Consider the following 243,793-nt stretch of genomic DNA (forward strand, 5'->3'; position numbering starts at 1 on the left):
CACATGTTTAGAACTGTCCCTGCACAAAATTAGATTACTATAAGAAAAAAGTAATTTAAAACTGCTTGCGGCTTTAATGTAATGTCTGGTCCCTGCAATATGGATGAAAATCATTGAGAAAAATAGCACAGACACAGACAGTACACACACCAAGTAGCTTTAGGTGCACACTGCAGAGGACATGGGCAGTACACACACCACATAGCTTTAGGTGCACATTGCAGAGGACACAGGCAGTACACACCATGTAGCTTTAGGTGCACACTGCAGAGCACACGGGCAGTACACCCACCACGTAGCTTTAGGTGCACACTGCAGAGGACACAGGCAGTACACACACCACGTAGCTTTAGGTGCACACTGCAGAGGACACGGGCAGTACACACACCACGTAGCTTTAGGTGCACACTGCAGAGGACACAGGCAGTACACACCACGTAGCTTTAGGTGCACACTGCAGAGGACACAGGCAGTACATACCACGTAGCTTTAGGTGCACACTGCAGAGGACATGGGCAGTACACACACCATGTAGCTTTAGGTGCACACTGCAGAGGACACAGGCAGTACACACACCACGTAGCTTTAGGTGCACACTGCAGAGGACACAGGCAGTACACACCACGTAGCTTTAGGTGCACACTGCAGTGGACACAGGCAGTACACCACGTGAGAATACTGCAGCACGCGATAATACTGCAGCTAGCACAATCACCTGCCTGCCAGTAAATTAGGAAGTGCGGATCTAGCTAAACTATATAGTGTATAAATATATATACAACACCTGGGATGCATATATATCCTCTACACACTGTAACTTTAACTGACTAGCCTGCCTGCTCTATCTACCTACTAAAAATGACACTCTCTCTCTCTGTCTTCTCTCTCTTAACCACCGCAACACACTACACAAGGCCGACCTGCAGGCGGACTTTTATAGTGTGGACTGTCTACGTTCCAAAAAAGGGTAATTTGGGGGATATTTGTGCTGTTCTGGCATTTTGGGGCCTCAAGAAATGAGATGGGCCGTCAGTACATCAGGAATGATGGATTCCTAGATATATACAATATACAATAGTTTGTGGACTCTATAACTTTCCTACAGACTAAATAACATACACTGATTTGAGCTATTTTTACCAAAAATACATAGCAGTATACATTCTGACCTAAATTTATGAAGAAAGATTACTTACTTTTAAAATTTTATAACTGAAACAAAGAAAAAATTGTGTTTTTTTTTTTTAATTTTGGACTTTTTTGTAGCAAAAAAAAACAGTGGTGAATAAATACCACCAAAAGAAAGCTATATTTGTGTGAAAGAAATAATACTTGGGTAATTGGGTGATTTAACTTTGGTACATTGTTGCATGACCGTGCAATTGTCATTCAATGTGTGACATCGCTGAAAGCTGAAAATTGGCCTAGGCAGGAAGGGGGTGAAAGTGTCTGATATTGAGGTGGTTAAAAAGGATCTAAGTAGTCCCCACACAAATTGTGACTACAATTCTCATGTATAATCTTGATGGTAGGTCTCATGTAACATTAGCTATATGAGAATACTGCAGCACGCGATAATACTGCAGCTAGCACAATCACCTGCCTGCCAGTAAATTATGAAGTGCGGATCTAGCTAAACTATACAGTGTATAAATATATATACAACACCTGGGATGCATATATATCCTCTACACACTGTAACTTTAACTGACTAGCCTGCCTGCTCTATCTACCTACTAAAAATGACACTCTCTCTCTCTGTCTTCTCTCTCTTAACCACCGCAACACACTACACAAGGCCGACCTGCAGGCGGACTTTTATAGTGTGGGGCGTGTACTAAACCCCCTGAGCCATAATTGGCCCTCCGTTTTTTTCAAGCTGTGATTGGCCAAGCATGCAGGTCATAGTGCATGCTTGGCCAATCATCAACCAGCAATGCACTGCGATGCCGCAGTGAATTATGGGCCGTGAAACGCCATTCGAATTTGGTGCGAACGGCCCATAACGTTCATAATTCGACGAACGATCGAACATACGATGTTCAAGTCGAACATGAGATCGACTCGAATACGAAGCTCATCCCTATTAGAAAGCAACAGGAGCATAGAGACAGGGAATTTCATTATAACCATGTAGATCCACTATAAAGAGCATTAAATTATACAAGAGCACTACCTTCTAGTGGCAGACCCTCTAATCACAGTATGAGATATATATATATGAGATATATATGGGGAAGGTTGCTACCCCAATAGTGGGCACCACACGAGGAAGAACCTTGAGGTAATTGCGTCTGCCCCCTTTATACCTCTCCCCAGCATGCACAGCGAGGGAGAGGCAACCCCTCACTGGCCGCTAAGGAGTGGCACTCAGAACACTTGACCACACTGCTGCCACCTGCCTTCCGGGGGTGACGGAAGTCCCCGGACAAAAGGTCAGCCCACAGCACAGCCAAGCTAGAGCAGAGATCCTAAATTTAAACAATCAAACAAACTCAGAGCTAACTATTTCTCTGAATCCTTCCCCTAAATTTAACATAGCAACCGACCCTGAAAGTGGCTTGGCGCTACACATACAATTATATGGATCAGACAAAAATGAGGGGGGAAGGGGGACAGGGGGACATTGCTCCAAATCAGGGACAGTTGGGAGCTATGCAATATGTCTGTAAAAACAACGGGCCTAACATCTTGTCCCAAGGTTGTCTGCACTAGCTTCCGCTATGTAACCCTCAAAAAAAAAACTTGTTTTTAGATCTGTGGTTCTGCATGCAGCCCCTAGGCCTCAATAACTATTAGTCAGTGTCTTACCTGTACCCCTTGCAACACCTCCCTTCTTTCTGCACTGGGCCCTGCTATTTTGCATTGTGCACTACTACAGCACATGTGTTCTTTAACCACTTCCCGCCCGGTCCATAGGGGATTTACGTCCGGGAAGTGGTTTTGAAATTCTGACTGGACGTCCATGGACGTCCTGCAGGATTTCATGCCGCGCGCGCCGATCGGTGATGCGGGGTGTCAGTCTGACACCCTGCATCTTCGATCTCGGTTAAGAGCCTCCGGCGGATCGTGATCAGCCGTGTCCAAACCGTTGATGGCTCTTCCTCACTCGCGTCTGACAGACGCAAGTAGAGGAGAGCCGATCGGCGGCTCTCCTGACAGGAGGGGTTCGCGCTGATTGTTTATCAGCGCAGCCCCCCCTCGGATCGCCACACTGGACCACCAGGGAAGCCCACCCTGGACCACCAGGGAAGGGCAAACATAAAAAAAAGGGGGGGAAAAAAGTCAGTGAAAAAAAAAACATGGCAACATGGATAAATCAGTGCTGCCCCACAGTGTCCATCAGTGCCACCCCACAGTGTCCATCAGTGCCACCCCACAATGTCCATCAGTGCCACCCCACAGTGCCCATCCATGCCCAGTGCCCACCTATCAGTGCCCATCTGTGCCACCCATAAGTATCCATCAGTGCCGCCCATGAGTGCCCATCTGTGCCGCCTATGAGTGCCCAGTGCCGCCCATGAGTGCCCATCAGTGCCGCCTTTGTGTGCTCATCAGTGCCGCCTATGTGTGCCCATCAGTGCCGCCTATGTGTGCCCATCAGTGCCGCCTATGAGTGCCCATCAGTGCCGCATACCAGCGTCGCCAATCAGTGCCCATCAGTACTACCTCATCGATGTCCATCAGTGCCATCTCTTCGGTGCCCATCAGTGCCGCCATATCATTGCCCGTAATTGAAAGAGAAAACTTACGTATTTACAAAAAAATTTACAGAAAAAAATAAAAACTCGATTTTTTCAAAATTTCCTGTCTTTTTTTAGTTGTTGCGCAAAAAAAAAAAATCGCAGAGGTGATCAAATACCACCAAAAGAAAGCTCTATTTGTGGGGAAAAAAGGACGCCAATTTTGTTTGGGTACAGTGTAGCATGACCGCGCAATTGCCATTCAAAGTGCGACAGTGCTGAAAGCTGAAAATTGGCTTGGGCGGGAAGGTGCGTAAGTGCCTGGTATGGAAGTGGTTAAAGATCTGCTTCATGGTATAAAACCTGCAATGTCAGAACTGCTGTATTGTAACGTAAGTATCTACACTGGTAAAAGCAGAACTCAGGTCATTCAGCCCTATATCTTCAGTGCCTTGAAAAAGTATTTATACCGTTTCAATAAATATCTGAAAAGGGTGGCCTGCATTTGTAATCGGCCCCCTTTACTTTGATACTTCTAACTAAAATCTAGTGGAACCAATTGCCTTCAGAAGTCACCTAATTAGCAAATATAGTCCACCTGTGTGTAATTTGCAGCTGTTCTGTGAAGCCCTCAGAGGTTTGTTAGAGAATCTTAGCGAACAAACAGCATCATGAAGGCCAAGGGACACACCAGACAGGTCAGGGATAAAGTTGTATAGAAGTTTAAAGCAGGGCTAGGTTATAAAAAAAATATCCCAAGCTTTGAACATCTAACAGAGCAATGTTCACTTCATAATTGTAAAAAGGAAAGAGGAAAGAGTATGGCACAACTGCAAACCTACCAAGACATGGCTGTCCACCTAAACTGACAGGTCGGGTAAGGAGAGCATTAATCAGAGAAGCAGCCAAAAGGACCATGATAGCTCTGGAGGAGCTTCAGGGATCCACAGCTCAGGTGGGGGGATCTGTCCACACGACAACTATTAGGCCCCGTACACACGAGAGGATCTATCCGCTGGAATTGATCTGCGGATCAGTTCCAGCGGATAGATCCGCTGGTGTGTACAACCCAGCGGATCTGTTTCCGCGGATTTTTATCCCCTGGGATGGATTTCAAGCGGATAAAAATTTGAAGACATGCTTTCAATTCTATCCGCTTGAATCCATCCCAAACGGATTGATCCGCTGGTCTGTACAGACTCACCGGATCAATCCGTCCGAATGGATCCCCCGCATGCGTCGTAATGATTCGACGCATGCGTGGAATTCATTATATGACCGTGTCGCGCATGTCGCCGCGTCCGTTGGACCGTATCCGCGGATAAATCCTCTCGTGTGTACTAGGCCTTAGTCGTACACTCCACAAATCTGGCCTTTATGGAAGAGTGGCAAGAAGAAAGCCATAAGAAGTTCAGTTTGCAGTGTGTGAGAAACCATGTGGGGGACACAGCAAACATGTGGAAGAAGGTGCTCTAGTCCGATGAAACCAAAATTGAACTATTTGAACCTAAAAGCAAAACGCTATGTGTGGTGGAAAACTAACAATGCACATCACCCTGTACACACCATCCCCACCGTGAAACTTGATGGTGGCAGCACAGTGTCTGCAAAAGACTTGAGACTGGGGGAGAGGTTCACCTTCCAGCAGGACAACAACCCTAAACATACAACCAGAGCTACAATGGAATGGTTTAGATCAAAGCATATTCATGCGTTAGAATGGCCCAGTCACAGTCCAGACCTAAATACAATTGTAAATCTGTGGCAAGACTTAAAAATTGCTGTTCACAGACTCTCTCCATCCAATCTGACAGAGCTTGAGCTATTTTGCAAATAAGAATGGGCAAAAAATGTCACTCTCTAGATGTGCAAAGACATCCCCAAAAACACTTACAGCTGTAATTGCATGGAAAGGTGGTTCTACAAATGATTGACTCAGGGGGCTGAATACAAATGCACACTACACTTTTCACATATTTATTTATAAAAAAAAAAATTAAAACCATTTATCATTGTCCTTATGCCGCGTACACACGATCAGATTTTCCAACAAGAAAATTCTGATTTGAGCTTTTGGTCGGAAATTCCGACTGTGTGTAGGCTCCATCAGATTTTTCCTGTTGGAATTTTCGCCAACAAAAAATTTGAGAGCTGGTTCTCAAATTTTCAGATAAAAAAAAATTCCAATTGGAAATTCCAATCGTCTGTAGCAATTCCGACATGCAAAATTTTGACGCATGCTCTGAAACAATTCAGTAAATGCTCTGAAGCATTGAACTTAATTTTCTCGGCTCATTGTAGTGTTGTACGTCACCGTGTTCTTGACGGTCGAAAGTTCCGAGAACTTTTGTGTGACCGTGTGTATGCAAGCCAAGTTTGAGCGGAATTCTGTCGGAAAAAACATCCAAGGTTTTTCTGATGGAAATTCTGATAGTGTGTATGCGGCATTACACTTTTATGTAGCACAATTATGTGCTACTTTGTGTTGGTCTATCACATGTTGTAACATGACAAAATTTAGAAAATTTCAAGGGGTATGACCTGCACTTATCGTAAGACATTGTAGATTGTTGTAGATCTTTCCTTTATAAATATAAGAACCAGCAGTTGACCGTTGCCAGCACTGGAGCAAAGATAAAGGCTGTGATCTAAGATAATTATGTACTAAAGCCCTCCTTTTGGAAACCCAATTAATAGACCAAATGATCCAATGCTGCATCTGTTCCCTGCTGACTCTAAGGCCCCATACACACGATAGAATCCATCCGCAGATAAATCCCAGCAAATGGGTTTCAGCGGATAGATTCTATGGTGTCTACACGCCAGCGGATCTGTTTCCGCGGAGCAATCTCCTCTGGGATGGATTCCAGCAGATCGGATATTTGCTGACATGCACAACAAATCCATCTGCTGGATATCCATTCCAACGGATGGATCCGCTCGTCTGTACAGACTTACCGGATCCATCCGTCCAAAGTGATTCCCCGCACGCGTCGTAATGATTTGACGCATTGGTGGAATTCCTTATATGACAGCGTCGCGCCCGTCGCCGCGTCATAATCGCGGCGACGGCGCGACACGTCATCGCCAGAGGATTTCCGCGCGGATTTCAATGCGATGGTGTGTACACTCCATCGCATCGAAATCTGCGGAAATCTTTGAGAGGATTTATCCGTGGAAACGGTCCGCTGGACCGTATCCGCGGATAAATTCTCTCGTGTGTATGGGGCCTAAGGCTGAGAACTTAGTGATCACACACCACTGACTGATTAGTTCTCCCTGCTGCTCTGAGAAGAGGGTGGTGGCTTTCAATCACCATTGTCTGCTCTGACCCCGCCCCCCCCCCCCCCCAGCACCAACAGAAGCACTGGGTTGTTGGGGAGATGGAAGCAGTTGGCCGTTTCCGCGGATAAATCCTCTGAGGATTTTGATCCGATGGAGTGTACACACCATCGGATCGAAATCCGCGCCGAATTCCCATCGCGATGACGTGTCTCGCCGTCGCCACGATGATGACGCAGCGACGTGCGCGACGCTGTCATATAAGGAATTCCACGCATGCGTCGAATCATTACGACGCATGCGAGGGATGGGTTCTGACGGATCGATCCGGTGAGTCTATACAGACCACCGGATCGATCCGCTGGAGCCGATTCCAGCGGATAGATTTCTTAGCATGCTAAGAAATTTTTATCCGCTGGAAATCGGTCGGCCCGAAATATATCCGCGGATAAATATCCGCTGGATCGTACACACCAGCGGATCTATCCGCTGAAACCGATCCGCGGATCGATTTCAGCGGATCAATCCTCTCGTGTGTACGGGGCCTCAGGCTTCCAGTAGAGAGACTGAGCCAGGTGCCAGTCCAGGCTCTTGGGTGGATCCTGACCATATGGTTGCAATCTTTTCCCAGCCTGGACCAGCTCTGTGACGTCAGCCGAAGCGGGCTTTTCTTCATAGAAGTACAGCCAAACAAGCTTTGGCTGTACTTCTCCTTTCAAATTGAACAGAAGCCCATTGATACAAGGCCCACTCAGGTATGGCACCACTTACTGTACAACTGGTTGGTATTTGTAATCCAACATAGACCATAACAGCATGACCCGTCTTTCATTGGGTCTGTGGCAAATACTGTTTTTTTTTTACTATTTTTTAAAATGGACCTAAAGAGGAGTTCCGCCCATTTTTTTTAAGTCAGCAGCTACAAATACTGCAGCTGCTGACTTTAAAAATAAGGACACTTACCTGTCCAGTGCTCACGTGATGTCGGCACCTGAAGCCAATCTGACTCTCGGGTAGAGGCGCCACCATCTTCGGTAAGAGAATCAGAAGGTGAAGCCTTGTGGCTACACAGCTTGGTTCCCTACTGAGCATGCTCAATTCGCACTGCACGAACCCCTGGTCCCTGCTGTCTTCTGGGACCTGTGTGTCTCCCAGAAGACAGTGGGGGGACGGAGGAGGCGCCGGACATGGCATAGATATCTGCGGATACTGCGGCTATCTATGCCCGGAAGTGTGAGCAAAATACCTGGATTATACAGGTATCTGCTCCCCCTCCCCCTGAAAGGTGCCAAATGTGACACCGGAGGGGGGGAGGATTCCAAAAAGCGGAAGTTCATTTTTGGGTGGAACTCCACTTTAAGTAGACTCCACACAAATTGTGACTACAATTCTCATGTATAATCTTGATGGTAGGATTTAAGTCTCATGTAACTTTAGTTATAAAGGAAATGTTATTGTAGGAATAACATAATCTTGCTTCCTCAAGCAATATGCTCTCAAAACTTGGCCGTGATTCGCAAGTATTTATGATCTTTTCTGTTCTATGTAATGTGAAATGAGTCACTTTTGCTTTTTCTTTCAAAGTGGGAATGAAGTTGTCTTATCAGACAGAACTCACAATATAATCATACAGTAAAACTTTGGATCGCGAGCATAATTCGTTCCGGAAGCATGCTTGTGATCCAAAGCACTTGTGTATCAAATTTACCCAAAAGAAATAATTGAAACTCAGATGATTCGTTCCACAACCATTTATTCATAAGTCCTTCAGTTTATGGTCCATATAAAAAGATTATAGCAATGTGATTGGTTGTGTAACCATAAAATGTCCATCCACAAATGGAAGCCTCCAAAGGCCCCGGACCTTTAGGCAGCTAAATGCCCAGGCCAGGTTTTGCGATTCGGCACTGCGTCGCTTTAACAGACAATTGCGCGGTCGTGCGACGTGACTCCCAAACAAAATTAACGTCCTTTTTTTTCCCACAAATAGAGCTTTCTTTTGGTGGTATTTGATCACCTCTGCGGTTTTTATTTTTTGCGCTATAAACAAAAATAGAGCGACAATTTCGAAAAAAATTCAATATTTTTTACTTTTTGCTATAATAAATATCCCCCAAAAACATATATAAAAAAAGTTTTTTTCCTCAGTTTAGGCCGATACGTATTCTTCTACCTATTTTTGGTAAAAAAAATCGCAATAAGCGTTTATCGATTGGTTTGCGCAAAATTTATAGCGTTTACAAAATAGGGGATAGTTTTATTATTTTTGTTTTTTTTTACTACTAATGGCGGCGATCAGTGATTTTTTTTTCGTGACTGCGACATTATGGCGGACACTTCGGACAATTTTGACACATTTTTTCACAGCAAAAAATGCATTTAAATTGCATTGTTTATTGTGAAAATGACAGTTGCAGTTTGGGAGTTAACCACAGGGGGCGCTGAAGGAGTTAGGGTTCACCTAGTGTGTGTTTACAACTGTAGGGGGGTGTGGCTGTAGGTCTGACGTCATCGATCGAGTCTCCCTATAAAAGGGATGACTCGATCGATGCAGCCGCCACAGTGAAGCACGGGGAAGCCGTGTTTACATACGGCTCTCCCCATTCTTCAGCTCCGGGGAGCGATCGCGAGGTGGCGGCTAAAAACGAATAGCTGCGCCCTCGTCCCGGATCGCTCCCCGCAGGTTTCCGACCGCCGCATGTAGCGGGGGGGTCCCGATCGGACCCCCGACCCGCGGAAAGGCGGGGACGTACATGTACGCCCATATGCCTGTACGTGCCATTCTGTGGACGTACATATACATGCGGCGGGCGTTAACCGGTTAATGAAGGTACAACATTTAGCAACTCACATGCCTGATGATTAAAAGAGGCACATCTAAGTATGCAGGGATCCGGGGTAAACCTGTCCACATAGACCGTCCTCCTCACCTCCGGCTCTCACCGCTGTCAGTCTGCAATTGTAACCGGGGAGACTACCCTGCAGTAGAACGACCTGAAAGCGAGGCTTGATGCACTCGTGGAGTGCAGCGTGGAAGGGACGACGTCAATGGTGGTGAGGAGGATGTCTATGTGGACAGCTTTTCTCCCGGATGCCTGCATACTTACATGTGCCTCTTTTAATCATCAACCATGTGAGTTGCTAAATGTTGTACCTTCATTAAATGTAACTGTATTGCTACACTTAGAGGCGCTTCTCTTTTTATACCCAGTTGTGACACGACGCTACTTGTTTATCAAGACATTGCTTGTATATCAAGTCAAAATGTATTAAAAAATGTTGCTTGTCTTGCAAAACGCTCTCAAACCAAGTTACTCTCAAACCAAGGTTTTACTGTATACAATAAATGTATATGTTCATTTTACTGTAATAAGGTTGTGCACTCCTTTAAAGACTGAAAACAGAACATAACCTTAAGGGCCCTTTTACACGGGCGGATCAGTAATGATCCGCTCCGTGTGTCCGCAAAAGCTCAGCGGGTATCCTCCGTAAAATCCCTGCTGAGCTGGCAGCTGACAGGGCGGTCCCCGCACACTGTGCAGGGACCGCCCTGTCTTTCCTCCGCTATGGGGGATCGGATGAACACGGACCGTATGTCCGTGTTCATCCGATCCGATCCGGCAGACGGAAGAAAAATAGGATTTTCTTCCGTCCGCAAATGCGGATCTTTGCAGAGGCGGACAATTATGGGTGTCAGCGGATGGTAATCCGCTGACACCCGTAATCACATAGGGACCCATGTATGTCCCGTTTTCATCCGCAACGGACGGATGAAAATGCGGACATACGGTCCGTACGTGTGAAAGGGCCCTAAGGCCTCATGTACACTGCTTCTGGTAAACTGACATTTAGATGCAGTTGGGCGTTTTTTTTTTTCAGTTGGCCCTAAACTTTCCCCTATGTTATCTTATCAGCACATGTAAACTGAGTTGTTTATAGTAGTTTCCAGGCAGTTGAGGTAAAAAAAAAAGCAAAAAAATGCGTTCAGGACGGATTTTCAGAGGCATTTGCAACGCCAAATACCTGTAACTGCTTGTAATTGCGGTAACTCACATTTAGCCACGTTTAGTTTCCAGGCGTTTTTACTGGAGATAAATTTCTGACCATTTACCATGTAAAAAACGCTTCTAAACGCAAACGTGGTTGTAAACGCGGCCCAATGGAAGTTATTAAACATCGGTTACTAGCTGTCAAGTTCAGGAGAGGTTTTAAAACGTCCCGTGTACATGAAGCTTATGTGCCTGTGTTTTTTTTACCAAGTTTACAGATAAGAAAACATAATAACTAGTTTATTTGTACAGCTTTCAGTACTTTTTCTACTGAGTCAAGGGCGTATATACGGAAGTCACATCTGCAACATGGCCCCATGCTGCATAGGAGGGGTAGCATATACAGGAATATATACCCTCCATTTTCCTTTTGCAGCCTTTTAGTGGCTACAGGAGGAAAACTGAAGGGATGCTTCTGATCTTCTGTAAATAACCCGGCCTGCCCTTGGATACCTCTTGTCTCTCTCCCAGCTCTGATCTTGGATTGCCCACATATCTGCTCTTGTCTCCTGCCCTGTGTATAATTTTGGCTTGCCTGATCACGTCTCTGTTCTTCTGTCTGCTGACCACTGGCTTACTGACCTTCGCTGACTATGCTTCCAGCTTCACCCTGTCTGCTGTGATCCTCTCTGGTGCCTACCTGCACTATCCAGCCTGCTGTACCTACCTGTAGTTCTTACATGCTGCTCCAGCCTTTAATCCATACTTGCTCTATCCAGCTTGCTGCACTGTCCACTGCAACCTATTTCCTGCTGTGTACAGTCTGTACCATTATCAGCTCCACTGGGTCTTACTGCTCACCTCATCTGGTATCCACCTACGGAGAGATCTCCATACCTGCATCTCTCTTCTGTGGCACAGCCAGCAAACCCTGCTTCTCTGGGCTTCATGTTTCCTGTTTCCACCTTCAGGGACAGCAAGCACTCAGCCGCAAGGAGAGCCCTCTCAGTATTTCAGCTTCAGGACCAGGTACGTGGCATGAAGCATAGGAAACAGTGTTTCCTATGCTTCAGTTAGTGAATGAATGGGAAGCTATGTAGAGAGCTATTCCTGTCCATTCATTCTGTGCTGCTGAGGCTGCAGAGAAGGAGATTGAGGGTTGTGTTCTCAATCTCTTTTCTCTGTCTCAAATGTGAAACATCAGAGATCTGTTTAGACCCCTGATATTCCACTGAACCCCCAACCAAGCTCCTAAACGTTGTAAAAAATGTATTAAATAGGAAGAAAAAAAATTAATAAGATGGTAAAAAATTATAAAAAAAATCACAAAAATAAAAAACTAGTGAGTGAGTAAGTGAGTGAATTACTTATATAGCGCTACAAATGCGAACTGAATCGCCTCAAGGCGCTTGGCATCCATTTACCTTCAGTTTAACCCTCAGAATAGATGGGTCTTCAGTTTTTTTCTGAAGGCCAGGTGATCAATTTCCATTCGGATATTACTTGGTAAAGCGTTCCATAGTTGAGGTCCTTGAACTGAATAACAACGTTCTCTGGTCTTATATCGGGCTTTGGGAATTTGTAATAATTTTTGGTTAGTTAATCTAAGAACTCGATTTGGGTTTTGTTGTTTTATTTTCTCACTTAAATATAGGGGCGCGCTTCCGTGTACACATTTGTGCGTTATGCATAAGGCCTTGAAAGTGACTCGGTCCTTTATGGGCAGCCAATGGAGGCATCTCAGGGACGGGGGATTGGTTCCCAGGGTTTTTTCCCTGTTACCAGTCGAGCTGCCATGTTTTGGATGATTTGGAGCCGGGCGAGTTGGTACTTTGGGAGTCCGAGGTAAAGGGCATTTGCATAATCCAATCTGGAGTTAATGATTGACCCTACCACTACCGCTGTGTCTTCTTTAGGGATGAAGGGAACCACTCTTCGTAGGAGCCGTAGAAGATGGTGCGATCCGCTAATTACTGATCCTATTTGTGCATCCATTGTCATGTCCGAGTCAAAGATGACTCCTAGACTTTTGACCTTGGTGCTAGGGGTGATGGTTTGTCCTAAAATGGGTGGAAGGGTCCAGGTAGTCCTGGCCAGTTTCCTCCTGTTTGCATGGAGTTGAATGATTTCTGTTTTTGCTCCATTGAGTTTGAGGTTACTCTCCGTCATCCAGATGTCTATCTGAGTGAGGCATTGTTCTAATGCGGGGTATTGGTTCTTTTTGTCGCTGATACAAAAATAGTAGTGGCAGAACTAGGATCACAAAGGTCGCACTTGCGACTGGGCCCTGGCGTTCCGCCACCATGGGGGGGGGGGGGGCCAGTCAAGTGGACCCTTTATGGTTTCTTGCACTGGGGCCCTGAAGGTTCTAGTTTTACCTCTGTACTGGGTCCTAACAAATTATTTCCTGTCAATTGAAACAACCAGATTGAACATAACCTCGGCCTTACTTCTTCATAATTAAAATTAGGCACAGAATAACAAATGCCCCATGCAAAGAAAAAAACAAATGCCTTTCACAATGTCCATGCAGCTGATTACCACTGTAGTGGAGTGAAGTCTCCTCAGAAACCAAACGTTTTGGGAGTGTCAACATCCCATGTTCCCCGCTGTGCTCAGTGTTTTTTTCCAATGACCCCTACATCACAACAGAACATAATTATGGCTGGCTATTTCTGAATGTCAGCCCTCAAAATCCATTGATAGAGACCACAGTTATTGATTTCAAATTGGATATGCTTTTTAAGTAGTGTTGCTAGTACTTTAATGACCAGAGGCACACTAATAAAATAAACTATGCATGCAGTTTTGGGCTCTGCCTACAAACAAAAGAAATTTTCCCTCACAATGTCAGAATGATTGGCTCTGTTAGGCAATGCTAGACCCAGGAAACCGGACAGGAGTCCCCAGGCATGTGCTTTGTTTTATTTTCAACTATTAGCTCCAGTCACGTGTGGTTCTCTGTTCCTTTGGCTGTTGCTTCTATCAGTATTGTAGAAGGTTAACAACAATATAGCATCAGTATTTGTGTGGGATCCCTAAATACAGTAAGGTTCCCCCTTAACATCCGTTTTGAAGCTAAAAGTTATTTTTAAGCACAGAAGATAAAAGCCGCGTGAGGCATAGGGTGTAATTTATTAAGCACATTTTCCACATTTCGTCATGTTACAACCAATAACGTAAATGTATTTCATTGGGATTTTATGTGATAGACCAACACAAAGTGGCACATAATTGTGAAGTGGAAGGAAAATGATAAATGTATTTCCAAATTTTTTCCAAATAAATGTGAAAATTGTGGCGTGCATTTATATTCAGCCCCCCTGAGTCAATACTTTGTAGAATTACCTTTTACTGCAGTTACAGCTGCAAGTCTTTTTGGGGATGTCTCTACCAGATTTGCACATCTAGAGTGAGTGACATTTTTGCCCATTCTTCTTTGCAAAATAGCTCATGGTCTGTCAGATTGAATGGAGAGTGTCTGTGAACAGCAATTTTCAAGTCTTGCCACAGATTCTCAATTGGATTTAGGTCTGGACTTTGACTGGGCCATTCTAACACATGAATATGCTTTGATATAAACCATTCCATTGTAGCTCTGGTTGTATGTTTAGGGTCGTTGTCCTGCTGGAAGGTGAACCTCCACCCCAGTCTCAAGTCTTTTGCAGACTCTTTTTTTTATTTTTATAAATTCTTTATTTTCTCAACAGCAGTAACATTATGCAACAACATAAGTACGTATATTAACACTCCATTATAACTCTTATTCTCTTCAACTAATCCAATTGTTACCATCTATTCATATAATTATATTATCTTAACATACCCATGATCATCTTTTCCTACTATTATCTCTCAATTCTGACCACTTCAGTTTGTTATTCCACAATATTACTGCCATATATTATCCTCACCATCCAAGACAGCTAGACCTGCTAGCAAAAACCAAACGAAAGAGAAGAAGAAAAAAAAAAAAAAAAAAGAAAAGGAAAAGAAGACTTTGCAGACTCTTAACAGGTTTTCTTCTAAGATTGCCCTGTCTTTGGTTCCATCCATCTTCCTATCAACTTTGACCAGCTTCCCTGTCCCTACTGAAGAAAAGCATCCCTACAACATGATGCTGCCACCACCAGGCTTCACAGTGTGGGTGGTGTGTTCAGGGTGATGTGCTAGTGTTAGTTTTTTCGCCACACATAGCGTTTTGCGTTTAGGCCAAAAAGTAAAATTTTGTTCTCATCTGACCAGAGCACCTTCTTCCACATGTTTGCTTTGTCCCCAACATGGCTTCTCGTAAACTGCAAACGGGACTTCTTATGGCTTTCTTTCAACAATGGCATTCTTCTTGCCACTCTTCTATAAAGGCCAGATTTGTGGAGTGCACGACTAATAGTTGTCCTGTGGAGAGATTCTCCCACCTGAGCTGTGGATATCTGCAGCTCCTCCAGCTTTAACATGGGCATCTTGGTTGCTTCTCTGATTAATGCTCTCCTTGCCCGGTCTGTCAGTTTAGGTGGACAGCCATGTATTGGTAGGTTTGCTGTTGTACCATACTCTTTCCATTTTCAGATGATGGATTGAATAATGTTCTGTGAGATGTTCAAAGCTTGGGATATGTTTTTTTTATAACCTAACCCTGCTTTAAACTTCTCCACAACTTTATCCCTGACCTGTCTGGTGTGTTCCTTGGCCTTCATGATGCTCTTTGTTCACTAAGGTTCTCTAACACACCTTTGAGGGCTTCACAGAACAGCTGTATTTATACTGAGATTAAATTACACACAATTGAACTATATTTACTAATTAGGTGAATTCTGAGGGCAATTAGTTCCACTAGATTTTAGTTAGGGGTATCAGAGTAAAGGGGACTGACTACAAATGCACGCCCCACTTTTCAGATATTTATTTGTAAAACCATTTATCATTTTCCTTCCACTGCACAATTATGTGCCACTTTGGTCTATCACATAAAATCCCAATAAAATACATTTACGTTTTTAGTTGTAACATGACAAAATGTGGAAACTTTAAAGCAGTATGAATACTTTTTCAAGGCACTGTATGTAGGTGGTGGTCAGCTGAGAGTGCACACAGGTTGTGCAGCAAAACATTGGTACACTGTGTACCCGTGAGGTAGCCATGTACCTGTTAAGGTTGGCTGGAGGATCTCCCTTCAAGGTGAACTGTTTTTGCACCCAAGTGTTTGAGTTGTAAATCTGCAGTCTTCATATGACTTGAAGCTGTGAGACTGCATTCCTCCATAATTGTGTTAGACCTCCCCCAACTTCACGGAAACAGTGAAAAAGACCCTTCATGAGAAATCTAAGTGTGCCAGACTGTCTTAAAGTGGGAGTAAACTCCCATGCATGAGTTTTACCTATAGGTAAGCCTATAATAAGGAGACATTTAAAAGACATTTATTGTAAATGCAGCCAGTCACGTCACCGGCGCATGCACTCTGATGAAACAGCATACCAATGTACCGTAGACGGCGGCATACCAGTGTGCCGTAAACGGCGGCATACGGTCCTGTGCCGTAGAGGGCGGTTGCCGCGTGAATGTGAGGGAGTGACGTCATTGCGGCTTGTCCAATCACACAGCTGGAATCCACGATCCTGGAAGGAATATCGGGTTAAGATGTAAGCGCCTTCAGTGGTGGAAATGCGCCACTGGAGGGCTTCGTTCTAAGGTAAGTTTCACATATTGTGCTAGTATGAGATGTATACTAGCACATTATAACATTGTTTTGAAGGTTTAACGGGGTTGTAAAGGTACAATTTTTTTTCTCTAAATAGCTTCCTTTACCTTAGTGCAGTGCTCCTTCACTTACCTCATCCTTCCATTTTGCTTTTAAATGTCCTTATTTCTTCTGAGAAATCCTCACTTCCTGTTCTTCTGCCTGTAACTCCACACAGTAATGCAAGGCTTTCTCCCTGGTGTGGAGTGTCATGCTCGCCCCCTCCCTTGGACTACAGGAGAGTCAGGACGCTCTCTACGTTGCAGATAGATAAAGGAGCTGTGTGTTAGTGGGCATTCTGACTCTTCTGTAGTCCAAGAGAGGGGGCGAGCACGACACTCCACACCAGGGAGAAAGCTTTGCATTACTGTGCTATTTAGGAAAAAATGTGTACCTTTAAAACCCCTTTAAAAAAAAGGCAGTGGTTTACTACCCCAATTGACAGCTCAGGATGGAGCAACTGTACTACTAACAATCTGATGTTAGTACAGCGATATCCCCTGCTGTGCTATTGTGTTCCGACAGGGGAACGGTCCCCTTGTCAGACTGAGCCATTGACTGAGGCCGCGTACACACGACCGGTTTTCTCGGCAGAATCCAGCAAGAAACTTGATGGGAGACGTATTCTGCTGAGAAAACCGGTCGTGTGTACACTTTTCGCCGAGAAACCCGTCGGGAAACTCATCAAGCCAAAAAGAGAGCATGTTCTCTATTTCCTCGACGGGCAATGGGAAAATTTGGCTCGACGAGTTTTTTCACAGTCGAACAAGGAACTCGACGGGGAAAACGATGTGTTTCGCCCGTCGAGTTTCTCGGTCGTGGGTACGCGGCCTGAGAAGGACCCGGTTGGCAGACCGTTTTCAGTCATGAGCCTTCAACAGCAGCTGGCCACGTGAATAGGCTGCCATACACATGGGACCAATGTTGGCCGGCTTCTTTTATACAGGCCTATGCCAGTCAGAATTGAACCCATATGTACTAGGGTTTCGTTTAGTGTCTAGGGCAGTTTATTGGACATTGGTCATTCGCTAAATAACTTTGCTCCAAGATGCTAAAACTGCTAGAAGCATTTTAGGAAGTTTGGTCAATCAGGCAAATTATAATCGGATTGAGGAAATTTGTATATTTGTCTGGCCCTAACCCTGGATAACATTCCCTGTTCGGGGAGCAGTGTTGCCAACCATTAGTATTTTTACTGACAGACAGTAAAAATGGGTATTTTTCTCCTGCCAGTAACAGGAAAAGATTGCCACTAAATAATATGGCTGTGACGCTCGGCTGCTGCACACTGCTGGCAATGTCACTGTGAGTCAATTTCCTGTGTGTGTGCCTGCCCATCCTTTTTGCCCTCCTGAGTCCTGTATTTAAGCTACTTACTATATTGAAAATAAAACAAGAAATATGGGCCAGATTCAGGTACATTGGGCGTATCTCCGCGGCGGCGTAACGTATCCGATTTACGTTACGCCGCCGCAAGTTTTTCAGGCAAGTGCTTTATTCACAAAGCACTTGCCTGTAAAGTTGCGGCGGCGTAGCGTAAATCACCCGGCGGAATTCAAATTCGGCGGGTAGGGGGCATGTATCATTTAAATGAAGCGCGTCCCCGCGCCGAACGAACTGCGCATGCGCCGTCCATAAAATATACCAGTGTGCATTGCTCCAAATGACGTCGCAAGGACGTAACTTTGTCGTAACTTTACTGCGTCGGCCGTGCGTACGTTCGGGAATTCGCGTATCTAGCTAATTTGCATACTCGATGCAGAAATCGACGGAAGCGCCACCTAGCGGGCAAAAAAAAATTGCAGTTTAGATCCGACGGCGTAAGAGACTTACGCCTGTCAGATCTAATGGATAGATATGCGTAACTGATTCTAAGAATCAGTCGCATAGATACGACGGGCCAGATTAGGACTTACGACGGCGTACATGGCGATGCGCCGTCGTAAGTCCTTTGAGAATCTGGGCCTTATGTTTTTTGCCTTAACATCTACCTTAAATCACATTGCTAATTGCATGTTGTACTTGTTAGCCTAAATACTGAAACTTTCACTTAACCACTTGCCTACTGGGCACTTTTATTCCCTTCCCGCCCAGGCCAATTTTCAGCTTTCAGCGCTGTCACACTTTGAATGACAATTGCGCAGTCATGAAACACTGTACTCTCATGAAGTTTTTATCATTTTTTTTTCACACAAATAGATCTGTCTTTTGGTGGTATTTAATCACCACTGGATTTTTTATTTTTTTGCTAAACAAACAAAAAAAAGACTGAAAATTTTGAAAAAAAAATATTTTTAATAGTTTGTTATAAAAATTTGGAAACAGATAATTTTTCTCCTTCACTGATGTGCACTAATGAGACTTCACTGGTGGGCATTTATAGGCTGCAATGATGGGCACTGATGGGTGGCTCTGATGAGGCGTCACTGATGAGGCTGCACTGATAGGTGGCACAGATGGGCTCTGAAAAGTGGCACTGATGGGCACTGGCAGATGGCATTGATAGGCAGCATTGATAGCTGACACAGATGGGCACTGATTAGCTGGCTGTTGGAGAGAGAAAGATGCAGAATATTCCCTCCAATAGCAGCCTACTGTGGGCAGAGGAGAGAAATATGCCCAGTGAGAACGCACTTCTTTCTCAGTACGGACTCCTCACTTGGTGATACAGATGCTCCACCTCCCGCACCCCTACACAGCCATGCCACACAGTAAGGCCACTGGCCTGCTCCTTTCACTGACCCACCCGTTTCACTGGTGTGGCATTTGAACCTGGCCAGGAGAGAAGACTGTCATTACTCCAGGTCAGACCTGGAGGGACAGCCAGCCAGGTAAGCACATTGTCCCAGTGGCAGGCAGCAGGTGGTTAATAATGCAGGGGGACTGCCAAGGCTTATGGCCCATACACACGACCTGAATATCGTACGAAAACTGTGGTCCGAGGAAGAATCGTACGATAATCGGATCATTAGTGCAGAGCTATCAAGAGCCGATCACGACATGGGAGCTGCGGTGGCTCAACGCGATTGGCACTGTGCTGACAAGCCATTCACCTCTGCAGCTAGGGGTTCGGATCCCGGTCTCGGCTACATGTGAATTGAGTTTGGTGGTCTCAGCCCGACTCCCGGTGGGTGTGTATGCGAGGTAAGCCTGCGCTTAGTACGCCCACCCCCCTCCCACAAAAACCACCACACTTACGCGCACTCGAAATTGGGTTAACATGCACGCACTTTGACCACGCTGTCTCTAAAAAGAGAGGCGAAGGACTAATGGGGCTGGTTGAGCGGGCAAGATCCTCTCACTCCCTTATAGGGAGTGCCTCTGCCCTGTTGGGCTTCAAAACGGAGCAGGTAGGGTGGGCTGTGTGGGAGGACCCCCTCACACACCCGCCATTGCCACCCGGGGCATGGAGAAAGGTGGCAGATTGCCTCTGGGGGAGGCCTGCCTACTCCCAACTCCTGCAGTCCGGCTCCTCTCTTGAGTACACGCACAAAATACACTTTAAAAAATAAAAAAAAATAAAAGAGCCGATCACGACAATTCATCCGATATTATTAGAAGTGGGATAGGTGCAGCGCTTAGGAAGTAGATAAACCTGATAAATGGGTTTATGTGATAACGGTCATATATAGAAATCAGAATAAAATAAATTAAAACAAGATGCCAGATGATGGCTACTAAAGTACTGAATGCGTGAACAACCAGAAGTGAATAACCAATAATAGAGCAACTTTCACTTTCAACTTTCACAATAGCATGAGTTGTTGGATGAATGAACACGCAGGAGAAACTGATGAGAAACTGATGTCAGTCCAAAGTAAATAACTGCTGTTCTTGGAAGTCTAAAGGGAAGCATGCACACAGTGACACATAGGGCCAGATCCACATACATTTCGAACCGCGCAGCGTATCAGAGATACACTACGCCGCCGTACCTTACCTGGCGTATATTCTAATCCTCAGCGAGTTTGCGCCGTAAGTTACGGCGGCGTAGTGTATTTCTGGCAGCGGATTTCAAATTGGGCGGGTTTCATTTAAATGAAGCGCGTCCCCGCGCCGAATGTACTGCGCATGCGTCGTCCCGAAATTTCCCGCCGTGCATTGCGCTAAATGACGTCGCTAGGACGTCATTTTTTTAACTTAGACGTGAGTTACGTCCATCCCTATTCACGGACGACTTACGCAAAAAAAATTCAAATTTCGACGCGGGAACGACGGCCATACTTAAAGCGGTTGTAAACCGCATATATAATTTTTTTTTTTTACCTGCAAGGCAAAATGCATAATCAGCTAGTATGCACCGCATAATAGCTGATTATGAAATACTTACCTCAAAACGAGGTGAACAACACTTACCTGGTTCACGCCGAGCGAGATGTCATCTTGCTCCGGCGTGTCTTCCGGGTATCGCCGCTCCAGCGCTGTGATTGGCTGGAGCGGCGCCGCTCCGATAAATGGAGCGGCGCCGCGCCGAAGTATTGCATCTAAGATCCGAAGGCGTACAAAGCCGTACGCCTGTCGGATCTTACCCAGATGCCGTCGTATCTTGGTTTGAGGATTCAAACTAAAGATACGACGCGGGAAATTTGAAAGTACGCTGGCGTATCAGTAGATACGCCGGCGTACTTCGTCTGTGGATCTGGCCCATAAAGTCTATTCGACCATGTGGTAGATGTTTAGCCGATCTTCAAATTGATTGGGATATAGGGAGACATGGATATGCAGACAATCCTTAAATGAATAAGTTGGATACTCTTACCATGTGACGTGGACCCAAATACCTCTAGGTTTGGGTCAATCAGGCAGAGGTAAGAGTGTAGATGCGACCATCTCTTTCGTCAGCGTCTCCCTGGTAGATCACTCCTCCAACCGCAGATCTGGATGAAATCCTCCACAGTCGCAGATTTCTAGTGGCTGGTTAAAGCGGGGGTTCACCCTAAAAAAACATTTTTTTTTTCTAGCATGCCATCAAGCATACTAGCGCGATCTACAGTACACCTTTCTTTTATTTTTAGGCGCCGTACTCACTGTTTACTGCCGTAATGAAGTTTCAGACTCCCCGCGGGGAATGGGCGTTCCTATGCACAGGGAAAATGATTGACGGCCGGCTATGGCGCGTCACGCTCCCCGAAGATAGCCGAAATAGGACTTGCCTCTTCACGGCTCCTGCGCAGTCAGCTCCGATGTCTGTGCGCAGGCGCCGTATAGCGCCGTGAAGAGGCAAGTCCTATTTCGGCTATCTTCGGGGAGCGTGACGCGCCATAGCCGGCCGTCAATCAACTTCCCTGTGCATAGGAACGCCCATTCCCCGCGGGGAGTCTAAAACTTAATTACGGCAGTAAACAGTGAGTACGGCGCCTAAAAATAAAAGAAAGGTGTACTGTAGATCGCGCTAGTATGCTTGATGGCATGCTAGAAATTTGTTTTTAGGGTGAAACACCGCTTTAAGGTGTGCTGAAGTAACAAATATTAATCTTCCACAACTTCAGAAAATATGGTCAGCTTGAAAAAGCAAAAAAGGCCTCCACATGGCGTAGATCAGATTGACCAAAAAAGGGTTTAATTAAAATAGGAACAACAAAAGAACAAAAAAGCCAAAAAATAAATGGACTGACATCAGTTTCTCATCGGTTTCTCCTGAGTGTTCATTCATCCAACAACTCATGCTATTGTGAAAGCCTATCCTTAGTTGCTCTATTATTGGTTATTCACTTCTGGTTGTTCACGCATTCAGTACTTTAGTAGCCATCATCTGGCATCTTGTTTTAATTTATTTTATTCTGATTTCAATATATGACCGTTATCACATAAACTCATTTATCAGGTTTATCTACTTCCTAAGCGCTGCACCTATCCCACTTCCAATTTTGTCACATATTTTCTGTATGTTTTAGTGCTGGCAGCTTCTCCACTCCCCCCCAGCAGCGCGGTATTTTGTCCTTTTTTCCATCCGATATTATTAGATTGGACAAGCACAAAAAATGTCCTCGTACGATACCAGATTATTCAATTTTCGTTTAGTCAGTATTGTTGTCATCCGAAAGTACAATACAAATACATTACAACACAATTTCAATTATTTTTTTCTGTCGTAAGAGAATTTTCGTGACTTAGTAACCTTATCAATTTCTACTTGCGACTATTAAAGCGGAGGTTCACCCTCAAAACTCAGGGCTAGATTGACCTATGTGATTTAAGATCCGCTGCCGCAAGTTTGAGAGGCAAGTGGGTAATTCACAAAACACTTACCTCCAAACTTGCGGCGGCGGCGGATCGTAAATCCCCCGGCGGAATTCAAATTCCGCGGCTAGGGAGTGTACTATTTAAATCAGGCGCATCCCCGCGCCGATTTAAATGCGCATGCGCCGTCCGCAAATTTTCCCGGCGTGCATTGCTCCCACTGACGTCGCTAGGACGTCAGTGGTTTCAGCGTGAGCGTAACTTGCGACGAGCGGTTTTGTGAATCGGCGTACGCAAACGAAGTAAAAAAAAAAAAATTAGACGCGGGAACGACGGCTATACTTAACATTGGCTGCGCCTCATAGAAGCAGGGGTAAGTATACGCCGGGAAAACCGCTACGTAAACGTCGTAACAACACTGCGCCGGGCCCGCGTACGTTTGTGAATTGGCGTATCTCGCTGATTTACATATTTCTCAGCGTAAATCACCTGTCGGATCTTAGGCATATCTATGCGTAACTGATTCTATGAATCAGGCGCATAGATAGGACCGGCCTAAGTCAGAGATACAACGGCGTATCAGGAGATACACCGTCGTATCTCTCTGTGAATCTGGCCCTCACTTTTTATCTATGCTATCTGCAGCCTTAATAAAGGCTTGTAGCGTTGTCATTTTTTTTTTAATCTGGACACTTACCTGTGTTCAGCCTCACGTCCGGGTCTTCTTCCTTGCGGGGAGTGGGCGTGTCGCTCCTTTTCCCCGACGGGGAGCACTGCTCAATGTCTCCTGGGAGTGAGTGTTGATCCTCCCAGGAGACGATTGACGTGCGGGTAAAGCGCGTCATCGCCTTCCGAAAATATCCGACGGGGACTCGGCTCTTTACGACGCTATACGGCGCCTGCCGTGTAGAGCTGACTGCGCAGGCGCCGTAAAGTGCCAAGTCCCATCTCGGATATTTTCGGAAGGCGTGACGCGCTTTACCCGCACGTCAATCATCTAGGCCTCGTCTTAGGAACGCCTACTCCCTGGGGGAGCAGGAACCTGGAAGCCGGATGAAAAGAACGAAAAGAAAGGTAAGTAAAGCGAGAAAAAAAAAATCCAGCATACTGTTGTTGTCAGCAGTATCCCCATGATATTGTTATAGTATCCCCATGTTTTATTGAGGGAGAGAAGCTTCATTGCTATTAAACTTTTGAGTTTGTTGTGGTGTGTCACAGCCATTGGCGCTAATGAGAATGCTTCATCGACAGAATGGCATATTCGCCCTGGGCACTGGATGCCCTTGTCCCGGCATTGCTTATCTTTAGAATCTGATTCACCATGGAACATTTTTTTTCCTGCCAACTAAATGTCTTTTCAGGTCATATGCCGAGTTTGTCAATATGGCAAACAAAGTCTGTATGGTTTCTGATTGAAGGACCTTAAACTACACCACAATGAATCACACTGGTTTTTATTGCACTGTTTGTGTTCTTTAATGCAGAAATTACAATGGCAGTATCAGTGGCATGAAAAATTTAACATGATATAAAAACTTTATTATTTCCATTGTTATTTGACAAATGGTAAAATGACGTGTTTGAAGACTTTGCCTTGGTGTATGAAAACAGTAACAGTACCCTTATTAATGAAAACCACTGAAGCTGCCACCTCTGAGATCTATCTACCATGGGATTAAGTAACACAATTTGTTACAAAAAAACAACAGCCGATAACAATCCGATACCCGAGGCTACCAAACTATTAGGGGAATATGTCATAGACTTCAAAGGAACATAAAAGATTACGTAAACATAGTGTGTATTTATCTTGAAAAATGTAAAAGGAAATAATACCTGTCTTGTCTGAACTAATAAAAGTGGGATATGATTAATTTTTCTTTTACTGTTTGAATATCACATCTTACACCAGTCACATCAAAGAGAAGATTGGTACAGTGATCTGTGTGACTACCAGCTTATCTATTATAAGTTGTCACTGTCAGTATGAGAAATACCTATATCCACTCCACTCTTAAAATGTATCTATCAAATGTATTAGCTAGATTCAGGTAGGGCGGCGCATCTTTCAGGCGGCGTAGCGTATTTACGCTACGCCGCCGTAAGACAGAGAGGCAAGTGCTGTATTCACAAAGCTCTTGCCTCCTAAGTTACGGCGACGTAGCGTAAATGGGGCCGGCGTAAGCGCGCCTAATTCAAATAAGGATGAGGGGGGCGTGTTTTATGTAAATGATTGGTGACCCGACGTGATTGACGTTTTTTACGAACGGCGCATGCGCCGTCCGTGTACATATCCCAGTGTGCATTGCTCCAAAGTACGCCGCAAGGACGTATTGGTTTCGACGTGAACGTAAATTACGTCCAGCCCCATTCACGGACGACTTACGCAAACAACGTAAAAATTTCAAATTTCGATGCGGGAACGACGGCCATACTTAACATTGACTAGGCCACCTAGGGGGCAGCTTTATCTTTACGCCGGCGTACCTCTTACGGAAACGGCGTATCTTTACTGCGACGGGCAAGCGTACGTTCGGCGTATCTAGTCATTTGCATATTCTACGCCAAACTCAACGGAAGCGCCACCTAGCGGCCAGCGTAAATATTGCACCCTAAGATACGACGTGTAGGAGACTTACGCCGCTCGTATCTTAACCTAATTTAAGCGTATCTGGGTTCCAGAATACGCTTAAATTTAGGACGGCGTAGATTCAGAGTTACGTCGGCGTATCTACTGATACGCCGGCGTAAAGCTTTCTGAATCTAGCTATATGTATCTAAAATGTATATTGCAGCTTACCAGCCTAAAAGCTTAAGCCTGCTTTCACACTGGAGCGGACGGCGTTGACGGTAAAACAGCGCTAGTTTAAGCGGCGCTTTACTGTCATTTTAGCTGCGCTATTGGGCAGCTACCAGGGTGCTTTTAACCCCGCTAGCAGCCGATGAAGGGGGTTAAATGCACCAGTGTAGTGCCGCTGCCGAATCGATTTGCAGGCGCTTCGGCAGCAGTGCCCATTCATTTCAATAGGCAGGAGCCAAAGATGCTGCTTGCAGTACTTTTTTTAACGTCCTGCGCATCGTCTCAGTGTAAAAACACTCGGGCTTTCACACCAATGCCCCGTGCACATGACCGGGTTTTCCGACAGGAAAACTGTGAGGAGAGCTTTTGGCCGGCAATCCCAGCCGTGTGTATGCTCCTTCGCAGTTTTTCCGATGGGAAAACTGCCAAACCCGCCGGACAAAAAAAAAAAAAAAAGAGAACCAGCTCTCTTTTTTCCCACCGGGATTCCCGACTGACATTTTCCCATCAGAAAACCCGGCAGTGTGTAGCAGAAACCAGTAATTTTTGGCAGTTTTCCTGTGGGAAAAAACTCAGATGGAGCATAAACACGGTCGGGATTCCCGATGAAAAGCTCTCATGGGAATCCCGGTTTGTATGTACTACTAGGCATGAGACTGCAGGGGAGACGTTTTTCAGGTGCTTTACAGGCGTTATTTTTAGCCCAAAAGTGCCTGAAAAATGCCCCAGTGTGAAAGGGGTCTAAGGCCTACCATAAACGGTTCAAATCTCAGGCTGGTTTAGCAGAAACCGGCTGAGATTCGAACCGTTAATGAGCAGGCTGAATGTACCAAGCTGATCGATCAACTTGGGTACAACCAGCCTGCCGGGTTATGTCTGATTATCGCTAGCGGCTGCTATAGCTGCTAGCAATAATCACTGTCTTCTCCCAGAGGCAAAGGCTTTCCCCGTCCCCCTGCCAGAAGACAATGGCCCGGCAGGAGGGGTTACCGCATGAACACTGTCTGTGTTGATGGGGGAATCAAGCAAATTTCTTTCCTGAAAGCTGTGGTTTCAGGAAAGAAATTCGCTCTGCGTATGGTCAGCCTAAGTTTAGGTAAAAAATCAGCACAGGGGACATTGCTTACATTTAAAGTAAAACTATAGGCAAAACTTTTTATTTTATTTTGGATGGAGTAAAGGAAGGTTAATTAGCCATATCAGATGTTTTTCCCTGCCATATGTGTCCCATTGCAGAGATTTTCCCTTCATTTCCTGTCTCATAGCCAAACAGCAAGTGATAGGAAATTCCTGCAAATTAAGGGAATTCCTTGGGGACCCCTAGGTCACCAGAACTAACTTACCTATTGGAAGATTTCCCCGCTATTATTTTTCTGGTGACAACTATAACGGTAAATAGGATAAAAAGAGTGGGTGTATCTCCTAAACAGGGGCACAGACATCAATAAATACTGACAACTGTTCTAATCCCTCTCCACTCTATCCAAAACTTAAAAAAAATAACTTTTGCCTTTAGTTATACGTTAATGCAGAGTGTCCCTTGTGCTGTTGCCAACTATGCCCATCCTTTTTTTGTATATTGCCGAGAGGAATATGCAAATTAGGTAGTTACACCGATTCAGAAACGTACGTCCGCCCGGCGCAATATTTTCCGTTGTAAAGTTACCCCTGGGTCTATGAGGCGTACGCAATGTTAAGTATGGACATCGTTCCCGCGTCAAATTTTACGTCATTTGCGTAAGTCATTCGCGAATAGGGAACTTGCGCTCTAATTTACGGCGGCGTAACCTATCTGAGATACGTTACGCCCGCAGAAAGATACGCTGATCTTTCTGAATCTGGGCCTCTGTGAATAGAGGAAAGGACCTTTCATTCATCCTCCATTCATAGATCACAGGGGTACCTGGATGCCAGCTCCTCTCCTACATGAATAAGGGGTAGATAGTATACCTACTCATTCACAAAATCAAATGTAAAAAAAAATACACATTTTTGACAAGTCTTTTATTAAAACCCACCCCTCTAAAAAAAAAGTCCCATAATGCGAATCCACTGTCAATCACATTGATCCATACCAGCCGCTGTCATGGGGTCTCCTGGGTGGGCTACAGATACTGTTATAGCACCATTAATTTAAGCAGCGCTTTACATACAGTATATATTGTACATTCACATCAGTCCCTGCCCTTAAAGTGGTTGTAAAGGCAGAATGTTTTTATCTTAATGCATTCTATGCATTAAGAGAAAAAGCCTTCTGTGTGCAGCAGCTCCCCTAACACCTAACTGAGGTCCCTCTCTGTCCAGCGATGTCCACAAGTGTCTCAGCCCTCCAAATTCTCCATCCTGATTGGCTGAAACACTTGTGGACATCGCTGGACAGATTGGCTCCTGCTGCGGTCAGTCAAATTCAGCTAACCAATCAGAGAGGGGGCAGGGCTGGGTCGGGGGTCTGTGTCTGAATGGACACAGGGAACTGTGACTCGGCTCAGGTGCCCCCATAGCAAGCTGCTTGCTATGGGGGCACTGAACAGGAGGGAGGGGCCAGGAGCACAGAAGAGGGACCCAAGAAGAGTAGGATTCAGGCTGCTCTGTACAAATCCACTGCAACAGGGCAGGAATGTACAGTATAACATGTTTGTTATTTTAATAGGGAAAAAAAATAGACTTTACAATCACTGTAAGGAGTGCAAAATCAAAGGTCCCTAACTCACATTCATACATACTAATGTAGCACCCTCTATCTTGGGTAGGTAGGTGCTAGAGTAGTGTTCGTGTTTTTACAGCCAGTGCAGGTAAATTTAGGCAGGCCTAGCTGTGAACTAGGCCTGTTTGTTTTTGATCTGAGGGTTGGGGAGTAATTTAGTGTAGCAGCAGGTGACTGACATGTACTTTATCTCTTTGGCACATTCTTTTGTTTCCAGAGAGTTCTGGAAAAGAGGCAGGGCAGAGAGTAAGAGTGACATGGAGTGTATCTGGGAGCCCTGACCAATCCCCAAATAGGATTGGCAGGAAGCAGGCCTCTTATATATACACTCATGGTCAGTCTGTTATGGGAGTTGTCGGCTGGAAGAACTGAATGATGGAGTGTTAAGCTGTGGTGGCCAATGGGGGACCCCCTTTCTGGGGAGATGGGGGGGGTGACCTCATGCCTGGAGCTCAGGAGCTGGAAGGGAGCCTCTCTCTACACAGTCATTGAGAGGTGTCCTGAAACAGAAGTCAAGTTTCTGCAGCCAGGAGGGTTGGCAGGATTTGCACAGGACTTGGGATCAGTAGTCCACCAAGTTTCAGTTAGCTCAAATGAATAAGCAATGAACTTCTCTCTCTGGGCAGGGTGTGTGTAGATCAAGAACTTCTCTCTTAGGTGGGGGTGGCGAACTGAGCCTATGCCCGGATGAAATAATGTCTAGCTTCGCGATTTTCTGTGCTCTCCTCCCAGCATCTGTAGGTCTGTGCACTTTACTCCTTCGGGAATTTGTAGGTCTGTGCTCTCCTCTCCTCCCTAGATGTAAAGGTCTGTGCTTTCCTCTAAGAACTTCTCTCTCGGGTGAGGGGTGGCAAACTGAGTCTTTGGGTAAAAGAATGCCTAGCTTTGCTATTGTCTGCTCTCCTTCCGAGATCTGTACTCTCCTCTCCTTCCGGGGTCTCTAGGACTGTGCTTTCCTCTGGAGATCTCTAGGACTGTGTTCTCCTCTCCTCTGGGGATCTCTCTAGGACTGTGTTCTCCTCTCCTCCCGGTGATGTAGGTAGGTGCCCTCCTCCCTGATCGTGTAGGTCGGTGCCCTCCTCTCCTCCCTGATCGTGTAGGTCGGTGCCCTCCTCTCCTCCCTGATCGTGTAGGTCGGTGCCCTCCTCTCCTCCCTGATCGTGTAGGTCGGTGCCCTCCTCTCCTCCCGGTAGTGTAGGTCGGTGCCCTCCTCTCCTCCCGGTAGTGTAGGTCGGTGCCCTCCTCTCCTCCCGGTAGTGTAGGTCGGTGCCCTCCTCTCCTCCCGGTAGTGTAGGTCGGTGCCCTCCTCTCCTGCCGATAGTGTAGGTCGGTGCCCTCCTCTCCTGCCGATAGTGTAGGTCGGTGCCCTCCTCTCCTGCCGATAGTGTAGGTCGGTGCCCTCCTCTCCTGCCGATAGTGTAGGTCGGTGCCCTCCTCTCCTGCCGATAGTGTAGGTCGGTGTAGGTCGGTGCCCTCCTCTCCTGCCGATAGTGTAGGTCGGTGCCCTCCTCTCCTGCCGATAGTGTAGGTCGGTGCCCTCCTCTCCTCCCGATAGTGTAGGTCGGTGCCCTCCTCTCCTCCCGGTAGTGTAGGTCGGTGCTCTCCTCTCCTCCCGGTAGTGTAGGTTGGTGCTCTCCTCCCGGTAGTGTAGGTCTGTGCCCTCCTCTCCTCCTGGTAGTGTAGGTTCCTGCTCTCCTCCCTGTGGTGTTGGTCAGTGCCCTCCTCTCCTCCCGGAAGCGTAGGCCGGTGCTCTCCTCCCCTTCCCGTGGTGTAGGTCGGAGCTCTCCTCCCGGTGGTATAGGTCGGTGCTCTCCTTTTTCGGGGCGCTTAAATCAGGGCTCGAAAAATCCCGGTCGCCATGGCGACTAGAAATGGTGTCCTGGCGACTAGGTGAGTTAGAAAAGCAAATGAATATTCGCTTCCCTAACACTGAACTGCCTCTCCACCAATCAGGTGCTTGTGTCTGTTACCCATCACTTGATAGGCTGAAACGACAGGCACAATGTGACTGGACGCCTATCAGGCATTCAATCGTCTATAGGAGAGGACAGGAGAAGACATGGAGGAACACGTCCATGGAGGACACCGCTCACCGTCATCACCCGCTGCCCTACCGAAACAGGGTAAGGGCTGGGCAGACGGCGGGCGGGGGGGGGGCTTCAAATTGGTGGCGTTTGATGGGCACAGTGACGGCGTTTGATGGGCACAGTGACGGCGTTTGTTTGCGCTCCCCATAAATTTTGAGCACCAGCCACCACTGGTCCGGTGCACTCCTCTCCTGCCTGTAGTATAGGTCGGTGCACTCCTCTCCTCCCTGTAGTATAGGTCGGTGCTCTCCTATCCTCACGGTGGTGTAGCTCGGTGCACTCCTCTCCTCCCTGTAGTATAGGTCGGTGCTCTCCTCTCCTCCCGGTGGTGTAGCTCGGTGCTCTCCTCCCTTCCCCGTGGAGTAGCTCGGTGCTCTCCTCCCTTCCCCGTGGAGTAGCTCGGTGCTCTCCTCTCCTCCCGGTGGTGTAGCTCGGTGCTCTCCTCCCTTCCCCGTGGAGTAGCTCGGTGCTCTCCTCCCTTCCCCGTGGAGTAGCTCGGTGCTCTCTTCTCCTCCCGGTGGTGTAACTCGGTGCGCTGTTCTCCAAACTGTAGCATAGGTCAGTGCTCTCCTCTCCTGCTGACCTCCGACCACCTGCTCCCAGCCATACCAGCACCGCTTGCCTACTGCCTAGGCAGGCGTGGTGACACGGGAGGTAGGCGTGGCTCCCTGGTTTGTAAGGCACTTGCGGAATGTAGGCGGAGACTGAAGTTTGGAGAACTTCGGAGGGGCGGGCACCGACCTGTGAGAGCGTGACTGGTAACACTAACCCTGCCTGGAAGTAGGCGTGGCTAGTGGGGCCTGTCCGCACAGTAGACTAGGATAGGGCGGGCATGTGGAGAATGTGGGCGTGTGTGAGGCGGCGGTGTGGAGCGGAGAGGAGTAGCGGCGCCAGTCAGGCAGAGGAGGTGCAGAGTATCGGCTGGTTGGTGTATTCTCTTCTATTGGAACCGTTACCGGAGTTTCGGGGGGCTGAGAGCGGCGCGGCTGGACCGGGGGCCTCGGAGGGATGCTGCAGCTCTGCTCTTTAGGTAATGCCGGCATTTCTCGGGTGTGCGGACTCTGCATGCTGACTTTGTGGCCCTGTGAGGGTCTCCTGGGTGATGACATGAGGGGAGTATGTCCCAGATGTGTGACCAGCCAACCTACCTCTATTGGACTGTGACTGGTGACAGTGGTACGTTGTGTTCTGGTCCCATAGATGGTGGAGGTGACGTCTGGAGGACCTTCCATGGAGCTCCCCAGTCACCTGGCCATCTCTTCTCTATAACAATGTCTCCCAAGCTTGGTTTGTGATGGGTCTCTATGTGGTGGATGTGGCCAGGTTTGCCATGTTGGCTCCCAGGATGGTCACTGGTCCTTTTATGTCCCTTGGATTCTGAGGTTTAAGAACCCCTGCCCTCCTATAGGAAAGAGAAGGACCCACACCTGTCATAAGGGAAAGGTGTCAAATCTCAGATAACTGGCACTGGCAATGGTGCTTCAGGGAGGTCCTACACTTCCCATCATTACAGATTCCATTGGGTTGTGTATGGCAACTGGCTGTACCACACCGGGTGACGATTACACATGAGCAGTCAATGGAAGGTTGGCCAAAACAAGTCTGTATGAACCCCAAGAGCAAGGAATGGTCCTCTAGTAGTAGCTGGCATTGAGACTGTACCCCAAGAGCAAGGAATGGTCCTCTAGTAGTAGCTGGCACTGAGACTGTACCCCAAGAGCAAGGAATGGTCCTCTAGTAGTAGCTGGCACTGAGACTGTACCCCAAGAGCAAGGAATGGTCCTCTAGTAGTAGCTGGCACTGAAACTGTATGTACCCCAAGAGCAAGGAATGGCCCTCTAGTAGTAGCTGGCACTGAGACTGTATGTACCCCAAGAGCAAGGAATGGTCCTCTAGTAGTAGCTGGCACTGAGACTGTATGTACCCCAAGAGCAAGGAATGGTCCTCTAGTAGTAGCTGGCACTGAGACTGTATGTACCCCAAGAGCAAGGAATGGTCCTCTAGTAGTAGCTGGCACTGAGACTGTATGTACCCCAAGAGCAAGGAATGGTCCTCTAGTAGTAGCTGGCACTGAGACTGTATGTACCCCAAGAGCAAGGAATGGTCCTCTAGTAAAAGCTGGCACTGAGACTGTATGAACCCCAAGAGCAAGGAATGGTCCTCTAGTAGTAGCTGGCACTGAGACTGTATGAACCCCAAGAGCAAGGAATGGTCCTCTAGTAGTAGCTGACACTGAGACTGTATGTACCCCAAGAGCAAGGAATGGTCCTCTAGTAGCTGGCACTGAGACTGTATGTACCCCAAGAGCAAGGAATGGTCCTCTAGTAGTAGCTGACACTGAGAATGTACCCCAAGAGCAAGGAATGGTCCTCTAGTAGTAGCTGGCACTGAGACTGTACCCCAAGAGCAAGGAATAGTCCTCTAGTAGTAGCTGGCACTGAGACTGTACTCCAAGAGCAAGGAATGGTCCTCTAGTAGTAGCTGGCACTGAGACTGTACCCCAAGAGCAAGGAATAGTCGTCTAGTAGTAGCTGGCACTGAGACTGTATGTACCCCAAGAGCAAGGACTGGTCCTCTAGTAGTAGCTGGCACTGAGACTACACCAAGAGCAAGGAATGGTCCTCTAGTAGTAGCTGGCACTGAGACTGTACCCCAAGATCAAGGAATGGTCCTCTAGTAGTAGCTGGCATTGAGACTGTACCCCAAGAGCAAGGAATGGTCCTCTAGTAGTAGCTGGCACTGAGACTGTACCCCAAGAGCAAGGAATGGTCCTCTAGTAGTAGCTGGCACTGAGACTGTACCCCAAGAGCAAGGAATGGTCCTCTAGTAGTAGCTGGCACTGAAACTGTATGTACCCCAAGAGCAAGGAATGGCCCTCTAGTAGTAGCTGGCACTGAGACTGTATGTACCCCAAGAGCAAGGAATGTTCCTCTAGTAGTAGCTGGCACTGAGACTGTATGTACCCCAAGAGCAAGGAATGGTCCTCTAGTAGTAGCTGGCACTGAGACTGTATGTACCCCAAGAGCAAGGAATGGTCCTCTAGTAGTAGCTGGCACTGAGACTGTATGTACCCCAAGAGCAAGGAATGGTCCTCTAGTAGTAGCTGGCACTGAGACTGTATGTACCCCAAGAGCAAGGAATGGTCCTCTAGTAGTAGCTGGCACTGAGACTGTATGTACCCCAAGAGCAAGGAATGGTCCTCTAGTAAAAGCTGGCACTGAGACTGTATGAACCCCAAGAGCAAGGAATGGTCCTCTAGTAGTAGCTGGCACTGAGACTGTATGAACCCCAAGAGCAAGGAATGGTCCTCTAGTAGTAGCTGACACTGAGACTGTATGTACCCCAAGAGCAAGGAATGGTCCTCTAGTAGCTGGCACTGAGACTGTATGTACCCCAAGAGCAAGGAATGGTCCTCTAGTAGTAGCTGACACTGAGAATGTACCCCAAGAGCAAGGAATGGTCCTCTAGTAGTAGCTGGCACTGAGACTGTACCCCAAGAGCAAGGAATAGTCCTCTAGTAGTAGCTGGCACTGAGACTGTACTCCAAGAGCAAGGAATGGTCCTCTAGTAGTAGCTGGCACTGAGACTGTACCCCAAGAGCAAGGAATAGTCGTCTAGTAGTAGCTGGCACTGAGACTGTATGTACCCCAAGAGCAAGGACTGGTCCTCTAGTAGTAGCTGGCACTGAGACTACACCAAGAGCAAGGAATGGTCCTCTAGTAGTAGCTGGCACTGAGACTGTACCCCAAGAGCAAGGAATGGTCCTCTAGCAGTAGCTGGCAATGAGACTCTACCACAAGAGCAAGGAATGGTCCTCTAGTAGTAGCTGGCACTGAGACTGTACCCCAAGAGCAAGGAATTGTCCTCTAGTAGTAGCTGGCACTGAGACTGTACCCCAAGAGCAAGGAATGGTCCTCTAGTAGTAGCTGGCACTGAGACTGTACCCCAAGAGCAAGGAATGGTCCTCTAGTAGTAGATGGCACTGAGACTGTACCCCAAGAGCAAGGACTGGTCCTCTAGTAGTATCTGGTACTGAGACTGTATGTACCCCAAGAGCAAGAAATGGTCCTCTAGTAGTAGCTGGTACTGAGACTGTATGTACCCCAAGAGCAAGAAATGGTCCTCTAGTAGTAGCTGGCACTGAGACTGTACCCCAAGAGCAAGGAATGGTCATCTAGTAGTGGCTGGCACTGAGACTGTACCCCAAGAGCAAGGAATGGTCATCTAGTAGTGGCTGGCACTGAGACTGTACCCCAAGAGCAAGGAATGGTCATCTAGTAGTGGCTGGCACTGAGACTGTACCCCAAGAGCAAGGAATGGTCATCTAGTAGTGGCTGGCACTGAGACTGTATGTACACCAAGAGCAAGGAATGGTGCTCCTAGTAGTAGCTGTACTGAGACTGTATGAACCCCAAGAACAGAGAATGGTCCTCATAGTAGTAGTCAGTACCTAGTCCTGTATGTACCCCAAGAGCAAGGAATGGTCCTCCTAGTAGTCGGTACCTAGTCTGTATGTACCCCAAGAGCAAGGAATGGTCCTCCAGTAGTAGTCGGTACCTAGTCTGTATGTACCCCAAGAGCCAGGCATGATCCTCTAGTAGTAGTTTGTACATAATCTGTATGTACCCCAAGAGCAGAGAATGGTCCTCCTAGTAGTCGGTACCTAGTCTGTATGTACCCCAAGAGCAAGGAATGGTCCTCTAGCAGTAGTCAGTCACGTTCAGCTGGACTTGTCCCATAATGCGTCAGATCTTCCCAAGTTACTTCTTTGGGAAAATCCCTCTGACACTGAGAACTAAAGAACATGTGGGCTGAAGATGCTCCAAAACATCTTTAAAATAAAAGGACAGGTCCGGTTGAATGTGGCCAACTACTACTAGATGTACCATGACCTGGAGAAATGGAACCTGCGCTGACATTATTGTGCCTCCATCTGTTGAAAAAGTGCCAGCATGATACTTCTTGGGACTTGCAAAGTTTTTCAAATCTTTGGCACGTACTGTGTATGTTATTGTATCTGTTCCACCAGGTTACAAGGTGTGCGGCTCAAGCGATTGATCCATTCAAATCTGCAAAGGGTTATTAATATGAATGTATTTTCTATGGATGTGGTCCTTGTTTAGATATTGGAATCCGACACAGTTTTCAAAGTTTGTCTTGTGAGCAGTTGTCGGTACCTAAGATCTGGTTGTATGAATGGAATGTATAATGGGTTTGGCAGTGACGGCTGATGTGAAGGAAAGGGCAATGGCGTACAGGTTATGTAGGATTCGCTTTTTAAAAATGTATGTAAAGCCCAAACCTATATTAGAATTTTTGGTTAAAATAAGAAATGGTAAATACCATATAGACTGTGTGTATTTGTGTGTGTGTGTGTGTGTGTGTGTGTGTGTGTGTGTGTGTGTGTGTGTGTGTGTGTGGGGAGGGGGGGCATTCTTTTGTTTTCTATCTGACACAACAGTGCTTGGGTAGAGATCTCTAAAAGGCAACAAAATATCCACTTTTAGGAAATTGTCACCAGAACAAGTGACCACATCAGATTTTCCCTTTTTTGAATTTGCTGTCTCTGTACTGTTGACAATGGTCACCAAGTTTGAAGGTGAGGGTGAATCTCCCAAGCAGGGATCCAGACAGACGTAAAAACACGACAGGGGTTCTAACCCATTTATAATCTGTATGAATCTAAAGTAGCACACACACTATAAGAAAATTGAAAGAAGAGTTTTTTTTTTTTTTTTTTTTTTTTTGGAGGGATCGCTCGATTTTAGTATAGTAAGTACACAACTTTTTACATCTGAGATTTTCCGAAGGGACAAATTCTAAAATGTTTCTTGTGTGTGAACAGAAGTAACAATTTTGGTTTAATGTGTACTGTTTTCATACAAGAAAAATCGGATATAAAAGACTGCGCATGATCAGAAACGATAAACAACACAAAAGAAACCTTTTGTTTTACGAGAATTTATATACGTTATTTCCAACCTCTGTTTCGACTTGCTGTGAAGGATGGAGGAAAACTGGACAATTCCCCCCCCCCCCCCCCTTTTGTGTACCTGCCTTAAGAATGAAAACATTATGGCTTTACCTGCACTTTCACACCTTATATCTGACAACAATCATCTGCTGGAATTCACAATAGCCAATCACGGATCAGGGATTTTATGTTTAGGCTGATGGTAGATATGGGGCTGCAGGAGATGTGCGGGTGTTGTCTGAGACTGAATATTCTCTGTAACCCATAGGATGGAAATTCTTTTCTTGGCTGACTTCTCAATGTGGCTTGTTAAATGGAGAAATGACTTGCGCAAAAGGAAACCTTTTACTTGCAACTGTGAGCTTTTTGACACATGCCGTGTGATTATCCAAATCGTTGTTTTAATTGGTGGTATTGGTTTGATGGAGGTTACTGTAGGTAAGGAGTTAGGTCTCATGGGATATAAGGAGTCACCGGAGCTATGTCTGGCTGGATATAGGGGGTCATCCGAGCTATGTCTGATGGGATATAGGGGGTCACCGGAGCTATGTCTGAGGGATATAGGGGGTCACCGGAGCTATGTCTGATGGGATATAGGGGGTCACCGCAGCTATGTCTGATGGGATATAGGGGGTCACCGCAGCTATGTCTGATGGGATATAGGGGGTCACCGCAGCTATGTCTGATGGGATATAGGGGGTCATCGGAGCTATGTCTGATGGGATATAGGGGGTCACCGCAGCTATGTCTGACGGGATATAGAGGGTCACTGGAACTATGTCTGATGGGATATAGAGGGTCACTGGAACTATGTCTGATGGGATATAGAGGGTCACTGGAACTATGTCTGATGGGATATAGGGGATCACTGGAGCTATGTCTGATGGGATATAGGGGGTCACCGCAGCTATGTCTGATGGGATATAGGGGGTCACCGGAGCTATGTCTGAGGGATATAGGGGGTCACCGGAGCTATGTCTGATGGGATATAGGGGATCACCGGAGCTATGTCTGACGGGATATAGAGGGTCACTGGAACTATGTCTGATGGGATATAGAGGGTCACTGGAACTATGTCTGATGGGATATAGGAGGTCACCGGAGCTATGTCTGATGGGATATAGGGGATCACTGGAGCTATGTCTGATGGGATATAGGGGGTCATCGGAGCTATGTCTGATGGGATATAGAGGGTCACTGGAGCTATGTCTGATGGGATATAGGGGGTCACCGGAGCTATGTCTGATGGGATATAAGGGGTCATCGGAGCTATGTCTGATGGGATATAAGGGGTCATCGGAGCTATGTCTGGCTGGATATAGGGGATCACTGGAGCTATGTCTGATGGGATATAGAGGGTCACTACAACTATGTCTGATGGGATATAGAGGGTCACTGGAGCTATGTCTGACGGGATATAGGGGGTCATCGGAGCTATGTCTGATGGGATATAGGGGGTCACCGGAGCTATGTCTGATGGGATATAGAGGGTCACTGGAGCTATGTCTGATGGGATATAGAGGGTCACTACAACTATGTCTGATGGGATATAGAGGGTCACTGGAGCTATGTCTGATGGGATATAGGGGGTCACCGGAGCTATGTCTGATGGGATATAAGGGGTCATCGGAGCTATGTCTGGCTGGATATAGGGGATCACTGGAGCTATGTCTGATGGGATATAGAGGGTCACTACAACTATGTCTGATGGGATATAGAGGGTCACTGGAGCTATGTCTGACGGGATATAGGGGGTCATCGGAGCTATGTCTGATGGGATATAGGGGGTCACCGGAGCTATGTCTGATGGGATATAGAGGGTCACTGGAGCTATGTCTGATGGGATATAGAGGGTCACTACAACTATGTCTGATGGGATATAGAGGGTCACTGGAGCTATGTCTGATGGGATATAGGGGGTCACCGGAGCTATGTCTGACGGGATATAGAGGGTCACTGGAGCTATGTCTGATGGGATATAGGGGGTCATCGGAGCTATGTCTGATGGGATATAGGGGGTCACCGGAGCTATGTCTGATGGGATATAGAGGGTCACTGGAGCTATGTCTGATGGGATATAGGGGGTCACCGGAGCTATGTCTGATGGGATATAAGGGGGCATCAAAGCAGTAATAGACTTAGTGTTAGGGTGCAGATTGAAAAGTTCAAGGCTCTTATAGTGGCTGACAAGGTGTTAGAAGGCAGATTCTAATGCTGCAGAATATGAAATGTATTCTGAGATGCTATGGTGCCTTTCACTAGGTTACATGGTAGAGGGGCAAGGTATGTGGATCAGGAGATTGGTATTGACCTTGTAACAATTTCCTAGCATTTTTGGATTCACATATTTTTTCAAGTGCTTTTGGCTTCCTTCATTTCTGAAACATGCTAAAGCTGAACTTGACCTGATATTGGCTGCTTGCAGAGCTTGTAGTGTGAGTGGAAGAAGCAGCACAAGGAACCAATGAGTTCTTGTGCTGATGAAATAAAAGAAGCATGCTGATAGAAGGAGAAAGCAGAGTGACAGAGGGATGAGCTTGTCACTGGACTGCTTCTCCTGTCCCTGTCCAGGATGACCTGGGCTTAGAGAAAGTGGGTTGAATCATGCTGGCCCTCATAGAAACACAGAAGAGTGACGGCAAAAAAAAAAAGACCAAGAGGTCTGCCACTTTTTTGTCTGAGTATAGATCTATGCTAGTCCCAGGGATGATTGAATCTGCTTACTGTCGACTTACTCACTACCTCTGCTGGAAGTCTATTCCATGCATAGCGACACAGAAGAGTGATGGAAGATGGCAAGTGGCACAAAAAGCACTGCAGGGGGATCTCTAGCTTTAAGGTAAAGATTGCAGCAAAAGCCGATTTTGTTGGTTTTTATATTTATATTTTTTGGGTATTTTTGTCTGCAGATTTGCTTGCTTTGTTGACGTGCTTCATAGGATGTGGGTTGCTGCGGTTTATATTGGGGCAGAACCGCGCTGCGATTTTAGGTGCCATGAATGGCATCTCAAATGTGTGTTCTGCAATTTGTCATTCACACCTCAGTGCTTTGAAATTGCTCATCTCTCGGCTGCCCCCACTGCCATCCTCTGTGAGGGAATCAGGAAGTGAAGCGTTGTGGCTTCACTTCCCGGTTCCCTACTGCGCATGCACGAGTCGCGCTGCGCGTCCTCACTGGTCCCCGTTGTCTGCTGGGACCTGTGTTTTTCCCAGAAGACAGCAGGGGGGGGGGGGGAGAAGCGTGACTCCTGCGGAAGTGGGTGCAATTATTTTTTTTTGTGGACCTCTGCTTTAGCCACTGGACTTTTTTTTTTTTTTTTTTTAACCACCCTGTAAAGTGAAGGTGTAATGTGCTGGTATGCATCACATACCAGCACATTATGTAAAATGTTCCTTAAAACGAAGCCATCCTGCACGAGATCTCAGAGCTGCAGCGGGCTCCCATCTTCACCCATTTTGCTTCAGGATTTGCGGACTCCGGCTCTGTGACTGGCTGGAGCCGCAATAATGTCAGCCGCTGTTTACGGCGCAGGGCTCGGAAGGAACGGCAAAGTGCCTGTTCAAGAGATATTTACACTACCTATAGGTAAGCCTTATTATAGCCTTACCTATAGGTTAAAGTAATGTGTATAATTTTACAATTTGATCTGTTATACATTTATATGTCCAAGAAAGAAATGCACTACAGTGCCCTTTAAATCCAGAGTTTTGGTATATTTACGGTGACTTGTTTCATTTAAGTTGTTTTGAATAGGCTGTTTATTATTTATTTTTTGTTTTATTGTTCATTTATTGACAGCTGTTCTCTTTTTTCTTGTATTAATAGTATACTGTGTTGCATTTGCAATGTCAGAACGTTGAGTAGCGTTTGCTATGTTTGCTTTAGGATTGTTGTTCTATTGGTGGTGTCTGTTAATAATTAAGGATTTTTTGAGTCATTTGCTTATTTTTATCTCGGTTTCTGTTCTCCACTGTATAGCGATTTCGTATTGCATCTGCTGCGTAATATCCTTTCAAGTCTTGCTGCAATATGTACAGCTCACCCCTCTCCATTTATCAGGGGTTAGAAAACACGTGAAGCAACAGGCTGTCCATATGAAGGAGGCTTCGCAGTCGCTGTAATGCGTTCATTTCTCCCCATCTTTGGACATTTCCCACCCTCTTGCTGATTTGTGTTTTTTGTCAGGTGGAAACCCCAGTGATAGACTATGTATGAGACTACAATGGCATCATAATCCTCTGTCTGCAGAATTTCTGATGGTATTATGTATGAAATTCACATCACAACAATGGGATAATCTTCCTCCTTCTATTAGATGCGTTTTTATATTCTTGGAGGTGTAACAGTGTGAATTATAAGGTGGCCGGCGAAATAAAATAACAAACAAAACGAATGTATAGAAATAAATATATTAAATTCAGTTCTTAAAGCTTTAACACAAGCCTAAAGCCTAGTACACATATTATTTTTTTATTTTTTTTCCGTCAACCCAACTAGGGAGCTCGGGAGGAGATCCCGTAATAACTATCGGATGTTGGTACAGTAATCTTCCTGCTGCACTATTGTATTCTGACAGGAGATCTGCGCCCTCACCCCAAAAAACCCCACCGCCACCCACCACCACTAGGACACAGCAGTGAGTGCTGTCAGCCATTGGCAGACCTTTTTTGGGTCATGCGCTTCAACAGAAGCCGGACGTTCAGCCGATTTCTGTCAGACGGGCTGCTGTACACACGGGCCAAATGTCAGCTGGTTTAATTTGAACTGATATGCGGCCCATGTGTACAGCCCGTTAGTAAACTGTAGAAGGGGCTGCTCTTCTACTTTAGATCTTAAGTCCCCCCATTGCTCTGCAGCCATAATGTTTCAGTGCTGCCGGAGTTAATACATTCAGCTGGACCTGTCACTGGCACTTGTCAAGAATGCCAACTATGTCTGCCCTTTCCGCCCCCCTATTCCATTCATACCATACTATAGCTTCCATCAAAGAAAAACAATGAATGGAAGTGGCATACCTTTCATACATCCTCCCATCCTACATAGAGGATTATTGATGGAAGCTTATAGTACATCTTCTATGAATGGAGGAGGGGAGCCATAGTAGACGAGTGCTTGTGACAGTTTAGCCAATCTTATAAATTCCTGCAGCACCGGAAGATTATGGCTGTGGTGGTATTTGGGGGGGTCAGAGGACATTCAGATTTTAACTAAGGCTGGTTTCATAGTACTGGTTTGCAGTTTGGTCACAGTGCAGGTGTGTCCAGTTAATCCGCAGTTTCTTATAGACTTTCTATTAGATCATGGTTTTTTTTTATGCAATCCTTCTGCATCTTTGGTGAACTTTCAGAAAATGCACCAAAAACAGGCAATCTTCTAGAGAGTCTATGTGAAATCGTGGGTTAATCGCAAAAAAAAAGCATGGGTACACCTGTGTGTGTGTGTGTGCGTTTTTTTTTTTTTTATATTATAAATATGTACTGCATACTAATACATTATGACTGTCTTTCCTGATGGCACTCAAATCGGCCTCTCAGAGAGCCTGAGCCAGCTGCTCCCACCCCCAGACAGCCATCAGCTCTCTGCTCAATGAGAACCGAGCAATCAGTTAGGCCCCTTTCACATTGAACTCGTAGCCGCGGTATATCGCCGCTAAAAATAGTGGCGCTATACCGCCGAGATTGCCGTGGGAATCGGCCGCTAGCGGTGCGGTATTAACCCCCGCTAGCGGCCGATAAAGGATTAATACCGCCCGCAATGCGCCTCTATAGAGGCGCATTGCGAGCGGTATTGCCGCGGTTTCCCATTGTTTTCAATTATAAGGAGCGGTATACACGCCGCTCCTCTCACCGCTCCAAAGATGCTGCTGACAGGAGATTTTTTTATCTCCCGCCAGCGCATCGCCTCAGTGTGAAAGCCCTCTGGCTTTCACATTGAGTCTGCAGTAAAGGAGTTTTTCAGGCGGGATAGCAGCGCTATTTTTAGTGCTGTCCCGCCTGAAAAACTCCTCAATGTGAAAGGGGCCTTAGTCTTTGATCACTCGGTTCTCGGTGTTAAAGCCACAGGGGACAGCTACAGCATCAGTGATGCTGCATCCACCTAGGTAAATATGATTCAAAAAAACAAAACAAAAAAAAAAAAATTTCAAATTTTTTAATTCGTTATTTTCATAATCAATTAGTTGCCCAATTATTGTTTCGATTAATCGGATAATAGCCTTTAAAAAAAAAAAATATGTGCATTTTTAAAACATTTTGGGCCAATTTGTTGTTGGGCAGATTACAAAACACAAATTGCTGCAAAAACACATTACATGCTTTTCTGCAGCTCCTCCATTGAAGTATATTGAACCAAAAAAAAATAGCACAGTTTTGCGTTAAAAAGTCCTTGCCCTTTCCAAATACGCAGCAGCTGAAAAAAAATCATGGATGTGAACGTGTCCCGTAGGAAAACATGTAAATGAACTGTAGTGTGTTTCTGCAAAAAGCACCAAAAAACACAGAGGTGTGACCCTAGCCTTAGTCCCAGTGGCAGAGGACTGGAAGCTGTAATATCGGGGATGAATTAAACTATCATTTCTGTAGTAACTAGCAGTGCTGTGATCTTGGCATACTCTTCATTAGAGGTAACTTATTTCACTTGTGGACTTTCCAAATGGAATTTTGTTCCTGATTTTTATTCTTTTTATTTTTCGCCATTTAATTGTAATTTTAAGGTTGGATTGGCACCTGCTTTGTGCTAAAGCTGCCTGCCTGAAGTAGTGGGCAAGCATAGTACTACCACTCCATGGCTCCTTTTGTCCTGGGCAGGGTCCCTATGATTATACTCACACTTGTGTAGTGAATGAATGCGCACAAAATTGCATGTTTTTGTGTGTTCACGGAAATAAAAGTGTTGGGCTTGTGGTGCCATTCTTTGTTAATGTTGCCCCAAACTCGACAAGGAAGAATTGCAGGTTTGCGTGTGAAAATGCATGGCAAATGCAGCAAAATGTATGGTTAAAAAAACCATGAAAAACGCAAGATACTTGAACTTGAAGAGTTTGTCTCATATAGAGCAGCATATTGAAATAAGCAAGCTGCCTAAATGCGGAGTGTACTGAGGAGTCGGTTGCGGATCTGCGATGGATGGCACTATGGGATATTTTAACATGGGCTTTCCGATTTAGGTCCACTTGTTTTTTTCAGGGGGACCTGATGAGACACTCAATTCGTTCTTATGAAGCGGCAGATGCCAGCGGTGACATGTACGCTGATATCCTGGCACTATCAGATCCTGCCCGCAAAATCCGGACAGATGGTGGTCCTATTTTACATCCACCTGGGGGATCGGATGAAAAAGGACAGGTGGGCCTTTTTCAGTTCGCCCAATTTCCCCATAGAGGAGAGAGGGACAGTGTCTGCACAGTGAGCGGAGATGGACCTGTCATCCGCCTGCTCACCGGGGATCAACTAAGAAATTCCACCAAGGTGCCCATGTGAAAGGGGCCAATGGTTTTGCACTGTGTTCAATCACCATTTTCCCCCCAGTATTTGATGGCAGGTTGCATTTGGGGATACTGTTTAGCATTTGGGTGGGCTGCTCTTTCTACTTGTTTCTGGGAGATATCTGTCTGTCAATGGGGATTGCATGGACTCATTTAGGCTGGCCAATCCATTAATGGCGACACTGATCGTTCAAGGAAAACCCAACAGGCTGGTTGTACAGATTGACTTCATTACCACCAGTCTACCCATACATGGATTGAAATTCAGCCAGTCCCTTCTGAATCGGTCAAATTTTGACCCATGTATGTCCGATCTTATCTCATGTATGGTCTTATCTCTGGGATACATGTATACATGCATACTGTACTGTATACATACGATCTGAGATCACTGCACTGCTGTCTGGTTAGTTCTATACATATAAATCAGAGACAAGGTGATTGAGGGGGAGTGATAAATCGTCTGAAGTGAAGAATCCAGACGGTGTGAATGGTCTCTGGGAGCTGATGGAGCCGTCCCCTGTGGGTGTTTGAGGATCATGTGTAATCTTTATTAGGAGTATGGCTACTGACACATCTGTTGTGCCGCAGGTCATCCTAGTATTCTGGAGTTACTTCTTGTAATGGATCTAGATTTTGGTTTATTAAGCTCTTTAGGGCAAACGACAGTGCTTTCTAAACCTACAGATGATTCTTCGCTTTTCACACACATTCGTATGAACAATCGCATTATAAATGTCTAGTGAAAACAAAATCAATGTGTAAAATATACACAAGACCATGACGGGTAATATCAGATCATGCTTAAAGGACATTCTTTAGCTTATTGTGTGCTGTTCTGTTATTGTAAGATGTCATTATAGCAGGGCTTGACATATTTGCTTGGAATCTAGGAGCCAGCTAAAAAAGTTAAAAGCGTGTGGGGGGGGGGGGGGGGGTGAAGTTGCTGTGCATGGAGACAAGATGCGCCAGGTTGCTAATTCTAGTCGCAAATGCGACCTGGCGCCTGGGGTTTGCCGAGCCCTGCATTATAGACAGAAAATGTTGTGTCAGAACGCAGTGACGTAAAACACAACAACGTGCTGAAAAGTTCAGTGCGTCGACTTGATTCTGAGCATGCATGGATTTTTAACCAATGGTCGTGCCTAGCTTTTTTTAAACCTATGGATAAATAACCGTTGGGGCCCACACACGATCGGTTTGGGACGATGAAAACTGTCCATCAGACCGTTTTCATCGGTTTGACCGATCGTGTGTCCGCGGCATTGGTGTATATTGATTGCACACACGTTATAGCATCTACAAACGATGGGATATTTTATTTTATTTTATTTCAATTTTATTCTTTTACTGGTAATGCAAATTATAGCGGGACTGCGATACTGTGGCAGACAGTTGGACACTAACACTTTGACACTATTTGGGGACCAGTGACACGAATACAGTGATCAGTGCTAAAAAAAATAAGCACTTTCACTGTATTAATGACAAAGGCTGTGAAAGGGTTAACGGGGGCCATCAAAGGGTTAACTGTGTGCCTAGCCAGTGTTTTAGTGTACAGTGGGAGCTGCTTTTACTAGGGGGGGGGGAGCTGGATCCTCGACTCTACGTTGCAGAGACACAGGATCCATGCCTTCCCTTCTGTCAGAATGGCGATCTGCCTTGTTTACATAGGCAGACCGCCGTTTTGCCTCTATGCTGGATGATTGGCGGGTGCTGGCGAACATAGAGTCCACGGTACCCACAGATCAGCTCCCACATTCGTGTATGTGGTTATTGTTTCATTCATTCCAAAATCAAATGTTAAAAGCAAGTGAAATATTAAACTACTTTTGAATGTAGCAAGAATTTGCGTCTGACTTTTGTTAGGCTATACATTAGTTGAATTTCTAACAAAGTAAACATGCTTATAGAAAGGGAGAACAAAAGTATGATTACCAGGGTCTTGCTGCTCCTTCCTTGTCCAATCATAGGTTGGGGTTCTGTTAAAACGGTATTAAACCGCCAATGATTTATTTTCATTTTTAAACCTGTAAGGTAAAGCCATAATGTGCTAGTATGCTTTTTGCATACTAGCAAATTATGTGAAACTTACCGGAGAATGAAGCACTTCCAGCGGCTAGCTGACTCGGCTTCATCTTCACCCGGTCTTCCTTTCTGGGTTTGCGGACTCCGGCTGTGTGACTGGCAGGAGCATGTGTGCCGGAGCCACTGTTTACAGCACAGGACTCTGAAGGAACGGCCGGGTGGCCATTCCTTCAGAGCGCATGCGCCGGTGATGTCACTGGTTGCATATACTGTAAATATCTCCTAAACGGTGCACGTTCAGGAGAAACTTGCAGTACCTATAGGCAGGCTAGATAAAAATACGTTTCAAAAGAAAAGAAAATTAAAAAAAGGATGGACTTTTATTTTTATTTTTATCAAATTTATTTCAATAAAATGCTTTTGGAGTAAACATTTATATAAATATAGTTTCTTTTTAAGATACATTAATATTTTAGTTTATTCTGCATGAAATGGAGCTTAGTTATGTAGCATGAGGCTGTATATAAATTTCTGGTAAACTCATTCAATGAATGCAAGCTGAGACCAAATGCACTGCATTGATGCATTCACACAATTTCACAGTAACCAAGAGATGAAAGTTCTGGAATATTCCTTCATCTGATTGTTTTGCAAATCTATGTACACTACAAACTGTATGATTGAATCGGTTCTGATATCGCTGTTTTACTAACCTGACGGCTTATTATTCTAAATAAGAAACCTTCATTTTGTTAGCAAATATTAAACATAACTACCAGTGAGAATAAGTCCTTACATTTTAAAGAGCACCTGTCATTTCAGATCCATCATGGCAGCGCCTGTTAGCGGGCAGTCACTCACCTGCTGCCACCATGTCCCTCACCTTGTTTTGTCACTGCCATATAACCAGCCTTCCCATTAAAGTGAATGGGACAGTCGAGTCAACAGCGGGTCAGAGGAGGAGCCACTGTGGTATAGAGATGAGAGTTGCTCTTTAAAAATTATGATTTAAATCAAGCCTTTTTACTAGTGATTTCAATGAAATCCACCCTGCCTATAGGTAAAGCTTATTATAGGCTTACCTATAGGAAAACGTCATGTATGGGAGTTTACTCCCGCTTTAAATAATGTATTGCTCAGCTGTCTTGCCAAGCCATGTTGTTGGGCAGGGGTGTCTGGATCGCACATTGGCTAAACAATTGTCCTAGAAGCAGTTTACATAGATGTATTCCGGCTTTGTATTTAGGGCCATTTCATACCATGTGCGGTGACAGACCTTTTACTGAATTATAGAACGTCTGCCACCGCAAGGACACACAGGAAACCATTGTTTCCTGCAAGTCCCATTTACACTGCAATGCAGCCTAGGGCTGTGCTAAAATGCAGACATGCTGCACATTATTGCAGTGCACCTTGCCGAATCGCATGGTACTGTACAGCTGCGCAGCACATCGCACTGCTGTACATTGCCATGAATAAAGTGTACATTTTGTGCACTTCACATAAAGTTTGCACAAAACAAATAAAGGGTGCAGCGTGATGCACTGAATTGCGCACCACACTGCTCCCTACCACAGCCTGGCAACTGAGAGCTACTGGATCGGTGAAGTGCCCCTTGCAGGTCTCTGTTGTATGAATACAACCTTTGCTATTTTTCTGCAGTTCAGCCCTGGTTCACACTGGGTACGATTTGGAACGATTTGAGATGCGATTTGACATGTCAAATCGCATCTCAAATCGGCGGCAATTGTCGGCAATGGCACTGTCCTAATCAGTTCGACGCCGCATCTGCGATTTCAAAAAGTAGTTCCTGTACTACTTTTTGCGATTTCGGGCCGCGATTTACATTAAATTGCGGCCGAAATCGCGGCAAAATCGCATTTTACCGCGATTTTGAATTCGCAGCAGTGTGAACCTAGGCTTATGGCTAGTTTATGTCTGCAGGCAATTTGAGATGAAGGAAGATATTGGGGTTGATTTACTAAAGGCAAATATACTGTGCACTGCAACTGCAGTTGCTCTAGATCTGAGGGGAAGCTCTGCTGATTTCTATCATCCAATCATGTGCAAGCAAAAATGCCTCTTTTTTTTTTTTTTTTTTTTTGCATGAGATTGGGTTTTCTTTGCAAAGTGAATCTTTACCTAATTTGCTAAGCTCTGAAGAAGCTACACTTGCAGTGCACACTGCACAGTATGTTTGCCTTTTAGTAAATCAACCCCAATGTATCAAACTTATAAGGTGTCCCCAGAGTGGTCATTTCATCACAAACAGATCTTTGATTTAGAGTAAAGATAGAAAAATGGGACTTGGACTTTTAAGGCACAGTAACACAAATGTTTTTATACAAAATTATATTTATAATTGGACATATTAAAATTCACAAACTCTCTAAAAACCCACATTTGATAGAGATGCATGTAACCAACAATACCGCTACCGTAAAAAAAACTACAGGGAATCTTTGGAAGATGCTGTGTCCTTATTCCATATTGTAATGGTTTGGTATCAGAAAAACGGTAGAAAGATATTAAGCGCTTAACGCCTGCTGCATGTATATGTACGTCCACAGAATGGCACGTACAGGCATATGGGCGTACATGTACGTCCCTGCCTTCTTGCGGGTCAGGGGTCCGATCGGGACCCCCCCCCCCCCCCCCCCCGCTACATGTGGCGGGGCGTCTTACCTTCGGGAGCGATCCGTGATGAGGGTCCGGCTGTTCGTTTTTGTCGGCCCCCTCGTGATCGCTCCCAGCCAATCCGGCAACCCCCCCGCCGTGTGACTTCCTCTGCCTGTGTAATGTAAACACTGGCAGAGGAAGTGATGTCAGCTCTCCTCTCGGCGGTATTTTCAATCCGACAAGAGAGAAGACATCACAGTAAGTGGCACCAACACTACACTGACACCACACACATATGCACACTTAACCCCTTCCGATCACCCCCCCCCAGCCCTGTGTCACTGATTGCAGTGATCATATATTTACTGATCACTGCAGTTAGTGTTAGGTCCAAGGTAGGCCCGTACCCCCCCCCCCCCTAATAAAGGTTTAACCCCTTGATCACCGCCCTAGTTAACCCTTTCACCCCCTATTGCCAGTGTCACTAAGCGATCGGCTTTCTGATCGCTGTACTAGTGTCACTGTTGCCGCTAGGCAGCTAATTTTTTTTTTTTTTTTTTTTTTACTAAAGACATGTGACTGAATACATTTTGGCCTAAATTTTCGACTAAAATTTAGTTTATTCGATTTTCCTTATAACAAAAAGTAAAAATTTTGTTGTTTTTTTTCAAAAATGTCGCTCTATTTTTGTTTATAGCGCAAAAAATAAAAATTGCAGAGGCAATCAAATACCATCAAAAGAAAGCTCTATTTGTGGGAAGAAAAGGACACACATTTTGTTTGGGAGCCACGTCGCACGACCGCGCAATTGTCTGTTAAAGCGACGCAGTGCCGAATTGTAAAAACGCCTTTGGGAATTTAGCAGCATATTGCTTAAGTGGTTAAACAAGAGATAGCATTGACTCGAAATGTTGCGCGTTCAATCGCGCTTCTTCAGGAGCATTAAATGTTGGCTAGCAAAAAAGGGGAGAAGAATATAAATTATTATAGTACAAAAATAAGAGAATACATAAGAGGGTACAAATAAAGATGCCACAACTATAACCATGATGGCCAGGTCCGAACATCATGATGAATGCAATGATTTAAGCTTCATTCACACTTGTGCGACTCCAAGGTCGTGTGATTTCCATTGTCTTTTACATTGCAACTTTGGATAGATGCGACTTTGGCTGTTGACTATTGCACAACTATCGCATTGATAACATTAGGATGTGACCTTCTTGCAACTTTGGAGAGTTTGCATTGCAGTCTATGGCACTCAAGTCGCATGAAAGTAGTGCAGGAACCGTTTGAAAGTTGCTGAGACTTTGGGTCACATAGATTTGGCTTCCATTGAAAAGCATGGGCTGTGACCTGTCTTGCTTCTTTGTCCAATGTCGCATGACAAGTCCCACACGTGTGAATGGAGCCTTAGGCCCCAGCATCCATTCTGATCAGCTGAATTGGAGCAGAAAAGAACGCGTTTCACTTTTTCCAGGTTGTGATTGAGGGGGGTGGAGGCTGACGGACTTATGTTAGGTCAATGAGCAGACAAGTGAAAATGAACATGCGGAAATTTGTGGGTCTGAGAATAACAGAAAAGGAAGTAAACGTTTTTTTTTTTTTTCGTACCTGTTTATATCCACATTCCCATTGACTAGCCCCCTGTGTGAAGCCCCTGTAAGACTTGGAGTGGTGATGAAGGAGATCAAACCAACTAATCAAAAAGAATCTAAAATCCATGTACGGTACTTGCTGTGAGTGCTGTAGTTTATTTTTGCTGTTTGCACGTCTAATATAAATACTCCTCCTCGTACGGTTGTGCAGTTTAGCGGTGTGATGTTCAAGTACTTCAGTCTGTTTAATGAAAATAGGTGGAGTATTTGGTTGCCATGCTTTTGTCTTTTTAAAGGAGTCACTTTGATGACATCATTGATGTCAATCACAGTTTTGCAGGATTATGTTCCGCACCAGAGTGATCTAATCACGCTTTATAAGCTGATCTTGAAAACTGTGGCATGTAAATAGTATCTATTGTAGTTATTCATAGGCTAATTACTAAACGTTGTGTCCCTGCTGGGGGCATTCTAGGACTGGAGGAACAGGTGTTGCACAAATGAAGATGAGGTCAGAGCCGTCTCATTTCCTTTCTTCACCTTTCAGCCCAGGATTCAGGCTTTTTTCTGCATCGGGGCGATCGCCTGCTTTGTTTTATTACCCCTCGCTAATTTGATGGGAAAATGTCAGCTCTCTGACAAATATTTTCAAAATTACGTTCACCGTTCTTCCCTAGTCTGATTCTAGTTACAAAATTCTTTGTACATTTGATAAATGTTATTCGAAAATACTTCATACTTGGGTTTGCTCTCCACATTTAATCTTGGAATTTAATGCAATTTCTTACACAAAAACTATATACTCTATTGCAGTGCTTGACACAATTTGCTTTAAATCTAATGCCGCGTACACACGATCATTTTTCAGCATGAAAAAAATATAATTTAAACGTGTGTGGGCTTCACATCATTTTTCAGGTTCTGAAAACAATTTTTTTCCCCGAACATGCTGCATTTTTTTAACATCGTTTTAAACAATGTAATTTTTCCGGTTGTAAAAAATGGTCCTGTGTGGGCTAAAACAACGTGAAAAACCCGCGCATGCTCAGAAGCAAGTTATGAGACGGGAGCACTCGTTCTGGTAAAACTACCGTTCGTAATGGAGTAAGCACATTCATCACGCTGTAACAGACAAAAAAGCGTGAGTCGTCTTTTACTAACAGGAAATCAGCTAAAGCAGCCCAAAGGCGAATGGAAGTTCCCCTTTATAGTGCCCTTGTACGTCACGCGCTTTGCTAGAGCATTTTTTTTAAAACAATGGTGTGTGGGCAACGTCGTTTTAATGATGAAGTTGGAAAAACAACGTTTTTTCTACATGCTGATAAGCGGATGTCTAATCCAGGTATTTGCTCCCACTTCTGGCGAAAGATCGCAGCAGTATCCGCAGCGGTCTATGCCATGTTCGGCCCCTCCTCCACCAATACAAACATAGATAGAAAATCTTTGAATGCAGACACATGTTCTGGTGACAACTGTCCAAGGGGGGGGTTTCCTAACTTTGGAGAGATTTTCTCTATTTCTTTTGTGTCTACAAAAAGAAAATTAAAGCAGTGGTTCACCCTTCAACATTTCAGCATAAAATCCGGCATAGTAGTGCGAGCTACAGTATGCCGGTCTTACATTTTTTATCCCGTACTCACTGTTATATCGTACATAGACGATTCCATCTGCTGCGGGGAATGGGCGTTCCTAGCAAGAGGGAGGGTGATTGACGGCCGGCTCTGGCACGTCACGCTCCCCGAAGACAGCCGGAGTAGGTCTCGGCTCTTCACGGCGCCTGCGCACAGGCTATGCGCAGGCGCCGTGAAGAGCCAAGCCTATTTCGGCTATTTCCGGAGAAGCGTGACGTGCCAGGGCCGGCCGTCAATCACTTTCCCTCTCCATAGGAACGCCCATTCCCCGGAATCTTCTATGTACGATATAACAGTGAGTACGGCGATAAAAAAATACAGACAGGCATACTGTAGCTCGCGCTACTATGCCGAATTTAATGCTAGAGGGAATTTTTTTTTTTTTTTTTTTTTTTTATATAGGGTGAACCCCCGCTTTAAGAGAAACGATCCCAGTGGGGCACAAATTGTCTGCACCAGTGTAAAACTAGCTTTAAAGTGGTGGTTCCCCTAAAAATAAAATTTTAACATTGCTTTTCCCAAATAAATTACGATTAGAATCGGCCGGTTTTATAAAAAAAAAAAGGTCCGTACATACCGTTTGTTGTTTTCGTTCCCACCGCCACTTCCGGGTACGATGCTGGCGGTGGGCGTTCCTAATTGATGGACAGGCATCCGACCGACGCATACATCGCGTCACGAGATGCCGAAAGAAGCCGAACGTCGGTGCGCATGCGCCGTATAGAGCCGCTAGACATTCGGCTTCTTTCGGCATCTCGTGACGTGATGTATGCGTCGGTCGGATGCCTGTCCATCAATTAGGAACGCCCACCGCCAGCATCGTACCCGGAAGTGGCGGTGGGAACGAAAACAACAAACGGTATGTACGGACCTTTTTTTTTTTTTTTTTATAAAACCGGCCGATTCTAATCGTAATTTATTTGGGAAAAGCAATGTTAAAATTGTATTTTTAGGGGAACCACCGCTTTAAGTTGACTCAAAATTATTGTTGTTTGTTATTTATTATTTTTTATTCTCTGAGGCACCGTTGTTTTGTAAACAAACCTATGTGATCACGATTGAGTTTTCTAGGGATCACATGGTCAAGATCCAGCCAGAGTGGCAATTCACACTTCTGCGTTCTGCAAAATTGCATGTAATTCGCACTGAAGTGCAAATCCCATGCGATGCCTGTGCAATGCGATTTCAGCCATACAGATAGTATGGCTGATATTGCATCGCATTTGGACCAAACTCGCACAGGACCCTTTTTTTTTTTTTTTGGTCCGCACCAGAATCAGATCGCATGGGTTCACACCCATGCGATCTGATTCATGCCTGAACTGACAGTTGGCAGTGCGATATGCGAGCTGAAATGGGGGTGTCATTAACAATGTAGTGGCACTCTCTGCAGTTCGCCTCTGGCAGTGTGAACTGCCGTGTGAGTTGGGTACAATGTGGGAACCCGCAGTGGATTCGCAGGGTTCCCGCATCGCACAAGTGTGAACAGAGCCTGAATGGCTTCCATTCTCTAGCATTCTCTAGGAGACCAGCGCTGTCAGTGACTGCTTTGGGTTTCTAGTTCCATACAGTAACATCTAATACCATTCACATAACACAGGGTACTGCTTAACGACTTTTACTTAAACACATTGAGCACAATAAATAAAACATTCCCCAGTAAACTTAAAATTATTTTTCCAGTACTTGCAATTTACAACATTCAATGCTGATGGCTCCTACTCTTAGTGTTTCTTTACACTTATGGCCTTCACTGTAAGGGGTTAACCATGGACAGTGCAGTTCTGTGCCAGTCTGTTAGTTTGGATGAGATGCCTTCCTATCCTAAGCAAAGGTGCTATGATTGTACACAGTGTAGGGAGACGGCTCTAGTCCCTGCTTGCAAAGGTGGTTTTATAGGAAAGGAGCCACCCTGAAACAGGAAACCTGGTATAGCGGTCATGGCACCAGCTGAAATTGGAACATAGGGAAGGATTAAAAGATAAGCTGCTTGCTCAATAATTGATTAAAGGAGAAGTCCAGCCTGAGCTTTTTAGGCTGAGCTTCTCCTAAGGGTCACAGGAGTACGAATAGTTTTGCACTCCTGTGACCCGTTATCAGCGCAGAGCGGTCTGAAGTCTGCTCTCTGCTAACTTCCCCAAGTTCAGTCCAGGCACTGCGTCATCCCGACTTCCCAAGTCTGGATCCGCCAGCTGCCTTGATTGATGGCAGGCTCAGCGAGCCGCTGAGATGGCCTTTCCCCACCCCTCCACAGCTCAGCGCTCCAATGAGTGTGGAGAAGCAGAGAGGAGAGACGCTGACAGTCAGCAGTTCTCCTCTCAGGGATCTGAGAACAGAGCCATCAGAGATGTTTGGTGGCTCTGTTTGCCGTGCAGACACAGCGGGAAGGATGCATCGGGTCTGATGCTGCATCCACAAGGTAAGTATGAATCTGGAACTACACTGCATCTGAGCACCAAAAACCATATTTCATTAATATTTAATATTCTAAGCAAGTTCAGCGATCCATCCGTGTCTCCATGCTTGCCCTTATCCTTTACCATACCTTAACCTTACCTCCTTCTTACCTTTTATTTGCATGATGACGCAGCCAGTAATGCCTAGTACACATAGTGGGAAAATTCCGAAAGTAGCCGAACGTCGGTGCGCAGGCGCCGTATAGAGCCGCACCGACTTTCGGCTACTCGTAACGCGATGTATGCGACTGTCGGAAGCCTGTCAATCAAATAGGAACGCCCAGTCCCGAAGACCATACCCGGAAGCGGCGGAGAAGATCTATCTCTAAAACGGTAAGTACTGCTTTGATTTAAAAAAAAAACACCAAAATGAGCCTCAATCTAATGTTAAAAATTGTTTTTCGGGTGAACTCCCGCTTTAAGCAGCCCCCATAAATTGGGGGTCGTCCTATACACTGGTATTAAATGTGCATTTTTAGTTAATTTGGGCCAAGCTGGCCCAAAACGAACATCTCCAATCTGTCAACCCACTGTATGTAAAGTAATACTGTATGTAGCTTTGGCTACATACAATATACAGCGCTCAGGGCCGGCCTTAGGCCTTTAGGCGCCCTGTGCGAGAAAGATTTACAGCGCCCCCTAGTGACCACGCCCCTCAGTAACCACACCCCTCCATAACCACGCCCCTCCATAACCACGCCCTTTCAGTGTCCACACCTTTCTCCAATACCGGCTCCATTTAAAGCCTTCCATTCCCAAAAAACAGATTACAAGCTATGATAAAAATACAACTTTTATTCACATAATAACGCCATCTATACTGTATATCACACGCTATAATAACACTGCCTATACTATAAATCACACGCTATAATAACGCCACATATAAAATAAATCGCATGGTATAATAACGCCTCTCCGACTCCTAACAAGGCAGGGACAGCCGCCACGCTGTCATTCCTGCAGAATCCGCCTGTGGCCTGGCTGTACCTAGAGCATTTGGCACCCGGGACGGATCCTATATCTGCCCCCCCCACAGTAAAATTTAAAATCCCACTGTGCCCCCTGCATCCTTCAATATCTCTGTCACTACTGTGTACCCCTCTCCACAACTGCACCTCTGGACCCCTTTACATTATACAACACCCTGCATCACTTTACAATTCACAGCCCCCCACAGCTCTAGACACCTATATGTTACACAGACACCCCCCTAACCGTTCTGGACCCCCTGCATGTCACACAGACCTCCCTACAGTCTCCCCCTACAGTGCAGGCCCATCCCCCTACAGTGCAAACCCCCCTTACAATACAGACCCACCCACACACAATACAGATCCCCCCACACACAATACAGATCCCCCCACACACACAATACAGACCCCCCCCCACAAACAATACAGATCCCCCCCACAATGCAGAACCCCCTCCCCCCTACAATACATAACCCCCTCCCCCCTACAGTACAGAACCCCCCCACAATACAGAACCCCCCCTCCCCTACAATACATACCCCCCCCCACAATGCAGAACCCCCCCACACACACAATACAGACCCCCCCCACAATGCAGAACCACACACAATACAGACCCCCCCCACACACACAATACAGACCCCCCCACAATGCAGAACCACACACAATACAGACCCCCCACACAATGCAGAACCCCCCCCCCCACACACACACACACACACACACACACACACACACACACACACACACACACAATACAGACTCCCCCACAATGCAGAACCCCCCCCCCCCCACACACACACAATACAGACCCCCCCACAATGCAGAACCCCCCCACACAATACAGACCCCCCCACAATGCAGACACAATACAGACCCCCCCCCCCACAATGCAGAACCACACACAATGCAGAACCCCCCCACACACACAATACAGACCCCCCCACAATGCAGAACCCCCCCCCCACACACAATGCAGAACCCCCCCCCCCCACAATCAATATAGATCACTTGAGCCACGTGCTGCACACACACAGCACAGGAAAAGGGGGAGGCGGCTGCACTCAGTGCACTGTGCTGGGCTGCCTGTGACTGAGACAGACAGTCACAGGCAGCTGAGACTCATCAGACCCGCGGCGCTGCAAAGGGATGGGGGATTATTGCTGCCGGGTCCAGGGTGTCGACGGACTTGCACCCTCCATGCCTGCTGTGTGTCTGGGGGGGCGCCGCCCGCGCGCCGCGCTGCGCCGCCAAATCTGACTGTGACCATCGGAATCTGTGCAGGTCGTCAGGCGCCCATGTTGCTATGGCGCCCTGAGCGACCGCACAACCCGCACACCGCAAAGGCCGGCCCTGACAGCGCTGAGCCAATCACAGCGAGCGATGCATTCTATTAATACAAAGCCTGCTTGGATTGGCTTTGAGAGTCAGAGGCACGGACTGATGTTACAACCTGTGCCAGTCCGAGCAGGCTTTGTATTCATTAATGGAATACATTGCTCGCTGTGATTGGCAGAGGTTGGAACATCATCAGCCCACGCCTCTCTGATTCTCAATGCTGTGATTGGCTAAGCACGGTATACTGAATGTTGCCGAAGCTACTGTACATTATGTGTACAGTACCACACATCCTGTGGGCTGACAGACTAGTCTGAAGTGGGTCGTCTTATACGGCGCATATAGCCCAAAAACAAAGTTTTAACTGGAGAATTAGGGGGTCGTCTTATACGCCTGCAATTATGATACTGCTTTCAGAGCGATCGTAGGATAATCTGATCATTCTATTAGTACACAGCTTTCGAGGGCCAATCCCAACGGTTAATGGGAAAATATCCAAGGAGACCAACACAACATTTTTTCTCATACAATACCAGATGAAATTATTTTCGTTCAACCTCTTGCTGACCACGCTAAAGCTGTATGATGGCTACAGCACGGCCAGGCAGTTCTTTAGAGGGTCGTCCTATGATGTCCTCTTGTAATTTGCGCCTGCTGCGCTGTGCTCTGTGATCGCTGTGTCCTCCTACCCAAGATCGGGTAAAGGGCCAATCAGTGGCTCTTTACCATGTGATCAGCTGTGTGCAAACACAAGCCAATTATCGGCACTCCTTTCTTCACTTTGACAGCATGAGGAGAGCCAATAACCGGCTTGTATGAAAGGGGCATCTTCAATGTTTAGTGGTGATTATATATTCGGAAATGGCGTTGGATTGCCCGTTCCATGCATTGCTGTTACTGAGCCTCGGATCACACAACTACTCCTGGGTCTGGGTATCGCCACTCCTCATGATTTGTCATTTCTTCAATACTTTGAATACATTGTTTGGTTTTAAATATGCAGCTCATGTGAGGAGCTCTTTTAAGATATTAATAAAAATTTATATTTTATACTAGAATGTTTTTGTTACTTTGGTTGGCTTCAAAAAGTCCAATTTAAAGAGTTGACACATTATAGAAATGATAGGAGATGGGCTAAGTGTCGCCCGGTTGGAGTTTTTTGCACTGTAAACTTGCGTGTTTTTCTGTAATCGCTTATTCATATATTCCCATTTTTTTTTTCTGTCAACATCTCGGCACAATAGGAGTGGAGCAGATCCTTGTCATAACCATCTTTGTTCTTTTTCTGCTGGCCCTGCCAAGGTTCCTTGTAGTGAATGCAGGGTGATTATCAGCACGGAGCCTTCTGCTTCTATGTTTGTGTCTTCCTGTTAGTAAGTGCTATCAATTGTATTGCAATACTCGGGAGAGTGTGGGATTTGGCAGCTGCTAAACATATTCAGGCTCATGGTTGTGCCCTCGTGCTTCATCCTCCTAGGCTTTGCTGAGAAATGCTAACCGGCTAATTTTGCTAGCTGTATACAGTGACGGGCTGTAAGCTGCACCAAACTCTGGTAAAAATCAGCTGTCAGTTTGTGTGGGGGTTGGATTTCAAGTACTTCTGAACACTGTGGCTTTTTATGATGCAGGTGTTGGTGTTCTATCGAGAAATGACCTCCGTTGAAAAATGCCCCGATAGATCTGCGCATGCGCAGTATCCAACGTCTCTCCAGCTGGCATGACGTCAACACAGCGAATGTGCAGATTGTCGGATTCATTTTTTGACAGGAGACAGTATACAATGGCCAGCATTCAAAGCCATGCAAACAGCGGAGGGATAATGTACTTGTCAAATGCTGCTAGGGGTGCAACGGATCTAAAAACTCAGATTGTCTCTCGGATCAGAGTCACGGATCGGATCATTTTTGGATCTGAAAAAAAAAGGACAAGACAAATAAGTCGGGGAGTGCAGGGGAGCTCACTTAGGCCGCCGCCAGGTGGAGCAAGATGGCCACCACTCCAGGAGCTAAGCCAACGCCGCTGCCTGTTCCAAGGCAGGTGTAGGCTGCGTATGTGCTGCGGGAGCGCTCTCAGGCACTCTGGGGAACGAACTCCAGGAAATCAGGGAGGCCAGGAAAGCTTGTTGCCACTGCCAGGTGGACCAAGATGGCCGCCGCTCCGGGAGCTAGGCTGAAGCCGCAGTCTTTTCTATGACCGTTACAGGACCGGGAGGCAGCTCATGCTACCTGCGTCCTACTCCAATCCACGGATCGCGTGTGTGCCTACCCGAAGGTGGTGTTCCATATGGATAACTGATCAATGATGATCTGTTACACCACTGACCATCTGTTGCGGGCAGGTTTTCCATGCATGTTTTGTCTTTGTTGGAGGGCAGGGTTTGGTGTGTTGAATGGTGTGTGTTGTCTAAGGGCGTGTTGCAACACACCAGTCCCGCAACTCAGAGGCTCAGTCTGACAGCTACGTTCGCCCGCTGTTTGCATAGTGTCGGAGAATGCCTCCGACAATCTGTGCATGCACTCTGTTGATGTCATGCCTGTTGATAAACATAGCTGGAGTGCCGTTTGGTATGCGCGTGCGCAGACCCATCGGAGGCATTTTTCGACATAGGGCATTTCTTGATAGAACAAGGAAGTGGGCATGCTTTTCTGCGCATTAAGATTAGGGCAGTCCTTTGATTTCAATGAGCGTGAAAAGCGCATAACTCCTTTTCAAAAATCTCACCGTAACAAAACATACATGTGCGTATACATATTGACATGCAAATTAGCGTGCGTCGCTAGAGATGTTGCTGCATAGGAGCAGCACAGTGGTTAAGGGCCCATGCACACCAGAAACCGCACACAGCTGCATGTTTTTGACTATGTGTTTACTTGCGTTTGATGCATGCTTGAGCGCTGTTTGCAGTGCATCTTTCATTGCGGTTTTTGGGCTTGGCTTAAAGGAGCATGGTGCGGCGCGTTTGTATCGCGTTCCCCCTGCATTTGCAGTGCAGAAAAATGCATCATGCTCCTAATTCATTTTTTTTTTTTTTTGACTGCGTAGCACTGCATTATGTGATCTATGCCCTTAGAAATACCTGGATTTTGGGCTGTTCAGTTTGAGTGCAGTTCAAAATGCATCCCACTGCGTTTGGTGTGAAAGAGCCCTAAGTGGTTAGCGCCTCCACCTGGCAGCACTAGGGTCATCGGTTTGAATCCCAAGCATGGCGCTACCTGCCTGGAGTTTGCATGTTTTCCCTGTGCCTGCATGCTGCATGGGTTTCCTCCGGGTACCCCGGTTTCCTCCCACACTCCAAATACATGCTGGTAGGTTAATTGACTCCTGTCAATTGGCCCTAGTATGTGTATGTATGAATGTGAGATGGGGATCTTGGATTGTAAGCTCCTTTAGGGCAGGGACTTGTGCAAATATACAGTATATGTAAATGCTGCATAAATTGATGCCGCTGTATAAGTGCCTATAATTTAAATAAAAATAAATATGTGGGGGTGCCATTAGGAAATATTGGCACAGCCCCACTGAATGGGGGAAAAACAAATCTGAACTGGAGCTGGGCTGTAAACTGACATCTTGCCATTAGCGTTTCAGATATGATTATGGAAATGTAGGGTGCTGGTAAATATCTCTAAAGCCTGAAATACAAGTTTTGGGAGGTGGGATTGGTTTGTTTCTAATCAGTCACAGGACATTATTCATATATTGTGTGTGAGAAATGATTTCCTGGTATATAATGCAAGCCGTCTGGTGTGTGTGCTGGGGTGGAGATACGTCTCTCCTTCTCATCACTGATGATATAAGGTTTTTTATTTACAATGTCGACTAGTTTTACCAGCTAAAGGGATTTTCTGTTTACAAGCTCCAACCTTAAAGCGAAACTTCAGTAATTTTTTAAACGTCCTATCTATTAAATCCTCTGCCCTTGTTGTTCTAACTTTGGATAGTAAAACATTTTTTTTTTTTCTGCCAATAAATACCTTATACAGCATACTTGCTGTTTCTTGTCTGGTAAAAAGCCTAGGCTTATGACATCATGCACAGTGCTCTTTAAATCTTGTGAGTTTACCAGAAAGGGAGGAGGGATGAGCCATAAGAGGTGCCAATGAGAGCTTCAGAGCTGGAGGTGTGTGTCTGTAAATCCAGGAAGTGAACAGGCAGTTGCTTCAGCTGCCCACAGTTAAAATGGATGCAGCCAGACTTGGTGGAGGGAGATTTCTGAAGCATAATTGGCAAGTACAGAGTCGCATTATATATAAGATATGCAAAGTGGTTGGAGGGAAGCCTCAGAATGGCAAAGAGGTTTTTATTACAAATTATGTGCCATAGGTCAATTAATTTCAGCTTGCCAGGAGATTTGTCCGTTATATCATTAGAGATTGTAGGGACCTGCAGAGAGCCACGGGAATCTGTCTTTTCTTCTAAAAGGCTCTCTGCCACCTACGGTATCTCACATTTAGCCTTGGTTCACATTGGTACGATTTGACATGTTAGGAAAAATGTAACGCTGCTTTTTTTTTTTTTTTTTTTAATCTCATGCTCTCAATGGTAGAGGAGAGATCTGGAGACTTATTGACAAGATGTCTCCTATAAAGAGGACCTGTCATCCCTTATTTCTATCACATTTCACATAAAATATATATATTAATATTATTATTATTATTATTATTATTATTATTATTATTATTTTTTTTTTATTGTGATAGGAATAAAAGTGAAATTTTTTAGAGCACCCCTATTCCTCACACTCCCGTGCACACATATGTAGGTTACGCACGCATATGTAAACTGTGTTTACACCACACATGAGGTATCGCCTTGAACGTTCGCAAGAACAATAATACCAGCGCTTGACCTCCTTAGCAACTCTACGCGTAACCTGTAAAAAAAAAAAAAAATATGTTGGTGTTGCCTATGGAGATTTAGAAGTATCAGTTTGTCTCCATTCCATGAGTGTGCACAATTTTAAAGCTGACTTTTTTTTTTTACCTTTTTTTACCTTTTTTAAAGTGGAGGTTCCATCAAAAATACAATTTCACTTTAAAGTGTAAATAAGACCTAAAAAAGAAAAAAAAAATGTTTACTCACCTTGAAATGCCTGTTGCTATGCGTTCCCACGAAATCTGTCTTCCTGTTCACCGAGGATCCTGATGTCGGCTCCCAGGATGCCATGCGCTTCCCCTGTGTTTCCGGGCTTGTTGATGTTTATGGGTTGCCATCACGACGGCGTTCACTTTCGCCGCCGCTCGTTGTGATGGCAACCCAAGTGTTTGATGGAGCGGCGCTGCAGTGCTATTGCGGACGCACGAGAATGGGGTGGGACGGGCAGCGTCATCCACAGTATTCCCGCAAGTAATTGCTTGTGGGCTTTACAATGCCCACAAGCAAAATGAGAACGATCTGGAGACAAGAATATAAAGTGTTCGTTTTGAATAACTCGGCGGAACTTTTTAAAATCGTAAGTGAGACTATATAAACATATAAAACGAGAGATGAAAGGAGATCTATTTAAAAATTGAAAAATGTAATGGGAACCCCGCTTTAACATCCATTTATTTGAATTTTTTTTTGGATACTTACCTAGATTATATATTGTGTGGGTTTGTTTTTTTATTTTTATTTTTTGTTTGCATTAAAATTTAATACTGTATTTTTATTTTTTACAAAAACTGCTTCTCAAATACTGTGTGACATAAATAAATTGAAACAACTGCCATTATATTCTCTGATCTCTGCTAAAAAAAAAAAAAATACATATGTTTGGGGGTTCGACGTAACTTTCTAGCAAAAAAAAAAAATACAGATTTTTACATGTCAACAAAATGTCAGAGGCCTGGTCTTCATGATGTAGTTATAATATATTTTAGAGTTTAGAATTTTGTTGAATTGATGGAGTGTGACGCTTTAGTGCGATTTTTCTGTGATATAGCTGCACATTAATGTGATTGAATACTACCATGCGTGTACAATGAATACAAAGGGTTTTGGTTGTAAAGAGATGAAACATCTAGGGAGCTGTGTACACAAGTTAAATTGCTCTTTGTGGTCAAACAGGCTGCACTCAAATTAACACTTCCTTTGCACGCCTGATAGGTTTCTGTATTAGGTGTTTGTAGCAAGTTTCTGGATTTGTTGTGTATTGCAGCCATGATAAGCCTGGCTAATTGGATAAGAATGACAGCTGCTAAAATGTATCCATTATATGTGACAACAGTAAGGAACATAGACGCATGCATATTTTGCAATGCTTTTTATTGTAACCAGTATACAGCCTGGTACTTTATTATATTATTTATCTATTTTTTTCATTCAACCCAGCGGGTTGAAAAACAATTGGAGCGCTTGGGAGAAGCCGCTGTACTAACTATTCCATTTTAGTACATCAACCTCTCCGTTCAGCTATTGCATTCTGACAGGGGGGGACACAGGGAGAGGTTCTGATTGGATGCCGATTGGCAGACATTTTTTTTTGGTCATGCCCTTTTGATGGAAGCTGGCCATACAGCTGTCTTTTGTTGGAACGGCCCCATTACACACAGGTCGAATGTTGGCTGGTTTCTATCGAACCGGCTGATGCCGCTTGACATTCGGCCTGTGTGTACGGCCATTAAGGCCACATTCACACTGGCAGAGTCTGCCAGCGGATCCACCAACTCAGCAGGGGATCTCTCTGCTACTGAGCAGGCGGATGACAGGTCTGTGTCTGCTCCGCTGATGCAGAACCGACACAGCTCGCTGTTCTCAATGGGCTGTCGGATGGGAACGCACTGCATGTCCATTTTTATGTGACTGATGTCCAATCCGCCACATGTCTGTTTTTAGAAGATCGATCTGCCAGTGTGACCTTGGAGTTGGTTTGTAATTATATAAGGGGCGTCCAGACCCGTTTGAGATTTAGAGATGAAGGTACAACCACTTTATGTTTTCAGGGTAAATGGGGATATTTTGTATTCAGGTTTTGTTACTTTTGTTGTTCTAGGAATGTGCCTAAGTTCACGATCAAATGTTGGAGACCTTTCCATCAGGACTAATCATTTCAACCAAAATCTCCTCATAAAAATATAATGTATGTGCATTTAAAGTGTTCACCTTTCCAGAAAAAATGAAAAGGTGAGCCAGCATCCTACTACCCCCCCCCCCCCCCCGCTACCCCATAGTCTCTGCTGCACTTACCTCAGTGGATGATTCAGGTTGGCAGCCTGCGCAGCCCGGTGCAGCAGTCCTGGGATTTGAAAACCATGCCGTTTTTCATCTTTCATTCGGGATGTCGCAATGAATCATTGTGGTTCTGACTGGTCTGTGTGTTACCATTTGTTACTGCAACACATAATAGTGCATTGCAGTGCCATGCATTTTGGTAGGTAGCACAGCACAATGTACTTGTGTTTTATTCACATACTAATACGTTGGCGCATGCCTCTCCATAGGCTGCCCCTCTTCAGTCTATCATGAATGCTGCTGCCAGACATATCCACCTTACCAACCGCTCAGTGTCTGCCAACCCTCTCCTCCAATCCCTACACTGGCTCCTGACCACCCAGCGAATTAAATTCAAAATACTAACCACAATTGACAAAGCCATCCACAACTCTGCCCCGAGCTACATCACCAATCTTGTCTCCAAACATATCCCAAACCGTCCTGCTCTTCTCAAGACCTCCTACTCTCAATCTCTCTCCCGTCTCCTCCTCCCATGCTCATCTCCAGGGTTTCTCCAGAGCCTCTCCCATCTTCTGGAACTTACTAACTCAACCTGTCCGGCTATTCCCAACTCTTGCTACCTTCAGGCGATCCCTGAAAACTCACCTCTTCAGGGAAGCCTATCGCGTTTCCAACTAATCTTTTAATCTGATGGAAGTGGCCATCAGCTCATTCCCCACAGTTACAACCTTTTGTACCACCTAGATTGTAAGCTCTTCTGAGCAGGGCCCTCTTAATCTTCTTGTATTTTAATGTATTATAACTGTGCTGTCTCCCTTTTTTATATTGTAAAGCGCTGTCTAAACTGTTGGCGCTATGTAAATCCTGGGAAAAAGGTGTATAATACTGCGCTGTCAATTGAACTAATCATATAAATAAAAATTGGGTGTTAGGCCCCTTCCACACGGGGCGGATCAGTAATGATCCGCCTCCGTATGCTCCGTTTGCTCAGCAGGGACCGCCCTGTCTTTTCTCTGCTCTCCCCTATGGGGGGATCGGATGAACGCGGACCGTATGTCCACGTTCATCCGATCCGCAGACGGAAGGGAAAAATAGGGTTTTCTTCTGTCTGCAAAATTGGATCTTTGCGGAGGCAGACGAGATCGGGTGTCAGCGGATGTTCATCCGCTGACACCCGCGATCTCATAGGGACTAATGTATGTCCATTTTTTTTCATCCGCAAACGGATGGATGAAAAAGCGGACATACGGTCCGCACGTGTGAAAGGGGCCTAATGGGAAAATATGCTGCAACTATAAATGTGAGACACACGCACAATATGAAGACCTGTAAAAAAGGGAGGAAGTAGAGAGACATTACTGGAAGTGGCAGCAGAGGAGGCCATGAGCACATTATGATCCTGTGAGAGTGGTTGAGGACAGATTTACAGATCGAGTGGAGACATCTGACAGAGCCACACAGAGATCCAGGCTGGGGGTAAAGGCCATCCGTGAACATAGATCTCTAGTTGGGATCATATCTTCTAGTAAGTGGCAGTTGTTTTGGAGGTGGAGGATACGTTTTCTATCATACAGCACTGTTCTTCGGTGTCTTGTGGTTTGATGTCACCAACCTGCTCTTAGGGGGACTTTACAATACCAACATACTGGCATCTATTTTTGAAATACAGTTTGCTCAACATTTAACCTGTTGACCATTTATTGGGACTGCTTGGACTATTCCTTTGCATCTGTGCAGTGATTGGTGCCACAGTTTTGATATGGGGTGCTTTTTTTTTTTTTTTTTTATTAAATTTTTTATTTTGCATTCATCTTTTTTTCATTTTCACTCTGAGCATTGTTGTTGTTAATGAATAATTTCAACAGCACCAAGCTCATTAGGATACAGCTATATAAATCCTGAATAATAATAATAATAATAATAATAATGTCTGATTTTCAATCTCTTAGGGCAGGGGTGGCAAACCAGTGGCCCGGGGGCCACATGTGGCCCGCGACCTCCTGCTCTGGAAGGACGGGTTGGCAAGCAAAGATCACAGGTTGCCGACCTGCCATACCACAGCATCAGTGTTGTGACGTGAAGCTGGTGGTAAAGGAAGAAAGCAGCTACGTAGCAGAGCCCAATAAGCTGAAGCTTCCTCTACAGTGCCGGCTTTTGCCACAGGCGGAGTCTATGGCAAAGTTCAGCTAACCCCCAGGATAGACACAGCTGCACTCGCGGTAAACCGCAGCACATCAGTGTGAAAGCAGTCTTAGGCCATTTTCACGCGATCAGCCCGACCAAATGGAACCCTCAATTCACCTCTACAGAGCGACAGATGTCCGTTTGCCCCTGCCTACTTCAAATCCGAAAAACATTTGTCCCCTTCCATCTGGGCGGATCAGAGGGCCTATAGAGTAGTCGTGACCTGTCATCCGTCCGCTCTGCTCATTGTGGCCTGTGACTGGTTACAAAGTTGCATTAGTGGCCCTCGCTCTTCAAAAGGTTGGGCGCACCCGGCCTTGGGGTATGTTTGGCAGCTCATTCAAAATCATTGGGCTGCCTTAGCACAATGCATAGTAACACAAGGATACTGTGTGTGTGTGTGTGTGTGTGTGTGTGTGTGTGTGTGTGTAACGCAACACATTAGTTGTGAATGGGCTCTAACTGTAGTAGAGAAAGCTGGGCTTAGAATGTGGTTGGCTGTCTGACTCGGGTGTTTGCATTAGTAAAGCAGCTGAGCAAAATGTAAACCTTATGTTCCAGTTATGTTGGCACTAAAAAACAGATTCTGATGTACAATACAATCTTCTTTATGGAAAATCACTGTAATATATGTACATACAGAATATGAAGCTTCTGGTGGTTTGTGGGGGGCATTTCCTTTAGACTAACTTCCTGTTCCGAAGAGCTGCATCATGCTGTGTCTTTCAGTAGCTTCCTATTATAAAGCTATTTCAAGAACTTAGAGCTGCAAGACCTTGTTATTTCACTTCTGTGTTGAGGATAATGTCTAACACTCATTATTGGTTCTATGGAAGTATATGACTTTTATAAAAAAATAAAGTGGCATGCCTGGTAAGATCTGCATGATACAAAGAAATCGTGGTGAAGACAGTATGCACACTGTAGCTTACTGAGATTTTTGTCTCTATGCACACTGGGCATTTAGCCCCGGTGTATGAGGCTCTGGCATTTTACCCCCTCTCATAGGGCACAGGTGCTCTACCAAGCTCCATTGCCAGCGACCTGTCAAAATCTGAGAGGCTGACAGCTGCTGTAGTTGGACGGTGCGCCCAGCTGTACTTGCCCTTGGGGTGTAATGTGCCCATGTATGAATTCCTCAAAGGCAGACTTCATTGCTGGGCATTCGTCCTTGGGCATGTATTGTGCTAAACATTCATACAGCTAGGTGTCTCGTGTAGCTGCAGGAGCTGTCGGCCTTTTGTATTTGTCAGGCTACTGGCAGCTGGGCTGGACGAGGCACCTATGCCCTCCACTTGTGGCTAAACGCTGGAGCACCACGCTCTGGGGCTAAATGTGCATAGAGTAGAGGATATAATAAACAATATAATAATCAGGCTTTTTTTCATGTATTTTACCTGGTAATCTTTCAACCATCCCTTGACTGCATTTACTCTTTCACTGTATATGTATAGGGGAGCGAGCCTTGGTTGTCACCCAGGCTGCCTTCCTGATTTAGATTACAAATGGGGTCTTCATTTATCTCCTTTACATAGGGGGAAAGCTAATAGTTTACAACCAATGGCTTTGCTGCAACTGTTCAGCTCATAGTAGTGATAATGACCCTGCCAAGAACAGATCTGTGATTGGACAATAAAGAAGCAGTAGCAGATTGATAGACTTATCTCTATTCTCTCTCCTATTGCTATAGGGTGTTCTTCTGAACAAATGTGCATACAGCAGACTGTCATCGGATTTTTAGGCAGCCTCTGAATTCCGACCTTTGCCTCTTTCTCTGTCCTTTAACCAGGGCATTACAGGAGGGCTAATGGGAAGATTCCAGTTGCATGAATGTTAAGCACAAGTAAGATACATTTTTGTATAGAATAGGGAAGATTAGAACCTTTGAAAAGTTATTTGCATTTCCATTGAAGTTTTGGAACACCGTTATATGGACCTAACTTCCTGTGCTGGTGACAACCCGAGCAGGTTAATATAGTAACTTTCTTGCTTGACTTATGAACATGTGCATTTTTTTTTCTTCCAGGTTTGGATCTGTGGCTGATGGGCAGGGAGTGGCACTGAATGCTTGCTGCGGAGCTCTCGCAAGCACGCTGGGATGTTGCGTCAGAACGGCGGAGGTAACAGGCGTGCTTTTGGATTTTCACGGTTTTCTACCTCAAATTTTTTTACCATCACAAACGCATCAAACTGGGGAATGGGGCGGAGCACCAAAAGCAACTCGCTGAGTAGCATCAGTACAAATTCGGATGGCTATGACAGCTCTGTGGTGGATCCCGAGTACATCATGCAGTTGGTGAATGACGTCAGGAGGTTTTCCGATGTTCTTCTGTATCTCAAAGAAGCCTTTGTATCTCCAGGTGAGTCTTGACCTCTAGACTGCTAACTCTTCTTTTGGAGGTTGTATACTGTGGTAAGGATTGTTTCTCTTTGTCCTGGAACCTTTCTTTTTTCGAGGTGTATTCTTCTTTTGTGTACTTTCTGTCATTTGTTGTCTTAAAAGCAAGTTTTTTTTTTTAAAAATGCGCTAAGGCGCGTTCCACCTGTGGCTCTCCAGCTGTTGAGAAACGACATGTCCCGTTTAATGATTGCCAAACACGGTTCTATTTTCACTGGCTGAACAGAAATAAATCGATTGATTTCCCCATTGAGAATTCTCCACTGCTCGTATTCTTGTACCTGAGGCACTGCAGTCATCGGTTGATTATTTCCTACTGCTGTACACTGTTTTTTTTAATTTTTTTTTAGATTGTGGAGATGAATGGTTTTGGCCAGGCCACCCATGGCTCGATTTATTTTATTTTTTGGAGGGGGGGGGGGTTGTAGAATCAGTAAAAATTATACACAAAGGGGCAGATCCACAAAGAGAGTACGCCGGCGTATCTAGTGATATGCCGGCGTACTTTCAAATTTCCTGCGTCGTATCTTTGTTTTGAATCCTCTAAACAAGATACGATGGCATCTGGGTTAGATGTTCTTGGATGCAATTCTTCAGCGGCCGCTGGGTGGCGTTCCCGTCGTATTCCCTGTCGAGTATGCAAATTAGCTATTTCCGACGATCCACGAACGTACGAGCGGCCATCGCATTCTTTTACGTCGTTTCCATTCGGCTTTTTTCAGCGTATAGTTAAAGCTGCTATTTGGTGGCGTACGCAATGTTAAGTATGGCCGTCGTTCCCGCCTCGAATTTGAAATTTTTTTGTTTGCGCAAGTCGTCCGTGAATGGGGCTGGACGCAATTTCCACGTCAAAACAATGACGTCATTTAGCGCAATGCATGGCGGGAAATTTAGGGACGGCGCATGCGCAGTTCGTTCGGCGCGGGGACGCGCTTCATTTAAATGAAACACGCCCCCTACTTGCCGATTTGAATTGGGCGCTGTTACGCCGCGAGAGATACACTACGCCGCAACTTACGGCGCAAATTCTTTGTGGATTCAAAGCTTCCAAAGGTAAGTTACAGCGGCGTAGCGTATCTCACATACACTGCGCCCATGCAATTGTATGTGAATCTGCCCCATAAAGTTAATATATAACCCTTGTTAGGGTTACTGCTTTTAAAAGTGTGAGTGGGTGGCACTAGATCTATACTGTTAGTCTCAAATTGAAAGTGCATGTTTGTGGGCTGATACCACAATGGGCGCTGCGTGCTGGATCCACAAAGAACAATGGTGTCCCACTACTTCGCTCCTTGACATCGTACCTGTTCTGTATCCATCCACCACTGTGCCTGTCTGTAGGAGCGCTGGTTCTCTTCCCTTCTCCTTCTCCTTCTTCTCCTTCTCCTCCTTCTCCTTCTCCTCCTTCTCCTCCTTCCTCTTCTCCTTCTCCTTCTCCTCCTTCTCCTTCTCCTTCTCCTTCTCCTTCTCCTTCTCCTTCTCCTTCTCCTTCTCCTTCTCCTTCTCCTTCTCCTTCTCCTTCTCCTTCTCCTTCTCCTCCTTCTCCTTCTCCTTCTCCTTCTCCTTCTCCTTCTCCTTCTCCTTCTCTTTCCTTTCTCTCTCTCTCCCTCTCTCATCCACAGGCTCAGAGAAAGCAGCAGGAGCTATTGGCAGAAGACTGCAGCCTGAATAAATGTAAAAGAGACCTGGCACATTTAATTGGTGGCAATTTATTTTTATTATGCACATGTACAAAACTTTTATTAGGCCTTTTTTTTTTTTCAGCTTTAACAATAGGTGAACAGAAAGGCAGGCCCCTTTTAACCTGATGCACTTTTTTCTGCAGCTGTAAAGCACACCAAAAATACAATAAAAATAAGAACCTTTTAAACCTTATGAAACTCTTCACACCAGTGTACTGCCGGTATGGTACATTTTGAAAAGTCCTGAATGCTGCATCTTTGGTGCCCTGTTTCAAAAACGCATCTCTTTGAATTCTTTAGGAAATGCACTCGCCGTGCTTTTTATTTTTATTTTCATTTTTCATCACATGTCCAAGTTTCAGAGGTGCATGTTGGGATGCAGGAATACAGAAAATGCACCAAAAATGTATTGCAAATGCATACCGTGTTTTTAAGCGCACCAGTGAGAAAGGGCCCTCCGTTTTCTTTTGGTTATTATACAGCACTGCAGTATACATGTATCCTATGTATTTTCCAGTGTAATTCTTTTTACAGGACTCTAAATATTGGTTATTTAGTTAAGTGTCTGTAACAAAGTGTTTGTGCCACTGCTGTCAGCCCAAGAATGCTTTGTCTTTGATGTCGAAGTAAAAGGTTTTGGTGTGAAACCATTAGTACTTCAGACCCATACTCCAGCCCGTAGCTTTTTGTAATGGAAATAGCTAGGCATGAAGAGAATGTCTTTTCTCTTTTTTTGCCTTGAACATGGTAAATGAGGGGCCTTTATGCCTGTGACTGCTCTGAGAAAAAACCTTTTCCATATTGATTTTTAAATGTGTGTTGCTGGCTGAAATTTCCTACTGTGTTCTCAAATACAGGATGCATTTATTTCTGTCACGTTAATTACATGTAAGATTAAACATGAAGTCTCGTTTGGTAACTTCATAATCCATGGAATTTGGCAGGCATGCATATACTTTTAATAGAGTATATTAGAATAATAATCTCATACAGTTTACTTGTGGTAGGATTGCACTTTTTTCTTTCTTTTTTCTTTTATGCACGTAGAGGTGAACTACTATCAAACTTGATTTTTAAATGTGTTTAAATTGGTTGTAAAGGCATGGCATTTTTTACTTTAATGCATTTGCTGCACTAAGGTAAAATCGCCACCTTACCCACGGCTTGACAAATTTGCTTGGGATCTAGGAGTCAGCTCGGAGACAGGACACCCCAGCTGTGCCGCGCCAAGTCGCTAATTGTCAAATGCGACCTGGCGCCCGGGGTTTGTCGAGCCCTGACCTAACCACCACAAAATACTTACCTGGGCCTTCACTTGATCCAGCAATGTGCCCATCTGTAGTGGCTCTTCTCTCTGTGCATTTACTGGACAGAGGGGCAGCAGTTGAAGCCATTGGCTAATGATTCTGCCAATAAAATCCTGAGAGGTGGGTGGGGCAGAGCTGCGATGTGTGTATCTGTAGATGCACAGAGCCCGCCTCAAGAGCAAGCTTGCACGTGTGCCCCAGTAGGAAGCGGCTTTATGTGGTGGCGCATGAAAGAGCCAGGAGCACCAGTGAGGAACCCTAGAAGTAGAGGTTCAGGGGCGCTCTGGGCAATATCCTTGCACATGGCAGGCGAGCATAACATGCCTGTTATTTAAAAAATGTTGTTTTGCCTTTACAACCTTTTTTAAAGATTAATACATGGAGCAAAACCTACACACTTGGTGATAGGAAATGCCTGGATGAAAAACCTTTGTACTCTAGTCCACTCCACCTCCTGTTTTTTTGTAATATAGTGGATATATCCTTTTTAAAGCTGTTCCCGAACACACCAACTGCAGAGTCTTTGTTGTCTTTTTTTTTATATTTAGAAGATCTAGTTAAAGTGATTGTAAACGTAATTAAAAATATTACTGTCATACTTGTATGCTCTCTATAATGGTTTTGCACAGAGCGTCCCTTATTCGCCTGTCTGGGGTCCCCTGGCACTTGCTATGGTGGCACACATGCAGGCTTGATCCCAAACCGCGCTCTGTGTCCAGACACCCAGCACAGTTCTGCCCAGAGACCTTTCACTGTCTCGAAATCAGGCTCAGGGGGGTGGTGAAATGCTCCCCTGCATTGGTGGTCAGTGAGAGGGGTGCCCATATGCTTTGTACACATGACCAGTTTCCTTGTCGGAGAAAACTGCTATGATGGCTTTTGGCCGGGAAAACCGGCCATGTGTATGCTCCATCAGAGTTTTCCCGACGGGAAAACCGGCCATGTGTATGCTCCATCACAGTTTTCCCGACAGGAAAACCGCCGGGAATTCCCGGCGGGAAATATTAGAAAATGTTCTCGTGTTTTTTTTTTTTTTTTTTTTTTTCAGGATTCCCAGCGGTTTTTAAGCTGGCAGTTTACCTATGGGGAAAACCTGCGATGGAGCATACACATGGCCGGGGGTTTCCCGACCAAAGCGCTCATGTCCGTTTTCCTGCCGGGTAACCTGGCCGTGTGTAGGGGGGAAAAAGCTACCGAGCAGGTTCTCTGCTTTCCCCTCAGTTTTCCCGGTGGACTTTGTACCCCCGGGAAAACCGATTGTGTGTACAAGTCATTAGATTTATCTGTCAGCAGGACAGATCCTCCATTAGGTTAGGAATTGTACAATTTTCTGATTGTGTGTACCGGGCAATAGAGAAAAGGTACAATGTATCTCTCGATTCTTTTAGATCATAGGGATGAACTTCGGTCTGTTAAAGAAGTCCGTTTAACCACTTAGAGGAGTTCCATCGGCTTGGGTGCAGGTGCCGTCATTGCAACTAAGGGAAACTGGTAGTGGAGCCTTCAGGCTTCACAGCCGGTTTCCTTCTGCGCATGTGTAAGATGCGCGGTGCTTGGTAAATGGCTTTGTTGTCTTCTGGGACACACAGTTCCCAGAAGGCAGCAGGGGGAATGAGGAGAGGCAGAAGAGGAAATTACGTACCTTGTCACTGTGAGGCTGGGGCGAAGGTACACATTTTGTATAATATAATATTCAAAAATGAGGGGTCTTAAGTTTTAAGACCATGTATTAACGTTGGGTTGAACTCTGCTTTAAAGACTTAAGGCCCATACACGGGATCGGAGTTTCCGACAGAATTTGTGATGGCAGGCTGTTGTCGGAAAATCCGACCGTTTGTATGCTCCATCGGACAATTGTTGGATTTTCCGCCAACAAATGTTGGATAGAATGCTTTAAAATTTTCCGACAACAAATGTGTGTTGTCGGATTATGCGATCGTGTGTAAAGAAGTCCTTTGGACAAAAGTTGAAAGTACAAACACGCATGCTCAGAAGCAATGCTAACAATAACACAAAATTAGCAGAAGTTGCCCAAAGGGTGGTGCTAAAGAGCTGAAAAAACACTTTGTTTTGTGTTTGTTGGCCGACAATTCTTTGCTGTTTTTGTATGCAAGACAAGTTCATGACCAACACACTTCAGACCAAAGTCCTACGCTTTGTCTGCAGAAAATCTGATCGTGTGTACCAGGCTTAAGCCTTTTTCTGAAGCTTGTTGCTTACAAGTTTAAAATCTGTATTTTCTGCTAGAAAATTACTTAAAACCCCCAAACATTATATACTTTTTTTTTTTTTTTGGCAGAGACCCTAGAGAATAAAATCGCGATCATTTGCAATATTTTGTCACACTGTATTTGCACAGCAGTCTTTCAAATCCAATTTTTTGGAAAAATTGCACTTCAATTAATTAAAAAAAAAAATAAACAGTAAAGTTAGCCCAATTTTTTTTTTTTTTTTTTTTGTATGTCAAAGATACCTTTCACATTTATACAAAAAAAAAAAATTGGAATCGTGATCTTTATTCTAAGCAAAAAAAAAAAATATTGTGATTCTCATTTTATCCAGAATCGTGCAACTCTATCTCTTATATTAATGGTCAAAGGTCCCTCAACATTGACTCTGGCTAGTAACAATGTTCTAACTAACAGGTATCAGATGGGAAATCTATTGGCTACAGCTCAAGGAATCCCAAGCAACCTCTGGCGGTAGCCTAGGGTTGCATGAAACAATGGTTGGGAAAAGCTGAACTAAAGGCTTAAAGTGTTAATAAACCCACAACACTAAAAGCATTCTGTATATGCAATAAAAGCATGCTTGTTCTATTCACTGTGGGATTGTGCGCATTGCATAAAAAGTTTTTTTGATCCTTTTTCTGATCCTCCCCTTCTTCCGTTGTCCCCAATCCATCTCCTGGGAGGGTGCATGTGATCAGCACAGGGCCAATCAGCACTGTCCAAGCAGAGGGTCAGGGGTCCTGCAGCCTCATGGGATAATGGGGTGAGAATAAAAACTCCTCTTCCTACAAGCTTTAACCAGTGCTCAGCCAGACACTGTAAAAGTCACAAGACTACTTTACTGCTGATGAGAAAAAGTACTGTATTAGCAGTTATAGATCCTAGATTTATTGTATTTCCATGTACTGTGGTAGACCAGATATATAGTGAATGCAGGCTCCTGGGTTTAGTAACACTTTAAAGGCACCAATTGGATCCAAACCTGCGTTGATTGCGATTTTATAAAAGATGAAGAGAATTTGGGCTGTACGGGTTCCGGAGGTGCATTTCAGGAAACTTGTGCATACAAGCTGGTTACAAATGATTACAGAAAACTATGTTGAGTTGATTTTCTCATCTTGGCACTGGTGCAGTGTTTACATACTGAACAGCATTAGTATTTTCGGACTGGTTTTACTGGTTGCCTGCACTTGCTCTTTAATCACCAGTAGCTGCTGGTATTTTTATCTTTTGAGTGACCCTAAATTTTGACATTGCCTGTTTCCTGCAGTCTCTTTTCTCACTTGGTCCACTACAGCCTAGCTTACTCAGAGCATGAAAGAGAAGGTACACAGCACCAAAAAGTAGACGCTTCAATGTAATCAGTTTCATTGTTTTTGGATAGTGTTAGCAGACTATTGATTGTATTCTGAAGACAATGGACGTGGCTTTTGCTGTGTTGAGCCTGTTGAGCTATGCCTTTTGAACATATGTTTTTGTTATTTGTACAGGAACCTGACATGTGCAAAGCTAAAGGCATTCTAAGCATTTGTGGTCAACTGTCAGCACTATTTCACAAACAAAGGCATATCTGCAAGACCATTTTTATATGCAGATTTTGCATGTGTATTTGACTGATCTGATACAGTTTTGTTGGTTGTGGGCAGATTTATAAAAATAAAAAAAAATCCAGTGGTAGGTGCATTTAAAAAAAAAAAAAAGAAATCCCATCATACTGCCATGGCTAATACAAAACGAATGATGCTGTGCTGCTCTTATTTTGCAGCCAATGGCATGCTGCTCTCCTGATTTTGCAGCCGATGGCGTGCTGCTCTCCTGATTCTGCCGCCGATAGCGTGCTGCTCTCCTGATTCTGCCGCCGATGGCGTGCTGCTCTCCTGATTCTGCCGCCGATGGCGTGCTTCTCTCCTGATTCTGCCGCCGATGGCGTGCTTCTCTCCTGATTCTGCAGCCGATGGCGTGCTTCTCTCCTGATTCTGCAGCCGATGGCGTGCTGCTCTCCTGATTCTGCAGCCAATGGCGTGCTGCTCTCCTGATTCTGCAGCCGATGGCGTGCTGCTCTCCTGATTCTGCAGCCGATGGCGTGCTGCTCTCCTGATTCTGCAGCTAAATTTAAATGATATACAATTAACATGAATAGTCGTCTGCATAAAATATTATATAATTGATAAAAAAATACATTTTGTACAATGGGCAAATGCTTTGCTTATCTTCTATAAGCAATGGAACCCTCATTATTACAATACATGGTCAATATTGTGGTGATACGTGGTGTTTTTCATCTACACAGTGCTGGTGGACTAGTTATTCATTTTTTTAAAGGGAGCGAGACCTGATATATAATGGTATATAACTTATAAATATGACCGCCAACTGACCCTTCTTAAAGGTTATCTGCATGCTCGCTCTTTTGTGTACAATCTAGAGTGCATGTAACAAGAGGACGGGACTGGTTCAACCTGTTCTTTTGCCCTTGACCAGTAAACTAGTCTTATGCTGCAGAAGCTCTGCCAAGGCTTATTATAATGTGAATTTTACCTTGGTATGTTTGTTTAGGGACCCAAGAGCTTATATTTGATTCATACTTGTGGATAGAGACCTGCTGCTTGCGTAATATATTTTTATTTTTTATTTTATTTTTAGATGGATGAAACAATGCAGTTGATGGTTATTGTACTCCTTCTTCTTTTTTTTTTTTTTGCCTTTGCCCAATTAGGAATGGCAGATATTCTTAAATATATGGCTGCTCCATTTTAGTAGCAGTGAAAAGGATTGACAAATGCTTAGAGTTGAGACTAGCGGTTCTCATAGAAGGTCGCTGGTTTGGCATCTCTTCAATTGAGAAAATGAATGAATTTGCACAACGCATATATTGTACATTCACACCAGTCCCTGCCCTCTAGCTGCTTACAATCTAAGGTCCATAACTCGCATTCATACATACACATCCTAGGGCCAATATAGCCAGGAGACAACCCACCAGCATGTCTTTGAAGTGTGGGAGGAAACCTGAGTAACTGGAGGAAACCCATGCAGGCACAGGGAGAGCATGTAAACTTCAGGCAGGTAGTGCCGTGGTGGGGATTCGAACCAGCGACCCCAGTGATTGATTATTGCCAATTTATGTTTACAGTGTTTTTAGCCAGAGTTCCGCCTAAGAGCTGGTTCACACAGGGGCGACTCAGCCGCCTGACAAGTCGCGCTCAGCTCTATTCAATAGAATCGTTCTAATAGCAGCGACGCTCCGACTTAGAAAAAGGTTCTTGTACGACTTTGGGGGCGACTTGCATTGACTTCAATACAGACGTCATTTTGCAAGTCGCCTCTCAAGTCGTCTTGAGATTGCTTTGCCGAGTCGCCCCCACATTTGTGCCACCCCTGTGTGAACCGGCTTTTAAAGATTCTGTTGGGGGTTTTTTTCTGTCTGTGTTCTAGGGCAGCACCTGGTGGCAGTAACAGTATGTCACCCCAAAGCTGTCACCTGTGCAGTAAGTGATGGTGAATGTTCCCATGGGGAGACAGCCGTAAAAATATTGCAGTAGTCCTAATCTTTCTATACATTAAAAAATAAATAAAAATGATGTGCTTCCACTTATGCTATCCACAAAAAAAAAGCTCCGCTTTAATCTAAAGGAGAAGTCCAGCCTGAGCTGGGTTGGCTGGGCTTCTCCTAGGGGTCACAGGAATGCAATTGGTTTTGCACTCCTGTGACCCATTTTCAGCATAGAGCGGTCTGAAGTTTGCTCTCTGCTAACGTCACTGGAATCGGTCCAGGCACAGCGTCATCCCGACAAAGTCTAGATCCGCCAGGTGCTTGGACTGAGAGAACCGCTGAGAGAATGAGACGGCCACTCCCCGCCCCTCCACAGCTCAAGTGCTTCAATAAGTGGGGAGGAGCAGAGCAGGAGAGCTGCTGATTGACAGGCAGCAGCTCTCTGCTCGGGGATCTGAGAGAACCAAGCTATGACGATGTTCGATGGCTCAGTCCTCAGTGTAGAGGCGGTGGGGGACAGATGCACCTAGGCAAGTATAATGGATACAAAAAAAAAGTACTTCTCTTTTAAACAATTTTATGTTGCTTCCTCAAGTTTACCAGAATATGTTACTACATACTTTTTGCAGAAGTTATGAAAAAGCAGTACATTTATGGCAAACTTGAGGGAGCTACAGAAAGTTATTTTCTTCTGCACACAGTTCAGCTCTGAATACGACAAATTGTACTATACAAGTACGTAAGCCAAGTTCCAATCTATTGTATGGTAACTGCAGCATGTAGGATGCTAATAGAATGCATTTCAAATTCTTTTCATGTAAATCTTTCATTTTCTACGGATTGAGAGGCTTTAGTGTCCGAACTTGGGGATTTAGAAGGAATTCATGGTAAATAAAGTTATGACATGGACCAAAGCTAAATATGGCACATCAAAGAGTGGTTGTTTAGCACAAAAATATTTGTGCGAGTTTTAAGGTTTGTTTTGAATGAGCCATGTGTAACAAACAGTAGCCAAGTTATTGCATAACTGAGCATTTTTAATTCTCATTTAACAATGACCTTTTAAAAGTAAAAAAAAAAAAAAACATAGTTTATTGGAACATTTAAAAATGGCTTTTTGTGACATTTTAATGCACTTTAGTGAAGAATAAATACACACCTCACTGGTCCATATTAACAAACAGAATTGTAGGCTACTGACACAGCCACACACTAGTCCCACAGGCAATAGAAAAAAACGCAGATATTCTTGCACCAAGACACACACAAACAAACATGTAGGCACTTGTTATGTTGATTGTCTACTGGTTTTCTTCTAGACGCCACCTAGTGGTGACCTGAAGAAATTGCAGTCAATCCAACAGCAAAATATAGATGTGCATGGCCAGACTTTTTATAGTTGCCCTGGTGACTGGGATTTGACCTGTCTTGCGTCAACAAGCATTTATTTTTAATTTTTTTAATGTGATTTCTAGTGCAGTTTAAGGAATAAAGTGGTGCAGATATAGCCATTAAGACACAGAACAAAACTGCAGACACAGTTGTTAATTCAAATGCAGTTTGTCAATTGGCTCCCGTTCACAGGGCCATTCTATATCCAGGAGGATTGCCCTTGCTGGCCACTGATAGTTAAGGAACATGGAAAAATCACGATAAAAAAATCTTATGTTGCTCAAGGGACATATCGGGACAACAGGGAAACGCAAGAAACCAAAGTATAGTCAGTCGCCTTATGATGCCTGTGGTTCAGCAAGCCTGTGCCCATTCACTCACTCACTTGCTGCTGCATCTTTATTGCCAGTGAAGTTTAGTGGTCTGGCTGTGTAGAAAGTTGTAACCCGCATGTATCTGACTTTCATTGACTCTACAAGTGTGAAGAAATTCATTGATGCGCGTGCCACTCTGTGGAAGCCAGCCAGTTCCCTTTTCCATAGCAGAAGTAGCATACGGTCTAGTTTAAAAGAATGAGGGTTTTTTTTTTTTTTAATAGCACACTTCCTATTGCAGCGCCTGTGTCCTTCCATTGTGTTTTTACATTTTTTGGTGATCTGCAAATAGTAGGTTATCAGCAAAATCGGACCACAGCACAGAAAGCAGAGGACCTCCAAGCAAAAATTAAAAGGAAAACAATTATGCCGCGTACACACGGTCGTTTTTTGTGATGAAATAAAACAACGTTTTAAATCATGAAACAAAACAACGTTTTTCAAACTTCATTTTCAAAAACGACGTTGCCTACACACCATCGTTTTTTCAAAATGCTCTAGCAAAGCGCGGTTACGTTCAGCACGTACGGCGGCTCTCTTGCATTGAAGCTCTCTTCATATCTTGCTTCTGAGCATGCGCGGGTTTAAAAACGTTGTTTTAAACGTCGTTTTGCCCACACACTATCATTTTAAATGACACAAAAAACGACGTTTTGAAAAACGACACAAAAAATTGAAGCATGTTCGAAGTTTTTTTTTGTCGTTTTTCAGAAGACATAAAACAACGTTTTTCCCCCACACACGGTCATTTTAAATGACGTTTTTAAAAATTTCGTGTTTTTTTTCATCACAAAAAGTGATGGTGTGTACGCGGCATTAGTCCTATTTGTGTGCCTTAGAAAATGATTACATCTCTAGCCATAGTATTAAAATTTTTTGATAGAGTAGGGAAGAAATAAAGTTGCCATCAGAGATTTTCCTTCACTTCCTGTCCCTGTATGAACTAGGGGGTGCAGAAGAAAAAAAGTGAAATCGAATTTGTTTTTTTGTTTTTTATCCTGACAGGAAGTGGTGAGAAGTCTCCCTAGACACAAAATTCTGCCAGAGGCTAACTTTTCTTTGCACACAATTTTTTAGTAAAAAAAAAAAAGCAGTGTGATGTGTCCCTTGTGCTGCTGGCACAAAGTAAAAATCCTCCTTCAGTGAGTATAACATTTAATTTTTTTACGTTGTTGTTTTTTCCAATTTTAGCACAGGGTCTACCTTCATAATTAGGGAAGTCATTTTTGCTTAAGCCAGGGTTAAGAATATATTTATTTAAAAAATAAAGTTCAAAGCTAGATAATAAATAAAATACAAAATAAAAATATATATTAAAGGAGAAAATCTAATCATTTACAGAGATTGTGAGAAACATTTGTTCCTGTTTTCTGACCGTGTTGATGTAGTTCTTGGGCATATTTTAATAGTTTTGCTGTTATGGTTTATAATCGGACATTTTTATTGTTTTGTTTTTTTTGTTTAATTTTTTTCTCCTTGGTGTATCTAGCTTGTAGCGAGTTTATGAAAAGCTGCAATAACAAAATCTTTTAATTTCCTGTAGTCTTGTTTTCCCTTCCCAGAAACCGATTTCTTCAGATCGTACTTTGCAATGGAATTTTCTTTTATCACATTACTTATTACGCACAGGATAATTTTGAGATAGTTCTAAAGATGAAAGCCCACCAGAAGAATTTGTGGGTTAGTAGAGTGGCCTGTCGTTCTCAGCTGTACCCCCTCCCCCCACTCGCATACCCTGCATTCCTCCTGAACAAACCTCTGCTTGTTGCTATAGTGTCTAAGATCAACAGTCATTAGGTGTGTGTGTGTGTGTGTGCGACCGCTTCACTATCGAGAGCATTATCAAATTAAATTCTAGATCTGAAGAAAGTATGGTCTTTGCAGAAAATAACACTTCAGTAAAAGCCCTAAATGATTTAAACCTAATCGTGTGTTTTTTTTTTTAAAATAGATTTCATTATTGATTATGATTATAGTGTGTGTGTGCGCCGATCAGCCATAACATTAAGGTCACTGACGGGTAGAGTGAATAACATTGATTATCTTGTTACAATGGCATTTGAGAGTCAGTGGGATATATTTGCCAGCAAGTAAACATGTTTTCCCTGAAGTTTGCGTTTGAAAGCAGTTAAAATGGTCATCACAGTTTGTTTATGGGGCTGTGTAGCCACAGACCGGTCAGGGTGCCCATGCTGATGCGTGTCAACAGTGGCTACAATGAACACGTGAGCATCAGAACTGGACCCATGGAAGAAGGTGGCCTGGTCTGATGAGTCGTGTGGCTGGCCGGATACGTCTGCGTCGCTTACCTGGGGAAGAGATGGCACTAGGATGCAGTAAGGGATTAAGGCCGATGTATGCGACCGTCGGAAGCCTGTCAATCAAATAGAAACGCCCAGTCCCGCAGCCCATACTCGGAAGCGGCGAAGAAGATCGCTCTCTAAAACGGTAATGCTTTGGGCAGCGTCCTGCTGGGAAACCTTGGTCCTGCCATTCATGTCAATGTTACTTGTACCACCTGGCTTAACATTGTTGCTGACCGAGCACACTTCTTGGAAATGCTTATCTCTGATGGGAGTGACCTATTCAAGCAGGATTGCCACACTGCAATAATGGTTCAAGGATGGTTTTGAGGAACATAACGATGAGTTTGAGGGGTTGGCCTCCAAATTCTTCAGATTTTTATCCAATTGAGCATCTTTGAGGTGTGCTAGAAAAACATGTTCAATTCCAAGAGTCCCCACATCACAGGATTTAAATGATCTGCTGCCGATTGACGCTGTGTCGGATACCACAATATACCTTTTAGATGTTTAGTGTAGTCCATGCCGTCGGCAAAAGGGGGACTTATTAGGTGGTTGTCGTGTTTGTATGTGTGTGTGTGTGTGTATATGTGTATATTTTAGGTGGTTGTCGTGTTTGTGTGTGTGTGTGTGTGTGTGTGTGTGTATATATATATATATATATATATATATATATATATATATATATATATATATATATATATATATATATATATATATATATATATGTGTGTGTGTGTGTGTGTGTGTGTGTGTGTGTGTGTGTGTGTGTGTGTGTGTGTGTGTGTGTGTGTGTGTGTGTGTGTGTGTGTGTATATATATATATATATATATATATATATATATATATATATATATATATATATATATATATGTGTGTGTGTGTGTGTGTGCGCATGCATGCATGCATGCATACATTTTTATTTTTTTATTTTTTTTTACTATAATAAATATCCAATTAAAAAAAAATCTTCATCAGTTTAGGCCGATTATATATTCTTCTACATTTTTCTTTTTTTTTTTTTTTTTGGTTAAAAAAAAAATCACTTTTTTTTTTTTTTTTTATTTGCACATTTTTTGGGGTACCACGCCACAGTTGTCGTTTAAAGCGATTCAGTACCGTATTGAAAAAAATGGCCTTGTCATTATGGGGGCAAATCCTTCCGGAGCTGAAGTGGTTAAACAATTTCCCTTCAACTGCTGTTCTATTGGAAATTTTGGTTTCTCCCCCACTTTCAGTGTTCAGGACAGATAGTGTGTCTCCCCCAATGGAGACACAGACCGCAATAAAAACCTGATATTGCTACCGAACTCCCTCCCCTCTATCCAAAACAGAAATGAAAGTTTTGGCTTTAGATACTTTAAATTGGCCATAGGCAATGGAATATTTGCCCAAGCATTGATCAAACTTTTAAAAAAAAATAAAATAAAAATAACTTTGACGTAATTACTATTTAATTTCTTCTAGATAAGCCAGTGCCACAAGCTGCCTGCCTCCTCATTCCCCAACTTCTCAGTTTATCTACTACTGAATGATGGAGGTCTTCCTCTGTAAACTTATTGCCTGTCCTGCTTGAATCATACTTTAGAGCTACTGACATGGAACCACATTCAGTTGAAGTGTGCTGGGTCAATTAAGTTACTGAAGCCATTGGATCAGCAAAGAGGCCAGATAAACTATCATTCTTGGGAGAGATTCCTTTAAACCAGGCATGTCCAAAGTCCGGCCCACGGGCCCCCTGGTGATTTAATACGGCCCCCCTGGGGATTTGGATATATATATTGTTTGTGGCCCCCAGGGCCACAAAAGATATATACCGTATTTGTCGGCGCTGCCTCGGAGGGGGCGGGACAAGTGCCATTGGATTGCATGAAGAGAATCTCCTGTTTACTCAGCGGCATCTGTAATAGGAAGTCCCGTCTCCTGGGATGCCATTGAATGGCACATGCGAGGCTGCATTCATGGCACATGCAATGCTGCATTCATGGCAATGGTAAGCCTGTGTGTGTGTGTGTGTGTGTGTGTGTGTGTGTGTGTGTGTGTGTGTGTGTTTTATAAATACGGTATATCCAAATAACACACCCAAGCTCATCCTTATTCCTGAGCAGTGCTCGGGGATTCGTTGGGGCCACACAAGAGATATAGACAGTGAATCCAAATAACACGCCTGAGCTCATCTCTTCACCACACACAGCCATAAAGGCAAGAGAATTCTTGTTGGGTAGTGCATTAGTGATCGGACCAACACACTTAGACCAAATTTTAATGGTTCAAAGAATGTCAGGCAAAATGGTCGGCCCTCACGCATGTTCAATTCATCAAATCTGGCCCTCTTTGAAAAAGTTTGGACACCCCTGCTTTAAACCTATATACTATATCATCAGCTGGTGTGTACATGCTTGTGAACCAGTGGAACAGCCAATTAGCCATGCCACCTATGTGATTTGTCTTGCACCTGATGATGGAACATGCAACAAAAAGGCCAATCTGGGGCACCTTTACAATTGGTCACATTTCACTGGAGATATGACTTATTGGACTTGGAAAGTAATCATTGTTCACCAATGTTTGTGTCACTTTGTATTCAATAAGTGCCATTGTGATCCTCCATTGTGATTTGAACTGGTATTCACTTGTCTTGACCTTTTTAGCGATTTGTTTCTGTTGGATATACAGTATGTATACTGTACACGGTCATGGAGGAATTCAACATTTCAAATTGTTAACATTTTAAGGGTCCTCTAGTCTAGTGCTGCATTAATTACAAATAATTGTATGTGTCTGTCATTTCCAACCCCAAACCATCAGAGGTCAAAGGCTGTCTCCTTATCCTCAGGCCTCTAACTTTTCCCTGTGCCGTTAACTACCAAGAAATGCCTTTTCGTCTAGTGTTTGAGATTCAATTTGTTCATATTTTTCTTACAACAAAAATCCCCTGTTGCTTGAAACAAAGAATAAATTGAACCAAACAGTACAGTAGTCTGTATAAGAAAAAAACATAATTTTAATTTTAGTTGCCTAGTATTATATGTGTATATGTATATGTATATGTATATATGTATATGTATATGTATATGTATGTATATATATATATATATATATATATATATATATATATATATATATATATATATATATATATATATATATATATATATATAGGCTTCTCTTTTTTTGGATTCAGTTTCCTTTCTCCACAGAACTACAGTAAAACCTTGGTTTGGGAGCGTTTTGCAACATTTTTTTAAATAAAATTTGACTAGATATACAAGTATTAAAGAGAAGAGAGGAGCATCTAAGTGTAGCAATATGGTTACATTTAATGAAGGTACAACATGTAAAACATATTGCTACACTTAGAGGCGCCTCTCTTCTCTTTTATACTCTGTAGCTCCTGCTGGATTTTTCTTCTAATCCCCTTGTGTAGGCTTCCATTTGTAGATGGACATTTTATGGTTGCACAACCTGTCACCTTGTTATAATTTTATATGGACTGTAAACTGAACGATTTGGGAATAAATGGTTGTGGAACAAATCATTTGACATTCTATTATTTCTTATGGGAAAATTTGCTTTGATATACAAGTGATTTGGATTCTGAAATGAATTATACTCACAATCCAAGGTTTTACTGCATTATGCAATTGGGTAATGCTTGGGATGCTGTTTGTAAATGTCATGCCTGCTTTACTTTAACTTTCCTAAAGAAGAACTACAATTTTCAAATAACATAATAATATTATTACTATAATACAGAATTTATATAGCACCAACAGTTTGCACATAGCTTTACAATATAAAAGGAGACAATACAGCACCAATGCATTTCAATACAAGAGGGTTAGGAGGGCTCTGCTCCTGCAAGCTTACAATCTAACACAGGGTTTGACAAATTTTCTTGGAATCTAGGAGCCAGCTAAAAAAGTTGGGAGCCAGAAAACGCGCCCCGTCAAGCTCGCGCGCAGAAGCGAACGCATATGTGAGTAGCGCCCGCATATGTAAACGGTATTCAAATCACACATGTGAGGTATCGCTGCGATTGGTAGAGCTAGCGCAATAATTCTAGCCCTAGACCTCCTTTGTAACTCAACATGCAACCTGTAGAATTTTTTTAAACGTCACCTATGGAGATTTTAAAGGGTAAACGTTTGACACCATTCCACGAGCGGACGCAATTTTGAAGCATGACATGTTGGGTATCAATTTACTCGGTGTAACATTATCTTTCACAATATAAAAAAAAAATTGGGCTAACTTTACTGTTTTATTTTTTTATTAAAAAAAGTGTATTTCCCCCCCCCCCAAAAAAAGTGCGCTTGTAAGACCGCTGCGCAAATACGGTGTGACAAAGTATTGCAATGACCACAATTTTATTCTCTAGGGTGTTAGAATAAAAAATATATATAATGTTTGGGGGTTCTAATTAGAGGGAAGGAGAAGGCAGTGAAAACGGTGAAAAACACATTAGAACTGCCTTTTTACTTGTAATGCCAACGGCCACCACAAGATGGCGCCAGATCACAGAAGGAAGCTTAGGCCTGCAGAAGGCCGCAAAGCCGTGGCCTCAATTACCGGGGTGCCCGGGCCCGCCGTGATCGCGCGGCGGGGGATGTGGGAGCACACGGAGACACATGATCCTGAGTCTCTGTGTGCCCCCACCTCCCCCGCCACGCCGACTGGTAATTGAGGCCGCGGCCTTCTGCAGGCCTAAGTCTCCCCGGGTGCCAGGTCACAATTTCTTGTTGCAATTGCGCCCGGGCAAACCTTTACAATCCCCCCAGCAGTGATTTGTCAGCCTTCTAATCTTTAATGTAAATGCAGAACAGGTGTTCTGGGTGGAGGGCAAACTCTTTGGCAACTGGGTCCCACCTGTGACAGACACTGACAACGTCCTAACCAAAACTCCTATCCCTGTGGTTATTTCCTCTAGCATTTCCCTTTGTGCTTATGGCAAGTGGCCACTTTGTCCCTGGCTCCAGCTCATGCACTGTATATGATGATGATCACCCTTGTCTTCCATCTTGGCTGTTTGAGGCTGAGTGCATAATGTGCCAAGAAAGTCAACAGCAATTAATGCATAGACCAGTTATCAGTAGGGAAATCCAAAATGCCAATCGCCTTGTGTATTGGTACCCTGAGCTCCACATCAATATTTCTAAGCTGTGCATTTGGCTCCTGCTTATCAAAAGGTTATTGAAATGGAAGTACAAATAACTTTCTGGAGATTTATCTTGAGCCACTTTCTAATGTAAACATGGAGCTCTAATTGTAGCCAGGGGCTTCCGAGCTCCTTCCATGTTTTAGGTGGCCATGCTGGTCTCATTATTCTAAGCCTGTAGGCTTTCTCAGGTGGTAAATTACAAAGGCTGAGATTATCCTCGTGTCTTAGCGACTGCTTTCTGGGGATGTCATTTTAACAAAAGGTCACTATGATACTATTGACCATTTTAAACATAATAGTCATGTTATGAAGTAGACTTTGATTTTTTTTCTTTCATTTGACATTAAACAGAAATTGCATGTGTAAAATTTGCAGTGTTACAAAAATGACATAAGTTTCCATAGGTCATTATACTGTCATCAGGCTCCCACAACGGGGTGTCTTAATTACTGCAGATCGCTCTCACCGACCACCTGTGGATTAGACGCTTGTTGTTCTTGCTTTGTGCTCTAGTGTGCGGGGTCAGCAGTGGCATCACCTAGGGCGCTCATTAGTCCCACCTCTTCTCTAGGGAAACACAATCTGCAAACAGCCCCAAGCAGCAGACTTTGTTCACTAAATCAGAAGCTGTTAATTGTAGATAACTTCAATCGCCCAGTTGATAAGAGGGTTATTTTTTTTTTTTTCTCCCTCTCCCTTTATTACATTTTTATTTATTTTGGGGTTATTACTTTAACTGAAATACATTTAGGCAGTTTTTGTGTTATGTTTTTTCTTAAATTTTTGCATGTTTAACCACTTCTTCCCTGGAATATTTGGTTTCTCAATGACCAGGCCATTTTTTGTGATACGGCACTGCGTCACTTTAACTGACAATTGCACGGTCGTGCAAAGTTGTACCCAAACAAAATCAACGTCTCTTTATTCCCACAAAAAATGAACAAATATTTGGGGGAAAAAAACAACATTTTTTACTTTTTGCTATAGTAAATATCCCCAATTTTTTATTTCGTTTTTTCAAATCAAATTTTTTCCTCAGTTTAGGCCGATATTCTTATACATATTTTTGGTAATAGAAATTGCAATAAGTGTATATTGATTGGTTTGCACAAAACGGTCTACAAAATAGGGAATATAGATGTGTGTATAATATATATATATATATATTATACACATATTTCTTTTTTTATTTTTATTTTTTTTCTCAGTACTGCGACATTATGGACGGACACATCGGTCACTTTTGACACATTTTTGGGACCATTGGCATTTATACAGCGATCAGTGCTATAAAAATGCACTGATTACTGTGTAAATGTCACTGGCAGGAAAGGGGTTAACACTAGGGGCGCTCAAGGGGTTAACTGTTCTAACTAGGTGGGGGGGGGGGACTGACTAGAGGAGATGACAGATCGTGGTTCCCAGCTTGGAGGCACTCACGATCTGCCTCCCCTTTAGAGAACAGGGATGTGTTATATATATATATATATATATATATATATATATATAACACACACACGTGTCCCTGTTCTGCCTCTCGTGCCCGTGATCGCTTGTGGCCGGCGGTCATGAGCTTGTGCACGCCTGCTATCGCACTTAAAGGGGCCGACGTACAGCTACGATGGTTGGCAGGATCGTGCCGTCCTGCCACAGTATAATGGCGGCGGTAGGTCGGCAAGTGGTTAAGCTTTATTTTGCAAGCTGGGTGCTGCTAAACTGCTTCCAACTTGCCCGGGTGTTGGGGGTGAGCTCATGCTATGTATTATGCAATTATTTTTATCATTTGAAGTGTACTAGTTTTTCTTTTTTTTTTTTCTTCATGCATTCTATGCAATAAGGTAAGGCCCAGCCATACACGGATCAAATGGTGTTGATGCAAGAATCCCCCTTGCCAGGCCATTGTCTTTCTCCTGCTGGAAATTATCGCTAGTGGCGATGGCAGCCGCTTGCAATAATCGTAAGCTAATCCGGCAGGCTGGTTGTATCCAAATTGATCGATCAACTTGGTACAATTAGCCTGCCCATTAATGGTTCGTATCTCTGCCAGTTCCTGCTGAACCGGCCAAGAATCGAACTGTGTGTGACCGGCCTAAAAACCCTTGTGCAAGTAGCACCCCTCCGTGAGCCATTGGCTCCTGCTGCTGTCAATCACAGCCAGTGAGGATGGGGGCAGGGTGGGATTAGGAGTGAGGCCGGGTTCACACTGGTACCACTTGACGCAGTTCTAAGTCGCAGTGCCATTTATCGCAGCAAAATTGCACTGTGTTTAGAGTAACATTGAGAAATAATGGCAAGGCAAACGCGTCCTGCATTTTGCCACGATTCTGGAAGTGTGGGCAGAATTGTGGCAATTCAAATCGCCATGGTGTGAATGGAGCGTGAGTGGTGGTAGGGTGGTCTGTGATGACATTAATGCGTCGATCTCTTCCTGCCCATTTTCTATTTAGCAAAGTTTTCTGTCAGTTGGTAGTTTAATTCGAGCCCGTAATACTTTGCTGTTGACCAGCTCTGATTATTTTGCTGCTGTTGAAGTACAGCTTTTACCTTGAGATGTCAGGCTCCTGCTGACAGGCTATGCTAAGGATTTTATTTCCAGTGCCTCTAGAAAGCTGCAGCTTGTGCATATCTGCCGTATGTTGTCACCGCAGCCTCGCCATCAGAATTAATAGGCCATATTCATATCTGCTCCTTTTTTACTTCAATGACTTTGAAGGCATTGCTTACTTTGTGGCATCCATCCAAGAATTTCTATTTTCTCTAATCAAGTCACACAAAGTAAAGAAAGGAAATTCACATTTTGGATATACTTGGTATAATGACTGTGATGACCAATAGATATTTTCCTTCCACATTGAATTTTTTCTTTAATGGCCTAAAACAAATGTTCTGTCTGCTCGCCGTTTATTGGACAAGCCTGTCTCCAAAGAGTATAGCCTAATGTTAAACCGCATGCTGTGTCTGCGATTCTAAAGGTGTAATTACAAGGAAATGAAGGCTTTTGGTTTCTTGGGAAGGAGATGAGGTCTGTAAACCTGTCAGTGCTGTAGTCCATGACCAGTGGATGGGTACAGAGGCAGTTGCATGTTCTGGCCCAACTTACTGGTTTGGAAACTGCTCTGTTTGCCATAGCACTTCTAAAAGGTTTTAAAGGTCCTGTATAATAATAATCATCATAAATGTACACTAAAGTCAAAATGAAACCTTGAGATTCCTAGGGGGGGGGGGGGGGGGGGCTTCAGATTTAAACCTGCCTGGGAAGGTTTAAATGTAGTTAAAGATGCAGGAGTGAAGAGACAGGAGAATTTATACCCATTGTAACCCTGTGAGATGGTCTGTGTATGTTGCACTGCCGTGGATTATAAGAAGAAGCGTATCAAAACTCAAAATATAATATAATTGCCATTTAGCAGTTCTTCATTAATTTTTCTGCCTTTTTTTTAACTGCTAGTCTGGCCAGTAACATATATCCTGTTTTAGGGCTCGTGCACACTTCATCTCGAAGCTCAAAGAAGCTGCTCCTACTGGCTTTTGAGCTTTGAGCGCTCATGTTTTCTGCCTGGGAACTCCCCCCATGTTAGCCAATATGTCCATGCACACTATGGCCCCTTTCACACTGGGGCTGGAGGTGCGGTGACGGTAAAGCGCGTGGAGGTGCGGTTTTACCCCCTGCTAGCGGGCGAAAAAGGGTTAATACTGCCCACGAGGCGCATTGCCGGTGGTATAGCCGTGGTTTCCCATTGCTTTCAGTGAGGAGGAGCGGTAAACACCCTGCTCTTTCACCGCTCCAAAGATGCGTCTAGTGGGACTTTTGGAGCGGTCCTGCTAGTGCACACCGCTCCCATGTGAAAGCCCTCAGGGGCTTTCACACTGGAGTAACCGCAGCAGTTGTTTTTGGTCTGTTTGCAGGCGCTTTTGGGCGAAATAGCATCTGCAAACCACCCCAGTATGAAAGGGGCCTATGGTTCTTTCCTGAGTTTACGGGCATATAGTGAGGGGGGGTGGTATTTGATCTCCCTACTGATTTTGCACGTTAGCCCACTGATGATTTTAATGTTAGGTTTATATTAACAGTGAGAGACCGAATAACAAAAATATCCAGAAAAACACATTTCAAAAGTTATCTAATTAGCATTTTAATACATGAAATAAGTATTTGACCCCTTCGCAAAACATGACTTAGTACTTGGTGGCAAAACACTTGTTGGCAATAACAGAGGTCAGACGCTTCTTGTAGTTGGCCACCAGGTTGTATGCTCTTACAGGCAGAAACCAAACTCACATTTTTTTAGAGGAGCTTTCGAGCAGAAAAGACACCTAAGTGCCCAAAAATGCATGAAAAGCTCAAACACATGAAACACAAGCTTATTGAAGCTTTCTTTAGCTGCAGTGTGCATGAGCCCTTAGGGCAGGGATATGCAATTAGCGGGCCTCCAGCTGTTGCAAAACTACAACTCCCATCATGCCTCTGCCTTTTGGGTGTCATTCTTGTGGCTGTCAGTCTTGCTATGCCTCATGGGACTTGTAGTTCTACAACAGCTGGAGGTCTGCTAATTGCATATCCCCGCCTTAGGGTGACTACCTTTACTCACTGCACTTTATGGAGGAGCAGCATTGTCACTCTAGGTAGCTGTCCTGAATTGGACTACAAACACTTCCCATCTTTTCATCTCCAGTACATAGAGGGGGGGTTGAGAAAGCTGATACATTTCTTTGTTCTTTTTGTTCAGAGAAGTTAAAGATACAAGGTTTCTGATGGGATCAACAGGTGTTTTTGCTATGCTTGGTCAACTAATGCTGCCAACACATCTAAGGACTTGTTTGTTCCACTGTATCTGGGATTTAGATATACTTACCAATCATAATGCTGATGGAGGCCTTGATGAAATTGAGTTTGACACCCCTGACTTGGGACCGGACTTGTGTCGCCCCACATGAGAAATTGCATGGAAGTGAATGAGAGCCATCTTGATGCACATTACTTAAGTCGCTCCGACTTCAGAAAAGGTTCCTGTACTACTTCAAGGCGACTTGTACACATTGATTTCAATGGAAGTCGAATCGCTGTCTAAACTGAAGCAACTTTACAGGAAGAGAAAATAGTTTTCTCAGGCAAACCCCTCCCTCCCACAGAGCTGATTGTTTGATTGGCCACTGGCAAAGTCACCTGTCCTGGAGGCGTCTTGAAGTCTCGTATGTCCCTCCAAGTCGTGCTGAAGTCGTCTCGCAAAGTCGCGCTGGAAGTCGTGTTGCCCCTGTGTGAACCGGCACTTAGGTTGAGCATTCACTGTTGAGCCTAGTACACACAGAACACAATAGAGCAGCAGAGGAGATCGTTGTACTAACGTTGGCTTGTTAGTACAGCGGCTCCTCCTGAGCTGTCATATTTTTGTTTGTTTTTTCGTTCAGCTCTGCTGGGTTGAATGAAAAAACTACTAGTGTGTACTAGGCTTTGATGTTTGACACATTAACATTCGCTGCACTGTTTTCTGAATGTTAGTGGTCACTGACTCATGGACTTGTATGGGTGGCCCCTTTTTTCAGTCTATTCCTACGAAACTGTAGGAGAGCTCAAACTTATCTGAAAGAAATAGTTAGTCTCTGACTGGCAGGAAATGACCAAGAAGTAAAACATTGCTTGTGCTCAGCTACATTTTTAGAATATCTTGAATACATTTTGTTGGATGAGCTGTATCGGATTTATCTGTGAAATATATTTAGGTTTAAAGTGGATGTAAACCCACTCTCATCCTTTCTAAACCACTGCCATAGTGCTGATCTATAAGGATATACATCACTCCTGCATGTATCCTTACCTGTCAAATGTCTCCCCTCTGTCTGTTATAAGAACTGAAATACTGCAGATTCTGTTGTCTGGAGCTCGGTGGGTGGAGTCGTGATGCCAGACTCCCCGCCCACCTCTCCCCTTGTCAACATGCATTTTCTCCTGTGTATTCCTTACACTGAATTCTGCTATGATCACCAACATCCAGTCAAAATCCAGAAAAATAACCACATGACTTCAGAAAAGGAGTGGGGGTGGGTATTAAAAAATGCCTGTCTCAGGCTTGTGCATTAGATATGTAAATAACCTGTCATTCACAGCAAGGGGGAAGAAAGTTTTTTTTCTCTTGTTCGTTTATTTCACTGTAAAAAAAGAGGATTGCTCAGGGCTGGATTAACTCTTTGTGGCAAAACTGGGCACAGATGATGGGAAATCTTATATTATACATTGTGACCGCAAAAGAAATAAAAAAAAAATCGGGTTTACATTCACTTTGAGCACAAGAAACCTTGATCTTAAATTGTGAAAGTGTTTCAAATAAGAGCTTACTGGAGTTGCAAACGGCCAACAATGGCACTGAATCTTTTGGAATTTGATTTGTGGAAGTAGCCTTGGTAGGTGAAAGCCACTATATCTTCTAAGGGTCCATGTAGTTGGGGATGGTCCTTCTGGTGTTGGATTTATATTTTGAAGGGCATGATAAACCAAAATCTGAAGATTTTCATTTGCTTCAGTGGTGAAGTATTCCTTTAAAAAACAAAAATGTAATATAGTAAAGCCTTTACGCTCTTCTTTTATTTTCTCCTGGTGACTCCAGTATGTTTTTTTTTTTTTTTCCACCTTCCTTTAATGGAGCAAATTGTCCACAAAAAAATGGTATTTAGAGCAGGGTTTGACAAATTTTCTTGGAATCTAGGAGCCAGCTAAAAAAGTTAGGAGCCAGAAAACGCTCCCCGTCCCGACGAGCTTGCGCGCAGATGCGAACACATACGTGAGTAGCGCCCGCATATGTAAACGGTATTCAAGCCACACATGTGAGGTATCGTCGCGATCGTTGGAGCGAGAGGAATAATTCTAGCCCTATACCTCCTCTGTAACTCAAAACATGCAACCTGTAGATTTTTTTTAAAGCGGTGTTTCACCCTGCAGAACAACTTTTTTGCATAAAATTTGGCATAGTAGCGCGAGCTACAGTATGCCTGTCTTAATTTTTTTATCCCCGTACTCACTGTGTAATCGTACATAGAAGATTCCGACTGTTCGCGGGGAATGGGCGTTCCTTTCAAGAGGGAGGGTGATTGACGGCCGGCTCTGGCACGTCACGCTCCCCGAAGACAGCCGGAGTAGGTCTCGGCTCTTCACGGCACCTGCGCACAGACTATGCGCAGGCGCCGTGAAGAGCCAAGCCTATTTCGGCTATTTCCGGAGAAGCGTGACGCGCCAGAGCCGGCCGTCAATCACCTTCCGTCTGGATTGGAACGCCCATTCCCCGTGGGCAGTCGGAATCTTCTATGTACGATTACACTGTGAGTACGGGATAAAAAAATTAAGACAGGCATACTGTAGCTACTATGACGAATTTTATGCTAGAAGAAAAAAATGTTTTTTTTTTTTTTTTTTTTTAATAGGGTGAACCCCCGCTTTAAAGTCGCCTATGGAGATTTTAAAGGGTAAAAGTTTGTCGGCATTCCACGAGCGGACACAATTTTGAAGCGTGACATGTTGGGTATCAATTTACTCGGTGTAACATTATCTTTCACAATATAAAAAAAAATTGGGATAACTTTACTGTTGTCTTATATTTTTTTATAAAAAAAAAGTGTATTTTTTCCCCCCAAAAAAGTGTGCTTGTAAGACCGCTGGGCAAATATGGTGTGACAGAAAGTATTGCAACGATTGCCATTTTATTCTCTAGGGTGTTGGAATAAAAATATATATAATGTTTGGGGGTTCTAATTAGAGGGAAGGAGATGGCAGCGAAAAATTACACATTAGAACTGCTGTTTTACTTGTAATGCCAACGGCCACCACCAGATGGCTCCAGGTCACAGAAGGAAGCTTGGGACTTCAGAAAGCCGCGGCCTCAATTACCGGCTGCCGCAGGCCCGCAGCGATCGCGCGGCGGGGGAGCACAGAGACGCAGGATCCTGTGCCTCTGTGCGCCCCTCCCCCCCGCTGCGCGATCGTGGCGGGCCCGCGACGGCCGGTAATGGAGACCACGGCTTTGCGGCCTCAATTACTAGCGGGCACCAGGTCACAATTTCTTGTCGCAATTGCGACCTGGCGCCCGGATTTTGTCGAGCCCTGATTTAGAGGATTGAGATAAACCACTTAAGGCCCCTTTCAGACGTCCGCTCTGCCTGTGCGTCTTTACAAGTCCGTTAACGGACTTGTAATACATCCCTATGGGATCGCGTCCGTTAGCGGATGGAGCATCCGCTAGCGTCCGTGTCCGTCGGGATCCGGTTTTCGGACGGAAGAAAACCCTATTTTTCTTCCGTCCGGCGGAACGGAACTGGTGCAGACGGTCCGTCTGCATCCGGTTCCCCATAGGGCAGAGCGGAGCTGAAACAGGGCGGTCCCTGCACTGTGTGCGGGGACCGCCCTATCCGCCGACAGCTCAGCGGGGATCCCCGCTGAGCCGACGGAGACACACGGTGCGGACCCAGAAACGGTCCGCTCAGTGTGAAAGAGCCCTTACGCTGACAGTTCTGTTTACAATGGACACTCTTTATTAATTTATGTAAAATCTTTGTCTCAAAAGGACAAAACTGTTGCTGTAACTGTTAAAGTGTTAAGTCTTCGATGTTAGCCAAGTCCATCTAAGGCTCCATTCACACAGGGCGTACTAAAGTGTATGCAGGTGGAGGACTGATTTACCCGCACGGGGATACACAGGTGGTCTGTGCATCCTTGTGCAGGCATTCTCATTGATGCCAGCTTGGATACAGCAGCTGCACAGACAGGCACTATTCTCACTCTGACATTGGTACAGATGGTGGGCATTCCGGGTAATGTGTCCATGCATCAATGGGAATACCTTCATCAGGAGGCAGATGAGTCCTGCATCCCCTCTGCGAGTGTAAAACCACAAAAAAAAAAATCTGTGCTCACCAACCTAAATAAACAGTGAAACAATATCTTGCATATAAATATTGGCGCCAAACCACAAATCTCACTCAAAATTCAAAAGTGCAGTCCAAAAAAAAAAAAAAAAGAATAAAAAAACGCAACAATTAAACTAAAATCTTCAATATCATAATAAGTACCATGAAAATCCACAATACAGATCAGCATCAGTCCTAATTTGATAATACAATTTTTTTTCATTCAATAGATTTTTATTAATATATCAGAATAAGCAACAAACTGTACATACGTTTGAATACAATGACATGGGTCACAAAGATGCACAATAAAGCATAACAATACAAAGCGAAAGATCTTCAGCGAAATACAGTATCATGGTACAAGGGATACATATAATCAACCAAACCAGAGTATAGCCTAGTAGGCATTTAGAAACCGTAAAGACATTAAAATCAATAGTGGGCCCCCCCCCCCACACTGCCCACGCCCCTAACGGGAACACACTGCGCCCAGCAGCGTAGGGGCCAACCGTACCGATGCTAGATGCGTGATAATACAATTTTTTAATCCTCCATAAATGTGTACAGTGCCTTGAAAAAGTATTCATACCCCTTGAAATCTTCCACATTTTATGTTACGACCAAAAATGTAATTTTATTTTACTCGATTTTATGTGACAGACCAACAAAAAGTAGTACATAATTGTGAAGTATTATTATTATTATTAATATATATATATATATATATATATATATTTTTTTTTACAAATATGTGAAAAGTGTGGCGTGCATTTGTATTCAGCCCCCTTTTACTCTGAAATCCCTAACTAAAATCTAGTGGAACGAATTGCTTTTAGAAATCACCTTATTTGTAAATAAGAGTTCACCTGTGTGTAATCTAATCTCAGTATAAATACAGCTGTTCTGTGAAGCCCTCAGAGGTTTGTTAGTGAACAAACGGCATCATAAAGGCAGAGGAACACACCAGACAGGTCAGGGATAAAGTTTAAAGCAGGGTTAGGTTATAAAAATATATATATATATCCCAAGCTTTGAACATTTCATGGAGCACTCTTAAAATCTATTACCTGAAAATGGAAAGAATTTGGCACAACTGCAAACCTACCAAAACGTGGACGTCCTAAACTGATAGGCCGGGCAAGGAGAGTATTCATCAGAGAATCTATCAAAAAGACCGTAGTAACTGGATGAGCTCCAGAGATCCACATCTCAGGTGGGAGAATCTGTCCACAGGACAACTATTAGTCGTGCACTCCACAAATCTGGCCTTTATGGAAGAGTGGCAAGAAGAAAGCCATTGTTGAAAGAAAGCTATAAGAAGTCCCATTTGCAGTTTGTGAGAAGCCATTTGGGAGATACGGAAAACATGTGGAAAAGGGTGCTTTTTGGCCTAAAAGTTTTTCACCATACATACGTTTTGCTAACACTGCACCTCACACTGAACACACCATCTTCAGCAGGGACAGGGACACCGGTCAGTGTTGTTGGGGAGATGGATGGAGCCAAAGACAGGGCAATCTTAGAAGAAAACCTGTTCAAGTCTGCAAAAGACTTGAGACAGGGGCGGAGGATCACCTTCCTGCAGGACAACCACCCTAAACCTACAACCAGAGCTACAATGGAATGGTTTAGATAAAAGCATATTCATGTGTTAGAATGGCCCAGTCAAAGTCCAGACCTAAATCCAATCGAGAATCTGTGGCAAGACTTGAAAATTGTTGTTCAGACGCTCTATCCAATCTGACAAAGCTTGAGCTATTTTGCGAAGAATGGGCAAAAATTTCACTCTATATGTGCAAAGCAGCTGTAAGTGCAGTGAAAGGTGGTTCTACAAAGTAATGAGGGGGCTGAATACAAATATACACCACACTTTTCACATATTTATTTGTAAAAAATGTTGAAAAACATCTATCAGTTTCCTTCCACTTCACAATTATGTGCCACTTTGACGTCAGGTAGCCCCACTTTGACGCCCTTTGTCGTGTTGCAGTGACTTCCTAATGACAATCTAATATAGGAAAGGTGTTGCTGAATCACCCACCACATTTGGGGATGTTAACGTAGTTGATCTAATGAAATGTTCTTATTTTGGGTTCAGTAATGCTTTAAGAACTTCTGTAAGTGTCGGTTCACACAGGGGCAACACGACTTCTAGCTCGACTTTGCGAGACGACTTCAAGCCGCCTCCAGGACAGGTGACTTTGCCAGTGGCCGATGAAAGAATAATCGGCTCTGTGGGAGGGAGGGGTTTGCCTGAGAAAACAATTTTCACTTCCTGTAAAGTTTCTTCAGTTAAGACAGTGATCTGACTTTGGAGGCAACTTACATTGAAATCAATGGGTACAAGTCACCTAGAAGTAGTACAGGAACCTTTTCTGAAGTCGGAGCGACTTCAGTAGTGTGCATTAAGACGGCTCTCATTCACTTCAATGGAATTTCTCATGTCGCGCGACACACTTCGGAACCCAAGTCGCGGTAGTGTGAACCGGCACTTAGGCAGTGTTCAATTTGATTTGTGTTTTGGTTGCAGCAGGTCCTTTTTTGAGATGAATCTCTACTGTAAGAAAAGCAGGGCAAATGTAACTGACCATGTTTAACTTTCATTGCAGCATCCATTTTAATCACCCGTGCACTGTTCACAAAACTGAACATGGTTTTCTTTACACGAATGTACTTCCACCTTGTAAATGTTTGGAAAGGCCCTAGAAACAGGGAAATGCATTGTGAGATTGTGTTGGATATCTGAGAGCAAACATGGCTGCAGTACTCAAAATCCTATAGAATTTCGCTCTCGAAACTCCAGACAAAAATATTTGAAAGATGAAGAGCAGCAGGACTGTGGTTTTGTCCTTTATCATTATCTCCTAACCATTATCTCACGCCTTCTATAGTGGTGTCTGCCTGGTGTCTCTCTTCCAAGTACAGTACTCTATATTTTCTGACTTGCCTATGCTCTTTTTATAGCCGTATTCTCACCAGAAACAGTTGCGTTGTGCTTGTTCAAACGTGTTTCCCGTCTTCCAGATTGTCATGTGTGTGTTTCCCTGGCCAGGAATTTATGACCTGGAGTATTACAGCTGCTGTTGGATCTCTTTATGAAAGTGTTGACACCTTCTCAGCCTGTGTTATCTTGGACGAGCTGTCATACAGCTCACTGAATTTGTAATATATTAACTAGGGTTGTCTCTACCCTTTTCTGGTTATTAGGCATTTGTGTTTGTACTGAATCAGATGTGTTCTTTTGCTATCATTTAAAGGTTAACTCCACTTCCATGGGGAAAAAAAAATCTATTGTTAGTTTGGGGTGATTAAACTCAAGCAATAGGTGCGTTTACAAGGAGTTGCACCAGTCAAACTGTATTTTAGGGCATTGCTGCCCACATTTATTCAGTAAACGGAAAAGTTCATATGTACGTTAGTTGCCCATGCAGGGGTTGCTTCCACATAGCATGCATAAACGAAAATACAGAGCCACCGGGCTCACTTGTTGGCAGCATTGCTGCTCCTCCTCTTGCTAGTCCAATTCTCCTGGAACACTTGGCTCTCTAGCCTTCAGCCACAGCACCCCACTGCATGGCCCACCTGTGGCCTAAGGATTGGGGTTTTCCAGATATCCCTGATAGGAGCCGACCTGACTCCTGGAACCAACACCTGCTGTCTGTTGGCTTCTGGGTGGGCTCTCTGATCCCTCGATGAGACCCTCTGTCTTTTGGCTTGGACCCCCTGACCACAGGTGAGACCATCTGTCTCCCACACCGGAAGCTCTGAGCTATCTTCAGACCTGAGTATATAATGACCCTACACACCTTTGTAGTTTACCAGGTTGCAGGCGTCTAGCAAAACCCAGACACAGGATGGAATGTCCTGATCCAGAACTATAGAATTTGAAGACGACCTAAGACCAAGCTTTCCCCACTCAGAAATGATGGTTCTGAACACCTGCATTAACCCTTAATGCGAATCCTGTGTCACATTTTCTTGAATTCTTACAATGGCAGAGCCTCCCTCTGTCACTAATATATATATAAATATGTAGAAAATCAAATTAACTTGCTTAAAATGTTGTGTGTTTTTTTTTTTTTAATGAAATTCTACTAGCTTTAGTGAATTATTTTACTTGCTTTTTAAAGCGGTAGTAAAATCTAAATTGAGAAAAAAAAGTTTCACCCAGCAAGGCAATATCATAATGTGCTTGTATGCATTTGCATACGAGCACGTTATGAAAGGGTGGACTTAAGACCCCTTTCATACTGAGGGCATATTGCAGGCGCTATAGCGTTTAAAAATAGCGCCTGCAATCCGCCCTCAAACAGCTGCTCCATTGTCTCCAGTGTGAAAGCCGAGGGCTTTCACACTGGAGCGTTGCACTAGCAGGACAGTAAAAATAGTCATGCTAGCCGTATTTCTTTAAAAGCACCCCACTAGCGGCCGAAATGTGCCGCAAATCCGCCCATAGCGTCGGTAAAAATAGTGGAGTTTTACCGCCGACGCTATGGGCGGCTTAGTGTGAAAGGGTCTAAAACTAAGCCCTCCCAGCGGCGCGCTGTCACAGCTACAGAGGCTTTAAAATTCACTCCGTCTTCCTTCTGGGTTTGCGGACTCCTGTCTTCTGACTGGCAGAGCCGCGATGACATAACTCCTGTGCATGTGCTCAGGACACAGTTATGAAGGAACGGCATGGGTTCCTACGGCGCACATGCGGCCAGGGTGCATGGTTAGGAGATATTAATCCTTACCTACCGGTAAGAATTAATATAAGCTTGCCTGTAGGTAAAAATAAAAAAAACATTTACTACCACTTTAAAGATGCTGCCCTGTCCCTTTTCCCTGTCTGGGGAATAGACTGTTTAACAATGAGCACAAGGTTCAGTTTCTCCTGTGAATTTAGTGATTTAGTTTCTTTTCTACACACTATCTGATTTTAAAGCACACATATAATATAGCCTTGATCTATTCTGGAAAGAGCTGCTTCTAATTGTGTAGATTTAGGGCCATTCAGTTCACCACAAGACAGGCTTTTAGAAGTTTTTGTTTACTTCTTCTTTTGGATTGCAGGTCGAAAGGTAAATTGCTTATAAACGCAGTGAATAGGGACCGCCACTAAAAGGCTATTGTGTTGTCCACCGATGGCTGACTACACAGTAATAGTTGGTAAATCATTGTACAAAACAGATATCCAGTAGGGGAGAGGTGAAACTGGAAGCAAGAACATTCTTACTAATCAGGATTTCATCAGTTATTTTGATTACATCGGTAGATATTTTAATGTTGTCTAACCGGTACAATTATTCTGTCCTATTGCGTGGACAATGTCTAATGTAGGAGGATCGTTTCATACAAAATGGACTTAAAAGTAAAAAAAAAAGTCATATTCATTATTTAAATAAAAGTCCACAAATGTGAAGTATTTTGAGGGTTCCGAGGAATAAGGTAAACCCGTATAGTGAAATGGTGCTCACAAGAGGATGAAGCCAAGCACCACTGATGGCCTCTTTGACCATTCTCCGCCTAAAGCTGGCCACACACTTAGGTTTTTGTATGAATATTAAAATACAAAAATCTTGTCAATATGTTTTGACAATGCCTATGAACAGATGTCTTTCAAAAGAACTTCAACATTTTGTTAGCTTTTAATGCCGCGTACACTCATTTTTCAGCATGAAAAAAAAAAGTTTTTCAAAAGCGTCATTAAAAATGATCGTGTGTGGGCTTCACATCGTTTTTCAGGTTCTGAAAAACGACCAAGAAAAAAATCGCACATGCTGCATTTTTTAACGTCGATTTAAACTATGTCGTTTTTCGGGTTGTAAAAAATGATCGTGTGTGGGCTAAAACAACGTAAATACCCCGCACATGCTCATAAGCAAGTTATGAGACGGGAGCGCTCGTTCTGGTAAAACTACCGTTCATAACGGAGTAAGCACATTCATCACGCTGTAACAGACAAAAAAGCGCAAATCGTCTTTTACTCACATGGAATCGGCTAAAGCAGCCCCCAGGCGAATAGAACTTCCCCTTCAGAGTGCCGTTGTACGTCACCACGCTTTGTTCATAATTTTTTAAAAACGATGGTGTGTGGGCAACGTCATTTTTAATGCTGAAGTTGGAAAAACGTAGTTTTTTTGGACATGCTGAAAAACGTTTTTTTTTTGTTTTTTCATGCTGAAAAATTATCGTGTGTACGCGGCATAAAGCTCCTTAATAACGCCTCCAGTGTGAAAGGGGTCTTGGTGTCCAACTTGTCCGCTGCAATGTTGCAGTCAGCCTTGATAAAAATCAATGATTTTTTTTTTTTTTTTAATAAAAAAAATGCTTTTGGAATAAAAATCTAATTGGTCTTCTACTTAAGATACAATCATTTTTTTTTTTTTGCATGAAATGGAGCTTAGTTATGTAGCATGTGTCTGTATATTCTGCAATGTTTACATTTTATGGTAATCTCATTCAATAAATCCAAGCTCTGCAAGCTGAGATAACGTGCACTGCATTGACGTATTCCCACAATTTCACAGTAACCAAGAGATAAAACCAGGTTCAGGAATATTCCTTTATCCCATTGTTTTGCAAATCTATGTACATTGCAAACGGTATGATTGAATCAGTTATGATATCGCTGTTTTACTAACCTGACAGCTTATTCTAAGTAGGAAAACTTCATTTTGTTTGCAAATATTAACCACTTAAGGACCTTGCATGTTTTTCAGATTTGGTGATTAAAACAGTTTTTTTTGCTAGAAAATTACTTAAAACCCCAAAACATTTTATAATATATATATATATATATATATATATATATATATATATATATATATATATATATATATATATATATATATATATATATATATATATATATATATATATATATATATATATATATATATATATATATATATATATATATATATATATATATATATATATATATATATATTGTAAACTTTGGGGGTTCTTAAGCTCCGCGAGACAAGTGCGTAAAACCGTGTCAGTAAAGCAAAGGGTCTTTATTGGTGACCAAACAAAACAAAATAAAGCTTTTCTTCAGCATCCAAAACGTCACAACAAAAGTCCTGCTTGTTTCCAGCATAAATTAGGAAAAAGTCTTTCTTCAGAAAAACAACCAAAAGAAAGGCACATACGTTTTTAGTAAGAAGTCCTCCAGACCTTCCCTGCAGACACAGCTTCACTTCCAAACTACTCAGAAATCCTCTCTGAGCAGCTAGCAGACTTCCATCTTGTCCTCACAGGTGCACTCTCCCAACTCACTCATTCCCTCCAGCATCACTTCCTGCTTTAATGGGTGGTTGTCTGTGAGATTTTAACCCCTTGTGCGCTGGCTTCCAGGGTTTAGGAGTGGAGGCTCCATCCCACCCAAATAACACTTTGGAGCCTCCAAAATTCCAGGCCCCAAACTACTTTATTAAGATAGAGAAGACTGCGAGCCAGTCCTCTCTGAATTAGCGCCTGCCTGGAACTTTTCACCCACTTTTGGGTGACCCCCTGAACCTTCTACCTCTATTTAAATGGACCATAGTCCAAACAGTGGTGCCGTATAGCACCCGTCCAGGACCCACCCCTGGTGTCCTGTACATATCCCCCCCCTCTGCCTCAACGCGGAGGTGTTGGAGGCAACAGTAGACACCATACAATGGACTCGGGAGAGGGCATCGGCATTCTGATGCTGTCTCCCGGGTCTGTGCTCTACCATGAAATTGAACTCCTGGAGAGAAAGGAACCACCTTGTTACCCTGGCATTGGTGTGTTTATTCTGTCTCATCCAGGTAAGCGGAGCATGGTCTGACACCAAGCGGAACTTTCTGCCCAGGAGGAAATATCGCAAGGAGTCTAGAGCCCACTTGATGGCCAGACACTCCCGCTCCACCACCGCATAGTTTCTTTCAGCTGCCGTCAGCTTCCTACTAAGAAAGACCACAGGGTGCTCCTCCCCATTGATTTCCTGAGACAGGACCGCTCCCAACCCTTCGCTTGAAGCATCTGTCTGTACTACAAAATCTTTTGTAAAATCTGGAGCTACAAGCACCGGATCTTGGCACAAAGCTGTCTTAAGCTTTTGAAAAGCCGTCTCGGCCTCGGCGTTCCACTTTATCATCACTGACTTTCTGCCTCTGGTCAGGTCGGTCAGTGGTGCAGCAACAGTGGCAAAGTTGGGGACAAACCTCCTATAATAGCCAACTATGCCCAAAAACGCTCTGACCTGCTTCTTGGTTAGGGGACGGGGCCAGTCCTGTATGGCCTCCACCTTACTCATTTGGGGCTTCACCAGCCCTCTACCCACAATATATCCTAGGTATTTTACTTCCTCCATCCCAATGGCACACTTCTCGGGGTTGATGGTGAACCCTGCTCTTCTTAAGGAGTCTACGACTGCCTGAACCCGGGGAAGGTGGGACTCCCAATCAGTGCTGAAGATGACTATGTCATCGAGGTAGACAGAAGCGTACCGTTGGTGTGGACGCAGAGTTTTGTCCATGGCCCTTTGGAACGTGGCCGGGGCTGAGTGTAGACCAAATGGCATCCTCTTATATTGGAAGTGGCCTTCTGGGGTAGAGAAGGCTGTCTTCTCCCTGGCTTCCTTAGTCAGGGGAATCTGCCAGTACCCTTTTGTGAGGTCTAGCGTGGTAATGTACCTGGCAGGCCCCAACCTTTCAATTAGCTCATCTACTCGTGGCATGGGATATGCGTCGAACTTGGAGACTTCATTAAGCTTTCTGAAGTCGTTGCAGAAGCGGAGGGTGCCGTTGGGCTTGGGTACCAACACAATTGGACTTGACCATTCGCTCTGCGACTCTTCAATGACTCCAAGCTCGAACATTCTTTTAACCTCTTCGGACACTGCCACCCTATGAGCTTCTGGGATACGGTAAGGCTTTAACCTGACTTTTACATTGGGCTCGGTCACAATGTCATGCTTGATGACGTTGGTGCGACCGGGCAACTCTGAAAACATATCTCTATTTTTTTGTAGAAACTCTTTTGTTTGCTGGGTTTGAGGTCTAGTCAGGGTAGCAGCAACCTGCACCAAGTCGATCCCTGCATGGTCCCCTGACTGTACCCCTACTACCGCTGACACTTGTTCTCTGTCTCTCCAGGGTTTCAACAAATTGATGTGATAGATCTGGTATGGTTTTCTTTTCCCTGGCTGGTGTACCTTGTAGTCCACCTCACCGACTTTCTCTACTACCTCAAATGGGCCCTGCCATTTGGCCAAGAATTTGCTCTCTACCGTGGGTATTAGAACAGCCACCCGGTCTCCTACTTGGAACTGTCTAATTTTAGCCGACCTGTTATACACTCTTCTTTGGGCATCCTGGGCCTTCTGCATGTGCTCCTTCACCAGTGGCATCACCTTAGCCACCCTCTCTCGCATTTGAGAGATATGCTCTACCACCGTTTTGTGTGGTGAGGACTCACTTTCCCATGTCTCTTTTACCAGATCGAGTAACCCCCGGGGCCTTCGTCCATACACTAATTCAAATGGCGAAAAACCTGTGGATGCTTGCGGGACCTCCCGGATAGCAAATAACAGGGCAGGGAGTAACATATCCCAATCCTTCCCATCTTTCTGGACTACTCTTCTCAACATGGATTTTAGGGTTTTATTGAATCTTTCGACTAGGCCATCGGTCTGTGGGTGGTAGACAGACGTCCGCAACTGCTTAATTTGAAACAATTTGCACAAGTCCGCCATTACCTTTGACATAAAAGGGGTACCCTGGTCTGTCAGGATCTCTTTGGGGAACCCAGTTCGTGAGAACATTTGAAACAACTCCCTGGCGATGGCCTTAGAGGAGGCTTTCCTCAAAGGGACAGCTTCTGGATACCTAGTTGCGTAATCTAGGATGACCAATATGTATTGGTGGCCCCCGTGCCGACTTTACCAGGGGTCCCACCAGATCCATAGCGATCCGTTCAAACGGGACTTCGATAATCGGCAAGGGCACCAGAGGGTTTCTATAGTGTGGCACTGGGGCGGTTAACTGGCAAATGGGACAAGACGCACAGTATCTTTTAACCTCGGCCTTCAACCCTGGCCAGTAAAACCGGTCGTTTATCCTGGCCTCTGTTTTCTCCGCCCCCAGGTGTCCTCCCAGTGCATCGTTGTGGGCTAGATCGAGGAGCATCCGCCTATACGGTTGGGGAACCAGCAACTGCTCTATAGTTTCCCCTCGGCTCTCAGCCACTCGATACAGTAAGTCCCCCTTCAACGCAAAGTGAGGGAACCTCTGGTCTGCATCTGGCATTTGTGGGACCCCATCAACAACAGAAACCTGCTCTCGAGCATTGACCAAGGCAGGGTCCCGTAATTGGGCGGTACCAAATGCACCTCTGGACACGTCTAGATCTGGATGTACTGGCCTTGAGGAGGTTTCCCCTTCATCCTCCTCAACCGGGGAGAGCTCCTCGTCATCCTCCCCCAGCATGACTTGTAATGGGAAGACCTCCCCCACCTCAGAGATCAACCCGGGTTTAAGACCTGGGTCAGGGGCATTATCCTCCACATTAGCATTCCCTGCGACTTCATTATCAATGGTAGGTATTTCTATATGAGAGGGGTGTATTTCAGCTCCGGACCCCTCGGACCCTGTCCCTTCCAGGCCCAGTGCCCCCAGTTCCCCTGGTGGTGCCATTTGCACCTCGTTCCATAGTTCCAGAAATAGTGGACAGTCCCGCCCCACTATGATGTCATGAATTAAACTGTTTACCACCCCGACCTCCTGTGTAACTGAGGCATGGCCATAAGAAACAGTCACCGGAACCAAGGGGTACTCCTTGGTATCCCCATGAATGCATACCACCCGAAGAGTTTTAGTCACTGGTCTAAGCCTCCCAAGTATCCTGGCATGTACTAATGTTACCATGCTACCGGAGTCCAGTAGGGCCCTGGCAGGAAGGTGGTTCACCCACACTTCACACTCAAACCGTCCTGCAGCCAGGTCAAGATGAGTGGTACACACACTTCGCACATAGAAGGAGCTTCTCCGACCAGTTCCGCACTCCATAGGCTCCTCCTGCAGTGGGCATTGTGCCCGGGTATGCCCCCAGGACCGACATCGCCAACATTGTATGTCTCCCATCTTTGGTACAGGAACCGACCTCCGTGGTTCTAGGGCAGATGGTGTAAACCTGCGGACGCCAACATCTGGCAAGGCTTCTCTCCTCAGGTTGGTGGCTGGTCTGGGTGTCCTTGGCGTGGGTTCTCGACGCTTGGCAGGCCCAAGCAGGTCCTCCACCACGGTATACCGTTCAACCAGCTCGATCAGCTGGTCAGCATTAGTAGGGTTTCCATGGCTTACCCAGCGCTGTAGGTCATCTTGTAGGGACCGTAGGTACCGGTCCATTACCACTCGTTCCACCATTTGTGGACCTGACAACTTTTCTGGCTGCAGCCATTTTTTAACTAACTGAATTAGTTCATGCATCTGGGACCTGGGTGGTTGGTCCGATTTGTACCGCCAGCGATGCACCCTCTGAGCCCGGACAGCTGTGGTCACTCCCAGGCGGGCCAGGATTTCAGCTTTTAGACGTTCATAGTCTTTGATGTGCTCAGCTGGGAGGTCAAAATAGGCCTTTTGCGGGTCACAAGTGAGAAAAGGCGATATAATGCCGGCCCATTGGTCCCGGGGCCACGCTTCTCTCTCTGCTATCCTTTCAAAGGTGGTAAGAAAGGCTTCCACGTCATCGCTGGGTGTTAGTTTCTGCAAAAAATGGCTGGCTCTAACAGACACTGGGTTGCTAACGGCAACGACCGCTTGCGCTTGTCCCTGAGCCAGCTGCTGTACGGCCTCCTGCAAGGCAGCCACCTGTGCTTGAGTGGACTCCTGCTGGGCCGTAAACTGGGCGGATAGCAGCCGTGTATTTTCCTGCTGCGCAGCTATAGCCTGTGCCAGGGCCTGCTGCTGTTGAGCCATCGCTTCCTCATGGCGACGGTTTGACTCTGCTGACGCTTGCTGCTGGGCCACAATGGCTTGCTGCTGGGTCACAGTGGCTTGCTGCTGGGTCACAGTGGCTTGTGCCAAAGCCTTAACGACCTCCTCCATGCCTTTGTCTGCTGTTTGTAACGCCTGGGCTGACTTCACCCAAGACATGCCATAGGTACACTGTCTCTTTAAATGTCAGTTTTAAACGGTTTTTGCGCCTGCAAATGCACTTTGCCCGCATTCTCCACCAATTGTAAACTTTGGGGGTTCTTAAGCTCCGCGAGACAAGTGCGTAAAACCGTGTCAGTAAAGCAAAGGGTCTTTATTGGTGACCAAACAAAACAAAATAAAGCTTTTCTTCAGCATCCAAAACGTCACAACAAAAGTCCTGCTTGTTTCCAGCATAAATTAGGAAAAAGTCTTTCTTCAGAAAAACAACCAAAAGAAAGGCACATACGTTTTTAGTAAGAAGTCCTCCAGACCTTCCCTGCAGACACAGCTTCACTTCCAAACTACTCAGAAATCCTCTCTGAGCAGCTAGCAGACTTCCATCTTGTCCTCACAGGTGCACTCTCCCAACTCACTCATTCCCTCCAGCATCACTTCCTGCTTTAATGGGTGGTTGTCTGTGAGATTTTAACCCCTTGTGCGCTGGCTTCCAGGGTTTAGGAGTGGAGGCTCCATCCCACCCAAATAACACTTTGGAGCCTCCAAAATTCCAGGCCCCAAACTACTTTATTAAGATAGAGAAGACTGCGAGCCAGTCCTCTCTGAATTAGCGCCTGCCTGGAACTTTTCACCCACTTTTGGGTGACCCCCTGAACCTTCTACCTCTATTTAAATGGACCATAGTCCAAACAGTGGTGCCGTATAGCACCCGTCCAGGACCCACCCCTGGTGTCCTGTACAATATATATATATATATATATTAGAATAAGTAAATATAACACCCTAGAGAATAAAATGGCAGTCGTTGCAATACTTTTTGTCACACCGTATTTGCGCAGTGGTCTTACAAGCGCACTTTTTTGGGAAAAAAAAATCACCTTTTTGAATTAGAAAATAAGACAACAGTAAAGTTAGCCCAATTTTTTTTGTGTAGTGAAAGATAATGTTACGCCAAGTAAAATGATACCCAATATGTCACGCTTCAAAATTGCTACCCTTAAAAAATCTCCATGTAGCAGAATACATTGGCCTAAATTGATTAAGGATTTTTTTTAAGTGTTTTTTTTTTTTTTTTTTTTTTGCTGGATGTGTTTTATAGCAGAAAGTAAAGTTGGTGATCAAATACCATTTGTGGGAAAAAAAGCATCCATTTTTTTTCTTTTGAGGGGTACAGTGTTGCATGAACGTGCAATTGTCAGACACAATAACGTATCGCAAAAAATGGGTGGGGTAAACCTTCTGGAGCCGAAGTGGTTAAAACAGAATTCTAGGAACAGCACACTTTTTTTTTTTTTTTTATTTCCACTCATTGACACGTGGACAAGTGTGTAAGTGGGGGGGGGGCGGGACTGGTGAACATCTTGTACAGCAGGGGTGTCCAAACTTTTTTTCAAAGAGGGCCAGATTTGATGAATTGAACATGCGTGAGGGCCGACCATTTTGCCTGACATTCTTTGAACCATTAAAATTTGGTCTAAGTGTGTTCATCCGATCACTAATGCACTACCCAACAAGAATTCTCTTGCCTTTATGGCTGTGTGTGGTGAAGAGATGAGCTCAGGCGTGTTATTTGGATTCACTGTCTATATCTCTTTTGTGGCCCCAACGAATCCCCGAGCACTGCTCAGGAACAAGGATGAGCTTGGGTGTGTTATTTGGATATACCGTATTTATAACACGCACAGGCTTACCATTGCCACGAATGCAGCCGCGCATGTGCCACGAATGCAGCCGCGCATGTGCCATTCAATGGCATCCCAGGAGACGGGACTTCCTATTACAGATGCTGCTGAGTAAACAGGAGATTCTCTTCATGTAATCTGATGGCACTTGTCCCGTCCCCTCCGAGGCAGTGCCGATAAATACGGTATATATATTTTTTGGCCCTGGGGGCCACAAACCATATATCTATCCAAATCCCCAGGGGGGCCGTATTAAATCACCAGGGGGGGGGGCCCCGCAATTGGCCGCGGGCCGGACTTTGGACATGCCTGGACAGGGATTGGATTGGATTGAAAGCATGCTCTGTTTGGAAAAGTCCTTGTCATCTTAGACTAAAGCCTCGTACATACCATCGGATTTTCCACAGACAAAGCCTCGGACTTTTGGCCAGATACTTGTCTTGCATACAAACGGCACAACATTGTTGACCAACAAACACAAACATAGTTGCGTACTACATAGTTTTTCATCTCTTTAGTGCCACCCTTTGGGCACCTTCTGCTGATGTTGTTTGGTTAGCATTGCTTCCAAGCATGCGTGTTTGTACTTACGGACTTGTGTTTTACACGCTCGGAAAATCTGACAACAGACCGTTGTCCGAGAAAATTTTAAAGCCTGCCATCCAACCTTTGTCTGCAGAAAATCCGACAACAATTGTCCGATGGAGCGTACAAATTTTCGGATTTTCCACCAACAGCCTGTTGTCGAACAATTCCGGTCGGAAAATCCGATCGTGTACGAGGCTTTATATGTGTTCCATGAGACGCAGGTGATCTCTAGTCTCGAGTTGTGTCCAGAAGTGATTTTAGTGACGGTTTCAATGTTGTCTCATTAGTTTGCTTTATTTGTGATGTTTAGCAGCTCAATAGTTTAATGTTGGCCAGCGGGATGGATTTAATTTTTGCCTGTACTGTACACGGTATTGTTTTTAGGGAAAAATGAAATCAGATTCGGCGTTGTGATAATTTATTCCAGAGATTAAAATGCATGAGCGAGCACATCTAGGTTGGATGGGATCGGAATCTGCAGGCTAATAAGTACAAAAGATGGAGGAATGCGCCATACCGCATTTTGAAATGGAATGATGAAAAGCTGCATTGTGGTGGTCCCCTTCATAGTGGGGGAGGGAGTTAATCTATGAATTTCAATGTCCTACTGATGCCAGAGCAGCAATTAAAAGGATGATATCAAGTGACTAATCTGTTAGTTTAGTCAAATATTTGCTGTTTTTACTTTTTAATTAAAGGGAATAAAAGGGCAGGGTAAATGTTCCGTTTTATTGTCCTTGTCTGGGATGTGGGTTGTTTGAGCCGTCATGTCGGCTTACTCAATTTAACCCTTTTAGTACGCTGAAACTTTATTGATCACCAAATCTCTAAATGTGCGTTACAAAAGGTATACTTTTCAAAAAGTTTTCATAACAAGATAAGGACCGTTTTGCTCAGTATTTTTATTCAGATTTTTGTTCACTGTTGTATTTGGTTGTAACATTTTTTTTATATGGTAATTAAAGGGTTTCTTCCAGAGCTGCACCAAAAATGGCGGATGCACTTGGCTGAAAATATAATTGTATTTGACTTTTTAATTAATATATCATGAATTTAAATTAAATATGAATTTATTCTCGCCATTATTGACACCTTTTTAGCGCAAGAAAAATGTAACCCTTTATAATCTATGTATGTCTTCACACTGGTCCTTTGCACTTATGTTGTGGTGTTTAAAATTCTTGCTCTCTGCATTTTTGGCCCGTAAAAAAAAAATGCACCAAAAAATGCACCTCTCTTGAAATGCATTGAAAACGCATCAATAACGCACTCCTGTTATGTTGCACAATCTATGAAAAACAAGTCGCAAGCGCAGTAAAATTGATGCGAATTTGCAGCAAAATGGCATGTGTTGTCGGTTTCATTAGCGGCACCTTTTTCTGTTATGTTAATGCCGATCACACCATTTTCGGCCGATATGGTTAGGCGGATGAAATTTTGGGGCATCTTTAATTTCTTCTTCACTCCGGTTTGGCCTATCAAATGCACCGCTGAAGCATTTTGGTATATCTGCTTTGGCAAATGCTAAAAAATTGCTGTTTATCTTAACCAGCAATCTTGTCAGCTGATAACTTCTGAGCTCCCTGCCTGTGCCGCATAGATCTGTTTCTGTTGTCCTAATCCGGTGTGGTGAGTGAATGTTGTAACCCTAGGATGGGAAGTGTTATGCCCCGTACACAAGATCAGGCTTTTGCCAGGCCAAACTCGCATCACAATTCCATAGGAGTAAAAGAGAACGTGTTCTCTATCTAAACTCCGACTTTTTCCATTGGAAATTCCTTTCGTGTGTACGGGCATTACTGTTGAGGCCCAAACACACGGTCAGACTTTTTGCCAACAAACTTCAAAATGAGCAAGTTTGCAAAAAAATCCGACTGTCTACGCTCCATCGGACAAACTTTTTTGGTTTTCATCGGACAAAAGTTCGCTCTGCAAGCAGACAAACTTTTCGGCAACAAAAGTCTGATGGTGCAAAGTCCGACCGTGTGTACAGGCATCCATCGGACTTTTGTCCAATGTTAAAATCAACCAACAATAGAAGAAGTTGACCAAAGGGTGGTGGTAAAGAGCAGAAAAGAACAGAAAAAAACACGTGATCTTGGGAAATTTTTAGGAAAGTTTGCAGAAAAGTCAGAGTGTGTGTGTATGCTATGGGTGTGCCCGGCCAACTCCCTTCGGACCAAAATCCAAGGAGAAGTTTGTTTGAAGTCCGACTGTGTGTACAAGGCTTTGGAAGCACCAATCAAAATGGAAAAATCCTAACAATTAAAAATATAAAAATAAATGCGTTCACCGGGTCCAAAGAATTTTGGTATTCTGCCATACTAATTTTTTTGTTTTTGTATTTGGGTATCTTTAACCACATGACTTTCAGAAGGTTTTATCCCCTTCATAAACTGTTGTTTTTTTTTTTTTTTTTTTTTGTGCTCTACTTTAAAGCGGGGGTTCACCCCAAATTTTTTTTTTTAATATTACATCTAGCAGAGCCAGCATACTAAGGACATTTACTTTCGGCAGGTAATTTTTTTTTTTTTCTCCGTACATGCCTTTTATATTCTGTTTTTTGTCCAGGGCTTCCGGGTTCCGATGACTGCGGGACTGGGCGTTCCTATCCTTCGGTTTAATGCTTGACGGCTTGTGAAACAGGTGACCTGTCGCACAACGCGCGTTACCAGATTTCCAGAAATAGCCGAGCTGCAAGTCAGCACTATACGGCGCCTGCGCAGTCAGCTCTACACGGCGGGCGCAGGCACCGTATAGTGCCGACTCGCAGCTCGGCTATTTCCAGAAAATCTGGTGATGCGTGTTGTGCGACAGGGGACCTATTTCACAAGTCGTCAATCATCGAACCGAAGGATTGGAACGCCCAGTCCCGGAGTCATCAGAACGCGGAAACCCTGGACAAAATCAGAATATCAAGGTATGTACGGAGAAAAAAAAAATGTCCTTGGAATGCTGGCTCTAATGTTAAAAATTTGTTTTTAGGGTGAACCCCTGCTTTAACTGACAATTGCGCAGTCATGCAACACTGTACCCAAATTGTATTTTTATCATTCTTTCACATAAATCGAACTTTATTTTGGTGGTATTTGATCACCACTGTGCTTTTAGATGTTTTGCAATATAAATGAAAAAGACTGAAAAGCTGGAAGAAAAACATTCCCTATTTTTCTGTTTATAAAAAATCTCCAATAAATTGAAAGCCAATGTCTTCATAAATTTAGGTCAAACTGATTTACACCAAGACACATGTATGTAGTATTTGGTTGTGCCAAAGTTATAGCATCTACAAACTATGATGTATATTCTGGAATTTACGCAGCTATAGGCACAATACTGTAACTCTGGTGACTATTAAAGGGTGGCGGGCAATCTGGTGCTAAGAGACACTGTTTGGGAGAGTCACTAACTGATCACAGCCGGGGTTGGTTTGGGGTGCGTGCATGCGCTCCCCAAACCCGGAAGAATGGCTGTGACGTAATTTACCTTGCCTGGCCTTCAGCTACTGTCCACCCTCAATACTGTGGGTGGATGGGGAGTAAAGTTTTTGGAGAAAGGGTTGGACAGTATCTGGTAGGGCTGGCCTAATCCAAGGAACCTTGTAGGAGGTGTGCCAAAAAAGCCTGCACCTAATAGAGTAAATGAATATTCCACTGAATGTGGGCCACATGGCACCATCAGCCACGTTGCAGAGCATATTTTAGGTTCTGCTGGTTGTGTAGCAGTTTGCAGCTATTGCAGTGCCCATTTTTCTCAGTGAGAGGTCGGACAATGAATGGTCTACATGACATTGGGGTTGATTTATTAAAACCTACAGAGTGCAAAATCTGGTGCAGCTCTGCACAGAAACCAATTGCCTTCCAGGGTGTGTTTTTTTTTTTTTTTTTTTTTTTTTATATATTAACTGCCATCTCGGATTGGTACCTATAAGTTAGTCTATTATAAGGCTTACCTATAGGTATTGTAAATATCTCCTAAATGTGCATCATTTAGGAGATATTTACTCCACATGCAACTGATGACGTAATTGGCGCACCCACTCTGAAGGACTGGTCACCGGGTCTTTCCTTCAGAGCTCTGTGCCGCAAACGGCGGCTCCCACGTGCATGCATGGGAGTAACGTCATCGCGGCTCTGGCCAGTCACACAGCCAGAGTCCGCGGACCCAGAAAAAAGATGGGTGAAGATGAAAGTGGCCTCGAGCGATAACATCGCATCGCTATAATGCTTCGTTTTCAGGTAAGTTTCACATAATGTGCAAGCATGCCGCGGCGAGGGACCTGAGAAAAGGAGGATCTGTGCTGCTCTGTGCACAATAATTTCCCAGCGCAGGTAAATATAACATGTTTAGGATTTTGAAAGAAAAAGAGACTTTAGTATTTAATATAGGTTTCATGCACACTGGCAGCAGCGTTTGGCAGAAATAAATGTTTGACTCTTGTAGATGCATGTAACGCGTTTAGACACGTTAAGCTCTTGAGAGTTCATTTAATTGGCCAGAATAATAATTTTACTTCTGCCATTGAAATTAATTACTACCCAAAAACTAAACACGCCTAGCGTTTACACCTATCAAGCATTTTCTTTCTGTCAAAACGCCACTGCTCTTGGACGTGCTGGCAGTGTTTTTGTTTTTTCTGTTGCCCCTTCCTCTGAACTCCTGAATGCCTATATGTGCATGAACACATACGCTAACCTGCAGGTGCATTCAGAGGCAGAAAGAATTCCGGACGGTCTAGTGTGCATGAGCCCTTACAGGTAATTGTAATGCTGTCATATTTGTGTCGCTTTACATACTATTAAAGAGGAAGTAAACCCTCTAAAACGTTTCTTTAAAAAAGAAAACCTGCAAGAGAAAGGCATAATGAGCTAGCATGCTTGGTATACTATCTCATTATGAATTACTCACCTGAGATCGAAGCCCCCTGAAGTGACTCTCGTTCCTCTCCTCCGCCATGATACCGATTTGACTTCTGGGTATCGCGGCTCCGGTGCTGTGATTGTGCCGGAGCCGCGATGACGTCACTCTCGCGCGCCAATGACGTCACTCTCGCGCGCCAATGACGTCACTATCGCGCGCCAATGACGTCACTCTCGAGCATGAGCGTGGGCCCGGCATTAACCCTGGTTATGCCATTAAGAAAAACTGCACTTTCTGTGCGCCTGCGCAGTTGTCTACGGCGCGCAGACATCGGCACCTGTAATTACAGTAAATATCTCCTAAACTGTGCAGGTTTAGGAGATTTCTTGTACCTACAGGTAAACCTTAATCCAGGGTTTGACAAATTTGCTTGGAATCTAGGAGCCAGCTAAAAAAGTGAACACATACGTGAGCAGCGCCCGCATATGTAAACGGTGTTCAAACCACACATGTGAGGTATCGCCGCGATTGGTAGAGCGAGAGCAATAATTCTAGCCCTAGACCTCCTCTGTAACTCAAAACATGCAACCTGTAGATTTTTTTTAAACGTCGCCTATGGAGATTTTAAAGGGTAAAAGTTTGTCGGCATTCCACGAGCGGACGCAATTTTGAAGCGTGACATGTTGGGTATGAATTTACTCGGTGTAACATTATCTTTCATAATATTAAAAAAAAATGGGGATAACTTTACTGTTTTTTTTATTTTTTTTAATTAAAAAAAAGTGTATTTTTTCCCCCAAAAAAGTGCGCTTGTAAGACCGCTGCGCAAATACTGCGTGACAGAAAGTATTGCAACAATCGCCATTTTATTCTCTAGGGTGTTAGGATAAAAAATATATAATGTTTGGGGGTTCTAATTAGAGGGAAGAAGATGGCAGTGAAAATAGTGAAAAATGACATTGGAATTGCTGTTTAAAGCGGGGGTTCACCCTTAGAGGGCACTTTCCCCCCTTAGATTCCTGCTCGTTATTACTAGGGGAATCGGCTATTTATTTTAAAATATGTGCAGTACTTACCCGTTTACGAGACGCATCCTCTCCGTCGCTTCCGGGTATGGGCTTCGGGAATGGGCGTTCCTTCTTGATTGACAGGTTTCCGAGAGGCTTCCGACGGTCGCATCCATCGCGTCACGATTTTCCGAAAGAAGCTGAACGTCGGTGCGCAGGCGCAGTATAGAGCCGCACCGACGTTCGGCTTCTTTCGGCTACGAGTGACGCGATGGATGCGACCGTCGGAAGCCTCTCGGAAGAATGTCAATCAAGAAGGAACGCCCGCTCCCGAAGACCCATACCCGGAAGCGACGGAAGAAGATGCAGCTCGAAAACGGGTAAGTACTGCACATATTTTAATATAAATAGCCGATTCCCCTAGACCGAACGAGCAGGAAGCTAAGGGGAGATTTTTTTTTTTTTTTTTAAATGGGTGAACTCCCGCTTTAACTTGTAATGCTTAACTTGTAATACTAACGGCCACCACCAGATGGCGCCAGCTCACACAAGGCAGAGCTGGGAACTTCACAAAAAAAAAAAAAAAGTTTTTTTTTTTTTGCCCACCTTCCAAGCCAAGTCACCAGGATGCTATTTCTAGTCGCCATGACGACCGGGATTTGTCGAGCCCTGCCTTAATCTATGCGTACATGTAGGTGCAAGATGTGTGGTTGGGTTTACAACCACTTTAATCTAGCTTACCTGTAGGTTAAAGTGGTCTGTAAGGGTTTACAACCACTAATTTACATGAGTCCCTGCCCTCTAGGAGCTTTCAATTGAAGGCCTCGGCCTCATCTCGCATGCCATAAATGCATGCACACAGATGCCTACCAACATGTCTTTGGAGTGTGGCAGGAAATCAGGGAAAACCCACACAAGCATATGGAATACATGCAAACTCCATGCAGATCGTGTCCTGACCAGGATTCGAACCATAGATCCCAGTGCTGTAGTCAAAAGAATCCTCCCCCCTTAATTTTTTTAACCTGAAAAAAAAAAAAAAATTTAAAGAATGTTTTATCAGAAACTGAGAACCCATAAACATCTTTTGAGAAATAATAAACTCTGTGAAATATATAGAATGTTTTGGTATCAGTAAAGCCAGATGCAGGCCTGTCAAACATGTATACTGAGGTCAAGTCCTCTAATGTTTAGTCTCTGTACTGCTTCCTGATCTGCTATTTACCTGTGTGATGTCATAACCCAGAGCGATGTGGGTTTGTAAGCGGATATCAATAGCTCAGGCACATATATATATATATATATTTTTTTTATGAAATTATTTCTGAGCAGAAAGGCCTCAAGCTAGGAGTGTTGGTGGTTTTGTATTTGTACAGCATATCACTATTGAAGTTCATGCTTGTCAGGCGCCAGAAAAGAATTATTATTATTTTTGTTTGAGGCGATATGAACAGGTCTGCCAGGTTTTATAGAACGTGAAGAGCAACTGGCTTGTTTAAAGTAGAAATGGTAGTGGGGCCCCTGTTCCGGTATCTTACTCTTTCTTCCAAGTTTGGCCTAATACCGCAGTGTCTGACGCTAGACTGCTTAGCAATGTATAAATTAACCCTTTCCAAGGACGAAAGATGACATTCCTTTCCTGTGTTCTGCTAGGGAAGATTACAGATCTCACTCCAAACAATGAAAGATCCAAATTATTCTGCTTTTTAATATGGATCAATTCCTAAACGGACTGGATCGTTTCACTTTTGTATGTATGTATGTATGTGTGTGTGTATATATATATATATATATATATATATATATATATATATATATGTGTGTGTATATATATATGTATATATATATATATGTATATATATATATATATATATATATATATATATATATATATATATATATATATATATATATATATATATATATATATATATATATATATATATATATATATAGTAAAACCTTGGTTTGAGAGTGTTTTGCAAGACAAGCAAAATGTTTCAATCAATTTTGACTTGATATACAAGCGATGTTTTGATATAAGAGTAGCGTCATGTCACAACTGAGTATAAAAGAGAAGAGAGGCACCTCTAAGTGTAGAAATATGATTGCATTTAATGAAGGTACAACATTTAGCAAGTGACATGGTTGATGATTAAAACGGGTACATCCTAAGTATGCAGGCATCCGGGGTAAAGCTGTCCACATAGACCATCCCCCACACCGCCATTGATGTCGTCCCTTCCACGAGCGGGTCAAGCCTTGCTTTCAGATTTCTCTACTGCAGGGTAGTCTTCCCAGTCATGATTGCAGACTGACGGCAGTGAGGAGGACAGTCTATGTGGATCGCTTTACCCCGGATCCCTGTATACTTAGATGTGCCTCTTTTAATCATCAGCCATGTGAGTTGTTAATGTTGTACCTTTTATTAAATGTAACCATATTGCTACACTTAGAGGCGCCTCTCTTCTCTTTTATACCCTGTAGCACCTGCTGGATTTTGCTTCTAATCCCCTTGGGGATTTGTGGATGGACATTGTATGGTTACACAACTTATCACAATGCTGTGATCTTTTTATATGGACTATAAACTGAAGCAGGGCTCGACAATATCCAGGTGCCAGGTCGAAATTGTGACCTGGCGCCCGCTGGTAATTGAGGCCACGGCTTTGCGGCCTACAATGCCGCAAAGCCACGGCATCAATTACCGGTCGTCGCGCGACAGGGGATGTGGGTATCTCCGTGCGCCCCCACCGCCGCGCGATCGCTGTGGGTCCGAGACCGCCGGTAATTGAGGACGCGGCCTTGTGAAGTCCTAAGCTTCCTTCTGTGACCTGGCGCCATTTGGTGGTGGCCGTTGGTATTACAAGTAAAACCAGTTCTAATGTGTAATTTCTCGCTGTTTTCACTGCCATCTCCTTCCCACTAATTAGAACCCCCAAACATTATATATATTTTTTTATCCTAACACCCTGGAGAATAAAATGGCGCTCGTTGCAATACTTTTTGTCACGCCGTATTTGCGCAGCGGTATTACAAGCGCACTTTTTTGGGGGAAAAAATACACTTTTTTAATAAAAAAAAATAAGACAACAGTAAAGTTATCCCATTTTTTTTTTTTTATATTGTGAAAGATAATGTTACGACGAGTAAATTGATACCCAACATGTCACGCTTCAAAATTGCGTCCGCTCGTGGAATGCCGACAAACTTTTACCCTTTAAAATCTCCATAGGCGACATTTAAAAAATTCTACAGGTTGCATGTTTTGAGTTACAGAGGAGGTCTAGAGCGAGAATTATTGCTCTCGCTCTAACGATTGCGGCGATACCTCACGTGTGGTTTGAATACCGTTTACATATGCGGGCGCTGCTCACGTATGTGTTCGCTTCTGCGTGCCAACTCGTCGGGGCGGGGCACGTTTTCTGGCTCCTAACTTTTTTAGTTGGCTCCTAGATTCCAAGCAAATTTGTCAAACCCTGAACTGAAGGACTTATGAATAAATGGCTGTGGAACGAATCATTTGAGTTTCCATAATTTCTTATGGGACAATTTGCTTTGATATACAAGTATTTTGGATTATAAGCATGCTTCCAGAACGAATTATGCTCGCAATCCAAGGTTTTACGTACATTTCGGTTGATTCTTGATTGCACAGCAGTTTTATTATGCTGGATAATCAATAGTGCATATATAACCACAGTGTCCATCACAACATGTAATGTTTCATGTTTTTAGCCGCCTTCATGATATTCTTCCAAGTGAACAGAAAACACCCAAGTGCTTTCATTTTTGATACAGAACACCCACCAGATCACCATGACCCTATTCACCATATGGATCATAGAGCGCTTTCCCCTTCAAGGGAAGGGGGTCCCAGACCAGCAGCTTACACTCAACCTCCAACAGTCTTCCCTCAGGTCCAGATAGAGCCAAATTTTTGTTTATGGTTATGGACATTTAGGGTTTACTTGCTTATCACTACAATAATTGAATGTGCTTTGTGCTAAGCACAGACATCCTTAGGCCTGTTACAGACTACTTGTTTTGTTTTTTGTTTTTTGTTTTTTTTCAACCTAGCAGGGCTAAATTTAGAAAAAAAAGACCTGGCCTCTCAGGAGAAACTGCTGAACTAACGATGTGACGTTGGTACAGCTATCTCCCCTGCTGTGCTATTGTGTTCTGACATAAGAGACTGCCCCCCTGCTTGAACACTCTGGTCAGCCAATGGCTGAGAGCGCTGATTAGGAGTCGATCAGCAGACCTTTTCGGTCATGCCCCTTTGACAGAAGCCGGTGTCTGTTGAACCGGCCTCATTACACATGGGTTGAATGTCATGGTTTCTATTGAACTGGCCAATGCTGCCCGACATTTGGCCCGTGTGTTCATAATGGTAAATAAGGCTGCGCTAATCATTTTGGTAGTGCAAATGAAAATAATACTTATTAATCGTGCAAGAACCAAAATCATTTGGTGAAATGTATATACTAACAAATAGTCCAAATTCAAAGGATTGTCCTTCCAAATTCGTAAAGTGTCCTACCAAAGTGGGAATACAATGCTCCAGGATGATTACCTCTCCTGAGGTCAGCTGTCTCCGCAATCAAGGAGGGTGCTGGCTCAGTTTGCACCAGAGATAATGAAGAGTTAATAGCTGGATAGCCGCACGCCAAATATTCACCTTTATTCAAAGTTTAAGGGTAAGTACAGACTAACTGAGTGTAAAATCGCAATTTTATCAGTGTAGTATATAAAACAAGCCAGCTGGCTAAACCACAAACGCCTGTCCTTCCGGGATCACGTATAACATTGTGACATCAGCACATCGCTCCTCCCGATGCGTTTCGTCACAAGATGACATCGTCCTGGGGCACATGTATTCACCCAGATCCCCATCTTGTGGGACTACCTGTTTTGTGTTTTATTTAGTGTGATCTTGCCACCTATATGCATATATTTTTCATAAAGAATTTTGAATGACGCAAGTATTGGGAGAAATGGCGTCACCTTAGGTCAGTGCTGTTAAAGAACAGACACGGTTTTCTCTGGCTTAATGTGAGATTCATCTGACTGCTTTGGAAATGTCTTCACTCTTAAAAGCCATCCCTGAATCGGAGCCACGCATCCTAGTCAGCTGTATATTAAAGTGGTTGTAAACCCTTAGAGACCACTTTAACCTACAGGTAAACCTAGATTAAGGCTTACTTGTAGGTGTAAGATATATCTCCTAAACCTACACAGTTTAGGAGGTATTTGCTGAAAAGACTGCACCGATGGCTACGGCGCATGTGCGCCATAGACAACGGTGCAGGCGCACTGAGCGTGCCGTTAGTGAAGGCAATCGTATCGTCACTTATAGCTCCCGCATGAGCCGCGATACCCAGAAGTCACTCTGGTATCATGGCGGTTTTTTAAAGAAATGTATTGGAGGTTTTACTTTCTCTTTTAAAGTGATTGTAAACGCTTGTTTAAAAAAAAATAAAAAAAAATGTTTTCCTCTGTGCAGTTTTGCACAGAGCAGCCCGGATCGTCCTCTTCTCGGGTCCCTCTTCGCTGCACCTAGTTCCTCCCTTCTTTGAGTGCACCTCATCCAGCATTTTGCTACAGGGGGCACCCAAGCCGAGTAAGAGCTCCATGTATCCATTCAGACACTACAGAGCCAATGGCGCCGCTGGTCTGTCTCATCCACTCAGGAGGAATGTCCTGGATGGCTGAGGGGATCATGGAATTTGCTGGAGAAAGAAGGCATTCAAATAGGTATTTAGGGGGGGTGCTGGAGGGGCTGCTTTTTATAAGCATTGTGTTCACTAAGGCTCCATGCACACACTGGAGCTGATAACCTGCATTTTTTTGGAGTTTGGGTGTTTTATGAGCTTAAAAAAAAAAAAAAAACTCCACTCCATGTTGGCTATGTGTCCATGCACACGTGAAAGTTTTTCAGCTTTAATGAGCAGTGTAGTTTATGGGATTTTTTCTGAACGCCCGAAAATCGCGTTCAAAGTGCATTTTTTTTAACCTAATAAACGTCAAAAACACGGCTCGCCAGCTTTTTTTTTTTTTTTTGTGTTTTTTTTTTTTTTTTGATCCATTGAAGAAGAAGAAAACACTAACGCTAATAAACACTATTGCAAAAAATGTTAAAACGTTGAAAGACTCCCTGCAAAGCTACTGCCGTTTTTCTAACATTATTTTAGCGTTTAGTGTGCATTGAGCCTAAGACTGTTTAGAAGGCGGTTTTCAAATGGCTTTTTAAAGGGTCATGGGAGGTTGTTTGTAAGTAGTTAAAATATTAACAGTCAAGTTTAAATTCAAGAACTTTTGAACGAGTCTGTAGCTGTATTCATTAAAGATTATGTAGCATTACCCCTGGCCCAGCTAGCTATTAAAGCAGTAGTAAAGTTCACTTTGTTAATTTTACCTACAGGTAAGCCTATAATGAAGCTTACCTGTAGGTAAAATGAATATCTCCGTTTAGGTGATATTCACCCTGCATGCAGCCGGTGACATAACTGGCGCATGCGCTCTAAAGGTCTGGCATACCTTGCTGGAACTTCAGTGCTTCGCACCGGATCCCGAGGTCTCCCGCACGCACGTGTGGGGGTGACGTTGTTGCGGCTCCGGCCAATCGCACAGTCTGAGTGCGCAGAACCAGAAGAAAGACCGGCGGAAGACATCAACCATCTCAGCGGTGACAGCATAACATGGGAGGGCTGCGTTCTAAGGTAAGTATTCTATAATGTGCTAGTATGCGATGCATCCTAGCACATTATACAATTGCCCTATAGGTGTTTTTTTTTGCCATCCGCAGAGATCTGGGCAAAATTTCTTTCTACTATATGTTTAAAATAAAGTTCAGATTGCAATGCTTTTCATGTTACCATAACAGTGGAAGAAAATCACAAAATTCTAAGTATATGTAAACTTGGTCACTAAAAGCTAAAATATTAATGTAAGTGATTATGTATTGCTTTGTTATATTTGTTTTCAATTCTCAATAAAGTCTTATGGAACTAAAATATTGTAGTTACTAAAATAATTTTCAGTATTTTTAGAATTGTAGCTTTCAAATGAAATGGCACCTTGAGATATTGCCTTTATGGTCATCGTTCAGACACTTCCCTGTTATTGGGTGATAACACTCTGTCCCTCTCTTCTAATTGTAAAAAGAAAAAGTGTATTACTTGAGACTTTAGCCACAAATTTTGTGCAGTGGGCTGCAGCTGCCATCTTGAGCTGAAAAAAAGAAAGAAAAAGGTACCGTATAACCACTCCCAAGTCCAACAGCCTCAATCACACGTTGTCTAAACTATTTAAGCTGCAACCCCTTCCTTATAAAATCTAGTCAGCCTTTTCTGGCCTGAGTTGCCCCAGAGTAGCATGTTCCCATCGGCAAATTTGTTTTAGTTTCGTTTTTTTTTTTTTTCATTTCCTTTTAATCTTTATTTCACTTGCATTTATATTTTTAGTTTCCTTTTTTCATTTATTTTCAAAAAGCATGGAATCCAGGGGAGGGGGAGTAAGGAATAAGAGAAGCACTAGCAATGAAGAGGACTTAGGAGGAAAGGTAAGCATGAGGCGGAAGGTCCTCTGTGCCGCAGGAGCTCTAGGGAGAGGAGGGAATTTCTCTATGAAAAGAGTGGGGTATTGTGTGATTCGTAGGACCCAGATCTTAAGAATTTTTTTATGGCTGTTAGTCCAAGATGCTAGTCAGTAGAGCTGGGCGATTTTTGCGCCCCCCTCCCAAAAAAAAAAAAAAATAGATTCACGATTCGAATCAAGTTTTTTTTTTTTTTTTTTTGATGGACACCGCACCGGTCCCAAGTTAAGGTTTTTTTTTTTTTTTTAGGCGAGGCTTCGGCCTAGTCCGCTGCGATCCTTAGAAAAAGGCCGCGGACTAGTGTCCGGCCTCGCAGCCTTTTCTCAGGATCACGGCGAGCTGCTGGCAGTTTTTTTTAGGCGGGGCCCGCTTCGAAAAAATCGATTTTGGTCTCGCAACTCGATTCAAAACGTTTTTTCCCCAGCCCTACTAGTCAGTTGTTCTTTAATAAAGAGAACGGTTAAGTCGGGTTTCAACCTTGGTGAAACAGGTGAGCTGCTTTCTCCAAGCTCTGGCAACTGTCAATTTGGACACTAGGAGGACAAAGTGTGCTTGTTTGCATTGGCCAATGATGAGATTTGGGGGTTTGAAAGGGAGCGAACCAGATTCTTAATGGCTCATGTACAAGTGTACACTTTAAACAAGGTAGTATAATCACTACCTAATATAACATCTCGAATCCCACTTTGTCCAAAGGAGTGTAATGGCATATATGTTTGGTCAGAGTAAGCAAGAGGTCCATATCGCATATAAGAAGTGCAATAAGCGTATTCTGCTCCCACACATACAAGGGGCTGTCTTGGTGACATACAGGGTAACTGGTGGTGTAGCTTGTGCTGCTTGATAGCATTTTAAAAAGTGTGGGACATCCAGGCCACCCTGGTAGCCATGAAAATACATGGTTTTCCTGCAAAATTGGTAGGCTGCAATTTTGCCAAATGAAGGACATGATTTCAAAAGGACCTAACAAAGGGAGGAATGGGACAGGGAGGATGCAAAAAAGGTATTGGAGTTTAGGTAGAATGATCATTTTGATCAAACTACTACTTCCCGTCCTGGAGATGGAGTGTTGGGTGCAGGATGTTGGCTGGGATTCAATTTGCCAGTAGTGGGGATATAGCTGATTATAGTTCTGAATAATGGGGAGTCAACTGAATTCCTAGCTATTCCAGTTGTTTACTAGCTCAGGTGAAGTTGAATGAGAATTTTGGCGTAGTAAACATTAAGTTCGTAAGGGAATAAGGGACGATTACTTTTCCCTCATAGACACGTAAATTTGAGATTTGGGCAAAACAAAACTGTAGTGAAAAGGTAGTGAATCGCTGGCCAAAAAACTGACTTTAATGTTATGGTACCGACAGGTATACCGTGGATATTGGGATTCATCTTAATAAGGTGCACTAGTAGTTCTAGGGCAAGGACAAATAATATTGGAGAGAGGCTTTTTGACTTTCAGAATAAAGTAGACATCATTTTGTTACCTGCATGCCATTCAGTAAAGCCCTGTACACACGCTCGGTTTTCTCGGCGGTAAAAATTTCGCCAAGAAAACCAAGGGGGAAGCCGAGAACCCGGCAGGAAAACTGCCATGGAGCTTTTTGCCGTGAATCCCGGCCGTGTGTATGCTCCATCGGCACTGCCTCGCAGTGTTTTCCCATAGGTAAGTAAAAAAAATGAAAAAAATAAACACCAGGAATCCCGACGGGAAAATAGAGAGCCGGGGATTCCCGGCTGTTTTCTTGACGGGAAAACTGCGAGGAAGCATACACACGTCCGGTTTTCCCGGCCAAAAGCTCTCCTGGCAGTTTTCCTGCCAGGGAAACCGGTCGTGTGTACAACACCTAAGAGTTTTAAGACTTCTTTTAACAGACATGCCAGTGGCCACAAGCCCTACACTAATCTCTCCCTATGTACTTTATCAGCAGCAGTCCTTATGCTTTCCATATCGCAGCTGAAGCACTTTAGTGTGGCTTCTGTAACCTCATTCTTTTATAAGAAGGGGTCTAGCTTATCCAAAAAGCCCCCTTATTGGCCCTTCTAAGCCAAATGACCTATGTTCAAAGTCTAGGCGGTGCATTATGTTACTATGGTGAATTCCTGCAATGGTTTTGCAGGGTCTGCGAACCTCAAATATTTCAAAATTGGCGTGGCAAATCCAGACCTCATTCCTAGCTACAGGAGATCAGATATATATATATATATATATATATATATATATATATATATATATATATATATATATATATATATATATATATATATATATATATATATATATATATATATATATATATATATAATTATATTATATTTTTAAGATACGCAATGCTTTAGCATAGCAAATGTCTTACAGATTTCATTCAGCTTTATAGGTCTACTTTACTTTTTTTTTTTTATTGTTTTTGTTGTCGTCGTCGTCGTCCCCCCCCCCTTTTCTGTTCTGTGGAAGGACGGGAGGACTTCTGATTTCCCATATGGAAGCAGTGGAATTGTCTCTGACACCTCCTGTCTTGAAGATCATGCTGAAGATTAATGGCCTTTTCTCCAACTGTTAACTAGCTTTGTTCCAGCTTTGAAAACTCTATAGTTGTATTTACATAAAAGCAGCTGGTGTAACATTAACCTTTAACTACAAATGACATTGTTACAAAGCATCTTCACAGGCCCTCTCTTCAGACACCTTGTACGTTGGGGCTCACTGGGTTCCACACGTGGAAATTGTATTTGTGTTTTGTAGAGGAGTCCGCAATTGGTTGGGATGATTTTTTTTTTTTTCCTGTAAAACTTCCCCAAAAAAAGCAGGTCTATGAAGATTCTGCATTCTTGTGCCATGGTGTATGTTTCATTATGCCAACAGGGGCACAGTAAACTGAACCCTTTTGCATCCCTGTCTAGTTGGGAAAAGTTTAAATATTAACGAGCTGTACAGTTACTGCTAACATCTTAGCTTATTTACAGAATCAAAAACATAATGTATGTACCATTTAAACATTTCTTCAGCTTCTGGCTGTTTCTCTTGCAGCAGGTCCCAATTTTCCAACACCACACATGGTATATCTGCAGGCTGGCATTTACTGTACTATTTAGTCTTTTTTTTTTTTTTTTTTTTTTTGTAGCATTGCATGCACCAAGAATTATACGTCCCACTGTGATACTAAAGGCCACACTTGAGACCCCCCTATATCAAGTTAGTTGGCCTTTACTGGTCTGTGGCCAGCCTTGCTAATAGAAAACCAATAACAACAAAAACCTGGGGAATGCCCAGGGAAAAACCAAGCCTACTTACCGACCAGCTTGCAGAAAACCAAATAACCTGTCTAAAGTATGCGTTAAAAACAGGGGTTCAGTCCGCACGCATTTGCAAACGCATGCGTGAGCCACAGAGCCGCGCCAAGGCACCCTGCAATAACTGTGGTCCTAACACTAAACAATGAGCGTCCCCACAGTGGAGGCACATGCATTTTAATGGATAGACAGGGGCAGGTGAACTGAAGGGAAGCCACCCCTCCTTTAAAGGTACAAGAGCACACCAAACACCCAGCATATAGCACAATGGCTGCAAAGGTGTTGGTGCACTGATGGACCAATATAAACACCACAGGTGAAGCATAAACATGTCCACTGCCCCCGTCTATAGCTGGCCATAACAGTAAGTAGCATTGGAAGGCTAAAGCAGATAACAACAAAAACCTGGGGAATGCCCAGGGAAAAACCAAGCCTACTTACCGACCAGCTTGCAGAAAACCAAATAACCTGTCTAAAGTATGCGTTAAAAACAGGGGTTCAGTCCGCACGCATTTGCAAACGCATGCGTGAGCCACAGAGCCGCGCCAAGGCACCCTGCAATAACTGTGGTCCTAACACTAAACAATGAGCGTCCCCACAGTGGAGGCACATGCATTTTAATGGATAGACAGGGGCAGGTGAACTGAAGGGAAGCCACCCCTCCTTTAAAGGTACAAGAGCACACCAAACACCCAGCATATAGCACAATGGCTGCAAAGGTGTTGGTGCACTGATGGACCAATATAAACACCACAGGTGAAGCATAAACATGTCCACTGCCCCCGTCTATAGCTGGCCATAACAGTAAGTAGCATTGGAAGGCTAAAGCAGATAACAACAAAAACCTGGGGAATGCCCAGGGAAAAACCAAGCCTACTTACCGACCAGCTTGCAGAAAACCAAATAACCTGTCTAAAGTATGCGTTAAAAACAGGGGTTCAGTCCGCACGCATTTGCAAACGCATGCGTGAGCCACAGACCCGCGCCAAGGCACCCTGCAATAACTGTGGTCCTAACACTAAACAATGAGCGTCCCCACAGTGGAGGCACATGCATTTTAATGGATAGACAGGGGCAGGTGAACTGAAGGGAAGCCACCCCTCCTTTAAAGGTACAAGAGCACACCAAACACCCAGCATATAGCACAATGGCTGCAAAGGTGTTGGTGCACTGATGGACCAATATAAACACCACAGGTGAAGCATAAACATGTCCACTGCCCCCGTCTATAGCTGGCCATAACAGTAAGTAGCATTGGAAGGCTAAAGCAGATAACAACAAAAACCTGGGGAATGCCCAGGGAAAAACCAAGCCTACTTACCGACCAGCTTGCAGAAAACCAAATAACCTGTCTAAAGTATGCGTTAAAGAAAACCAAGTATGTTGACCTTTACTAGTCTATGTCCAAAAAAGCTTTGCTTTGCTAATGTGTTCTCTGCATTAAAGTAAACACCTATACCCACCGCCCCTTATACTTGTGCCCATTTCTGATCCGGTGCTGTGATTGAGAGCAGTGGCTCTCTCCACTCTACTCCTTACAGGGCCATTGGCTCCTGCTGCTGTCAAATCCAATGACAGGAGAGAGCCTGATCCCATCTGTCTGTGTTTTAAAGTCACAAGCAGCAGGGCTAAGGATTGAGCCCTCACCAGTGCCCCCATAGAAAGCGGCTTCCTATGGTGGGCACTTGAAAGCGGAGGAGCCAGGAGCGCCATCTGGGAACCCCAGAAGAAGAGGTGAAGGGCTTCTCGGTGCAAAGCGTTTGCACAGAGCAGGCGAGTATAACAATATGTTTTATTTGCATCAATATATTAGGATAAAAATATTTCTTTGTGTAGCAGCCCCTCTCAGCTAATGCTTGCCTGAGCCTATCTTTATCCAGTGATGTTGCATGAGAGCCGCAGCTGTCAAAGTCAGTGTGCCAATGAGGAGAAAGAGGGGGCAGGACCGAGCCACGGCTTCATGTCTGAATGGACACGCAGAGCAGTGGGTCAGCTTGGGTGCCCCCATAGCAAGCTGCTTGATATGGGGGCACTGCAGGAGGGAGGGGCCAGGTGCTCTGAGCGAGGGACTCCTCAAGAGGAGGATCCGGGCTTCTCTGTGCAAAACCACCGAGCAGGCATGTGTAACAGGTTTGTATTTTTATTTTTTAAACAAGACTTTAAAAACACTTTACGGTTTTAGAATCATTTTAATATTCTGCTTTTTCTAATATCCAGAATTGACATAGGCTGGAAAAGATATGATCGCCTAATTTTGTTTTGTTTTCATCAAAATGTAAAAAAAAAATTGTAAGATCTCAATACATCTGATTGAATGCTCCTATGAAAGCACTGCTTCATTTCGCTCACACTGAATATATTCAGCTTCTTACCTTGTACTTGAAAGTGGTATCAAACTTTTCTCAAGGTTGCTGCTTGCTTCTTTGTGTTGCTTTCCAAATAAGTGCTTTGTAACAAATTAACTGTCACAAGCTTTGCAAAATCAGACTAAACATATTACACTCCACAATCATTTATGGTTCTCTTTGCATTCAATTGACACATTTTTATTGATCACTGTGTTTTGCACAATAATATTCCTCCTTTCACAGACTTAATACATACAGTGCCATGAATAAAAGTATTCATACCCCTTGACATTCTCCACATTTTGTCATGTCACAACCAAAAATGTAAATGTATTTTATTGGGATTTTATGTGATAGACCAACACAAAGTAGAAATTAATTGTAAAGTGGAATGAAAATGATAAATGGTTTTAAATTTTTTTTTTTTTTTTTATGTCTATTTGTATTCAGCCCCCCTGAGTCAGTACTTTGTAGAACCACCTTTTCTTATTACAGCTGCAAGTCTTTTTGGGGATGTCTCTATCACCTATTCACATCTAGAGAGTAACCGTTTTGCCCGTTTTTCTTTGCCAAATGGTTCAAACTCTGTCAGATTGTATGGAGAGCATCTGTGAACAATTGGACTTGGGTCTGGACTGGGCCATTATAACACATGGCTATTCTTTGATCTGAACCATTCATTTTTAGCCCTGGCTGTATATTTAAGGTTGTCCTGTAGGGTTGCGCCGATGCCGTGCAAATGTACCAATGCTTATCCGATACCTGGGCAGGCAGGGATGATCAGTGCAGAGGTGGGGGGAGTTACAAGCACTGATCTCACTGTATAGATTTCAATAAAGCATCTGACAGCCGCACACCCCCCCCCCCCATGTCATTTATCAGCCTCGTTCCTTTTCTGAATGGACAGTCGGTCATCATTTCCTGTCCATTCATGACTGAGCAGAGTAACCTGCGTTTACACTCTCTCAATTTATGAATGGAGAGGAGCCTCTGTCTCCTGACCATTCATCTCCAGTGCTGTTGAGGCTGCTGAGAAAGGGACTGGGAAATCTGATCTCGGTCCCTTTCTGTGCCTCAAAGGGAAGATGTCAGGAGTCTGTTAACCCTCGCCAAAGCCCCCCCAAAAAGGGTTGATAAAGATAAAAAAAGGAACAATTTTAATATTTAAAAGTAAAATTGTAAAAATAATAAATAAAATAAAGCACTGAACACCCCCCACCCCCCAAAAGACATTCTAAAAAAATAAAAGAAAATTGTAAAAAAAAAAAAAGATGCACCCACCACCATGTTTCACAGTGGGGACTTGCTCAGAGCTTTAGGTACTAATTGTTTTTTCCATTTTCAAGTAGGCATTATACTGTGCAGGGGATTACAGAAGGATGCTATTGAGGCAGTTTCCGGTACAAATTTGTCTTTAGAATTGCATTTAAAATATTTCTGCATAAAGGCAAAGCTGTATTTATTGGTATTTTTTTTTTTTAAATGGTTACCTGAAGTTCACCTTTCAGTTAAACCATGTGAATTTTACAATCTCTCTGTAGGAGCTGATCCTGATTTCCCACATCTAGGTGCAAAATATTTTCCTGCCTAGCTTGCCATGCATGCTTTGGTTACAGCTATCGATTCTGGCACAAACAGCACTTCCCCTGAGCTTCCATAAAACAGTCTCCCCTGGTGGGGCAGTCAGATTGTGTATATCTCTGAATAACTAGACTGCGGGGTTGGGTTATAGAAAGTTTAGCTTTTATCACCCTGAAACAAACATGATGCTTTGTGCATTGTTTCTTTGTTATCAGTGCTGTCCGATGGCTTCTCTACAAATGTACAAGGGATACAAGAGACATCCTGTACCAGCCAGATCAAATGTGCTGAGGTCAGTGCTACCATGGTTTGCAGTGGCAAATGTTTTGTTTAGAATTTTTTTTTTTCAAATCTATAACTTTCTGTTGGCGGAAATGCTTGTTTAGCTCTTCTTTTAGGATCTAGAATGTGGCTCAACGAGTATTGTGTTATTTTCTCTTTACTTGAGATCTGTACAGCCCAGCACCTGATTTAGCTCTTGGCAGGTTGTGTTAGATTGGTTCATGTGGACTATATGTACGTCCTTTAAATTTCCAAACACCTAAATCTGACCTCTAGGCAGACAACTTATTCCAGCTATATATTCAATAACTATGTAAGAGGGTGAGTCAATATTTATTCACTTTCTATTTCTAGTATATAGAAGAGCGATGGTAGAGATCGTACAGTTATATAATTTTTCAACATTATTCTTTTCAATACATGTATTCCTGTGTTCCACAAGTTTGTGTATACCTTTTGGATTAAAAAAAAAAAAGTCTTTGGTTTGTCCCTTAGCCATGTATGCACCGCTTCTTGCACATGTTGGTCTGTGGAAAATTAACAGCCTATTGGGCGCCTTTGACACGGGCGGCTGTTTTGCCGCAGATAAAAGCGTGTTTATGATTTGTTGGAACTCAAGACTCCAGGCACAGCGATCAGCTGCATTTGCACAGTGCTTTTAGCTGCGGTTGCATTTAGCCGCGGCACGATATTGAACGGGGATCCGCACTCGCTCGTCCCAACCCCCTTTCCTGACCGGCCGGGCTGTTGCCCGTATACGGGTCTGGTATGGATTTTGGGGGAACCCCACACCATTTTTTTGACGTGCGGTGTTCCCCTTAAAATCCATAGCAGACTCAAGGGACTGGTATGCTCCTGTAGGGGAAACCCATGCCGTTTTTTATTTGAAATTTGGCGTGGAATTCCCCCTCAAGATTCATACTAGACGCAGCGGACACAGTGCTCTACGGTTACCTGCGGTTATGTGCCGATAGCTGCGGGATTTCGCAGCTGGACGCATTGAGATCAATTTCTTTTTCTATCCGCACAAAACTGCGGGTAACAAAACCGCAGGTAACCGCAGTGTGTGAATGATGTCATAGAAAAGCATTGTGTGCTTCTAGCTGCGGTAAAATCCGCAGCTAAAAGCACCATTCTATCTGGCCGTTTGAAAGGGGCCTTAAGGCATCTTTAAGTGGACCAAACAGACCAAATCTGAGGGAGCGAGATTTTATCACACGTATTGTGATGAAAGCCTTCGAAGGATTTCTGCTCCTGGTACACACCCAGACTACAAGAAAGATCGTGATTCGCTGAACTTTGGTGCAAATGGAGAGTGGTGTGGCCATGTTTACTGTGCAACAGCGGCAAAGGAAACGGGACAATAAAGGCACCATCTCTGCACATGTGTGCGGAAATCAGTGCAGTCAACCTAAAGAATATTTTTGCAAAAGTGCAAGTAAATAATTACTTTCAATATCCGGTTTTCATAAACCACCAAACACAGATTGGGTCAGCCAATCAGAGCTGTGTATAGTGCTATCATTCAACAGTATGTACCTGCTTACAGGAGAAGATTGAAGAGTGGTTAATCCCAGCCACAGTGCCACGTGCACGAATTTTGCATTTTCTCCCTGTGCGTGCGATTGCTTTGGGTACTCTGGTTATCTCCCTCCAAAAAACATGCTAGTAGGGTAAATGGTTTCTGTCTATATTAGCCCCAGTATGTACTGTTTGACTGTAAATTGTGGATCTTGAATTGCTTGAGAGCAGGGACTGGTGTGAATGTACAATATAGGTGTAAAGCACTGTGTAACTTGACGGCTCTGTATAAGCACCTGTAAGGGCCCTTTCACACGAGCGGATCTCGTGATGATCCGTTCCTTATATATCCGCTTGCTTAGCAGGGATCGCTGCGTTGATCCCCGCTGATCTGGCAGATGACAGGGCGGTCCCTGCACACCGTGCAGGGACCGCTCTGTGTCAGATCTCCGCTCGCCCTATGGGGGGATCGGATGGATCCGGACCGTCTGTCCGTGTTCATCCGCTCTGCAGACTGATGGAAAAATAGATTTTCCTCCGTCTGCAGAAACGGAGCATAGCGGCGACCGATGAGATTGGGTGTAAGCGGATGTGCATCTGCTGACATTCATCTGCTAACATCCATACGCAGAGATGGACTTTGTTGCAATTGTGTGAAAACCGTCGAACTACAAAGTCCACTGTACCAATGTTGTGCTTCAAAAAAAGTTGGCTTGTAGAAATTTTTTAGTGTAATGATAAGCTGGTCTTGTACAAGTGGGGTGAATTGTGTCGCTGTGTAAGCCTTTGCATTGTTCATCCTCTGTCATGTTGCATTTTTACACTCCTTTGGTAACCTTTTTTTGCCATCTTCTTTACACCTGCTGTGACTATACGCCAATCCTTTACACCAGACCAGGGGTTTCCAAACTATGGCCCTTCAGTTGTTCAGGAGCTACAGTTCCCATCATGCCTAGTCATGTCTGTGAATGTCAGAGTTCTACAAAGCCTCAGGCCCCGTACACACGACCAAGTTTCTCGGCAGAATTCAGCCAGAAACTCGGTCGGAGCTGCATTCTGGCGACAAACTTGGTCGTGTGTACAGTTTTCACCGAGGAAGCCGACGAGGAACTCGTCGGGCCGAAAAGAGAACATGTTCTCTATTTTCTCGTTGTTCAATGAGGAAAGTCGGCCCGCCGAGATCTCGGCGGCTTCCACACTGAACTCGACGAGGAACTCGATGTGTTTGGCACGTTGTGTTCCTCGGACGTGTGTACGGGGCCTTATAGGACGTGTAGTTCCACAACAGCTAGAGGGTCATAGTTGGGAGATCCCTGCACTAGACTACAAATGTGCACTGCAAAACTTAAAGCGGTTGTAAACCGCATAAACTTTTTTTTTTTCCCCCAAACCTGCAATGCAAAAGGCATAATAGGCTAGTATGCACCGCATACTAGCCTATTATGAAATACTTACCTCGGAACGAGGTGTGTACCACTTACCTGGTCCACGCCGAGCAGGATGTCATCTTGCTCCGGCGTGTCTTCCGCGTATCGCCGCTCCAGCGCTGCGATTGGCTGGAGCGGCGATGACGTCACTCCCGCGCGTGCGCGCGGGAGATTTAAAATCGGCAGGGTCCGGCAATGCCGGTCCTTCAGCCGTGGACTCCCCCCTGCGCATGCGCCGCCCGCATTGCGGGGGTAATATCTCCTAAACCGTGCAGGTTTAGGAGATATTCTCCTTACCTACAGGTAAGCCTTGTTGTAGGCTTACCTGTAGGTAAAAGTCCAAATAGTGGGTTTACAACCACTTTAATTCCTGCACTTTGCTTGTTGGCAATAGACCTTTGTAAATATGTGTGGAAGCCATTTGTTGGACATTGAAACATGATGGGTATTGTGCCTTCAAAATTTTATGTTAAAGGGAACCTATACTTAATAATGAAATTGATTTTCTTTAAAATAATCAATCTGTGACTTTAACAAAATCTGAGGAATAATTCTTCAAATGCTGAATCTTGGGGAGAGTTCTTTATCCTTCTTATATGGTTAAATGTAAATAGACTGGGTATTGCACACGCACATCTTGGAGATAAAAATGTAGATTCAAATATTTTACAATGATCTCATTGGTTTAAAAACTCATAAATTTGGAAAGTATGAATGGCATGAGTATTGCCAAATTAAAATGTGTTCAGCATTCCTTCGTTATCAAAATAATCTTTAAGTGGCCCTGCCAGTGATAAAAATACTGCTGCCAAGGACCCCAGGAGCCCAATGGCTAGGCCTCCTGAAGTATGCCAATCTCCACTTTCGACAACTCCCTACACTGCAGAGTGAAATGCTTAATGCAAGTTCCACAGATGCAGATTGTCGGATACTTCACACCAATGTTTAGCCTGATAGCCAAACCTTATATTACAGTAAGAGATTGGGGTTCCCAGATCACCAAATGACAAAGACGGTGGAGGGGACCGATGTACTATGCAGTTGTAAGACGGTAGGCTGTTATGGACAGGTACACATTAATACATGTCTTTGTATACACCTTTTGTGTGTATGTGTGTGTATATGTACACACAGTATTTTACTTTTTTCTGTAACAAGGAAACAAAAGTCTAAATAAAATCTTACCTTGGCTTCTTTCCTTCTAGACCTTGTGACTTCACTGCTACATTAGCTTTAGACCTCATGACTTCACCCTTTAAGAAATCAAGGCTTTCTTAAAGGGTGCCAAGTTATTTTGATTGCTCTGAGTGCTTTCTGGAGAACTAAAGTTATGGCCTATTGTTCAGTCACACGTTTTACAGAACAATGAATACTTTTCAGCGTCTAGTTGCATGTGCTGACACTGTTTTGGGTCATTGTCCCATTTAATGGTAAACTTCATTGTCACCGACTCATAACCTGGCTTTCAAAATCTGAAGGTTTGATTATTTTATTTTTTCTTTCATTTTTGGCTAAAAAAAAATAGTGTTTTTTTTTTTCTCATTATTTTAATGAAGAGTTTACCAATTACTTTGGTATTTCTTCTATTAAATTGAGTTTTGTACTAGGTGCTGAATAGAGTTGTCACCTCATTGCTTTTATTTGCCATATTGCTGTCCGCAGAGCTGGAGTCGCTTCAAAAAACAAATTTGTAGGTATCGCTCTCTTTTCAGAAGTAGTGCTGATCGCTTGAGCAACGGATCGCAGAAATGAGCACATTTATTTTTGCATAGGGTCTTCAGGGGCTCCAGTGGAGTTCTCTGTGGGGCAAGATGGTAAATGGAAGGTACATATCACGGGAAAGGAGAATTTTCTAGTCTTAACATGTTGGATAGTGTAAAGCCTAGTACACACAGGCCTAATGTCAGCCGGTCCGACAGAAGCTGGCTGTTTTGGCACACACATTTCCATTAAATGCACCATAACCCAAATATTGGTGCCACATAGCGCACTTCCTGTGTGTGTGTGTATGTATGTGTATGTATGTATGTATGTATGTATGTATGTATGTATGTATGTATGTATGTATATATATGTGTATATATATGTATATATGTATGTATGTATATGTATATATATATATATATATATATATATATATATATATATATATATATATATATATATATATATATATATATATATATATATATATATATAGCCCACCATTTAGAGCCATAACTGCGTCAACTATTCTGGGAAGGCTGTCCACAAGGTTTAGGACTGTCTATGGGAATGTTTGACCATTCTTCCAGAAGAACATTTGTGAGGTCAGGCACTGGCATTGGATAAGAAAACCTGGCTCACAGTCTCCGCTCTAATTCATCCCAATGGTGTTCTATTGGGTCGAGGTCAGGTGCAGGCCAGTCAAGTTCCTCCACCCCAAACTCACTCATCCATGTCTCTTTTTATGGACCTTGCTTTGTGCACTGGTTCAAATAATTTGGCGAAGAAGCGATTATGGTGTAGGGCTGTTTTTCAGGGGTTGGGCTTGACCCCTTAGTTCCAGTGAAGGGAACTCTTAAGGCATCGGCATACCAAGGAATTTTGGACAATTTCATGCTTCCAACTTTGTGGGAACAGTTTGGGGATGGCCCCTTCGTGTGCCAACATGACTGTTCACCAGCGCACAAAAGCAAGGTCCATGAAGACATGCAAGAGTCCTGGCTTCAACCCGATAGAACACCTTTGGGATGAATTAGATCAGAATATGAGCCAGGTCTTTTCGTCCAATATCAGTGCCTAACATTACAAATGTGCTTCTGGAAGAATGGTCAAACATTCCCATAGACTCACTCCTACATGTTGTAGACAGCCTTCCCAGAAGAGTTGAAGCTGTATTAGCTGGCAAGGATGGGCCAACTAAATATTGAACCCTACAGACTAAGACTGGGATGCCATTAAAGTTAATTTGCGTGTAAAGGCAAGCGCCCCAATACTTTTGACGAGTGTGTGTGTGTGTGTGTGTGTGTGTGTGTGTATAGGATGCACCGATATATCGGAGACCGATACATATCGGGCGAAAATAGCTCTTTTGGGGAAATGCCGAAACAACTAAAAATTTGCCGATAATGACCCACCTCCCCTGCCCGCCCACAGTACAAACTAACTCCAAACACTGCCCACCAATCTGAAGCCCACGCCACCTGCTGTGACTCTGTCCAGACCCCACTCAGACTAACCTTCTGTGCGAGCGGTGGAAATTCTCCGGTACAGTGCAGGTATATCAATAGGTGGTCACATTGAACATGAGGGAGGGAGTGGGGGGGATCGGCACAGCTAAATTCATTCAGGCCCGCACCTCTAAGCCGCAGTTATTTGACGTGCTTACAATCAGCTCCTGGCAGCATAATCTTGAGGCCGGCAGCTGTCTTTTATTTGATTCCAGCCTGGACGTCTAATGCACTGCGGAGGTATCTCCGCTCCCCCACATCACCCCATTCCCAAGACCCCCCCCCCCAATCACACCTCACCATCTCCCGCTGGCCGATCCACTCCAGGGCCTTTGCCAGCTCCGCTTCCCGTATACCATTTAACAGAGGTAAGATCGTACCGCAGTAACTGAAAATGGCAAACCTGCTATTGGCTATTTCAAAATGCAATAGCCAATCGCAGGTTGGCTATTGGGCACGCCCTCTGCCTGCTGAAGGAGTAATTGGCTATTGCATTTTGAAATAGCCAATAGCAGGTTTGCTAATAAACACAATGGTATTTTGCCCATTTACACTGAAACAAATTCAAAGGGATTGTAAAGGTAAAAGTTTTTTTACTTTAATGCATCCTATGCATTAAGGTAAAAAAAACATCTGACAGCACCGCCCCCCCCCTCCCAGCCCCCGTTTTACTTACCTCACCCCTCGAAAGTCCCGGGCGCGTTCTCGTCATCCTGTTCGGTTCCCAGCCTGGTCGTTGATTGGCTAGGCTGGGCGGATTGATAGCAGCGCAGCCATTGGCTGGCGCTGCTGTCAATCACAGAGGATGACGCGGCGCGCCAAGTGATACAGTCGGCGGCTATGACCGCCGCTGTATCACGCGAGCGTGCTCGCAAAAGCTTTCCACCATGCGAGGGAGCTTGCATGAAGGTGGAAAGCTTTTGCAAGGAGGAGCAGAGACAGCCGCCAAGGGACCCCAGAAGACACGGATCGGGGCCACACTGTGCAAAACGAACTGCACAGCGGAGGTAAGTATAACATGTTTGTTGTTTTTACTTTTCAATTTGTTTTTATTAATTTTTTTTTAAAACACAGATTTAAATTTACATTACATTATCAGTAGGCTTACAAAAAGATTCCACAATTTAAAATAAACTCCACATGACATACACATCACAATAATAAACAATTACACATAACACAACAATATGGGGCACGTAACACAACAATATGGGGCACGTAACACAACAATATGGGGCACGTAACACAACAATATGGGGCACATAACACAACAATATGTTTGTTGTTTTTAAACAAAAAAAATCTTGCCTTTTAGTGTCCCTTTAAGTCTAGAGCTGTTTGAGTTTATTATTGGATTTGTTGTTCCTGTTTTGCAACAATAAGTTTTATATATTAATATTAATATACTATGTATTTGTGTCTGATTTTTAAATAAAAGTTTGGTTATTTTATTATATTGACTTGGAGCTTTTCAATTCTGGTTATTTTAAATCAATGAAGCTAATTAAAATGTCTCATGTAATACATACAATTATTTAAGAAAAAAAAATAAATTGAAATAGGGGGGGGGGGGGGGACGTAATTTTGGGCCTGACATTTTTTTTTATTTCGGTTTAGTTTCGGTGCTGAAATTTCCATTTCGGTGCACCTCTAATATAAATATATAAATATATATATAAATATATATATATATATATATATATATATATATATATATATATATATATATATATATATATATATATATATATATATATATATATATATATATATTTTGCACACCTACACTGTACATTATAAAGCCTACTGGCAGATCTTTTTATCTAAAAAATGAAATTCCTCTGCTACGTAATGTAAGTGTTTTTACCATTTTAAATAAGTTAGTACAGATTCATGTATATTCCATGGGTGTAGGAGCCGGTGTGTTATGGCGTGCGTGATTGTATATGTGTGTCTTCTGTGATCTGTTAAGTTTAATGCCAACATCAGATCTCATCTTTGGCCGTGACTCCATACAGAAATAGAAAGGTAAACACAAGTCACATTCCATGTGGGTAAACATTTTAAAACAAACCTGTGACACATCCCACAGGCTCCACAAGGAGCCCCTATTCCAGCTGCCAGAGCAAGGTTAGAACCTCGGCTAACAGCAAGCGGATTGCTAACAATTTGTACAGTGGCCAGGAACCAAAGGCTTAAATTAAAATCTCCCAAAAGGGGATTGAATAAACCTAATAACTTTTTAATTGCAGACAACCAGCACGGGAAAATGTAGATATTAAAGACAATTTCATTTGTTTAGTAGTTTTATTTTCTTCTCTACATTAAAAAACACAAGCATTTATTTTTCTGTTCTGCGAATCCTTTTATTCCTGTTGCACGGTTGGCATTTTTATTTGACTATTGCGAATTGTGTATTTCTTCCATATCTGTGCAGTAATCAATTGTGAAACTTTGCCTCTGCGCAGGAACTAGTATATGCGTGTTCAGTGCTAGTGGCGAGTTATTCAATGTATTCAAAAATAATTCAAAGCAGACTATTGCCTGTACTTTTGGAGTATCGCCTGTCATGCCTTCTATAGAGTGCTTTTTGTTAATATGTATACTCATCATTTTATGTGCTTGCTGTACCATGCAATTTTATGGAAAAGTGTATTTGGCTCCCTGTATTATTTCCTTAGTGTGTGAAATCCCTGGTGTTCCTGACAGTCTCTCTGATTTCCTATTAAACATTGACCACACTAAGCAGGAGAAGCACAGCGCGGTCAGTTCTCTAGCTGTGCTGAGAACTCGGCCTGCTCTCTTCCAATGATCAGACTTGTCCTGACACCATCACCCCCCCCCCCCCCCCCCGCACAGCCTTTCAATGGGAAGAGAAGTGTACTGCTGTTTCTCCTCCCCCCTTACTTTTTTTTTTGCACACATTTTAAAACAGAATGGGTTGTTTTACAAGGTGAGGGTTTACATATACTTTAAGTGATTGCTTGTGTTTCATATCACTCTTTGCTTTATTTCAGAAAATCAAGACAACTTACACCATGTAGTGCATGAGCGTTTGGGAGAATTGCTGCGAGTGCTAAAAGCGGTAATCAGCAAACATCAAACACTTAATTCAGTGGATATCCTAGGAGCTGCAGGAACTGTGATTGCCAAGGTGAAAGGTACGTTATGGTACATTGCTATATGGTACAGTCACGCAAATTACTGATATTACTCTAAGGCTACTTTCACACTGAGGCGTCAAGGTGGGGTTCCAACATTACCCCTTGTAATGCATTCTAAACTACAGACAGGACTAATGGACCCCATGCCATCCAATAGACAGGGCTCTGACAGGTCCCCTTTGTAATGCATGCTACACCATGGGCAAGACTTTGAGGGGGTCTCTTTGAAATGCATGCTAAGCATCATCCACCCCTCTCCACAATGTATCCACGTCCAGAATCATCCATCCCTCCAGTCTCCACAATGTATCTACACCCAGCATCATCTATCCCTCCAGTCTCCAGGATGTATTCACATCCACGGCCAGCATTATCCATCCCTCCTGTCTCCACAATGTATCCACGCCCAGCTTCATCCCTCCAGTATCCACATCCAAGCCCAGCATCATCCATCCATCCATTCATCCCTCCAGTCTCCACAATGTATCCACGCCCAGCTTCATCCCTCCAGTATCCACATCCAAGCCCAGCATCATCCATCCATCCATCCATTCATCCCTCCAGTCTCCACAATGTGGGTGGATTCGGTAGGACGGCCAGTGGGCAGGCCCTGGGGGAATATTGGTGATCAGGCCCCGGGGGAGGCCGAAAGCTGTGTAATGGCCCGTACACACGATCCGAATATCGTACGACTTTTTTCGCTTAATAGTCGCAAGTAAAATGAAATGGGTTATTAAAGTCACGAAAATTCTCGTACGACCGAAAAAAATTATCGGAAGTGATGTCATGTGTTGTAATGTATTTGTATTGTATTGTCGGACGACAACTGTACTGACTAAACGAAAATCGTACGATCTTACATCGTACGAGGAAAATTTCTGTGCATGTCCGATTGAATAATATCGGATGAACGGTCGTGATCGGCTCTCGAAAGTAGTGTACACACGATCCGAAAATCGTACGATTCTTCATCGGACGATCGCTTTTGTCCGATATTCGGATCGTGTGTACGGGTCATAAGGGCCCCAAAATTTCTGATGGCTTCCCCTATTTCGAGGTATAGCGGGCTCCGGCTCTGTGATTGGCCAGAGCCGCAATGACGTCCCTCCTGCACATGCGTACAGGGGCCGCTGATAATGGCACGTCAGCTGAAGCAACGGTGCTTCAGTGCGCATGTGCTGATGATGTTGGCTGATACAGGGGATATCTCCTAAACCATGTAGGTTCAGGAGACATCCACAGTAGCTACAGGTAAGCCTTATTATAGGCTTACCTGTAGTGAAAAGTGGTTTGTAAGAGTTTCCAACCACTTTAAACGAATACTTTGCCAAAGCACCTTTGATTTTATTTCAGCACTCAGACTCAAAAAGACAATCAGTCAGCATGGCTCATCTTGGCAATATTTGCCCACTCTTCTTTTCAAAAACACCCAAAATCTGTCAGATTGCATCTCCTGTGCACAGCCCTCTTCAGATCACCCCACACGTTTTCAATCAGATTCAGATCTGGGCTCTGGCTGGGCCATTGCAAAACTTTAGCCTTCTTCTGGTGAAGCCATTCCTTTGTTGATTTGGATGTATGATTTGGGTCATTGTCCTGCTGAAAGGCGAAGTTCTTTTTCCTGTTCAGGGTTCTGCTAGAAATCTGAAGGTTTTGTGCCAATATGACTGGCTGGTATTTGGAACTGTTCTTAATTTCTTCTACCTTGCCCTAATGCCCCTGTTCCAGCTGAAGACAAAAGGCCCCAAAGCATGATGCTGCCACCACTTTGCTTCACTGTGGGTACGGTGTTCTATTGGTGAGGCGATTTAGTTCGCGTTTGTAGCGCTATACAAGTTATTCATTCATGTGCAGTGTTGTTTTTGCATATATTTTGGAATTCTGGCCAAAAAGTTCAACCTTGGTTTCATCAGACCATAAACACATTTTCTCACATGCTTTTGTGAGACTACAGATGTGTTTTTTCAAAATTTAGCTGGGCTAGGATGTTTTTTCTTCGTAAGAAAAGCTTCCATCTTGCCACTCTACTCCATAGCCCAGACATATGAAGAATATGGGAGATTGTTGTCACATGTACCACACAGCCAGTATTTGCCAGATATTCCTGCAGCTTCTGTAATGTTGCTGTAGGCCTCTTGGCAGCCTCCCTGACCAGTTTTCTTCTTGTCTTTTCAGCAATTTTGGAGGGATGTCCAGTTCTTGGTAATGTCACTGTTGTGCCATATTTTCTCCACTTGTTGACTTTCTTCACTGTGTTCCATGGTATATCTAATGCCTTGGAAATTCTTTTGTACCCTTCTCCTGATTGATACTATTTAAAGTGATTGCAAAGTCTTGTTTAAAAACAAAATAAAATAACAAACATGTTCTACTTACCAACTCCAACTACCAACTGGTTTTGTACAGAGCAGCCCGGATCCTCCTCTTCTCGGGTCCCTCTTTGCTGCTCTGGGCCCTTTCCTCCTATTGAGTGCTCCCCACAGTCAAGCTTAGTGTATTCATTTAGATAGCTTGGTGTGTCCATTTAGACACCAAGCCCTGACCCGACCCCCACCCCTCTCTCCGCTGATTGGTTGACTGACTTTGATTGACAGCCTTGGGAGCCAATGGCGCCGCTGCTGTATCTCAGACAATCAGGAGTGTCCCGGATAGCTTAGACATTCATGGAGAGAGATGGGGCTGTTATGACGTCACGCCCGGGTACCCCGAAGTAAATGAAACTGCATTCACGGCTGTTGGCATGAGATCGGTGAATTTTTTTTCACGATCTCATGCTTGTAAGCCTGGAGGAGAGATGTGGGGTCTTATTGACCCCACATCTCTCCATAAAGAGGACATGTCACAGTGATTCCTATTACGAGGGATGTTTACATTCGTTGTAATAGGAATAAAAGTGATCAAAAAAAAAAAGTTAAAAAAAGTGTAAAAATGAAGTAAACATATTTTTTTTTTTAAAATGCCCCTGTCCCCAGTAGCTCGTGCTCAGAAGCGAACACGCATGTAAGTTCCGCCCACATATGTAAACGCCGTTCAAACCCCACATGTGAGGTATCGTCACGTGCGTTAGAGCGTGTTTAACAATTCCTCTGTAACTCGAAAAAAGTAACCTGTAAAAAAAATGTAAGCATTGCCTATGGAGATTTTTAAGTACTGAAGTTTGGCACCATTCCATGAGTATGCGCAATTTTAAAGATTGACATGTTGGGTATCTATTTACGCGGCGTAACATCATCTTTCACATTATACAAAATTGGGCTAACTTTACTGTTTTGTTGTTTTTTAATTAATGAAAAATGATTGCTCAAATACCGTGCGAGAAAAAATGCAATGACCGTCATTTTATTTCCTAGGGTGTCTGCTAAAAAGAAATATATGTTTGGGGGTTCTGATTAATTTTCTAGCCAAAAAAATTTGATTTTTACATGAAGGAGAGAAGTGCTAAAATAGGCCCGGTGGTTAAATGATGGCAGGTGTGTACGGACTCCTATTTAACGTGACTTTGAGCCCAGGTTCACACTGGGCTGCGGGAATGATGCCATTTCAGAGACGTCTGTGCAGTTTCTGCACAGATGCCAATGTAAATCGTGCCCCGAAATCGCAAAAAGTAGTACAGAAACTATGTTTTGAAAATTGGTGCAGCATTGTACCGATTAGGACTGTACCGTTGCCGTGTATGTATGTACACACACACACACACACACACACACACACACACACACACACACGGTTTGCCTTTCATTTTTATTTAAAACTAAATGGGTTGTTTTGTAAAATGTGCCATCTGTGGAGTGCCACCCCAGCTTGATCTACCCATTTGTGTTCGGTTTTCAGCCCTTTGGGTAAAACCGTCCTGAAGCTAGGATGAAAATGCCAACTACTGCTTGGCTGTTTATTTTTTTTTTATTTTCTCTAAACTTCTTAAATCATTACATAGCGGAATTCTTCCTCTTTCATTTCCTGAACATTTTGAATAGTAGGAACTGTTCTCTTAGAGCAGAAATGACATGACCTCTACATGCCATGGTACATTGGAAACTCTCAGCTGTTCTGATGTTGCAATGGCCTTTTACTGCTCTCTTGTGTCAGTTTCATCTAGCATGTTGCTTTAAAGCCAGTAAACCTGCAGGACAAAAAAACAATTTCAAGTCCCCTAATATTGTCTAATTTAGAGAAGGTACATACTTTGAATAGTTTTGAAGTGAACTGCATAAAGCATGTTGTCAGATTCACAGGGACTGGATCACATAGCTAGCATTCCATCATCCAGGCCATATCTCTCTCATCACAAGTAGTCAGAAAAGTGTTTTGTAGTTCTTGTCTTCACACTCTTGTGTTTTAGCAGCACAAATTGTTTGATGTATTGTGTTCTTGAGCTGAAGATAAAAAGCTTTCTTTTCATGTTATGCTATCGGAATTTAGAATGTAATATGGTGCTGGACATACTGGCTGTATAGTGTTAGTTGTAGTAACATAGTGCTGTACTTTTGTCCTCTTGAGTTTTTTTGACATTGGGAACCTCCGTCCATATTCTCCTTACTGGTAAAGATTTCAGCACATTCAGAATCCATTTTTTAGGACTGTCCAGTGGTGGACATACAATTTTGTTCCCCCAAGTCCTTTGGGACTTGGCAGCCTGTTTATACTAGATGGGTTCATGGACCCTTTCCACTGTCTTGTGACCGCTCCGGTTCTATCTATCGGTCAATCGATACACAGTGAATAAGTGTTGAACAGTAGATGAAGGGGTTCAAAAAGGATCTTTGTAACTCCACCAATGGCACCGTTGGGTTGGATAAAGATAGTTTATGCTCTGTAAATGTGTGTGTGTGTGTGTGTGTGTGTGTCAGCTTTTTGTTCTAAAAAAGTTTGTTGTTGAGCGGTAAATGTTGCATTTCAGTGCCCGAGTCCCTCTTTTTAGGATTGTGTAGTACAATGCAAAATGCTCATTTAGTTTGAAGCACCTCTATGCATAGTTTCCAATTCTTTTTTCATGGGATTGTCCTTTCTTTGCACTCAAATGCTTGTAAAATAAAATGCACACAGTATTACCCTTTTTGTAGATATCTGTATGCACGGTTGTACTAAAGCTAGCCATACACTAGTTGATTTTCATACGACAATATGTAAAAAAATTATCTGTAATTTTTCTGACATGGCAAATTTAGTTCGAAAGCACTTTAAAAAAAAAAATCATGGAGTAAATGAACATTTCTAGACCGAAACCACATTCATTGTTAAAAAAAAAAAAAAAAAAAAAAGAAAAATCAGTCACTGTCCCTACCTATAACTGGTCTTCACAGCAAGGAGCACTGGAAGGGGTGAACGCATGTCAAAAAACACATTTCCAAGCTCAACTTGCCAACCAATCAGCAACCAACCGAATTCACCTGTCTAACAGTGTTAAAAACAGGGGTTTAGTTGCACCCATTTGCAAATACATGCGTAAGCTGCAGGCCCCATCAAGGCTCCCTGTGTACTGCAGACCCTAACTCTAAAATTTAAAGGGTGTCCTCAGTGGAAGCACATGTATGCTGATAGATAGATGACTGGAGGGAGCCCAACCCTCGTTAAAGGAGCAGCAACACACTAAACACCCAGCATATTGCACAATGGCAGCAAAGGTGCTAGTGCATTGCCTGACCACAATGACAACAATACAGAAAACAGTCACTGCCCCTACCTATAACTGGTCTTCACAACAAGGAGCACTGGAAGGGGTGAACGCATGTCAAAACACACACAGAATTTCCAAGCTTAAAGCGGTTCTCCACCCTAAAGTGAAGTCCCGCTGATCGGAACCCCCCCCCCCCGACGTCACATTTGACACCTTTCAGGGGGGTGCAGATACCTGTCTAAAGACCCACTTCCGGCCCGACATTCACGGGTAAAAGACGGGCATTGCGTCACATCCCGTCGCTCCCCTGTTGTGTGCTGGGAACACTCGGCTCCCAGCACACAGCGGGAGCCAATTGGCGGGCGCGGCGCGACTCGCACATGCGCCGTAGGGAACCGGGCAGTGAAGCCGCAACCCTTCACTTCCTGGTTCCCTCAGCGTGGATGGAGGGGGGAGCAGCAGGGTGACGAGCGATCGCTCGTCATCTGCTGCGGACGCCGCTGGACTCCAGGACAGGTAAGTGTCCTAATATTAAAAGTCAGCAGCTGCAGTATTTTGTAGCTGCTGGTTTTTAATAATTTTTTTTTGGCGGAACATCCGCTTTAACTTGCCAACCAATCGGCAACCAACTGAATTAACCTGTCTAACAGTGCGTTACAAACAGGGGTTTAGTTGCACGCATTTGCAAATACATTACTCTTTCCAGTTTAACAAAATGATAAACCTAAAAGGAGACTTTGTTTGCAACTATCCAGTTATGCTATTAGATTGCTTTTGTTTAAAATGTTTGCCTATACCCAGTTCTTTTTGTGTCTTCATAGCGGTGGTCGCCAAACTGCGGCCCTTTGCTTGATTTTGTCCAGCCCTTGGTGCTCCATTTCATCCATTGATGCCAGCAATATGGAGTCACACACACACACAAACACACACACACACACACTGACCCCAATGAAGGGGCACAATTCCTCCCTATGACACCAATGATGGGGCACAATTCCTCCCTATGACACCCAATCATGGGGCACAGTTCCTCCCAGTGACACCTTTGTTAGGGCACTATTCCTCCCACTGACACTAAAGACGGGATATTGTGTTTTCCCCACTGACATCGGGACCTTTTCTACTCCCAATGGCCCCTTAAAAGTCTGAAGTAAACTGAGCCTTTGTTTAGAATGTTTGGAGACCCCTGGTTTAAAGGATAGGTTCACCTATTGGGGGGGAAAATTAAATAAATTCACATATTTTTGCAGGGAAATAAAATGTGCATTTATTATTTATTGCCTAAGGAGCTTGGAAAGCATTGTACCCATGATCAGTGGATCATGTTTGCAATGCCAGTCTCCTGCAGACAAGCCCTGCAGCTTTCAGCCCATACCTTCATACAGACTGACTGTTTACAAGGTGCAGGGCTTGTATATGAACTATAAGGCCGCTCATCAGCGAGCGTGCAGGACTACAAGCTGTTAGCCACGAAGACTGATTGTACTTTTATTTCAAGTCATTCACAGAAAACTGTAAATGAATTTTGCGGCCATGTAAATGTGTAACAGCAAGCTCCGGGAGAAGATCCCCTGTTTACTGTCACTGGTAGGGGGAGAGGGGGGGGGGGGGGAAGAGGCTGCAGCTGCTGGAACATTTTAAATGTTTCATCCTAAATCTGGGTGGAACATGTTCCAAAAGGTGAACTTATCCTTTAAAATGACTGTTTTGTAAAGTGATTTGTAATATATCATACAGTCAAAGCCGTTTGTAACTTGGGTTTGCAATGCATATCAGTGGCATTTTGATGCAAAATCAAATACAAGCAGATACGTTGAGGGGTCCCCCACATCCCAGTCTGAAGCTCTTGCATGCCATGCAGTCTTGATGTCATAATTTTAGTTGATTTCATTATGAAAATGTACCCTGAGCCCAGGTCATCAGACCCCATTGGTGCAGAGGACTTCTTTATGCGGATCTTCGTGATTTAGTGACCTGTGCGCTCATGTGAGTGTTAATGAGGGCAGAGTTTCATGTCACAGGAAGAGAGGGGCAGTGTCATGAATCTAAATAGATGAATAGAGACAAATAGCAAACAAAAATCAGAAATTCTATGTCAAATTTGATTGTACAGTTCCAAAAGATAAGAGTTTGTTATACTCAAGGCTAATGGACAAAAACCCAGAGGATGTTGTGTGTCCTTGCCCCTCTAGTTTTACTTGTTGTACTGGTTGGTCTGAATTACATGTTGGTCTCTGTGCTGTGATGTTGCAGCAAGCTAGATTTGTCACCAGTTTGCCATGAAGAGGGACTATTGGTAGAGCAACACTTACTACTTGTATTAAAAAAATAACTTCACTTATAAAAATAAATAGTAAAATCATGAAATGGTCTTTTAAAACCAGATCAAGAAAGTTTGCTTCCCGTTTCTGAAGATGCAGCCTAGGAGGAAGGATCGCAACAGAGGCTGTGGTTAAAAATGTGATTGTAGTCACATGACACCGGTGGACTTTCTCTACAAATCGCTCAGTAGGCATGAAAGAGAGCTGCTGTGCGGTCAGTCAACCTCTATGGGCAGAGGTTCAGGAGGGGGAAGATGTGGCACTGGGAGGTTCAGAAGGAAAAGTTGAATGATCCACATTTTATTTTGGCTTCTACAAGCCTAAAGCCCCATACATACGGTCAGACTTTTTGACAACAAACTTCAAAATGAGCAGGTTTTAAAAAAAAAAATCTGACCGTGCGTACGCTTCATCGTACAAACTTTTTCGGTTTTCATCGGCCAAAAGTTCGCTCTGCAAACGGACACATATTTTGGCAACAAAAGTCCTACGGTGCAAAGTCCTATCGTGTGTACAGAAGTCCTTCTGACTTTTGTCCAAAGTACAATCATGTAAGCTCAGAACCAATGTTTAAAATCAACCAACAATAGCAGAAGTTGGCCAAAGGGTGGCGGTAAAGAGCATGAAAGAGCTGAAAAACCACGTGATTTTGGGAAAGTTTGCTGAAAAAGTCCTGCCGTGTGTATGCATACCAAGTTCACGGCCAACGCCCTTCAAACAAAAATCCACGGAAAAGTTTGTTTGAAGTCCGATCGTGTGTATGAGGCTTTAGAAGGAACCTGTGTGGCTAGAAATTGGGGAGATGCAATTGTTAACTTTACATCTGAGTGCTTTGGCTCTGTATCACTTCTTTGCTTTACTACGTAGTAAAATCTCCCATAGACGGCTTAAGTTTCAGCCAATAATTCAAGTCATGAGAGCACACAACTTGATTTATTTCAATACACTTTTTGCCAAAATTCTTGGCTGAAAAGTGATTGCATCCAATCAGATTCAGTCTCTATTTAGGTATTCTTAAAGGGGTTGTAAAGGTACAATTTTTTTTCCCCCTAAATAGCTTCCTTTACCTTAGTGCAGTCCTCCTTCACTTACCTCATCCTTCCATTTTGCTTTTTAATGTCCTTATTTCTTCTGAGAAATCCTCACTTCCTGTTCTTCTGTCTGTAACTACACACAGTAATGCAAGGCTTTCTCCCTGGTGTGGAGTGTCGTGCTCGCCCCCTCCCTTGGAATACAGGAGAGTCGGGACGCCCACTAACGCACAGCTCCTTACTCTATCTGCAACGTAGAGAGCGTCCTGACTCTCCTGTAGTCCAAGGGAGGGGGCGAGCACAACACTCCACATGGATTTTTTTTTAGGGCTGTGGAAATTAACTATTCATTCCTCGATTTTATCGTAAAAAAAAATTTTAACGATCAAAACCATTTTGATCGGTACTCGCCTCTCCGCCGGCTGCCGGGTCTTCAGGGAGTTTCATCTGAGATCCGGTGACGTCACGGACACCAGCTGGGTTTGCCGTGTCCATCTGAAGGGCTCCTTTGCTGTGCCTTCATATGTGCATGCCGGCAGGACCTTACTATCTGCCACACGCAAGGGCTGTTACACTTCCCTCTATCAACCTGGAATTCTATAGCCATCCACTGGGAGTTGTGATATTTCCCTTCACGGGATGTCTACATGCCGACGGACTGATGTTAACCCCTCCTTATCTGGATTCAGCAGTGGCATCGTTGTACACATTTGTATACCAGTATCATACTTGGCTACATGTTTTTATGACTGCTTTTACTACCGTTTGGTATTACTCGCACCATTTTTACAGTTTACAATTTTATCTCCGGTGCAATATTTATTTTGTTACCTACTTGAAGACTATAAAAGTTTTAATGCTGTTCCCATCGAGCGCTGCTCAGCCTGCAAGGAGATCAGCTAAAAGTAGTTGGATCTGTATGTGCATTTATAATAATTGAAATTAGTCTATTAATCGATTAAAAAAACAAAAACGATTAATCGAACAAGAAAATTTTAATCACGAACAGCCCTAATTTTTTTTATTAAAGGAATACTGGCCCAAAATAGTAAAAAAATATATATATAAATATTTTTTGGTTTGTTTTTAAAACATTTTTTGGAAATTTTGTTGTATATTCCTTACTACCATAACCTACCACCAAAGAACAACCCAAAATAAATTCTGCTCCTGACGATCGCAGTGATACCATAAGGCTTCATTTCCGTGGACGTTTTAAAAAACGGGCTGTAAAGCTAGTACAGACGCCAGGAAAAAAGCAGCGTTTTTCCCGCGATTTTCCCCGCGTTTTGCATTGAATTCAATGCACGTTTTGCCACGCTAGATTTCAGCCGCGTTTTTCTGTTTCTATTCAATATCGATGGTTCCCTATGGGAGCCCATTGATTTGAATAGAGGTCGCACCAGAAGTCGTATCAGGATGATCTGACTTGCGGGGCGACTGGTGTGCAGAGAATCTTGAAGAGGAACCCTGCGCAAATTAAAAAAAAATTTGCGTGAGGTTCCCCCCCAGGATAACAGACCCTTCGATCTGCTATGGATTTTAAGGGGAACACCTATGCCGAAAAAACGGCGTGGGGGTTCCCCCAAAATCCATACCAGACCCTTATCCGAGCATGCTGCCCGTCCGGTCAGGAATGGGGGTGGGGACGAGCGAGCCCCCCCCCCCTCCTGAGCCGTACCAGGCCGCATGCCCTCAACATGGACAGGGGTTTTTTCCTGACAACCCTGACCGTTGGTTGTCGGGGTCTGCGGGCCGGGGGCTCATCGGAATCTGGGAGCCCCCTTTTAATAAGGGGGCCCCCAGATCCCGGCCCCCCACCCTATGTGAATGAGTATGGGGTACATCGTACACCGGGAGGAAAAGTGTCAATAACATAAAAACACAACACAAGTTTTTAAAATAATTTATTAGCCAGCTCCGGGTTTTCTCCGCTATCCGGGGTCTTCTTCTGCCTTCGGGGTTCCTTTCCCACTCTCCGAGGCCGTCGTCGGGGCTGGCCGCTGCTATCTTCTTGCAGCTCCCAAAGGGAACCATTGATTTTGAATAGAGAAAGAAACGCAGGATGAGGCTTACAGCTCTAACGCTGGAGCTCCAGAACGCACTGGTCCTGTTTTTTTTTTTTGCAGCTTAAAAACGGCTCAGCCATCTACAGCTCAAAAACGTCATGGTGGGCATGAGGCCATAGACTAACATGGAGAACCGTTTTTAAGCTGCAAAAAACGCTCAGAAAAGTGGCTGTAAAAACGTCCATGGAAATGAAGCCTAAATGTTTGTACCCATAGTACAACCCAGAAAAAATAGTGCTCTTTTTTTTTTTTTTTCCCTTACCGAAAACGCACGGATACTAATTTTAACTAGAAATTAAGGAAAATTTATTTTTAAAAATGTTAAAAGTCCTTGGAAATGTCTGATGCACCGAGCTCCAGAAGGCAGTGTGCACTGGGTCCCTGTAGCCATTGTTGTGTAGCCATTGTGTACAGTCAGGATGTCCTGGGGAAAGAACGTACGTGTTTTAAAATGCTTTGCCCAGCCAGTGCACTAACAGACAGAATTGGCCTACCATTCGGCAGCCTTGCACACTCCGTATGACACATCTAGAAAGGAAAAGCCCAGTGTCTTGTAACTGGGCTGTACTGGGCTGCAGATTTTTTTTATTTATTTATTTTTTTCCTTTTCGGATGCCTCCATTAGCAGTCACTCCAACTGCAAATGTTTTCCCCAGCACTCAACAGTTCAAAGGCCTAACACACCGGTGACGACACAGCCTTCCTGACACAGGAAAAGTATTCAGCGCAGATAAATTCTTGGTTTCAGAGGATTACACTGCAACAATCTCTATTCTTTCCAGCTTGCTTCAGGGAAGCTGCTGACGTTTATACTCTCTTTTCGTTATCTTTGTTCTTCTTTTTTCTATTTTTTTTTTTTTTTTTTCACAAATTTTTATAATAATTTTGGCCTTTCCATTGGAATGTTGGCTTAGGATGTTTATTTTTGTAATGTCGGACTAAGATTTGCTTGTTTTCCACATGGAGGTGAATTGAGGTGTGTCTCAAGGCTTGTGGGAGAACTTTCGTTACAGATATTCTTTGGGTAAGCACCAAACTTTTGTTTATAACTGTCTGCAATACGTTTTCCTTCACTTTTTTCCCCTCTAAAGTGAAACTCAACAAGCAAAGCGTTCCTCAAAGTAATCTGTAGTAGTTGGTTGGAAATGTGGTTGCTGTGGGTTACCGTGCATCCTCACTTTCCAAGCACGGCGGTTGACAGCTCGGGTCTTTATCCTCTGGCTGGAAGGGTTTGTATTTGTGTTCTTGTTGGAGGTTGGAAGAATGTGCGACAGTGCTATGTGGCTATTTCAACCTGCGGGGATCTCTAGGCTTAGATCATGCTTTCTAGATTGCAGGCAAAATCCACATTCTTCCCTTGTGACTACATCCTTTTACAAAAGGCTTCGTGGGAACATGGGAGGACAGTTTTTTTTTTTGTAATCTGAATGGACAGCTCTGTGGCAATGTCGTGTATAAACTAGAAAATAATGGCTTCATGGGCCATGTCTGGAATTAGAAGGCTGTTGCAGACATTCTGTTTTTGTGCGTTGGAGTGTTAAATTGTTGTATGTTTTGAGAGCACACGGAAAATTATACACCAAACACACCCTGGCCGGGCGCACACCTCTGGCACATGCTGTGTTTGAGGTCTGGGCAGACAAATCTCTACTCGTGGTGTCTTTTCAATCTGTTTTCCTGGTTAGAATAGTTAAAGCATCTTTTGAAAATTGTATTTACTAGTAAGCCGTCTACCGGCTTGTCATTCTTCCTGTTGTCTGATCGTTTGCTTACACACAATTGGCTGATCGTTTGCTTGCACAGTAGCCCATTCGTTATTTGTGGTTACTTGTTTCCAGGGATAGACAAAATCATTAGAATTCCAAAGCCCGACTGGGAGGCACTAAATGGGTATAAGGACCAACTGATTTTCTTTAAAGTGGTTGTAAACTCTCTTACATAAACCTGATGAAGTGACGATAAAACAAATCCTCCTACATAAGTTGTATCTGCGGGATTCTCTTATCTACATCCATTCGTAGTTCAGAATTTTTACAGCTTGTCTGATGTTTCAGAAAGCAGGGGACAGGAAGCTGACGTTATACCCTGCAGAGCTCAGTGAGGAACACTGAGAGCTGATTGGAAGAAAAGGGACACCCCCCCCCTTTACACAGCACACAGGAACAGAGCTGAGGCTGTTAATCACAAGTTGTGTGATGGTGCTCCTGTCAACCTAAATAGGTTCCTTTAAGCTAGTGCATTGTTGGTTCACTTACATCCTTCAATTTCCCTTCTAAGGGTCCTTTCACACGTGCGAACCGTTCGTCCGTTTTTTCATACGTCCGTTTACGGACTGCAATGCTTTCCAATGGGATACCGTACGTTAGTGGATGAGCATCCGCTAACGTTCGTTAACATCCGTCTCCGTTAAGCTCCGTTTTTTTGAACGGAAGAAAAACCTTTTTTTCTTCCGTCAAAAAAACGTAACGGACGAAAAACGGATGTTAGCGGACGATCCATTTTAACATCCGATCCGCTAACATCCGTTTTTCATCAAAATATGTAATAAAAATAAAGTTCTAACAAAAAAAAAAACGGATGGACAACTGATGGACAACTGATGGACAACTGATGGACAACTGATGGACAACTGATGGACAACTGATGGACAACTGATGGACAACTGATGGACAACTGATGGACAACTGATGGACAACTGATGGACAACTGATGGACAACTGATGGACAACTGATGGACAACTGATGGACAACTGATGGACAACTGATGGACAACTGATGGACAACTGATGGACAACTGATGGACAACGGATGAAAAAACGGATGATAAAAAACAGTCCGCACGTGTGAAAGGACCCTAAATGTTTTTCTTTGTTTTCTTTGTCTGAATTTCTCACTTCCTGTTCCTCCTCAGTAAGCTGTTCTGGCTGACTAACCCCCAGCCAGAACAACTCGGCTGATGGGGGGCAAGCTTACTGAGGAGAAACAAAGTGAGAAATTCAGACAAAAAAAAAACATTTAGAAGGGAAATTTAAGGAAAAGGTAAGTGAACCAACAATGCACTAGCTTAAAGAAACCGATTTAGAAAATTAAAAACAAACCTTTAACTTCCTGTCCCAGAGACGCAACATGAAGTTACAGTAGATCTCTCCCAAGTCCTCTCTCTCAAGCAGTTGTTACTAGATCAAGTGTTTTTCTTTGAGCCTAGGTTCACACTGCTGCAAATTCAAAATCGCGGTAAAATGCGCGATTTTACCGCGATTTCGCGGCCGCGATTTTGCCGCGATTTCGGCCGCAATTTAATGTAAATCGCGGCCCGAAATCGCAAAAAGTAGTACAGGAACTACTTTTTGAAATCGCAGATGCGGCGTCGCACTGATTAGGACAGTGCCATTGCCGACAATTGCCGCCGATTTGAGATGCGATTTGACATGTCAAATCGCATCTCAAATCGTTCCAAATCGTACCCAGTGTGAACCAGGGCTAAAAGATTCCTGCTCTATTATTTTGCGGCGATAACATTTTCCCTGACTTCAGTCTTGGTGACCGTTGTTCACAGTAGCAACCTAAGCCATGATAAAAATAGTCAAAATTATTGCCTGGTTGTCACGCTATAACCCTCTGTTATTACTTTGAGCCACTGATTCAAAAAAGCATGCAGATGGAAACTTTTAACCACCTTGCTCTGCATGCTGGTTTTGTAATGAAAAAAGAACACGAGCGCTTCTAAGGGTATCTTTTGGATCAAAATTGTTTCAAGCTAAACAATATCTGCTCACCACCATGTGTAGCCGGTGTCACACAAATTGCGCACCACAGTAGATTTAGGCTTTATGAAAGCAATGTCTTTACTACTAAATGAAACGAAAAAGTCCAGCATGCTGAAAAATAAATGTAACTAAACAGAGAAGTATGGGAATGCTGCAACTGTACCCTGCCGTCTCCAAGGATGAGAACTTTGCGATTAAAGTGGTTGTAAATCCCCATAACTTATAAAAAAAAAAAAAAAACTGAAAGACAGAGGCATAATGAGCTAGCATGACTAGCATACTAGCTCATTATAAATTACTTGCCTTAGATCGAAGCCCCCGAAGCTGTCCTCGTCTCCCCCTCCGGACGCAGACATCTCCCCCAGAGGTTACTTCCGGGTATCGCTGCTCCGGCGCTGTGATTGGCCGGAGCGGCAAAGACGTCACTCTGCGCATGGGAGCCGTCAAAGCCAGCACTTCCCATTGAGAAAACCGGCATTGTTGGCGCGCATGCACCGTAGACAACGGTGCATTCTTTGTGGCAAATATCTCCTAAACCGTGTAGGTTTAGGAGATATTGCGAACACCTACAGGTAAGCCGTAATCTAGGCTTACCTGTAGGTAAAACAAGTAAGAGAGGGTTTACAACCACTTTAAACATTGCTGATCGCTCAGTTCTCCCCACCAAACAGTCACTGGCTATCTACTCGGCCCCTCCAGTGCTCACTGGAGTTGCTGGATTAGGCTCTCAGCGGCTGAGCCAGGTGCCGGTCCAGGCTCCTGCGTGGATCTAGACTGTAAGGTCGTGATCTTTACCCAACCTGGCACTGTGACGTCAGCTGACAGCGGGATTTAGCTCTGATCACAGGAGTGCAAAAATGTGCGTTTGAGCTGCCTGGTAACTACCCCCAGCTGCCAACACCTAGCAGCAAAGTTTACCCAACATGGCTATAGAAACAATTGGGGAAGCGCTGCAAATGGCCCCTCAACCACATGCAGCAGATCATTTGCTGCCAAAAATGAGATTAAAACCAGCAGTAGGGAAGCTTTGCATTGCTTCCTCACCATCTGTCAGTAGCCTCTGAAGTACGATCCAGATGCAAATCAGGTTTCAGAGGAAAGGGAGATTTAGATACACGTCTAAATCATCCCGGAGTGGGTCAATTTCCCCTTGGGCATCCTTGAACTTGGAAGACGAGAGGCACAGCATCACTGGATTAGTGGAACGGGCTGGAGGGAAAGTATATTTATGTTTTGTCCACGTATGACTTGGGCTTTAAGTATTTTGTTTTTTTAGAGGCGTAGTTTCGATTTAAAATAGAAATGGTGTACATCCACTCTACTGCACAGTCCTGCCCACAGCATTGCGTTTTAGATATTTATTGAATACACAAAAGCTTACATCAGACTGTTGGCTGACGATCACGGCCTTAATCATTAACTAAAGATAAAGGCTTGGATGAAAGGTGTTGGCAGAAATTTTGATGTAAGTTTTTTTTTTTTTTACCCAATAAATATTGGAACTCATTTCTGCGTGCAAAACTGCATATTATGTAGCTTCAATTTCACTTTTTTTTTTTTTTTTTTGATCGGACCTCACCTAGAGATTCTCCAAATTCTCTGTTACAATAAACTGGTGAACATATGTGTGGAAATACAAGCACAGTAATAAATAATGAATGACAATGTGGAAATTCTCCTTTTGGATATGATCCCAGTCCTGCCAAATAAAATGCCCTAATCACTAAGGAATGTCAACATCTAATTTCTTACAAACTCCAGTTTATTTTGTATTTCAGCGCGTGTTTGGTCTTCATTTTTGCTTTTATCTATAGATATGTGCAACTAGAGATTGCTTTGTTGGCGATGGCAGACTGGGGGGGGGGGGGAGATAAACATTGTCATGTTTATAGAAAAAGGAATCGGCCTTCGTTCTATATTGGCTTTTTCCTGTAATTGCTGTTACAAGAAAGAGCAGTTGTTAATAAAAAATAAATTAATCGGTGAGTAAATGGCTAATGCTATTGGGGGACCATTGCTTTTTCATGTTAAAGCCCATTTCTGGGTTTACATAAAAACCATTGCGGACAGATTTCACGGACTTTCTGGGTTGGACTGCAGCTTCTTCTCATATGATTCCTGTTGTGCCGCCTCACTGTCCAGGAGACCTTCAGGGGGCAGCACTGAGAGCCAAGGAACATGCAGGCGGCATTTTCTCATGCTATTCAGAACCACAAGGGGTGTTGATTTACTTAAACTGGAGAGTGCAAAATCGGGTGCATCTGTGGCTGAATGGTATCCAAGCAGATTCAGTTTGTTCAATAAAGCTTTGGCAAAAATCTTCACGCAGAAAAAAGAACGATATGTCTGACAACACTTTGACATGCATTGCCATTGCTTTTTGTGACATTGGCACAGTAAAGGCTTCTTTCTGGTAACTTGGCTTGTTTTTGCTCAAATATTGTCGTATTGTGCTAAAAACAACCACACCGTCTTTTTCCAGCAGACTGTATTTTTCCTGAGGTTACCTTTGTATTCTGAACAATACCTCTGGCAGTTGTGGATGCAAACATTCTTGATCTACCTGACCTTTGGTTGGTATCAAGAGATCTCTGGATTTTCCACTTCTTAATAAGTGATTGAATAGTACAGTACTGACTGGCATTGTCACTGCTTTGAATATCTTTTTTTTTTTTATATAATTTTATAACTTTTTAAAGTTCCATTACCTTGTTATGCAGGTCCTTTGACAGTTCTTTTCTGCTTCTGTGGCTCACTTTGTAGCCTGCTCAGTGCATCCATGTGAACACTAACAAGCTCATAGACTATTTATTCACAGACACTAATTGCAATTTAACCACTTAAGGACCTGCTCACGACTATATATGTCCTGTTTTTATTTAAAGATGGCTGCCACAACCGAGATATCCATCTTTACTGTGAGCGGTCCTGTAAACGATAACGGTGGTCTCAATGGCGGATTTGCGACGAGATCACCGCTATCGACGGCGGGAAAGGGGCCCCTCCCGCCCCCTTCGCCGCTTACCGAGAAAGAAATATTTTCTATTTGCCATTTTTTCAAAAACATTTTTTTGCATTTAAGTCTAAATATGAGATCTGAGGTCTTTTTGACCCCTGATCTCATATTTATGAGGGCCTGTCATGCTTTTTTTCTATTGCAATGGATGTTTACAAGAATAAAAGTGATACATTTTTTTTTTCATTGTAAAAATTAATAAAATAAATAAAAATAAAACAAAAAAACGTGTTTTAAAGCGCCCCCGTCCCAACGAGCTTGCGAGCAGAAGCGAACGCATACGTGAGTAGTGCCTGCATATGAAAACGGTGTTCAAACCACACAAAGTGAGGTATCGCCGCGATCGTTGGAGCAAGAGCAATAATTCTAGCCCTAAGCCTCCTCTGTAGCTCAAAAGATGCAACCTATAGAATTTTTTAATCGTCGCCTATGGAGATTTTTATGGGTAAAAGTTTGACGCCATTCCACGAGCGGGCGCAATTTTGAAGCGTGACATGTTGGGTATCGTTTTACTCAGCGTAACATTATCTTTCACAACATATAAAAAAATTGGGCTAACTTTACTGTTGTCTTATTTTTTAATTTAAAAAAGTGAACTTTTTCCAAAAAAAGTGCGCTTGTAAGACCGTTGCGCAAATACGGTGTGATAAAAAGTATTGCACTGACCGCCATTTTATTCTCTAGAGTGTTAGGGAAAAAAATATATAATGTTTGGGGGTTTTAAATAATTTACTAGCAAAAAAAACCTCTAAAAAACAGCCAAGGTCCTTAAGTGGTTAAAAAGCCACAGATGAGAGAAATGAACCTTTAATTGCCATTTTAACCCGTATGTGTCACCTTGTGTGTCTGTACCAAGTCCAAATATTCCAGGGTTATCATTTATGATTTAAAAAGGTGCCAAACGGATATGGGCGACTATGTGGCAGATGAGGTTTAATGTTAATAAATGTAGTTATGCATGCATCATACATACTAGGAGGAGTACAACTGGGGGAATCCGTAGTGGAGAAGGATCTGGGGGTTTTGGTAGATCATAAGCTCAATAATTGCATGCAATGGTAAGCTGCGGTTTCCAAAGCGAGCAAAGTCCTTTCTTGTATTAAGAAGAGAGTGAAATCATTAGTAAGACCTCATCTGGAATATGCAGTTCAGTTTTGGGCTCCAGTTCTCAAAAAGGATATTGGATAACTGGAGAAAGTGCAGAGAAGGGCAATCAAACTGATAAGAGGCATGGAGGAGCTCGGCTATGAGAAAAGATTGGGGGAACTGAGTTTATTCACTCATGAGAAGAGATTAAGAGGGTATATGATCAACATGTACAAATATATAAGGGGTCCATATAGTGAACTTGGTGTTGAGTTATTCACTTTACGGTCAACACAGAGGACACGGGGGCACTCTTTACGTCTAGAGGAAAATAAATTTCATCTCCAAATACGGAAAGGTTTCTTCACAGTAAGAGCTGTGAAAATGTGGAATGGACTCCCTCCAGAGGTGGTTCTGGCCAGCTCAGTAGATTGCTGTAACCACTTTGCACACAGGTCAATTCTGACACTAGGTGTAAAAATCATATTTTTTTTTTGCTAGAAAATTACATAGAGCTCCCAAACAATCTATATGGTTTTTTTTTAGCAGAGACCATGGAGAATACAATGGTGGTCATCGAAACTTTTTATCTCACACGGTATTTGTGCAGCAATTTTTCAAGCGTGTTTTTTAAAAAAAAGAAAACTGTTTCACGCTTTAAAAAAAACAAAACGGTAAAGTTAGCCCAATTTTTTTTGCATAATGTGAAAGATGAAGTTACGCCGAGTAAATAGCTATCTATACATGTCGCGCTTCAAAATTGCACACGCTGGTGGAATGGCGCCAAACTTCGGTACCTAAAAATGCCCATAGGCAACGCTTTAATTTTTTTTACTGGTTACATATTTTGATTTACAGAGGAGGTCTAGGGCTAGAATTATTGCTCTCGCTCTAACGTTCGCGACGACACCTCACAGGTGTGGTTTGAACACCGTTTTTTATATGTGGGCAGGGGCACTTTACATTTTTTATTGTTAATTTTACTTAAATTTTTTTTTATTTTTACACTTAAAAAAAATATATTTTGATCAATTTTATTCCTATTACAAGGAATGTAAACATTCCTTGTAATAGGAATATGACATGACGGGACCTCTTTACAGTGAGATATGGGGTCAATAAGACCCCACATCTCACTACTATGCTGGGAAGCCTAAAAGAATAATAATAAAAACGATCAGCGCTTTCCAGCCAAGGCGGCGCAGTTGTTTTGAATGCAGAGGCCAGGCGTGAAGTCATAACATCGCGCCCAGCCTCCGAACGATCATAGAGACTCCGGCGACCATCTGGTCCGCTGTAAATCTTTATGGTAGAAACCCAGGGCCAGCGGATCTGTTCTCCGACTTGCCAATCGCAGCGGTGAGTCGGTAGAAGCATCGGAGGGCTGCGGGAGGGGGAGGACGTCCCCTCTGGCCGCCTGTAAGAATGATCAAGCGGTGGAACGTTCTTGCGGTGCACAGAATCGCCGGCTCTAAACGATATCTGAAGGATGCCTGTAGCTGCAGACAACATTCAGATATACCACCACAAAGCCCAAGACGTTGTATGACGGCCTCTGGGCACGAAGAAAGGCCTGAATAATTTTCTAAATGTACATAATATAACTGGGTACTGACATTTTATAGGTAAAGTTGATCCGGGGAAAATCCGATTACCTCTCGGGGGGGGGGGGGGGGGGGGCAAATTGGATCATGCTCTGCTGGGGTTTTTTGCCTTCCTCTGGATCAACTGTGGGTAAAGAATTGGGTATAGGAGATTGTATGTATGATATATTTTTTATTTTATTTATTTTTATGGTTGAACTGGATGGACTTGTGTTTTTTTTTTTTTTTTCAACCGGACTATGTAACTATGTTAATGTTTTACTTGGCTATATCTGCAAAGGGGGCCAGCCTGAAGTGATCTAGCAGGACTTGGTTTTCTGACTAAAGTTCCACTTTAATGACTGCAGCAATCTGGCAGTCATTCTCGGCAGTTTAAAAGTATGTATACCTTTTGGGTTAGAGTGTATAGCCAATTTGTTTTTGTTTGAGCTTTGGCTAGAGTAATAAAGGATTCGACTACCTGTTGAGATTGTATTGCTGTCTGTCCCCCCATGATAGGGACCCACTCAGTTTTGGTGACCATTGTCGCTGGGAAAGAAAGTGATGGAAAGTCCAAAATTGTACAGACATCTCTAGGATAGGAGGTCAGGGGAAATTTTTCAATGAGGACACCTGTTTCGGTAACCACTGTCCTCTGTGGGCCTATACCACACAGAATAAAGTGACATGGATTTCATATTCCCTACTCTATACATACAAAAAATAAATAACATACAGTATGTCCTAACTAAGGATGAGCTCAAGCGTGTTCGCAACCCGCATGTGCAGAGTCTGCCAGGAAGCTGGCACTGCGCTAATCGCAGGCAGTGAGACATTTTTCTGACCCGCGGCTACAGAGATTGGGAAATCTCAATGCTTGCGATCAGCACAGTGCCGACTTCTTGGCGGGCTCTGCACGTGCAGGTTGTGAACATGCCTGAGCTCATCCTTAGTTCTAACATGTGCTGACGGGGTGCATTGTAATGTATTTTTGTGTGTGGTGCAGTGTTTTTTTGTTTTGTTTTGTTTTTAATTCGATGCATGGCTGCAGCATATAACAACTTGGTATGGTAATATGCATGCCTGCCTAATTTTTTTTTTTTTTTTTTTTTTAGAAAACGGGGCTTTTTGCCTTCTCCATGCATTGATCATTGCATCTGGTGTGAATGAGCATTAACAAATTGCTTATAAAGATTGATTACCCACAAAGCAAATGTTTAGGGAGATGGAAGCCCCTCCTTCTCTGCAATTTAACATTTATACAAATATGGTTGGGTTCAGGTCTGCAGATCATTTATGGTCTAGTTTCATAATAAAAATATTTAATTTGAGTCCATCTTTACACTTTAAGTCCCTCCTAGAGAAATCTGTTCCTTACCACTTTTTCATAAATATTTCTGAGAGGAAGTATCCTGAGAGAACTGACTATTGTATGATACTTTAGAGCTTGGCTTGTATGCAGTGGTTCCATTTCCTCCTGAAAGCCGCATTTTAGTGGGAAGAAAATATGTATAGTAGTAACGGCTTTGTGATAATGAATGAAACTCTACAAAACATTTTTTTTTTCTGCTCCTAGACGCTGAAAATTTAAAACCGCTAATAGTCTAAAGTAGTGTGCATGGACACATAAGATACAGTAAAACCTTGGTTTGAGAGTAACCTGGTTTGAGAACGTTTTGCAAGACAAACAAAATGTTTAAATACATTTTGCCTTGATATAAGAGCAGCGTCATGTCACAACTGAGTATAAAAAAGAGAGGAACCTCTAATGCCCTGTACACACGATCGGTTCATCCGATGAAAACGGTCTGATGGATTTTTTTATCAGATATTCGATGAAGCTGACTTTCATCAGTCGTGTCTACACACCATCGGTTAAAAAAACGATAGTTTCAGAACGCGGTGACGTAAAACACAACGACGTGCTGAGAAAAATTAAGTTCAATGCTTCCGAGCATGCGTCGACTTGATTCTGAGCATGCATGGATTTTTAACCGATGGACGTACCCACAGACGATCGTTTTTTTCTATCGGTTTTTTAACCATCAGATAATTTTAAAACAAGTTCCTAGTTTTTTCACCGATGGATAAAAAACCGATGGGGCCCACACACGATCGGTTCGTCTGATGAAAACGGTCCATCAGACAGTTTTCATCAGAAGAACCGATCGTGTGTGCGCGGCATTAGTGTAGTAATATGGTTACATTTAATGAAGGCACAACATTTAGCAACTTATTGCTACACTTAGAGGTGCCTCTCTTCTCTTTTATACCAGGTAAAAAAATGCTTTGATATACAAGTGCTTTGGATTACAAGCATGTTTCTGGAATGAATTATGCTCACAATCCAAGGTTTTACTGTAACACTATTTGGCTTCTAGTAGCAGAAAAAATGCTAATAACTGCTTCTAGGAGTTTAAAAACCGCTAGTGTGCATGGAGCTTTATGCCCGGTACACACGATCCGATTATTGGACCAATGATTGTCTGTTTTTTTGCATGCTAATCGATTACCATGGCGAATCTCGGTTTACTAAAGTCACGAAAATTCTCGTACAACAGAATAAAGATTCGGAAATTATGTCGTGTGTTGTAATGCATTTGTGTTGCATTTTCGAACGACAACTGTACTGATTAAATGAAAATCGCTCTGGCATCATACAATTTTTTTTTCTATGCATGCATAGAATAATATCAGATGAACTGTCCTGATCGGCTCTCGAAAGTTCTGTACTAACGATCCGATTTATCGTACGATCAATTTGAAAGCGGAATTTTTTGTACAAGGCTTTGTCCTTTATTTTAACCTGGCTATCTAGCCAGTAGGGTGACAACACTTGCTAACTGTACTGCATTCTTCATCTTTCAAGTAAGGTGTAAACTAAATAGTTGGAAGTAGATATTTAATATATAAGCATAACCTACTAATACTAAAATCATTAAAGAGGGTTGTAATTGCATTCCAATTCCATTGACTTGTATGTACAAACTGAATAAACGGATAAGAGTACACTTCCATTCTTCATGTATTGAAGGACAACTCCATTTTCAGTCGGCAAAGATAAAATGTGGGTGTGTAAACTATACTCCCTTCTGTGTTCACAGTCCCTAGATAACCATAATGAGGACTTCTTAGAAAGGAATAATTTTAGCCACAAGCAGCTCAGCCAATGAGCTTAGAGTAGCCAGTATTGGGCTGTATACTATCACTATAGCCTGTCTTAAAGCAGGATTCCGGGCATAATTTTTTTTTTTTTTGCAAGCTAAAATTAATCACATTAAATAGTCCCTAAAACATATTAATAGCTCCCCAATCGTTCCAGAAATCATTGCAAACGCTTTCCTTATATCCTTCAGCTCATGTTGTGGCCGTATCCACCATATGTGTGGGCACGTGAAGTCCAGTTCCTTTTTCTTCCTGGTTTTCAGGGAGAGGTGCATGCTGGGTGATTTTTAGGCACAGTAATGCCCAGAGACTCCTGGGTAATGAGTGTCATCATTTCCCAGGAGGCAATGGGGTCTTGGGACAGGAGGTTAAACCACCTAAGACCAGGAACTAGGCAGATTGCGAAATCTGCCTTGTAACAGCCAGATAGAAGTGAGTACATTTTTTATTTTTTGCATTAAAGGCAAGCTGTTAATATAAAGTTCATTTTTAGGGCGGAACTCAAAAAAGCAAGGACTTCTGGAGTTCTGTTGGCATTGATACTGATGGCTTTGTTGAACCAGGTGGTGTGCACCAGGGCAAAAACCTACTGACCTTGAATAAACTTGGGACCATTGCAAAACCTGTAGACCTCGTTGTGCTGGATTGGGCTTCAGCACTTGTATTTTGTGTGGGCAATACGTACATGCTGGGGTATCCAGAAGCAGAAACTGAAGTGAAAATGGACACATTCATCTCCCACTTTAAACTCGCTTCTGTTTGTAACTAAAAGTGGAGAGTCTCTTTTAGATTTTAATATACGTTATGGATTGTCTTTAGAAACTATTTGACAAATTCAACCTCAACACCATCAAGAGCATACAAGCTTGTATATGTTGAGTGTCGGAGGTTCAGCACTGAAGTGTATTCATTGCTCTAACAAGCAGGGCTCTCTAAATTCCTCTTGTATTGTAATCCTATTGACTGCCTGTATGTTGTAAAGCATTACGTAAACTGTTGGCGCTATATAAATCCTATATTATAATAATTTGTATATACAGTAAATACAACTTTATGTATCAACAGATTTTTCTGCATAATATGTATTTGTGCAATAGCACTGTAGTTGTGAAAAAGATGAGACAAGTATCTGTTTTTCATGTTTAGCACAGTGAAGAAAAATACCACTCCCACCATTCTTTTAGAGTATATTTAGGTGCATCAGTTCTGTTTGTTCTCTGGAGGCCTCAAAACCACCCTGGTAAATGCAGCTAATGAAAACAATGGACATACTAAAACAGATGTGTGTACAGGAAAGGCAAGACCGGCTTTGTGTTCATGTCACTGAGTGTTTTGTATGTCATGTAGGAAGATTCAATCAGTCTTGAAGGGACTTCAAGTGCTGTGTAGTACTTTTGTTAGAAATGAGCTAGTGGATTAGTGACCATACTAACACATTTTTGTTTGCACCGACAGCACCTATTGCTTCTTTTTTTCTTTTATTGGAGTGCTGTTTTTTTGTTCCGATTGGTCACAATACCATACTTATAAGGCAGCCACGTATGCCTCAGCCTAGGTCAAATGGGACAATAATGCCTAGCCCAGATTTCCTCTTCAGTGTAAATGACAACATTTTTTCGTAAGCTGGCGATACATGCAGACAGTTTCCTCCACCACACTAAAAAGCATACAGACGTTTTTTTTACCTTTATGCGTAGAATGTATAAAGGTAAAAAGAATTTTTGAGCTTTTACAACCACTTAAAATACTTCTCCATCTAAAACATTTTTCTTTTTGATAGCGTGGGGATGGATTGAAACCTCTACCAGGCCACTTTTAAGTTGAGTTCCTCATGGCCAACGAAGAAGTGAATGGAATTCTCGCCATTGGGCCAAGTTCACACTACCTTCAAAAGTAGGCGTTTCATCTACGTTTTTGATGCCTGACAAACAACCCAACAATGGTTCTAACCTTACTCCAGTTTGTCCAAAACCAAACATTTTTCCCAGAGTTTGCTTTTTATTATGTCCCCATTAAATTAATCACATTAATGTATATTTAAAGTAGGGATGCACCAATACCATTTTTGTAACCGAGTACTGATACTTTTTGCTTGCCGATACCAATTACATATGCCGATCACCTAGGTAGAGGGGTGGTTTAGAAGGTGGTGGGTTAGGCAGTTGGGTGAGGGCAGAGTTGGGGGGAAGTGGGGGGGGGGGAGTAGGGTGACAAGTGAGTGGGGATAGGGGGATTAGTGAGGGAGGAGGAGGGAGTAGGGAATGAATCAATAGGTAGGCTGTGCTGTATTCTGTGCAAGTCCTCTCATGGTATCAGCCCGAAACTGCATAGCTAATTGTGTGTTATCTGCCCTCCTCTGCCTTGATTTGGCTGAACTTCGTGTGGTGGGGGTAGAGAACTCACCAGTGTCCTGAGAAGGTGGGCCATATCTCTAGGCATGCAGCCGGCACCATCTTTCCTGTCCTTTTGGACGTGTCACCCAGGTGAAAGAGAATCCTCTCCTCTAAAGTTGTGTTTTGCAGCTGAACACCTCAGTAAGGCAGGAATGCCGAGCCAAGCGGCCTCTTCCTCGCTGGCCAGACACACCCCCTGTTGACAGCTGAAATGTCATTTGTTGTTAAGGATGCGGCGGCTCCGCTCCATAACCAATAATTGCTGGCCTTCTTTTGTTTACATTTTAGCTGTTAGCGGGGAAATCCCACTATCTGCTGAAAGAACCGAGCCAAAAGGTATCGGTTTCAGGTATCGGTACGTTTTCACGAGTACCGATATCCATGCAAATGCCTAGTATCGGCATAAATGCCTAGCTGATATAAAGTGCTGGCATTCCCAACACATTCCTATTAAGGCAGTCCCTCATAGGATGGGCCAGTAAGAATGGACTGCCGTAGGGCTCTCATTGTGATGGGCAAGCTCCAACACTCCCCTTATAGACCTTTGACAACTGTCTGGCATTCAGGCCCATAGTGGGCAGTGAAAAACGCCAGCACTTTGGTTTTAGTAATCCTTTCCACTGATGAATCTTTGTACTCGTTTGTTCCCGGGGTGCAATCAAAAAAGGTCTAGCCCAATAAGACTTGTATTGCTGTCCTTCTGTGTGGGTGGGGATGTCCATTGTTTTATGTCTAGTCTTCTTAGGGACACTTTATGTGACCTGTAGCCATTGACACAATTGCGAATCCCCTGCCACTTTAAAGAGGAATCTTTAGAGAGTATGGTGGGAAGGCTAACAACCTATTGTAACACGGCATGAGTCATTTTTATAGGATTAAAAGCCAAATTGAAAGGCCGTTCTTCAATTGATACAAAGCCTTTATTTTTCTTCTCTAACTTGATTAACAGGCTATTAACTCACGTTGCCAAGGGAATGTATCATATTGCTGTGCGCTACTGACAGAGGAGCAATTACATTTAATTTTACTCTTAAGAGTACATTTGATGTATGGGTATATTGTGTGCAAGCACCATGCGCCTGCTTCACTACAATTCTGTTGATTTGAGCTCAGATGATTTAGAGTAAGCCTTTTATACTTTTTTTTTTATGACCACAACTTTTGTAACTCCTACCTTGTTTCTGCTCTTGTTTCTTTCATCTCTTGGGTTCAGAGTATAACGTACAGACATACTGGGGTTGATTTACTAAAACTGAAGAGTAACAAATCTGGTGCAGCAGTTTGCATGATAGCCAATCGGCTTCTTACTTCAGCTTGTTCAATTAAGCTATGACAATAAAAACCTGGAAGCTGGTTGGTTTCTTTAGCGGTGCACCAGATTTTGCACTCACTCGTTTTTAGTAAATCAACCCCATTGTGTCTGTATTTGGCAAATGGTGGTATTCGTCTAGTGTACATGTTTATGTTCAGTATTTAAGAGTTTGCATTTGACTAGCTATTATAATGCAGCAGTTTCAGCTGCATGTGAGTGGAGTATAGTGGGCTGTATCTGTTGACAGGATCTTTTTCCATCATAAAGGAGTGCTGGATTTGGGCTACCCTTAAAGTGTTACTTAAGCCACAACATTAAAATTGGTCTGTATGTGCAGTAAAGCATGCCATTGCCTGTTATACTCATTGTTGAGCCTAAGGAATTCTCTGCATTGTGTAAAAAGGTCATTTGTGATCCTCCCCTTCTTCCACCGTCCCCAAACCATCTCCTGATCGTACAGAGCTTTGGGGGCAAGCTGCATATGCTCGGTTTGGTGTGTATTGCTGGAAAGTTTTTTTTTTCTTTTTCTTTTTCTTGGGAGAGCGCATGTGATCAGCACAGGGCCAATCAGCACTGTCCATACAGAGGGTCAGGGGGTCCTACAGCTTCATAGGACAGTCACCATAGAATGAGAACGCCTCCCTCCTACAAGCTTTAACTAGACACTGATAGAAGTCACATGACTGCTATATACTGCAGATGAAAAAAGGTATTTAGCAGTTTGTATTTACTAATATAATTGCATTTCCTTGTTCTGGGGGAGACCAGAGATAGTGAATGCAGGGTCCTGGTTTTAGTACCACTTTTTAATGCTTGAACCTTCTAAAAGACTTGCTCCATACAGGTTCTTGGAGATGGTGCTTTGGCAGCAACATAAATGGTGCTTTTACTCTTGTTAACATGGATGAGCAGATATAACCTTCATCTCTTTACAACCCTGAAGAAAGAAAACAGATTATCTGAAATGCGTTGGGTATTTCCCCACACCCACAAGTCATCATCATCACTCCGTCTCTGATGCCTGTGGGGTATTGTACATTGATAAGTGTACAATAAAGATGATCAATTATGACTTTTTATCCCTGTAGTTTTTGGTTGCCTCAATCTGTTCCCTACCGAGTCATTGTAAAATGACGTCGGTGGGAACCCTCCGTCTCTCAGACTGGACGTCATATGACGTCCTAGCCTTCTCAAGCAGGTAGGGGGCACGCGCGCCACCGCCGCATTGCTCTGGGCCCGGTGCGCCTGCTCGGCAGGCGCGATGTCCACCAGGCACCCGCAATCACGGCAGGACCATGGATCTGTGTGTGTAAACAATTTTGTTTGGGAGCCACGTCGCACGACCTCGCAATTGTCATTCAAAGTGCGACAGTGCTGAAAACTAAAAATTGGTCTGGGCAGGAAGGGGGTGAAAATGCCCTGTATGGAGGTGGTTAAAGAATCCCATTGTTGGGGGGGGATTTTGAATATATTTACAGTCTTTAAAATGCAGCGTTACAGCTGGGTGTGAGGTGGAGTATGGTGGGCTCATCACTGAAATTGATAGCTCACCATGGAATTATTCTGAAAGGCCCCTTTCACACGGGGCAGATCTGCTCAGCGGAGTCCACCAGTTCAGCGGGAGATCCCTTCGTTGATCTCTGCTGAGCTGGTGAATGACTGGTCTGTCTCGGCTCAGGGAGTAGGGAGAGACCTGTCAGAGCCCCACTGATTCCTATGCGGAGATCAGACGAAAACTGACAGCATGCCCGTTTTCATGAGACCTCATCCTATCTGCCAGACGGTTTGCTGAACATATCACCATACGTCTGTATTTATCGGATGGCAGGTGGGTGTCAGCGGACACATCTCTGCTGACACTTGCCTGCCAGTAGGAGTCAATGGGTGGCCCACTCGGATGCGCCTGAAAAAGACAGGCGGATCCGAGCGGGATTATCGTGTGAAAGGGGCCTTGGGCTGCAAAAGAGATTTCCAGCTTGCCCACCAGTGGTAAATTGCAATACTTATGACTTCTTATGGGGTACCCCACCATGGCCTGAGCATCGTTTCATTGGACCTTCAGAGTCAGACATTTCCAAGTTTTATGTAACTAGCCTATGCTTCCACTTAAAACTGGAACTTTCAAGAACGTTTTTGTTAGTTTGACCCGGGCATCATCTCATTGGAGCTTTACAAAGACATTATCAAGCTGTATATGACCATCCTAATCTTCCACTCAAAACAGCGGAACTTCAGGAAAAAAATATCTACATTCTAATTCACTGGTATATTACATTGAGGTTTTTTCCTACCACACAGTGGCCTTATCTTGGTGACCTTGTAATGTACAGTTTTATATTTTGTTATCACTGGAGAATTTTTGTCTGAAAACAATGTATTTTTTTTTTTTAACACTGATCTGCTGTGCAACATCAACAAAAATGTGACTTTATTATTGTATAATCTGGGGGAGGAAAAATGTTTCTGCTGGCCTCGTTTGTGTATATATCGCCAACAATGTATTTTCTTTGTTTAAATACAATAGGGAAGTGTTGAAACCTCCATCTGCTTTTTTCTGTGTCCTGCTGGGGAGATTTCCATTGACTTCCTGTCTTGAAGACACAACAAGGTGTGAGAGGAAATGTCCTTAAAGTCAGGGGAATTCCCATCTTGATTGCCTCCAGAATGTTTCTTTCCTGCAAGATTTTATTTATTTATTTATTTATTTATTATTATTATTATTTATTATTTATATTCTGTCTTGATTACAATGGTCACAAGGACACATAGAGGGTTGATGCTTTCCTGTGAGGACACAGTAATACTTAGTAGGAAGTCTAACCTTTGCACCGATATGCCAAGTTTGCCTTTAAATACAGTTTTAAAGCCTTAATTTTTCTAACTGATTGTCTTTTGATATCTGTTTTTAGCTGTGAACTTTAAGAACATTAATGAAGAGAACAGGAGGGAAAGTTTTGGAGAAATCTTCACATCCATTGACACTTTAGCATTTACCTTTGGCAGTGTGTAAGTATGATGGGACTATTAAAACCTCAGACCACAGAAGGATGCTAAACCTTTATTTATAGCATAGTCTTCCTCCCATTACCTCATTTCTATGTTCTGCATGATTGATTGCCAACAATAGCTACTGTAAGGCTAATGCTGAGTAATGTGTAATGGGTAAAACGCCCTAAAATAGCCATCATGTTGACTTTTCAGTATCAACAAAATATATATTTTTACTATAGCAATATCGTTTTTTTTGTTTTGTTTTTTTTTTTTTTCAATTTTTTTTAGTGACCCTGATGGCTGTAAAATTTTATAAAATTCCTAGCCCCCATCTAGTTCCTAAATAAGGTCTGTCAAAAGAGGTATGCTTCTTTGTTAGCCAAGCCATCAAGCTAAAATTCTTACATAGTAATGGCTGATTCTGTAAGGGAAATAATGTCATTAGTTTTCCTTGCTTGTCTGGTGTTGGCTCTGCTTTATGGTGTCTGCTTAGTCATATTTCTCCTTCGCATTTCCTCTGCAGAGTTTCAGATTTCCTTATGGGAGATGTAGACAATGGCTCATCACTGGGGCTTCATGCATCTCGTAGAAGTCAGGTAAGTTATTTATATTGGCTCATTTTACTGCGTACACTAAAAAATCCCACAAATGTATGGTTATCCCAGCCAGTAAGAGTATATTCAGTGTTTCTCTACTGAGTATTTTCTGGTATTTATACATGGGTATGAACTGTATAACATCTAGAAATCTGGGACCCAGAACGACTGCGGCATGTAATGATTTAACAGGCTAGCAGGTGACATGCGACGCTGCAGATAAGCAAAGGTTTAGATTTCCAATCATGTACTTGGTTGTTCGAGACAAGTGACGACCCTGTTTTATTTATTTTTATTTACAGAAATTGCAGTTTCTGATGGTATAATGAGGATTTCCCATGTGTGTGCTTTTATTTTTATTCTTTTTTTTTTTAAGTGTATTTTGTGCGTGTACTCGAGAGAGGAGCCGGACTGCAGGAGTTGGGAGTAGGCAGGCCTCCCCCAGAGGCAATCTGCCACCTTTCTCCATGCCCCGGGTGGCAATGGTGGGTGTGTGAGGGGGTCCTCCCACACAGCCCGCCCTACCTGATCCGCTTTGAAGCCCAATGGGGCAGAGGGACTCCCTATAAGGGAGTGAGAGGATTTGCCCGCGCAACCAGCCCCGTTAGTCCTTCGCCTCTCTTTTTTAGAGACCGCGTGGTCAAAGTGTGTGCATGTTAACCCAATTTCCAGTGCGTGTAAGTGTGGTGGTTTTTGTGGGAGGGGGGTGGGCGTACTAAGCGCAGGCTTACCTCGCATAGCACACCCACCGGGAGCCGGGCTGAGACCACCAAACTCAATTCACATGATCCGAACCCCTAGCTGCAGAGGTGAATGGCTTGTCAGCGCAGTGCCAATCGCGTTGAGCCACCGCAGCTCCCGTTTATTCTTAAAAAAATTGCTTAGAGGAAATATTCTGTAAAGTAGAACAAAATGCACTTTTTCAGTTTGGATACAGTAAGATGGTTATAACTCTTTTTTAATATATGTATATGTATGTTGTCCCATTGGGGAGATTTACTTTTATGCCCTGTCCCATGATCATAACAGGAAGTCAGAGAAAAATCAGCCCGAAGTGAGGGAATGTATGGTGGTCACCAGAACTAGCACCCCCATTGGAAGGTTTTCCCTGACATCACTTTCACTCTGTGATGAATCACCAGGGCAAATAGTGTCAGGGACCCTAACAGGGGCACCAAGTTGAATAGAAACTTGGCAGGGGTTCTAATCCCTCTACACTCCAGCCAAAACCCCAAAAAGTTGGTCTTTAGTTATGATTTTAGTTATGATTTTAAGTATATGTATTTTATGGTTTTGTAATGGGAAAGGGTGAGAATCCCTGGCTTGTTTTTATTGCTGTTTCCGCACTAAGGAGATTCGCCCTTCCCATTGGTACTGATGATCATTGCCAAGGAAGTGATGGGAATTTACTAAACGGGACAGAAAATGAAAAAAACTCCCAATGCAATGCAGACTGCAAACACAGAGGAGACATACAGTATCTTACAAAAGTGACTACACCCCTCACATTTTTGCAAGTATTTTTTTTGTATCTTTTCATGTGACAACACTGAAGAAATTACAATTTGCTACAATGTAAAGTAGTGAGTGTACAGCTTGTATAACAGTGTACATTTGCTGTCCCCTCAAAATAACTTGACACACAACCATTAATGTCTAAACTGCTGGCAACACAAGTGAGTACAACCCTAAGTGAATATGTCCAGATTTGGCCCAAAGTGTCAATATTTTGTGGCCACCATTATTTTCCAGCACTGCCTTGCTTTATTGGGCATGGAGTTCACCAGAACTTCACAGGTTTCCACTGGAGTCCTCTTTTACTCTAACATCTACCAGCTCTGTGATGTTGTCATGTAGGAGACCTTGCGCTCCTCCACCTTCCGTTTGAGGATGCCCAACAGATGCTCAAAAAGGTTTAGGTCTGGAGACATTCTTGGCCAGTCCATCACCTTTATCCTCACCTTCTTTGGCAAGGCAGTCGTCGTCTTGGAGGTATGTTTGGAGTCATTACCATGTTGGATTAGTGCCCTGCAGCCCAGTCTCCGAAGGGAGGGGATCATGCTCTGCTTCAGTATGTCACAGTACATGTTGGGATTCATTATTCCCTCAATTAACTGTAGCTCCTCAGTGCTGCCAGCACTCATGCAGCCCCAGACCATGACACTCCTGCCACCATGCTTGACTTTAGGCAACACACACTTGTCTTTGTACTCCTCACCTGGTTGCCGCCACACACGCTTGACACCATCTGAACCAAATACGCTTATCTTGGTCTCATCAGACCACGGGACATGGTTCCAGTAATCTATGTCCTTAGTCTGCTTGTCTTCAGCAAACTGTGGGCTTTCTTAATCATCTTTAGAAGAGGCTTCCTTCTGGGATGACAGCCATGCAGACCAATTTGATGCAGTGTGCAGCGTATGGTCTGAGCACTGACAGGTTGACCCCCCCATCCCTTCAGCCTCTGCAGCAATGTTGACAGTACTCATATGTCCATTTCCCAAAGACAACCTCTGGATATGGTACTGAGCATGTGCACTCAACTTCTTTGGTCGACCATGGTGGGGCCTGTTCTGATTGATACTTGTCCTGTTAAACTGTTGTATGGTTTTGGCCACCGTGCTGCAGCTCCGTTTCAGGGTCTTGGCAATCTTCTTGTAGCCTAGGCCATATTTATGTAGAGCAACATTTTTTTTTTTTTTTTTCAGATCCTCAGAGTTCTTTGCCATGAGGTGCAATGTTGAACTTCCAGTGACCAGTATTAGAGCGGTAACACCAAATTTAACACACCTAAGACCTTGTAACACTAACGAGTCACATGACACCGGGGAGGGAAAATTGCTAATTGGGTCCAATTTAGACATTTTCACTTAGGGGTGTACTCTTTTGTTGCCAGCAGTTTAGACATTAATGGCTGTGTGTTGAGTTATTTTGAGGGAAAAGCTAATTTACACTGTTATACAAGCTGTACACTCACTACTTTACATTGTGGCAAAGTGTCATTTCTTCAGTGTTGTCACATAACATATAATAAAATATTTACAGAAATGTGAGGGGTATACTCCTTTTTTTTTTTTTGGGGGGGGATACTGTAGCCTTTTTCCTATGTCCAAATCTAACAAAGTTATTGGTATACATACACTTTACATTTTGTCAGAATTCCTTAAGAACTCGCTGTAATAATGTTGTCGTTTTGAGCGTGGATTTATTTGCGTCGCTATAGTGCCACTTCAGTGGGAAAACCTTTTTTTTTTTTTCCCCTGTATTGTTTGCTTAGAAAGTCAGTTGACTTCCTGGATTTTATAAAATGAGCTACACAAAATGGAATGTCCCAGTATTCATTATTTAACCCACTAGACTTGATTCAGGGACATTACACTGAAAAGGGACCTGCACCATGATCCAATCACTACAGGAAATCACATGGCATGAAAGTATCCACTGATTGTGTTATTTTCAGCAGAGTGCATTGGTATGGTTTAACTTCAATCCCTCATTAGGAATGTAGCATATACAGTGTTTGTATAAAGAAAAAGATGGAACTTTGCTTACCTGTGTATTCTATATTGATGTAGATATGTTAATATAATGTCTCACTTTACCTCCTTAGCTCTCTGTTTTATTGGTTTCTCTGGAGCACAATCCTCAGAGCAGCTTTTACATATAGGATCACCTTGCAGCTTAATTGACAGATTGGATCTCTCATGTGGGCAAAATAAACCAGTAAAACATGAAATAAATACAAGATATATAATCATACATTTATTAAAACGCTTTGTTTTATTTCCAACCCTCTCTGTGGATTCAAGTGGCTAGCATAATGTAAGATTTCCAACAGAAAATATGGTAGGACTTTACGTAAATCTTTAAATCTGGACTCCCCAGTATTATAGCAATAATCCTAAAAATGGTGCACAGTTGCTTGCTTTGTTTAGTTCCACAAGTTATTTCTGACTTGCAATACATATTAAAGGGGTTGTAAAGGTACAATTTTTTTCTTTCCTAAATTGCTTCCTTTACCTAGTGCAGTCCTCCTTCACTTACCTCATCCTTCGATTTTGCTTTTAAATGTCCTTATTTCTTCTGAGAAATCCTCACTTCCTGTTCTTCTGTCTGTAACTACACACAGTAATGTGAGGCTTTCTCCCTGGTATGGAGTGTCGTGCTCGCCCCTCCCTTGGACTACAGGAGAGTTATAATTTACATATTTGTTGTGCAGATAAAACAAACCTTACCTGTTCAATGTTTTAAAAGTCCAACCGCAAGGGCAAAAGTAACAGTGATAAAGTGCAAAGACCTTGCTGTGCCTGTAAGTACTTATGGTCATTTTTCCATACGTGTGGCTCCCCTTGCATCTTATGTTGCAGGTTTTGCATGGTCACTCAGATGTCAGTTTAAATGGGCAGTAGTGGCTCTGTATTTTGACAGTGCTTCAAGCTGAACTCTAGTCACAACAATTTTAAATATTTTCTTCAATAGCCACAAAGGATATGAATCCCCGTGTGTGCGCACCAAATGCCTGTGCAGAGAGAAGTGTTGTCGGAGGGACCCAGCAGGCCCCATCCACAATATTTTGCCTTCAGAAAATTACAGTAGGGGCAGAGATGAGACAAGTCACACTCTGCACAATGAACAGGAATGATTACAAGAAGCTCCTGCATGGAGGCAAAGTTTTACACTGGATTACTGCACAGATCTGGAAGAACTACTACATAGGTTCAAGTAAGATCACATATATCTGGAAGTTCAGCTTTAAGTTCATCCTGGGCTCCACAGGGATTCTTGTAAAGACTAAGACGAGTGCTTTTAGACATCTCAATGTTTTGCACTTTTTTTGCATTACATTTTTTTTACGATGGTTTTAAAGAACTTACAACCCAATTGCATGACTGATACGCAGTCCTCTGAAGTGTGGCTTTCCTGGATGATGTTTTGTTGCTGCTTTGATTTTGCTTCAACTCATGATTTTAAATCCACTTTCATCCTCGATCCACCTTAACTTTCACTGTATCTGTAGACATCTCGGCTCTCACCCAATGAGCACTGACTGGGCAATCTTGTCCTCTATGCCCCTACTGCTCCTTCCTACTTTCCACACAGTGGTATCCTTTTGCACCCTAGTTGGCCCTGACACTTACTATATCACATAGGCTAGAGTTTAGCATGGTAACCCCCATTTCTACTTCATTTTGACTCCCTTCCATTTCTTTTTCATGGGTATCAACTTTATTCACGGCCCAACAATAGTAATATTACCAGCCTGGGGGTTTATTTCTACATTTTTTCACATTGTATATGGCCCTCTATAAATATCTTTGTACTTTACCTTGTGTTCTATGTACTGTTTTTAAAACCTTAGCCCAAAGCCATGTTTTCCAAACTTTAATTGGTGTGGCACAATCACAACTAAAGTGTGTCTAAAGTGCCGCTTGTCCTGGTAATAAGCACATGCCCCACCCTTCTTGGCTGCCAGGAACTAGTTAGTATGTTGCCATTTCCACTGGAAAATTCTCAAGCCCATTCAGTCAGTTTCGTCATGCTGCCTGCGGTGTCTACAATGGTTAGCTGGCACTAGAGGAAGTATAGTCTCCTTCCTATAATGCAGTTTTTTGCCAAAAATACTAAGCTGTGCTGTGTCTACAGAAAAGTTTAGTAACCCTTTGGAAGACGCTGCTATGAAATATATATTCAGTTGGCTTATGAAATGTGTCCTCTGTATTTTCATTTTCCACCTTAAGGCTTTTTCGCATGTGCATCAGTACCCTGTGTTTTAAGCGGCATTTAAGCAGTGTTTATAAAGCCTCATAACCATACTTCAGTGCCTGCCATGAGTTATAGTGGGCAGCACACGGTGCAGTAAACACAGGAGCGGTAAAATTTTGTTTTGTTAAAAACTGTGATGAAGGCTGATGATATTGTATCAGTAATCATAGAAGAGGTGGATAGATTAAATACTTGATTTTTTAACAAATATCGACTATGGAATTCACGCACTGCCATTGACAAGGCGGGGGGCCTGATGGGTTAATTGTCCTCAGAAATGGCAATAAAGAGAATGCTTAACAAGACCTATGACAAAGTTAAAAGGAGATGTTCTTCTGGTGACACAGGGTACCTCATGTCAGTTGTGGCTCGCATCAGTCAGAGTCTTACAATGTCAAGAAGAGCATCAAATGTGGACACCTTAATGTGTGTATAACCAAAGAACTTTGGATGTATACCCACAATTTGTGGTGAAGAATATGGAAATGCCCCTTGGAAATTCTCTGTAAGGCTATGGGATGTACACAATACTGGTGCAACACCCTTCCCTTTTTCCCGTGAGGCCCTTCTTTCTATGATTATCTTTAGATGGACCAAGCCAAGTGTCAACGTAATCCAAGTATTGGAATCCTCTTGCAGAGAATTCTCAAAAAATGCCTATCGCACCACAACTTAAACGCACCTCAAAGCAGATCAGTTCCCCTTTGAGCATTTCCCCCTAGAAAACTACACTTTTTCATGGACATTTAACAAGCTTTCTTCGTGCTTTTTCCAACACTTTAAAAACGCAACAAAAACACGTCATTAATGTCATAGGCACATTAATGAGCATTAATTTGTTCTTCATAATTAAGACACATGAACGAACCCTAAAACTATAGCTCTAGAAACCAGTTTACCAAAAACCAAGGAACAACCGATAACTGATTGCTACAACAAACGAACGTATGATCTTTGATTTAAAGGTGAAGATTATTCGGCTTATATTTTACCCTTTTTGGTTCCCATCCTCCACCCCCTTCCCCTCCATAAACATGCTAATTACATTTTTAAATTAAACTTCAACATTTCCATTATGTACTTTATTTAGATCCAGTATGTTGTAATAACCGGTACTCTGTGTTTTACACAATGCATGCAAATCATGGCTGGTGGGAGACATCAGCAGATTGTTTTTAATAGTTTTCTGGAAATATTATAGTACCCTCTCAGGAGCCTTCATCTTTGATGTAAGCCATGGGCTTACTCTTGGGAGGAGTTCTGGAAATACCAAAAGGTCTTGCTGGGTGGATGCCTGTCTGAAGAAGTAGGTGTTTATCAGCAGATGATGACCACATGATTCTAAACCTCCATAATTGAAATCCAGTGATTAGAAGGGGGGGACCCGGGATAGTCAGGTTTGTGAGAATAGTGATAGATGATGCTGAAAGTCCTCTAGCCAGGAAATGAGGTGGACTCTATCTTGACCTACCACAGCTTCTAACACACGTTCTGGGAAGCCTGTAGATTAACTGAAATGGCTTACTCTGATTTCACGGCAGAGAAAAGCCTGTGCTACTGCAAGACTGAAGATTAGGCTAGCCGCTAGCCATACATTATACAATTCTCTTGTACAATTTTTCTTTATATTTGCCAAAACCATATAATATGAGGTCAAACCTAAACACGTTTTAATTTGTATGCAATCAAGCAGTACCTTGCACTACATAGTTGAAGGTAAATCTAAAGGAAATAGAGTAAGAAAATTGTATAATGTTATGGCCAGCTTAAGGCTGGAGTTCAGCTTTAGGAGAGGATGTAGAATCACGCTGACAGTGCATCACACACAAGATTTATCTAGGTCTGTACATTCTATAACTTCTAATGTAATGTGTTGTGTTTTTCTTTTGTTTTTGTTTTTTTTAGTCATTTGAAAATCTCTCTGTGGAGGACTCGGCTGGATCGATTCATGAGAGAGATGATATACAAGGTAAAGACTTGAACAGAAAATGTCACGTGTTCTGCCTAACAAATCTTGTCACATTAACATGATCTGGGGAATTCAGTAGTCCTAACAGTTTTCTGGTGGTATTTTCCTTAAGAACGACCTGTGGCTAATTCAGGCAAGCATCTTCACCAATGTTGGTAATGGTGACAGATTCTCCACTATGACTGCCACTTGAAAACCATGGTAGTGTCCGCCACCAGATAAGAAAACTGTCAGTAATTAAGGCCAGCTCTGAACTGGTGTATAGAGGTATGCCAGGACTCGGAGCAGGCTATGCTGAAAAGCTGTTTTTTTTAAAGTAACCGCTTCCCACAATGTGCTCAATCCCTCTTCCCATTCAACTGTCGGTTGGGAGATTCCTTGGCTGGAAGCTAAATTTAAACCAAGAAGGTGATGTCATTACCCTAATATGGAAATGCCCAATATTTGAAAAAAATTACCTGTTTCTCTGGGTGCTACCTGATGGAGAACTGAGATTGGTTCCCCTTGAGGTCTGCTTTGCTTTTAATTGACAGAGCACAGCAGGGACTGATTTGAAAGCTGCTATTGGACTGGACAGCAGCTATGGTTCGCCCCACTGCCATGCACAGTCAATCAGAACTAACAGGGACTTGACAGGGATATTGTCTATAAGATCCCTATCGGGCTCCACCCACCCTATAATACAAATGTGACACGAAAAGTGGCCAGGGTGTAAGAAATGGGCTGCACGGAGGAAGAAATATCCAGTGTAGACTGACAGACTCATGAACCGATGACAGGTACCATGAATCTGGGCAAGCCGCGATGCTTTTGGTGATGGACCCCAACAGAATTTTAAAGGGTGCCAACGAAACTACCCTGAATGTTACTGAAATGGTCTCTTGGCGTTTTGAAGTTAAGCAGCCCATAGGTTATCAATTTTTGTTCCTTCCATTACGGGTGGATGGCTCTTTCCTTGTCTGTAAAGGATTGGAGGGTTTAGTTCTGCTTTAAGCCACACCCCAGATTTTCCATTGTCAATGCCAGAAACTCTCCTGTTACCTAAGCTCACCACACATTACTATCTGACTGTATGATCTTTGTAAAACAGGTGTGTATTATCCCGCGCTCCCTAACCTAATGTGTCCCTCACTTCTAACTTGTGTCTGATGGCTGCAACCAAATAATTGTGTTCCCACAACTGCAAAAGAAATACAATTAAAAATGTTGGCTGCGCCTATCCGTGTGCAATCCAATTAATGTTTTTAAACCAAAACCTTAGTTTCCTCCATGTCCCTTCATTATAAAAGATGCACTCCCATTGTGTAGTATATAAAGGTTTCACATTTATTGCAATATATCCACTTACATTAAAACTTGAGACAGTGCGCTTTGAAAGATCATCTGGCGGGGCTCCCGTATGCCCTTGTATGTTCCACAAACACAGTACTCTGTCACTTAATTTCCTCCCACGCGTATCGTCACGATCATGTGACTTCCTCAGGGGTTTATACTGAAGGGACGTGGAGGAAAGGAAGTCCAGACAAAGCCAGCTCAGTGAGGAGAGAAAGAAGGTAGATTGAACAGCTGATGAGCCTGGAATTGACCCCAGCAGGGGAAGGTGATTTTAGACCTGGAAATAGGTCTAAACTTGAGGTTAGTTCAGTGGTTAAAGGTGGTGTGATTCGCTGAATAATTGTATTACCCTAAATCCACAAGGGTGAAGGTGAAAAAACTGGGATATGAGAAGCACATTTTAAGGGAAAAATATTTGAAAGAAGAAACGCTCTATTAATTGAACTATAGCCATTTGCCAAAACGTTTAATTGGTTTGCACATGGATAGGCGCAGCCAACATTTTTGAGTTTTATATGATCTCTGTGCAATCAATTTAATATCTACTATAACTTTGTAATATGGGGACTCACCTTAACTATGCAGTCAATCACTATACAATCAGGCAGGCCCTTGCACCACAAATTTGTTGGTAAATCCAATGGAGATTGTACATTTCAAATTGTTAAAGGGGTTGTAAACCTACGTGTTTTCTCACCTTAATTCATCCTATGCAGTAAGGTGAAAAAACACCTTGCAGTGTCCTGCCCCCCCGTTTTACTTACCCGAGTCCCGAATTTCCGTGGACGTGTCCCCGCCGTCGTCCTCTCCATGCAGTCCCGGCTTTGATTGGATAGATTGATAGCAGCGCAGCCATTGGTTCCCGTTGCTGTCAATCAAATCCAATGGCGCCGGGGCAGAGTCATACACTTGGCGTCTATGTGTATGACTCAGGAGCGCGCCCGCTAGGTAACCCCCTCGGGAGAGAGCTTCCCAGAGGGGGTAATCTTATGCTTGGAGGAGCTGCCGTGGAACCCCAGAACAGGTGGATTGAGGCCACTCTGTGCAAAACGAACTGCACAGTGGAGGTAAGTGTGACATGTTTTTATTTTATTTTTTTAAACGCAAAGCTTTAGTATCACTTTAAGTTTTATGAGTTTAAAACTCACTACACATTTAAATTGAATAGTACAATTTTTTTTAGATCCACCAACAACTATGTAGTGACTGATTGGCTACAAATTGTTTGGCTAGGTCTTCATATTACATAGGTTTGGGAAATCTAAAATTTATTGTAGAAAGATTGTATAGGCATGTTGTAACAAGTGGTGACTTGATAGCTTTATGGCTAGAATGTCGTTATGGCGTAATGTTGTTTGGAAGGGGACTTCAAGTGATCTCAACTTTTATATAGAAGTTGGGCCTTGTGTATAACTTGACTTGAGATTTAAAGGGTCACTAAAAGAAAAAAAAAATTCTAGCTAAATAGCTTCCTTTACCTTACTGCAGTACTGGTTTCATGTCCTCATTGTTTGTTTTTGCTTTGAAGTAGCTGTAATTCTGCTGTGATCTCCACACTTCCTGGTTGCCTGTTTCCTTATAACCATGGTACTGGGAGATTTTCACGGTGGTCTAAGCTGTCATTACTGTGTGTCTAAAACTCCTCAGAACCAATCAGATTAATTTTAAAAACAAAACACTGCCCTGGATTTGTTAGTTTTTGTTCTGTGAGTCTTCCCGACTCACCTCTCACCCGGAACTTCATGTATGTACCTTTAAAACCGAAAGTGAAACTAGAGGCACATTATATGATAGATTAAATTACATTTTTAATCATTTTTAAAAGGAATCCGTTAACTTTTATGTCTCTATACCCCAAAAAAACAGTCATTTCAGCAAAAAAAAATGTTTCCTTTAGTGACCCTTTAAGGCCATCCACAAGAACATATTGCTAGCTGCTTTTGTGTTGCGTGGGTTGGCAATTTTGTGCTGCCAGAACAAAAAACTACTTTCTGTTTATACAATGATGGGCCTGTTTAATCTAATAACATATCTAGTTCTTCGTAATTTGAGGAGTATTATTAATACAGGCACAACTCACAAACTGCTACTTTAATAAATAAGTGGATCTTTGTGTTGAAAATAAACTTTTACTTTAGATATCAAACTGATTCAATGCCAGCAGTCCTCAAATCATCAGCATGTGCCATCCTTCAATAGTCAGAGATACAAATAATGAAAATGTGCTTGAGGGTGGGGGAAGGAGCAGCAAAAAATAAATAAAAAAATGGGCCCCCATATTTCATAAAATAAACCATCCCTGCCATGGTTTTATATGCATGCACCTATCTCTGCAGGGTAATAATGGTGAACTGACCAAGGTAGCGTGCATAGCTAAAGGAATCCTAGGGATGTTGTCTTTCATATAACATTATATGCTCAGTCTTGTGACTCAACATGGCTTTATCAAGACATAGAATTTGTCAACTTGCAAGATCTTGTAAAGGTCACAAAATGGCGGCAACAATCAGGTGGAAGGCTTTAAATGCAGATTTGCATGGTTTACCCTTTTAATCAGCTCTGTGTAAATATGTGTTGGTATTGTTTTTTTTTGTTTTTATAATAATAAAATAGAAAAATAGGTGATCTAGATAATGGCGCCCTCCTAACCAACCACCCACCTTTGCGCTAGTAGGAAAAGGATAGTGTGGTTGAACCTAGCTGCTGTTTAAACGAGAAATAGTGACAAAAATAAATAAAGTGGCTACACTCTCTCAGGAGTGTCCACAAAATTTAACAGCGCTAAATGAATATGAGTATATTCCTCTAAGCACAAACAATATCTCAAATCATATAATAAATATTAAGGTGAATAAATATTAGTGATAATTGTGACAAAGTTCATGATCATAAATGAAAATACAAAAGAAAAAACAAACCTGTGACACTAAAAAACGTGAAGAAGAGCACACAATGTGCAAAAAGATATATATACAAAAATATATAATCAAGAGAGTTCATATAGTGAGGGATCCTGGGATCTTCAAAGACTTCCACCACACCAGACAGTGTTCGGTGATTCCTTCACCCATCAAAATGGACACTCACCAGACCAATATGCCTCACATTCGCGTTTTTTGGCAAACAAGCTTTAAATCTAGATCTTTCCAGTTGGTAAGGATATGTTCCCGGTATAGTGATCCAAATAACTCCACATATACGGTAAGAAAAAGAAAAGGAGGTGCACAATAGTGTGATACCATAAAAACTGTTTTAATAACACAACACACTTAAACTCCAAAAGTTGCACTCACAAACAAATTTAAAATTTCAGCAATGCATCACACCAAATAACTTTTCCTTCAAATTCTCAACTGGTAAAGAGTGGTCACGGTGGACCCCCAATCAGCAAGATGAAATCTCACAACTCACGGCACCGCAGATCACTCCAAAATACAGCCAGTTTTTCTGATTCCTCGCTAGGCTTGAAGCACTGTGCGTCTAAACATGTCAGGTTAGTTCAAAGAATGACTGTGTGGCCACGCCCCGACATGTTTCGTCATTGAGAGTTACTCATGAGATTGGCCACACAGTCAATGGTCACTCCCTTGTATGCTGATGCACCAAATGATTGAGCCTATGTCCGAAGAGCGAGCGCACGCGCACCACCGTCACTGCGGGCGGAAGTGACACGCGCACACGACTCACTGAGCGCAAAAGCGTGTATAGCCAGCGTGTGAAGCCGTTGGCAGAGTGAACTCACCAATCAGCTAACAAGGTGGGAAGAGTGGGCGGTGCAACAGGGCAGAAACTCCATGCCCGATACGCCGGCTTCTCGGGTGTCCCCGCAACCACAACTCACCAGTTCACATCCTGCTTGCAGTGTAAATACACATAACACTCTATGGTCCACCTCTATATATTACTGTATCTAACAAATAAAATAATGTCTAAGCTGTAGTGTTACATATAGCACAATTAAAAATGAAATAAACATGGATGATGGCGAAAAAATTAAATAGCAATAAAAATATAAATATTATTACAAGGAAGAGGGCTATATACTGCAAAACCTGTTAATAGTGCCGATAGCTCTCACAAAGAAATGCAGGATAAAGTATGACCAAAAAGGATTAATGAAACGGGGTCTGACTGTTCAGACTGTTTAGAATGTCGTAACTGGCTGACCCTATTGCAAATGCATAACCCAAGGTGGTACAGACCCCCATAACCTAACCACAAATGGGAATATATGATAATATAAAATAAAGAATGGTAGAATAAAGAGCTGAATCTGATTAAAATATTACAAATAACAGAGAGGATAGCACTGTACTAAGAGTTGTTCATGAAACCGTTCAAATCCACCTCTACATTTAGGCCCCGTGGAAAGAGACATTTTAATAGAAAAATCCACTGAGTCTCACGCTGTGAGAGATCTCTCACTCTATGGGAACCCCTCCAAGTCGGATAGACACAGTCTATGCCACAGAATTGGGCAAGAGTAGGATCCTGATTTGTGTTTCTTTTTAAAATGCATAGAGACACTTTGGTACTCAAAGCCTTTTTTAATGTTAGCTAAGTGCTTGATAAAATAATAGTAATAGTAATTAAATGCTTTGAAGAAACAAAATTGAATAAATGGCGACAAACATACTATTCTTGCTGAAGCCCCCAGACCAGTGTTTCTCAGCCTTCTTAACACAGAGGAACCTTTAAAAAATATGTTTAGGTCTATGGGAACCCCTGCCAAATTTACATCTACAGCTCAGGGTACACTGAATCAGAGTAGGTTGTAGTTCTAATACTAATAAATTCATAAAATAAGAATGTGGCGTACCTAGCATATTTGACACCCAAAGCAGAGCAGTGTTTTTAACACCCCTGTGCTCTGTGATATGAGACAAACCTTTGTTTAATAATTCAATGAAACTAATGGCTAGAGAAGAAACAAGGGATCTTGTAGTGTTCATTTTACTTTGATGGGCAGTGGAAATAGTGCTCTTTAAACTGGTGGTCTGTGTATGGTCCCTTGCATTGGTGGCCTGTGGAAGAAGGGACCCCCTTATGTTGTTGATCAGTGGAGGACTGCCCCTGTTACCTAGAGCTAAAAGATCATTGCTGTCAGTGGATACTGAGAGATGGAGTGTTCATTCCTAAAGAACCTCCTAGCACCTTCTGGAGGAACCTTGGTTGAGAAAAGCCTCCCTAGGCAATCTCGGACATTTCTACCCCTCCTTGACCACAAATTGTTCTTCCAGAGTAAAGCCTCTCACACACGATTGGATTTTCCGACAGGAATTGTGTGATGACAGGCTGTTGGCGGAAAACCTGACTGTTTGTACGCTCCATCAGACAATTGTTTTCGGATTTTCCGCAGACAAATGTTGGATAGCAGGCTTTAAAATTTTCCCGCGAAGCATAGTCTGTTGTCGGACAAAAGTCCAAAGCACAAACTCGCATGCTCGGAATCAATGCTCGCCAAACACAACATTAGCAGAAGATGTCCAAAGGGTGGCGCTGAAGAGCTGAAAATGTAAATACGTTTGTGTTTGTTGGCTGACAATTGTGTGCCGTTTGTATGCAAAACAAATTCCTGGCAAAAGTCTGAGGCTTTGTCTGCAGAAAACCGTGTGTACAAGTCTTTAGGGTGGCCATAGAGCAACAGATTTTTCATGGAGAACAACCAATGTCAAGCATCCATTCATTGTCTGTTAAAGAGGGGAAAAAAATAAAATCTGAAATGCACTAAATATATAACAAACATGTATTTAGATTTGGCAGTTTTGTTCTTGGAAAGCCTATCCTTTGATGTATGCTCATTCAAGAATTTTAGTAGTCATATGGCAGGTGACAGGCTCATCTAAGTTGCTCGTGTCTCTGACCCTTTCTTTCTAAAACCCTTGTCAATCCTATTTACTGTCAAGCCGCATTATAGAACTATCCAAGATCAGAGTTACTTGAGCAGTCTCTTTTGGCCAGGACTGCCTGCAAGCCAGCGTGGGCTTGCCGATTTTAGAATTATTTTATTTTCCTTTTACATGTTGTTTTCAGGGAACCTACGTGCAGAAGAAGTGGACAACATGCTCATGCGAAATTACAGTGGTGTGGAATCTGCACTGGCATATGCAAAAGCATGGTCAAAATACGCCAAGGATATCCTGGCCTGGGTAGAGAAAAGGCTTAGTGTGGGTGAGTGCCTTCTCTCAGTGTCTAATGAGCTTTGGAATTAATTCTGTTGCCATGTCTGTGCTTTAGACTGTCAGTAATGTGATTTCTAAATTATTAGATGTTTCAGTAAATGTTGCTCAGTAATGTTTTTTTATTTTTTTTTGCAACATTGTATAAAAGTCTGTCCTCCTCCTTTCAGAAGCTGAAGCTGCTAGAAATCTTGCAAAAATGGCCGAAACAGCAAAGTCTATAGTTGCCCCACAGGTAATGCTGTGTATACATATAAATAAGCGCAAATATAATTCACGCTTTCCACTGTTTCTCTTTATAAGTGCTGGTGCAGTTGTATTTTTTTATTCGTGATTTCTCATTTTGACAAAAATGTTCTTTTCAACCCACCCCAAGCCTCATCATCACCTGAATAATGACAGTTGAGTTCTCTCTGGTTTGCCAAAAATCATACAACTATCTTATCCATTGAAGCTGACGTTATTGTACAGTTTTAGCTAATTCAGTGTCAATGATCAGATTATCTGTCCACGGGTCTCCAAACAGGTCAAATCTGGACCGCTACAAGTTTTTATCTGGCCGAAGCTAGGGTCAGTGGGGTATCCTCGGACTAGGTGCATGCACTGAGGATTTAAATCGGCTGGTCCCTGCTCCTGATGGGGAGCCTGCTGTAAGGGGAAATCTGAGTGCACCAAGCAGTAGTGCATACACAGCAGCATAACTTTTTTTAAACTTTTTCTGAAAGCAAACCTCACATCAATCTTTTTGCCTTTTTATGTTGAAGTCATACAGCATGTAAAACAAGTAGTATTAGCATTATTGGGTTTATTGAAACAAAAGAAATTCACAGTGGTAAGCTAAGATACATTAATCAAAATAAATTCTTTACTGATTGGCTTTCAGGTAAATGTGATATGATCTGACCTTTTTAATGCTAGTTTCCTTTGCAGCTTTTCTGGCCTGCTGTCTTTAGTATTTTGAGTCACCAAAACTTAAGAAGTGGGTAGATTGGCACAGTTGGAGAAGTTCTTATGATCAAACTTGTTCTGCGCTGCAGCAAAAAATTAAAAAAAATGTGACAGCTAGGCAACCAGTTTCCTTTATTTAAACTGAATTTTAAATGGTTGCTATGAGTAATTGCAAGTCATAGTTTTACACTTTTTTGTATGTAAGGCTGTATGCCTATATGTTTTGCTTTAGTACACTTCTTTCATTATTTTTAAATGTAAGTTGCACCTTTTATTTATTTTTTATTTATTTTTTCCAGGACTTTATGCCTTTCCAACCAATTTTTACAGCAGCTTTTCAGAATGACATTGAAGCTAGCCAGCTGTGCCTGCAAACAATTACTGCCCTCCAAAGTAACAAATTCATCCAGGTAGGGTCATCCCTTTCTTGCATTGCAATGGTTTGAAATACTGTTATGGTTGTTGTTGTTGCATCACTTTTTTTATATAACTATTACATAAAAAAATGTAAATGTTAGTTGTGCCTAAGCAGTACTCTTAATAATGTACCTGGTGCTTGGAATTCCTCCTGAAAAATAAAAGAGCACTTTTAGGTATGTGAGCGCTTAGTTCCTCCTGTGTGTCTGCAACCTCTTAGCTGTGTATCCGCAGTGTGCGATTTAAAGCAGGGTATACATGTATCACAATTTGGCTGGCTCAGCGAGAACTGGCCAAATTTCGATCTGTGTGTACCCCTCTGTTTAATAAAAGCAGATTGTTACATCCGGGGGTGGAAGAAGAGTCCCCACTATCAAAATAGCTCAGTGGGAGAGATCCCCCTGCATCCATATCGCTTGTGTGTGTGGATGCAGGGATCTGCTTTTTTTTCCAATCAGATCGTTGGCTGAACAGAAAAAAAACTCTCAGGCATTTACCCAGCTTTAAGGCGCGGCTACCTTTGAATCACAGGAGATTTGGAGTGATGTTTGGTGCTCTGGTGGACTGACTGCTGTGCTGCTTACCATTCTTGTTGGAGGAACTGACCTGAAGAAGCAAAAGCCCTGTCTCTATCATGATGGCCACCGCCACAAAGAGACACGGTGCAGAACAAGCCGTTGTAAAACAGTAATGGGGAAAGATTAGCTGCTGGGAGACCACAGGTAATGTTTTGTCCAGCCCTGCCCGCCATATTCAAATCCAGCGTCTAAAGTTCATTTGTTCACGCTTCTTAAATGTTTCAAATAAAAACATCTAACCATGGCTGTAGCAGAATAAATGCTGGTTTACCAATCTGTATGTCCTCGGGCCTTGATACTTTTGCTGATGGCAACTCGCCTGCCAAAGGATCACTAAAGAGGCTTGCTCATACTGCGTTACTCCCTCGCTGGCCAAAACATTACAGAATCTCTCTTCTCACCGGTGAGGGATTAGCTAAAAATTGTAATCATTCTTTCAAATATTTATTAATATGTAAATTTGTAATTTAGCCATTTATTTGTTACCTGGTTAATACATTTAGTATCAAGGTCAATCACTGCGCTAGTATTACAGAAGCAGCTGGCATAAATTGTATGGCGACAATAAAAACGCATAAAGCATAAACTTTTTATTTCTTTTCTCTTTAAAGACCACCCGTGTGCAAGCTCTGCTCCCAATTTGCTCTGTAGTTACTCAGTTTTAATCTAGAAATATATAGTATGAGTCAAGTGATTTATGTGGCACGTTTTTCTACACCTTTTTATTTTACTTGTTTGGCTATGGCCGTATTGTTAATGATTTAGTTGCCAATTATGGAAATGTAAGCAATTACCATTGGTGAGTCAAAAGAATAAATGTTTTGCCGCTGTTATACTGTCCACACCCAATTCTCCCCTCTAACCTCTCCATAATCCTCCTGCTGTACCCTCAGCGCTCCTCTCCTTCACATACTGTTGCCATACACTGTACCATTCCTCCTGTATTAAGTGTTCCCTGCATGCCCTCCACACTACTTTCCTGCTTATATTGCCTCTGGCTATACAATCCGCAATCCTTTTCTGTACTTACTTCCCGCTGTCATACCCACTGTACTACTCTACTGGTCATACTGTCTGTCATACCCTCCACGCTACTCCTATACAAATAGCCCCCTGTTATACCTTTCACAATACTCTCCTTAACATATTGCCCGCTGTCATACCCCTGTATTCGTTTATTTCCCCAACATTTCCCATTCTAAAATGGAAATACTTTAGTTATTTAGTATGTGTGTTTGTATTAAGCAGCTGTAAGAATACTCAAGTACGGTTTCAAGTTAGTGATTCGCTTTTATTAAAGTATGAAGTTCCCTTTTTTTTACCAAACAGTGTGCTTTGTAGGTCTTGTATTTGTTTTCCAGCATACATTGATTTAACATGCAAACAGCATAACAGTCTTACTTTTGGCTGCAGCCTCTTCAAGCTCGAAGATCAGAGCTCGACAGACAAAGGAAGGAAATGAAAGAACTTTGGCAGCGAGAACAGAGGAAAATGGTTGGTGCACATAGTTTTAACTTAATATGTGATTGTTTTCTTCATCTTCATCTTCTTCAGTGAAATAGTTTCATACCATTGTTTCCATTAACACTGTATTTTTTTTCCCTTTTTTATATAAACTAAACCTCAAATTTGCTTAAAGAAAAACCAGCACAAGGGATATTTATATTAGGTTTCTCCCTTGTGCTGCTGTGTCTTGGTTTAGCAGAAATCTTCTTCCTCCAATGCCACCCCCCCCCCCAGTTAATAGAACTGTGGAAACCATGTCGGGAAAGAGATCGCTTAACTATGCCCACCCACCCTTCCCACCTATCTCCTCCATTCATAGATGACTCTTTTATAAATGGAGGAGCTGGGCAGAAAGGGCGGGCTTGGTTAGGTACTTTTGATGAGTGCATGTCACAACCCCCTTAGTTATATTAACCCCCACTGCACCGAAAGATTGCAGTGGTGGAGGAGGAAGATTTCTGCTAAACCAGGACACAGCAGAAAAAGGAATGCATCACATTGAAGATTGTTTATATACCTTTTGCTGATTGATTTTTTTTTTTTTTTTTTAAGTGACACTAAAAAAAAAAAAAAAAAAAAAAATTCTATTCAAGTATGTATTCTGGACTCCAAAAATTACCTTCTGTAGCTCCCACCCCCCTCCAAACCTCTGCATTTCTTTAGGATATTAACTATGGGATTTGTTTTATGCAAGGAGCAGGCAGTGCACATACCCCAACTACTGTGTACTACTTGTTCCAAATAGACAGAAATGAAGGGGAAAAGGAGGGGAAAAGTAGAGGTTCAGAAGCTCATGGAGGATGTTAGGTGGCAGAAAAATACATTAAACGATTTCATGAAAAATTGATTTCACGACCATCAAGTAGTGAATGAGTGTGGATTATTTTTGAAGAATAGCAATATGCAATTAGCAAAAATCGGCTGGTTTAGCAGGGATTAGCCAAATTTCAGTACGTGTGTACATGTACATGTGACAGAAGACTGTGTAATGTTCTGCATAGCCTGTCGAGCACAATCAGAATCTGGCATGAAGATGGACCTTGGGTCTATGGCTTAGTGCAGGGATATGCAATTAGCGGACCTCCAGATGTTGCAAAACTACAAATCCCATCACGCCTCTGCCTCTGAGTGTTATGCTTGTGGCTGTCAGAGTCTTGCTATGCCTCATGGGACTTGTAGTTCTGCAACAGCTGGAGGTCCGCTAATTGAATATCCCTGGCTTAGTGGATAGCAATACGGTCTTGCAGCACTGGGGTCTTTGGATCAAAACTCTGGATATGATCTGCATATGAAATTTAAAATGCAATACTTGCGCTGTAAGGTGTGGGACAAGGGGTGTATAGGCGGTAACGTTTATAAGTGACTAGTGAAGGTATTATTTGGTGAGAACAACATTATAAGACATATATAGCAATGAAACCAATACAAGGACAGTCCTTAGTGAAAAATCTGCACTCTGAGGAGATCCAAATCCAGTGCAGTCCTGCCGTGTATTGGTGTGCTCCAAATAGAGTTAAATCCTAATCTCCAACGGTGCAGGTGTTGTGTAAAAATAAAAATCAAAATAAAAATGCAAAAGGTACACTTTAGAAAAAGGAACACGGAGAAAAGTTCTGAAGAAAATGTATATAAGACCCTTGGATCCGTAATGTGGGATAGGATAGTAGAGCCAGCACCAAAGTTACATGCAAACACCTTTGGTGAGCCCAGCTGCTCACCTCGAATTGGCCACAGTATGTCCAGGTCAAACTGGTCTAGATGGTTACAGTCCACAAATAGCACACGTAAATCTCCATCCGATATTTAACATGAAAAAACAGAGTAAAAGGACAAAAAAAAGGCTGATGGTGAAATACCGTCACAAAAAAGATCCAAGGGTCTTATATACATTTTCTTCAGAACTTTTCTCCGTGTTCCTTTTTCTAAAGTGTACCTTTTGCATTTTTATTTTGATTTTTATTTTTACACAACACCTGCACCGTTGGAGATTAGGATTTAACTCTATTTGGAGCACACCAATACACGGCAGGACTGCACTGGATTTGGATCTCCTCAGAGTGCAGATTTTTCACTAAGGACTGTCCTTGTATTGGTTTCATTGCTATATATGTCTTATAATGTTGTTCTCACCAAATAATACCTTCACTAGTCACTTATAAACGTTACCGCCTATACACCCCTTGTCCCACACCTTACAGCGCAAGTATTGCATTTTAAATTTTTTCTGTTTCACTTTAGTCTATCGAGGTAGACTTTCATATTTGCAGCAGTATTTTTAGTTTGTTCCCCTTCCCTTCACTTTTCAGACAGCGCAGGAGTTTACCCTATTTATATGATCTGCATATGGTTTGTATGTTTTCCCTGTGATTGCCGTTTGGGTTTTCTTTGGGTACTCTTATATTTCTCCCCAAAGACATGGTAGGTTATTCAGATCATGCCCTAGTTAGTGTTTGCATGTGGGATAGGTACTTAGATTGTAAGCTCCTTGAGAGCGAGGGCAGATGTGAATGTACAACATGTAAAGCGCTGCATAAATTGTTGGTGCTATATGCATACCTGTAATAAATAAATTAAGCATTAGGAATATTTCTTTCTAAAACCTGAAATTTCTGTGTTCATGTAGCAAGAACTCGAAACTGCTTTAAGGAAAGCAAAGTTACTGAACGTTCAACGACAAGATGAGCATGAAAGAGCAAAATCAAGCACGATACGTGCCGAAGAAGAGCAGCTCAGTTTATCTGGAGGGCTCTTGAAGGATGGCAGCAAACAGTTGGAGAAAAAACGACGTCTAGAAGAAGAGGCTTTACTGAAGGTAGATTTGAGCTGTATGAATATAATTGGAACACTGGAAATGCGGTTCTAGGGAATGGCTTAGTTTAATTGTGTATGATCAGGTATTGGACACTAGTGATGCAGCAACCTCTTTTAATGTGCATAAGGGGTGTCAGACTCCATTTCATCACAGGCCGCATCAACATTATGGTTGCCCTCAAAGTGCCAGGTATACCAGATATCAAAAGCTCCACCCCAGCATCAGAAGTCAAGAGTCCCCCACCCTCCCTTACATCACAGTGCACCCCCCTTACTCTGGCTGCACGGAGAAGTGCAGGATCTGGCTAAAGAAAGTTCCGTCGTCCTCTCTACTGACAACTGCCCACAAGTTGTCGGCAGAGACAAGGGGAGCTGCAGGAGAGGTTCGAGGGCCACATAAAATGACCGGACTGGCCGAATTCAGCACACTTGATGTGCATTAGTCTCTCCTGGGCCCTGTAGCAATAAACATTCACTGAGCTGATTGGCTTAATATGTATAAGAATTCAGCAGAACCTCAAATTTGCTGTATACTGTACTGTGGACTGCGCTGTCTGAAGTTGCTGACACTGCAGCCTTCTTTAATTTGCCAGCATGCAGCATTTGTGCTTAACAAGCAAAAATAATACTTCCATATCCCTGTTGTCTAGTCCCTTCACAGTCTTGTAAAATGTGATTGAGTAGTGAGAAATGGTTCTTCAGTTATGTTGCACTTTGCTGAGGATATCCAGTAAAGCAATGCAAGGAACAGAAATGGAGTGCAGCTACCCACACCAGCTTATCATATGTCAGATTGGTTTACTCTGAAAAAGAGAATTGTAATTTTTCTCTTTATGAGTTATATAGTGCCTTGAAATGTTCCACATTTTGTCATGTTGCAAATGTAAATTAATTTTATGTGATAGACCAATACAAAGTGGCACATAATTGTGATATATTTTTTTTTTTTCCAAATAAATATTTGAAAAGTGCAATTGTATTGCTCCCTGAGTCAATACTTTGTAGAACCACCTTTCGCTGCAATTACAGCTGCAAGTCTTTTTGGGTATGTCTTTACCAGCTTTGCACATTTAGAGAGTACATTTTTTGCCAATTCTTCTTTGTAAAATAGCTCAAGCTCTGTCTGTGAACAGCAATTTTCAAATCTTGCCACAAATTCTCAACTGATTTTCGGTCTGGACTTTGATTGGGCCATTCTAACACATGAATATGCTTTGATCTAAACCATTCCATTGTAGGTCTCGATGTATGTTTAGGGTCGTTGTCCTGCTGGAAGGTGAACCTCCACCCCAGTCTCAAGTCTTTTGCAGACTCTTAACAGGTTTTCTTCTAGGATTGCCCTGTATTTGGCTCCATCCATCTTCCTATCAACTCTGACCAGCTTCCCTGTCCCTGCTGAAGAAAAGCACCACCATGTTTCACAGTGGAGAGGTTGTGTTCAGGGTGATGTGCAGTGTTCGTTTTTTTCACCACACATAACGTTTTGCTTTTGGGCCAAAAAGTAACATTTTGGTTTCATCTGACCAGAGAACCTTCTTCTACATGTTTGCTGTGTCCCCACATGGCTGCTTGCAAACGGGACTTCTTATGGCTTTGCTTTAACAATGGCTTTCTTCTTGCCACTTTCCCATAAAGGCCAGATTTGTGGGGTATATGAGTTGTCCTGTGGACAGATTCTCCCACCCGAGTTGTGGATCTCTGCAGCTCCTCCAGAGTTACCATGGGCCCCTTGGCTGTTTCTCTGATTGCTCTCCTTGCCCGGCCTGTCAGTTTAGGTGGACAGCGAGGTCTTGGTAGGTTTGCAGTTGTGTCATACTCTTTCCATTTTTGGATGGTGGATTGAACAGTGCTTTGTGAGATGTTTACCGCTTGGAAAGTTGTTTTCTAACCTAACCCTGCTTTAAATGTCTCCACAACTTTATCCCTGACCTGTCTGGTGTGTTCTTTGGCCATCATGATGCTGTTTTGTTCACTAAAGTTCTCTAACACACCTCTGAGGGCTTTACAGATCAGCTGTATTTGTACTGAGATTAAATTACATACAGGTGGACTCAATTTTCTAATTAGGTGGCTTTTAAAGACAGTTGGTTCCACTAGATTTTTAGTTGGGGGTTTTGGAGTAAAGGCTACAGAATACAAATACACGCCACACTTTTCAGATATTTATTTGTAAAAAAAAATTGAGAACCATTTATCATTTTCCTTCCACTTCACAATTTATGTGCCACTTTGTGTTGGGGTCTCATTAAATTCCCAATAAAATACATTTACGTTTTTGTTTGCAACATGACAAAATGTGGAAAATTCCAAGGGGTATGAATACTTTTTCAAGGCACTGTACATAGTGCTCTGGCTTTATTGAATAAACTTTTCAAGTAAATATTTGCATGCTTTGTATACTTCTATGTGCAACGCAACTGTAAAATCTAATAAACAATCCTGTAGTACTCTTTAACCACTTCAGCCCCGGACCATATTGCTGGTCAAAGACCAGGCCACTTTTTGCGATTCGGCACTGCGTCGCTTTAACTGACAATTGCGCGGTCGTGCGACGTGGCTCCCAAACAAAATTGGCATCCTTTTTTTCCCACAAATAGAGCTTTCTTTTGGTGGTATTTGATCACCTCTGCGTTTTTTTTATTTTTTGCGCTATAAACAAAAATAGAGCGACAATTTTGAAAACAATTATACATTTTTTACTTTTTGCTGTAATAAATATCCCCCAAAAATATATTAAAAACAAACTTTTTTTTTTCCTCAGTTTAGGCCGATACATATTCTTCTACATATTTTTCGTAAAAAAAATCGCAATAAGCGTTTGATTGGTTTGCGCAAAAGTTATAGCGTTTACAAAATAGGGGATAGTTTTATGGCATTTTTTTTCTTTTTTTTTTTTTTCTTCTAGTAATGGCGGCGATCAGCGATTTTTATCGGTACTGCGACATTACGGCGGACACTTTTGACACATTTTTGTCGGCGACGCGCGAGGCCCTATTGGCTGCTCGGCGAGATGATGTAATATTACGTGATCTCGCCCAGCAAAGCCGACCTGCCACTGTAAAACTGCGGCTGGTCGGCAAGCGGTTAACATAGGAATGCCTTTGCCACATGTAGGGCTGCAACTAACGATTATTTTCATAATCGATTAGTTGGTCGATTTTATTGTTTCGATTAATCGGATAATAGCCTTAAAAAAAAAAAAATTGTTGTTGGGCAGATTACAAAACACAAATTGCCGCAAAAACACATTACATGCTTTTTCTGCAGCTTCTCTATTAAAGTATATAGAACCAAAAAATAAATACAAGTCCTTGCCCTTTCCAAATAGGCAGCAGCTGAAAAAAGATCATGGATGTGAATGTGTCCCATAGGAAAACATGTAAATGAACTGTAGTGCGTCTCTGCAAAAAGCACCAAAAAACTGATTTGTGACCCCAGACCTGAGATGTTTAGTAACATAATGGGGTTAAAAAAAACAAAAATAAGTACAGAAAGAGCAAATATTCGCTACTGAAAGGGGTTAATTTTTTTAATGTGGGACAGAGAAAGTGATATTTACAGTAGCGATTTGCTTTTTTTGTACTATAAAGGGCTAATTGTAGTTTTTTAACCTTATTATGTTACTGGCCGATTCTAATCGATTATGAAAATTGTAATCGATTGATTTCATAATCGATTAGTTGTCGATTAATCGATTAGTTGTTTCGGCTCTAGCCACATGCCTATATTCAGCTTCTGAATCATACTGTGGTTTTTTGATGCTATCCAAGAAGCAGTGCAGCTGCTGCAGACATTCAATTTTCAGTTGAATAACAAAATGCAAGAATCCTTTTTTTCTGATTCAGAGATGTGCAGATTGTCACTGACATGTTTAAAAGGAATTTGTCGCAAGACAGAACACCTGTGTTAAAAGACTCAGATAGAAGCAGATTTTTCTGCTTCTGTTGTGGACCACATACTAATTCTAGGTTTGGCTTCAGGAAATGCACGTCGCCTAAGATTTAGGTAATAGAAGTTTCCTTGGCAGCTTTCTCACATTGGTTTTTTAATTCATGGGTCTTTTTAAATTGGTTGCATAGACTTTTGTGGGTGGATTGGGAATTGCTGCACTCAAGAAATGCAGCCTCAGGATTAATCTATCCACAGACCACTAGGTTGGTGATTAGGAGAGGTTGTTACCCAGAAAGGTGGTCTGGTATTTTAACTCAAGGTGAAACACAAAAAACAATGGGCAGGTACGCAATGTCACCAGTATGTATTCATATGTATTTCCAAGTTTGAAGTTTGAATTTCTTAGATGCACATTCTTGGATATGTCTTGAAGGTTTTTTTTTTTTTTTTGTTATGCTTGGCAGGCAGAAGAAGCTAAAGAAAATTACAAAGCCTGTGTGGCAGATGTGGAACTAAAAAGGAGTGACATGGAAACTGTTAAGAGTGAAATCCTAACACAAATCCGAGAACTTGTTTATCAGTGTGACCTCACTCTAAAAGCGGTATGTTAACAGCATTATATATATATATATATATATATATATATATATATATATATATATATATATATATATATTGAGCTAGAACCATTGACCATAAACCATTGTGGGGGGGCCTCATACAGCCTGCCTAACAGTCCCTGCCTTTAACTATCTTTTTGCACATGCACAGTTATGTGATAGTTTACAGAAATAAAAGTTCCTAGGACCATCTGTTCAGCAGCAGGGGCTATGAAAAGAGAGGGCACAATTTACAAATTGTTGGGTAGTAATCCTCCATGCTGCAGCCCCTCTACAAATTTAAAGTTCTGCCCTGCCCTGGAGGATTGATGTTGAAGAAGAGACCGGGACTTTAATTACCTTCTCAAGAAAATTAGTAAATGGTTCTTTCTCTGACCCCTGCTGCTGAGCTGATGTGGCCTGGGGTCCCCTCTTTACCCTTGGGCTATCTGCTAAACTAATGGGGCTCAGTCCTGGTACAGGAGAGATGGTTCACACCCCCCCCCCCATCAGCAGCCCTGCCTGGCTTTGTCCTGGGGGGTAAAAAATAATAAATCAGATGAAGGCTTTTTCAGGATGAGAACTGAGATGTAATAAATACCTGGAAATCTTAATCTGTGACCCATTTCACACAGGAGCGTATAGCAGGTGCTTTAGCGTTAAAAATAGCGCCTGCAATCCGCCCTTAAAAATCTGCTCAATTGTCTCCAGTGTGAAAGCCCAAGGGCTTTCACACTGGAGCGTTGCGTTAGCAGGACGGTAAAAAAATTCTGCTAGCCGCTCCTTCACCGCTGCTGCCTTTTGAAGCGCATTGCGGGCGGTTTTAACCCTTTCTCGGCCGCTAGCGGGGGGGTTAAATGCGCCACGCTAGCGGCCGAAAATGCGCCGCAAATCCGCCCATAGCGTCGGCGGTAAAAATAGCAGTGTTTTACCGCTGACTCTATGGGCGGCTCAGTGTGAAAGCGGTCTTAGGCTAGGTTCACATGCGGCGCCGTAAAAAAAAAACATCCATGCACTTTCTTGCAGCCACAATAATTCATGATGGGTCAAATTATATTTGTCATGTTGTGTAAGAATGTGGTGCTGCTTGCCAAACGTTCACCTATTAAAGTCTATAGGATCATGCCACAGCTGCATGCTTGTTGTATAAACAAAGGGAGCTCTGGCTGGTGGGTAGGTTTATCACACTATGGGGTTGATTTACTAAAGGCAAATCCACTCTGCACATGCACTTGAAAGTGCAGTCGCTGTAGATCTGAGAGGAAGCTCTGCTGATTTTATCTTCCGAACATGTGCAAGCTAAAATGCTTTTTTTTATTTTCCTTGCATGTCCCCCTCAGATCTACAGCGACTGCACTTCCAAGTGCACGTGCAGTGCAAAGTGGAGTTACCTTTAGTAAATAAACCCCTATGTTGCTATACACACATGGAACAGCATTGTTTGCTTACACTTTAACTAGTGGATGGCTGTAGGTCAAGTGTTATATTTGGGTTTTTTCTTTAAAGCGTAGCTCCACCCTAAAGTGGAACTTTCGCTTATCGGATTCCTCCGCCCCTCCAGTGCCACAATTGGCACCTTTCTTGGGGTGTCCAGGATACCTGTCAGATGGGTATCCATTCCCACTTACAGGAGTGCGGCCGTGACATCACAGCGGGGCTCCCTCCTCCTCCCCTGGCCGCTGGGCTAATGGGAGAGAGGAGCGTAACTTGCGCATGCATAGTAGGGTAAAGCCGAAAGGCTACACTGCCGGGTTCCCTTACCCACAATGGGGGCAGTGTAGCCTTTCGGCTTCACGCCGGGAACCTTACTGCCGACATCGCTGGACAGGTAAGTGTGCATTTATTAAAAGCCAGCAGCTGCAGTATGTGTAGCTGCTGGCTTGTAATAAAAAAAAATTCCCGGACCTCCTTTTTAAAGTATCCTTTTTACCTTTTAAAATCTGTTTCGCATATATCCAAGTAAATAGTAAAAATGTGTCAGTATCTGTGACCTGATGACACCAACTACTCATATTGCTTGAATATGTTTGTACAGAAGTGATGCCACAGAAGGGGGATAGGTAGCTGCTTTTTCTATATTTAGGATGGCAACTTCGGGTGGCTTTGTGGTGACTCCAGCCCATTCAGCAATGAAGGAGTTAGATGGAGTGCTATGTTAAGCTTCTCCTGGGGGAAATATCCAAAGTGGCCCTCTGCCAAAACATTCTCAGTTAATAACTAGAAGTTCCACTACTGTCTAAAAGCCGACTGCATTAATGTTACTTTGAAAACAGAATAACTATCCGATGCAGTTTAATCTGCCTTGCTGGGAGGACAGAGACATGTTTTGGAATAAAGATGATCCCCCATAGTCCTGAATCAGGATGAAAAGTAGCAGTTTCCTTTTGAAACTATTCCAAGGACATAAACCCCCTTTCACTTCTGTATCTTTCTACTTTGTCCTGTGCTCTCCTTCCGTGCTGAAGGACTTGTACAACAAATCTAGCCTGTGTGCTTCTGAGCTGTGACTGTTGAACCAGTGTTCTCTCTTGTAATAAGTTAATTATTTCGCTGAATGAGTCTATTATTGCTTGGTTGACAATCTGTTAATCCGCGAGTGCCTTTCCCCTAAAATCTTAGTCTTTCAAAGTCTGGTACTTCTGGCCAGAAGCACGGTGATCCCCTCTTGATGTCCACGGGGCTAGGGGGGCCAGTCTGGTGCGTCTCATAAGGCTTCATTAACTATTTTGTAGAAATAGAATGCAGTTTGGTTTAGAGGAGGAACGTGTGTTTTATGTTTAGAGGAATGTTGGTATTATACATTCTATGGACCAAGACAAAGAACCTGGAACAGATTTGACTGTGATTGGCTTAGATTTTGATTTGCTGTGTAAAAAAAACTTGGTAAATTTGAAGCAAAAATTAAGCCACAATGTCTGTGAGTGGCAAAAACAAAAACCTTATGCGATTTTTAGCACATTCTGTGACCACACTGGGGAAGACCCCTTTCCTCTCAAGAAATCTCTTTAGTGCAAACAAAGCACTTTTTTAGGAAAATGGGAATGGTTCGAATCTCTGTCAGGTTTTTAATACGGTCTGCTTCTTTCAGTCTAAATGAAAACCGTCCCCCTTTATTTCCTGTCTCAGGAAGAGAGATCTCCTCGGTGGGGTCATGGACAACCAAAAAAAGTATTTACTATTAAATTTCTGCTCTTTCCTTTACTGTTGTTGTAGTGCTAGCCATACAGATATGCCTCTGAAGCCTTCAGCTGTTTTCTAAAGATGTGTAAGTACATCTATGGGGTGCTATGGCATTGGGGTGAGCTATCTGTCTGTAGTATCTGAGCAGTCATGTCCGAATGCTGCAGAAGGTGTAATGCCAACTGAACGTTCAAGCATAGTTTTATTTAGTACCTTGTGTGCAGATGTTACCTGGAGAACTGCATTCTGTCTTGTCCTTTTACTTGGTTAACCTCTCTTTCTGTGAAGGTGGCTGCTCCCTTCCAGTGGATCAAGCATTTGTTTTTGTTTAATGTCTTCCCTGTTCTATGTATTTTGTGATCGGCAGAAATGTCTGCACGGAATGTTACAGTGCAGTCCCAGTGGCTGTGGTGCTTTGGTTTGTTTTTTCGCCAACAAAAGTGAGGTTTTGGTGTTTGAAAAAAAAGCTGGTAGTAAGAACCTACTCCCCCACCTACTGAAACTCTTATGCCGCATACACACCATCACTTTATGTGATGAAAAAAAACGTCATTTTCTGTGAAGTAAAAAACGACGTTTTTGAAAGTTGCCTACACACCATCGTTTTTTCACAATGCTCTAGCAAAGCGAGGTTACGTTCACCACGTTTTTCCATTGAAGCTCGCTTCATAACTAGCTTCTGGGCATGCACGGGTGTAAAAACGTTGTTTTTTGCTACACACGGTCAATTTCTGTGAAGTAAAAAACAACGTTTTGAAAAACGACACATAAAATTGAAGCATGCTTCAATTTTTTTTTTGTCGTTTTTCACAAGACATAAAACAACGTTTTCCCCCACACACGGTCATTTAAGGTGATGTTTTTAAAAACTTTGTTTTTTTTCATCACATAAAGTGATGGTGTGTACGCGGCATTAACCTCAACCTAACGCATAGGTGGATGAGTACTTTAAGACGTTCTTCATGCTAGAAATTAAAAAATATAAACGCTGTAGCTGCCGACTTTTAATAATAGTGATGCGTACCTGTCCAGGGATCCAGCTCTGTCCTCACCCGAGCTGGCTATTCAGCCGCCTTCAAGTCCAGGTACCGCCGTGTTTACTTTGGGAAGACGGCTGTGACTGCTTGCAGCTTCGCAGCAGGCTTCCCACTGCGCATGTGAGAGTGACACTGTACTTTGTGAATGGTTCCACAGCTTTCTGGGACCTGTGACATGTCTCAGAAGGCTGCAGGGAAAAGAGGGCGTGAACTTCCTCTCGAGTCACCGCGATGATGCATGAGTACTTATGTCAGAGATAAGTAAAAGGAGGTCAGCAATGGTTGCCTTCGTGGCATGGCATTTGGATGAACTTAATTAGGAAAAGCCAAGCCATAACTTCAGTTTTTAACCTTTAAGTTAACTCTTACCATTAACCTGAAGCTTGGCTATAACCCCTCTACCTAATATTAATGTGGATGTAAAGGTCATTTTATTTTTATTCAAGTAGTTATAGTTACTTGCTCTTTGCACAGAGTGGCCCCTTGCCACCTCTTCTGGAGTCTCTGGCTAGTGCTGTCTGCTCTTTCTTCCCTGCACTTGTGCCTTCATTAAGCCGTGTACTGAGTGGGCACCCGTGCAGGTGTGCTTCCAAGCCAGGCTGTGTGAGTCCATAGACGTACAACGCAGCTTGGACACCCCCCCCCCACAGGATTTGATTGGCAGCAGTAGGAGCCAATGGCTCCCACTGCTCTGTGTCTGCTGTGAGACCAGGAAGAAAGGAGAGCAGTGCTGCAAAAAGACATGGCACTGGATTGAGAGAGAACTCTGGTAAGTGTTTAGGGTGTGGGGAGAACATTGTAAGGTATGTTACCTTATATCAAAGAACGTATTAAGTTAAAAAAAACGTATTAACATTATTTTTTAAAAAGCAACTTTTATTATTGGGCGCTAAAAGTAACGTCCCAGAATGTGATTAGTTACAAGCCAAACGCTACTGTATTGTCTGTGAGATGACATTCTGTGTGGTAGGCAGCAGCAGAGTGGTGTTCATGTGGTCTGGCAAACATTTTAAGCCAAATGGGACAAACAAGTAACTTCATGCACAAGCGTGTTGACATTTTGTGGTTAATTCTTATTTTTTGGGGGTATTCAAATATTAGGAGTTGTTTGTTTTCTTGGTGAAAATGTTCTAATCTAAAAATCATCTTTAAACAGGCTACAGTAAACCTGTTTCAGATGCAGCATGCCCAGGTGGTATCGCTGCCTGTCAACTGCCAGTCCCTCTGCGAGAATGCCAAGCGTTATGAACCAGGGCAGCAATTTTCAGAGTTTGTAAGGAACTTGCCTAAGGATGATTGCGGTATTGAAGTCGGGATCGCTTCAAATTCGCAAATTGGTCGGTAAGTTTTACTTCTGTCAACATCTCGCACATACCACCAAGGTCCGTGAAAGCAAACAAGTCGTTTGTCTAAGGGTGCATATACACTCCCTCTGTAAGAGCAGTGCAGTGCTTAAGGCAACTCGTTCATGTACAAGTTCTAGCTGTGTGTTTAAAGTTGTCAATAAAGTGGTTGTAAATCTCCTGAAATTAAAAATTAACAAAGCATATCCTTCCATAGTGTGTATTTACCTCAGCCCCAAGCACCTATTGCGATTTCTGACTGCTCTCTCATTCCTCTATCTGCATGAGTCACTTCTGCAAGTCTATGCTGACACTAGACAATACAGGCAGATGGCCCCGCCCCCTCCAGCGCACAGCAGGTGATTGACAGCCTTAGTTGTGCATGTTTCCTTATGAGACTGTGTTGAAGGGGGGGGGGTATGTCCTTTCCCTTCAATCAGGTCTCAGAATACACGCCCCTCCCTGCTCTATGCTGTGTACAGTGTGATATCTAATCACTGCCATTTGGAGCTGAAAAATGCTTTGTAGATTTTGAATGTCTGTAGGGCTACAGATAAACATGTGCAACTTATGTAGGGGGATTTGTTTCACCGGCATCTCCTGAGGTTGGCAATTTTAGTTGGTATATGTAAGGGTTTACAACCACTTTGTGGACTCTGTTTACTTGTATCTGGCAGCTTTATTTGGTTTTTGTAGCTATTGGACCTTGCTCCTAAGGCCTCGTACAGACGAGCAGACATGTCTGCTGGGATCATTTGGTCTGATGGCTGTACACACCATCAGACCAAATTCCCCGCGGACAGAATACGCGACGGCGACGTGCACGAACCCGGAAGTTCAATGCTTCCACGCATGCGTCGAACCACTTCAACGCCATGCGCGGTTCTCGGGCCAGCGGACATGTCCGATGAGTCGTACTGACCGTCGGACAGGCTTCCAGCGGACATGTTTCTTAGCATGCTAAGAAACATTTGTCTGCTGGAAACCTGTCCGCTAGGCCGGAAAACTGTCCGGTCGGCCCTACACACGGTCGGACATGTCCGCGGAAACTGGTCCGACGGACCAGTTTCAGCAGACATGTTCGGTCATGTGTACGAGGCCTAAGATGCCATTACAATGCAATTAGCCTGAAGTGGTCCTTTTTTGATCTTCTTTGGCCAGGCCAAGTTTAGTCTGTTCTTTCAAAGACAATGATATCTGCTTAAATACTGCATGGTTGTGGTGTAAATGTTCATGTAAAATTGCTTCTTTTGTTACCTGCACAGTATAGATGTTCAGAACAGGGGTCAGACAGATTTATCCATTATAGTAGTTGGTCGTATATGCTCCGAAGGCTGAGTTGAGAATGATCAATTTTAAGGGGTTGAGTCTGCTCATCTTTGGCCAAGTTACTTGTGCACAACATTGCAGTGGATTAGAGGTGCTCATTCCATAACTTGCCAACAACCTGGGCAAACATGCATGTTTGTTTCTCACTCTTAGGTCTCTTATGCCAAAGGAAAAAGAGAACAGCGCACACGCCTCTCATGGGAACTTGTCTCAAGGATCTGCTGAATACTCCAATCAATCTCCTGAGGATCTTGGTAGTCCCCCCTATAGTCGCTCTCAGAAGATTGGGCAGAAAAGATCAAGCAGCAGTACTGATATTCAAAGTATGCCTTTATAAATCATGACTTAAATTCCTTTTTTTCGTGTTTAGTTACAGCTTATAACCTTTATGCTGGTTTCCCTCCTAAAGCATTAAGAGGTCCACCGTTTAGGTCGTGGTCTGTTGGTAACCAGAGTAGTGGCATGTGCAGCGATTCTGAGAGTGCAGGTGGGAGCAGCGAGTCAAGATCTATGGATTCTCCATCAGCTAGTCCAGGTACAGGTTGTTCATTTAAAGCTGTTCAAGGAAAATAGGCCTATTGTGTGCTGAATACAACTTCTTGTTACAGGTGACTTTAAAAGGCGACTTCCAAGGACCCCATCGACTGGTACTATGTCATCAGCTGATGATCTGGATGAGAGGGAACCTCCGTCACCTTCCGACAATGGTAATTTTCTCTCTCTGCATCCTTCAGCTAAAGTTAAGACCGGAGAAAAGACTGGACAGCCGCACTTCCATAAAATTCTTAAAGTTGCTTTTAATTGTAAAAAATGGAAACCGCACTACAAGTCACAGCAGACAGTGGGGTGGATAGCTGACGCGTTTCGCACTGGGGTATCAGCGCTTTAAAGTGCACAAATCGAGTTCCATAAAGACATGAATGAGTGAGTTTGGGGTGGAGAAACTTGACTGGCCTGCACAGAGTCCTGACCTCAACCCGATGAAACATCTTTGGGATGATTCAGTGTGGAGACTGCGAGTCATGCCTTCTCGTCCATATCAGTGCCTGACCTCACAAATGCTCTTCTGGAAGAATGGTAAAACATTCCCATAGACACACTCCTAAACTATGTGGACAGTCTTCCCAGAAGAGTTGAAGCTGTTACAGCTGCAAAGGGTGGGCCAACTCAATAATTGAACCCTACAGACTAAGACTTGGATGCCATTAAAGTTCATGTGCATGGTAAAGGAGAAGTCCAGCCCAAGCTTTATAGGCTGGACTTTTCCAATGGGTCTCGGGAGTGCAATTCATTTGGTCTGAAGTCCGTTCTCCACTGACGTCGCTGCAATCAGTCAACGCAGCGTGTCATCCCGACTAGGGAAGTCTGCATCCGCCTGCTGCCTTGACTGCTGGCAGTCTCAGCAGCTCAGCGAGCCGCTGAGATGGCCGCTCACTGCTCCTCCACACTCAAAATGAGTGTGGAGGAGCAGAGCAGGAGAGATGCGGATTGACAGTCAGGGGCTTTCCGCTCAGGGAGGTGAGAGAACCGAGCCAACGGTGGTTTTCAGTGGCTCGATTCTCGATGCAGAGATGCCGGGGGACAGCTAGGCAAGTATAAATATCCCAAAAAAAAAAGAAAACCCATACTTCTCTTTTAAGCCAGGCATCCCGATACTTTTGGTAATATAGTGTATGTTAGCCACTGTACTAAATGTAAAGTTGGTGGACATAGCTTCATGAGGATGGCTATGTATATTAAATGCACAGAATTTTTTAGGGTAAAATGTAAAAAAAGTAATCTCATCAGCTGCTTGTGAAAGACAACCTGGCCACTTAAAGTATGATACTGATTTAAAAGGAAGTGCTGGGTAAATAACTAAATTCATCCATTCATTGAACTAATAACTAACCTAATTTTCAAAAAAATAGGATCGAATCAAGTCCAGTTCAGAGCTTGAATCGCTTATCTGCCTTCAAAGTTTATATATAGTAACATTTTTAAAGCTTGTAGTATATTGTGAGATCCGAGTTGTTGTTTTTTTTTTTTTTTTTCTGCCGTGCACTTTGTCACCTTTTTAAAATACAGACAGGACAGGAAAAAAACAAATCATAAACAAGTTTAGGTTTCTTCTGCAAAAGTTACATTTTTTATTTATTTTTTCGTATTAGTTTTGTCATGTAGCTATTTTGTATACCAACTGTGCCTAAATGAGTTATTTTGTGTAAAGAATTTTAACCCAATGTGAAATCTATATTTTTTTCAGGTTTAAATGACCTTGCTGCTGAGATTGCAAACTCCAACTCCCCTGGACCTTTCAGGAACACTGTTATGTCCAAGGCATCCCAGACCCACAAACTCCGAAAACTGAGAGCCCCATCCAAGTGCAGAGAATGTGATAGCTTAGTGGTGTTTCATGGTGCTGAGTGTGAGGAGGTAAGAGTCCAGTAATTCTGGTTTTGGCAGAAAATACAAGGATACGGCACGTTGCTTCTCTTCTGGAGGTTTTTTTTAATGTTTGCTACACTTCCCGTCCCACCCAGGACTTATTTTCAGTACGGCTTTAAGTCAATGATTACACAATTGTTATTATTAGCCGTTGCATAGAGGAACAACGTCCCATTTAGTGTGTTTCTTTATTGTAGTGTTCTCTTGCTTGCCATAAGAAGTGCCTGGAAACATTGGCCATTCAGTGTGGACACAAAAAGCTTCATGGAAGACTTCATCTGTTTGGAGTGGAATTCACTCAAGCTGCTAAGAACACCCCTGATGGCATTCCTTTTATTATCAAGAAGTGCACCTCCGAAATAGAGAGTCGTGCTCTCACTATAAAGGTAGGCGCTTATCGGCATGTATTCCAGTTTGTTTACCCACTGCCATTCCATGTAGTATAAAGAGAAACACATTCAATTCAGGAATGTATATTGTTACAGCATGCAGTAATTGTGGTCTATTAGTGCACATGCCTTTCAACATCAAAAACTGGGATAGTTAAAGTAACTGTCATAAGAGAAAAACGGGAGCTGCCTTTACCAAATGCCTTTTAAAAATGCTTGTTACCTGTCTAGACTCTCTTAATTCCATATATTCTGAGCCACTGGCCCAGAACAAGTATACAGATCAGGAAGGTCATGGAAATGCATTTATCTGCATACTTACATGGAGGCAGTGAGTCAAAATATTGAACTCCGAGAATCATAATGACAAGGGGGCAATTGACAGTTTAGTAGGAGGGTAGCCGTAGCAGTCTCCATTTTCTCTTACAATATGTTTGTCTTAGGCTGCATTCACACCTAGGCGACAAAACGCCTGAAGCGCGACGCTCGTGCCGCTGGAGGGGCGAATTTCCATTGATGTCTATGAGATGGTTCACATTTCACGCAGAAACGCCGTACGCCTGCCGCCTGAAAACAAGTCCCGGACCCCTTTTTTCAGGCGGCATTGGCGTTCGGGCATAGGCATCAATGGAAATTCTTTGTAAAAAAAAAAAAAGGAAACAAATCGTGGCAAAATACGCCACGTACGCGGCGTTACAATGTGTATGCAGCCTTAAAGTAAATCTAAGGCAAGACTTATTTTAGTTTTGGACAGAGTGGGGATGGATTAGAACACATGTCAGTTTTTATTGATGTCTGTGCCCCCATTAAGGAGATACACCCTCTCTATTTGTCCTGTTTACCATTATCATTAAAATTAAAAGTTAAAGAAAATCCCAAATTTTAGGTTGTCCCCAGAAAAGTAATAAAGGAGACACTTGTTTTGGTGACCGGGGGGGGCCCAAGGAATTCCCTTAATTTGCAGGGATTTCCTCACACTTCCTGTTTTGGCCTAGAGACAGGTAAATATCCGCATTGGGATACAGATGGCGGAAAAAGTGATGGGTTATAACCCTTCTTTTACTCCATTCAAAATGGGGGGGGGGGGGGGGGGGAGTTTTTTCAGCTCTCTGGCAGTGTTCCCTGCCGACTGCCTTTCTCACTACAGAAAGTGCAACGCTTATGAACCCGCCTCCTACCATGCCTCCTCCGCTCTGATGTCTTTTGTGTACACAGGAGGAGGAGCCAGGTAGGAGGAGAGACGCTGCTGTACATGTGCCACGTATCTGAGGTCTGTGATCATTACACACACACACACATATGCTATAGATGGGATTTGCGTAGGGGTAGCCAACATAAATTAATACTTGCAGTGATTTGGGTGTGGGGGAGAGGGTACTGCTATGGGGCTTTTTAGGAAAAGTTGGATATTAAATTTGCCCCCCCAGCACAAGTCCCTTTTCCTCCCAAAGTGCACCTGGCACATGTAGTACCCTCTCCACCACCTCTGATTTGAAGAGATTCTGGCTGCTACTCAGGGGAAAATCACCAATCGCCCCAGGTGCTCACACTAATGCCCCCCTGCCAGGCAAGTTAGTGGAGCCAGGTGGCAGAACTTTTTCCTTCACTGGGCTCCAGGACTCGGGCCAGTTTACACTATGAATTGCACAGGATCACACTGTGTGCGATTAACATGCATTCCAGGTGTATTACAATTTCGGCCCATTTGAGTGAGCTGAATATGTGCCGGACCGCACCAAGTTAGAAGTAAATGAATTGCATAGTACTACTGTACCATACAATCCAATGCAGGTAAACGTATTTGGGACCTGCGTTTGTGGTGTCATTAAGTTAACATCGACACCCACTGCAGATTACAGCTGCAGTGTGTTTTCAATGCAGTGTGAGAAACGCACATGGAACGCAGGTTTCCTGCACTGCGCACTGGTGTGAACTGGCCCTTAGTCCAGCTTTGCAGGATATCTCAGAAATGTCCCACAAAAAGTGGGAGAGTTGGGAAGTATTGTTGATTGATTTGTACTAGAAGGGGTCAGGATTTGTATTTGGGGCACTGGCATACCAACTGGGGGCCCAGCGGGGCACCTCGGAGTCCAGACATTCGGGCAAGTCAAGCCGCAACCTGGGTGACACCCAGGGCCAGCCGCCGGATTGCCTCCACCACTCACTATCACAGGAGAGCGGAGCAGGGGGCAGAACGGGAGAGAGATACAGCAGATATAATAATTTATTTTATATTAACAAGCTGATGATTGGTTGCTAGGGCACCTAGCAAAACCAATCCCTTGATGGTGAACTCCGGCAGCTCCCACTGTCTATTAAGCTTTGCTGTGTCTCTCTCTCTTTCTGCCCCCTGCTTCGCTCTCCTGTGTCTCTCGCTCAGCATCCCTGAATAAGGCTTGAAGAGGCAGAGCTGCGGGGTAGGGGCTGTATAATGCGAAGGGATCCAGAGGTGTGTGGGGGGCTGTGTAATGTAAATGGGTCCAGAGGTGTGGGGGGGAGCTGTGTAATGTGAAGGTTTTCCAGAGGTATAAGGGCTGTGTAATGTAAAGGGGGTCTTCCTACGTTTTACCCACAGTTATAGCTGCAGGCCTATAGATTTCTATTAGGTTGTGTGTTTTTTTCAGCATTTTCTGAAAGCGCGCCAAAGTCCTGCATGCTCCATCTTTGGCGCACTTTCAGAAAACAGGAAAATATTGGGGGGGGGCACCATGTTTTACTGCACCAGGTGACACCAACCCCCTGGTGATGCCACTGGCTGTAGCACACACTAAGTGTGCTGCTGTCAGTTACATGTATATCTGTCTGGCACTGCCAATCCTTGGGTCAGTTGGCACCATTTTTTTCAGAGAAGGAGGGGCCTGGCCGTCCGGGAGAGCAGAGGGGAGGGGGATTCTTCCAGGTTTCGGGCCACAGTGCACGGAGGCGCGCTACACGTGACGTTGACATGTCACAGGCTGGCTCACGCTCCTTCAGCCTGTGTCTTATAATAAGAGGGAGGTGAAGCCACCAATAATTTATATGTAATATCCCGCCCCATTGTGTTTAGCTGATTTGTGGGCATGGAGGAGGAGGGAGAGAGTGAACTGTCATTTACCATGGTGTATACACCGACATGTGTGACTCTATAGTCACATGGGCTGCTTAGATGTGATAGGGAGGAAATGCTCAGAATAGGAACTAACTGAAAACTGAGCATGTGTTGAGCTGCCTCCACAGCTGCCAAGTCCCTAGCTGTACTGGGGACATGAACAGAAGGGGAATAAGAGAAAAGCAGGATCAACCAGGTTTTTTGCAGAATACAGAAAACAAATCTCATAGTGACAGAGTGAGTATGAACAGCATGTAATACACCATTTACTGATTAGTGTTTAGTGATGCTTTAAACCTGTTTTGGGTTGACCTTTTAGCACATAGATAATTTTACAAGCATTAGACAATTGGTGTTCCATTGACCGATAGCATACCTTAGTCTGTAAGTTTGTTTTCAATTTTTTCACTCAGTTGTTTTTCTAATGGAAAATTAAACTCATTAATTATTGTTATATTAACTATTGCAGACACAAAACATGTTCAAATTTACAATTAAATGGACTTTTGTTTTTAATGTGATGCCTGTCCTTCTCCTCATGGCTTAGTTGTGCCTTGTATGGAGAGAAGGGTGTTAATTTCAGCTGCATTACACGCTTCTGAATTCTCTTCTGTAAGTCAACTTTGAGATGGACTTAAATTGGAAGATAAAGCCAACATAACTGTTCTTAAAAATATTCCATATCCCTACCTCCTACCTGTCCTGCATAACCTGTATAAAAAAGATCTGTGTTCTTAACTTTTTTAAATCCGGTCCAGTCATGTAATCCAGCAACTCTGACTCCCCTATGTCAGTGAGTGGCTGCTGCAGGGGAGAGGAAGGGAGCGCTGACATCGGAGAGGCGATGGGAGCCTAATGGTGATGGCTCTAGGAATTTGCAGCTATTGTCAAGCGCTCCCTTACACAGGTAAGCCAGCACTGCTAGATAACATGACGAGACCGGATTGAATTAACTAAAGGCAAGTACACAGATCATTTTAAATCCTTGCAAACACTTTAACACTGTCTTTAGGTGTGTTAAAGTGTGCATGTATCTATGGATCCAAATGCAAAGGTCAATGCAAAAAGCCACCTGAAACCTAAAACTGGTATGGTAAACTTTCTACAGACAAGATAATTAACAAACTTTACTAATATGTTTTAATAAGAAATCTTAAATAACATGTGACTATCAATCTACCTAGTGCCACTGAACCTTAGCTTTGCATGCCCATGGTGGCATGCTTGCCTTAGATTTCTGCCCTATGTGTGCTGGATGATTACATGAAAAATAGTGCAGTTGTAGCGTTCATAGTACTGCTTACCATCAAAAGGAATATAAAATGGTGATCTTGTATACCATGAGATTACAGTCTATCGCATACTGCACGTCATTCCATCGGTATCTTTGGCCCTTTGGAAGGGTGATAAGAGAGTTATTAGAAATGGAATTTGAAGGCCATACTTAATAATAATAATAATAATTTCAGTCAGCTATTAATTAAAAAATAACTGAATGTACCAACACCTTGGTTCTTTTCACACTGTTAATAGAAACTGTTGGTGATAGGTTGAATTGCCTAAAAATGTCAATCTTTGTGGCCAGCGAAAAATAAGGTACCGGTAATCCAATTTGCCTTGTTTGGTGCGATTTTCTCATAGGAGCTCCTATATGGTAATGTCCAATTCTCGAAAAACATACTGCAGCATATGAAAAACACATCTTTAGAATTCAGCGGCATTCTAAAATAAGGATAATCCTTCTTGTCTTATATTTGGTGTGATTTATCGTGGGAGCTCTTTCCATAAGGTAAAGCATGTCAAATAGAGGTCGACCGATATATCGGCCGATATTTCGCCTTTTTAAAGAAATCGGCATCGACCAATTATTATGTAAAAAAAGGCTGATTTCCCAAAACGGCTTTCAGGACAGCACCTGAGAGATATCATGGCTCCTCCTCCACAGGAAACACCTCCACCAATCAAGTCTTTAAAAGGGAAGCCTCCCCTTCCACTCTCCAGTTTTTTGTGTTTCCTCCAGCTGGAGGAACACCTCCGGTGGGGGCCATGATATCTCTCAGGGCTGCCTGGGAGACGTGTGGTTCTCACCCTTACTGTTTTTTTGAAGAATGACTCTCCCACTTGCCTGGTGAGGGCGGTCCGTGGGCTCCTTCTCCCTCTTCTGTGCTCGGGGAGAGCCCGTACGCCCGGAAGTTGCGGCCCGTTTTTTCCGGCGGAGCAGCGGGGTCCGTGAAACCCCATCGCAAGGCGAGAGGCTCCGGCGTCAGAGGAGGGCCTCAGACGCGTCCTGTATGCAGGAAGTGGCAGCGCTTCCGGGTCGGCGCAGCGTCATTTCCGGCGCAGGCGCAGAGGGAGGAGGCAGGGTCTCCTGGTGCCTTAAAGGGGACTTCCGGTTCCGGGTCGGCGCGGCGGCGTTTTTTAATCCTGGAACCGTGTCCTCATTCAACTGCACGCTGCTGCAATACTCTGCAATGGAGGAGGATACTGCAGCTAAGGGGGCAAGCCAAGGCACCAGCAAGGCTAAGGTAAGGGAGTGTCCTACATTACCTTTAGCTATCTCTCTCTTAGGGGGGTTACTTCACCCATCTCCCCCTTTCCCCACCTCCCACTTCCCTGTCTGGTCGGTGTCTCTATGGATATATCTTCCTACATAGGGGTGCCATGGTGGTGATGGTCTTGGCTTGTAGGGCACAGGGGATTACTGCTAAGTTTCCTTAGTGCACCTGGGTGTCAGCTTATTACTGTCATTTTTGTTTTTGAGCGTGCGTGCTTTATCTTGTCTGTTGATACAGGGAAAAGGCTCGGCTCAGATTGTGAAGAAGCGATGCCCTGTTTGCAAGGAGAAGCTCAGTGATTCTTGGAGTAAAACTCTTTGTGCAGACTGTACTAAAGAGGTGCTGAAAGAAGCTCCTTCCGTGGGTGGGGACTTAATATCCACCCTTAAGAAAGAACTCCGTACCACATTTCAGGCCTTTAGGTCAAGTCTGGAGGCCAGACCTGTGGAGCAGGCTGGAGTTTCACAAGACCCTTCGCTGGGTGAAAGGCATAACCTCTTTAACCCTTTAAGCCAGGACGATTCTCAAGAAATCCCACTAAATTCGGATTCTGAAAATGAGGATGAGGCAGAACCTGCTTCGAAATATAAATTGTCGCTGGAAGAAGTTGCAGGCCTTTTAAAGGTGATCCATGCAACATTGGGGATAGAGGAAGAAAAGAAAGAGCTCTCCCTGCATGACCGAATGTATGCAGGGTTAGGGGATACCAAAGGTCGGGTGTTCCCAGTGCATTCATTAATCACTGAGATGATTAAGAAGGAATGGGTGGAACCGGAGAAGAAGCCGTTTTTTTCTGGGACTCATAAAAGGAGGTTCCCTTTTGAGGAAAACCCAGAAGCCATCTGGAATAAAATCCCAAAGTTGGACGCAGCTTTTTCTCAGGTTTCAAAATCTACGGACTTGGCCTTTGAAGACATGGGCTTACTAAAGGAGCCTATGGACAAAAGGATAGAGCTACTGCTTAAAAGAAACTGGCAATCTGTGATGAACAATCTTAAACCAGCTATGGCGTCAACTTGTGTGGCCAGAAATCTGGAACACTGGTTAAACCAGTTAAAAGCGCACATCTCAGCAGATTCCCCAAAACAGGAGATCTTGGACTCCTTTAATACTCTTTTTGCAGCCGTGTCGTACATTGCCGATGCTTCAGCGGAATCTATCCGTATGACAGCAAGGTCAGCATCTTTGACCAATTCGGCCAGGAGAGCCTTGTGGCTTAAGACCTGGCCGGGAGATGCGGCCTCAAAAAATAAATTGTGTGGTTTACCTTTTGCAGGGGATCTACTGTTTGGTCCAGAATTGGAATCTATCCTTGACCGAACGGCGGATAAAAAGAAGTCCTTTCCGATCAAGCCTAAAAAGGCGCCGATCCGCAAACGTTTTTTTCGTCTGCAAAGGCAACAGGAAGAAAGGACTCAGTTCAAAAAGAAGTGGCCGGCGCAAAGAGGTCGCGGTAGGGGTGGAGTGCTCCTCCGTCCTCCTCCAGCCCCCGAGAAACCGCAATGACTCTCCGCTACAGGTAGGGGGAAGACTTCAGGAGTTTGTCCCCCAGTGGAGAGGCAGCACCCCAAATCTGTTTATCTTGGACCTTCTTCAAAAGGGTTACGAGATAGAGTTCAGGGAAGAACCCCCGAAGAAATTTCTGGCAACAAATGTTCCAAGGGATCCCGCCAAGGCCCTGGCTTTGAAGTCCCTAATTCAGGAGCTGTTGGACCAAAGGGTAATTGTGCCGGTTCCAAAAGCGGAATTTTTTCAGGGGTTCTATTCTCATGTTTTTCTGATAAGAAAACCATCAGGAAAGTACCGCCTTATCTTAAACCTAAAGGAACTAAACCTGTCAGTGTTGTACAGAAAATTTTGCATGGATTCCATCTTTTCCGTAAGAAACCTCCTAAGTCGGGGTTGCTTCATGGCAACAATAGACTTACGAGATGCCTACTTACACATTCCCATTGCGGCCAGCTCCCAAAAGTTTTTGAGATTGGCTCTGAGGGAAGGAAAGAAAATAGTTCACCTACAGTTCAGGGCTCTTCCCTTTGGCCTGTCGTCATCCCCAAGGGTATTTACAAAGGTGATGGCAGAAGCGCTGGCACCTCTTCGTCTAGAGGGGATCTCTGTGGTCCCTTATCTAGACGACCTGCTGTTTTTTGCCCAGTCCAGGGAGGGGCTTCAAAAGGATCTAGACAGGGCCCGGTCTCACTTGGAAGACATTGGGTGGATCCTGAATCTCCAAAAATCGAGCCTGATTCCGTCTCAGCAGGTTCTATTTTTGGGCTTCCAGATAGATTCCGTGGAGCAGAAAGTTTTCCTCCCAGAAGAAAAGCAAAGAAAGGTGATAGAGATGGTTTCTCTTCTACAAGGCAGTCAGGAGATTTCCATCAGGAGGATTATGTCAGTCCTAGGAACCCTGACTTCCTCTATACCTGCAGTGCCCTGGGCCAGGACCCACTTCAGACCGCTGCAGGAATTTTTATTAAAGGTCTGGGACCGCGATCAGAAGTCCTTAGACTTACTGGTAAAAATTCCCACCAAGGTGAAAAGGAGCCTCTGGTGGTGGAGAGACCAGGAAAGACTGTCGGTGGGTCTGTTGTGGTCCTTCCCATCCCAAGTAAGGATAACGACAGACGCCAGCTCCTGGGGGTGGGGGGCCCACATGAACAGTCGTTGGACCCAGGGGTCATGGTCCGCAGGAGAGGCGAGAAATTCCTCAAATTGGAGGGAATTAAAGGCGGTAGAATTGGCTTTACTGGCCTTCGCTTCAGAAGTAGGAGGACAACATTTACAGGTCCTATCGGACAATGCCACAACAGTGGCCTATGTCAACAGACAAGGGGGCACCAGAAGCAAAGGGCTTCAGGTCTTAGCCGGAAAGATCCTAAGGTGGGCAGAGTCCCATACTCTATCCTTGTCCGCAGTCCATCTAAAGGGGACCCTGAATTGCGTGGCAGACTTCTTAAGCAGAAATTTGATTCGGGAAGCGGACTGGCAGTTGAACCCGGAAGTGTTCAGTCTGATAACAGAAAAGTGGGGACAGCCAGCGATAGATTTGTTTGCGAATCAAGAGAATGCACAGATCTCTCAGTTCTTCTCCTTAGACAGGAGCAAGTCAGCTGCGGGGACGGACGCCCTAGCACACAGCTGGAATTTCCATCTTTGTTATGCTTTTCCCCCTTTCCAGCTCATTCCGCAGGTCATAGCAAAAATGAAGAGGGAAAATACTACAGTAATCCTGATCACCCCATTTTGGCCCAAAAGGCCTTGGTTTTCTGCCCTTCTACTGATGCAAATCAGACCGTTCTGGCATCTACCTCTGAGACACGACCTGCTTTTACAAGGTCCTCTGTTTCACCGAGACATAAAAAAACTAAGTCTTACGGCTTGGCTTCTGAGGAGCAACTCCTCAGGAGAAAAGGGTTTTCGGCCAGATTAATAGCAACTCTCCTGTCGAGTAGGAAACAGGTCACGAGGGCTATCTATTTCAAAGTCTGGAAGACTTTCAATACATGGTGCTCTGTATCAGGCAGATTTGTAGAAGAAACTTCCTCTATCTTGGAATTTCTTCAGGAAGGAGCCGACAAAGGGTTAGCGGTGAGCACCCTGAAGGTTCAAGTAGCCGCGCTGGGGGTATTCCTAGAAAGATCTGTTTCAGCAGATCCATTAGTAATAAGGTTCTTTAAAGCCCTGGTTAGGTCCAGACCGATAGTGGTAAAGGATTGTCCCGCATGGGATTTGCCAGTAGTCTTACAGGCCATGACCAAGGAACCTTTTGAACCTTTGAATATAGCGTCTCTTAAGTTATTAACGTTAAAAACCGTTTTTTTAGTGGCTGTCACTACAGCTCGCAGGATCAGCGAGTTACAAGCCTTGTCCGTCAGAGAACCTTTTTGTTTAATTTTTTCGGACAGAATTGTGTTAAAACCAGACCCAAGTTTTTTACCGAAAGTTGCTTCGTTCAAAAATCGGTCTCAAGAAATTATACTGCCTTCATTTTGCTCTAATCCAAAAGGAAGAAAGGAAGAAGAATTCCATACCTTGGATGTCAAGAGAGCTGTTTTATGTTACTTGGAAACCACAAAAGCATATAGACGTTCAGATGCCTTGTTTATTTTATTTTCCGGTGATAAAAAAGGAAAGCAGGCGTCAAAAGGAACCATTGCCAGATGGCTCAGGATGGCCATCTCAAATGCTTATTCAATCTCAGGTCAAGAATGTCCGGAGAATCTAAGAGCTCACTCTACTAGAGCAGCTGCGGTAAGTTGGGCAGAAAGAGTTGGTGCCACCCCCGAACAGATCTGCAGAGCAGCCACCTGGTCAAGCTTGTCTACCTTTGCCCGTCATTACAGACTTGATCTAATGACGGCAGATGATCAGGCGTTCGGGAGAAAAGTCTTACAGGCTGTGGTCCCACCCTAAGGGGGTAAGTCTCGACTGTCCTCTCAGGTGCTGTCCTGAAAGCCGTTTTGGGAAAATGCAAGTTAGGCTTACCGGTAACTTGTTTTCCAGTAGGCTTTCAGGACAGCAGCAACCCGCCCTTGGTTTTTCTTATGTAAAGATTCTGCTGTAATACTATGTAATAACTGTCACTTATGTGTTGCAGCCGGGGCTGGAGGTCTCTACAACCAACTGGAGAGTGGAAGGGGAGGCTTCCCTTTTAAAGACTTGATTGGTGGAGGTGTTTCCTGTGGAGGAGGAGCCATGATATCTCTCAGGTGCTGTCCTGAAAGCCTACTGGAAAACAAGTTACCGGTAAGCCTAACTTGCATTTTTGTGAGGGACCTGAGGCAGGGGTGTGCTGGGTGGGCTCTGATGAGGTGGCACTGGTGGGATCTGAGGTGGAACTGATGGGCTGCACTGGTGGGTACTGATGAGGTGGCACTGGTGGGCACTGATGAGGTGGCAATGACAGGCTGCACTGGTGGGCACTAATCGATACTGATAGGCGGCACTGATGTGGCACTGACAGGCTGAACTGATGGGCACTAATGAGGTGGCACTGATAGGCTGCACCCCACCTCTCCACCCTAAACAATAACCTCCTCTCCACCCTAGATTTTCTGAGATGAAGGAAAAAATACCGGCCGCAAAAATCGGCAACATATATCGGCCATCGGCCACCCCGATTTCTAAATATCTGCATCGGCCAGAGAAAAACTCGTATCGATCGACCTCTAATGTCAAATGCTTCTTCGAGGGTACAACTTTGTGCCTCCTGCAGACCATCACAGCTGAAGTTTAAAGCTGTAGCCATTTTCTTCATGCTTTCTTTAATCAAGGGATCAACCGCAGCAGTGGTACCATCTCCTTTATGGGATTTTGACTAATCGGCCATTGTTTGGCACAGTAAAGCCTCAGCCAAGACTGAGTGAAGAGCAGGACCTGCCAGTGAGAACAGTTTTAGAGAAGTCTTTAAACCGCTTAACGGTTGGGTTCTGGTATGGTGGTCACTTTAAGTTGAGACCAAGCTGCCGACGACCAAGTTGAATAGCTACAATGGAAGAGATAAGGTTTTGCAGTGATGTGGTGAAGTCTTGATTGAGGAAGAAAAGTGTAGTCCTCCTGTAGGTGGCAGTATAACCTGGAAGTGAGATTTCCCATGTCATTCCTATGCAAGTAAAAGGAAAAAAAAAATATACAATTTTTTTTTTTTTAAGTAATGAGTTGCATGTTAAGACTTAATTCGTTAGTTGGCCAAAGTGTTTTTTTTTTTTTTTACCACCAATCGCACAACTGGTTGTTGGATTTCAGTTTGTTGTGTCCAGAGCAAAGAAAAATTAAATTTCATTGGTTGTTGGGCACTGTTTTTGTTAAATAAGGCTGAATACATTTGAAATATCCAGAGATGGCATTTTATGTGTGTTTTGGTGAATGAAAGGAAGTTTATGTTGAGAAAGAAATGGTTTTGGCTTTTTGAGGAGCGGAAATAATTGGGACATCAGACATTTTAAGTCCACTTCTAAAAGATTGTCCACATCTGTAGCCTGTGTAATCTGTATGCATATAGTTTGCCAAAGTGCTGCAGGTAGCCTATGGCCTTATTACCGTCTTTCCTAGGCCCAGTCTTTTGTTCTTGTGCTTAGCTCCCAGGTGTGTGGCCACATTTTTACAATTCCAGCCGTTCTGCTTTGTATACTGGCACTATTTTAAAACCCTTCTTAATTAGAAAATGCTTTGGGCTTATTTTTGTTGGACTTTTCTTCTCTTTGTACAGATCTGTGCATATTTCCAAACTTTGAAATATTTACCCTTTAGAAATCATTTGATTATATACCTGGGTACAGGACCAGGTGGTCAATTTCTTGTTCATGTCTAAAGAGGTCACCTTTGGACTAGACCACTTTTTGTTTCCTCTGAGGTGGAAATGGTAGTTTCTATGCTGGATATTTTACTCTTTCTCAGTCAAAATAATGACATTAAATGTTGCAGCGGCCTATCTCTCCAACAAGAATTGAGCAGTGTTTGTCATGTGATTACTTTAACTAGTCACACTGATCAACACCCTGAAATTGCACTGATGTGTTCCCTGCAGTCTGCACCATGATCTCTAGCTGTTTTGTTAAACAAAAAACAATATGTTTACTATGAGCCCCCTACAAAGCATTTCACCTGCAATAAGCAGGGTGCATGCTTTGCAGACCTATGTGCTGACAAGGAGTATGCTGATTGCTAGAGAGAGCAGAGTGACAAGGAGATCATTTTTATTTCTGTGCTGTTTCTCCATTCGCTGTCCAGTCAGAAGCTGTGGTGGGTCCAGGACAGTCTGGGCTCTAAAAAAGTGGCTTGAAGGATGCTGGCCATTAGACCAAGGGCATTTTGTGGTGGAAAAGTACTGTGGGGAAAAGCTGTGGATTAAATGTAATTTAATGAAACAGGATTTTATTTTTTAATGGGCTATTAATTCCATTGTATTTTTGGCTGTATTTCCGCTTTGAGTTTTTGTGTTTACGTTAATTGTACTATAGAAGGATTGGAAGATTTGTCCCCAAATCAAAAGCTCCGAAAAACAAGGGAGAAGCGGGCAATTGGACTATTACGGTACAGATACATAAATAAAGTATAAGGCACATATATAAAAAAAATAATTCAGTTTTATTAATAAAAATCAATAAAAGACAATGACATTAATGCATAATTAAAACCATTTAGTGGCAGACGACATGGATCACCATAAGAAGAGTCATTGGGAGATAGCCCAATGGGACCTGGGTCGCAGAGGGCTTCGCTACTAGTTTTGCGGTATGAACCGCTTCATCAGGAGAATGTCTGCAAATGGTTAATAAATTGATCAGAGAACTAACAATTCAAAAATACAGTCTCATATATATATACAAATAAGAACCAAAAAATATCTTAATGGTGAAAGGGTTAAATCAAAGCTGCCTACCTAAAACCCTTGCCAGACCGGGGACATCAAAGTGCCAAGAAAGGAGGTCCCACCGCAATGGACACGGGGGGACGTGCCCTGGATGGGCTGACTGTCCAAATGGTCGAGAAGCTATATCCGTAGTAGTAAGAACTATTGGTATAAATAGCCAGGGATAGGGACAAGTGAAGGTGAGTGGGGAGGGGTGATTGTGGGCGAATGTGCTAGTAGTGAGAGCGTGTAGAAGTGGTACAGGTATTGTTAGTTCTCTGATCAATTTAATAACTGTTTGCAGACATTCTTCTGATGAAGCTGTTCATACCGCGAAACTAGTAGAGATTCCGTCCGCGACCCATGTCCCATTGGGATATCTCCCCCATGTGGGAACTCTTCTTATGGTGATCCATGTCGTCTGCCACTAAGGTGTCCGGTTATGAAGCAGTATTCACTGCTTCGTTCTCCGGCTATCACAGTGAAGATTTTTCTCCTCCTGTGTGCCGCTTTATCAAGTGGAGAAGATCGCTTCACCCTTGGAGTGAAGTGATCTTCCAACGCTTCTAACACTGGAGAACGCCCCCTAATACTGTAATCTCGTGAGACTTTACAAGGTTACAGTACCAGAAATTCACAGAAACACTGAGATGTCAGTTTATTGAGCAGTGATAAATTATCACCGCTCAGTACACGGACAGACCCCGTGGTTAATGTAATTAAAATAATGAGTCCCCCTGCATTTTATATATATGTGTGTGTATATATATATATATATATATATATATATATATATATATATATATGTGTGTGTGTGTGTGTGTGTGTGTGTGTGTGTGTGTGTGTGTGTATATGTATATATATATATATATATATATATATATATATATATATATATATATATATATATACACACACACTCCCTGCTTCACCAGCTCTGAGATGGTGAATCGGGGCATGTGAATTTTGACACAGATCACCAGTGAAGAGCTCAGATCACAGCTTCATAAACTGGCCGTTTCTGTGTCAGTCTATGAGGATTCTCTGTGTGTGGAGACAATCGGCGGGAGAACAAATTCAAACACTTCTCCCCCCCATTATCACTGTTAATTGGGCTGTGATCAGTGGTGATCCCTGGGATCACCGCTGTTCACTGCTTCATAAACGGACACCTAAATGGTTTTAATTATGCATGAATGTCATTGTCTTTTATTGATTTTTATTAATAAAACTGAATTATTTTTTTTATATATGTGCCTTATGCTTTACTTATTTATGTATCTGTACCGTGATAGTCCAATTGCCCGCTTCTCCCTTGTTCTTCGAAGCTTTTGATTTGGGGACAAATCTTCCGATCCTTCTATACTAAATTTTCTGGATGATGGTACAACCAATTGTATTATAGATTATTTATTTATGTTTGAAGATGCTATTTTTTCACGTAAATTGTACTATTTATTTCCCAACTTTTACAGGGTATCTATCGTGTTAATGGAGCAAAGTCCAGAGTCGAGAAGCTGTGTCAAGCGTTTGAAAATGGAAAAGACTTGGTGGAATTGTCCGATCTTTATGCTCATGACATAAGCAATGTTCTCAAGCTCTACCTCCGTCAGGTAAACAAACTCACTGGCTTAAGTGTATTGCAATACTGCTGTATGCTTATGTAAAGTTATTTTCATACTAGAAAAAATGTTCCTTGGTTGTTTCTGTGCACAGGGTTATGTTAGGGTTGATTATATTTAAAATGAGTTTAGACATTTTACACATGGATGAAAATAAACATTTTAGTGGGGCCTCTACCTCATTATAATTCTGATCAGTGACGCAGGAGTTTTTTTTTTTTTAACCACTTCAACATCGGGCACTTTCATGCCATGCAGCACTGTACCTAAATAAATTTTTTTTTTTTTTAAGACCAAGAACTTTATTTTGGTAATATTTAATCACGGCAACCCAGTGCAACGATTTGTTTTCCGCTGTGGTGTTTGGGTACAGCAAGTCACAGATCATGCCGCTGCATAGTCCCTAGGGCACGCATGAAGCTTGCAAGTGAGAGGACATCATATGACGTCCACCCAGGATAGCAGTGCTTTCGCCCAGCCTTATTACAGTAGGCCAGGCGGGAGGTTGTTTAAAATTTTGCAAACAGCTGACTTAAAAAGATGTCAATCAATTCTGAAATGTTTTTTATTTATTGTTAATTTCTAGTAATGACAAACAACAAATGAACTTGACCTTTACAATGTAGTCCTAGTTTGTCTGCTTAGGAGTCTTACAGTGATGTAAGATGTCAATGAGTGAATTAAACCTGTTTCAGGAGTTGTGGATTTTCAATAGTACAATTTCAAGAATACAAATAGCTGATTGAGGCAGTGACTAATTTCCCATTTCCTCTCCCTCCTTTTTTTTTTTTTTTATAGCTTGCTCCAGACTTACAATTGGAGTGCCAATATGAAATTAAACCTTTTCTGCTATGCTCAGTCTTTAAAAATCTGAAATGCTGTGAAACCATTTTCAAGGGTGCACTTGGTAGTAAATGTTTATTTGTAAAATAAAGCATTTAGATTCATAGCAACAAAAAAAAAGTATAGTGTGGTATAGCACAGGGGTGTCGAACCCAATTTCATTGTGGGCCGCATCAGCATCATGGATGCCCTCAAAGGGCCGGTTGTACCTGTTGGACTATATAAATGTATCTAATCGTTTACATATTAAATAATTGTCTCTGATATTCATTATTACTGGTTTTAGTAATAAGTTAAGTCTTAAGCAGACCAGCATAGAGCCTACTCACACTCCTGTAGCAGATGATGCAAGGGAGGTTGTCACACCGCTGCTATCGGCCACAAGAAACTTTATTGGAGACCGCTCAAACAGTACTTGGTTCTGCTGTGGTGTTCTGTCACTGCAGTCTCCAATAAAGTTTCTTGCGGAAGATACCAGCAGTGTGGGACCCTCCTTTTCAACTAGGATAGAATGGTCTTCTCATAATTATAAGCAGATGTCAAGCACCCCCTCTCAACCATCAAAAGTCCCCCACCCTCCCCTACATTACAGTGCACGTCCCTTACCTTGTGTTGCCGACGGGAAGAAGTGGGGGGTGGAGCTGGGAAGTAGAAAGTCAGGATGAGGAAGAGCACCAGGGGAGGGATGGAGTCGGCTGCTGCAGTCTGCTTAATGCTGAAATAAGGGGGCTCTGCATCTACAGAGAGGCGCAGGATCTGTTGGAAGTGTTCTGTCCTCTCTGCTGCCGACTGCTGAGATGGGGGGGGTAGCAGATACAAGGCTCTCAGTTGCTGCACGAAGAAGCACGGGGTCTGGTGGAGGAGTTCTGTCGTCCTGACTGCTGAGTGGGGGCAGAGATGAGGGGTGTGCCACAGCTGCAGGAGACGTGTAAGGACCACATAGAATGGTCCACAGGCCTTGTGATTTGACACGCAGTACAGTACAAATTGAAAACGTATCCACTCAAACTATTGGGCAAAAAAAGTAATAAAACAAACTTAAAATTGTTTGAATAGGAATTAATTGTATTCATCCATTGCAGACCTTTGTCATAAATAGGGCTATTCTTAAGAAGTTTGACTGTGTTTAAAATATCTTGTGTAAAAATATAAATCATTGTATTTCTTTAGCTTCCAGAGCCTTTGATTTTGTTTCGCCTTTACAATGAGTTGATTGGACTAGCCAAAGAAAGTCAGCGTGCCATCGATGAGGTTGACTGTAAAGCAGGCAGCCCTCCGTTGAAGAGACAGCCATCTGGAGTTGCGCTCAACAGGGTCATCCTCAAAATAAGAGACTTGCTGAAACAGCTACCACTGCCAAACTACAATACGTTACAGTTTTTGGTGGGACATCTACACAGGTAAATAACCTTACCAGATCAATAATCTCAGTTGTTGGTGTGTACCCTTTGGATACAAGACTATATCTGTCGTAAGGTGTTCATGTCCTAGTACCTTGGCCAATAGGATAAAAACGGAATCCAAAATGTCAGTGCCTCTGAATACTTTTGGATAAATTCAACAGTTGAAGGGAAGGCAAGCACAACTTTGGATAGTGTATTCGTTGACATATGGGGAATAAAAAGCTGTATCCCAGCTAATGATTAGGATGAACTTTTTAAACTCTTTGATAAGTTCGTCTTTTTGGGAGCAGTTGCTTTAGCGGAAGACATCATCATATTTGAACTCCTTTTCTACAGCCTTTAGTATCATTCAGATGAAGGAACCGAGACCCAGGCCTCTGTGCTGGGCTGTTTTGTGCTGTGTCTCCATCCACGTCAGATCGGCGTGCAGGCAGTCGACAGAAGTGGATTCAAACACAGCGGCTGCATAGACAGTGAAATTTCAACATGTGGGCTGATGCATGGATCTGTGCACCCACTCTTGTCTGCATGTAAAACCTCTGGGTCTGCATCCATGTCTAAGGATTTTTCCTACATGCAGCTCCAAGGTGGATGCAAATGCAGTAAAAAATAGCTCAACACAGAGGATGGGTCTCTGCGCCCATCTGAAAAAGCCTATTAAGATCTTTGGCCAGATAATTTATCTACGGAAGGCCACAAATTAAATAACCCATAAAATAGTCTATCCAAAAGTTTTCTTTCTTGCTCTTCAGTTAGTGTCTAAAGATGAACTTCTAGAATTGATTTGTTCACTGTACTCTAAGTCTCACTACCCATGTACAATGGCTTAAAACAATTTATGAAAAGAGCGAATTGACTACAAACTTTAAAACCCAAATGCAGTTTGTGCAGAAACAAGACTCCAGTGAGTGGTGCATAAAAATATATTTTTAAATGTTTGCCTTTAGACCCCTTCACATTGGGGCGGTTTTCAGGCGCTTTAGCGCTGGAAATGGCCTCTGATATGTGCCTGAAAATCGCCTCCCTTTCATTCAAGTGTGACTTTTCACACTCGGGCGGTACGCTTACGGGACTTCCAAATACTCCTGCGAGGAGCATCTTTGGGGCAGGCTTATGAGCGATGTATTTAGTGTTCCCAAAACGCCCTGCCCATGGAAATGGATGTGCAGCGCTTCCGCAGTGCCACAACACAGTCGTTTTTAACCTCTTCTTTGGAGTTCAAAGTGCCCTGCTAGCGGCCAAAAAGCACTTCTTAAACAGCTGTAAATCGCCGCTCTAACAAGAAGGGCTTTACTGTGAACGTGGCCCCAGTGTGAAAGGTGTCTTGGTTGTTTACTTGAGCTCAAGCTTCAGCCCAAAATTCAGAATCCCTAAAGCAAGCTCTCCATTTGCGAACAGTCTCTACCTAGTGTTGTCACACATTAGCTGGAGTCAGACTTTTAGGCTACTTACAAATTTGCAAACCACACACTGTCATCCTTCAAATACCACTGTTTTACCATCATTTACTTTCAATCTTAAGCTGGCCATTCTTGATTCTTCTTCTTTTTTTTTTTTTTCTCTTTTGCTTATTCAACCAGAAGGGAGGAAGCCCTCCTGCAGAGCTATTTTAATCTTATAGCAAGGAAACTTCCATGCTGTCCAAAAACTATGATCAATGTTGATCGTTCGGCAAAAACCCGACAGGCTTGTTGTACACAAATCGGTTGATAGATCAACTTGTGTGCAACCAGCCTGCCCATTCATAGATCAAAGCAGGGATCAGCAGAATTTCAATCCATGCATGGCTTGCTTTAAAGAATTTATTTCCCAACCTCTGATGTACTGTGTGTCCAGAAAGACATTTGTTGAAAGAGTAGATGTTTAAGAAAAATATTATCTGTTCACAAAGCAAGGATAGATTTTCAGCCCCAGCCCATTCTGGAGGTGTTTTTATATTAGTTACTGGGCATTCTGCCTGTTTGAATTGCAATAAAGACAGGTCAGTCCGTTCCCACACACACTACAAGATGTGGTCATTGCACCGAGGCATAACATAACTGTTTTGCCTGTGAGGAATTTATCCCACAGCTTAATTCTCAAATTTCCCTGCAGAATTTTCAAGCTAGGCTTCACACATAAAACTTAAGCTGTTGACCTATTTCAAAATCTAAGTATGCGCACATGTAAGCATAACAAATGTTGATTGTTGCAGTGATGTGTGGGTGTGATTGGAAGAAAGGGATTACAGAGCTCGCACCTTTTTCTACTTTTAACCTACTGAACAGAAATCAAACTGTGTGGTACATTCCAATGATTGGTTTGCTTTAGAGATTAGTAGTGCGCATGCACAATTGTTTAAGTGACTGAGGGTTATTTACTAAACCTGGAGACTGCAAAATCTGGTGCAACTCTGATAGAAACCAATCAGTGCCCAGCTTTTATTGTCAAAATTAATTGAATGAGCTCATTGGCTACCGTGCACAGCTGCACCAGATTTTAAACTCTTCAGTTTCAGTAAATCTCTCACTGTTTTCCTAAACATCCTAATTCAAGCTATCCCTGTTAAAGAATGTAAATACTTTTCCTGCTGCCCATGCCAAACACTGATCTGCTTAGTAGACGCAAACACAGGGAAATGGATGTGAACTCCCGAGTCCCCCACAGCTCTTAGTGGTTATTTTTGCTAACCTGCACATCATCACTGTATACTGTAGTGACATGGAAATTGTCAGAAGAAACCAGTGCGCTCTACGAGGGACCCAGAAAATTCGAGGGAAGGTTACTACTAAGCATGCAAGAAAGAGTAAGTATTTGTTTTTACAGGAATAGCTTGCAGTGGGAAGTTTAGTATAGTGGTATGGTTGCATTAAAATGTATGTATAGTTTTTTTTAGTAATTGCCGCAACCTTGTTGGTTTTCACAATTTTAAACAATTACCAATTCACCATAACTCTTTAAATCATTATATACTTTCAAATTGTTAACACAATTTGTGGGGCACGCTTCAAATATCCCTCGGGCCACTGCCACTGGCAAAGACCCCCCCCCCTCAGACTCCAGCTTAATTGGGGGTCCTGGAAATTTCTGGAATGTTGTGGGGACCAGGTCAGGTGACCTTCTAGAACATTCCCAATCAGCTCACCTATTTTTGACCCATCACAACCCCCCCCCCCCCCGTTAAATCAATCAATGGGGGAGGCTTAAAACTTACCGCCACCATCCCCCCCCCCCCCCACACACACACACTTTCTTTTGCTTTTGCTGTGTGATGAGACACCTAGCGAACAGTTGGGAAGCCTCAATTTCGTCATTCGCTGCTAGTAATACAGTGTCATGCTAAAGCCTACTGAGTTTCAAATATGGAAAAATATTGGTGCCCATTTAGCTGGTGCCTCCGTGACTGAAGTTGCCAATTTATTTGCCATGTTACGAGGTACAGTATCAAAGGTTATGATGGCATATGCAGTTTCTGTGAAAACTTTGTCTGAGAAGCATAAACGCAGTTGACATGGTCAACTAGTATCAGATTCCATTATTCACCATCAAAGCCATCCATTTGTCAATTGCCAGGAGAACTGAGGCCGTCTTGGATGCCAAAAGTTGTCCAACACCATATTGGGTAACCATTTTGTTCTTTTACCTGGTTTTCCATTTTTGTCCAACCCCTGAAATTGTGCCTTTTATTTTTTTTATAATTCAACTTTATTACATTTTTTTCTTTACATATATAATTTAACATGCATTGACACTTAAAAGGCAGCTCGATACTACCTTCCTTTACTATATTAAATTGTGCCTTTACACAAATGTAGTTGCTCTGTAAAGTGAGCCTGTGTTACATTTTCGACTTTCCTTTTCTCCTCCACCATTTATATTTCAGCCACCAGAAATACCCAATACTTCTGGGTATACAGGAGAATATTGCGCTGTTCCTTCCTTTAATATGACAGTACTGGTTCATGGTGATTGGTCCAGCATGGTTACATGTGTAGTACTCGCAGAGATATTGCTATGGTGTGGAAATCAAATAGTCTGCATCAATTAATGTTAACCCCTTTACGCCTAAGGGTAAAACGAATATTCATGCCCAAGCATAATTTTGTAACTTTGACATGTGTTAGTAAAACCATACATATCATAGCTACTTGGGCTTTCATTTGGTGGTTATGGATATCATATATATATATATATATATATATATATATATATATATATATATATATATATATATATATATATATATATATATATATATATACACATACATACATACATACATACATACATACATACATACATACATACATACATACATACACATATATATATATATATATATATATATATATATATATATATATATATATATATTTTATATCAAAGGAAATCTTCCCCAAAATAGTAAAAAAAAATGTTTTTCTTGTTTTGTATGTTTTTGTCTTTATATAAAACACTGATACGAATAAAAAAAAAAAAAGAAAACATAAATCAATCCTATCCAAAATATACTGATCCTGACCTTTAACTTTGACCCAAAACACTAACTTTGGCACTGGCCTAGATCAAACCTTGACCTAGGTATTTTATTTTTATCTTTTTACACACGCTTTTTTTTATGCATCTTTCCTCTCCATTCACAGAGAGAGAAACACAGGGGCGAGCTTTGCGGTAACCGATTACTGTGGTAGCCGAACAGAGGCTACCACAGCAATCGGATGACACAGTCAGGATTTCTGGCTCACGAATGTTACTATGGGACCCGGGGGCTCTCGATGAGACCCCAGTCTCTGTGCTGGGAGCTCGCTAGGCGGTGCCGTCTTAGCACAAAGACATATACGCAGATATGTGGCCCCACGGTAAAAATTCCAGTCCATGTCTTGTGAAAAAAAAAAAATTCCAGTCCAGTGAGGCCGCATATATGTGTTCTGTCGGCGTGATGGGGTTAACTGCTTTTACCAAAGATGCTTGAATAGGCATTTGGGAAACAGCTAGCATAAATGTTAAGATTGTCAGGGGTCAGAAGAGAGGGTTTTTTTGTTTGTTTGTAATTCAGTCTGAAGTATAATAATATAAAAGTTTTACCTTCTTGTAGGGTGACTGAAGAAGTGGAAGAAAATAAAATGACTGCCAGTAACCTGGGTATAATATTTGGACCCACACTAATAAGGCCACGTCAGACTGACGCCACCATTTCACTCTCCTCTCTTGTGGACTATCCATATCAGGCGCGTATTGTGGAACTGCTTGTTACATACTACGATAAAATTTTTGATGTCTCCCGTGAGATGGTTAATCCTGAAAAGCTTGTTCTGACAGAGGACAGGGAACTACAGCAGATTCGCAAGTCGCAGTCATTGCCAGTTGGCAACGAGGTAGGTTGTTTTGTTGTTCATTTATTAAAATGTAGCATTATCAAATTAGAGACTTTTCTTATTTCACTGCATACATCCCACCCAGCCACCTTTTTCCTCATAAGACAGCCCTGAAGATGCACCCCAGAGGGGAAGAGCTTGTAAGAATATTTGTGGGTTTTAAGTGTTAGGAACAGGGTGGGCAAGGTTTAAATATCAGGGTGTTATGTGTATTAATATAATTGATCAGTCTTTAAGAGTGTGACCTTACACAATTATTTTTTTGCCTTTTGTAGAACATTGTAGTCTCCAAACGTACCTCCTCCCTGGATGAGAATTCGTTAGACTTTAAAGGCGTGGAGGAGCAAGAGAGCATAAATCATAGTATGAGCATAGTGGAAGAGAATGGTAAGTTTTCAATGTGGTCATAGCAACATCACATTACACAGGTGTCCTTTTACTGAAGTGCAATCAACTTGATCTTGGGGCCATTTATTTTTGTATGAAGGATAAACTGTTTTACCACCTGTAAGTGAAAGGTTTCTCAGTTGTAATTACAAGTCTGTCTCTTATGTGGGTGGCCACAGCACTAGCAGTATATCTCTGCTTCTCATTGAAAATAAACCTCGCTTTTCTTTCTGCTTTTGTTCTCATGCTATTTTCTCTTCCTCCTATTTGATATTTAATCTGAACTCAAGTTTCCATGCTGAGATTACACAATTGCAATACAAAAATACAATTGCTAGTATCCCTATATATGTTTTTATATTGTCTTTTTGTTCATATATTAATACATAATCTGGTTGTTTGAGATACCTTGTTATATTGGTTTATAGCAGTGCATTCTGACTTTTACATTACATATTATTTAAATTTTTTTGTTCACTGCATGTTTATATTTTTGAAACTATGTAGGTTAAAAAAAAAAAAAAAATGTAATTAAATTAAAACGGTAGGGCTTTCATATGATGGAATCCCTAAGACGAGCTTAAAGTTGGAAAGAAAAAGTTTTTTTTTTTTTATTTTTTTTTTTTTTGTGGTAAATTAAGAGCTATAATTTTTTTTGTAATCCGATTTTTTTCAGAACACAACTCGTGTGACCATGAAGATGAATTGCACCAAGATTCCTCCTCTGAGGCAGCAAGTCCTGTGTTACAAGTTTCAGAGGAACAAGGTGATCTGCCTTTTTGTTTCTGCAAAAAAAACACCAGCTTAGTAATCGAGAAAATCTTATGCACTCTTTTTGCGTTCATAAGTTGGTTCCACTGTATGAAGCGCATTTGGATGTTATACCAATGTTTGTGTTACGTTGTCGTTCGTTTGCATTTAAAGTGTTTATAAAGTCACATAGACTTTACATGTGTCCCCTCTGGATTAGCCTAGGTTCACACTGCTGCGAATTCAAAATTGCGGTAAAATGCGCGACTGCGATTTTGGCCGCAATTTTATGTAAATCGCGGCCCGAAATCGCAAAAAGTAGTACAGGAACTACTTTTTGAAATCGCAGATGCGGGGTCGCACTGATTAGGACAGTGCCATTGCCGACAATTGCCGCCGATTTGAGATGCGATTTGACATGTCAAATCGCATCTCAAATCGTTCCAAATCGTACCCAGTGTGAACCAGGGCCTATACTGGCAGCTGTGCGGTCACATGATCGCCCTGCACTCTTCTTCCCCGATCTATGGAGAGAACAGGAGATGCCGAAATTCCCCAGTGACATCTGCCATCCAGCAGAGGGGAATCCCATGACCGAACAGCGGCGGTATGGGAAAAGGTGTTTAGCCTTTTTATTTAAAAACGCATACGCAGTAGTTAAAAGCAGCATTATCTAAAGGGAATACATGTAAATTTGCATATTGCAGCTGAATGGTGTCAGGAGGGATGATAAGAGCCACATTTACGCTGGCCGGCAGGGAGAGAGACTCATCGCAGACCAGCAAGTTGACAGTGGCACGTAAACTGACCACGGTAATCATGGTTTAGCACCAATGTTAACCGTGGTCAGCACAGACAGGGGGGACACAGGAACAGGCAGAATCAACCAGTAGGGAAGGGAAAAAATACACAGCACAAGCACTGTGCTAAAGATCATAAAGGAACAGGATCTTTTGTTTTTAGGGTTACAACCACTTCTTGAGCACTACTATATTTAGTTTCCTCCAGTGTGTAGACTTGACAGGTGGTTCTCTTGATAATGTGGCATACTCACTGACACTGTGCAAAGACCTTCTTTAAACATTAGGTAAAAGGGGGGTGGGCACAGACTGAATGCCCCTCTACCTTTGGGTTTTAAAGGAGGTATTGGGTCATATGAATCAAAAGTGCCCAGCATTGTATGCAAAATGTCACTAAATGCTAAACACTTATTGTCATTCTCTCCCACCAGGAGAGCATTTCAGAGCTAGGGAAAATGAGCCTGACCCTTAAAGGGGTTGTAAAGGTAAAAAAAAAATCACCTTAATGCATTCTATGCATTAAAGCGGATGTGCCATGGAAAAAAATATTAAAAGCCAGCAGCTACAAATACTGCAGCTGCTGACTTTTAATATTAGGACACTTACCTGTCCTGGAGTCCAGCGCCGTCCGCAGCAGAGGACGAGCGATCGCTCGTCACTCTGCTGCTCCCCCCGCCATCCACGGTGAGGGAACCAGGAAGTGAAACGCTCCGGCTTCACTGCCCGGTTCCCTACGGCGCATGCGCGAGTCACGCTGCGCCCTCCGATTGGCTCCCGCTGTGTACTGGGAGCCGAGTGTTCCCAGCACACAACGGGGGGGGGCGGCGGCAGGTGACGTAATGCCCGCAGTCTGCCCGAGACTGTTGTGGCCGGAAGTGGGTGCAAATACCTGTCTTTAGACAGGTATCTGCACCCCCCTCCCCCCTGAAAGGTGTCAAATGTGACACCAGAGGGGCGGAGGGTTCCGATCAGCGTGAGTTCCACTTTAGGGTGAAGCTCCGCTTTAAGGTGAAAAAACTTCTGACAATTCCACGGACACCAACAATGGGGAATCATTCTTGCTGCTAAAACCAATGCGGCACTATTCATCCAACTGACACTATCAAAAGGGTACAATTTCTTCTATTGGCACCAACAATGGGGCACTAATCCTTCCACTGACACCAAAGATATGGTATTGTTTACTCCCACTGGACATTTTCTACTCCCAACGGCCCTCCTAAAGTCTTAAGGACAGTAGACTGGCCCTTTGTTTAGAAAGTTTGGAGACCCCTGATGTACAGTATTTAGTAAATCAGTCTCATCCTCTTCTACCGGTTAGCCTTGTCTTTAGATTTTCTTTTGTTTTCTAGAAAGGCACTAGGTTTATGAACCCAAGTTCCCAGCTCTGCCCCCTTTCTGCAATCATTCTATGGAGTATGCAGCATTTTAAGTGCATCTAAAGCCTCATACACACGATCAGATTTTCTGCGGACAAAGCGTAGGACTTTTGTCCGAAGGGTGTTGGCCAGGAATTTGTCCAGAGGACTTGTGTACACACGAACGGATAATACAACACACATTTGTTGGCAGAAAGTTGGCAGAAAGTTTTAAAGTATGCTATCCAACATTTGAAAATCCGACAACAATTGTCTGATGGAGCATACAAACGGTCGGATTTTCCAACAACAGCCTGTCATCACGCAATTCCCGTCGGCCTTAAGTCTCCTCGTTTTGAAAGGTGGGAGCTAAACCAGGAATTTCAGCGAGGACACGAGTTGCATAGTATAGGAAGCCAGTGCGTGACTGAGCCCATCAGAATCCTTCTGGAATTAATATATTCACTCTAGTTTGACTTTGCCTTTAACCTCTTCGCACCGGTGCCTCCCAGCCCTTTAGGCAAGGTTTGCAAGATAACCAAAATACAATACAGGTGATATCATTTGCTTCTCAGTGATTGCAGTATTCTAGTCTGCATCTCCCCAAGGTAATACATAAAATCTGGCCTGTTGGTGGGCCCCGAGGACAGGGTTGATGACCACTGCTTTAAGAGGTTTATGACCCCGGAGGTGAGGCGGAGCTTAAGATCACGTGACCGCCATTATTGGCTGTCATGGCAGTCACGCGATTAGGAGCTTTCAGTTAGGCGACTGGAACTGTGCCGGGAGCGCGCAGCGCACGTGCTCTCAGCACAGGTGTATTGGCAGCAATTTACACAAATATGCACCCCCTCTGCGCTAAGGACAAGCGGCCACATGTTTGTGTATGGCCAGCGCCAAGCGGTTAAGCTATTGATGCAGAGCCGATGCTGATCTTCACTAAGATCACATATTTACCTCCTTGTTCCTTAACACGTAAAGAGATGAGCAGAGTCCTGGGCTTCATCACACCTTCCCGAAATGTGCAATAAAAAGCAATTTCATGCTTGTGCCATTTATTGAAATTGGCACTCCAACACGGCTAGCAGATGTATGTTTTGTTATGCAGCAAAACTTGCATCAAGAAAATTGGCAAAGCTCTATACCCAAAAAGGTACAGCAGCTTCTTTGCTCTGTTTGTCGTACATAGAGCAGCCCATTAAAGAGAATGGACTGCCCTAAGAACATTGCATGAAAACTCGTGCAGGAACGCTTCCTGCCATGTTAGTTGTGAATGGGGCCATAATAAGTGCAAATCAAAACTGTGTTCAGCTTTCCATCAAAGTGAGTCACATGGTTTCATTACATAGGTCCTTTGATGTCTTCTCTAAAATAATTAAACCTGATTGGTTGCTTTGTGTTCCAGCACACCATTACTCTTGGCACCATGATGTTCAGTGATCCTATGTGTAAATACGTGCACCTAATGGGAGGTGCTGATCACCAGGCTAGAAAATAGAGTATTCAGAAGAAAGTATGCAAAGCATCCACAGATCTGCAAAACTCTAGAAAGAATGCTGTTGCAAAACAGAAATAAAGTTATTTTCCAATGATGTAACAAGTTTAGCATTGTTCTTTTTAAACACTTGTTAATATTTACTTATTATAAGCTTTTCATTGCTTAGATACTAGTCATTTAAAAGTCAGTCTAATAAACAGGCAATAAGTGGTTATGACAAAACAAACACATTTCAAGCCAAGCAAATGTTTGAGGAGAGATCACCTTTCACTATGATAAAACAGTCAATACCGTTGTTGAGTTAACTCTCTATGATGTGGGTTTAAAGCCTCAATTAAGTCTTATGGAGGTTAAAGCCGAACTGAACCCACCAATTTAACTGTTTTCTAAAATGGCTACATTCAAGACATGCTGTGAATAACTGTCACCGTACCTATGTTCGTGGCAAAATCGCTGGTGTCTTAACTGATCACATGTGTAGCACCATAGCAACTGTATACAAGTTTGTTCTGGAATTTCACCACAACTAAATCTACATAACTTTCTTTCTATCGGTTGAAGCAGATATACTTTTTTTATTACTTTTCCCCCCAACCTGACTGACCATGTAACTATAGAAGAATAATGAATTTGTTTAAATGGGGGGACATTTTTTAGTAAATACAGTTGCTATAAAGCAGTTTCTCAGCAATAGGTACATGAACTCCTAGAGGGGACATTTGGAAATATTTTGGTTACTCCTACCTGTTAAGTTTTTCCGGTTAAGAGCTTTTCGTTTAAACCATTATAAAGCAAGTCAGGGCCAGTATGCTTATAGTTTTAAAGAAAAGGTTTATCAGGAAGTTTTACATACTGTATACAGTATAAGAAAAAAGATCAGCATGATGGAAATGGTCTTGGTGAGTGTTAATGTTTCCAAAACTAGTATAATTTTTAATTCTATATGTTCATGAGAAATATAGCCTGGCATGTGTTGGTAAGACAGGCTAAAGGGTACCTGTAATCTGCTACTAAACCAGGTCAGGTCAAGTGCACAGTAGATCCTTTTTTTAACAGAAGGTATTTGCATTTCTTGCTTACCTTACAGATTTGAAAAAAAATAAGAGGCTTATTCCTCATTTTAAAATGATGGGTGAAGCTATGCAAATCATATCTACATAGGGGAAGCTCTATTTCTTGTCCTTTTAAGGGACACCTACAGAAGCATATGGCACTGGCAAACAAGAAAGATCTGTTGTCCAACTCTAGGAGAACCCCTCCTGCTACTGGCGTGCTTTAGGTTTATACTAATGTCTTTTGATGTCCCCCCCCCCCCCCTTTTGGCTCTGCTGTTAAGCCTATTTTTTTGCTAGCATTTCTTTTTTAGTTTGCTTCAAGTAATAAATCACTCCTAGAGCTGGCCTCTACTATAGCAGCTACCTAGCAAGAACTTTCCTCAGCCTAGCTTTTGTAATGCTGTGACCACACCCCGCTAAACTGGATATTGCAGGGCTAGCCTGGAAGTGACTTTCGAGCATTGGATTCCATGTAAGGCACTTTCCAGACCCTGTTCTGGTACCACAGAACAATCACTTTTGGCCATCTAATCCTCCACCAGCTTTCTGGGTTTTTATAGGTACCTGAGGACTTTCCTTTAACTCTGAGCTTAAAGATGAAGTAAACCCATTGATTTAACGGTTTCAGAAAACAATTACGTTCCCGGCATGCCGGGATTGCTAACTGTCACATTTGTTTGTGCTGTCAACCAAACTGTCAAACCATCCAATGGCTGGTGTCAAAACTGATCACATGTGCAGCAACATGGCAGTTGAAGATTAAACGGAGGCCAATATGGCAGCTTCCTTGGCTGAAAACAATAGGAGGGTTTACTTCCACTTTAGGTCTCTTTACTGCTATGTGGTCACAAGATGTCTGCATCTAGACACAGTGGGGACAGTCCTGTGCCCCAGCTCACACACCATTAACAGTTCCTGAGATATTGAAGGTGCAGGCATCTGCAAGTTAGAATCATGGTAGTCCCCTGCTGTGTTGGCTGGCGTCTCTACTACAGTCATGCAAGACTTTGTTGCCCTATTCACCTAGTTGCTTGCTGGCTGTGGCTTCAAAGGCTATAAGCAATGCTCCCTTGACTTTCCTGCAGAGTCTGTAAATGATATGCCTGTGGTACTAGCCGCTTCTGAGCCATCAGAAGCTGTAACTTTTTTTGAGGGTTATCTTTGAAGAGTTGCTGTGTTCTTATATTCCAGAATTAAAAAGAGACCACTTCAGCTCTTATGCAGTGCATGCTACTCTGAAGATAGCAGGCTGATACTACAGTTTCAGTCTCGGGTCTTTCAGAATCCCTGCAGCTTCCCATTGCCAATCTGCTCTTTGAGGTCTTCTTCTATGAGAATTTTTTATTACCCCAACATGCCCTTGACACACCCCCGACCCAATTTCTGTTTGGAAACCAGTTTACTTCGGTGGTCCACCTTAACAGGGAAACCATTAGGACAGTAGAGGACAATCCTATATTCAAGTATTCTACTGATCAGTAGTTGGAATTCCCCATTACAACTCAGTTCTTGCTGACAGGCCCTGCTCTTCGCCCCAATTCTGGCTGTGACTTTCATTTTTTAAATGATGGCAGAGTGGTCAAAATCCTTTGAGGTCTCTCCACTGTTGCAGTGGATCCTTTACTGAGTGTGTAGCAGATGGCTATTGTCTTGCGCTTCAACTGTGTTCGCCTGCTGAAAGCATCCTGGACCATCTCTTGTATTGGACCTTTGTGAATACGCATGCGCAGAGCACTCTGGTTAAAGTGCGGGTCTGAAGATTGTACTCGGAGAGCACCTTATCTGCATGGTCTTCGACCTCCCATCAGTCAGACCCTTAATATTATTTTTATCAGCAATGTCACTGGTAACAAGAGCAACCACCTGCCTCAATGTATGAAGCCTAGGGAGGTCTACTATGTCTTTTTGTTGCTGTATTCCTTGAGTATGTATGTACAGGCCTTCTAAACTATGGCAACCTACAAAATCTGGGTTAAGAAGCCTGCTTACACTCTAAGCATGAATGTGTGCTCGCATTTTCAAAAGTGGTGGTGCTTTTGTTAATCCTTGTGGACCCCTGGATAGTTTTCCCTTCAGGTGTATAGGTGTTGAGTGTGTTATTTCAGGAAAACAAACCCCCTTTATGTACATTCATCTCCAGCTCCCTCCTTCAACCTTTCTGTGTCGCCTCACAGATTAGCCAACCTACCTCTGTCCTTTTAGGGTCTCTTTTGGGCCAAGGTTTTGTTTCTAACTCCTATGTTTAATTGCTCTCAATAGTAGTATTTTAACCTGGTTACTGTTCTCTTTCCCAAAAGAAAGTCTGCCTACTTTGAGGCCTGTTCATCCAAACATTTTGCCTGGTATAAACCAGATATTCACTTCCCTTCCTTTTCCAAGAGAGATTTTCTGGTTTCTGTAGTCAGCTAGAACAGGAACTTGCATGTCCCCCTTACTTTTCAGTCTTCCTCTTGATGTTTTCAAGGGTGCTTATGCCCAGTGTTGGCCTTAGTGCATTTTCATGGTATCCCCGTTGTGGGATACTGTGGAGGAAACAGTCAGCACAGGCTTTATTGGACAAATATGTCTGATTTGCTAAAGGTCTCAACAATTTGGTCATATTTTGAATCTTCAGAAATTGGTGCTTGGATCCTCTCATCACCTGTAAACAGCTTGGACCGTATTGTTCTGTAAAAGCATTATGTCCTTGTCCTTCAGTCCATGAGTTGCCTATCTCCCAGCTGTTATGTGAGAGTTGTGGGTCTGTGGGTAACCCTTTTCAAGTCAAGCCTACATCTTCATTCTCTCCTTAGACTGTCTCAAAGCTGCACTTTGGTTTTGTAAACAAAGTTGACTGTGTTTATGAGCAGATCAAATTGCCTGCCCTGTGGACCCAGGTAGTTTGGGAAGGACCCATGTGCATTCCCAGACTTGTTTTGCAGGTGGAGAATGCCAGATGTGGACACCCCCAATTCCCTGTCTCAACTGCGTGCTGAACAGGTTTGCCTCTAGGTGCAGCAATTGCTTTGGAGTTTCTGTGGGATCTCTCTGCCCTGATCAAAACCTTTGGTCCTAGAATGCTTCTTCCTCCTTGATGTATGTTTCTGGTGTTAGTTCTTGCTCTGGATTGATTCAGTCAATTGTACTTTGCCAACTTTGCAAAGGATGCTTGTGGATAGAATAGGAAGGATGGTCCAGCAAGGTCTGTCATGGAACTTCGTCCTAGGGTGTTTTCAAAGCCAGGTCTGTAGGATGCATTTGCTCCCTCCCTGGTAAGATATACTTCATTGGTTATGTTTGCTAGTGTCTTATCTTCCAGTATGCGGCGGTATAACCCAAAGGTAAGACTTCCTGTGTCCCTCAGTGTGCTCCAAGAAAATTATTTTATGGTAAGTGCGAAAATACTGTTTGGCTCATTGCATATGCAGGCTTGTAAAACTGTCTTGTTAAAAACAACGCACTTATTGGGGTTGATTTACTAAAATAGCTTATGTTCACTTTGTAAAGTGAAGGTGAAATGTAATCATTTGCTGACAAGTCCTTTTTTTTTCCACCCGCGTATAAAAATACAGATGACCCCAAGAAATTCAGTGGAATTGCGTCCTTACAAGATGTCCAATTTACAAGCCGACCTCAATGCACTGTTTAACCACTTCAATACAGGGCATTTTCACCCCCTTCCTGCCCATGCCAATTTTTTAGTTTTCAGCGGTGTCGCATTTTGAATTACAATCGCGTGGTCATGCAACACTGTACCCAAATGATTTATTTCCCCACAAAAAGAGCTTTCTTTTGGTGGTATTTGATCACCTTTTGCGGTTCTTATTTTTTGCACTATAAACAAAAGAATTTTGACAAGTTTGAAAAAAAAAATTTTTTCTTTTTGATATAATATCCCATTTAATATAAAAAAATAACTTTTCCTTAATTTAGACCGATATGTATTCTTCTACATATTTTTTGAAAAAAAATCGCAATAAGCATATATTGATTGGTTTGCGGAAAATGTATAGCGTCTACAAAATAGGGGATAGATTTTTTTTTTTACTAGTAATGGCGGCGATCTGCGATTTATTTTTATTACATTTTTTTAATCCTGACTGTGACATTGCGGCAGATATACCGGACACTTTTGACACATTTTTGGGACCATTCACATTTATACAGAGATCAGTGCTGTAAAAATGCACTGATTACTGTGTAAATGTCACTGGCAGGAAAGGTGTTAACACTAGGGGGCGATCAAGGGGTTAATTTGTGTTACCTAGGGAGTGATTCTAACTGTAGGGGGAGGGGACCCACAAGGGGAGGAGACCAATCGGTGTGCCTCTGTATTGGAAACACACCATTGGTCTCCTCTCACCTGACAGGACGTAGATCTGTGTTTTTACACACACAAATCCACCATCCTGCTCTGATGACACCTGCCCAGGATGGGAGATCCCTCCTGCAGATGTCATATTACTACGGGGTATGAAGTGGTTAATTGGGCAACTTTGTGGCAAATGAGGTTTAATGTTGATAAATGTAGTTATGCACTTGGGGGTGAGAATATGCATGCATCATACATACTAGGGGGAGTACAACTGGGGGAATCGGTGGTGGAGAAAAAGATCTGGGTGGGTTGGTAGATAATAAGTTTAACCACTTGCTTACTGGGCACTTAAACCCCCTTCCTGCCCAGGCAGTTTTTAGCTTTCCGCGCTGTTGCTCTTTGAAGAACAATTGTGCAGTCATGCTACACTGTACCCATATGACATTTTTATCATTTTGTTTTCACACAAATATAGCTTTCTTTTGGTGGTATTTAATTACCACTGGGTTTTTTTTTTTATTCCTTGCTAAACTAGACCGAAAATGTTGAAAAACAAATAGTTTTCATAGTTTGTTATAACATTTTGTAAACGGGTTATTTTTCTACTTCACTGATGGGCTCTGATGAGGGTGCTTTGCTTAGCAGTGCTGATATGCACTGGTAGGTGGCACTGCTTAGCTGCAGTGGGTCTGGTGTTGAGGTCCGCGTGAGGGGGGGTTGCAGATTACCGTCTCTGTTTACATTACGTGATCACGTGGTTAGGGGACTCCGATCTGTGATCAGCAGAGTATCATTGACTCGCTGACCACAGAGCGGAGCGCATGCACCCCGCAGGCAGCTCATGCATTGGAAGATGTGCATTGATGCTCTCCCGGCAATTTAGGCCTGCGCTGTAGACATCTTTCAGCTATAGTGCGGACGGCAAGAGGTTAATAATAGCACGCAATGCCAAGCTGTGGTTTCCAAAGTGAGCAAAGTCCTTTCTTTTATTGAGAGGTATAGATTCCAGAGAGAGAGATAATTTTGTCCCTGTAAAAATTATTAGTAAGACCTCATCCTGGAATATGCAGTTCAGTTTTTGGCACCAGTTCTCAAAAAGGATATGGGGGAACTGGAGAAAGTACATAAAAGGGCAACCAAACTGATAAGAGGCATGGAGGAGCTCAGCTATGAGGAAAGATTAGAGGAACTGAATTTATTCTCTTGAGAAGAGGAGATTAAGGGGGGATATGATCAACATGTATAAATACATAAGTCGTCCATATAGTGAACTTGGTGTTGCGTTATTCACTTTAAGGTCATCACAGAGAACAAGGAGGCACTCTTTATGTCTAGAGGAAACAAAATGTTATTTCCAAATGCAGAAAGGTTTATTCACAGTAAGAGCTGTGAAAATGTAGAATAGACTCCCTCAAGAGGTGGTTCAGGCCAGCTCAGTAGATTGCTTTAACAAAGGACTGGATTATTTCCTAAATGTACATAAAATGACTGGGTACTAACATTTATAGGTAAAGTTGATCCAGGGAAAATCCAATTGCTTCTGGGGGGGGGGGGGGGGGGGGGGGGATCAGGAAGGACGTGTTTTGCTTTCTTCTGGATCAACTGTGGGTATAGAGTTGTGTATATGGCTTTGTTTTATTTTTTAATTTTTTTATTTTTTTTTGTTTTCCCCATTTATTGATTGGACTTGTGTCTTTTTTCAATCTGACTAACTATGTAACATATAATTGGATGTTCAAAGCAAACACACCTTCACCCTTTTTATGGACTTTCACTTTGCTAGGTAAATGGGCTCTGCCCTTTTGTAAATCAACCCCATTGTTTGGCTGATATTTTTACCTCACAAGTTGCTAAGTAGTTAGGCAATCATCGTAGTAGCTGTCTTTAGTGACAAATCTAGACATCTTCACATTCCAAAAAAAAAAATATGCAAATGTAAAAATATGATGGTCACAAAAAAATTATATTTACAGTAAAAACACGATACTGTGCTAGGAACCCTTCAACTCTATCCAGTGTGTGTGTCTTCAAAGTGATTTAAAATTGTACTAATAAGAGTAGTTCTTATTTCTGCCTGCAATTAATCTGAATTTTATTTTCCAACAATGAACTATAAAAAAGACAGAAGTCAATTGGTCGCTATGAACAACAAGAATTGTTCTTGTTAGCTCACCTTTTATGGTTTAGCCATAGAGTTTTCAGAATATTTCACACAAGAGATATATATATTTTTTTAACTTGTTATTTTTGGGCCATGGGCTGTGGTTTTGTTTCTATTTGTGGGTAGCCGATACATAGGGTTTTCTATATAATATTGATAATGGTTCTACACACAACATGGCTGCTTTTACTGACAATTGGTGATGGCAGAACACCAGCCAAAACGTTGTTTTGTTTCTAATAAGAGGCGGTACATCTGTCAGATTTGTATTGCTATGTGTAGCCCAACTTGGATGGTTTTCTTTTACTTCCTTTTTTTGTAACCACACCAAAAGTGAGGCGAGTTTCCACACGGCAGAGACTGGTGGGGAAAACCCCAAAACACTGTTCTTTGGCTGGCGTTTCATTTTAATAAAAATTGCCTCATTATGTGGGGGCGTTTAAGCTATTGACTGCTATGCTTATTGATGTTAGAAGTTGTTAGGAAAGTCATGGAATTCATTTAGCAAGAAGTGCACTTTTGAACACTGTCCACAAGGTACAGCTTGAACAAACTTATCTAATACATTTTTTGGTTTCCTTTCTCTTTATAGATGCCTCTCTCAACACTATTTCTGAAGGTGAGGTAAGAAATAATACAGAAGACCAGGCAAACAATTCTGTACCTGCAAAATCCTATAGACAAATATCTAAAGTTCAGTTGAGGGCTCCTCGAGTCAAGACAATGATTCGCCCTGTAAGTTTGCCCATGGATCGGCTTCTTCCGCCTTCTATGCTGAATGAGAAGAATTCCAGGAATGTGGATGTGGCCACCTCTGACAAGTTTGGCAAGAGTCCCATTATTGAAGAGGTTTCTGAGACTAAACCTCCATCCACCATGAATTCTTGCCACAGAGCTTCTTGTTATGACTCTCAAAGTTATCGTAAACCATGGGATAAGCAGTACAAACAGTATGATATCACGCCCAGGACTGCAATGATTATGACGAACGTTCCACAAGAAATAAGAGCTCATGATGGAAGTCCCACCACCTTGTTATCAAATACAGCGCTGCCAAAACTACCATCCGCAAGCCAGCTCAAACCAGTCACTACCGACAGCAACTCAACCGAACCTAACCCACTTTCTGCTTTTAGGGCCCCAAGAACTTTGCAACCAGGAACTTTTTATGTACCGCCTTCCCAAAAAACAAAGCCAGGTGAAGAGACTTCTCAAACTGATGCCACATCTACAAGTGGCAGCAAAGTACAGTATCAGCACAACAATAATAATGTGAATCTAGTTGTAGACACAGATCTGGTATCTGAAACACATGGACAAGGCAAAACCTCACAAACTGTTCCAGAGGAGAGTTCACCATCAGATGTGAAACCAGCCTTTACAAGACTTCGGCCAAAGCGTCTTCAGGAGTTAGAACACAGAGAGGCCCACTTTGTGTAGCATAAAACTGCAACATATTCTTCTCCACCCAGAAGCGACCTTCATGTGCCATTTTGTGAATACATTGTTTTTGTTGCGTTTTTTTTATATATATATAAAGAACTTTTAACTGGAAAAACAAAACACTGAAGTATCCCCTTTAAGCCTTGCTTTATGCTTTTCTACATCAGATTGTCTATTTGTGTATGCATTCCCCTGAATAGAAGCAGTTTATAAGGTGCACTTAGTGAAATTTATATTGTTTTGAAAAGTGAAATGCTTATTTATACCAAGAAACAGTATTCATGTATGGAACAAACTGTTTTCTAATGTAAATTTTGTTAAGTAGGTAAAACAAATATTGCATTCTTATGACGGCAGCAAAAAAACATTTGAACTTGCTGAAGGAAAGCATGTAATCTGTGCAATTAAAAAAAAGAGCTTCTGTATAAATAATGTATAAAGCCCCCCCCCATGGGTACAATTGTTTATCATAACTGTATATTTTACATCTGTTTTGTCATCCATTGCCATTCTACATGTCGTCACTTTAATGTTATTTTTACAAAGATGATGCACTTAAAACTTTATTTTTTACAAATGCTACTCAGAGAACCCTACTGAGCGCTGGTTGTTGGAGTCATCATAATGCACAACACCACCTCCAGTCCCAATATAAGTACAGAGCTATTGGTTAGCTCCTCTTTGCCTGGGTGTTGGTTTCTTCCTTTAGGTGGGCTGACACCTTCCCTACTGCAGACAGGTCAACAGGTCCTGGCAACATACAAGATGGGATTTAAAACTGGTGCACTTGTATGCTGGAGGTGGGCATCGTAATACTTTGAAATACACTTAGTGGAGATATCCTTTTAGTAGGTAAAGAAGATGACTACGTATATCTAGCTGACATTTCTTAAGCCAAATATGTGGAAACGCGGACAAAGAAGTGGTGCACAGTCGCCCATCTCAATCTTCTGTTAGCACGACTACAGAAAAATTGTAACTGCTGACGTGGGTGTAAATCATTGCTCTTTCCTGTTGATTGGTTGTCATTTACTTCATTTTATACATAGTTCTTTACCTTGCCGAAAAAGTGTGTCCAGTAGCATTGAGTATTCTGGGAACTCTTAGTCCAGCGCTCAAGGCTTATAGGGTTTCTGTATTCTGTTACATAGTCATTGCACAAATTCATTTTATGCTAACATTAGTTCCTTTCTATGTATTACCTCTCTTTGAATCCATTAATTGCAGCAGATTTTGGATAGTGGTTTAATGGATATCCCTATCATCCCATGATACAATAATGATTTTTATAATATTCCCTGGTACATATATGCAAGTGTCAAATATCTCAGCGTTTTTGCTGTTCTCAGGTCTTTCACTTAAAAAAAAAATGCTCCTTACCCAAAAAAAAA

The 243,793-nt window shown here is 43.1% G+C and overlaps 1 protein-coding gene across 2 annotated transcripts; it reads left to right on the forward strand.

Moving 5' to 3' along the window:
* Nucleotides 1–31,337: 31,337 nt before the first annotated feature.
* On the forward strand, nt 31,338–242,816 carry ARHGAP29 (Rho GTPase activating protein 29). Of its 2 annotated transcripts, XM_040359991.1 has the most exons (24): nt 31,338–31,489; nt 67,927–68,260; nt 139,649–139,792; nt 170,062–170,158; nt 170,667–170,739; nt 178,408–178,471; nt 185,840–185,977; nt 186,156–186,220; nt 187,233–187,343; nt 189,342–189,422; nt 192,058–192,246; nt 196,601–196,738; nt 202,109–202,293; nt 203,778–203,947; nt 204,034–204,159; nt 204,233–204,331; nt 205,870–206,039; nt 206,249–206,437; nt 220,910–221,047; nt 223,070–223,299; nt 228,377–228,656; nt 228,932–229,043; nt 229,720–229,809; nt 241,552–242,816. In XM_040359991.1, exons 2-24 carry the CDS (start codon nt 67,999–68,001, stop codon nt 242,397–242,399), a joined length of 3,999 nt encoding a protein of 1,332 aa, XP_040215925.1. In that variant the 5' UTR covers nt 31,338–31,489; nt 67,927–67,998; the 3' UTR covers nt 242,400–242,816. The 2 variants fall into 2 exon arrangements, with proteins under 2 accessions (XP_040215925.1, XP_040215926.1); XM_040359992.1 differs by lacking the exons at nt 31,338–31,489; nt 67,927–68,260; nt 139,649–139,792 and adding an exon at nt 151,212–151,854.
* Nucleotides 242,817–243,793: the final 977 nt, after the last annotated feature.

Source organism: Rana temporaria, chromosome 7 (assembly GCF_905171775.1).
Source record: "Rana temporaria chromosome 7, aRanTem1.1, whole genome shotgun sequence".
Taxonomy (NCBI): domain Eukaryota; kingdom Metazoa; phylum Chordata; class Amphibia; order Anura; family Ranidae; genus Rana; species Rana temporaria.

Bases quoted from the DNA above. Each gene is read 5' to 3' on its own strand.
- ARHGAP29 (XM_040359991.1), top strand. From the start codon at position 67,999: ATGTTGCGTCAGAACGGCGGAGGTAACAGGCGTGCTTTTGGATTTTCA. The intron at 186,221-187,232 runs GTAATGCTGTGT...TATTTTTTCCAG, and splicing joins AGTCTATAGTTGCCCCACAG to GACTTTATGCCTTTCCAACC. The intron at 189,423-192,057 runs GTTGGTGCACAT...GTGTTCATGTAG, and splicing joins AGCGAGAACAGAGGAAAATG to CAAGAACTCGAAACTGCTTT.